Source organism: Triturus cristatus, chromosome 6 (genome assembly GCF_964204655.1).
Source record: "Triturus cristatus chromosome 6, aTriCri1.1, whole genome shotgun sequence".
NCBI classification, from domain to species: domain Eukaryota; kingdom Metazoa; phylum Chordata; class Amphibia; order Caudata; family Salamandridae; genus Triturus; species Triturus cristatus.
In genome coordinates this window covers 1,475,517,854-1,475,806,211 of record NC_140589.1, presented here as the reverse complement: position 1 = coordinate 1,475,806,211, position 288,358 = coordinate 1,475,517,854, and the positions used below count along the sequence as shown (strand labels likewise).

Genomic DNA, 288,358 nt, shown 5'->3' with positions numbered 1-288,358 from the left:
TAAATGCCATTCCAGCAAAGGTCAAGAGCTCAAACATCAGGAACTTATTTTCAAGAGACAAGGCAATGTAAAAGTGTCAGTTTAGCAGAGAGCTGTTTACTTGAAAGAAGAGTGTTATCTGGCAACGCTTGTAAGAATCTAAGGACTACTGAAACATCCCAGAGACAAGAATATCTTGGTTGAGGAATCATGGAGAAATGGATTCCTCTGAGAAATTTGGGAACAAAATGAGTTTCCCCACAGATGAGTAAGCAACGGAAATGCGACCAGCCGAAATTGAAAACCTGTATGAATTAACAGTGAGGTAAGATAGACCGCTCAAGGCTAAGGAGGCCAAGAAATTTGTGATGTGATCACATCTGTTGCCACGGGTTCCAACCCCATTTCAAGCACTAGCTAGACCAACGATTCCATGCTGCTTTGTAGCATATGTGTGGAATCCACCCAGGCCTTGTCAATGAGGTTGAGAGCCTGCTTCAAAAGTCTCAGCACCTTGCCAGTATCTCTGGAAATTCTCCACACCACTAACCTTAGGTGTTTCCTAATGATGAGAGGAGGCTGGTTTCCAAGAGGGTCCAGGACAAGAGTGGGGAACCAGAAAGGCGGCAACAGTAATTGCAAGATAGCTCCAGCAGCATCAGGAACCAACTGTGGGATCACCAAAGGGGGGAGATCAAGATCAACTCTGCCGCTTGATGTCTTACCTGAAGAGCAACTCTCAGAATCATTGAGAAAAGGGTAAAATCATACTTCAGTCCCATTCAATTCTGTAAGAAATCATCCGTTGCAAGAGCCAATGGATCCGGTCTCCAACTGAAGACAGATGGTAACTGAAAACTCAGACGTGATGCAAATAGATTCATCTGGCATGGACCCCATTCCTGCATGACCTTAGAGAATAGAGTTGGGTCCATCTTCCATTCTCCAGTGTCCCTCAAGTACCGGGAGTTCAAGTTGCCTACAGAATTTTGAGATTCCCGAAAGATGGAGGGCAATCCCCGAAATCTGTTTTTGAAAGTAGAAATTCCAGAAGTCTTTTGCGATCTCCGCCAGCAGGCGTGATCCTGTGCCTTGCAGACTGTTAACATAAAGGACATAAAGGACTACCAAAATGCTGAGCATCAGCCGCGGTCCATGCAGGTAAAGCGGTGGGGCAGTGGGGCCATGTAAGGGCGGATTCCAAGGGACGATGCAGAGGAAAAATGAAATAAATAATACATTTTCCCTCGGCATCATCCCTCGGAATCTCCCCTTACACGGCCGCACCGCTGTTACCTGCATGAACCGCGACTGCTGACCATTTTCAGCAGGATGCAGCAATGTGTGTATGGTGGAGAAAGGGATCGAATAGGAAAGGAGCTCCAGACAACTGTTGTTTAATGAGAGCTCCTTCTTGGACGGTGCAGAGACAGAATATCAACGTAGAAATATCTAATTGTCATAATATCGAGTCAAGAATATCGATGGTTCAAAATATCGAGGTAAGTTTTTTCATTGTTAAAAATCTTGAATTTGTAAATTTCGATGTTTAAAATATAGTTGTAGATAATATAGATTTTTTTGTTGTTGTTTAATATTGGTATTTTTTATCATTAATTTAGTATTCGTTATTACATATTTTATATGAAAAAAATTATTTTAAAAATGTTTGTATTTATTTTTTTATTACTTTTTAGGAGCGGGAAGAGTGTTAAGGGTCAGGAGTAATTTAAAAACTTTGGATTAAAATTTTAAAAATTTTAAATATTTTTCAAAGTTTTAGGAGCGGGATGTTGGGTTCAAAGGGGATAAAGGTGGGGAGTAATTTAAAAAAATTGTATTGATATATAAATATTTTTTTAATTTTTGTAAAGTTTTAGGAGTGGGATGTTGGGTTTATAGGGGATAAGGGTGGGAGTAATTTAAACAGAACATTTAAAAAAAAATTAAAAACATTTCAAAATAATATTTGATAACATTTAGGGGCCGTTTCTGATCCGGGTCGGAAGTGCACCGAATGCGATCCGGCCGGAAAAACTACGAGCCGTACGCATGTTTTCCGGCTGACTCGTACAGCCGTACGAGCGAGCAAGTACGATGTGAGCTACATGAAATTCACCGACCGAGTCGTTTCTGGGTCCAAACCGCTCCGTACGTCTCGGTCGGAAGCTAACCGTGGCGTGCAATGGATGCAATTCACGACCGAGCCAGTACGATGCACGTGTCGGACAGCCTGTGCGAGCCGGAGTGTCCGGCTCACAAAACGTCTGGGTGGTTGCCTTTGGGGGTCTGCGTCGGACCCCCTGACGCCCGCAGCCCTACGACTCGGACACAGGGGGAGACCCATGGGTCTCCCCAACACAGGCATGTATGGTGCGGATGTCACTGACGCGTACCCACTGTAGGGGCGCACTTGTCAGCGACGTACCCATTCAGTCAATGGGAGCCCATGTACGCATCGTACGACCGGCTCCCATTGACTCCTATGGGAGTCCGACCAAACCGAGTCCGGCAGCATACGGCCGCATTGTACTCGGTCGGTCAGACTGCAGGCCTGCGGTTCGGTCGGAAAACACTCCGTATCCGGCTCAGTCGGAGTGCTTTCAGACCCAGATCGGAATGGGAACCTTAGTAGTGGGATGTTGGGTGGGATAAGGGTGGGGAGTAATTAAGAAAAATTGTAACCTTTTTAACATTTTGAATTTTTAAAGAAAAATATTAGGAGTGGGATGTTGGGTTTATGGCGTTTAAGGTTGGGGAGTAATTTAAAAATATTGCTTATAAATTAAAAAACACATTTTTATTAAACTTTTCTTGAAGTTTTAAATTCTTTTTTATTCAAACAATTGAAAAATTTCAAATGTCTAAAACATTACAAAATGTTGGGGTAACATTTTTTTGGGGGTAATTTTTTTATATAGCTTCAAATTTATTTTAAAAATGGAAATTTAGAGAGAAATATGATTAATGTATTCATTTTTAATTTTATTATAAAAATTGTGCTGGTAAAAAATGTTTTTTTAATTATAAATTTGGAGTTGGAATTGGAATTTATTATAGTTTATTATCCAGCACTTTCCATGAGATTAGTTAGTTTTGGAGTTGGAATAGTAATTTAATTAAGTTTATTATCCAGCACTTTCTCTGAGTTTAGTTGGTTTTGGAGTTGGAATAGTAATTTATGATGTTTTATTATCCAGCACTTTCCCTGAATTTGTTTTGCATTTGCAGTTGGAATAGTTATTTATTATGGTTCATTATCCAGCACTTTCCCGAGTTTTGTTGGTTTTGGAGTTGGAATAGTATTTTAAATTGGTTTATTATCCAGCACTTTCCATGAGCTTTTTTGGTTTTAGAGTTAGAATAGTTATTCAGTTTTGTTTATTATCCAGCACTTTCCATGATTTTATTTGGTTTTGGAGTTGGAATAGTAATTTATGATGTTTTATTATCCAGCACTTTTCCTGAATTTTTTTTGCATTTGCAGTTGGAATAGTTATTTATTATGGTTCATTATCCAGCACTTTCCCGAGTTTTTTTGGTTTTGGAATTGGAATAGTATTTTGAATTGGTTTATTATCTATTATCCAGCACTTTCCCTGAGCTTTTTTGGTTTTAGAGTTAGAGTAGTAATTTAATTTAGTTTATTATCCAGCACTTTCCATGATTTTATTTGGTTTTGGAATTGGAATAGTAATTTAATTTGGTTTATTATACAGCACTTTCCCTGAGTTCAGTTGGTTTTGGAGTTGGAATAGTAATTTATTAAGTTTTATTATCCAGCACTTTCTCTGAGTTTAGTTGATTTTAGAGTTGGAATACTAATTTATTAAGTTTTATTATCCTGGGGGGGCGCTAGTGAGCCCAAAGCAAGATGGCCGCACGTTAGTGCAGCTCTGCTGGTCGGGGCCTTTATCTGGACATAAGCCTGTATTTCTCCCAGCCATCCTGTGACTTGACAAGGCGATTTTGGGTCCCCTGCTTGCACTGAACAAGGTGATATAAGTGCGACAACAATCGTGTAAGTTTTGAGCCAAGAACGCCGATCTTGGCTCACCGGCGACAAAATGGCAGCTCCCACGGACTGGTAACTGCTGTGGAGCCTGGTGAAGAACATAGCTAACGGCACAGCAATAGGACATCAGCGCCAGGAAGCGCAGAAGATGCGACTCGGCTCAGCCGCACGGTGCCCGGAGTGGTGCGGTGTCCGCTAAGAGGTAACTGGCGCTGTGTGCTCGGCGGTTCGACGCGGCGGCACCTGGAGCGCCAGACAGCACTGCGGAGCAGAGTACTGTGCAACGTGTGGTGGCTGAAACTAGGCGGTCGCTTAACGCGATAAACATTTGAGACAGTGTCGGATGGGTGAGCTTTCAATATCGGCTGACTGAACGCCCACACGGCCCAGATAGGAGTGTGAGCTGAGGAAGTGGGGACGGTGCGTGCCATTGCTGAACATTTACCTCACAGCCCCGTATTTAGGCACCACAAAAACGCTAACAACGCTAACAATAGCGCGACTAATTGTTGCATCTCTGTACGTTGTCCAGCCACATTGATACCTGTGAAGCCGGCGCTGAGATCGCGCCTGCCGTTTTTGAGGCCTGTGCTGTAACCGGCGCTGGGAGTGTGACTGTACTGCTGTTGCGGTGGCGCAGACACTTTGAAGTGCATGGTGTAAGTGCCCTGAGGACGCTCTGACAATTGAAGACCCAGCTATGCAGATTTGTCACTTGAGGGATCGCACTTGTTAGGAGAGCTGTACACGAGGAGTGAGCCTGCTGCATATGCGCAATAATTTATGTATTACAGGGGTGCCTGAGTCTACTAACATGGGTAAAATGGAACACTACGTAGAAGATATGCTCAAAAACATGCTGGGTGCAGAACTCTTTTCTAACATGTGGTTGTGGAGAGGGCTCATTGCTCCCTTGCACCACGCCCGATAATTGCCAAACTTCTCAATTATCGCGACTGAGACGTGGCGCTCCGGCTTGCAAGGGAATTGGCCACCACCAAGTACCAGGGGATGGAGGTGGTGCTGTTCCCGGACTTTACGACGGCGGTACAACAGGCCCGGCGGGAATTTCAGCAAGTAAAGAAGAAGTTGCAAGCACTGAAAATACAATATGCCATGCTGTACCCTGCGCGACTCAGAATACAACACGGTAGTAAGCCCAGGATCTCACAACCCCCAAAGACGCTATGCAGTTTATAAAACAACTGGAGTGACGTGAAACATCTAGAACGGCCGGTGAGGACGCGGATAATGAAGATTAACGTACAAGGTTAAATGCTTGTCCAGACTGGTATTACTATGACTCTTTAGTTTGAAGACACTGTGACTCCTAAGTAAGGTGTTAGGTATACGATATTTTGCATATGTGATAAGGTTCAGAGGGGAGGTTACATGATCAATGCTACCTCAGAATGGACACGAGCGCAGATGTGAGGTTGCAGTACCGAGGAGTGAGGGTACATGAGTGTTGATAAATCTAATACCTTGAGGACGACACTGGTAGATATATTGGGGCAGATTTATGAGCCCCTTGCGCCACTTTTGCGTCACTTTTCCCATGTTAAAATTGACGCAAAAGTGGCGCAAGGGGCTCATAAATCTGCCCCATTGTGTATAACAAAACCTTTACATGAACGTTTATATCCAATTTACACTATTGTTCTATAGCTGTTTGACAAATGCAGTGGGTCAACTACTCATGGCCTGAGTCAGGATATGTAACTGGGGTCTGAGTCAAAAACCATATTGAATGAGTTGCTAGTTAAGATGCACCTCCACCTTTGGCATTACAGCAATGCAGGTTTTTTGTGTGGATACTATTCTAAACCATATCGTTATGGGATGAGCTGGGGGACACTCTTTGTGTTTTCCCTGACCCCCCCTTAATACAGCGAGGGTGTCGGTGGGCTGCTGGTGTCCTCCAAGAGGGTACAACCCACACAGCTCATGGTTGGGGCTGTATGCTGTGAGCGGATTAGCTGCTTACAGCGGAATGGGTGGTTTACTTTGTTTTTCGTGTTAATTGACTTAGGGTTCCTTAGCATAATTGGGATGCTGATGTGGGAGGGGGGCTCAGATGGGGGACTGTTCAGATCCATTACTGTACAATGCGGAATACATGGAATGAGGACAACATGCAAGAGCAAGAATAGATACAGTGTTAATAGTAACTACATTGATATAATGCAGGAGTGATGGCAACTGGGGATGGTAAACTAACCTGGGTAACATGGAATGTCAGAGGTCTTAACAGTCCGAAGAAGACAAGGCAAGTGATAGCCTACCTGGACCGTCATAATGTCCTAGTGGCGTTGTTGCAGGAATCTCACCTTACCAAACATGCAGCTGCAGCGGTGGCCACTAGATGGGCTGGGGTAAGATTGGCTTCTTCCTACTCCTCGTATGCGAGGGGAGTTATGATTTTAATTTAAAAAAATCTCCCATTTGTAAGTTTGCATGTGGATATAGACGACAACGGTCAATATATAATAGTGCATGGGAAACTGTGCGGTATGTTGTTGACCATTGTCAATATCTATGGGCTTAATATAGACGACCCTGGTTTTTATGAGACACTGTGGAGTAAAGTACGTAGGTTGCCGCCAGCTGCGATTATTTGTTGGGGGGATTTTAATGTGGTATTAAACCCTGAGATGGACCGTCAATCCACTGCAGAGCCCACAGTAAAGAAAGCTGCGCAGGCCGTTAAGAATGGTATGCAAGATTTGTTTCTAATAGATATATGGAGGTTGAGACATTCGGAGGCGCGGGAGGGTACATGTCACTCCTATATTCATCAGTCATGGTCAAGACTTGACTATTGGCTGACTACAAGTGATGTAAACTCATGGATCACTAACGTTACCCACTTGCCTCGAACGCTCTCCAATCACCCCCCGATGTTGCTCATAATGCTAATACCCACGTACACGCCACCACAGTTCAATGGAGACTGCAATCCACTGCACTGCATGACCAGGTTTTCCGGGAGGGGATGCTGGAAGCAATTGAAAATTATTTTACTGAAATTTTGGGTCAGTACAAAGTCTGGGTACATTGTGGGAGGCATTCAAAGTAACGATACGTGGAGTGTGCATAGGCCTACAACCTGGGGTACTTAAATCACTATGGGGATCTATGAAACAGCTTGAACAAGAGCTAGTACTTCTTGAGCGGCGTTATAAAAGTACATCAAAAGGCGCTACACTAGCTTCTATTCGATCGAAGATCACTGAATATAATGATCTGGCGGATCTAGAGGCGAGGCATATGTCCCGGCGCTGGACAGCTAGATACTATGGTGAGGGAGGCAGACCGGGACTGGCCTTAGCTACCAGGATAACTGAGCCATGGGCGAAAAACTATATAGTGCAATCTATTGCAGAGGGTGACACTAATTTCACGAATTTCGTTGCGCGCGCTGCATCGCATTTTGCGATGCAGCACGCGCAAAGGAATTAGTTTTATTTATTTAAATGTGTGCCTACCCCGGTTCATCCATATTCCGGTGTTTACATTTTCCCGCCCCGCCTCACTGCCTCACCGAACTCCCTCCACGGACCGCTACCGTCTTCATGATATATTTGACGAAGCCTACGAGTAGCAGCGGCTTCCGGACACACTTCGCGAAGCACTGATTATCACCTTATTGAAGCCAGGAAATGCACCTGATAGCTGTGAATCTTATAGGCCATTGTCACTAATGAACACTGATGTCAAGATCTTAGCGAAAGTGATGGCAACCAGGTTGAGATTACTATTACCTGTCATGGTGTTACCTGATCAGTCGGGATTTATTCCTACATGCTCCACGGCACATAATCTAAGGACGCTTTTTGCAGCAATGCATCATCTAGAACCTACACTGCCTGCAGCGGCGGTCCTACTGGACGCCGCAAAGGCATTTGATTCTATCTCCTGGAGGTATGTTTGCAGTGTTACACCGTATGGGAATGCCATACATTTATACCAATTGGATCAAGTTGTTATACACGGATCCAGTGGCCAGTGTGCGTATTAATGGGTGGACGTCTGACACATTTCAAATCTGGCACGGAACGAGGCAGGGCTGCCCCCTATCGCCTTTATTATTTGCAGTGGTGTTGGAACCGCTGGCCTGTATACTGAGGCAGCGACATGCGTGGGCGGCACTGCGTTTCCACCAGCGGCCATTAGGGGTATCCATGTACGCAGATTACATGGTCTTGTATGTGTGCGAGCCGGCGGTGTATCTGGAACAACTCATTAGAGAGTATGTTCGATTTGAGTGGCATTCGGGTCTGGGAATTCATTGGAACAAGTCGGTTGTGCTCTCTTTGACGGAAGGCACAACGCAGGTTGAATTAGGATACCCATTAGAATGGAGTACAGATCCAGTAAAATTTCTGGGTATTTGGATTCATCAGGATCCACAGATCATTATACGCACAAACTATGGCACAGCGATATCTCGACTTGAGGAGCAAGTATCCAGATGGATTCAGCTGCCATTAGTTTTGATCAAAATGGTAGTCCTTCCGAAACTTTTATATTTGTTTGTAACTATTCCCATTAAATTGACGCAATATTTTTTTTTTACTACACTGCGCACATTGCTGATCATGTTCGCCAAGGGAGGTAAAAAAACGCGAGTTAAATGGGAGGTATTGACGTTACCGTACGAGATGGGTGGGTTTACGGTGCCTGATATGCAATTATATTATCTGTGTGCACAAGCACAATTTGCCTTTTACTGGCAAAATGTGCCACCATACACACATCATGTTGCGGTGGAGGCGGGGGCGGTTCACCCAATACCACTCAAAGCAATGATTGTTAACAATACCACTGTCTTTGAAAGGGATGAAGTTGATACGGTACAATGTAAATCTCTCGCCTAGACTGAATTAGGGAAGCGTGCACAGAGGCTGCCACTGTATGCGCCGGCAATGCCACTGGTGCACCATATGGCTATATCTGTGATGAGGGAAACAGGCTCCCTAAAGGCTATGCACAATGCAGGGGTGCACACCATGGGTGACATATATCCTAATGGTAAATTTACTGATCTACAGGGTTTTGTAGGGGACAGGGAAGTGTCTGTCATGTTGACATTCATATACAATAGACTATGAGCTGCAGTGAGGGCGTTATACCCCTGTTTCCCTGACGAACCACCAACTCTGGGTGCTTTACAACTTATATACACTACTCAAACACAGAGTAAACTGGTTACTCGATTGTATAAAGCTTCCCAGAAAGATGAGAAAGCTGTTAGTTTAGGCCCCATGGACAAATGGAATGCTATTCTGCCCCAACCACTAACAGAGGATGAATGGGCAACGTGTTGTAAGTTAACAGGTCAATTTGCTGCAAATGGGAATATCAGTCTTATTTACTATAAATACGTTCACCAAACGTACTATACGCCAGCACGACTCTACTAGTATGGCCTGAGGGACTCACACTGCTGTAAGAGATGTGGTGCCGATAATGCCAATTTTCAACATTTGGCATGGAGCTGTCCTAAAGTAGCTGACTTCTGGGGCAAAGTCACGGTGGCTTTAACAGAAATGGTGGATGAACAAATAGCATGTCACATGAATATTTGTCTGTTAGGAAATGTGTTGAAACTTAAAGCTATCCATCGGAAATTAGTGGCTATAGCGCTCTTACTGGCGAAGCGCAGTGTCTCTCTTCACTGGGTTGGCAGGCCTGCGCCTAAACCAGTACATTGGTTAAGGGATATTGCATACTGTCGTGATCAGCTTACATGCTATGCGGAAGAACTGCCTAGTGTTTCAAGACCACGTGACATTTGGGGTCCATTCACTGCATATATGTTAACTAAATCAAATGACTAATGACATTCTATGTGATGATAATGTATTTATTGTATGTTTTTGCTATGATTAGCGGTTTATTATCATTCCTGAACTTAATGATGCTGTATCAACTTGCTGCTATATATTCTGTAACACTGCGAAAATAATGATAATTTTATATGATTGTTATATTATGAAAATCCATAAATAAAATTATTTTTTTTTAAAACCTATATAACCAGAAAAAAAAACGTTTTACTATCCAGCACTTTCTCTGAGTTTAGTTGGATTTGGAGTTGGAATAGTTATTTTTAATGGTTCATAATCCAGCATTTTCCCAGAGTTTTGTTGGTTTTGGATTTGGAATAGTTATTTATTCCGGTTTATTATCCAGCACTTTCCCTGAGTTTTTTCAGTTTTGGAGTTGGAATAGCAATTTAAAATGGTTTATTATCCAGCCCTTTCCCTGATTTTATTTGGTTTTGGAGTTGGAATAGTAATTTAATGTGTTTTCTTATCCAGCACTTTCCCTGAGTTTTGTTGGTTTTGGAGTTGGAATAGTAATTTATTAAGTTGTATTATCCAGCACTTTCCCTGAGTTTAGTTGGTTTTGGAGATGGACTAGTAATGTATTAAGTTTTATTATCCAGCACTTTCTCTGAGTTAAGTTGGATTTGGAGTTGGAATAGTAATTTATTATGTTTTATTATCCAGCACTTTCTCTGAGTTTAGTTAGTTTTGGAGTTGGAATAGTAATTTATTATGGTTTATTATTCAGCATTTGTACTGAGTTTAGTTGGTTTGGGAGTTAGGAATAGTAGTTTTCTATTGTTAATTATTTATTTCATTTTTAAAGTTTGTATGTACATTTAAATAAGAAAGGAAAAGTATGTTAGTTATTATTGTATTTTTTGTATTGGTCAATACATCTATTTTTTGTTTTACACTTTATTTGTTATTATTTGGTTTTATTATACATTTTTTCATAATATTAGAAACATGATTCAGGTATTTTGATGTTGTTTAAAATGTATTATAAAGTATCATATATTTTTAACATACTTTTTTGTAGAATTTGAAAATTAACAATATTTTTTACATACTTTTCTTTAAACATTTTTAAAAAAATTTTACTTTTTTAAAGTATAGTCATGTAATAGTAAAGTAAATATATTTTTAGTTTATTCATTATAAACAGTTTGACTTTGATTGTTTATTCTTTTTTATGACAAAATGTAAATATTTGTATTAATTGTTTTAAACAATTTTTAAATACATTTTGTATAATTGTATTTTTTACATAATTATATAATATGTATTGTACAATTAATTGTATATTTTATAATTTAGTATGCTGAATATTATTTTTATTTAAATAATATTTAAAATATTAAATAATTTACAAATTGTGTAGCAAACATATATTTTCCCATATATTTTTTATTCATACATTTTTATATTTTGGTACATTTACAGTACATGAAATAAACATACATTGTAATAAATATAAAATATTACATTGTTTTTTGATAATATAATATTTAATATATATTTTTACAATCTTTTGAATATTTTTGTAACATTTCTAATTTTTTTGACAGTAAATAAAAAGATACCTTTTTTTTCATTTTTTAAATATTTCTCCATTCTTTTCTATAGCGAGTAAGCCTTTCTTTAAATTTTTATTACGTCGCCATTTTTTTCTCATTTCCTCACTTTTCTATCTGTCTGTTTCGTTTTTAGGTCATTTTCAAAGACGGAACCTCGCGGTTGGGAGCTGTTTTGCGTTGCTTAAGGTAAGTTTGATTTAATTTACTTCATAGGTTGTTTTAAGGTGGGGACGAGTTGGTAGTAGTGTAATTAGGTTTATTAGTACATTATTTGCTCGTTTTTGGTGCAGTTAGGTGTTGTTTTGGTAGTTTAGTGTTTTATTTGTTTGACGTAGTGTTGGATAGGAGAAGAGTGTTATGTAGTGTTAGTTATGTGTTGTTTAATTCTGCCATGTTGTGTTTATTGTTTGTTTGTGGGTTTGTATGTGTTTTTGTGGGTGGGTGTTCTTTTATTTCTTTACAGGTTTTCCGGATTGTGAATGGATAGTGGTGTCAACGTTATTTTGTTGTAAAAAAAAGGAAAATGTTTCTTGTTTATTTAAAGCAAGTTGTTTTACATTTCCTTTTATTTTTCGGGTTTGTTGGGGTGTTTTTTGTTTTTAAGGTATTTTTCAGGTTATTGAGGGTTTTGTTATTGAGAGGTTGTGTCGTTGGAGCATTTTTTCTACAGTTGTATTTTAGCATTTTTTTGGGTTCTCTTTTTGAATGGATTTGTGTTTCAATTTATCTTCTATGGATTTATTGGATTTCCAGGATTGTCTACTGCTACATAACTGTAAGTTATTTTTTATTATTATGGATGGGAAATATTTTTAGTTACATTGATTTGTTTGTTTACTTTTTTATTTGAATAATTATATTATGTCATATATATTTGTGTTATGTTTTAAATTTTACATGACATACGTATAATTATTAATTTAATAAAAAGTAGAATTATGTTGCTTCAATGTTTGTAAATTTGAAAATGCTTATGGTGTTTGGCATTGTTTTGTTTTTACAGTATAGATTTAGCCATCATGTCAAGGTATTCTAGACCTTTGGTGATTCCAAATAGTGTAGTTTTGTGTTGTAGCTATTCATACATCGTTTGTTTGTTTTTAGCAAACTAAACCGGATTGTTCTAGCCTTAGCTCTTGATAGCTTTATATTTTTGAGCTAGAGTACTGTGGTAGACGTTCCACCACGGTGTTTTGAGCTTGGGTTGTCTACAGTGCCCTGACCTATGTAGCCTTCCCACCCAAGTGTCTTTAAAGTAGTCTAGGAAGGGAGTTAGTTTAGTTTCATTTGCTTGATAGAAGGTGCTTTCAAGTAGTAGGTTATAATGGTTTGCTACTTCAGTTGTTGGTACATAGGCCCGAGCTATTCATTGTTTTATTTAGTAGGCAAAGTTCCTATAGGTGGCATAATCTATACTTAAGTAGATTTATGTAGGTGAATCCAGATACTTTGGTTAAAGTGGTAATAGCAACCTTGTATTGCAGTGTGTGGGTATACTTTTAAAACTGATTGAATCATTGCTTATTCAAAATCAATTAGGATTTTTTGTGGAAAGTAGTTTTAATATTGTTAGGAGCTCTATGTATGCAGTGTTTTGTTTATTAGGGAGAGTGCGTATATGAAGGGGATGTTAGTATGTTCATATTCGCTGTGGATAGTATATAGTTGATAAAAAGGCTTGGGGCAAACTTAGAATGTGCCATCTATCATCCACGTTTCACAGTTTTCAAGTTTTTGTAAGTTGTTGTTTGTTGCAAAGATGATAATTCGTTTTTCATGACTGTTGTTGTCATGTAGAAGGAAATTTTCATCTTTGTGGGTGATGGTGTATTCTGGTAGTGTTTGTATGCCTTCAAACGTTTGGGGGGTGGGGGTGTTTGAGCTGTAGCTCTTTTAGTTCGGGCAATTAACCTCTTTAGAGTGAGAATAGATGGTAGTTATGTGAGAAAGTGGCTCTGTATATACTGTTCCCTAATAGGTACAGGGTGTACAGAGTCCACAGTCCCCCAGAGGCTGATAGAGGTCAAAGTTAGGTATGACCTTACTCTCAAAAGTGGTAGCTTGGTCGAGCAGTAAGGCAGTACCAGAGGACAGTGTAAAGCATTTATTGTACACACTCAGTCAGCAAATGGTTTCACACACTCAATAACTGAACTCTAGGCCAATGATTTGTATATATAAAATATATGCTTGTTTTATTTTTAGAACCACAAGGGGGTAAAAATATACTTTCTCAGAATGAGAGGTTGAATATAAATACTTTTGTTTCAAGCAATAAATTTGTGTAAACAGTCACAGTTGGTTGCAATAAACAATCCTATTTCCTAAACATAACAATGCATTGAGCTCAATGGTAAATTCAGGTTATTTGTAATAAATTACTTTTCAGATTACTTTTGGAATTCCAGGTCTGGATCCTAGAACCAGCCTGGGGTCAGTATTCAGAATCAAGTGATGAAAGTCGACTTAACTGTAATGATTTTTAAATAATATTTAGCTATTTCAAAAGTTAGCACTTAGAAAATATTTCACAGAAAACATTCAATGGATCTCTATGGCAAGAAATTCAAATTGCAGGTAGAGTACTTTATCGTTACTTTAGTAATCCAGGACTGGGTGCCTAGACCCAGGACTGGGGTCCTTATCAAAAGCAGGTAAGTAATTTCGTTTGCAGAAATGGTACTATTTTAAAAGAATATTTCAAATTTGCAAAAATAGACACTTAGAAGAAATTTCACAGAAAAGCAGACAATGGTTTCCTATGGGAGAAAAATGAGTTAGAAGTAAGTATAGTTGTGAACACTTTTCAGAGTCAGGGCTGGGCACCAAGATCCAGCACTGGGAGCTCACCTAGGAGCAGGTGAGTAAATTCGTTTTTGTCACTTGGCTGATTTTTGGTGAATTTTTGCAGTTTTGAAAAGTTCACACTTAGAAGATTTTTGAAGAAAAAGCCAGTCAATGTTACCCTATGAGGAAAATGAAGTTAGCGGTTTAAGGGTAAGTACTCGACTGGTAGTGTTGAAATTCCGGGCATGGACTCAGGGGTCCCCCAGTGTCAGGTAGGTACAGTTGGTTCACCCTCAGCGGTTTCAGGACGGCCGGGTGCAGAGAGAGTTGGGCCCAATGTTATCCTATGAGGGATAGGGGGGCCTTGGTTGGTGGCTGCTGTCTGGCAAGCCACGCGGCTGTGGGAGCTGGGCTCCTGGTCACTTACTCAGGGCAAGTGGGGAAGTAGGTTAGTGTAGAGAGGGCACTGCCAGGGCCACTCGGGCGGCTGGGTGCAGGGTGCTTTTGAGCCTTAGGGCGCTCAATGGAAATCAATGGGAATGTTCCGGTTTGGAAAGAGGCTGCAGGCTCGGGGACGAGGATGTTTCAGGTGCCACCACCACTTCGAGAGGTAAGTTGGGTAGTTATAGGTTAGGTGGGTACCCCGGGATTGGGCACAGGGGGTCGCAGGGCGCCGGGTGCAGGGGTGCCTTTTGACGTCGGGAATCTTACCCTCTGGTTGATCGCGGCTGGGGTGGCACTTGGTTCTGAGGCTGCAGGCTTCTTCCGGGATGTCGAGGGGGGTCCTTGGGTGCCGGACTCTGGGTCACAGTCGCCGTGGGGTCGTCCTCTGGGTCTTTGTCCACTCCGGCACTGGCCAGGCTTGGCTGGTGCAGAGTGTGTTGGGTCCGCGGTCCCGGGCTGGTGCCAGGGATAGCAAGTAGGTTTCTTGAGTAGAGCCTCTACTCGTGGGAGTCCCAGGGGCTTAGAGCTAAAAGGTAGCCAGGTCCTCCGGGGTTGGTGAGGTTGCTGGCCACGTGGGATGCCGCGCTGGTGCAGGTTCGAGAGTCGACAGGCCGGTAGGGCTGGGGCCAAAGCAGTTGGTGTCTTCTTCTCTTTTTAGCAGCTGCAGGGCAGGTCTTTGTTCTTCTTGCTCTTCTTGTCGTTTTTCTATCTGGAATCTGAGGAAGGAAGGTTCAGGGGGGCCCCTAAATACTAGATTTAGGGGCGTTACAGGTAGGTGAAGGCCAGGGACCAATGGGTCCTTGTCCTGGGGTGGGTACACCCCCTATCCTGCCTCTCTCCTGTGGGAGGGGGGCAGTAGCCTAATCCTGATAGGGTAGGGCCTCCCATCTTCAAGATGGCGAGAGCCCGGAGATGTGCTTCACCTCGCCTCCCCCACCTGAGGGGTGGGGTGGGCAGGCTGGCACATCCCCTGTCCTTGTATGGGGTTTCCGGCCAAGCTTCCCGCCAGAGTGGGGGGTTGCAGTGGCCTGGGGAAACTCCAACTGGCGGCATGCCTTTGAAGCTTCCCTTTGCTCATCCTGGGGGAGGAGATTTCTCACCTCACCCAGGATGTGCATTGTTGCAGGCCCGGGAGAGCAGGGGCTCTCCCACCCAGGGGTCCAGCAACGTGTCTGCTGTGTGGCAGCCTGGGCAGCCTCAGAGCAGACGTGGATTGCAAGTTAGCTGTAAGGGGGCATCTTCTAAGATGCCCTCTGGGGTGCTTAGTACATTAGATCCTACACTGGCATCAGTGTGGGTTCAATGTGCTGAGAAGTTTGATACCAAACTTCCCAGGCTTCAGTGTTGCCAATATGGTGCTGTGGAGCTCGTGTTTGACAAGCTCTCAGCACCATGTATTCTTAAATGACAGCACTGCACTTACAGTGCCCAGGAATGGACCTGGGTACTGTAGGGGCACAGGGCTCCTGCTCCTGTGCCCACACCATAGGCGTAATGCACCCAGCTAGAGGGGTGGCTGACATATGCCTTGGCAGTGTAGGTGATGGGCATGGTACACAGTGATGTGTGCCATGTCGACTCTTTGTTTTGTCCTGCACCCAGACACTCAGCCTGCAAGGGCAGTGTGTGTGTGTAAGGGTACAGGGCCTCTGAGGGTGGCACAATGAGTGCTGCAGCCCTTAGAGGCCTTCCCTGGTCACAAGGCCCTGGGTACCTAGGGTACCATTTACTAGGGGCTGACATGTGGCTAGGGTTTGCCAATTTGGGGTTTGTGTGGTTTAAGGAAGGAACATAGGCCCTGGGCACCTGATTGGCAGGAACCCAGGGTACACTCAATCGAAGTACATTCAGCAATTTAGCAAAAAGTGGGGGCATACCATGCAAGAAAGATGGCACTTTCTCACACAACCCCCCCCCCAAACGAAAGGTGATGAGACTAACCTTGTCCTATGGAGTCTTCATTGTCTAAGTGGAAGAACCTGGAAAGTCCATCTGCATTGGCATGGGCAGTCCCTGGTCTGTGTTCCACTTCAAAGTCCATTCCCTGTAGGGAGATGGACCACCTCAGTAGTTTTGGATTTTCCCCTTTCATCTGCATTAGCCATCTGAGAGGTCTGTGGTCAGTTTGAACTAGGAAGTGAGTGCCAAACAAGTATGGCCTCAGCTTCTTCAGGGACCAAACCACAGCAAAGGCCTCCCTCTCAATGGCACTCCAACGCTGCTCTCTAGGGAGTAGTCTTCTGCTTATAAAAGCAACAGGTTGGTCTTGGCCTTCATCATTGGTCTGGGATAGGACCGCTCCTATCCCTAGCTCAGAGGCATCAGTCTGCACTATGAACTGCTTGGCATAATCTGGAGCTTTTAGAATTGGTGCTGAGCACATTGCTTCTTTTAGGGTGTCAAAAGCCTTTTGACAACTAACTGTCCAGTTAACTTTCTTGGGCATTTTCTTGGAGGTGAGTTCTGTGAGGGGGGTCACAATGGACCCATACCCCTTCACAAACCTCCTGTAGTACCCAGTCAAGCCAAGGAATGCCCTGACTTGGGTCTGGGTTGTTGGAGCTATCCAGTCCATGATGGCCTGGATTTTGGGTTGTAAGGGCTGTACCTGGCCTCCACCTACAAGGTGGCCCAAGTACACCACAGTGCCCTGCCCTATCTGGCATTTGGATGCCTTGATAGTGAGACCTGCACTCTGCAGAGCCTCTAGAACCTTCCCAAGGTGGATCAGGTGATCCTGCCAGGTGGAGCTAAAGACAGCAATATCATCAAGATAAGCTGCACTAAAGGACTCCAACCCAGCCAGGACATGGTTCACCAACCTCTGGAAGGTGGCAGGGGCATTCTTTAACCCAAAGGGCATCACAGTAAACTGATAATGCCCATCAGGGGTGGAGAATGCTGTCTTTTCTTTTGCTCCTGGGGCCATGCCAATCTGCCAGTACCCTGCAGTTAAGTCAAAGGTACTGAGAAATTTGGCAGCCCCCAATTTGTCTATCAGTTCATCTGCTCTTGGGATAGGGTGAGCATCTGTCTTGGTGACAGAGTTGAGCCCTCTATAGTCCACACAGAACCTCATCTCTCTCTTTTCACCCTGTTGATGAGGTTTGGGGACCAGAACCACTGGGCTAGCCCAGGGGCTCTCTGAAGGCTCAATGACCCCTAACTCCAGCATCTTGCTGACCTCAGCTTTGATGCTTTCCTTGACTTGATCTGACTGTCGATAGATTTTGTTCTTGACAGGTGCACTGTCACCAGTGTCCACATCATGGGTACACCAGCTTGTCAGACCAGGGGTCAGGGAAAAGAGGCTAGCATATTGTTGCAAGACTTGCTTGCAGTCAGTCTGCTGTTGGGCAGAGAGGGTGTCTGAGAAAATCACACCATCTACTGACCCATCTTTTGGGCTGTAGGATAGGAGGTCAGGGAGTGGCTCACTCTCTGCTTCCTGTTCTTCATCAGTCACCATCAGCATGGTGATGTCAGCCCTATCATTGTAGAGTTTAAGGCGGTTCACATGGATGACCCTTTTGGGTGTCCTGCTAGTGCCCAGGTCAACTAGATAGGTGACCTCACTCTTTCTCTCTAGGATAGGGTAAGGGCCACTCCATTTGTCTTGGAGAGCCCTTGGTGCCACTGGCTCCAAAACCCACACCTGTTGCCCTGGTTGAAATTCAACCAGTGCAGCTTTTTGGTCATACCAGTGCTTCTGGAGCTCCTGGCTGGCCTCAAGGTTCTTGGATGCCTTTTCCATATACTCAGCCATTCTGGACCTTAGGCCAAGCACATAGTCCACTATGTCTTGTTTGGGTTCCTGAAGAGGCCTCTCCCAGCCCTCTTTTACAAGACATAGTGGTCCCCTTACAGGATGACCAAACAGAAGTTCAAAGGGTGAGAAACCTACTCCCTTCTGTGGCACTTCCCTGTAAGCGAAAAGCAAGCATGGTAACAGGACATCCCACCTCCTTTTGAGTTTCTCAGGGAGTCCCATGATCATACCTTTCAATGTCTTGTTGAACCTCTCAACAAGGCCATTGGTTTGTGGGTGGTAGGGTGTAGTAAACTTGTACTGCACTCCACACTCTTTCCACATGTGTGTTAGGTAAGCAGACATGAAGTTGGAACCTCTGTCTGAAACCACCTCCTTAGGAAAACCCACCCTGGTGAAGACACCCAGGAGGGCCTTGGCTACTGCAGGAGCTGTAGTAGTCCTAAGTGGAATTGCTTCAGGGTACCTAGTAGCATGATCCACTACTACTAGAATGAATTTGTTCCCTGAGGCTGTGGGAGGTTCAAGTGGACCCACAATGTCCACACCTACCCTTTCAAAGGGGACCCCCACCACTGGTAGTGGAATGAGGGGGGCCTTTGGGTGGCCACCTGTCTTGCCACTGGCCTGACAGGTAACACAGGAGCTGACAAACTCCTTCACCTTTTGGTGCATCTGGGGCCAGTAAAAGTGACTCACTAACCTTTCCCAAGTTTTGGATTGCCCCAGATGTCCAGCTAGGGGGATGTCATGAGCCAAAGTTAGGAGGAACTCCCTGTACTTCTGTGGCACTACCACCCTCCTGGTGGCTCCAGGAGTGGGGTCTCTTGCCTCAGCATACAGTAATCCCTCTTCCCAATAAGCTCTGTGGGTACCACTGACATCTCCCCTGGCTTCTGAAGCAGCTTGTTGTCTCAGGCTTTCAAGAGTGGGACAGTCTTGCTGGCCCTGGCACAGCTCTTCCCTAGAGGGTCCCCCTGGGCCCAAGAGTTCAACCTGGTAAGGGTCAAGCTCCATGGACTCAGTTCCCTCAGGGGTATCTACATCCTCTCCAGGGGGAGAGGGGTTCTGAGTGTTTGGCTGTACAGAAGCTGGTCCCCCAGTCTCCTTGCCCTTCCTCTTGGTTGGTTGGGCCATTATTCCAGGCTCCATACCTACTTTTTCACCCTTCCTCTTGCTCTGTGCTCTGGTTTGCACACACACCAATTCAGGGATGCCCAGCATGGCTGCATGGGCCTTTAACTCAACTTCAGCCCAGGCTGAGGTTTCCAGATCATTTCCAAGCAGGCATGCAGCTGGCAACTTTGGAGAGACCACTACCTGTTTCAGGCCAGTAACCCCCCCCCAGCCTAATGTTACCATGGCCATGGGATGACTAGTGGTGACACTGTCAGTGTTGGTGACTGGGTAAGACTTCCCAATCAAGTATTGCTCAGGGGAAACCAGTGTGTCTTTCACCATAGTGACACTGGCACCTGTATCCCTCAGAGCTTCTACCCTAGTTCCATTTACCCAGGGGTACTGTAAGTATTTCTTTAAGTTGGGGGGCCACACAGCCACAGTGGCAAACTCCACTTCTCCCAAGGAGACTAAACTTGCTTCAGTGTGTTCCCAGATTTGCTCAGGGTACACCTCTGATCCCATTTGTATACTTGCTGCCCCAGGAGTGGCTGTACTGGGTGCCTTAGGGGCTTTGTTTTGGGGGCAAGATACAGTTAGGTGTCCCTGCTTCTTACAGGTATTACACCAGGCCTTTAAGGGATCAAAGTTCTTCCCCCTATATGGTTGGGGCACATAGGGAGTAGTTTGGGTCCCACCCACCTGAACAGGTTTTTGGGGCCCTTTGGAAGACTCAGACTTTTTATCTTGGGGATTCTCACCACCTTTCCCCTGGGGAGGTTTTGTGACCACCTTCTTTTGGTCACCCCCAGTGGTTGTCTTGGTCACCCTAGTCTTGACCCAGTGGTCGGCCTTCTTTCCCAATTCTTGGGGAGAAATTAGACCTAGGTCTACCAAATGCTGATGCAACTTTTCATTTGTGCAGTTACTCAAAATATGTTCCTTCATGAATAAATTGTACAATCCAGTAAAATCCTGCACACCATGTCCAGCTAACCAACCATCCAGTGTCTTCACTGAGAAATCTACAAAATCAATCCAGGACTGGGTCTGGGTTTTGTGAGCCCCCCTGAATCTAATTCTATACTCCTCAGTGGTGAATCCGAATCCCTCAATCAGAGCTTTCTTCATGAGGTCATAGGATCCTGCTTCTGGCCCAGAGAGAGTCAGAAGCCTGTCCCTGCAGTTACCAGAGAACAGTTCCCACAGGAGTGCCCCCCAGAGAGGTTTCTTTACTTTCCTGATATCACAAGCCCTCTCAAAGGCTGTGAACCATTTGGTGATATCATCACCTTCCTCAAATTTAGGGACAATCCCTTTGGGGATTTTAAGGTCAGAAGTTTCCTCCCTATCCTTGTTTTTATTATTGCTGCCACCATTGATGGGTGCTAAACCCATCTCTCTCCTTTCCTTTTCTAGAGCCAGGAGCCTGGACTCTAGATCTATTCTTTTGGCCAGCCTCACAAGGCTGTCCTCTTCACTGGGGGGTCCCCCAGTGTTGTCTCTGGGACCAGAGCCACCTGTGTGGTCTCTAGGTGCCCAGATGCTGTGTCTTGAGTTGGAGGGTATGGGTGCCATCTCCTCCCTAGGGAATAGTATGGGGAGGTTGCTGTCCTCCTCCCCTGTTTCCCTTTCCTCATCTGACTGGCCATCACCATGTTCAGATGGGTGGTCTTTAGCATACTCAGCCAGGAGCTCCTGGAGCCCTTGTTTGGATGGATGCTGACCCATTTGTAAATTTTTGAGTTTACATAAGGACCTCAATTCCTTGAAAGACAAGTGTAAGTAAGGTGTGAGGTCGAGCTCCTCCACCAGGTCCATGTTGTTATTATCACTAATAGCTGGGTTTGTTTGAGACATTCTAACCTGACAGTTCTAACCCTCTACCCTGACTATAGTGACTTTTATTTTTCTAAAATTCTAATGGGACTTAAGCAAGGCCCTAGCAAGACTTTTAGTAATTTTGGAAAAACCAATCAGAATTCTAAAGGCAATTTTTAAGAGTTCTGTCGTGTGATCAGATGGTAACCAAGTAGTCCAACAAATGCAAGTTTGTATCCCACCGCTGATCCACCAATGTGAGAAAGTGGCTCTGTATATACTGTTCCCTAATAGGTACAGGGTGTACAGAGTCCACAGTCCCCCAGAGGCTGATAGAGGTCAAAGTTAGGTATGACCTTACTCTCAAAAGTGGTAGCTTGGTCGAGCAGTAAGGCAGTACCAGAGGACAGTGTAAAGCATTTATTGTACACACTCAGTCAGCAAATGGTTTCACACACTCAATAACTGAACTCTAGGCCAATGATTTGTATATATAAAATATATGCTTGTTTTATTTTTAGAACCACAAGGGGGTAAAAATATACTTTCTCAGAATGAGAGGTTGAATATAAATACTTTTGTTTCAAGCAATAAATTTGTGTAAACAGTCACAGTTGGTTGCAATAAACAATCCTATTTCCTAAACATAACAATGCATTGAGCTCAATGGTAAATTCAGGTTATTTGTAATAAATTACTTTTCAGATTACTTTTGGAATTCCAGGTCTGGATCCTAGAACCAGCCTGGGGTCAGTATTCAGAATCAAGTGATGAAAGTCGACTTAACTGTAATGATTTTTAAATAATATTTAGCTATTTCAAAAGTTGGCACTTAGAAAATATTTCACAGAAAACATTCAATGGATCTCTATGGCAAGAAATTCAAATTGCAGGTAGAGTACTTTATCGTTACTTTAGTAATCCAGGACTGGGTGCCTAGACCCAGGACTGGGGTCCTTATCAAAAGCAGGTAAGTAATTTCGTTTGCAGAAATGGTACTATTTTAAAAGAATATTTCAAATTTGCAAAAATAGACACTTAGAAGAAATTTCACAGAAAAGCAGACAATGGTTTCCTATGGGAGAAAAATGAGTTAGAAGTAAGTATAGTTGTGAACACTTTTCAGAGTCAGGGCTGGGCACCAAGATCCAGCACTGGGAGCTCACCTAGGAGCAGGTGAGTAAATTCGTTTTTGTCACTTGGCTGATTTTTGGTGAATTTTTGCAGTTTTGAAAAGTTCACACTTAGAAGATTTTTGAAGAAAAAGCCAGTCAATGTTACCCTATGAGGAAAATGAAGTTAGCGGTTTAAGGGTAAGTACTCGACTGGTAGTGTTGAAATTCCGGGCATGGACTCAGGGGTCCCCCAGTGTCAGGTAGGTACAGTTGGTTCACCCTCAGCGGTTTCAGGACGGCCGGGTGCAGAGAGAGTTGGGCCCAATGTTATCCTATGAGGGATAGGGGGGCCTTGGTTGGTGGCTGCTGTCTGGCAAGCCACGCGGCTGTGGGAGCTGGGCTCCTGGTCACTTACTCAGGGCAAGTGGGGAAGTAGGTTAGTGTAGAGAGGGCACTGCCAGGGCCACTCGGGCGGCTGGGTGCAGGGTGCTTTTGAGCCTTAGGGCGCTCAATGGAAATCAATGGGAATGTTCCGGTTTGGAAAGAGGCTGCAGGCTCGGGGACGAGGATGTTTCAGGTGCCACCACCACTTCGAGAGGTAAGTTGGGTAGTTGTAGGTTAGGTGGGTACCCCGGGATTGGGCACAGGGGGTCGCAGGGCGCCGGGTGCAGGGGTGCCTTTTGACGTCGGGAATCTTACCCTCTGGTTGATCGCGGCTGGGGTGGCACTTGGTTCTGAGGCTGCAGGCTTCTTCCGGGATGTCGAGGGGGGTCCTTGGGTGCCGGACTCTGGGTCACAGTCGCCGTGGGGTCGTCCTCTGGGTCTTTGTCCACTCCGGCACTGGCCAGGCTTGGCTGGTGCAGAGTGTGTTGGGTCCGCGGTCCCGGGCTGGTGCCAGGGATAGCAAGTAGGTTTCTTGAGTAGAGCCTCTACTCGTGGGAGTCCCAGGGGCTTAGAGCTAAAAGGTAGCCAGGTCCTCCGGGGTTGGTGAGGTTGCTGGCCACGTGGGATGCCGCGCTGGTGCAGGTTCGAGAGTCGACAGGCCGGTAGGGCTGGGGCCAAAGCAGTTGGTGTCTTCTTCTCTTTTTAGCAGCTGCAGGGCAGGTCTTTGTTCTTCTTGCTCTTCTTGTCGTTTTTCTATCTGGAATCTGAGGAAGGAAGGTTCAGGGGGGCCCCTAAATACTAGATTTAGGGGCGTTACAGGTAGGTGAAGGCCAGGGACCAATGGGTCCTTGTCCTGGGGTGGGTACACCCCCTATCCTGCCTCTCTCCTGTGGGAGGGGGGCAGTAGCCTAATCCTGATAGGGTAGGGCCTCCCATCTTCAAGATGGCGAGAGCCCGGAGATGTGCTTCACCTCGCCTCCCCCACCTGAGGGGTGGGGTGGGCAGGCTGGCACATCCCCTGTCCTTGTATGGGGTTTCCGGCCAAGCTTCCCGCCAGAGTGGGGGGTTGCAGTGGCCTGGGGAAACTCCAACTGGCGGCATGCCTTTGAAGCTTCCCTTTGCTCATCCTGGGGGAGGAGATTTCTCACCTCACCCAGGATGTGCATTGTTGCAGGCCCGGGAGAGCAGGGGCTCTCCCACCCAGGGGTCCAGCAACGTGTCTGCTGTGTGGCAGCCTGGGCAGCCTCAGAGCAGACGTGGATTGCAAGTTAGCTGTAAGGGGGCATCTTCTAAGATGCCCTCTGGGGTGCTTAGTACATTAGATCCTACACTGGCATCAGTGTGGGTTCAATGTGCTGAGAAGTTTGATACCAAACTTCCCAGGCTTCAGTGTTGCCAATATGGTGCTGTGGAGCTCGTGTTTGACAAGCTCTCAGCACCATGTATTCTTAAATGACAGCACTGCACTTACAGTGCCCAGGAATGGACCTGGGTACTGTAGGGGCACAGGGCTCCTGCTCCTGTGCCCACACCATAGGCGTAATGCACCCAGCTAGAGGGGTGGCTGACATATGCCTTGGCAGTGTAGGTGATGGGCATGGTACACAGTGATGTGTGCCATGTCGACTCTTTGTTTTGTCCTGCACCCAGACACTCAGCCTGCAAGGGCAGTGTGTGTGTGTAAGGGTACAGGGCCTCTGAGGGTGGCACAATGAGTGCTGCAGCCCTTAGAGGCCTTCCCTGGTCACAAGGCCCTGGGTACCTAGGGTACCATTTACTAGGGGCTGACATGTGGCTAGGGTTTGCCAATTTGGGGTTTGTGTGGTTTAAGGAAGGAACATAGGCCCTGGGCACCTGATTGGCAGGAACCCAGGGTACACTCAATCGAAGTACATTCAGCAATTTAGCAAAAAGTGGGGGCATACCATGCAAGAAAGATGGCACTTTCTCACAGTTGTGTTGTGACATGTTTAGGTACCCTAGTTAACTCATTTTTAAGTATTTGGGTACTTGCTTGTTGGGAGCTGGTACTTGCTTCTCTGATTGTCTCGAGAACATCTATTACCTCAATTTCAGTTACATTGTGGGTATGGTTGTGTTCTTTGACATTTACTGCAATAGTTTCTATTGTAGTGGCTCTCCCATAGCAAGAGTTAGAGTAATATTTACTGCATTTCCAATGTGTTTTGTTCACAGTCATTTTCTCTCTCGTGTAAGTACAGCCCATATAGCACAGAAGTAGTTTCCCTTTTGTGAAGTAATGAATTTTGCTCCTTCTGCCATTTTTGGTCTATCTGTGAATATATGTATATATATATTTATTAATTACACAATTTTGAATAGTAAATATTTTGTATAATTAATATATATGAAAATAAATTTTCTTGTTTTTTTATTTGATTTTATTGATGGATTTTTTTCCTATTGTTGATGTTTATCCACTAAGCAAAATGATATTTTTATTTAAGTCTTACATTTTATTGTGTTATTTTAATTACTTAGTGGCTCATTAAAATGGCGTAGCGATTGCCACCGTCGAGCCGGTGGTGGTGACCGTTACTCCATCGTAACGAGAAATACCCCCGCCATATCATGATGGCGGTTGGTATCGATTTTGCGCTGGTTGGCAATCCTTCCGATTGCCGGCTGGGCGGTGCTGAGCCAGTAATATGGTGGCGGTGCCTAGCAGGCACCACCAGTCATATTATGATGTGGGTTAGAAACAGGCACTTCCATGGTGGCATCGGGCTGAAGGAGATTGGCTTTGGGGGCCAGTTGCGGGCCCCCAGGGGTTGGGGGGTGCACTTGGGGGGTACCCATGGTACCCCTCTGCAGTACCCTGCACCAAGTGGCAGGCACCGCGTGGTGCCTGCCAAGTGATGCAGGGAAATGCTGTGCATGCCTTTTTACCATTGCGGACGGTGCTGCAGTCAGCAGCACCGTCCGCAATGGTAAAAGGCCAGGATGCGCCCGCCAGTATGGAGGAAAGATGACATCCATCAAATAGATGTCTTTTAGATCCCGACAGACCATTTAATCGCCTTCTCTTAACAGGTCGCAAAGCAAATGCATCCCCTTCAGATCGAAATGCCATTATAGGGTCTATGGACCTCATTAGGATGGCGGGCGGACTTTGTCCGCCTGCCATCCTTTTGTAGAATGGGACCACCCGCCATAGGTGTGGGGGTGCCGTGGGTGGCATTAGGATGCGCCCGCCACACTGGCATTCTTGCATTCTTGACATTGCGGCGGGCGGTGCTCTCAGCACCACCCGCCGCAATGCCAAAAAGGCATGTCGTGCAGTTCCATGCACAACGTGGAAGGCACCGCGCGGTTCCTGCCATGTTGTGCATGGAACTGCAGGGGGGTACCATAGGTACCCCCCATGTGCATCCCCCACCCCCCAGAATCCCTGGGGCCCGCAACGGCCCCCAATGGCAAGAACCGCCTGCCTTTCCCCACGGAAAGGCAACACCTCGCATGCATCATAATATGGATGGCGGTGTCTACCATACACCGCCACCATATTAACTGCTTTTCTGCCCAGTAGGCAATCGGGCGGATTGCCTACCGGCGGACGGTCTTTCCGTCCGCCAGGGTCCCCCCCGCCACATGGTAATGTGGCGGGGGAAAATTTCAATGCGGGCGGTGGTTTTTGGCGGGTGGATCGCCACTGCCATATGGGCGGTGGCGATCCGCCCGCTATCCTAATGACCCCCTATGTGTTAAATTCTTTGAAGTTGATCACTAGGCAGAAACCTCTGAAGATGTTGCTTAAAAACCCAGAGGAAAGGGGCTATGGCTTGTTTGTGCTAAAGAGAAGATATTTCTTAATAGATGAGATGGCGTTTGCAAGATTGGAAGTGAAGTTGGCAGTGGTGGCTGCTCACAACTGGAAGTGATGAGGCAACAGTAGGTGGGGGTTAGGGGAAGAAGGGCAATTGGGGGGATTGAAAAGTACAAATAAAAGATCACACTTACCTGTGTATGGCCGCCACTTCTCTTCCATCCTCTTCTCTTCCTGGCTCCTGGCAGCGCACAGGCTCCCAGACTCCCCCAAACCAATCACAACACTTCTGTCAAGCAAGTAATAGTATTACCAGCAGGACAGCAGCATCGGGATTGGCCTGAGTGGCCTGGTTTGTCGCTCAGACAGTGCCTGGGAGCCTGGGACTGTTCTCCACCCAGCTGTTCAAAATTATCTTTGGTATCTAATGTTTGCATTTCATGTTTCAGTACCTCTGGTTCTTTCAAGATACCGTCTCTCTCCTTTCAAGAATACTTAATAAGTATTTTCATCATCACATTAGAACTGCTCATTCTGTTATTAGCCCATTCCTGTAACATTTCTGAGTTTGATGTTCATATAAAGGGACTATGAAGAAGCGAAGGCCTCGTGGAATTCTGCCACATTTCAAGTATTTTTCCAGTGTTGCAGCCTCCCACCATTTGGTAACTTCTTGATTCATAAGTATCATCACTCTGTAGTATTTTTGTTTGATATTACTGCTGTTATTGGCAGTAGGTTCCCCATCTTTGTTCAAACTTTTGCTAGCTTTAGAGAACAATTCCTCCACCTTCTTCTTTCTACCAGCCTCACTCGAATCCATGTTCACCTTTACCGTGGAATAAGGGTTCCTGTCACGCCCGCTGTTTCATAGGTGGTACGAATGAAACCAATTGAAAAGAGATCAGAAGAAAGATGTGATCTCTTCCTTATAGATCAACCCCATCATGCTCTTCCAGGTAGAGCGTCCTTTGTTTCTACAATCGTATACTGGTGAGTAATGCCTGCTGCAGTTCTCCGGAATAGCCCTGGTAAATTCCCATAGTACCAAGCCACTCCCCACTAAGTATCTCGTAATCAGATATGTGAAAATTAGGAAATGGAGGGCGTTGACTCACCCCGTTTTGCTGAACTGCTAACGGTGAGTCCTCTGACTTGGGGCCAGATTCTGATCTCGCTAGGAAAGCCCTCCGTACGACTCAGATCCGGAGGACTTTCTGAGCGAAACGTGCTCAGGGAGTCCGAACGAGCAAGTACGATGCAGGCGTATGCTTACGGACTCGGTTCGCTCGGACTCCCATTGAACTGTATGGAAGCCTGTGTACAGATGCGTACACAGGCTCCCATAGCAAAAAGGGGTGGGTGGGGAAAGCGTACTCCCTGTGGCGGGCTTCCCATGGTGCCTGCCACAATGTGCATGCCTGGATTGGGGGACCCATGGGCACACCCCTGTGACAGATTCAGAGGGCCCCAGGTGAGGGGGGGGGGCCTGTTACGGCCACAAGAAGTACGATTCCGACAGCTGTTTCATCTCGCTGAGACAGAGGTGAAGTGGCTGTCCAAATTGTGCATCGTACTCGCTTGGTCGGAATTCGGCTCCATTGCGCGGTACGATTCGGCTATGAACGAGTCATATGGACAGGTTCGAGTCCCGGAAACGATTCGGTCGACGCATACACGATCTTCGCATCGTACTTGGTCGTTCAGACCTGTGTACAATTCAGTCGTAAACAAGGGCTACGAATCGGATCCGGGAACGCCAAATCCAATTCCGAGGTCTTCCGAACAATATCGGAATCTGGCCCTTGATGTTCAGTTACCTGCTCCACCGGCTTCGTTGTTGCTCGTCATTTGCTCGTAGTGAATGGAGACAGGGGTTCTGTAGCTGACTTCTTCCACAGCGGACTCCATGACACACGTCCAAACAACACGCCCTAATCCCCTTGAGGCCTCTGTATCCATTGAATCCTCACGCCATTGGTGCTCGACCAGGGGAGACTTCCCGGCGCCACATCAAAGTCACAACTTCTTGGCTTGGACAAGTAAAAAAAATGATGTGAAAATAAGTCATGTATGCTTTCCAGACATCAATGGTAATGTACTTATTAAATTGTGCATACTAAATAGTGAGACCAACGTGAAGATTAGAAAAATAGAAAAGGGACTTACAGGTTCACAATTTAACACCATATACTGGCGGCCATCTTAATGTGTGTCCAATAAGTAAATAAGTCTATGTGTCACTAGTAAAGAATATGCAAAAAATGCACAACCTTGGAAATATCTACAGTACATATTGTTTTAAAATAAACATGGTAACGTATATTTTTCTTTTTTTTTATACAGTTTTATATAGCGTTAACTTGACCCGAAGGTATCGGGTATCAGATTGCTTCACACGAGAAGTGAACCCGTTAGGTTACATGAGGACACATTCATTTTTGTATATGCAGTCAAATATTCGGAATATTCGTCCAGTTGCATTTCCAAAGGTTGCATTTATCATCAATGAAATGTCATAATGTTTACAAATGACTCATTGGTTTATTCCACACCTGCGGTGCCCAGGGGGGGTCTATTTGGATCTGGCTCTGATGTATCTTAGGCAAAACACTGAGCCGTTTGCTAACATACACCCACCGAAATACAATAGTATCAGAAGCGAGTTGCATTGTAGTTCAATAATGGATGTTCAAAAACAAATTCTAATCACAATTGAGCCCCAGTGGGTACACTGTACAAGAGTGAACAGCCAAATAACCGAGCTGGTGTTATACGCCCTCCGAAATACAATTATAACAGAAGCAAGTTGCATCATATTTCAATACTGGATGTTCAAAAACAAATAATAGTCATAATTAGTCCCTAGTTGGCACACTACAAAAGTGAACAGTCATCTTAGAAACTAGGAAAATCCTACCAGCAGCAGGATACACTGGAATGTCCTTAAATTGTTAATCTTTCATTAGTAGTTCTCAGTTTATACATTTGTAAATATCTCCTACTGCGACCTCCCATCTAGGCAACAAAAGGAGAGGTAACTTCGCCGAGGTGCGTACTCCCTGGTGCATTATAGGGTAGCTTCGAGTGAGAGGGTTCGCATTTTATACAGGTGTGGAGTCTGTAAAGACAAAAGTTGAAAATAGAAACGTTTTTTCCATCTCTCCAATGTGAAAGAACATATTGAAGTAATAGGCTGAAGTTGAACAGAAGAATGTGCATGAAAAATAGATATAGTGCAGAAAGTGGGTTAAAATCATTTATACATTAAAACTCATCTTAGGCAGGCTAGAGCTCAAATGTGTCAAATCCCAAATCCCTCAAGCATAAGAAGGAAGGGAGGTATACTATGCATTTACCAGTTCTAGAAGAATACAGTGGATAAAAACATCTGAATAAGAGACCTAAAAGTGATAAATCAATTTCAATATAAATGTACAGAAAGTTCCTCTTCCATGTTAAGAACGGTAGGTGTCTTTGTGTTGAGACTAATAATGTTCTAAGATTCCAACTGTCGCAATAACTGGACTCAATCACCTCCACTTTTGGGATCGGGGACGCGATCTATTATGAACATTTTCTATTTAGTTATGTCTCTGCTGTGATGAGTGTCATAGTGTCTGGCCACTGGGTATTGCTGCTTTGTATGTTTGATGGCCCTTTGTTGTTCTACAATTCTCTTCTTGGTAGGATGCACCGTGCTTCCTGCATACCATAGGTCGCAGGGACATTGTAGGACATAGATGATAACATTTGATAAGCAGGTGTAATGGGACTTGATTTTCGTGGTACAGCCTGTGAGGGGTGACTTATATTCACTGACCCTTGTGCTGTATTTGCATGATTTACAAGAAGTGCAAAGAAAGAAGCCCTCACTGGTGCTTACTCTGTTGTTGGTAGCTCCTACATCACTCTCACTTTTTTACCTTTCCTAAAGGTAATCTTGGGACTGTCATCAATGCAATCTGCCAGGCTTCTCTCTACTGGCAGAGTGAGCCCGTGTTTCCTCATAATCTTCTTCACATCCATTGCATTGTTATTAAAGGTAGTTATGAAAGTACCTAACGCCGTAGGGCTCTCATTAGGGGTTTTGTGGGTGGCAAGCAGTGTTTCCATTTTAATCAACACTGCCTTACTTTCAGATTTGTCCAGAATATCTGATTTGTACCCTCTTTGCAAGAATCTCTGAGTCATAAGTTTGCATTCCCCCTTGAAGGCACTGTTTGTGCTGCAATTCCTGTGAGCATGTAAGTACTCCCCATATGGAATACTTTCATTGAGGGCCTTGGGGTGACTGCTGATTGCGTGTGGTAGTGTATTCCTCGCTGTTTCTTTCCTATGAAGTGTGGTTCATTTATTGTCCACACCTTCAACAGTGATGTCTAGAAAGTCCAGGCAGATACATATCATCTGGAACAGCATTTTAGTGTGACAGAATACGGAGCTGGATCTAGCCCTTAAAAAATGTTTACATGCTGCAATACCATCCTCGTGTCTGATACTTGTAACATCTAGGGTAACAGGTAATCCTCTTCCCATATGATGCCCTCAATTCTTTTCAGGAAGTCCCTACTGTCTTGAATTTATGACGGTAAAATCAGTGACATAGGGATACAAGTAATAATCAATATATCGGGAAGTATTCTCCAGTAGGGAACTGATGGATGAGACAATTGGTCTTCCCGGTGGGTTTAGGGGGTCCTTATAGAGTTTTGCGGAGAAGGTAGAGGAGAGGTATTCTGGGGTGCCCACAATTTAAAAAGTTGAATTCCTCCCATTCAATATAACCTTTCTCATGCAATTCCACTAGAAACTCGTGATACAAAGGTGCCGATCACAATCCGTTAAAAACCGGGTACGAACCGTCGGACGGAGCATATTCTCCGTCCGACGCGTACCCGGTCGTCAAAATATACAAACATGGAATCACGATTCGCACGGGTACACCATTACCGTACGAATCGCAAAAAAGACCGACCGAACAAAAAACACCTACCAATGCGATCCGGGAAAGCGCCGACCTGACGTCGGGACGCACGCAGCCAGCCATTCACGACCCAGGAATCACGATTCGCACCGACGTCACCCCGCACGGTGAATATTTTGCGGCAGCCAAAAACTGCCGGGAAATCAGGACGACGCGAACAAGGACCACCAGTACGCGACGGACAGACGACGACGCGAACAAGGAGGACCAGTACGTGACGGACACACAGGACGACGCCACCAAGGAGGACCCGTACGCGACAGGACGACGCGATCAAGGAGGACCCGTACGCGACAGGACGACGCGAGCAAGGAGTACCAGTACGCGACGGACAGACATGGACCCGAACCTACGAGTCATCCCTGCCCTCATAGCAGTACACCTCCTCTACAGGTTACGACGCAGACGCCGCAGAAGGTCAGAATAACTAAGGGAGGGGGGAAAGTGGGGTGGGGTGGGGGTGGCACGACCAGGGCAGGCCACAAAACAACCACATGAGTGACACACTACACATGGCCTGGACATACCTGACTCCCATGCCCTGGTCACCACGAGGGGGTGGGGGCGTGTCCTGATAATCCAGCGACCGCCACAACGGAAGTCCGTCACCACGCGAACCGGCAACACAACCAGACAGGTACGTCCCGTACCCACGCCTGAAGAGCGTGGGTACGAGTCGGACCACGCCCACACACGTCACCCCAACAATGGCGGGACGGATCGCACCCACGTGGCAAAGGCCTGGGTACGGGCCGCACAAACATCACATAGCGTGGGGACGGATATGTACGGACCCTACCCCCACCCCGTATGCAAGGAGCGTACCCCCCAGCCCAACAGTGCAAGTACGACCCGTACCCCCACCCGCGGACGTACGGAGCGTACCCCCAGCCCAACAGTGTAAGTACGACCCGTACCCCCACCCGCGGACGTACGGAGCGTACCCCCAGCCCAACAGTGTAAGTACGACCCGTACCCCCACCCGCGGACGCACGGAGCGTACCCCCAGCCCAACAGTGTAAGTACGACCCGTACCCCCACCCGCGGACGTACGGAGCGTACCCCCAGCCCAACAGTGTAAGTACGACCCGTACCCCCACCCGCGAATGCAAGGAGCGTACCCCCCTGCCCAACAGTGTAAGTACGACCCGTACCCCCACCCGCGTATGCATGGAGCGTACCCCCCATGCCAACAGTGTAAGTACGACTCGAACCCCCACCCACGAATGCAAGGAGCGTACCCCCCTGCCCAACAGTGTAAGTACGACCCGTACCCACACCCGCGGACGTACGGAGCGTACCCCCACCACACCAGTGTCAGTAGACTCGTACCCTCACCTCTAATGCAGTGTGCGTAACCCCACCGTGTATGTGCCAAGCGCACATATCCAGAAATCGGAGGTGTGTGTGCAGAGTCCACCCAGCAGTGCCCTGAGACAGGAGTGGTGGGTGTGGAGTCCTCCCAGCAGTGCCCTGAGACAGGAGGGGTGGGTGCCCATCACTCCCAGCAGTGCCCAGAGACAGGAGGGGTGTGTGCAGAGTCCTCCCAGCAGTGCCCTGAGACAGGAGGGGTGGGTGCAGAGTCCTCCCAGCAGTGCCCTGAGACAGGAGGGGTGGGTGCCCATCACTCCCAGCAGTGCCCAGAGACAGGAGGGGTGTGTGCAGAGTCCTCCCAGCAGTGCCCTGAGACAGGAGGGGTGGGTGCAGAGTCCTCCCAGCAGTGCCCAGACACAGGAGGGGTGGGTGTGGAGTCCTCCCAGCAGTGCCCTGAGACAGGAGGGGTGGGTGCTGAGTCCTCCCAGCAGTGCCCAGAGACAGGAGGGGTGGGTGCAGAGTCCTCCCAGCAGTGCCCTGAGACAGGAGGGGTGGGTGCCCATCACTCCCAGCAGTGCCCAGAGACAGGAGGGGTGTGTGCAGAGTCCTCCCAGCAGTGCCCAGAGACAGGAGGGGTGTGTGCAGAGTCCTCCCAGCAGTGCCCAGACACAGGAGGGGTGGGTGTGGAGTCCTCACAGCAGTGCCCTGAGACAGGAGGGGTGGGTGCAGAGTCCTCCCAGCAGTGCCCTGAGACTGGAGGGGTGTAACACATGTGTGTGAGGCCAGAATTATCCACATGCATACTGGCTACAAGGGAACATGTCCCCATGAACTCATGTCAACAGACTCCACACACAAGTACAGTGATCACCAAGGATGCCACGATTGTCGCAGGTGGAGACATGGCCCTGCATGCATGGCCAAAGTAGAAGGGCTCCGTCACACACACAGCTCATGTAGACACAGCTCTGCGCTAAACATTGGGAACACCCTGCAGGGAAGAAAGCTGGGTACACAGAGGAAGGAATACACCCTTGGACAAGTGCACCATGCAGTAACTGCCTACATGAACAAAGAAAGTTAGCCAACACCTTGTGATGGCACACAGATCACAGGGTCCCACCAATGAGCAGTACACTACTACATATCCCACACACCCAAACCCTTACACACCACCCAAAACCATGTAGCAGCCCCACCAACACCAATACCAGCATAGCAGCAGTGTGATAATGAAAACAAAATTAAGCTTTATTCTGCAGGAGCACAATGTCCGTGGATCGCAGGCAGTTCAATCTTCACAAAGCCCATAGGGCAGTCAATGATTCTCAGCTGGATGGGGGACACAGCGGGATGCGTGTCCCCTACCTTGCCTGCACAGTCAAATGGCATCGTCTTCCACACTGGTGAGGGCATCAGGGGGGGGGGGAGCAACAGGCACCGCAGGGACATCAGGGCAAAGGGGCGGCGTTGTGGGTGCAGGGATGGAGGAGTCCACCACAGGGGGTGGGTCAGTGCCAAAGGCGGAGGCCAGGATGGCACTACACACCTTTGCAAGGTCATCCAGGGAGTCCCCTGCACCCGAAGGGACCTCAGGCCCCAAGGAGGGGGGGGGTCAGAGGGATGGGTCGCAGCGCCACCGGGGGAGGGTGGAGACAGGGGGGGAGACTCAACCACCCTGACCGGGGACCTCCGTGACCGCTTGCGTGGTGGTGTAACTGTGGGGCTCAGGGACAGAGCGGCCATGAAGGAGTCCTTGGGGGAGATGTGGCCAGGAGAGCTGAGGGGAGGGGATTTGGAGGGAGTGGACTGGGTGGAATGCGGACTCCCACTATGGCTGCGTGTCACACGTTTGCCCCCCGACCCAGTGGGTGTGCCTACCTCACCCTGTGTGTGCGTGTCAGGAGGAGTGCGGTGGACCTTCCCTGCTGGTGTGGTGCCCGTGTCCGTTGATGTGGGTGCATGCCGACGCCTGGGTGTACGTGGGACAGGCATGGGAGTGGGAAGTGTGGATGGGGCAGGGGTAGGTGGGGGGAGGTCGCGCTGCAGGAGACCCACTGCTGCAGTCAGTGTGGAGTCGATGGACCTCAGCAAGTTGCGTTGGTCAGCCTGCGATGAATGAATGCCCTCCAAGAAAGCCTCGATGTTGGTGAGGGTTTTGCCGTGGGCATGGAGGACATTAAGGATCGCAGCCTGACCAACCTGCAGTTGCCGCTGGATGTCCACAGACTCTGCATTGGCGGCAGCAGTGGAGACAGGGGCAGGGGGCGCGGTGCCTGGCAGGAAGGAGACATGCTGTGACCGGGCACGCTGGGAAGGGACACGAGCAAGTGGGAGGCGGCTGGTGGAAACTGAGGGGGCGGTGCGAGGTGTTGTTCCGCTTCCAGCTGCTGGTGCAGCCTCCGCCCACTCGGAGACATCGTCCCCGGACCTGTCAGCTTCGTAGTCTGATGTGCCAGTCGACAGGTCCTCGGCCACACTCTCCTCCGCCTCTGTCCCACTCGATGTGCCAGCCCCGATGTCACGGCTGGCACTGGTGCTCGGTCCCTCCGCCTGGTCTGTGTCCATGTCTCCCTCTGTGTCCCCCGACGATGCTGTGGGCAGGGTGGAGAGACAGAAATTATTCAGACACCTGTACACATCTGTCACATGAGTCCAATCTACATAGGTAACATTGCATGGCCTGAAAAGGAAGATCCCTAACATCTACTGAACAGGGTACCGATGTAGGGCATGCAACACACAGTTGGTTGAGCCACCATGCCACTGAAATACCATGGAGAGCATGAGACAATAGCTAAACACAGGAAAAGGAGTCTGACATAGCACCCAGGTCCTGGGGACAATCCAGCACTGCATCTGCACCACACAGCGTTTGCGAAAATACCGATGACCAGGGACCATATCCATGAACTTGAGACACATGCTGCATAGGTAATGCTGAAAACATGCACAACATGACTCGGTCACTGCACATTGCGTGTGTGTCCAGGCACATCACACACTGCCCAGACCCAGCAAGTGGTAATCAGGATTTAACACATAGGCATTGCCCGCCCCAACAAGACCCTACACGAGGCAAATTGTGGAGACACAGGTGGCACCAACATCTCATGGTCTGGGTGATACACACAGGGGCAGGCAAAAAGCAAGATTGGACGCCAAACAGCCAAGGTGCGCCTGTACAAATAATGAGGTACCAGTGCCCATCCTCAGATGAGTATAACAAGACACACAGGCACTGGCAACTGTGAGTATGAAGAAGGACAATCAGGTCAGGCTGCACAGTGGACACCTGTACAAATTAGCACGTCTATATACATGGTGACAGGGGACAATGGCACAGAGCACAACTTACGCTGTAGACACTGACAGTGGCCACGTTCATGATGACACATACACCACTGAGGAAAAGGTGCCCCAGGGGACAGTAGTGGGCACGCAACTACATGCTACTGAATGGTAATGACAGCAACACACGTCACCATCCCTGCACTATGTGTATCGCACAGTCATGCACATCATGTCACAGGCCACTACATAGGACATGCGCGCTGTAAGGCATGACACATGAGAGACCAACTCCCATGTCTGGAGTCAGCATCAGTGCCAACTGACATGGAACCCACATGCAGTGAACTTGACAGTGCACAGGCAAGGTCCCACAACCTGTTACACACCACCCCCACACATGATGCTACAGACATTGTTCCCGTGGACAAAGCGCCAGCCTACATTACCCTGGGAAGGAGTGACTACACACAGACCAGGGAACACATTGCAAGGAGGGGAAGGGTGGCAGGGGCACAGCGCTATACTGGGCCAAACAGGATCTGCACAGCACCTTTAAACCCTGCCAGTGGATTCATGCTACTGTGCCCTTACAAATGCCGGTGACACACAACAAACACACATGTACCTACCCCCTTCCGGCTGCTGCATCGCCTGTAAGCGCCTCTCCAGGTCTGGAAAGACCACCGGCAGCACACGCCTGTGGAGGTGGCTCAGACGGCGGCGGCCGCGGTTCTTGTGGCTCTCAGGTGAGTCCCCCAGCAGGAGCCGTGCAATCCTCCGCGTCCAGCACCGGATATCCTGCCAGCGTTTCCTCACCTGGGCCAGGCGCCGCCTCCGACCATCCACACCCCTCACGGCACTGACGGCGGTCAGCCAGATCTGCTCCTTGGCAGTGGCGCCTACCTGTGAGGAGGAACAAGTGACACCACATCAATACACCAGCCACATGTCACAGAGAGACATATGGGTACAAATTAGCTGGTAACAACAAGGCATGTCATGCAGCCAACGCATTGCACCTTTGTCATAGGGACATCATCCCCTGGTGAGGGAAAAAGCAGTACGTGCCACAGTGGGTACACAGGTGGAATGATGGCAATGTCACAATCAATGATCTAGGCTCACACTGTGCATCACACCCACCCCTCCTGGCTCAGGGCACTGCTGTGAGGACTCCACACCCACCCCTCCTGTCTCAGGGCACTGCTGGGAGGACTCTGCACCCACCCCTCCTGTCTCAGGGCACTGCTGGGAGGACTCTGCACACACCCCTCCTGTCTCAGGGCACTGCTGTGAGTGATAGGCCCCCACCCCTCCTGTCTCAGGGCACTGCTGTGAGGACTCCACACCCACCCCTCCTGTCTCAGGGCACTGCTGTGAGGACTCCACACCCACCCCTCCTGTCTCTGGGCACTGCTGGGAGGACTCTGCACACACCCCTCCTGTCTCAGGGCACTGCTGTGAGTGATAGGCCCCCACCCCTCCTGTCTCAGGGCACTGCTGGGAGGACTCCACACCCACCCCTCCTGTCTCAGGGCACTGCTGTGAGGACTCCACACCCACCCCTCCTGTCTCAGGGCACTGCTGTGAGGACTCCACACCCACCCCTCCTGTCTCAGGGCACTGCTGTGAGGACTCTGCACACACCCCTCCTGTCTCAGGGCACTGCTGGGAGGACTCTGCACACACCCCTCCTGTCTCAGGGCACTGCTGTGAGTGATAGGCCCCCACCCCTCCTGTCTCAGGGCACTGCTGGGAGACATCAGGCACCCCCCCCCTGGGACCCCCCCGACAGTACATGGCATGTGTGTTACACCTGGACGCAATGGCAGAAGTCACAGTCACCACATAGGGACAGTCTGTGGCAGTGGCCTATGCACTCACCTGATAACCTGGTCGCCCATACAGCATGGAGTACTGTGGGAGGATCACATCCAGCAGAGCCATGTTCTCCTCCAGGGTGAATGGCTGTGTCCTCTCCACAGCCCTTGACATGGTTCCAGGGAATCAGTAGCAGCAGCTGGGTCGACGAATGCAAAGATGTGCAGGCAAGTGCTCCCTCATGGGACCTGGCTGCCTTATATGTGCCCTTCTGCCCAGTCTCATGCACAGGAGTACAGAGAGATTGGTCACTCACATTTGCATCCTATGTTTCCACCAATCCCTTCAAACCTAGCAGTCTGTGGGTTCTCTATCGGTTTCATTCTCCTGCATGATGTCAGCCCCACAAACACATTGCAACAAAGTAGACAAATCCCAACTGACTTCTGCTGTGCACCTTCCAGAACAATTTCCAATTTTGAACTTGGTCTCCATGACAACCAGCATGCATGTAGGCCTTAATACTTGTCCCCCATGTAATTTGGAGCATCACACACAGGTACGGTGCGTGTGGGGGCCCTAGGGCACCCCAAATGCATGGCAACGGCCCGTACATGCATGCCTACGCTCTCCATCACTTTTGGTCTGCACGCGTATGCGTACTCGTAGTGGTACGGACCGTACACTCGCATCTACGCTCACTATCACTATGGGTCTGCACGCGTATGCGTACCCGTAGTGGTACGGACCGTACACTCGCATCTACGCTCACTATCACTATGGGTCTGCACGCGTATGCGTACCCGTAGTGGTACGGACCGTACACTCGCATCTACGCTCACTATCACTATGGGTCTGCACGCGTATGCGTACCCGTAGTGGTACGGACCGTACACTCGCATCTACGCTCACTATCACTATGGGTCTGCACGCGTATGCGTACCCGTAGTGGTACGGACCGTACACTCGCATCTACGCTCACTATCACTATGGGTCTGCACGCGTATGCGTACCCGTAGTGGTACGGACCGTACACTCGCATCTACGCTCACTATCACTATGGGTCTGCACGCGTATGCGTACCCGTAGTGGTACGGACCGTACACTCGCATCTACGCTCACTATCACTATGGGTCTGCACGCGTATGCGTACCCGTAGTGGTACGGACCGTACACTCGCATCTACGCTCACTATCACTATGGGTCTGCACGCGTATGCGTACCCGTAGTGGTACGGACCGTACACTCGTATCTACGCTCACTATCACTATGGGTCTGCACGCGTATGCGTACCCGTAGTGGTACGGACCGTACACTCGCATCTACGCTCACTATCACTATGGGTCTGCACGCGTATGCGTACCCGTAGTGGTACGGACCGTACACTCGCATCTACGCTCACTATCACTATGGGTCTGCACGCGTATGCGTACCCGTAGTGGTACGGACCGTACACTCGCATCTACGCTCGCCATCACGATGGGTACACATACGGCAGCACTCCCACAGTGATTTGGGAACATGCACAGGCCCTCTCAGCAGCAGTACGGCGGATTTTACACATCACTGTGGTGATAGGCGACACACATGTCGGAATAGGGCGGACATACTTGTCCATGGATGGACATACTTGTCCAGGAATGGACACCAAGGCATCGTCTGTGCATTACCACATGTGTTGGGCACAGGTGTCACAGGCTGTGATGTGGAACATGCCTCCTGAGTGGAGAAGGCACCAGATGTATGATGAGATGTGTACATGTGTACTGTGTGAGGGTGCAATGTGTGCCAGGCATGCCCTTGACTCCTTTGACATGTGTGCATGTGGGACTGCGCACTTGGGGTGAGCGTCACTGGCATGGCACGGACACCAACACACGGAAGTGTCCCATGATGCCCGGTACAGGGGTCATGACACATGACTCATCACTACCCACAGTGCACAATGTGACTATGCCATATATGTGTCCGGGATTTACATCGGGTTGATGTTGTTGCACCCTCAAAAGCTGCAGCCGTTGCAGCAACCAACATGTGGCTGTGTGTAGATTGTCATTGCACACTGTTCCCAACACCATGCCACATGTGTTACCGGATGTGAGGTGCACATGTATGCAAGGGACACGGAGTAGCGTGACAAGGCCATGTCAGCAAACTCACAAGGAATGTGTGGGGAGTCATGACATGTGCACCTTCATGGCAAGGTGTGTGGGCTGGACTAGTGTAATGTCATGTGACCTGTGGCTCAAGTGTTCCGCTGCCAGTCTCTGCAATCAGCATCACACTTCTGCTGATGTGTGGGTGTATGTCACTCCTGTCTTGCGTCGGGCAGTGCACTTGCACTGGGACACAGCTATTCCCATGGCGTGGCATGGGGAGGTTCTCAATCACCGTGTGTAGCTGGGTCTTGGAAGGAGTGTCACCTTGCATCCATACGTGTCCTGGGCATGTAGCACATGCCTGACTCCCTATGTGGCATGTGTGTATTGGCAGATTTACATGTGCTCAGTAGACATGAGTTGTTCTCGTAGTGCACTCACTCTTCCTTGTCACTTCCAAATTACTGCAGAGCGCCTCCTGTTGCCCGAAGAATTCCAGACTTGGCCACCATGCAGGAGAATGACAGGATCCGGCTCTACCGCTTCACCCAACCGTTGATTCTGGAGCTGACGGCGAGACTGGCACCACACCTGCAACCGCAGCACAGGTATCCTACGGCACTGACACCCCAGCTGAAGGTAATGGCTGCCCTACATTTCCTTGCCACGGGTACCTTCCAATATACCATAGCTCATGTTGGTGGCATGTCCCAGAGCATGTTCAGCGGTGTGCTGCATGATTTCTTGGAGGCCATGTTGATTCACCTGGATGACTTCATCAAGTTCCCAACCCCTGAACAGATGACTGAGGTCAAACGTGGTTTCTATGCCCTGGGAGGGATGCCCCATGTCATTGGGTCCATAGATGGGACACATGTAGGTTTGGTACCACCACACGCACGGGAGGTGGCGTACCGCAATCGGAAGCACTACCACTCCATCAATGCCCTTGTGGTGTGTCTGTCCAACATGGTGATTTCACATGTCTGTGCTCGTTTTCCAGGATCAGCACACGATGCCTACATCATGAGGCGTAGCGGGATGCCTGATATGATGATGCAGCTGCGCAACGAACGTGCATGTGTTGTTGGTGGGTACAGTCTGTCTGTCCTGTATTCTGTTTGGCCGAGCAGCACTACCGCTTCGCCTGTTCTAACGATATCCATGTGCTTTCCATTTAGGGGACGCTGGCTATCCCAACATGCCTTGGCTGCTGACACCTCTCCGCAACCCCATCACGCCGGCCCAGCTCCGCTACAACACCGCCCATGGCCGGACAAGGCGAGTGATAGAGAGGACGTTTGGCATGCTGAAGAGCCGATTCCGGTGCCTCCACAAGACCGGCGGCGCACTCCCATATGCCCCGGCGAAGGTCTGCAAGATCTTCATGGTCTGCTGCATGCTGCACAACATGGCAGTTGAAAGAGCTGTGCCCCTCATCCTGGATCAAGATGACGAGGACCATCCACCCGTGGAGGACGAAGGGCTTGGCAATGGGGCTAGTGATGTGGAGGATGTGGAGCCGCAAGAGGACATCCGGACTCGGCTCATACGCGACTTCTTTGCTTAGTGGTGAGTACCAGGGTCTGAGTGTGCACGCATTGGTCCCCGTGTGGCATGCGTTGTGATGTGTGTCTCCACCTGCATGTATGGCACGTGGGTCAGAGGTGTGTGTGGGTGTGTCACTGGAGTGATGGTGGCAGTGATGGTAGTATTTCCCCAGGCATAATTGTGACCTAGCATGTTGTCATACATACATGTGTCGAGTAAATGCACATGCAAGTGGCTGTGCTTCTTGTGGCTGACTTCTTGTGTGTCTCTCTTCCCCAGGTACCTGCGCATGCCGTTTGCTGGTTGCATTGTTGTGGCACTGCTATTCCTCATGGACATGGCATCGTGGGCTGACTCAGCGTTACAGGCACGGACACGTTTGGAAGTCTCCATGGGGTAAGGGATGCATCTGGGGTGTATTGGGTGTGGCAGTTGTTCACGATGTGTGCACACTGCCCCGGTCGGGGTTTGGGTCCTCTGCAGACATGTGGCATCCCCATGGGACACGACATGCAGCTGGGTACACCTGAATAGATGGGCTGGCTGGTTGTCAGTCATCAGTGATGGGATGGTGGATTGTGATGAAGGCATCAATGTGTGTGACACTGCCCTCGGACACATACGGTTAACATTGTCTTGACATGGCGTGGGACTTCCACATCAGCGGATGTATGGTGTATGGCAGGCTCTCCGTGAGCAGCTGTGGGTATTTAGCTATTATCCGACACTTGTGTGCCAGTTCCATGGCTATCACGCATTTGTGCTGCAGAAGGGGGGTGCCAGTGTTGGAGCCACATGTTACTCCACATGATGTGTTCATGTGTACTTCAAGTTGCCTCTGCAATCCCAAACACATGACTATTAAAGGTGTCCCTATGCCTCCAAGGTGCCTCTTCTCAGTCAATGCTGGTGTGTTGGCACGGTGCATCCTGCATGTCTGGCATGGTATTCCCTGATTGTGGCTATGTGTCAATGTGTCGAGTGGCAAGATGCAAGCTGTGTGTGTGTGCTGAGACTGTGTAATGGGCATGATGTCCATGACTGTGTGGGTATTGTGACATGTGCCATCCCCATGCATCCAACGTTGTCCATGACCCCATTCTCTGCATCCACCGGACTCAAGCTTGCAGGACATGGTTCTGCCACCTGTCTACACGTACCTGGGTGCCCCCCAGGACACGGGCCAGGATCCCTGACCTCTGCGCATGACTGTTGCTGTACTCAATGTGTCTGTCAGCACGGTTGTTCGGCCACCCCCTCAGCTGGTTCTGACCATCACGGGTGTGTATGGTGCTCCATGTCTGTCTTGCCTAGAAAACTGTGACCCATGTGTCCTGTGCCAGACTCAGGCCCCAGGGTGTGGATGGTTGAAGTGAACAGATGACTCAGGCATGTTTAGACTGTACAAGACACATGTTAGGTAATAATGCTACCAGCAGGCATCTACTCTTAATAGTGTGATTTATTATTGGGGGGGGGGGCCAAGTGAGGGGCTTTCCGGGATTAGGGAATCCAAAGTTCAGTAGGGGAGTTGGTGTCCTTGCCATTGGAAATCCTCAGAGTCCATGCCACAGTCTTTGTCAACATTGGTCAGCCAGTGACCAGCAGGGCCATGTGGCAGAGAATGTCTCTTGATGCTGTGATGCTGTTGCTCCAGTGGGCCAGGTGCCAGGCCAGGTGTCCTGGGAGATGGTGATGTAGCAGCCACCCTCACGGTCCTTTCCGTGGACGACCCGGCTTCCTGCGGGGAACCTCAGCAGCAGGCCGTGACGACGTCTGGGATGCTCCGTCGGATGTTTCCTCCTCCTCCTCATGATCCCTCCCTGTGGGTGGTGATGTTCTCCGCCTTCTGGCACAGGGAGGGTCGGCCATGGTGTCGGCCATCCGACGGAGTTCAGCGTGAATCCCCTGGGACGCCGTCACTTGCTCAGCCTGTCTGTCCTCCATCCTCCGTTGGTGTAGCTGTAGACAGGCTATTAGCTCCGCATGTTGCTGGGCCTGCTGGACCTTGATCCCCTCGAGGACGGACACAACCTGGGCCATGCCCGTGGTGTCCTGCCGGTATGAGTCCAGGATGTTACGGACATGGGAAAATACCGGATCCCCAGCCAACTGGTCAGGCTCGCGCCTCCGCCGCTCTCCACTCCCACCACCCCTGCCCACTTGCGTCTGGCCTGCACTTGTGGGCACATGGGGTCTCCGGGACCCCTGAGGGGTGGCATTGGCGTTGTCGCCTGCCTCCTCCTGGGTGCCCGGGACACCGTGTCCCTCCTGGCGAGCCTGGCTGCATTGTGGTGTTGGGGCAGGGATCCTGGGTGTCTCCTGGGATGTGGCAGGAGTGGGGGTGGTGGTTGGCACGGTTGTACCTGACGCAGGTGCTGCAGGTGGTTGGACACCAGAGGGGCCAGGTCGGTCGGGGTCGTCCGCAGAGTGGTGAGAGTGGTCGCTGCCGGTGGGATCGGTCTCCTGCAGATCCGGGTCCTGTGAGTGTTCAGCACGACGTTGACCTGTGTGTGAGAGAGACAATGTTAATTTTGATCCATGCAACATCCATGTTTCATCCGTTACAAAGTTGGCACATTTCCTCTTGGAATTAGGATCTGTCTTGCATTCCACTCACAGTGCACTTGTGCATGTGTGTGTCCCTTGGGCACCAATTTGGCCCCTTTAACTATGTGTGGCACAGTCTTACTTGCTGCGTCAAGTGTGACTGCAGTCAGCAGTGGAGTGTGCATGTGTGCCGAGCTATGCGTTTGCGCCTTCCTTGTAGCACTGTACATGTGCACATGGAGTGGATCCACACACTCATATGATGCAGGTGGCTGTCCTTGTGCTCGTGTATAGGTTGTAACATGGCCCTGCGTTTTGCCATGATGAAGAGGGGGGGTTCTGGCACTGGGCACCCTTGTCTACATGCACGCAGTCCACCTGCTGACGAGCAGACATTCCCACACACCAAAGGACTGATTTGCTCTCCCTGTGTCTCCCTCCTTCTCTGTCCCCCTCTCCCTCCCTCTCTGTCCCCCTCTCCCTCCCTCCGTGTGTCAGCCTCCTCCCTCTGTCCGTCTCCCTCCCTCTCTGTCCCCCTCTCCCTCCCTCTCTGTCCCCCTCTCCCTCCCTCTCTGTCCCCCTCTCCCTCCCTCTCTGTCCCCCTCTCCCTCCCTCTCTGTCCCCCTCTCCCTCCCTCTGTGTCCCCCTCTCCCTCCCTCCGTGTGTCAGCCTCCTCCCTCTGTCCGTCTCCCTCCCTCTCAGTCCCCCTCTCCCTCCCTCCCTGTCCCCCTCTCCCACCCTCTGTGTCCCCCTCTCCCTCCCTCCGTGTGTCAGCCTCCTCCCTCTGTCCGTCTCCCTCCCTCTCAGTCCCCCTCTCCCTCCCTCCCTGTCCCCCTCTCCCACCCTCTGTGTCCCCCTCTCCCTCCCTCCGTGTGTCAGCCTCCTCCCTCTGTCCGTCTCCCTCCCTCTCAGTCCCCCTCTCCCTCCCTCTCTGTCCCCCTCTCCCTCCCTCTGTGTCCCCCTCTCCCTCCCTCCGTGTGTCAGCCTCCTCCCTCTGTCCGTCTCCCTCCCTCTCAGTCCCCCTCTCCCTCCCTCCCTCCCTGTCCCCCTCTCCCACCCTCTGTGTCCCCCTCTCCCTCCCTCCGTGTGTCAGCCTCCTCCCTCTGTCCGTCTCCCTCCCTCTCAGTCCCCCTCTCCCTCCCTCTCTGTCCCCCTCTCCCTCCCTCTGTGTCCCCCTCTCCCTCCCTCCGTGTGTCACCCTCTGTCACCTTGGCCCAGCTTCCTGGGCACACACTGTTAGCAGATCTTTGAGTGGCCCATGGCCTGTTGATGTGAGTTTGTTTCTGATCTCCAGGCACCCATTTTGTCTGCTGTGTGTCTGTGCGCTGCTGCTGTGGTGGTGTGTGCTGCCACTCTTTCACACTGTTGGCTGTTCATTAGCTGCTGGCATGTGCAAAACAGTGCCTTCACCCCCATGTGTTGATGCAAGGCGTCCGCCATTTGCTGGCAAGTCATTCCTGTGTTGGGACACAGTTTTTGTCTGGCTGTGACCTAGGCCATATGGGCAGAGGGCATTGTTGTCTGCTTTGGAGTCGCACTATGTGATTCTTGGTGCCCAGCCTCCCGCCATCCGGGTTACCGTGTCATGTGTTGTTGTCTTCTGTGGCCTGTGACTTGACATTGTCCAGCTGGGTGCATGGGGCATGGTGGCAGCAGTGGCATGTGCCTGCTCATGGAGTGTGGTTGAGTAATGCGATGGCTTGTGGTGGTTGCGTGCCTGTTATTGATTTTGGTTGTGGTTGCAGTTCCCCCCATGTGAGGTGCGTTGTTTGTGTACTCACCCGGGTCTCGGAGTCCTTCTACTCCTTCAACTGCCTCCACCGGCAGTATGGCCATCACCCTCTCCTCCCAGGGATGGTACTGTACGGCTCTGCGGGAGGGCCCTCCTCCGGTGGCGTTGGCCTGGTCGTGTTCCTCCTGCCTCTTGGCTCTGACCCTCCTCCGCAGATCGTACCACCTGTTCTGGCAATCCTGCTTGGTCCTCCTGGTGTCCGCAACAGCATTCACAGCATCGACGATGGTCTGCCACATGGCTGTTTTGGCTGCCTGGCTGGTGCTTCTGACCAATGTTCCAAAGATCTGTGGCTCGACTCTGAGGATTTGATCAACAAGGACCTCCAACTCTCGGTGACTGAACTTTGGATTCTTGGTAGTGGGCATGGTGAGGGGTGTGGGTGGGGATGGTGTGGGGGGGGGTGTGGATGTTGGGGGGGGGGGTGTGGATGGTTGTGTGTGTGTGTGAATGTGATGAGAGGGTGTTTGTGAGGGTGGTCGTTTGAAGGTGTGCAAGTGTAAGGTGTGGTGTAGCTTGTAGTCTGGTTCTGTGGTGTCTGGCAGCAGTGAGTCTGTTGGAAAGGCTCATGGTTTGTGTGTGTGGGCCCTTTTTATTGGTCCATGGGTGGGTGTGGCAGTTTTTGAATTTTGGGTGGGTGTGTTATAAGGAGTGGTGGTGTATTGGGCCTCTGTTTGTTTTTGGCAGTTGCAGGTCAGTGTTGTGTTATTTAAGTGGTTGTTGGCCATGTTTAGTGGCTGTGTGCCTTTCGACTGGTGTATTCTTGTGTTGTTTTATTTTGTCCTGGTTGTGTACGTGCGTTTTGAGCGTGTGTACGGTGTGTACATGGGCCATTTGGTTGTACGATTTTGTCCTTGTGTGTGGCTTTGTAAGACTCGTACATGCGGTTGTGATGTTGGGGCATGGGGTGCGCTCCGTACTTAGGAGGTTGTGTTGGGGGTGCGCCAGGAACGTACTGGGGTGGGGGTACGACTGGAACGTACTGGGGTGTAGGTACACGGGGGGTACGACACGTACAGGGGTGGGGGGTGCACATTGACGGTGGTACGACACGTACTGGGGTGGGGGTACGACTGGAACGTACTGGGGTGTAGGTACACGGGGGTACGACACGTGCAGGGGTGGGAGGTGTACATTGACGGTGGTACGACACGTACTGGGGTGGGGGTACGACTCGAACGTACTTGGGTGTCGGTACACGGGGGGTACGACACGTACTGGGGTGGGGGGGTGTACATTGACGGTGGTACGACACGTACTGGGGTGGGGGTACGACTGGAACGTACTGGGGTGTAGGTACACGGGGGGTACGACACGTCCTGGGGTGGGGGTACGACTCGAACGTACTTGGGTGTAGGTACACGGGGGGTACGACACGTCCAGGGGTGGGGGTACGACTGGAACGTACTTGGGTGTAGGTACACGGGGGGTACGACACGTACAGGGGTGGGGGGGTGTACATTGACGGTGGTACGACACGTACTGGGGTGGGGGTACGACTGGAACGTACTGGGGTGTAGGTACACGGGGGGTACGACACGTGCAGGGGTGGGAGGTGTACATTGACGGTGGTACGACACGTACTGGGGTGGGGGTACGACTCGAACGTACTTGGGTGTCGGTACACGGGGGGTACGACACGTACTGGGGTGGGGGGGTGTACATTGACGGTGGTACGACACGTACTGGGGTGGGGGTACGACTGGAACGTACTGGGGTGTAGGTACACGGGGGGTACGACACGTCCTGGGGTGGGGGTACGACTCGAACGTACTTGGGTGTAGGTACACGGGGGGTACGACACGTCCAGGGGTGGGGGTACGACTGGAACGTACTTGGGTGTAGGTACACGGGGGGTACGACACGTCCAGGGGTGGGGGTACGACTGGAACGTACTTGGGTGTAGGTACACGGGGGGTACGACACGTCCTGGGGTGGGGGTACGACTCGAACGTACTTGGGTGTAGGTACACGGGGGGTACGACACGTCCAGGGGTGGGGGTACGACTGGAACGTACTTGGGTGTAGGTACACGGGGGGTACGACACGTACAGGGGTGGGGGGGTGTACATTGACGGTGGTACGACACGTACTGGGGTGGGGGTACGACTGGAACGTACTGGGGTGTAGGTACACGGGGGGTACGACACGTACTGGGGTGGGGGTACGACTGGAACGTACTGGGGTGTAGGTACACGGGGGGTACGACACGTACAGGGGTGGGGGGTGTACATTGACGGTGGTACGACACGTCCTGGGGTGGGGGTACGACTCGAACGTACTTGGGTGTAGGTACACGGGGGGTACGACACGTCCAGGGGTGGGGGTACGACTGGAACGTACTTGGGTGTAGGTACACGGGGGGTACGACACGTACAGGGGTGGGGGGGTGTACATTGACGGTGGTACGACACGTACTGGGGTGGGGGTACGACTGGAACGTACTGGGGTGTAGGTACACGGGGGGTACGACACGTACTGGGGTGGGGGTACGACTGGAACGTACTGGGGTGTAGGTACACGGGGGGTACGACACGTACAGGGGTGGGGGGTGTACATTGACGGTGGTACGACACGTACTGGGGTGGGGGTACGACTGGAACGTACTGGGGTGTAGGTACACGGGGGGTATGACACGTACTGGGGTGGGGGTACGACTGGAATGTACTGGGGTGTACATAGACGGTGGTACGACACGTACAGGGGTGGGGGGGTGTACATTGACGGTGGTACGACACGTCCTGGGGTGGGGGTACGACTGGAACGTACTTGGGTGTAGGTACACGGGGGGTACGACACGTCCAGGGGTGGGGGTACGACTGGAACGTACTGGGGTGGGGGTACACGGGGGTACGACACGTACAGGGGTGGGGGGGTGTACATTGACGGGGGTATGACACGTACTGGGGTGGGGGTTCGACTGGAACGTACTGGGGTGTACCTAGACGGGTGGGGGTATACATACACGGGGGGTACGTGTCGGACGTACGGGGGCTGGGGGGAGTGTTGGGCGCGTATGCGGGCACATGTCTCCATGGTTGCTATGGGTGTTCGGTGCGGACGGTGTTTTTTCCATACGGTTGTACGGTCGGACGCACGGGATGGATCGTGATTCCTCGGTCGGACTTGGCTTTTCACGTTTGTAAGGTAAATCGTCCGAGGACGTGTCGGACACATTTTCCGACCCGAGGACGTGTGGGGAATGATTCCCAGTGCGGTTCGTATGGACTTTTTACCATGCGAATCGTGATTGCCAGTTCGTACGGCACTTGTACGATTCGTACGGTAAAAAGACCCGATACGAGTCGCACGGGGGAATTTTTTACCGGATTGTGATCGGCACCAAAGTGTTCCTAACACATTGCATATTCATAGTTTCATCACAATTCACCTCATTACGTTGCCTGTACCCCTCTGCCAAGTAGATTTCTTGACTCAGAATCATGACGTTACCACCTTTGTCAGAATGTCTTATTACTATTGTGGTGTCATCTTGTACATTTCTCAGAGCTTCAGTTCAATTATGGTAAAATTATCGGATTTCCAGAAGTTCTTACTGGCCAGTCCATTAAGATCCTTAATGACTAGAGCCTCAAAGGTACCAATAGCGTTGTGGTTTATTTTTGGATTAAAGGTAGATTTTACCTTGAAATCATTGGGGCAATTGAATTCCAAGTCTACACCCATATCATCCAGGTTCAGAAAGCAATCGCCTGTGCAGTTTTGTTCAGTATCTAACTCAGCCAATATGAAAAGTGTATCCACATTAGTAATGGCTATGTTACTTGTTCTCCCTGTGTTACCTGTGGGTTTAGGACCCGGTGCATTCTTGGTGGCAAACTATTTGTGGAGTTTTCATTTACAGGTAGAGTGGAAGAGGTTGATACAACATTGGACATAGTTGAAGGGATTAATAGGACAAAAGGAAAGACCTTATTTCAAAAGTCCTACCTCAGTTTCAGTCAAGGTGCTGGTTGATAGGTTTATTACTTTAATATTTGTGTCCTTCATTTTCCACTTTTCTGTACCCTTTTCAAAATTACCATGGGGTTGCGTTTGATGTTTTGTTTACTTCTTCTTATTTTCCTTCGTTTTTTCCTTTGCCTCTTCCTCTTCCTCTCCCCATGTCTTTCTGCCAGTTCTGTTGATTCCATTCCTTTCCCATCATTCAAAGTTCCTCCCATGAATTTGTCGGCTTGTTCATTCCACTTCCTGAAAGACCACTCGTATCATCTGCCGATAAGTCACTTTCACTATATTCGCTGTTTTCACATTGGGTTGGTATATTTTTGCTGTTTAATGATTGCAGGTTCTGTATCATCTTCTCATTCCACCTCACTTCATCATATTTATTACTGAATGTTAAGACCCTGCCAGATTCATAATCTTTTTAATCTCTAAGGAATTTGCATTGTTTTTTCATCTGTATTTCATTTTCCTGTTTGGCAATTCTACTGGAAATCTCTTGCAATTATTTCTTAAAATTCTCTTTGGTATCTAATGTTTGTATTTCCTCTAGTTCTTTCAAGATACCTTCACTCTCCTTTCAAGCATACTTAATAAGTACCTGTGAGCTAGGCGTGTGTCATGCTGAAATGCATAGGGTAAACTTCTACATGGTTCATACACTACTGGCTTTTGCCAGTAGGTAGTTATAGCTAGGACTTAATTTCTATTATTAAGCTGTGTTTTTAGTTGCCTGTATCTTTGATGCCGGTTGACGAATCTTCCCGAAATTTTCAAAACTAGTTTGACGCTCACTTCAGCTGCTGACTTGAAAATTTTGTGGAGATCTGAAAAGTGGGGGCCGAGAAAAAGAGGGGGCCCCAAAATGCTTCCCCCACCGGTGTTAATTTCCATAGGAAACTTTAGACGCTGCTACAGCCCGAACTGCTGAATTACACCAAATTTGGCAGAAAGGTAGCTCTTGGTCCAGAAAGCACCCTTTTTTTGTTAAATGGTGTGAATCCGTTCAGTAGTCGCTAAGAAATGTAAAGATATCTCAGATATACAACTGTGGCCATGGTGAATCCACAACACCTACTGATCTCGTGCCTGAGATCTGATTGGCTGGCAACATTTCATACCAGGAAGTGTTGGCAGCCATCTTGTGACTCGGTTGAACCGAGTCACAAGAAAAAAGATATTTTTTAAAGAAAAGGGGGCAGAGTAGAAACACCCTGACCCCCTAGGCCACTCAGGTGGGGGTTCCTACAGGGGCCCCTCGGGGCCCAAAAAGTACTTAAAAAAAAAAACATTAGGCAGCAGTTACATTGGATTTGCGACTCCCACCGAAAATGGAAAACAAATGACTTGCGTGACCTGTTTAATTAGGCTCCTGGGTGGCCAGGTCCCAGGTGCATTATGAAAATTATGATGCATCCACGGGGGCCTCCACCTCCCTGGGGTTGAAGACAACAGAATGCGGGGGGACATGCGCCCCCCACAGTCCAGGAGACCGCCACCTCCCTGGGGCTATATGAAATAATAATGTATGGGGGCTCCAGCCCCCCTACTCAGCCCGAGGACAGCACCTCCCTGGGGCTAATGCAGAGAAATGTGGGGGGACCAGGCTGTCCCCCGCAGCCCCAGGGACTGCCACCTCACCGGGGCTATATGAAATAATAATGTGTGGGGGCTTCAGCCTCCCATGCAGCCCCGGGGACCGCCACCTCCCCAGGGCACACATACAACAATTAAGGGGGTCCGTTGCAGACTCCTGGCCTCAGGGACCGCCACCCCCCAGGGCAGGCTCCATTAATTTTCTGGGGTGCCCAACCCGGGACATTGCAGTTTGCTATGGCATGGCAGGAGCACCGCTCCCATCAAGCCATAGCAAACATGGCTCCGCTTCGTGGAAGCGAGAGCAGTAAAAATGCTCTTGCTTCCACAAAGCTGAACAGAACTGCTTTTAGGCAGAGGGAGCTGCATGTTAGCCGCTTCCTCTGTCCAAAAGCAATGCCGGTTCCCGAAAGAGGGGAGGAGCTGTCAGGGACTGTGGGGGCCTTTAGGCTCCCCGCGGTCCCCAATGAGGTGACCGTACCCTGGGGATGGGGTCCCCAGGGCAATATTGGCCCAGGGACGTCGCCGCACAGGACCCCTTCCCCATTTTTAAAAAAATTATGAAGGCTTGGCCTTGGGCAGAAATAGGACTAATTTTTATTATTATTATTTAAGGATTTTGTAAAAACATAAATAAAGGCCTAGCCCCAGTGGAGGGGGTCCCAGGGTCGGAATTGGCCTCAGGAGGGGGCTGTGCAGCCCCCCTCCTATGTACAAAAAAAAGAGCAGGCCCCAGGGAATGCAGTCATCAGGGCTTCCTTCTTTTATAAAAATGTTTAAAAAAAGAAATGGCCGGGCCCTGGGGGATGGGCTCCCTGGGTCAGTAATTGGTCTGGGGAGGGACGCCACGCAGCCCTCCTCCACATTTCATTATAGGCTGGCCCTGGGGGATGGGGGTACCTGGGGCCGAAATCAGCCTAGGGAAGGGGGCGTCGCAGCCCCCTTCTCTAAAAAAGATATTTAATTAAAAAAAACCTTGGGCAAGTCACCGGATTCCACACCCTCGTCACCACTACTCTGCAAATGCTCCTCCTGGCGCAGTGATGGTTGAGGAATGAAATCCCTTTGATTGCTGAAAGTCTTTGGGGGCCAACAAGCCCCCTTGTTACCTCCAGTCAGTCTCAGACAGCGGGATTGCTGAGAGAACTTGAAGGCCATGCCCACTTTCACTACCACTCTGCAAACGCACCTCTTGCCATGCTTCTGGTTGGGGAATGAATCCCACTTTACTCCCGAGGGGCCTCAGGGCTAAAGTGGACTACATCCCCCAACCAGTAGTGCACCAGGAGGCGCGGTTGCAGAGTGGTGGAGAAAGGGGGCATGGCCTATGACAACCTCTCAGCAATCCAGCTGTGTGGGTCTTACTGGAGGTGACAGGAGGGTTAGGGGGCTCCCAAGGACCCTGAAGAGCCAAAGTGACTTCACCCCCCAACTAGTAGTGCGCCAGGAGGTGCGTCTGCAGAGTGAAAGACAGGGGCGTGGCCACTGAACACCTCTCAGTAAGCCCACTTTGTGGGGCTTACTTGAGTTAACAGGAGGGGTAGTTGGGCCCCAAGGACCCTCTGGAGCCAAAGGGACTTCATTCCCCTAACGGGGCGTGGCCTCTGACAACCTCTTAGCAATCCTGCTGTGTGGGGCTTACTGGAGGTAAAAAGAGGTGGGCCCGTCCTTGAGGGCCAACTACCCCTCCTTTTACCTCCAGTAACTCCCACACAGCAGGATTGCTAAGAGGTCTTTGGAGGCCACACCCCCTTTCTTCACCACTTTGCAAACGTGGCTCGTGTTGCACTACTGGTCAGGGGATGAAGTCCACTCAAGTCCTGAGGGACCTTGGGGGCCAAGAAGCCATCTTAGTACCTCCTGTAAGTCCTACACAGCGGGATTCCGGAGAGCTGGTTAGAGGACCAGCCCACTTTCTCCACCACTCTGCAAACGGGATTACTAGTTAAAAAACACACCAATTCACTGTAAAAAACAAAGATTACAGGGACGTTATAGTTAGGAATTAGCTTTTAAAAAAGCCTTAGAAATTCACTGAAAAAAACAAAGGTTGCAGGGATGTTATAGTCAGGCTCAGATTTCACTCGTACAAAACCAATGAAACTCAGCAGTTATAATTACCTGAGCTAACTATTACTAGGGCTCCCGGTTTTATGGTATTTATTTAACATTTCCGTCTGTATTTATCCATATTTAATTTTTGGCCATTTTATCTGTATTAATCAATTTTTATTTTGTGTTTTGCATATAAATGTAGTTGTACAACTGTACATTTCCTTATTTATTTAAATGATAGACGCGCACTCATACTTTGATGTCTGTCGTGTTTTAGCTATTTAAGTTGCCAAATATTACATAACAGAACATCCACTGGCAAATATTAGCATTATTCCACAAATGTATGTTGACAAATGCAGTTATTTTTTTTTTTTAAACATATTTTATTGATCAAGAACACATAACATGCAGGTCCCTGTAACCCAGAGAGCACTGCCCAATCATTAGCACATCACAATGTCTTGACATTTTGTATATTGAGAATAATGCAGGGCATTTCAAACCAACTATAGCCCCACGAAATCTGAACTGCCCCCCCCAACCCCCGGAACCCACCCCCGACCGCTAACCTACCCATGGCTGGCAATGAAGATAATGCTCTCCCTCCATTCGCCCAGCGGACCCACCATCTGCATCACTCCACACTAGAGACCTGCCCCCATGGACCACTCACACTCACTGTTCGTCCCGCCCAACCACAGGCGGCTCCAGAAAAATCCCCCTGTAATCAGCCCAGCGCTTCCAGATTTTATAATGCTTACGGGGGCACCCCCTGGCCTCAAACACCGGGAGCTCTAGACCCATGTTAAAGTCCAGACCCCTCTTCCATACATTAATCAAGGGGGCCGCCGGCACCTTCCATGCCCTGGCCACATCTCTCTTCGCCAGTACCAGGCCTAATAACAACAGATGCCTCTTATAAATATTGACCCCACTGCGTCCATCACATGTAGAAGAACCAACTTAGGCTCCGATGGAATGTCCCATCCCAACACCTCCGTAAGGCACCTAAGAACCCCCCTCCAAAAGCGGGAGAGGCCCTGACAAGATGACACCGTATGAAGGAAGTCCCCCACCCCATGTCCACAGCAGAGACACTCTGGGGAGGCGATCAGGCCCGCCCGCCAAAGTCATTGCCTAGTATAGTACACCCTGTGAAGGAATATAAATTGGATCAGGTGGAGGCGCATCGCCACCGCCGCCCCGCGAGGCGACGCCAGCGCCTCCGTAAAGTACGTGTCATCCATTGGGTCCACATCCTCCACCCACCGGTCTCTAAGGGTCTGCAGGGACGGGGCCCCGTGAATTACCAAGGCCTGATATATTCGGGAAATCTTGCGCTCCCGGAGGTCCCCCATGAAGACCCTGGCCTCCAGTGGGTTAAAGTCAGCTAATTCATCTACACCCTCCAAATAGGGGGAAATAGCATGTCGGAACTGCAGATACTTGAGAAACTGCGATGGGGCATGCCGAACTCTCCCCGCAGACACTGGAAGGTCTTCAGCGTTGCACCCCGCACCACGTCCCCGAGCATAGATATACCGATGCGGTCCCAGCCCACAAAGCCGGACAGCGCAGCCAGTCGGGGCAGACGACCATTATGCCACAGTGGGGTCTCCATCGTGAGCCTATTCCACCAGCCCATCCGCCTCAGGGCCTGCCTCCATATGTGGAAGACAACCCGAGTCACCGGCGGCAGCGCTGCGCGCACGGGGGCCGCATATAAGATCGTGTGTAGGGTATATGAATCCATCAACCGACGCTCGACCGCATATGCCGGATCACTCCTATCCCCATACCACTATTCATTAAGGACGAGGAGATGGGAAGCCTGATAGTAGGAGAGTATATCCGACGCCGCCAGGCCGCCACTATACACCGAGAGGAAGCATGTTCGCAGTGCCACCCGTACCCCGCCTCCCTCCCAAAGAAATTGTCCCAGGGTTGCATTCACTCGACGGAACCAGCTCGGTGGAATAACATACGGGTGATTCTGCAGCTGATACACCAGACGGGGGAGCGCGACCATCTTGAAGATGGCCGAGCGACCATATATTGTCAGTGGCATACGTGCCCACAGCTTAACGTCGTCGCGCACCCTGTCCCATACGGGGACCATATTTCTCTCCCATGCAATAGCCGGAACATCCGACAGGAATACCCCCAGATATTTAAGCCCCCCCACTGCCAACTGAACCGACGCGCGGCAGCCCCTCCGATGAACCTCACCCCCCAGGACCCGCAGTGCCGATTTCTGCAGATTTATGTGTAGACCCGAGGTCTCCCAAAAAATTTGCATAATCCGCAGCAACCGCGCCCCCGTCCGATCTATGTCTGTCAAGAAGAAAAGCATGTTGTCCGCATATAGTGCGATGCGGTCAGACAATCCCTCTGACCACTCAAACCCGGTCACCTGTGCGTCAACCCGGACCCACGCCGCCAATGGCTCAATCGCCAGCGCGAATAAGTATGGGGACAGAGGGCAGCCCTAACGCATACCCCGGACCACCGGAAACTGGGCAGAAATCGCCCCCGCCACCCGCACCGAAGCCGATAAGTCTGTATACAGCAGCAGAAGGTACGAAAGGAATCTCGGCCCAAGAACCAGGCGCCACAGCAGGGCGAAGAGGCACTGCCAACTTAGAGAATCAAAGGCCCGATCCATATCCGCCAACAAGAGAGCCGCCGGTACTCCCAATCTTTGCACGGCCGCAATCGCGGCGTGCGCCCGTCGAATATTGTGACGCATCGCTCTGTTGGGCATGAATCCAGCCTGATCCGGATGCATCAGGGACATAATATGGGGCAGTAAACGATTCGCCAGGGCCTTCGCCAAGATCTTAGCCTCCACATTAAGGAGGGAAATGGGACGTTACGATGCATGCAGTTCGGGGGGCCTACCAGGCTTGTGGAACACCACTATTTCGGCTTGCCGCCAATCACGTGGGAGTATCCCCCGTTCGCAAGCCTCCTCTAGGGCCGCACTATAGTGTGGACCGAGCTCCAGGAAGTGTTTCCGAAAGAATTCAGCGGGGAATCCGTTCGGGCCCGGCGCCTTCCCAGGGCTGAGACCACCCAACGCCTCCCCCAGCTCATCGACCGTTAGTGGGAGTTCTAACTCCTCTCGTGCCGAGTCCGAGAGGGCCCAAGGAGGAATGTCCTCAAGGAACCGCTCTATCGTCTCCACCAATAGGACCTCCTGCGGACCATAGAGGTCCGCATAATACCCCGCAAAGCTCTCCGCCAACACCCTGGGATCCGACATGGGGCCACCAGCAGCATCCTCCAGCCCCGGGAGCACCCACGAATGATTCATGCCCTGGCACAGCCTATGGAGCATCCGGCCCGACTTATCCCCCCATTGATAAACTCGGCTCCGAGTTGCCAACCATGCCTGACGCGCCTCCTCCATTAACATCGAGGCATAGCTCTGTTGCGCAAAAAGGAGCCGACGACGATCCCGGCCTCCACCCTCCACAGTGCTCCAGCTCTCCAGGGCGACTATCTCGGCTTCCGCCTGTAGGGCCCTTTCTCCCTTGCGCCGACGCGCCATGGCACAATACGAGATATCCACCCCACGAAGCGTCGATTTAAGTGCCTCCCACACCGGGCCGGCCTCAGGGACTGAGCCCACGTTAATGGACAAGTACTGCTCCAACGCCTCCCGCATACACGACCCATAGTCCTCCTGCTGCAGGTGCCACACCGATATGCGCCACCGAAACGGCTGCCGCGAATGCCCCAGGCGCAACACCGCCGCCACCGGAGAGTGGTCCGAAAGGCCCCGTGGAAGAATCTCCGCCCCTATGGCCCTGCCGTACAGATCTCGGGACAAAAAGATGTAATCCAGCCGTGAGAACGAGCCGTGCACTGCCGAGACATATGTATATGCACGCTGCGTGCCGTGAAAATGCCGCCAGACATCTAGCCAGTCTAAGCTCTCCGCCAGAGCTCTCAGCTTGGTACGTATCGAACTATCAGGCACTCCCCCCTCCCTCCACCGATCCCGGGAGCCCTCCATCACCTCATTCCAGTCTCCGCCAACCACACATGCCTCGTCTGAGAATTCAGTCCAGACCGCAGTGATCCTATCTACCAGCGCCCAGGACATCGGAGGCGGGGCATACACGCTTCCAAACACCACCCGGTCACTCCCTATTTGCCCCTTAGCAAAGACGTAGCGTCCCTGAGCATCTGTCCACACCCTATCATGAATGTACGGGACTCGCTTATGCACTAGTATAGCGACACCCCGAGACCCCCGTATGAAGCCCGCATGAAAGATCTGAGTATACCCATACCTCTGAAGGCAGGGAGTTTTCGTGCCTAGCAGGTGCGTCTCCTGCAGGAGCAATATGTCTGCCACTAGCTTGGCGTAGCGCAGGAGCGCCCCCGCTTAATCTTGTCTAACGCCCCCCGTACATTCCAACTTACTACCTTGACGGTACCCAGCTGCGCAGTAGCTTGTGCCATATCTCTTGCTCCAGACGTACCATGGGAAACATGCGGTCAACAGTAACTATAACCACTTTCAACACCCCGTGACCCCTCCTCCCCCCAACCCCATACCTCAAAAACCTTGAAGCACCTGTTGCGGTGGAACTCGCCTCCAGGCTCCAACTGGGAACCCCGGGTCGCCCCATCCAATGGATCCCCCTCAACCGCCCAACACTACCGGTGCGCCGCTGAAACTACGCTACCAGCACCCCCTAAGTCCCACAACCCCCCCCGATCCCACTCCCCAAAAAGATATATAGAAGCCGCGGGGCCAGACACTATGGCAAACTATCCGGCGGGGCCCTTTCAACTGCCTCCCCCGCCCGAGGAGCCAGTCCCAGACACAGAGCCCCGGGAACCGGAGCGCCTCCGGGACCTAGAACGCCGGGGGTGTTTCCCTTTCGACTTGTGGCCATCCCGAGCCGCACCAGGGGCCTCGTTGGTGGTCCCCCGTCCCGGAGGCGACTGCGGCCGAAGGCGTACAGTTTCATCCGTCCATTTGAAGACCTCCTCAGGTGAATCGAAAAAGTGTGTGCAGGACCTGTAGACCACCCGCAGTCGGGCCGGATACAGAAGAGTGTAGGGCAGCTTCAGGGCGCGAAGCCGGGCCTTTGCCGCCAAGAAGGACTGTCGTTGTTGCTGCACCAGGTGGGTATAGTCCGGGAATATCAGGATGCGTGAGTTCTCAAACACCAGGGGCTCCCTCGCCCTAGCCTGCTTCAGGATAGCGTCCCGATCATGGTAATTCAGTATTTAAGCAATTACAGGCCGGGGACGAGTGCCCGGCAGCGGTTTCTGTGCCAGGGCCCCGTGCGCCCGCTCCACCACAAAACAGCGGGAAAGGGCGTCCGATGGCACCCAGCTCTCCAGCCATCCCGACAAGAACCGCTCCATGTCCCCCCCTTCACAGCCCTACCGGAAAACCCACAAAACGCATATTATTCCGTCGGGCCCGACCCTCCGCATCCTCCACTCGCTCCGCCAGGCCCCTCTGCACCACCTCCAACGCCTTAACTCGATTCTTAAGTGTCCCCACGTCATCTTCCACCCCAGAGATCCTTGTCTCGGCCTCCGTGATGCGATCCACGGCATTCCGTAGGTCCTGGCGGAGCAGCGTAACATCCGCCCCCATTGCGCTGATTTTGGCGTCCAGCATGTCTCTTGACTGCGTAATAGCAGCCATCAGCTCCGCATTACTGGGGCCTCCTGACTGCGACGTGCTTGGGACCGCTGCGGTCGCCCCATGACCCGTGAACTTGTCAATCGGGCCCTGCTTGGTCTGGCCACTGCCCTTGCCATCCCTCGTCATCGTACGTCACGGGCTGCGGTCCTCCCGGTCCCAGTCACACACTCCGCCGCCTCAAGGGCCGCCCCCCGGACAGCAATATGGTAGGCAATCCCACGCCGCCGCTCTCATCCAACGCCCCTACTGGATCGCCCCGATGGGCAGGCGACAAATGCAGTTATTTAAAGAAATTTTATCCCGTTTTTTAATTTCCCATGCTGTCCATCTGCTCAGCTGTTGGGCTAAATCCATGAAAGACAACACGAAGAGTCACTGAAAAGAAGCACATTTTATTTATTTATCCATTTTTAAAAATAAATGCAGACAGAAAACACATGGTTTTCTGTCTGTATTTATCTGTAAAAATACGGAAAAACGGAAAACAGGGAGCCCTAACTATAACTTACGCCCCTGTAATGTACAGCTCATGACTTCACATATTATATCACTTATGATATAGTCAGTGACATCACTGATGACATCTTAAATGACATCACTGATGGCACCATCCAGTGAGTGTAAGTATTTTGTAAGAGTTTATGATTGTTAGACATACATACTAAGGTACTACAAAACTTAAATAATATACTAGGTGTACTACTAATGAGTGATACTATTTTGAATATGTATCATGTAAGTGGCTGTGTGACTGTATATATCCTTGTGCGCATGGGTGTGTGAGTGGTGGTATGGGTGTATAAGTGGTTGTATAAGCAGCTGTGTGGGTGAGTGATATGCTGTGTTAGTAGCTGAGTGGGTGTGTCAGTGTATGCATGGGTGGGTTAGTGACAGTGTAAGTGGCTCTATCAGTGGGTAAGTTGGTGTGTAGTGACTGTATGGCTGAATGGGTGTCTGAATGGCTGTATGAGTAAGTGACTGGGTGAGTGAGTGGCTGTTTGAGTAGGTGTTTCATTACATGACTTTGTGAGTGTCTGTAATGGACAGTGAGTGTATGTGTGAATGGCTGTATTGGTGAGTACAGGAATGTGTGAGAGCTTGTATGGATATGTGAATGGGTATGTAAGTGGTTGTGAGAGTAAGTGTATGAGGGCATCTAAGAGTGATGGAGTGGCTGTGTTGAGAGGCTGATTGGGTGAGTGAGGGGGTGGGTGACTTTGAAGGTAAATAAATGGGTGTGTGAGTAGCTGTATGAGTGAGTATGTGGTTATGTGGCTGGATGTATGGGTGAGTAACTGATTGTATGAGTGGCTGTATGGGTGAGTGAATGGTTGTGTGAGTGGGTGTATGAGTGAGTGGGTGTGTGAGTGGTTCTATGGAAGAGTGAGTGGGTGTGTGAGTACTGGTATAGGTCTGTGAATGGGTATATCAGTGGTTGTACGTGTGTAAGTGGGCATACAAGAGGATGTATGGGGGTGTGAGTAGGTGTATGAGTGGTTCTGTGGATGATTTCATCAGTGATGTCATGTGGGATGTCATCAGTGATGTCACTAACCATGTATGAGTGATGTAATATGTGCGGTCATAAGTAGTGCATTATGGGGGCATAAGTTATAGTTAGCTCAGGTAACTATAACTGCCGAAATTCACTGGTTTTGTACGAGTGAAATCTGAGCCTAACTATAACGTTCCTGTAACCTTTGTTTCTTTCAGTGAGTTTCTAAGGTTTTTTAAATTCGATTTGCTAACTATAATGTCCCTGTAACCTCAGGTTTTCTAAGGTTTTTTAAAAGCTAATTCCTAACTATAACACCCCTAAACCTTTGGATTTTTCAGTGAATTTCTATGTTTTTTTAACTAGTAATCGCGTTTGCAGAGTGGTTGGGAAAGGAGGCTGGGCCTCCAATCAGCTCTCAGGAATCCCGCTGAGTAGGACTTTCAAACCACAGCTCTCTGCTGCTGGGCGTCCAGCCTATTGGGGTGTGCCTGCAGATCCCTACATGGCGACCCAATCCATTGTCGTTGGAGGATAACTGATTCTGAGACTCTCTAGGGGAAGCTATTTCAGGATCTGGCCCGGTCAAATGGGAAGCGTTAAAAGTGGTGGTGCATGGCCATTGTCTGGTCAGTCGGTAGGTATTTGGAGAGAGTTGAACGGGGAACTTTGGGCCCTGGATAGTACGTTGCACGCATTAGATAACGCTAATCATTACATGCAGACTCTCTGTGGTTGGGGGTGTTGCCCGAATCCACACGAGATGCAGTGGTTATCGCACTTCTCAAGACCAAAACACAGGGAACCCAAACCTCTGAGTTTTGACTACTATCCATGCTTAACATGGACTTTGAAATCCTTAGTAGAGTGTTGGCCCTCCGATTGCTCCCCCACATGCCTGCGTAAATACACAACAATCAGAATGGCTTAATTCTGGCCCGCAATACTTCACTGAATCTCAGTAGGCCATATCATGTCCTTTATCATCCGGACATATGATCTCGCCCACATACCATGCTTATGTCAGGAGACCTAGAAAAGGCCTTCAACACAGTACGATGCGACTTCTTGTTTGAGGTCATGCGCCAGATGGGACAGGGGGAATGCTCAGTTAATGGGGTCAAATTGCTTTACACTGCCCCGACTGCACCGGTCAAGATGGGCGTCACCATCTTCAAGCAATATAAAGTATACAAAGGCACCAGACATGGATGCCCATTATCCCGCCTTTTATTCACACTGGCCATTGAGCCTTTGGCTAAGCTGTTCCTGAAAGAGGGAGTGGGCTCTAGAGTGATGGTTGCAGGTCTGGAGCATATTATTTCCCTTTAAACTGATAACCTCCTAATTTACCGAGTGGATGCGCCTACAGGCGCTACAACTGTGCTGCAACTTCTGGGGGAAATCAAAGAGGTTTTGGGCCTCCGGGTTAATAAGACCAAAACACATGTGTCTCTTGTGTCTCCGGATGTCCAGCGGCTGCCGGTTGTCCCGCTGGATCTAACGTGGTTCCTCCTCCTTCTTTTAGTAACCAGGGATACAAATCTTCCATTCCCTGGAGGATTTCGGGTCGGTAACCTGGGAAAATACCTCTGATCCCTTAAGTCATATGTTCTCTTTGGTGCTTCCTTAGGCTGCTGATTATGGCGCAGATCTCAATATCTAAGGAGGTCATGCTACCAAGACTACTCTACTTTTTCATTAGCCGTCCTGTAGAGGTACTGGTTCCTTGTTTCTGGCAACTAGACACCCTGCTGCTGGAATTGATAGGGGATGGGGGCCGCCAGATGGTGTCCCTGGAGGTTCTCCAGTGCACACTGGTTTAGGGGGGCCTGGTTGTTCTGATTTTGAGCTGTACTTTTTGGCTGCACAGCTCCAGTGGATCAATCAATGGCTCGATGGAGCACACCAGGCGGACACACCTTGGCGATCTGCTGGTTAGCCTACTTTGTCCGGCAGCTGTAATTCCACGACTGGGGATACTACTGGCAGTGGCATTGAAATGCTGGAAGTGCTGCGAGCAGAAGGCTGCGACAACACCTCTCTGTGCCCCAGCACTGCCACTGGTGGGCCTCCTGCATGGTGATCCCTCTCCTTTTTTGCAGCTGGGCAACTGCCGGCCTGTATGGATGCCGGGCTGGTCACGGTGGGTGACTGCTACTGCCGTGAGGTTCTGCTCCAAATGGAGGAACAGGAGGCCTAATACGGTTTGCCTCCGGGTCAATTCCTCACAAATGAGGCCCTGATACGGACCTTCAGGGACCTGTGGGTTGGGGGGCATGACACACCAGTGACCGTGCAGAAGTGCAACTGTTGGTGTCCGGAGGCCCCTGTTAGCTATACAGCGGAGTTGGGGGGGAGTACTGGGTCAGGATGTTAACGGATCTGGAAAGGCATAAGATCCTGGCTTACCCCAAGAAAGTCTCTGAAAATAAGAGTCTAAAATATACCCAATTTAATTATATCCACATGACATATATGACCCCCCCCCCCATAGGTGCCAGGTTGTTTATGGTGGAGAACCTCATAACTGCCCTAGGTGTAGGCACCCAGATGCCGACTTCCTTCGATGACCTGGAGCTGTCCGCAACTACGTGCATTCTGGGACACAGTGACGGACACCTTGAATACCCCATTAGGCTGCTCCCTAACATGTTCCTTGGAGTTCTGCTTGCTGGGGCTGTTCCCAAGACTGCCCACTCGAAAGATTGGCTCTAGATTCCTAGATTTAGCCCTGGGACTGGCCAAACGGCGAATAGCCATGGCCTAGAAATCCGCACTGGGACCGACAGTGGGACAGTGGGTGAAAGATGTCACTCATTAAGCCAGGGCCGAGGAGCAGGCACAGCTTAGAGAGGATGCTCGAGGGGTGCAGAGATGCCCAATAGCGGGACTGTGGATGGAGGTACTGGAAGCCTGGGAGCATCCAGAGGAGATTCAGAGGACGATCTCAAGGGACGGGATGGACAGACGGATGGAGATAGGGCCCGCCCCCCGAGGGACTCAGCTGGGAAAGAGAGAATTCCCTAAATATAGGCCTCTGCGAGCCTGACGGGTTGTGTCTTACTAGAAGTCATGGCTGGGATGGCTACACGCTCATCCTTTTATCACCGATTATGCCCCCCCCCCCCACACTTCTCTCTTCTTGCCCCTCAATTTCCCCTGACCTGGGTACTTTGTTACTTTGAGTGACCCCTTGAAACAAGTTTGGTTGCCCCCTTCCCTTTTTTCATCTCTCCTTTTCTTCATTTATGATTCCCGTATTATTAGTCCATACAGTTCTCTCTCATCCTTTGGTTCCATCGTTATTTATTTTACATTGAAACCTGCATTGAGAAGCGACTCTCACTGGGACATTGCACAAATGGTGCACGGGCGTAGTGTGGTTGATCATTTTTGTATTCCTGTTGCATACCGTGGAACTAACATGCCCTGTTGGATAACGCATTTAATTTGAACGGTATTCGCCCTCGGTGCTGTTTGTTATAAATGCCAATAAACATATGTTTAAATAAAAAAGATAGATAGATAGATAGATAGATAGATAGATAGATAGATAGATAGATAGATAGATAGATAGATAGATAGATAGATAGATAGATAGATAGATAGATAGATAGATAGATAGATAGATAGATAGATAGATAGATAGATCCTTTTCTCTGTGCCCTTGTGTCCTATAACTTGTTGCCCTACAGCTTGTTCTCTTACCCTGGGGCAAGGAGTAGTGAAGCCTGAGGATTTGTATCTAACCTCGTCCGCTTCAAATCCTTGGCGAGATCCCAACAGTCTGGCAAGCTGCCAATGTTTGTGTCGTGGATTCAGATGCCAGTCCTATTTTGGTTATGGCTGAAGCTGCTTCGGAGTTTTTAAGAGCATCTGAAGCTATTTCGGGTTTAGTAAGAAGAGCTGAAATTGTTCGCGCAAAAAAATGTGTTGTTTCTTTGTAAAGGTAGAGTCTGAGTCAGTCAGCTAGGAACGTCTGAGTCCAGCGCCAGGCAGTCCTCCCGTGCGGGCCCCTATGTGTGTCCAGAGAAAGGACTAGGTTGAAGGTGGTTTCCACAATCACAGGTAATGAGGTATGCATTAAATTTACTGGTAATGTAAAACGGTACAAAGGGTAGCGCTCTAGTGATTACGAATCACAGACATTACCAGAAGAGGTGAAATACAATTAAAAGATGCAAATATATATCGAGAAATAGAAAATGATGATACATTGAATGTAAACAAATGATTTACAAAGTATTTGATGAAGTAGAAGAGAGAGAGTGGATCACATATGGTTTGTAAGCCATTGTGCTAGGCATGGCAAGAATGTTGCCAGGAATGCCAACAATATGTCAATAATGGGCAACTTTTATGCCAGGGATAATCAGAACGTCATCACAAATGCCCAGACTATGTCACAGACGGGCAACTATTATGCTCTGGATAACCTGAATGTCACAGGGAGGGCAAACACAAGTCAAGTGAGGCCACATTTATGCGGTTATAGCAGGAATGTCACCAGTTATGAGCACAGTGACCCACTATCATGCCAGGGATAGGCAGACTGTTGTCAGGCATGCCCACAATACATCAGAAAATGATCACTATTATGCAAGGACCAAATTGACACCAAGACTGTCCCCCTATATGTTACCTATGGCCACTACTAAGCAATGGCTAGCCAAACTTTTGTCAAGAAAGGTCTCATCGCTGTGCAGATCACAGGAACCGTAGAAGGGAGGCCCCTGACAATAATTTGTGTGTATAACCCCCCAGCATTGAGAGACTCAACCCTGCAAGCCCTCGGGAAGGTTGTGGCCGCAGCACCGGAGGGACATATTATTGTAGGAGTGTGTAGTATTGGGATGGTAAGTGAACACAGGGTTAATTTAGAACTATGTCTCTCCTATGTTCCAGAATGTATTCTCTGTGTTGTATTTAGAATGTAGAAGTCAGTAAGCTGTTTTGTGCTGACAAGGAAGGACGCTTTGCAGGGGTTGGAATAAACATCACTGCATTTAATTTACAATCGACTACTTCATCATTTGGAGGTTACTACATCTTTTTGGCGACGATCTAGGGAGTTCCAACCTCTTTCTCCCACCGTTTGGCCACCTACTCATTTTCGGCAGATTGTGATTTTAGCATATTGTGTTCTTGGAATGATAGCAGTGCGGGGACAAGAAGGAAAATCAAGTAAAGCCGTTCCGGACTCTGGAGATTTACCAAAGTGAGGGGCATATTAACAAGGAACAGGGGGGCATATCAACAACAACCGGCGATAATTATCTCTAAGCGCACTTAGCGCTAGGATAATTATCGTCGGCTAGCGTGAATTTTTATCGCTGAGATAGCGTGCTATTAGCAACGCTTATCTCAATAGCGATAAAAATTCTCACGCTAACAGGCTAACGTGAGATTATCGCTGGAAACCCAGCGATAATCTCACGTTACCTTGTTGATAGGGACAGGCAAACTTAGCCATGATATCCTCCTTCCATAGGATATCATGGCTAAGTCAGAAAAATACCAGATGTAAAAAAGCAGCGTTAACCGCGGTTAGCGCTGCTTTTTTTGTCTCTAACAGGGTTAGCGACATTCTTGATAATAGGAGAAATGTCGCTTAGCAACATTTCTCCTATTATTTTACTCTGGAACGCCCCCTTTGCATCTCATTAGAGATGAAAGGGGAAGCGTAGAGTAAAAGGGTGCTAACATGCAAATTTGCATGTTAGCACCCTGTTGTTGATAGGGCGCTAGTTTTATCTCTCCTTTTTTGGCTTTTAAAGCCAAAAAAGCAGAGATAAAGCCCTTGTTGATATGCCCCAGGGAAAATTAACGCTAAGGGCGTTTAGCGTTAATTTTTTTAACGCCCGCTATCGCTGGATAATATCGCCTGGTTATCGCGTTATTAACAACGCTAACCGCCTAGGCGATAAAAAATCCAGCGATAGCGGCATTTTGGGAGGTTATCGCTGGTAATGCAGCGATAAAACTACAAGGATAGGGATATCCTTGTTGATAGCCCATGGTGGACTTAGCCATGTAATCCACCTCCCATTGGATTACATGGCTAAGTCTGAAAATTAGCAGACGTAAAAAAGCAGCGTTAACCGTGGTTAGCGCTGCTTTTTTTGTCTCTAACAGGGTTAGCGTGAAGCTTGATAATAGGAGAAATGTCGCTTAGCGACATTTCTCCTATTATTTTGCTCTGGAACGCCCACTTTGCATCTCATTAGAGATGCAAAGAGAAGCGTAGTGAAAAAGGGTGCTAACATGCAATTTTGCATGTTAGCACCCTGTTGTTGATAGGGCGATATTTTTATCTCCGCTTCTTTGGCTTTTAAAGCCAAAAAAGCGGAGATAAAGCCCTTGTTAATATGCCCCTGAGTCTTTTGTGCTTTTCCCCTAAAGAAACAATACTTTGCTCGCAGCTCCAACCTAACGGTCATACTCTGCTTACCTTTGAATGCAAGTTACCGTTGCTGCTCGAGCGTTCCATCTGTGCTTCCCTGTTTGTGCGCTGTCTTCCACTCTGTTGCCCATCTTCGAGCGTGTTGTGTCCACAGAAACACATACTCGTATCCAGGTAAGAATATATTTATTCTTGAGTAATGGAGCAGCCTTAGTGCGCAACTCGGGCGGTGCGTTCTCTCCAACCGTCTACCAACTCCCCGCTCCCGAGCCGTGGAACCCTCCCACATTTCCATCCACGAGCTTGGAAGCAACACACATCATAACACATCTTTCCCCTTTAGAAACAATAAAAAATGAGAGCTAACAAAGAAATGTGCAACAAAAATATACAATAATAAAACACAACTTCTCTTTCAAAAAATAATAAAATAAGATCGTAAGAAGAAATATATGCAATAATGACATTAGGAATATCACCATAGAACTTAACTTTTGACTTAATCCGAAAATATCGCAGGACAACGTTTGATTCTGGAACATTTTTTGGAACCTCCTCCATACATCCGTTGCATTCCATTTCCACAGAACCTATAACATTTTCAGTGCAACCAGCGCTTTCAACACCAGAGGTCCCATGCATCACCTCATCTTCAACAAGCAAGTCCAAAAAAACTTTATCATCAACCATTCTCTCTGGCCTCGGATAACGATTACCAATCCACGCATCCCTACACCCAGAATTTCTGCAAAAAGATATTCTACTTTTGTTCCAAATTTTACCACCACGAACCTTTACCGCTTTGTCATAAACTTGCTCAACTTGTACAGGATCAGACCACTTAGGGTACTCTTTTTCAATAACAAGAGGTTTCTTGATACGCACAAAATCTCCCACACAAATCTTGACATTTGACAACTTTCTCTTGCCTTTATTCATATGACAACTCATTTTTTTTTGGTAAACATTCACTCTTTGCCTAATCTTGTTGTAATCAACACTGACCTTCGACTCACCACAACTCTCCTTCAACCACCATGGAGCTAATTTCGACCATGGTTTCCTACCTCACAATAATTAGATGGGAGAACAACCTGTAACTGAGTGAGGAATAATGTGATATGATAGCAAAGTAGCTTGTAAAGCTTTCCTCCTAGGTAAACCACCTTTGCAAGCCAATTGAATGGACTCCCTTACGACTCGATTAAATCTTTCTGTTTGACCATTGGATTGGGGATAATGATTAGCTGTTCTTTTGTGTTTAATACCACACCTCCTCAAGTAATCTTCAAATGATTTACTAACAATTTGGGGTCCATTATCTGAAACCAGCTCTTCCGGCAAAACTTCTCTACAAAACACATCCTCCAAATATTCAATGACCCTATCCGAAGTAACTTTCACTGTCATCCTAACTTCAGGCCATTTAGAAAAATATTCAACTAAAACAATGGCAAATGCTTCCCTCTTGGGAACAGTACAGAAAAGGCCTAAAATGTCAATTCCCATATTTCTCCATGATCCTGGTGGAAATTCAATAGGAACAGCCTCAGTAACACAAGGCTTCACAGATTTGTCTTATTAGCACACAGACTACACTCATTCACCATCTCCTCGACCAGGCTATCCATGCCGGGCCACCTGTAAAACTCTGATATGTCTTTTAGTCGCAGACATACCTATATGTCCCTCGTGGCCCATCTTGAACAACATCTTTCTCAATCCAGCAGGTGATATAATTTTGTCACCCAAAGTAGAAAAAATCCATCATACATCAATTCATCATGTATTTTTTTTAAACTGCTGCTTCACCACTCAGTTTCCTTTCCTCTTGCCAACCATTACACATGTAAACACGCACAAGTACGAATTCCACATCTTTCTCGGATTCCCTAATCCATAATTTCTTAGAAATCACGCCAGATTCACCATTAACGTGATCACGCTCATTGACATCAGCCATAGTATAAGCAACCTCGCACTCAAATTCCTTTTGACTCTCATCCAACTTTGAACAAACTGGTAACGTGACAAAAAGTCTGCATGGACATTCAACCTCCCAGGCACATGCTCAATTCTGTACTGGTAAGATTGCAGCTTTGCTGCCAAATGTGCCAACCTAGCAGTCAGATTCCTTCCACCTCTAGGCCATAATACATACACTAATGGTTTATGATCTATTCTTAAAACAAAACGAGTTCCCCATAAAAACTGCCTGAAATGATCTGCAGCCCAAGTAAATGCCAATAACTCTTTTTCTATAAGAGAGTAATTCCTTTCTGAATCTCTCAATGTTCTAGACGCATACGATATCAAATATTTTTCTGAATTTACTTTCTGTAACAAAGTGGCTCTTAATCCATACTTACTTGCATCCACCACCACAATACATTCTCTACCCACTTCAAATGATCTCAAAAAAGGTGCATTGGAAATTCCGTTCTTAAGATCATTAAAAGCTTGGTCTTGTTCAATTTTCCATATAAAATCATTGTTTTTCCTTAACAATAATCGCAAAGGCTCAACCTTGGCATCATAGTTGCTAATACATTTCGAATGGAACTCCGTAACTCCTAAAAAGGATAGTAGCTGTTCCTTAGATGTAGGAGTGGGTGCACATTTAACAGCTTTCACATGGTCTTGTTTAGGCTTGATCCCAGTTCTCGAAATACAGTGACCTAAATATTCTACCTCATCACGATGTAATTTGCATTTGGATTCCTTAAGCGTCAACCTCTGCAGAACATTCCTAAAATTGCAGCAATGATCTTCTTCATCGTTCCCATAAACCCAAAATGGCATCTTGGAACGCAATTGCCCCTTTGACACCCTCAAGAGTTTCCTTCATCAGTCTTTGAAATACTGAAGAAGCGCTGGCCAACCCAAATGGCATCCTACAAAATTGGAACATTCCATCTGGAGTCACGAATGCAGTCAAATGACATGATTCCTTATGTAGTTCAATTTGTTGATACGCACTTGCTAAATCCAAAGATGAAAAAACAGTTGCGCCAGCTAAAGTTGATGTCTATCTATACAAATTTCATTGTTGAGGCTCCAAAGGTCCACACATAGACAAAGATCACCAGTAGGCTTCAGGGCTAGAACCACTGGAGATACCCATGGTGAAGATTCAATGGGTTGGATAATTTCCTTATCACACAGGTCTTTCAGCATAACTTTCAACTTTTCTCTATAAGTCAACGGCACTTTCCAAACGTTATGCCTGACCGGAACAGCATTATCCAACAAGACAATTTTGTGCTTGAAACCAATGAACTTTCCTAACTTATCAGAAAAAACTTGAGGAAATTCTGTTTTCATCTCATCAACAATGTCAACACTTCTATCATGTGGACTACCCACTACAAACACCTGAGGAATAGCATTGGGATCCAAATTCATATTCAGTTCTTGCTGATGCGGCCATCCCAAAATAGAATCCCCTTTTTGACCACGTCAATTTTCCCTCTTGTTTTCCTTTCCTTGAAGCATATACTAGCCCAAAAACAAAACTAGGGGATCTATCTTGTGGCCAGTATATCCTCCAGGGCGAACATCAGGAGCAATCAATTTTTTCTTTTTCCACTTCAATTTCCACAATGCTTTACCGATAATAGTGTACCATGAGCAATAGTCAACCATGACCTCCACTTCAATACCATTAATATGTACAACACATCTTGGAAAATTATTCACAGTACCATTTTTAATACACATTATGGAATTGGGATTCAGCTCATCATCAAACTCCTCATTGGACAAATAGTTTACATTAGAATCAGGTTTGCTCTTGCAAACCCTACCAAAATGACCCTTTCTTCTACAACGAGTGCAATTTTTGTCCAATGGGGGCAATTTTTGAAATTAGCAAGATGGAAACTACTAACGCACCTGTAACACCATGTTTTCTTCTTTACAGGAAACACTTTTTTGTCTTTTTCTAATTTTTTAGCATTAACAGAATGATTGATTTCTGTTTTTTTCCTCTTCTAGACCATTACTTGCTTTTCTTATTTCATGCACACATTTTTACGATTGTTCAATGCTTTTGGCAATGCTAATAGTGGCGCTCAATGACATATCAGACCCTACCCACAGTCTCTCCTGTACTTTTTTACTCTTGGTTTTCATCATGACTTGATTTCTCAATACTTGATAATAGGTTATAGACTCAAAAGCACAAGAAACAGCTAACGCTCTCAAAGCTGACACATACTCCTCAATACTTTCATCATCTTCTTGTGCTCTTGAATAAAATTTAAACGTTTTCATAACTGTGTTAATCTTCTTACCATACCTAGAAGATAATTCTTTTACAGCTTGCTCAAAAACATTTAATTCACCAGGATTTTCTACAGGAGGTAAAGTAGAAAACTCCTTTAAGCCTACACCACCTAAAGTGTGTTTCAACAAGGCTAATTTTCTCCGTGGTGTACATTCCTCTCCTTCTAATACCTCCACATATGCCAAAAACACCGGAAACCATAATTCCCATTCCATAGGAAGATCACCCTGACACTGTAAACATGCAGGAGGTGGAGCTATGTTAGATATATTAATAAGTATGTAATATTAATACACTTTGGACACAATATAATTGCTAAATGACAATATAAATGTTCCACAAATTTTTTTTCTTGGATGAGGTGAGCGTGTCACCGAGAGATTCCAACAGGTGCACGCTGCGTATATTGTTTTAATGGCAAGCGTATCACCGAGTAATCCCACTGGTAGACCAACTTTAAATCAGAATTACATTTTAAATTGGTGAGCGTGTCACCAATAATTCCAGCATGTGAACGCTCTTCAGATTGATTGAAATGATGAGCGTATCACCGATGTGTGTCCAATTCCACTGGGACACGAAGAGTTAATGCCTTCCCCTTGGCTAGAGTCACCGTAGCATGTGACCAAATTCAGCCGGCTACCCTTAAAGTACCTTTTGTCTGCCAGAAGCATCGCTTTACGCCCAGTACTCACGCTGCCTCAATACAGCTCAGACAATCACCGCAGCTGCTGAACTCAACGGCTCCCAGCTATGCAAGCGGCAGTCGCGTCTGTATCGTTATCCAAATCTAGGCTGCTCCTGCCCAATCGTCGCCAAAAACGTGTTGTGTCCACAGAAACACGTATTCGCATCCAGGTAAGAATATATTTATTCTTGAGTAATGGAGCAGCCAAGTGCGCACCTCGGGCGATGCGCTCTCTCCAACTGCCTACCAACTTCCCACTCCCGAGCCATGGAACCCTCCCACAGTTCTATCCACGAGCTCGGGAGCAACACACATCATAACAGAGTGTTCCCTTCCTTGTGTTCTCTGTACTGCGACGCACGTTACCGCATTACGTCAAGGAGTGAGGTCACGCTGCGTGACCTTTACGTGCAGCCATTTTGGATTTCCTTTTTCTTCAAAGAAACAAAGAGTTTCCATTTCCACACGCAAGAAGCAAACCAAGTCGCTGTGAACTTACAATTCGCATCCTGCAGAATACAGCGGAGTACAGTAAGGTTTTTTCTTCAATTTCACTTTTGTGTTGTATTAAGTGAATTTTCATTTGTTACTTACTTATCCGTAACTGTACTTGTACATCACTATGGAAGGCAATACAGCAACTACAGTTCCTGGCACCACAAATGTTGTGAGTGCAGTGAATGTCACTAACAATCTGAACACACCCAAAGAATTTTCAACAAATCTGGGTGAACCTACTGGTAAATGGCACGAATGAAAAGAATACTTCCAGAACTGCATCGTAACTTTGGAAGACAATGGCTCTATTATGTCTCCAGAAAGAAAAAAACGCATTTTGTTGCATTGCCTTGGTCCTGAAGGTCTTAGAGTCTATACTCAAATGCAAAGACCAGAACGAGTAGGTGATGTTGATGTTTTTAAAAGTGCCATTTCTGAACCTGATGATCATTATTTGCCAGTGGTGTGCGTTGCAGTTTCTAGACGTTCATTTTACAAACGCAAACAAAACGCTAACGAGTCCATTAAAGTCTTTATCTCCGTCCTTAAAAATTTGGCAATGAAATGTAGATTTGGAACTCTGCATAATGAAATGATCAGAGACCAAGTAGTTATGTGTTGAAAAAGCAAAAACATCCAAGATAGACTATGGATAGAAGGAGAAGCAAGTTTCAAAGACCTTATTACCTTAGTAAAAAAAGCTGAACTTTCTGAAAGATGTGCAAAAGCATTATCTCCACCGTCTGAACAAGCATCAGTCAACAAAATCTCCGAAGGAAAAAAGGAAAACACTTTTATCCATAGGAATTTCAAAAGCCAACCTAGATTGAACATGAGGATAGATGGATATTATCAAGGGAATAATTTTGGTTTTGTATGTTATAGGTGCGGTAGGGGGAACGCGTTTTTTTACCACGCCTTGCCATTACATCACATGTGTTACAACGCATGCGATGTTACAACGTGTGGTAAAAACCATGCATACCATTACATCGCATGCGTTTTTACAACGCATGCGATGTAATGTGTAATGGCAGCTGCAGCGGCTATCCAAGTCGTTGTGAGGAAACTGAGGCTGTTTCCTCACAACAACATGCACCAAGCAGGAAGGAGGAAGCAGGAACTGGGAGCAGAGACGGCGACGCTGGAGAGGAGAGAGGTAAGGGGGTTTGCGCTTGGGGTGGGGGTTACTTTTGTAGGGTTGAGGGTAGTGTAAAAGTAGTGGTGTAATGTTTGTGTTGTGTGTTTTTTTTATAACGTTTTAGTGTGTTTTTTTGTAGTATAGTGTAGTGTAGTTTTGTAGTGTTTGTTTAGTGTGGTGTATTAGGGTTTAGGGTAGTGTAGTTGTGTTTATGTAGTGTAGTCTTTTAGGGTTTAGGGTAGTGTTGTAGTGTTTGAATAGTGTAGTATTTTAGGGGTTAGGGTAGTGTAGTGTTTAATGGTTTAGGGAAGTGTAGTAGTGTTTGTGTTGTGTAGTGAATTAGGGTTTAGGGTAGTGTTGTAGAGTTTGTGTAGTGTAGTGTTTTAGGGTTTAGGGTAGTGTAGTAGTGTTTGTGTAGTGTAGTGTTTTAGGGTTTAGGGTAGTGTTGTAGTGTAGTGTTTTAGGGGTTAGGGTAGTGTAGTGTTTTAGGGTTTATGGTAGTGTAGTAGTGTTTGAGTAGTGTAGTGTTATAGGGTTTAGAGTAGCGTTGTAGTGTTTGTGTAGTGTAGTGTTTTAGGGTTTAGGGTAGTGTTGTAGTGTTTGTGTAGTGTAGTGTTATTGAGTTTAGGGTAGTGTAGTGTTTTAGGGTTTAGGGTAGTGTAGTAGTGTTTGTGTAGTGTAGTGTTTTAGGGTTTAGGGTAGTGTTGTAGTGTTTGTGTAGTGTAGTGTTTTAGGGTTTAGGGTAGTGTTGTAGTGTTTTAGGGTTTAGGGTACTGTTGTTGAGTTTGTGTAGTGTAGTGTTTTAGGGTTTAGGGTAGTGTTGTAGTGTTTGTGTAGTGTAGTGTTATTGAGTTTGGGGTAGTGTAGTGTTTTAGGGTTTAGGGTAGTGTAGTAGTGTTTGTGTAGTGTAGTGTTTTAGGATTTAGGGTAGTGTTGTAGTGTTTGTGTAGTGTAGTGTCATAGGGTTTAGGGTAGTGTAGTGTTTTAGGGTTTAGGGTAGTGTAGTAGTGTTTGTGTAGTATAGTGTTTTAGGGTTTAGGGTAGTGTTGTAGTGTTTTAGGGTTTAGGGTACTGTTGTTGAGTTTGTGTAGTGTAGTGTTTTAGGGTTTAGGGTAGTGTTGTAGTGTTTGAGTAGTGTAGGGAATTAGGGTTTAGGGTAGTGTTATAGTGTAGTGTTTTAGTGTAGTGTTGTGGGGTTGTGTAGTGTTATTGTAGGGAGAGGATGGGGGGAGGGGAGGGTTGTGTAGGGGTAGGGTATTCACTTACCTTGCAAACTTTCACAAGTATAGCTTTACCATGCATGCCTTTTCGTTGTAATGGCATGCGTGGTAAAGGCATAGTCTTGGTAATAGTTTGCGATGTAATGGCATGCATTGTCATTGACATCGCGTAGTTATACCCGCTTTGTAATGGCACGCGTGGTATTAGTATGCGATGTAATGACATACATCCGTGCAGTAGCACATCCCATACTGCTAGGTTTGATAGATGCCCAGCTAAATCATCCAAATGTTTAGAGTGTGGTATGATAGGTCATTTCGCAAAAGTGTGTAGGAAAAAGCGTATTAAAAAAAGTCAAGTGGCATGTGTTGCACAGGATGATTCTGATTTTTCAGAGAATGAATCAGATGAGTATTTGGGAAGGTCGTGTGTCGAATTCACAGAACCCAAAAGAAATGTGGTGTTGAATTTAAATGGCGATGGTAGCAACAAACCGTTATGCATGGTTTCTTTTGGTGGCATAACATTACAGGTAGCAGCCGACTCAGCATCTCCTTTCACAATTATTGCACGTACCATTTGGAAAGAGAAATTCATTAATCTCATTGGTCCTCATTTAGAACCTATGGATGTCAGTCCTGAAAGTTTTACAGGAGAAAAGATAACCATGTTAGGATATAGAACACTTATTTTTGAGTTCAAAGGCAGGAGAGCTTCAGGTAAACTATCTGTAGCTGATGATGGTCCGTCTTTCTTGGGATGGAAGGATCAACGTTCACTTAACATTATCCTTGATCCCAATAGTACAGAGCAAGTTTTGGTTACGTGTGATGCTGAAGAAACAAAAAAATGGGTGTTGAGTGAATATCCCAATGTTTTCAATGGAAAATTTGGAAAACTTGAAGGGTTTATCCATAAGATTCGTCTTAAATCCAATGCTGTTCCAAAAATTCATAAAGTACGTCATGTCTTATTGATTGTCAGACAAGATGTTAAGGAAGAGTTGAAGAAACTACAGGATGCCAATAATATTATAGAACCCATTGAAGCTTCAGAATGGGTTTCACCCATAGTTATAGCTAGACGTGCCGATGGCAAAATCCGGTTATGTATTGATTTGAGATTTTTAAATGATAACATTATTGTGGATCAATTTCCTCTGCCTAGAATCGACGAAATGCTATCATTAACTAAGGGTGCTAAATGGTTTTCCACCATTGATTTATCCTCTGCATATCACCAGATTTCTTTGCATCCTTCTAGTAGAGAACTAACTGCCTTTTGGATACCCTTCGGATGTTTTCAGTTTTGCCGCATGCCCTTTGGTCTGGCATCCGCAGCAGCGGTGTTTCAAAGATTGATTTCAGAATTATTTGGTGATAGGCAGGGAGTTGTTCTTTTTCCAAGACGACATTCTGGTTATGGGTTCCAGCAAAAAAATTCATGATGAGCGACTTAAAAATGTTATGGATACTTTACAAAGCAAGGGCGCTACTGCAGAACTATCCAAATGTTTTGACACTTTAGCCAATACCATTGTCACTACTGACACTAGCAGTAAGGGACTAGGAAGTGTCCTTACAGAACTTGACGACAAGAACAAAGAAGTTGAGATTGCATTTGCTTCCTGATCCCTTACTCCTACAGAAGAAAGGTATTCAGTTTTGGAACGAGAAACCTTGGCACGTGCGTGGGCACTTGAACACTTTAGGAAATTTTTGTGGGGCAGAAAATTTACACTACATAGTGATCATAAACCACTTACCAAACTATTGACTACCGAAGGTTTGAGCAATGCTACAGCAAGAATCGCAAGACTTTCTATGAGATTGCAAGATTTCATGTATGATATTCAGTATGTTCCAGGTGCTAAAAATATTACTGCTGACTTCCTTAGCAAACTGGCTTTACCTTTGACTGAAATTGACAACAACTGGTAAATGGCACGAATGAAAAGAATACTTCCAGAACTGCATCGTAACTTTGGAAGACAATGGCTCTATTATGTCTCCAGAAAGAAAAAAACGCATTTTGTTGCATTGCCTTGGTCCTGAAGGTCTTAGAGTCTATACTCAAATGCAAAGACCAGAACGTGTAGGTGATGTTGATGTTTTTAAAAGTGCCATTTCTGAACCTGATGATCATTATTTGCCAGTGGTGTGCGTTGCAGTTTCTAGACGTTCATTTTACAAACGCAAACAAAACGCTAACGAGTCCATTGAAGTCTTTATCTCCGTCCTTAAAAATTTGGCAATGAAATGTAGATTTGGAACTCTGCATAATGAAATGATCAGAGACCAAGTAGTTATGTGTTGAAAAAGCAAAAACATCCAAGATAGACTATGGATAGAAGGAGAAGCAAGTTTCAAAGACCTTATTACCTTAGTAAAAAAAGCTGAACTTTCTGAAAGATGTGCAAAAGCATCATCTCCACCGTCTGAACAAGCATCAGTCAACAAAATCTCCGAAGGAAAAAAGGAAAACACTTTTATCCATAGGAATTTCAAAAGCCAACCTAGATTGAACATGAGGATAGATGGATATTATCAAGGGAATAATTTTGGTTTTGTATGTTATAGGTGCGGTAGGGGGAACGCGTTTTTTTACCACGCCTTGCCATTACATCACATGTGTTACAACGCATGCGATGTTACAACGTGTGGTAAAAACCACGCATACCATTACATCACATGCGTTTTTACAACGCATGCGATGTAATGTGTAATGGCAGCTGCGGCGGCTATCCAAGTCGTTGTGAGGAAACTGAGGCTGTTTCCTCACAACAACATGCACCAAGCAGGAAGGAGGAAGCAGGAACTGGGAGCAGAGACGGCGACGCTGGAGAGGAGAGAGGTAAGGGGGTTTGCGCTTGGGGTGGGGGTTACTTTTGTAGGGTTGAGGGTAGTGTAAAAGTAGTGGTGTAATGTTTGTGTTGTGTGGTTTTTTTATAACGTTTTAGTGTGTTTTTTCGTAGTATAGTGTAGTGTAGTTTTGTAGTGTTTGTTTAGTGTGGTGTATTAGGGTTTAGGGTAGTGTAGTTGTGTTTATGTAGTGTAGTCTTTTAGGGTTTAGGGTAGTGTTGTAGTGTTTGAATAGTGTAGTATTTTAGGGGTTAGGGTAGTGTAGTGTTTAATGGTTTAGGGAAGTGTAGTAGTGTTTGTGTTGTGTAGTGAATTAGGGTTTAGGGTAGTGTTGTAGAGTTTGTGTAGTGTAGTGTTTTAGGGTTTAGGGTAGTGTAGTAGTGTTTGTGTAGTGTAGTGTTTTAGGGTTTAGGGTAGTGTTGTAGTGTAGTGTTTTAGGGGTTAGGGTAGTGTAGTGTTTTAGGGTTTATGGTAGTGTAGTAGTGTTTGAGTAGTGTAGTGTTATAGGGTTTAGAGTAGCGTTGTAGTGTTTGTGTAGTGTAGTGTTTTAGGGTTTAGGGTAGTGTTGTAGTGTTTGTGTAGTGTAGTGTTATTGAGTTTAGGGTAGTGTTGTAGTGTTTTAGGGTTTAGGGTACTGTTGTTGAGTTTGTGTAGTGTAGTGTTTTAGGGTTTAGGGTAGTGTTGTAGTGTTTGTGTAGTGTAGTGTTATTGAGTTTGGGGTAGTGTAGTGTTTTAGGGTTTAGGGTAGTGTAGTAGTGTTTGTGTAGTGTAGTGTTTTAGTATTTAGGGTAGTGTTGTAGTGTTTGTGTAGTGTAGTGTCATAGGGTTTAGGGTAGTGTAGTGTTTTAGGGTTTAGGGTAGTGTAGTAGTGTTTGTGTAGTATAGTGTTTTAGGGTTTAGGGTAGTGTTGTAGTGTTTTAGGGTTTAGGGTACTGTTGTTGAGTTTGTGTAGTGTAGTGTTTTAGGGTTTAGGGTAGTGTTGTAGTGTAGTGTTTTAGTGTAGTGTTGTGGGGTCGTGTAGTGTTATTGTAGGGAGAGGATGGGGGGGGAGGGGAGGGTTGTGTAGGGGTAGGGTATTCACTTACCTTGCAAACTTTCACAAGTATAGCTTTACCATGCATGCCTTTTCGTTGTAATGGCATGCGTGGTAAAGGCATAGTCTTGGTAATAGTTTGCGATGTAATGGCATGCGTTGTCATTGACATCGCGTAGTTATACCCGCTTTGTAATGGCACGCGTGGTATTAGTATGCGATGTAATGACATACATCCATGCAGTAGCACATCCCATACTGCTAGGTTTGATAGATGCCCAGCTAAATCATCCAAATGTTTAGAGTGTGGTATGATAGGTCATTTCGCAAAAGTGTGTAGGAAAAAGCGTATTAAAAAAAGTCAAGTGGCATGTGTTGCACAGGATGATTCTGATTTTTCAGAGAATGAATCAGATGAGTATTTGGGAAGGTCGTGTGTCGAATTCACAGAACCCAAAAGAAATGTGGTGTTGAATTTAAATGGCGATGGTAGCAACAAACCGTTATGCATGGTTTCTTTTGGTGGCATAACATTACAGGTAGCAGCCGACTCAGCATCTCCTTTCACAATTATTGCACGTACCATTTGGAAAGAGAAATTCATTAATCTCATTGGTCCTCATTTAGAACCTATGGATGTCAGTCCTGAAAGTTTTACAGGAGAAAAGATAACCATGTTAGGATATAGAACACTTATTTTTGAGTTCAAAGGCAGGAGAGCTTCAGGTAAACTATCTGTAGCTGATGATGGTCCGTCTTTCTTGGGATGGAAGGATCAACGTTCACTTAACATTATCCTTGATCCCAATAGTACAGAGCAAGTTTTGGTTACGTGTGATGCTGAAGAAACAAAAAAATGGGTGTTGAGTGAATATCCCAATGTTTTCAATGGAAAATTTGGAAAACTTGAAGGGTTTATCCATAAGATTCGTCTTAAATCCAATGCTGTTCCAAAAATTCATAAAGTACGTCATGTCTTATTGATTGTCAGACAAGATGTTAAGGAAGAGTTGAAGAAACTACAGGATGCCAATAATATTATAGAACCCATTGAAGCTTCAGAATGGGTTTCACCCATAGTTATAGCTAGACGTGCCGATGGCAAAATCCGGTTATGTATTGATTTGAGATTTTTAAATGATAACATTATTGTGGATCAATTTCCTCTGCCTAGAATCGACGAAATGCTATCATTAACTAAGGGTGCTAAATGGTTTTCCACCATTGATTTATCCTCTGCATATCACCAGATTTCTTTGCATCCTTCTAGTAGAGAACTAACTGCCTTTTGGATACCCTTCGGATGTTTTCAGTTTTGCCGCATGCCCTTTGGTCTGGCATCCGCAGCAGCGGTGTTTCAAAGATTGATTTCAGAATTATTTGGTGATAGGCAGGGAGTTGTTCATTTTCCAAGACGACATTCTGGTTATGGGTTCCAGCAAAAAAATTCATGATGAGCGACTTAAAAATGTTATGGATACTTTACAAAGCAAGGGCGCTGCTGCAGAACTATCCAAATGTTTTGACACTTTAGCCAATACCATTGTCACTACTGACACTAGCAGTAAGGGACTAGGAAGTGTCCTTACAGAACTTGACGACAAGAACAAAGAAGTTGAGATTGCATTTGCTTCCTGATCCCTTACTCCTACAGAAGAAAGGTATTCAGTTTTGGAACGAGAAACCTTGGCACGTGCGTGGGCACTTGAACACTTTAGGAAATTTTTGTGGGGCAGAAAATTTACACTACATAGTGATCATAAACCACTTACCAAACTATTGACTACCGAAGGTTTGAGCAATGCTACAGCAAGAATCGCAAGACTTTCTATGAGATTGCAAGATTTCATGTATGATATTCAGTATGTTCCAGGTGCTAAAAATATTACTGCTGACTTCCTTAGCAAACTGGCTTTACCTTTGACTGAAATTGACAACAATCCTTGGAACGAATATTCAGTTGCAAGTGTGTCTACTATAGAGATACAGGACAGTTTTAGTAAAGAAGAATAGTTAGATGCTGAAACTAATGATGAAATTCTACGAGAGGTAAAAACATTTATTACCAATGGATGGGTTGGTATAAATAAAACATTTGTCAAGGATAAATACAGAGGATTTTGGGAAGTTCGCAATGAGTTAAGTGTCTCCAATTCCTTAATTCTTCATGGAGACAAAGTAATCCCTCCTAAAAAGCTGCATGAAAAAATCAATTTATGTCATGAAGGCCATTCAGGCATTACACGCACCAAACAAAGGCTCAAAGAATTGTATTGGAGGCCTAAATCCACCATTGAGTTTGTTAGGTTGTCCCAAGTTACCATGGGAGGTAATTGCATTAGACATCATAGTACCTATTACATGGCAGGATGGCTCTTGCAAATACATCTTGGTTCTTGTAGACATTTTTTCAAAGTGGTTGGAATTAAGTATTGTGCAATGTGTAAACACTAGAACGGTCATTTCATTTTTTGATAACATATTATTTTTATTTAAAACCTTTTTATTGGCATTTTTAGTAAAATAACTATTGAATACAGTACAGTAGGATTTGACGGTACATTCATAGTGGTTCAGAAAGCTATACAATAGTTTACTGGCGGGCTTTAACAGTGGGATATGCTCTGTGCGGGTACTAGCTAGTGGGTAATCAAGATGCACGATATCTCGTATCCTCTTTTTGTTTTGGTCCAGTCACTCACTTATTTCTGACAATGAATCCTCACGCGGGGGTTCACATTTATTTCCTTTGTAGGTATTCCACCTTCCCCACACCCATTTCAATTTTTTGGGGCAACCTCTGTGAACGTAGACTGATTTCTCCACTATCATTACATTGTCCATGTCTTTACACCACTGGTGAAGGGTAGGTGTTTGTCGGGATCCCCAGCGTTGTGCAATATTGCACTTCACCAATGTCATGCCTAGTGTCACCCAGTCCTGAGCCATATGGTTGAGATCCGTGGGCTCCCATACATTAAGGAGGCATCTTTTTGGTTCTGGGAGACTCGTAACAGTCGTAACTTGCGAGAGTGTGCGCATTACCGTCCTCCAGTAACGTGCAATCTCTGGACAGAGCCAGAGGGTGTGGAAGAGTGTTTCTGATGCACCACATTGTCTAAGGCAGAGCGGTGTGTCTGTCCGGTCAATTTTGTGTGGGAGTGTCCATGTATAATAAGTGCAATGTAAGATTTTTAATTGTATCAACTTGAGTTTAGACGATATCGCTACCTCCTTAGGGGACACAAGTGCCTCTTGCCAATCTGCGTCATCTAACTCACCTACTTCCGATTCCCATTTGGTTTTAAGAGATGCAGTGGGGTCTGGATGGTTATTTATTATTTTCTGATAGGTTTGGGAGATGGCTTTTTTGTTAAGGTGATCTGTCAGGAGCCTATCTTCTAGTGGGGAAGATTCTGCGAGCTGCGTACCCGGTGGAATCATTGCCATGAGCGCGTGTCTGATCTGCATGTAACAAAATGTTTCCGTTTTTGCCAGTCCATATGTGACCTGTAATTGGGCAAATGTGACCATTTCCCCTTTCTTCCACAGATCTCCCACCCTTGAGATTCCTATCCGGTCCCACTGCCAAAAGCCTTTGGTGCTGCGTAGTGTACCTAATCTTTTCGTGTCCCACAATGGCATGTCCTGCATTATTACTCCCTCCCAACACAGCTCTCGTTGTGCATCAAACCAGATTTGGATAGTGTGCGCCGTTGGACCTGTGAGGTTCTATTGACCCTATTGTATAGTGCTCCCCTAACCCCTGCGGTCTCCAGGAGGTGACTATCCATGCGATATGCTGGGTCATCCTGGGATATATGAAGCCATTGATTTATGACAACGAGCTGTGAAACCCAATAATATACTTTGATATTGGGGAGGGCAACGCCACCGTCATACCAACTTCTTGTAAGTTTATGCATGGCTATACGGGGCATTTTTCCGTCCCACAGCAGACTGGTCACTTCTGCATTTATCGCTGTAAAATATGCTGGGGTGACTGGGAACGGTGTATTCTGTAGTGCATATAGGAATCTGGGGAGCACCATCATTTTAAAGAGGGCTGCTCTCCCTAGTAGCGTTAGCGGTAGTGAGCGCCAATGTTTGACGGTGCGTCAAAATCGCATCAGGAGCTGTGTGAGGTTTTCGTGTGTTATGTATACCCCTAGGTACTTAAATCCTCTGTCAACTATCTGAATTTCACATCCCGTGGAAGCCATGGTGGGGAGCTGTGGAGTACATAAAGAAGCAATTTTGCCCAGTTTATGGTATACCCGGAGACCCGCCCATATGATGTACATATGTCCAACAGGCAATTAATCAATTAATAGTCCGGCTTCTTGTCAAGGGATTGTCGCCGAGTTCGATTCCTCTCTGCTGTGTCATGGCAGCATGCGGCGTGACGACTCGCCTCTGCCCCGATGATTGTGAGGTCTAGATGGGCCAAGAGCCGGTTTGTTTCTTGGTATGCATAGCTGTTCCCGGCTATTGGTGAGACCTGTCCGGGATGGATCTGGAGGCAGTCGCATGTTACTGACTGTGGCAGAGGGGCTGCGCGCCCTTGGTCTGTAAAGCCCTGGGGCCTTGGTGTTTCCTCCCCCTCTACTTCCCCGTTTTGCCTCGCTCTGTGATCTGATGACTCGGCGGTATATGGCATACGGCAGAACAAGCCGCTTTGGTTCTAACCCGCCTGCAACTGTCGCTGGCCCTTCAAGATTCTGCATACTGCAGATTTCTGTCGCACTTATGATGTTGACTAGTTTTACAGGATCATCCCGTGGTTTTTGATTTTACCCTTGGCGCCCATCTTGTTTAGTCTTTACCATTCTCCATTCACCAGTCACCATTTAGTCCCACTACTGCTGACTTTTTGAAGACGCCCCCAGCCCCTGTACTCGATTCTCTGCTGGACAGCGAAATAAAAAAAGGACATTCTCCATCCTACACCTTTGGTGGCCATCTTGGAGTGGAGCCCCTCTCCTTGCTCATGATTGTGCTGTTGGCCCGTTATTAGTTATAATCGATGAAAATAATACTCCCAGAGAATGTGCCAGTTTCTCCCTTGCCTCTAATCTTTTGTAATTATGTGTACCTTGACAGCCCTCTATATAATTGATGCCGAAACCCTTTATTGTCTCATTTTAGATCTCTGAGTTACATTTATTCTACTGTAATGGTATTTACACTGATGCCCTCTATTATCGATGCTTAAATCCTTTACTGTCCAATCCCAGTTAGCAAGACTGGTCTGTGATTTTGATAATTGGCCTGACCTTGAGCATGTTGCTCTCAGTGTTATATTCTATCTTATACTGTAAATACTTCTCTACCCGCTGCTAGACTATCCGTATTCTATGTTGAATAGCTATTAGATGCATTTAACCTAATGCGCTACGTGCACCCAAATTGATCTACCTCATTGTGTGGCTTTCTTACCTTAAACGTTTCTTTAATAGCTGCTGGATGATCTGTATCTTAGTTGGAATTGCTCCGAGATGTTTTCCCTATGTACTCCCAAAATGATCTACCTCACTGTGACACTTTTTATATTTTATATGGTTCCTTACCCATTGCTAGACAATCTGTAATTTTTTGCGGAATTACGGCTGGTTGTTTTAACCTAATGCACTACGTGCTTCCAAATTGATCTTCCTCACTTTGATGCTTTTGTTTCAATATGTTTCTTTGCCTGCTGCTAGTTTATCTGCCTTGTTAACCTAATATGCTATGTGCACTTATAGTGATCTACCTCATTTTGATGCTTTTATATCTTTAATGTTCATCCTCCCAAACTGTTCTACCTTATCTTGATCTTTAATTGCCTTGAATGTTGAACCGCTCTATCTGGCATCCTTATTAGGGGTGGGCGGAATTTGCGAAAGTGACTTTCGCAAATTATCGCGAAAGTGTTAAAAAATCTCCGCAAACAAGCGGAAATATCGCGAAGATGCGGAAGTTTTTTTCCTGCCTGTTCGGGGTATTTTCTGCGTGGTTGCGGCTCGCCAACTTACCCATGCGGTTGCTCACGGGCGCGGCCATCTTTTTTTCACTCTTCTCGCGGTGCATGATCGCGAGAAGAAAGACGTGATCGCGTGACCAATGACATTACTGCAGGCGCGAACTGTCGCTAGACAGCGCAAATGGCGACCAGCAATCCAACATCTCGTGGAGAACGCGACCGGATCGGGAAAACTTGTCGGCGAACGCGGGGATTCAGGTAAGGCGATCACGCGCACGCGAGAATGTATTATTTTACAGCGCGAGCAAGAAACAAATTATCGCTAAGCTGCGGAAAGCGTAAATTTTGACATTTTCGCGCTCTCCGCGGAACGCGAAAATGTCAAATTATCGCAATTTCCGCGAGCTGAACGGAAATTTAGCCCAGGCCTAATCCTTATTCGCCCCGTACTACTCACCTTTATCCCACGGACCAGACCCCTAACTTCCCGTGGGAAAAAGATAATTGTGAACCTGCATATCTCCCCGGTCTCCTCGCAATCTTGATCTCTCCCCCCTCGCTTAGGCCTATTCTCCCCCCTTTTGGTTTACAACAGTGACTCCCCAAGTCGCTCTAACTTCTCTTCATATCCCCCCTTCCTCACTCCCCCTAATATCCTTCTCAAGTCCCAGCCATGCCACCACCCCACCCCACCCTCTCCTCCTGACCCAGCACTCTCCAGTCATGGCCCCAACTCATGCAACATCCTATACCCCTCCAACCTTTCAAAGAATGGCAGGAAACATTTCAAGCACAAATTACTTACTCGTCACACAGAAACCTTAATAGTCAATACTACCTTAGTCTCACCTCTCCCATTAAATCAAACTACATTTTCTTCACCAAACGCCCTTCTAAATGGAATAGCACTTTCCACCGCCACCTTGAAATCTCTAAATCCACTAACATCCCATACGGTTTTAAACTGTCTACCTCCCCATCCCCCCTCTTTACCGGTGATATCCACATTTCCATCTTCAAAACTGACAACATCATCATACAAGCTTCAGACCACCACCTCTCCCTCTTCAAGAAAAACTTCAGTACCTTGAAGTACCAACTCTCTCTACCTACTCCAAACCCCACCCAGACCCAACCACCCGATGACCCCATTCTGTCCCCTCCCCCACTAGGTCTACCTCTCCCGCCCCTACACATCAACCTAGTACAGACTGTCATGCCTACTCTCCCGCTCACCCGCGACCAACCTTCACCTATCCTTCTCCCTTCCTCTAACCTCGCTCCTCTCCCCTTCCCCTACAACCCCTTCCTCCTACCCTTCCACCCCCTCACACTGAAGTAACCCTTCCCCTCACCCCAAACCACACTCACCACCTTCCTCTGCCCTAAATGACTCTAATACGAACCGATCTCTATGCACACCTTACATCCTGCAAAACTGCCAGAAGGTCTTTCCTACTGCTCCCCCGGATCCCCCTCCCCTCCACACACTAGGCTTCCTCCCCAGACAAAAATGAAACCCACTGCATCCCCCCACACCCTTACAACCGAACCACCCCTATTCTTCTACCACAGACGCTTACCAACATCGAGCACAATCTCTCAATTGTGACCACCGAACTTTCACGGCTCAGAAAGGACTATAACACCCTCAAATCCCTGGTCCTCCCTAATTACAAGGACTACCCCTGTGCCTGTGCCCGAAGCATGCACCTGCCGAACAGGTGGAGAACTACACCCTTCCGTGACAGAGCGCGTAGGCCTCTCCGCACTGTGAGCGATTTGTCCTCTTCTGACCTCTGTAATTCCTACCTTCCTAATCTGTCAGATCCCTACTCCCCTCCCCCACATGCCAACATTCCCGTGATTTTGGGTATCAACAGAATCCCCTCTGCACACCCTTCCCCGTCCCCCAGTTCAACTCACCACCATCCAATGCACTCCTACATTAGACAGCCCCAATACCCTCTCCTGCATGCTTGTGAACTGCCGCTCGGCGGTCAGACATGCAACCAAATTATCCAAAACTATACTCAGCGAAGACATTGACATCGCCTTCCTGACAGAAACCTGGTTCAAGAACCACTCGACAGCTTTTCTGGACCTAATCATCCCACCTGGCTTCCCTATCCTCAGGAAAGATAGGCCCATTAGGAAAGGTGGCGGTCTAGCTATAATATATAACAAGCATTTGCAATGCAATAGGTCTCGCAGTTGCGAGAGTTTAAGCTATTGGCAATGTAAATAATGCCTTTTATTTATGTTTTTAAAAACAAAACAAAAATAAAAGGCATTGTTATTTGCAATGTCAATAGCTCAAACCCACGTCAATGCGAGACCTATTGCATTGCAAATGGTTTTTGAAATTTGCAGTTTCCCCCTGCTCAAGCATCAGTTGAGGGGCCCCTTCTGTGTGATTGTTGTTCTATGCCTGTATGCTATTGACGGCTCCAGTAGTGGTCGGAGCTGCGGGTAGCGACAGTACCCTCACCCATATTATATGGTACTATCTCACACATTGCTTCCGTCCGGGGTAACAAAAAAACCACTGTCTCTAAGATGGTCCCTTGAGCGGAGGGGATTTTTGCTGGGAGGACCCTCTGAAGCAGAATATTATCTGTAGTGTACTCTGTGTGGGAAAACGGTGTCATGTATGCTGCTTGCAGCCAAATGTGATTTTGACTAGGTGGGCAACAGTAATTCTCCTGTTTGAGAATACGTGGTGGCAGTGTTTTGGGCTCCTGGGAATAGAAAATGGCCCAGGGACGTGAGTATATGTTTCGAAAACAATGTGGCATGTTACTTTCTTACCTGGCTAAAAAACTGTTACTAGCTCCAGTCCACAGCCCACAGAGACTGAGGTAGTTGGACATTCTGGAACATTCTGAATTGTGCAACACCCGAGATCACGGGGGCGGAGGGGCACGAGCCCGCTTAGTTGTAACGTTATGGGAGAGGAGCTCTGTGGTTGGATGCCAGGGAATGATATTGAAAATAGTAAAGCACTGTTTACTGTCGTTCAAGCAGGTGGAAAGTACAGGTAAACTTTAATCACTTGTATCAATGGCTATTCATATTGAGCGAAAAAAGTTATTTGAATTGAAACTGAAAGGTAAATGCAGATCTGTTGACTTTATTGATATTGGAATACTGTGTGTAAAATATACGCGCTTACAGCTACAGGAAAAACATTACCTTTAGCCACGTGGTTTAAACTCCAGTTGTGATGTCCCTCCCGCCAGCAATAGGCGAAGCAGTTGCACTATAAAGAGAGGGGCACTTCGTCGGATTGCTGTGAGATAATAATGGCTCTCATATCACTTAAATAAATTAGCTGGATTATATCAGGAGGACTCAATTGTGTGAAGCACGTTTCTGTGTTTTGCAAAGAAGTTTGAGACGTTTAACTTCTTTTTGTAACTGTCCGTGTTGACACTCTAGACTGTAACTCTGTTAACAGACTCTTACAGCACATAAAATTGCCCAAGAACGTCTCAAAATCGAACATTTCATCACAATAACGAACACGCTCCCGCTTTTTTTTAACTTGTCTTTCAAAAGTTGAAATATAGTCATTCGTTTTACATAATACATGTGTGGGCGTTTATCCATGATGATGAAATCTCCTGGGCAGTTAGTAGTTTTGTCGTAATTCGGGCAATTTGTGAATCTCATTCTGACAGGATTAAAACCGATTACATCTGTCATTCTTTGGGCGGCCATATCAGAGAAGCCACCACCAGGGGAGCCGGATGTTATCCCCATTCCCCAGCTGAACTTCAAACCACCCGAGAACGAAGAGTACACAAACAAGCATTTGCAATGCAATAGGTTTGATTGCATTGCAAATGCTTAAGTGTAAAACTGATAACTGAGCGCGGCGCCGCTTCATGGACACAGCGCTCGGTTTCTTTATATATTTGTTAACTTTAACACTGAGTGCGGTGTCCTTGAAACGGGCGCTGTGCTCAGTGTTAAAGTTAAAAAATATATGAATAAACCGAGCGCGGTGTCCGTGAAGTAGCGCCGTGCTCAATTTTCAAGTTAAACAAGAATTACAGCCGTATTAGTGACCTAACCTAAATCCTAACCTGTGTACAATCTGAAAGCCATATCAGAGTGGATATAAAGTAAATTTTACCTGCAAAGTAATTTGCATTTATTAAAGCGCTATCCACTTCGCCAGAGCACACCCCCTAACAGCACACTTCTGTGTAATACAGGGAACGCTCGGTCCCATGCGTTCAGGGAAACAAAGGAAGAAAGGGGTTAAGTACGGGTGCATAGTGGGAGGGTGACAACCACAACCCCATTGAAAACAAGCATTGGCCGTGAAAGTGACACGACCGCGCGAATAAACAAGCCGAGGTGACAAGAAGGGCTGGGCGAGAAGGGAGGGGGGAATGCCAGCATCAAAGGAGCCTGAACCTGACGAAAAGGGAGGGGGAGAAGGGAGGAGGGAGTGCGAGCAGCAGCTGTGCACGTGCACGCCATCGTGCACTCAAGCTTTAGGCCTGCCAAATCATGTGGGTAGCACTTTTGAAAGCCCACTTACAAAATGTCTCAAAGAGACAGCTTTGCTGTCTCAGCGAGACCTAAAAACGTCCTTAATCTCTCCCTTCTAATAGACTCTGGCCACCAAACCTTTGAATACCTTGGTGCTGAACTCTTGACACAGGGCGCGCCCCCCATCCGACTACACAACATCTACCACCCTCCGGGCGAACCTCCTCTCTTTGCCGATGAACTGTCCGACTTCATCTCACTATCCTCTCTTTCCAACTCCAAAAATCTTTTCCTAGGAGATTTTAACATCCATTGGAACAATGTCGAGGATCCCATAGTCATGCGTCTCATGAACCTCCTAGAAATTAATGATCTCAAACAACTATGTCAACATCCTACCCACAGCAAAGGAGCAACCCTTGACACTATGGTTACTAGCAATGACCTTGCGTCCCTTTCCAGCATAACCCCCACTGACTGGTCGGACCACCACCTCTTTCTTTTTAAGATCGTAACAAATCCCGCTCCTCCTACAAAAATCTCCAAACCCTTAAAATGGACCAGAAACCTTAGTCAAATCCCCTCTGACGTACTTGAATCTGAACTCCAAGCCCGACTCCTTGTCACCCCTCTCTCCCACAATGCCAACGAGCTCACTGAGCATTTTAACAAGACAGTCAAAGAGGTGCTAGATCACTTAGCCCCTGCCAAACTAAAAAAACAAAGAAACATCCCATCCAAATCTTGGTTCAACTCTGATCTAAATAATGAAAGACGTTCTCTTAGACAGACTGAAAGAACATGGAGACTACACCCCTCTCCCTCCCATCTAGCCCTCCTCAGATCAGCAAGGTCGAAATACAAGAAACACATCTTCAAGGAAAAGGCCAGTTTTTTCCGAGCATAACTTAATCGTGCCAAAAATCGGTCTAGAGAACTTTTCAATATTGTTAGAAAACAAACATCATCCGCCCCCAATGAGCTGAATGCCTCCTCTGAGAGATGTGCAGAAATTTCTAACTTCTTCTCTGAGAAAATCACCAAAATCGAACTATCTTTCCTCCCTACCCAAGCTTCGCCTTCCCTTCAACCTGCTGACGATATCTTTTCAGACCTGCCGCCCAAGTCGATCCCGCCCTGTCATCCCAACACTCCAACACATTGTCCCGTTTCTCCCGCTCCTGATTCCATCCCCTCCATCCTACATCTGAAAAATAATGCTCTTGCCTAAGTTTTCATCCGGTTACTGAACATGAAGTCCTCAACATCATCTCCAAACTTAAGCCCACTTCGCACTCCAAAGATCCCCTCCCTTCCAGCCTCGTCCATGACCTCAAACACATCATTGCCCCTTACTGGACTTCAATCATTAACTCCTCTTTTGCCACGGGGTGTGTCCCTGACTCTCTCCAGCTCGGTCAAATCACACCCATCCTCAAAAACCCATCGGCCGACCCGAATGACCCTAACAACTTTCGCCCCATTTCGAACCTCCCTCTGCTATCTAAAGTACTGTAAAAATGTGCTCTCAGAAAACCCGACAATCACATCTACAATTTCAACCTACTTGACCCGCTGCAATCCAGTTTCAGAAAAGGATGCAGCACGGAAACCGCCATGCTCAAGATTGTCGACGATCTCCACCGATCCCTTGACAATGGTGAGTCTTCCCTTCTCATTCCCCTTGACCTCTCCGCTGCCTTCGATACAGTTAACCACGCCTCTCTACTTAATTCACTCAAAACCCGTTTTGGCATCAAGGGTCTAGTCCTCAAATGGTTCTCCTCCTTTCTCCAACACAGAACACAACAAATCAAAATCAAGGACTGCCTCTCCAACCCCACTCCGGTCTCCCTAGGTGTACCCCAGGGCTCAATTCTCTCTCCCTCCCTCTTCAACCTCTTTATGGAACCCCTTACCCTCATTCTGAAACAAGCAGGAATTAACTACCATATCTACGCGGACGACACCCAACTGTACTACAAGATTAAATCCCACACTGATATTATTCACCTTAACAATGCCCTGAGCATGATCCAATCCTGGTTCTTCTCCAATAACCTCAAACTTAACCCCAATAAAACCGAAATCATTCTCTTCTCACCTAAAAACAACAAGCTCCCCATCCAAGACTGGCTCACAAACCTCAATGCCCTTAACTGTTTGCTCTCCTTATCTAACTCAGCAAAATCACTTGGCTTCAACATCGACAACAAACTCACTCTTAACAACCACATCAAAAACGCGGCAAAAGGAGCTCTCTGCACACTCCGACATCTTAAACAACTCAAACCCTTCATTCCTGCTTATGACGTTAAATGCAAAAACAACAGTTGATGGACAGAATGCAGAACAATGTCATACATTAACCGCAGTACAGAGATCTGGGCCTAAATCCATCGTTTTTTTGCTCGCCACGCCATTCCAGTTTGAACCCAGCCATATGCAAATCAGTCTTGAGCCTGTGCCTCATGGGAACAGTCCAGCCCGAACTGCTATGCCAGGTCCTCCCTGGACTGGAAACAAGCATCCTAGGACCGGTTTCGGGGTTTCACCCCTCTTCAGCCAGGATAGCTTGATTCCAGTGGCATGGAGAGCACGGGATTCACGTCTGAGCATACCCGTCCCACTCGGGGTGACAAATGCAAAAACAACAGTTGATGGACAGAATGCAGAACAATGTCATACATTCACCCCAGTACAGTCTGAACTGGGGTGATGGAGTGAGCTAAAGAATGATGATGGATTAAACCCAAATCAGTTGACTGGGGGTGAGTGTTTGATTTGCTCAAACGCTCCGTCCATCTTCCCCTTTGGTATCGCTTTGTTCGTCCTACGTTGGCGGGGTATGCCCAGACGTGGGTCCCTTGCTTACTTTGCCACTGGATTCAAGATAGCCTGGCTGATGAGGGTTATGAACCCAAAAACGGTCCCAGGATGCTTGTTTCCGGTCTAGGGAAGACATGGCTTGGCAGTTCGGGCTGGACTGTTCCCATGAGGCACAGGGTCAGACTGATTTGATATGGCCATGTCTGAACTAGGGTGGTGGAGTGAGCTAAAGAATGATGATGGATTAAACCCAGATCAGTTGACTGGGGGTGAGTGTTTGATTTGCTCAAATGCTCCGTCCATCATCCCCTTTGGTATCGCTTTGTTCGCCCTAGGTTGGCAGGGTATGCCCAGACGTGGGTCCCTTGCTCACTTTGCCACTGGATTCAAGATAACCTGGCTGATGAGGGTTATGAACCCGAAACCGGTCCCAGGATGCTCGTTTCCGGTCCAGGGAAGACATGGCTTGGCAGTTCGGGCTGGACTGTTCCCATGAGGCACAGGGTCAGACTGATTTGCATATGGCCATGTCTGAACTGGGGTGGTGGAGTGAGCTAAAGAATGATGATGGATTAAACCAAGATCAGTTGACTGGGGGTGAGTGTTTGATTCGCTCAAACGCTCTGTCCATCCTCCCCTTTGGTATCGCTATGACTTTAAATGCATTGTCTAATCCCTAGTCCTCTCCAAAATAGACTATGGTAATGCTATCCTCACTGGAATCCCCAAAACACACCTTGCCCCCCTCAGATCTATGCTTAACTTAGCCGCAAGGCTAATCACCGACTGCAAACGCTTCGACCACATCTCTCCAGCCCTCAAGGCCCTAAACTGGCTACCTGTTGAGGGAAGATCTGCATACAAGACCGCCTGCATAACACACAAAGCCCTCCACCAACAAACTCCACTGTATCTCGCCGACAAACTCAAAACAGCTGGCTGCTCCCAGCAGACGAGAAGCTCAAATGCCCTACTTCTCGTCGTCCCCCATCAAATAGGAGCACCACACAATCCCGCTCCTTCTCGGATAACGCCCCGATCATCTGGAACGCCCTCCCCAGAGACCTGCGCTGCAACCCCTCGTACCACAGCTTTAAAAAAGACCTCAAATCCAACCTTCTCTCCAAATACTGGGGTCCTTAATTGCTGCATCCAACCCTTTATTCATTCCCCATTATTCATACCACCGTTGACAGACTCTTCTCCCTTCCCCTCTCTCGCTCTCTCCTAGACTTTTTTCTACACTCTAACACTAACCCGCTCTTAACATTTACCTCTAGCCCCTCCTCAATCTCCCTCTAACTCGTTACTTCCTTTTTCCTCTTTTTTGCTACCTCCCACCCTATTTTCACTCGATTTTTTTCATCTCTTCCTCACTGAATAGCCCCGATTTCTCCCTCTCCCCCTCCCCCAATTTGAGGTGAGATGCATGTTTCTAGCAATGTTTATATGATCAGCCCTATCCCTTTAACTACATAAATGAAAGCCCTGTCCCGAGGAAACGACCCTTCTTTAGCTTTCTGGCCTTTTTTACTATTTCTGTGTTAACTGTCTGTCGCGACTTTTTGTTCTCCTCATGGCCATAACTATTAGCCTATATGTTCTTTTAAGAAGTGTTTTCTAATGTGCAATGTCTGTATATTTTTTGATCCCGTTGAATCTACTGTACCGACTGGAATTTTAATGCTCATGTGAAGCGCTCTGCTACCCCTGGGTCTTGCAGCGCTATATAAAACTTTTCAAATAAATAAATAAATCGAGTGCGCCGGGGATGCCAGATACAGCAGTATATCGTCCGCATGTAGCGAAATGCGATCTTCACAGCCCATGGCCCATTTTATTCCACGGATAGCCGGGTCTTGATGTACCCAGGCGGCCAATGGCTCTAATACCAGTGCAAAGAGGAGCGGTGATAAGGGGCAGCCTTGCCGCATCCCCCTACCTAACGGGAAGTTTGTCGATATATGGCCATTCACAACAAACTGCGCCAATGGCTGTGTATAGAGTAACTGGACCCATTTGCAGAACTTGGGACCGAATTCCAGGTGTCGGAGGACCACAAATAGGAAGGGCCATTCGACAAGGTCGAACGCCATTCGTGCATCAAGCGACAGAATAACTGCATTCTCCTCTATAGTTGACACTATGCAACCGTCACAAATTAAGTGCAGTGTTCTGATTTGGCATAAATCTGGACTGATCAAGGTGGATCACTGTGGTGGGATGCAGCTGCAACCTCATGGCCAGTGTCTTTGCAAGTATTTTCGCTTCAGCGTTGATTAAGGAGATCGGCCTATATGACATACATTTGTGCGGTGGTTTGCCAGGCTTGTGAATTGCCACTGTGGTAGCCAGGCGCTGATCTCTGGGCAGGACTCCCTTCTCTAAACTATCTGTGTACATATTAAGCAAGTGCGGTATGATTTGGGGTGCTGCTTTCTTGTAGAATTCTACAGGAATTCCATTGGGCCCTAAAGCTTTCTCCATATGCAGTGCGCCTATTGCCAGCATGATTTCTTCCTGAGCTAGGTCTTCTTCTAGAGCCTCAGCCTCAGTAGGGGACAGTGTGGGCATTTTTATGTCTTTGAGAAATTCCAAATTGCCGTCTATCGTGGCTGTGGCTGTTGGGGTGTATACCTTTTTGTGATGTGCCGCTAATGCCTCAGTTATTTGCTGGGGTTCTGCCGTTATCTTTCCATCTTCTAGCCGGATCTGTGACACCTATTTGCTAGCCCTCTCCTTTTTATCCAGCCATGCTAAGAGCTTATCCGCTTTGTCACCTAGTTCGTAAATAGTAGGCCTTGTACTCCTGTTATGCCAAGTGTACCCTATGTGTCGTGTCCCCATCAGTATCTGCAACATGTTCAGCCTCTGCCAGGGATACTCCTCGCTCAAAACTTTCAATCTGTTGTTGCTGAGCCTGTTTATGAACCGTAACTAGGGAGATAGCCTGCCCTCGTAGTACTGTTTTATGGGCCTCCCGCAGTGTTGTCGGGGATGGGACTGAGCATTGGTTTTCCGCAAAGTGGTTCTTTGTCGTTTTAAGGAGATCTTTACCGATCTTGTGGTTTTTAAGGTATCCGGGGTGAAGCGGAAACAGCCTGCGCCGTCTCGGGGTGGAGGATGTATATTTAATGAGCACTGGAGAGTGGTCTGATATACCCCTGGATAAGTGTGTGATCTCAGTCACCCCTGCCAGCCCCGTCGCTAATGTAAAGATGTAGTCTAGTCTGGAAAGGCTGTTATGCACTCCCGAATTAAATGTGTATTGCTGCTCAGTCGGGTATCTGGCCCTCCATACGTCCATTAGGCCGAGAACCTCAATGAACTCTACCAGTTTGAGGTTTGCGGTGCTTGGATCTCTAGGGGTTTACCTGTCCATGGATGCGTCCATAGTTGTATTGAAATCTCCCCCCATTATTAGTTCGCCGTGTAGGAGTGTCAATAGGAATTTCCCCAGGGCTGGGAAAGTTGTCTGGTGTAGCGTCGGTGGGATGTGAACTGCCAATAGGTTATAAATTCTACCGTCCCATTTACATGTTATCGCTGCAAATCGTCCTTGGTCATCCTTCCGGGACCCAGTTATTTTCAACAGGAAGCGCTTATTAACTAGGATCCCCACCCCTCGAGAACCGGAAGTAAAGTCAGAGTGTACTACCATTTTAAATCCCCACCTATCTTAAGCTTTACAAGCAGTACCCGTCAAATGTGATTCCTGGAGAAGCGTAACAGCGGGACCCTTACGTTTGATGTATTGTAGGACTAATCGTCGTTTTATTTTATCTCCCAGGCCATTCACATTCCATGACAGCACCTTAAATGGAAGGTATGACGGTCGGGAGTCCTGTATCTGGGGGTCCGTGTCGTCAACTACCATGTTTATTTGCGTGATGTTTGTCATCTGTTGTGACGAAGTGTTGAGTTGTCCGTATGCTACCCTCTGTATTGTCGCCATGTATGTCCTAAGATACTGCACCTTGCGTCAAGATTGAAACTAGAACTGAAAAGAACCCCTTTAACTGTATCCATCTCCCCTCCCTCCTCCCTGCCTCCCTGCACAGCGGATTTAAAACTACCCGCCACCCCAACTCAGCAGAGTGCTTTATCCCCATAACTTTGTACTTGCGTAAGGGGAGAGAGTTACTCCGCGTTCTCTGTCCATTCCCCTCGATTACTCAATCAAACTGCACTTCAAGTGTTCAGGCCCAGTCCTCAAGTGTTTATAGGATCACCACGTGGAGTCTGCACTGTGAGTCCATTAATTTGTAGGAGCTGTAATTACAGGATCAATCTGAGTTCTCTGCATCATTTTGTTGTGCCCCTTCCGATGCTTCTAGCCCTTTTCGGTCGTGCGGCGCTGTTATCGTGGACTGTTCTCCATAATTTAAACTTCCACTAGGCGAAGTATCAGTCTGAGTTGTCGTCAGTATTCAGTTGAGTGCTGGTCAATGCTTCCGCCTCTGCTGTTGCTGCTAGGGCTGATTTGGTGGATTGTTGCTGCTGTTTTGTTCCTTGTCTCCTGGATCCCGTGGCTGGGTGCCACACCTCCAGCCAATCGTGGGCTTCCTCCGGTGTCGTGAAAAACCAGCTTTTCCCTTCTGCCTCTATCCTTAGCTTCACTTGGAAGAGCATTGCATACTTGAGTTCTCGACTGCGCAACTCTTTTTTGACTTCTAGAAAGTTACGATGTTGCTTTGACACAGCATCTGTGTAGTCTGGATAGAGGGTCACATTACAATTTTCCACCTGTAGTGGGGGAGCGACACGAGCCGCCTGCAGAATCATATCCCGATCCCTGAAGTTGAATATGCGTGCCAGTATAGGTCTGGGGGGGCTCCCGGTCTGGGTTTTCCCCCGGTACTCGATGTGCTCTTTCCACAGAGAAAAAGCTGGAGAGCCCACGTGGCTGCAATTGAGTTTAGACAAGGTCTACTACGAAGAGATCCAAGGCCGGCCCCTTGCCACTTTCCGGTACACCGACCAGGCAAATATTATTGTGCCGCGATCGGTCTTCCTGATCATCAAGTTTTTCCGCTATTCGCCTGGTCGCCAGTTCCAATTGGCACACTTGCCGTTGTAGGGTCCCTGTGTCTGTTGAGAGAGCTGCTGTGGTGGTTTCCACTTCTGTTATTCTGGTGTTCATTTTGAAGACATCAGCGCGTAGCAGCGATATGTCGGAGTAAATTGTGCCAATAGCTGTTTGCATCTGTTGTAGGGTGGCCATTACATCTTGCAGAGTGACCTCTTTGGGCATGGCAGTCTGTGGGCCACCGTCATTGACCGTGAGCAAAGCAGGTGTATCCGGCTATTACTTGTGGAAGGCGTATTTGTCCAATTTGTTGCTCTGTACCGCACGTTGTCCTCTGCCTCCCATGGTATCTGGATCGCTGGGTGGTGTGTCCGGTCACTGGGGGGGGAGACAGTAATCACGCTGCCTGCCAATGGGGTGTGTCCTCCTCGTGCAGCCTTTCGGTTTTCTTGTCTCACACCACCACCCCTTGATGAGCAGGCATCGGCAAAGGAACATCACCCTGAGGTTGTCTTGCGTGTCTTCTGCACTACACCGCACCACCGTCCAGTTCCGAAGCACCGCAGGGGTGTATTGGGCTCTTCTGGTTCCTGAAAGTTTCACGGTTCCGCACCTATGCAGTCAGGGCCATAGTTGTCGCTCACTGGTGGCACGGCAGTCAGCCACTCGTGTCTCTGTGATAAGCGGAAGTTCTGTGCCGATGCAGGCCCTCAGCCGGTTGATTGCATCAGCCCACCACCCTATTGTCAAATCAAATCAATACTTTGGTGTGGGCCGGGAACACGCTCCTTGTGTGACAGCAGCCCCAGTCGTCCTTATCCCCACACAGGCCTGTGCTGGCGTCCCTTTGTTGGGCTCCTGTGCTATGGGGACAGCTTCTATCCTGCGCTGTGGGTAGGCCAGGATATTATGGCGGGCCAATTTGCCGATACCCCCAGGGATCTCACCCGAGCCGTGTCTGTGGCGCAAGCGGCAGTGCACGGTCTTGGTCTAGTGCGAATTAGGCGTTTGCATCATCCCATCGGCCCTCCGATAATCGCCGTACCTGTATGGCGTAGCTTGTGCTGGGCCGGAGTTGCGCCGAGCTGCTCGATTCTTCTTGCGGCACCGCTCACTGTGCGCGGTGTCGCTTGCTGCTCGCACCAGACCTCACCGACATCCGCCGCGGATCAGGCAGTTTCCTGAGTATGCGAGACCCTGGCTCGTCTTCAGGGCATAGGCCTTGGCTCCGCCCCTCAGTCTCCGTCGGTCCCGGTTGCACTTACGGAGTTCAAACTTGCCGCATATTATGCACTGAACGCATCGGAGTCACAGCCGGTGTTCAATTTCGATGTAGCCGCCGGATTTATGACAGGATTGTAGGGGAAGGTATAGACGATCGCCAGAGCTCTCTCAAGCTGCGGCCATTTTCGCTGGACGCTAGCCACGCCCCCGATGACGTATTTTTAAGGGAGGGGTTTCCAGCTGTAATCCTATCAGATAATGGTGTCCAGTTCAAGGCAAGTGAAATGAAAAACGATCTCATGGCATCTGGAATCCAACAACGGTTCACTGCTTTATATCATCCTTGTAGCAATGGTATAGTTGAAAGGATGAACCGCAGTATCAAAGGTATAATGCAACTTGAAAGTAGAGTGATATTTCTTGGGATAATGAGTGAAATAAAATGATTTGGGCCTATAGGAGTACTACCCATGGTTTTGATGGTGTAAGCCCATTTTCGTTAATGAGAGGTAGAATTCCTTATTCTAAAGTTAATCCTAGATAGACGAAAAGAAGCGAAATGATTGAATGTAACATTGAAGAAGTAAAAAGATGCATAACAGAGTCTCAAAAGAAAAATAAAGCGTATTATGATCAAAAACATGGCACTAAAGAAACCACGCTATATGCTGGGCATTGGGTCCGTGTTAAAAGTGGAAGGAAAACTGTGAAAGGTCAGGGTAAGTTTAGTGAGCCTAGGAAAGTTGTTAAAGTAATGAGGAAGACTGCTTAACTGCATAATGGTGAAATTTGGCATTTCAGTCGCTTAGCTCCAGTAAAGAATGCTAATTATCAGGATCAAAATTCTAAAAATGTAAGACATTTTTGGTGGTTAGAGGCATCTCATTTTCCTCTAAACCATGGCAATAAAGACAACGAAACAAATGAACCAGAAATGAGCACAGAAGAACCAGTTGTCCAGGGTTCAAATGGCTTATTGAAAGGGGTTTCTAATGATGTTTCTCTACCTACCCCCAGTTCTAGCAGTTTTGATATAAATGTGAAAAAAATGTTAAAACATCTAAGGGAAGAACTGTAAAGAAACCTAAGAAATTGGAATTGTATAATTGCGAATAGTTTTCTTTTCTCATTATTTTTGGGAGGGGATTGTGTAGTATTGTGATGGTAAGTGAACACAGGGTTAATTTAGAACTATGTCTCTCCTATGTCCCAGAATGTATTCTCTGTGTTTCATTTAGAATGTAGAAGTCAGTAAGCTGTTTTGTGCTGACATGGAAGGACGCTTTGCAGGGGTCGGAATAAACGTCACTGTGTTTAATTTACAATCGACTACTTCATCATTTGGAGGTTACTACAGAGTGCTGAGTCCACTACCAGTAGGGCAGAGACTTTGGGTTCGTGAGTTGCTTCGCTGGGTTTTGCTGATGCCTGGAGGTCATTTTACCCGGACAAACGAGAATATACATATTTCTCCAACCCCCACAACTCCTCTTCAAGACTGGAGGATGTCTTCCTCCCGACTGCACACCTGCCAAGTGTGGAGGGGGCCAGTATACTCCCCAGGGTATTGTCGGGTCATTCTCCAGCGGAGGTGTTGTTGAGTGGAACATGGGATGGGGTCAGGTAGACCCTGGTGGCTTCATCCATGGTGGCTCCAAGGAACTCACTTTTGCAATCAGGCTGAGAAATGATTGAGAAATATACCACCTACAACGCCTCCCCTAGATTCTTGCCAACTTTATTCTGGGAAGCGATGAAAACAGTGTTAAAGTAAAAAAAACCCTCATAGATGATGTGGCAGAGACAGGGGCGAGGGAGATGAGAATGCTAGAGCAGATCTTATCATGCTTGTGTGTCAATGGACTGACTCCCAGGATGAGGAGGGTCAGCGCCATTTGGAGGCTGCTAGACAGGCGATGATGGGGCTTAACGACCAGAGCTGCCGACTTTGGAGCTGGAAAACCAGGTTCGAGTCTGGCTTCGGCTCAACATCCTGTGATTCTGGGCAAATCACTTAATCTTCCCATGCCTAACAAAAAATTATTCTTTGTGTAATGTAACTGGTGCTCAAGTAAAGTGCTCCAATAGCGTCGGTCGAGTTTGTGCTAAATAAAACTGCAACAACAACAAAATAGCACAAAAACGAATCTGGCAAGCGTAACTATTCATTGGCCAGCCAAGAGGCTGTGTCCAGATTAGTGCCGATGCTCAGTAATGTAGAAGGGAGAGTGGTGACTAATGCCCAGGAATTTGTGAACATTTTCGTGACTTACTATGAAGCACTATATAAAGCACCCCCCACCCCAATATTAGAAGCACACCACCCAATTGTAAAGGACCTGATAGTGCCCATGTTCACTCCTTGGGAGCAGATGGCCCTGCCGGGAAGACTCCAAATCCCAATAGATATCTATCTGACTGAGATCTTCAAGAAATTCATCAAAGCCAGAGCCCCATTGATGCTCGCCATGTTTTGGGAAGCCCTTCACTCCGGGTTTCTCTATACAGATGTAAGCGGAGCCACAGTGGTGGTTCTTCTTAAACCTAATAAACCACCCACCAGTTGTACTTCCTATAGACCCATTTCTTTGATTAATATAGAAGCCAACGTACTGGCAAAGGCATAGCCACCCGGCTGGTGAGAATAATATGGTCCCTGATATCCAGAGACCAGAATGGCTTTATGCCATCCCCAGGGGGAAGATAAAGTCTTAGACGGCTACACAACGTGCTGGCGCAGGAGGTCTCTGACCCCCACATTCATAGCCCAACTTGACTTTGAAAAAGTCTTCAACTCAGTTGAGTGGCCTTTCCTCCACTCTGTGCTACAGTGTATGAACTTTGATCCCCTCTTTAGGAGGTTTGTCCAGCTCCTGCACAGTACCCTATGGCAACGGTGAGAGTGAAGGGTGCAATAAAACACAGCACCAGGCGGGGCTGCCCCTCTGTACCTTTTTACCCTGGTTATCGTACCTTTTGGAGAATGGGTGAGGCACGATACACAAATTTGAACTCCGTGATGGCAGGACGGTCCAGAAGATCGCATCTAGTTATACACCATGATGTCCTGCTATTCTTACAGATACCAGAGGCTTCGATTCCCAGACTAACCCAAATACTAAGTGTGTATGTGGCTGCTTCAGGTCTACAAGTATATTGGGTTAAATCTTCCCTGAAATCATTGTCCGGCTCATCCCCTCATCCAACCTGGGCAACTAATGACCTAAAATACATGACAGGTGCCTTCACCTACTTGGGGATGCGGGTGACGGTGGACCCCTAGAAGTGCTGGGGGCTCAATGTTGCTCCCCTAGAAATTAAAGTTAATGATTAAATGGCATGCTGGGGTACACTTCCCTAGAATATCCTTGGTGCATATTGCTCTCTTAAGAATGATTGCACTCCCACAGCTTTGAAATACTCTTATAATCTAATGGTCTGACCTTTCGCTTAGAATTGGATAGGTTTCTGGGATCAGCTCCTTGGTCATAACTCCATGGTGGAGGGGGTCCTTCGCAGTTGCCTCAAATAACTGCTGTCCCCATTGATAGCTGGCACAAGGTGCTGAAATGGACGGAGTGGTTCGCAAAGCCCACCAAGGATTCATCCTTGTGGCTGGGCACATGGCTGTGGTCCTTCACTCAACTGGAAGGGTTTCATAAATGGGACAAGTTGGGCATATCTAAATTATGTGACTTTTGAACCCACAGTCATATGCTTTCCTTTACAGAACTGAGTGAAGATTATGAGCTACACAGGTCTCAGTTTTTTCTTTACCTACAATTGAGGTATGCTCTGAAATACTTGGAGAAAGATCCTGACCCGCTTTCTGATCATAACACGATGGAACCCAAACTCACAATGGGGGAGAGTGTGGGGAAGCTGACATTGCAGAACTGGACCAGGAAGATTGGATTGGGGCATGAATGGCAGCTAGACAACTGGTCATCTCTGCTAGACTGCGGCTGATTCAATTCAAATACTTTGATCAAATTTACCACATGCCAGCTAAGCAGGGGCGTAGCTTGGTCAGTATAATTGGGGGGTGGAAGTGAGCTTCAGATTTCCCAACAATCATGTTGGGACATCTTGTTAAAACACATTATATGAGAAGAAGGGCATGGGGGGGGGGGGTTTAAAGGGCACTGGAAAGAGAGCAGAGTGCGGATTGTTAGGGGTACTTAAAAATCATTTTTCAAACTAATAAACATTTTTTAAGGCTTTTAAAACATAGACAAGAGAGATTGCGTGTGTTTTTATCACTGTGTGTCTGTACAAATCCCAAGTGATATCTGACAGGCACTTCATATTACCCGGCTGAAAGCACTTGTACCCAACTATTCACTACAGAAAGCATTTTTTAGGGGAGTGTTTTTAAGGTCTCGCCTGAGCCAGCGCATGCGCTGCTCTGCGAGACATTTAGTAAGTGGGTTTTCAAAGTGCTACCACACGCTTTTGCTGGCCTCAAGCTTGCGGTTACGCACGCGGGCACGCGCGCAGCCGCCATCTGGCTTTTTGTCATGGCTCATTAAGCCTTACAGTGCGCGAATCACTTTTGTTTTAATGCTCCTCCACCCCCTTGCTCTCTGCTCTCACTACCCCCTTCCTTCTTGTTAGTCACAGGGCTGAATTTGTGCGTCCGATGTTTCTTAATGCATTACAGCACAAGCGCGCATCTCACTCCTCACCCTCCCCCACCACAGAGCGCGGCTTTTGCTACTACATAACGCCAATAAATGCACCTGCGGCGCGCGGCGCTAGTAGCCACAGCTCATTTTGGTTGTCGTGATGATGTTCAGCTTTGTGCCCTAATAGTGAACAGTGAGGGCAAGCGGCGGCTGCAGTGTGCGGTGAGTGCACAGGTCCTCTGAGATCTCCTCCCAGAGACCATCCGAAGACACAGGCTGCCCCTCCACACCACGTGTCCAGCCTGCGCACCGCGTCCCCTCTTTCAAGCCCGGTCAGCCTGTATTTATGTGCGCGTTCATTAATCTATCCTCGAGTACATTACAGAGTCGGCCGGCCCCCACAGCGCCCCACTGCAACAACCCTTCCCCCTTTGACGTCTGCATCGAACGTGAAATCACATCCACGTCATCGGCATGTCAAGGCATGATGAACCCAGAGAAAGGGGCCGGCAGGATCTAGGAGACCCCCCCTTGCTCATGTGATGACTCCGCAAACAGCTGCTACGAACATCTCAACGTCCGCTGCACTTGAGGCCTCTTGATGTGGTCAACTCTTCTCATATACATTGGATAATAAAATCAGTGACGATTTACACCAGACTGAATGGTGTCTTGCCACTTCTACGCAGCTATTAGTAACAAATTTCAATTATAAGCATTAATTTTGGGGACCAGCCATTACAACGCGGTTTTTACCACACGCAGCTTTTACATCGCATGCGTTACAACGCATGCGATGTTACAACGCAATGCCATTACAACGCAAGTCTTTACATCGACTTGCGCTAGATGGCATGCTAACATTACAAATAGTGTAGTTTACTATCTCAACACCTTCCCTACTGTTAAGTGGACTGGAGTTGGAATAGTAAATTACACTTTTCTAATGTTAGCACGCCATCTAGCGCAAGTCGATGTAAAGACTTGCGTTGTAATGGCATAGCGTTGTAACATCGCATGCGTTGTAACGCATGCGATGTAACTGCACGCGTTGTAATGACACGCGTGGTAATGTCATACATCCATTAATTTTATCAACCCATGAAGGATAAAAGACTGAGTTGGCCTTCACGGTATTCAACTCTCTCGGTTGCAACTAGATCACTACAACAGGCGCAAAACCCCCTGAGATATCTAACCAGCTAAGTAATGCACGCTTTTTTTCCCTATGTTTCGTAGTTGTTTATTCTTGTCTGGGTGTAGACTCATTAATCGTTCTTCTGACAGGCCACAAGGAAGCAAACTAAAGTCTGTTAATAAAAACAATGTGTGGCCTTGCTGTTTACGTGGAAGAGTGTTCTATCACAGTGCAGCTTTAAAAAAAAATCCTCAAGCATCTTTGTTGCCCATCTCACTCTCCAACCAGCTCCTCCATAAAATGTGCTTTATGCCACTGAGTCCACGGCCTACTCAAAGCCCTGACTGTGTTCCCCCACGTTCTGCATGTGTGACGGTAGCGATAGTGCTGCCTGCCCTGTACTTCAGCTTGTGCGAATGAAGCTTGCACTTCTGCCGTCCCGTGGTTTTTGCCATACTGAAACTTACTTTCTGAAACCAAACACTTTCTGATTACAAATCCACGAATCCAGAGCGGGAGCAGTTAGCTCATTAGGCAGTTCCACACAGGCCAGAAAGCACGCATAAACGTGGAAGAGTCTGAGATACGCTTTCACTTACGAACACCTGAATGCGTCTGTAAAAGAAAAACGAAGTGCTCACTTTTTACCTTAACCGCAGATGCTGAAAGAAACCATTAGTTCCACATGCGTGTCGTGTTAGTGCAGCCGAGCTTCATGCTGCATTGCCGCCACCTGGGTTCCAGGGAGCTTGGAACGTGGAAGACGTTTTAGCAGCTGCCACTCGTGCCACAATTACGCAGCTCCACGTGAGCTCCGGGCCTAGCTCTTCTTTTGCAGTTCTCACCTACCACGTGGTTTAGGCGCAACCTCCTCGTGTTTAGGGGAAGGGAGGGGCGAGTGGAATATGAGCAGCCTCGCAGGCAGAGGGAACCTTGTCAATAAAGTACTGGGTTAAATTCAGAGGCGCTAAAAGTGGGGTGCCGGGAGTGCAGCAAACCCCCCCCACCCCCGCCGCACCCTCAATAACCCTGCAGAAGTTCAAAAGGAGAATGATAAAACGAGGGCTTTAAGGTTAGTTTTATTGTGTTGTATCTCCTTTGAGTTCACTTACAGAGATCAAAATTAGTGTACTCTTCCTTTCTATGGTTGCAAATGGGGGACTTTTATAATGTGAACCAAGTGACAATCTTCCTGGAGGACAAACAACATGAAAGGAAAGACTGCAGGATGTAGGTCAAGCATATTTTTCACTTCTGCAAAAGCCTCCCTCTTCCTCTGCCCGCCCACTGTCCTCCGCCCCCCCCCCACTGCTGAAGATACATCAACTTCTAATCAAATCAAATCAAAACAAACTTTATTCGGCTGAAAGCCAACAACCATAAAAGCGCGAAACATTACAGTTTACACAGAAAGGATAAAAACAGAATACCCAGCACATATTAAAAGCAGCGAGCTATAAACAACCTTGCCACGATACGAGAACATCTCTAGCAACCCTTTCCCTCTTGTAAAAGTACATATAACTCGTCAACCAGATTTCAGCACAGAAAAAGGAAAATATACGGCCATTGTTGGAGTAGACGGGATAGGAGATAACTACAAATTCTGCCTATGCCTTATGACTAATTTCAAAAAAGTAACTATCAGTTTGGCAAATAACTCGGCGTCCAAATATTGAAGGGCCAGAAAAGCGGGATGGCACCTGCGGAAGCCCCAAATCTTTAGAATCGGGATAAGCCAATGTTTCCTCAAGTCCTGATAGAATTTTCAAAACAATACTATGTGTATCGTGGATTGAGGAGAGCTCTTGTCAAAAGGGCAAAGTTGGAGTGATTTTTCCCAAGTATTGGATTTTGGAAAAGTGACCAAATGATGGAAAATATTTAGTCTAAACTTTGTTAAGAGAAATCTCTCAAAATCCGTCAAATTAAAAGCTAGATAGGGCTGAATTGACAGGGTCGTTTGGACCAGCAACAAATGTTGTACAGTCGGATTATGGAGCTCACTAGTCATTCTCAAAGATTCTAAGTGGGCCATACATAGCTTTTTAAATTGTTTCCTCTGTATTTCGGCTATTGTCAAGGGAAAATAAAAGAACCGTGCCATACCCAAGTCGCCGAGGAATCCCTTTATATAAGAGATTCATCCGATCTTATGTGCACGGTCTAAAGCTGTGCAATCCTTAATGAACCCTTGGGAAAGAGTAGTGGCATTAGATGTCCAAATGCGGTGCCATAATAATAGGGGTTGAATCCTAATCAGGTCTGTAAGGTAAGGCAGACCCAATTCTAAATGCCAAACATAGGTCGATGTGGACCGCGGGACGGCCAGAAGGAATCTTAGAAAGCTGTTCTCCACCCTTTGGACCTCCTCGACTTTGGCATAGCCCCAAACACCAGCCCCGTAAATAACACTACCTATGCATTTTGCCCTGTAAATCTCCAAGAGTTCAACCGTGGGTTGTCTGCCTAGCTTGTTAGCGAAGTTAACCAGGGCAGCTGTAGTTCTTGCAAAGGTGAGTTTCCTAGACTCAATGGTACTTTTCCATGAGCATTTATGATCAAACACTATGCCCAAATATGGATACAAAGAGGTGCTCTCTACTTTTTGGTTATCGATGAAAAAGGTCTTTTTATTCTTTTTCCCTGACCCTACAGACATTACGAAGGTTTTTTAAATGTTAATCTTCAGGTCAAGGTTGGCCATAAAGGTATGATATTTCGTGAGAGCACGCTGTAATTCATTTGGAGTTCGTGCTAGGATTACGGCGTCGTCCGCATAAAGTAGAGCCGGTATAGGGCGGTTATTTATACAGGGGATGTCCTGTGTCCCTATTAACATGGCTTTTTCCAAGCCATTGGTGTATAGGTTGAATAAAAAAGGGGCCAGGACACAACCCTGCCTTACACCGCGCTCCACTCTAAAGGACTTTGTCACCTCACCCCCCAGACCGTATCTCACACGAGCTGTAGCATCTGAGTATAGTTCACGCAGAAAGTTTATAAGGGGCGGCTCTATACCCATATTCTCTAAAATATCCCACAGCTTAGTGTGGTTAACGCAGTCAAATGATGCAGAAAGGTCCACATATGCTAAGTAAAGTGCTCCCCCTTTTGCATTAACATATTTACCTATTATTAGTGATAGATTAAGTGCTTGCTCGGTGGTACCCAAACCCTCGCGAAACCCAAACTGAAGATCGGAAAGAGCTTTATTATCAAATGCCCAATGCTGAAGCCGCTCCAAAATAACACGACCAGCGACTTTCCCTAATGAATCTAATAGGGAGATAGGTCGATAGCAAGATGGCAGATGGCGGTCCCCTTTTTTAAAAATAGGGACAAGAATTGATTGGGACCAAGAATCAATAGGCCCCAGTGCACAGGATGCTTGAAGGACCCTGGTTAAAATTGGGGACCATAGGTCCATAGTAAAGTTAAAGAAATCAATTGGAACCCCGTCGGGGCCCGGGGCTTTACCATTTTTGCTAGCCATTAGGGCATGCTCCACCTCCTCATGGGAAATGTTAATTGACAAGGGGAAGGCAGCTGTATTTGACCTAGATAAAGTTAAAGGTGTAGTGGTTGGAGGAAGGCTGAATATCCGCTCGAAATAGTCAAGCCATGTTTGTTCATCAATCGCAACCTCGACACTAGGTTTTAGAGATGATTCCGTTAAAATTGGGGACTTCACAACCTTCCAAAAGGCAGCACTGTCCCTGAGGGTACATGTTTTGTGCAAGTGATCCCAGAGGTCTTTTTTCAAATTATTCTTCCGGCGCTTTAGAGCCTGTTTATAGTTGTTTCTAAAGACTGCAATCTCCTTTCTATCTCTAATCTTATTGTGGAGGGCTGCTTTCAAGTTCTGATAAGCTTTTGTGCAAGAAGAATCGAACCATCCCCTAGGATTGGTTTTATTGTTCTTAAGTTCTACAAATAAAGTTTCCTTTATTGCTACCAGCAACAAAGCAAAGTTTTCCATAATTCCCTCGTTAGAAATAGCAGGGTCGAGCCAATTAATAATCACTGGGGTTATTTTTGAAACTAAAGATGCTGTGATTCCCGTCAGATCCACTTTTTCCCACCTTAAAGAGTATCCGTTTAGTCTATCTATTGTAAGTTGTTTTGGCTTAAAGTCGCCTCGATATTAAGCCTCTTGTGTTTCTTGGGCATTTTTAAGGTAAGACAAATTGGATAATGATCACTGATGACAATATCGTGGGTTTTACAAGTGGATAAGTCATTAGCCGCTGCCATAGAACAGAAAATAAAATCAATTGTAGTTGGCCTGCCTCTACCGACAAAAGTTGGAACAACGGGAATGGGTGGATTCACCATATCATTTACAAGTGCGAGGTCTAATCCACACAGAATTTCATTCAAAGAATGCCCAGGTAGCGTATGAGAAAAGTGGGTTATCGGGTCACCGTTTTCATCCACTATTCCACACACTGATTTCCCACTCTGGGTACATAAGTATTGGTTAAAATCTCCACCCCATATTAAAACTAACTCCTTGTGAATTTTTGAGGATAATTCTTGGAGGCAAAGATATATTTTGTTTGTTACCTTCGTTAGTTCATCCACAGAAAGGTTATTGTAAAAATTCACAAGTACTAAAGCTCTATTATTATTCAGATGAAGAATAAGAATTTGAAAATTTGTGGCCGTTTTTAGGGGGACTATTGATGGGAATCGAAGAGTACTAGATATAAAAATAGTCAAGCCGCCCTTTGCCCTACCAGAGGAAGAAAGTAATGCTGGAGAAAAATAGGTTTTAAAACCCTCGAGATGAATTTCAGAAGGAGCCCATGTTTCCTAGAGGCACAAGATGCCAAAGCCACATATAAAGGCAAGCCAGATATCATTCGTAACCTTTGATCGAAGACCGGCAACGTTCCAGAAAAGTATTTTAAGAGATGGGTCATCCTTTTTAGTCGGAGGTTTCAAAGCCATTCCCGGGGAATCCTCGTGGTTGGGGATTTGAGTGATGGGTGAAAAAGTATCATCAGTCACAACACCACCCTGAGGCAAATTGACTAAAGGCACACCGGGGGTAGGTGGGGTATTGACAGATTTTGATATCAAGCCCTCCGGCTGGAGTCAATCCACTCTCTCTAATTCAGAAAGCTGTTCGAAGTAATTGAAAGTCGGAATGTTGTATCGTGATCCAATCCCTTCTACCCGATCTACAATTGTTAAGTCCCTAGGTTGGTTGGATGGCAGACAAGGGGAAAATTGGGAATAGAAAAAAGTCAGGTCCCTAACTTGAATATCAGTATTAACAATATAGGGAGAACAATTACGTATGTGGCGAACAACTCGCCTGTCCCTGAAATTTATGACAATACAATCCCCTATTGTATCCTTTCTTCTACAACCCAGCCAACTTATCCTTCTAGCAAACAATATTTCCCCGAAAATATTGGGCAGGAGCGGCCTATTCTTGTTTTACCAAAAAGCGGCTTTGTTTCTTAGCTCAGGGAAAGTCTCTAGTTTTCCTAGTGGTAACTCTGGAACATCAACTAAAACTATAGTATATGATAATGATTTTGTGGGGGTAAGTCGATATGTGAGAGTGGCATCTTTGACGTAGCTAACATAGGACGATCCCGAGGGGCACCTGGAGTATATGTCGTCCGACCTACGAGTTCAGAATCCCTACATGGATCGCCCGCCACTTTTTTCGTGAGATTAAACGCCCCCGGAGCCTCCATAGGAGGCTTAACTGTAGATTCAGTATTCGCTAGTGTAAGAGATACTGCAGGTCTGGGGACAGTTGGCAACTGTCTGTTGTTGTCAGATCCAATTATTTGGGGCCTAGTGTTTAGTGGTGTAGGGATAGTCTTTGAGTGTACTCTATCCAGCAGGTCCCCTTGGCTAGTGAAAATATTTTTCATGGCTATTTCCATGTTATCTATTTTTTCACCTATACGTTTTACCCTTTCCTGGAGAGGAGCCAGTAGTGACTTCATAAGATGTTCAATTTTTTCAAAGAGCCCTTCACTAGGTAGGAAAGAATGCAAAGGACTGGCTAGTTGCTCTACTGGTAAGACGCGTGGGCCATTTTCGTGAGTTAATGTAGAAACGGACTTAGGTGGATTATTATCAACATTTCTCCTCATTGTAGCAGAAGATTTAGGAGCAGCTTTCTTATGATTGTGACCAGCATAGGTGTGTTTTGGATTTTTTACTTTTTTACATTTTTTACATTTTCCCCATCTCTATTGGTTTGTTTTAGACTACACCTGGCCTTCTGCCCTCTAGTTGTTACCCTCGGAGTGTGTGTGTGTCCGGATTTAGCGACGAGGGAGAGACCAAGATTGGAGTTGTAGGTATCTGGCAAGTAGAGTTATCAGAAGAATCCCCTATCTGAGCTAAGGAATCAGGGGCAGGTACAGTAAAAAAGGTAGTAGGGGTCAATGATAACCTAGATGGAACTGACAGGGTTTGAGGGGATACATTGTCAGGAGTAGGAGCTACATCCTGAATTGTAGAAATAGGATAGGATCCTGGAAGGGCGACAAATGATGGAGCCAGGATCGAATCCTGAGAATTAATTGTAAGGGACGAAGTGTTAGCCAAAAGTGGAGGGGGAAAGGTGCCAGCAGGAAGGGAGAGGCGGCGTTCGGTATTTTCTATGGCAGTGACCACCACCCCGATGGTTTTCTGCAGCATACGATCAATTGCTGTCAGGCTAGGTAGTGGTTGGTTTGGGATTTCTCTTTGTTTTGAGGCGTGTGGGGATATTGCAGGAGTTACCCTGCCCCTTTTACCCATCTGCAGATAGGCCACACAGCACAAAACCACAAGATATCAAAATATCAAAATCACAGAGCCAATGGGGGTGGCCCGTCCCGGCCTTATCCGGCCACTAACGGCCACAAACGGTCCCGCCCTTGTCCCGGGCTTCTCCCGGCGCGCTCAGGCAGCGACAGGGGCGGGAAGAGGACACAGCTGAGCAGGGTTACGGGGCTGCTGGTCCTCGCAGTCCCATCGGCAGAGTCCTCCCACAGTCTGCACAGAGTGCTAGAGTTCCACTTTCAGCTCCAAGGCGTGTGCTATGAAGGGAGATGTCTGCAGGGTTTAAGCGCACACCAGGCTCCCTCTGACTACGAACAGCACCCAACATCAACTTAACAACTAGAGCGCGTAATTAGCTGTTACTGTGTCTGGCGAGTGACGATTTTAGAGGTAAGTATACACGTTACTGTCTGTGTGAAGAATACCATCCAGAGAATTAATTGGAAGAGTCCGACCAGGGACCTGGAAGTCTCTAAAGATTAACCGAACCAACAAAGTGAACGGTTTTGTGAGGTCTAAATGTCATAGTGGCCACGTTTTCAGTTTGCTCATCTGTAACATCCCAATGTTATTATGAGTGCTAATATATTATAAATCAATGCCTTTTGTAAAACGAAGCAACCAGAGACATAACAGCACAGCATCAGTCATCAGTCATCAGCACCACCACAGCATCACTCAAGGCCAGCACGGCATCACTCAACGACACCACAGCATCACTCAGTGCTTCTTACACTTTTTAATTACAACCTCTCAGCATGCTGCCCAGCAGCCACACTTCTCTACTGCACAGCTTAGAAACATTGGCAAAGTCAATAGCTCTACCTAAACACTTATAAGGCCCCCCAATGCATAGCCGATAGGTCTCGCCTTTAGGACATTATAAGTGTTTAGTTATCCAGCACAATATCCTTGATTAAACAACATCAAGTGTTGCATGGCTAAAAACTTATAAGGTCTCAAAAGCGAGACCTATTGGCTATGCCAATGCTTGTTAGAGCTATGCCCCTGCAGCTATGCTCTGGAGGATGAAGAGGGTGGTAGGGCTGGAGTGCCTCCTATGCATGTGGTTCCTGGATTTCGATAGTGTGAGAGTGCCCAGCTGTTTCTACTTGGAATAGAATCCAGTGGCGGCTACTCTAACCTCAAAGCAGAGGGGCAACGCAAACGAAGGGTGGGGAACAGGAGCGCAGGGGAAATAATAAATTAAAACCACTTACCTGTTGCTGCGGTCCCCACATCGGTGCTCCCTTCCTGACACCGAGCACACTGCACAGGTTCTCAAGAGCTAATCGCAGCGCTGCTCAGTAGGAGAGCAGTGCCCTGATTGGCCTGAGTGGGCTGAACTAACGTTCGCTCAGTCCCTGGGAGTCTGTGCCTTTTCTCCACTCAGCTGTGCAACACAGCTCGGTGGAGAAATGTAAATGTGCATGTCGGTGTGGCCATCCTAACACGCAGTGGCGGCTCCTCCATAGGGGCGTTTGGGCGCCGCCCCCCTGCTTTCTCGCAGTGCGAGAAGACAGAAACATAAATGGTAATAACTGCGAGAAAGCAGAAGTGCCTGGTTGGGGGTGGGCGGTCCTGCTTGAGGGCAGGGGGGAGTGGCTTGCCCACTGTTGTGCATAGGGACTGTTTGGTCGGCCCTGGGGCCGATCAAACAGTCCGTATGCACAACAGTGGGCAAGCCACTCCCCCCCCTGCCCTTGAGCAGGACTGCCCACTCTCCCTTTTCTCTATGTAGGCTGCTGCATGCAGCAGCCTACATAGAGAAAATGGCCCAGGTGGGGCGCGCTCAGATTTGCCTCGAGAGTTCTGATTGGTGGAGGGGAGGGAGGGAGGCTGCGTGTCCCGATAACGCAAGGAGAGCTGCAGCCGGCCGGCCGGAATTGAAGAACAGTAAGTTGTACTTGGTATATATTTTTCCACTCCCGCCTCCCCCCACCCCCCCCCCCACAGCGCGACGACCCAATTTCAAATCCCCCCCCACCCGCCCGTAATGCAGTCCGTGAATGACATCCTGTGATTCTGGGCATGATCACCAGTCCTCCCCGCCTGACTGCCCTCAACTGCCCGTTGGTGTCTACGTTTGACAGGATTCGCTGCTTTAAAACAACAAACTGGCTGAGAGGGGTTGCCAGTGACGTGGCTGTTCCTGTTCATAAACTGAAGAGCGCCAACGCTGGACCCCGGCCCTAGGGTGACCAACCGTCCGTAAATTTCACGGACAGTCCGTAATTTCGGCCGTCTGTCCGTTGTCCGTGAAGGATTCTTTAACGGACGCCATTTGTCCGTAATTTTACCTGCTGTTGGGTGACAGCCAATCGTGCCTTTCTATCACCAACCGTTGCTCCAATCTTTGCTGTGGAGAACAAACAAAGCGATCTAGGATTGGCTTGAAAGCCGTCAGCCAATCCTAGAGCTCGCTGGTACACTACAAGAGTGTTCTCATTGGCCATGTTGCGCACAGCTTTAGGATACCCAGTCACTGTACTTGTGGACGAGTGTGAGTGCATCGTGACTCGTGAGCAAAGTGCTTGAGTTGCATGCCTTTCTTGTACGTATGCAGAGAGACCGGTGTGCACCGGGTGTGCAGAGTGAGGCTTGTACTGGTGTGGGTTCAGGGTAAGGTGGTGTCTCTGTTAGTACAGGATGAGAGGAGTGCTTGTGAGTTCAGGGTGCACTGCGTGTTATTTCAGTCCAGTGGGATGGTGCACCCTTGTGAGTTCTCGGTAGGTAGTGTGTCTCTGTTAGTGTGCACCCTTGTGAGTTCTCGGTAGGTAGTGTGTCTCTGTTAGTGTAGGGTGAACAACATTGGGTGATGTTTCTTTATGAGAGGAGGATGAGTGGTGTACCTGAGACATTGCAGCCTATAAAAGCCAAAACTATTTTGACACCGCTCGTTTTGGTAATAATGTCAAAGCCAAAGAATGGCTTAGAAATATTTCACATGTGGTTCTCGCACATACACACACACACACACACGCACGTGCACACACACACACACACACATTTATTGCTCCACATGCATTAAGTTTCTATTTGAGAGGCGTTCTTACTCTAAGGCTCTCATCAGAAAGTAGTACTAAATCAAGAGTAATACCATAAGAAAGCAGTTACATTACTGTAGTTGGGAAATATATCTCTCAATATATATACAGTGCACCTCATAATATGGGGTATTTTTCAAGGTAGGCTGAATGGCCCATAAATGACTAAATAGGAGGGATGCCTTGACAATAGATTTACAGATTAAGGCACAAAGAAATTACAGGAACCTTTTGTACGTACATGACAAGCTTCATGTTTTTTTAAATAATATAATGTAGTTTTGTCACATTTCAGTAAATTATTAACAGCAAATGTACTCTAATTGGAACACGCTAATATGCAGCAATTCAAAAAACTCTCATATGTGAGCCTTTAAAAACACTCTAAAGGAAGGTTTAAGAATTAGGCAGTGATATTCTGTTGAAGCCCTCATAATGCAAAATACCACAAAAACACGGTTACTTTTGACAGAAATGATTTCTTTTTTTCCTTTTGCAGTTTTATATAGTGCAAACACGACCCAAGAGCATGGCAGCACTTTACATGACCACCAGATTAAATTATGCAAGGACAGAATTTTTTTTTTAGGGTCAGGGAAATTAATTAATTTGCCCAGGATCATGGTCCCCAGTTACAAAGGGCAGCTTTGTTCACTCTGCCACATGGCCTCCCTTTCACCAAATAACAAACACACGTCTGCATTTTGACACTAGAAAGAGGGAGATTTTGAATAAAAAAAATCGGGAGTTTTCATTTTCCCCCCATTGATTTGAAGATAAGGCAATTTAGACGGGAGACTGCTAAAGGAAAGCCATTTTTTCTGAGAAAATCGGGAGTCACCTGCCTAAGTTGTGGCAGTTGGCATGTGTGAAACAAACGCTGGATGTTTAGTACTCCTCTTAGGGTGACCAACCGTCTGTAAATTTCACAGACCATCTGTAATTTGGATCGCACGTCCGTTGTCCGTGATGATCCCTTTTACGGACACCGTTTGTCCGTAATTTTGGGCATTGCAGGGAACAACACTGTTCCCCTGCATGAAGCCTCAACTTTGTGATGGGGCAGCCTCAAAGCACTCCTTTGAGCACAAGAGCAGCCACACCCTGCCCTTTGTCATTCTGTATGCAGCTGTTTGTCACATACAGAATGACAATGTGCCAATTTGGGCTGCAATATTATATTCAAGGAAGCCATGATTGCTGCTTTTTTATTTTATGCAACTAACAACTATTGACAAAGCCAATAGTTCTGGCTTGTTGTAGGTGTAACGTTTCTTGTTGTTTTATATATCTGGATACAATGACAGAAGAGGTAAAATACCAGTGGGGCGCACATATTTTGGGCTTAGGTGTTTTAAGCCACGCCCTTAATTACATCGAACACCCCCTTTGGAGAGACCCCCCCCCCAGTTTTTTCATCCCACTTAAAGCCCCGGAAACAACACCATGTCACAGTCACCTCATGGCCTGGCACTGTGCATCATGCATGACTCATGACTTCCACTTTTTCAGATTGCCTATGTGCAGGGGCATAGTGAACCCTCCCTCACCTCACCTCTTGCTTTAGGAACTACAGCCAGGGTGAAATTCTTGATTGGCCTCTCCTGTCTGCAACTCTGCAGACAAAGGCTCAGCTCATAATTAATATGAAAAGGTGGGCAAGTGAGTAAGTGTAGGGATGGGTGGATGGCTGGATGGATGAATGAAAGGGTGAACAGATGAATGAAAGGGTGAATGGATGGATGATGAGAGAAAGGATGGATGAGTGATAGAAAGGATGGATGAGAGAAAAGGGAAATAGATGGATGTATGGGTGGAAGAGTAGATGGGTGGGTAAAAGGGTGGATGGATGAGTGAAAGGGTGGATGGATGAGTGAAATGATTGATGAATTATTAGGTGAAAGGGTGGATTTTTATTTTATTTATATTTGAAAAGTTTTATATAGTGCTGGCTAGACCCAGAGGTATCAGAGTGCTTTACATGCGGTAAAATATTGGTTTCAGAACATTGTTACACAGTTACATCAGTTGCTGGAGCGTCGCATAACATAGAAAGGGAAACAGTATAACGTAGTTACATAAGTAACAAAAGCATAGCATAACATTAGATAAAAACGGCAAGAGAGAAAATACTTCAGGGGAAAACAGAAAAGTCAGGCTGGAAAGGGGAGGCAGACAAAGAATCATGGAGGGAGGAGGCGGGGAAGGGAAGAGAAACACAACGGGGAGACGAGGAAAACAATGTCCGATGTCCGGCTGGGTAGGTGACGGCCTAGGGGTGGCCCGAGCCAAACACCTCTATAGCTGCATAGGACATCTTCACCGGACATCGGCCAAGGTTGATGGATGGATGAGTGAAAGGGTGGATGTAAGGATGGATGAGTGAGTGAAAGGGAGGGTAGATGGACACAAGGATGGATAGATGAGTGAAGGAGTGAAAGGGTGGACGGATGAGAGAAAGGATGGATGAGTGATAGGGTCAATGGATGGATTCATGAGTGGATGAGTAGATGGATTGGTGGATGGATGGAAGGAAGAATGGCTAAGTGAAAGGGTTGATGGCGAGAGAAAGGGAGGATAGGTGGAAGGATGAGTGACTGGGTGAATGGATGAGTAAGTGAAAGGATGGCTGGATGGGTAAATGGCTGGATGAATGAGTGAATGGATGGGTGGAAGAGTGAATGGATGACTGTACGGATGGATAGGGTGAAAGGGTGGATGGATGGATAATGGAAGGATGAGTGAAAGGGTGGATGGAAGGATACATGATGTATAGGTTTGCAAATGGTTGGATATGGATGGGCTTACTTATATACTATTGCGCGACCTCCTCTAATGTGTCTGTAAAACTTATCCTTTGTCCTGACGTTTTGTCCTGAATTTTGACCTCCTGTCCTGAATTTTTGTCCTGAATTTTGACCCTTTGTCCTGAATTTTTACACTCACCGTCCTGAATTTGCACCCATGCCAGTTGGTCACCCTACCCGGCCCAGGAGCAGAGGCCGGTCAGGTAAGTTTTTATTTTAATTTAAAACTCTCCCTGCCCCCACCCCCAGTTGCCTTGGGAGGACTTGCCGACCTAAACTACCATCAGCGAGTAGATTAAGTGAAATAACTAAGTCAGTGTCACTTCTTGTGGCGCATGGAGCAAGTACAGCTTAATTTACGTTAATTAGTGTCCACCCGCTGCTCGCGCCGTGACTGAGGTGATATTTCTTCTTTTTGCTATTTTTTTATAGTGCAAAAACGGCCCGACCTAAAGTTATTTAATCGCTGTCCATGACCACCAATTACATTAAAGAATTTCACATTCAATTTGAAGACACAGGAAGTTTAAGTGATTTGACCAGGATCACAGGATGTTGAGCCGATGCCGAGACTTGAATCAGTTCCCCAGTTCCGAATTCAAGCGCCACATCCTTCTTCACGCTTTCACCCACTCCTCCTCTTACGCTTCTTAGGACTGCTCGTGTCTTATTTTAAGAGGACTCTAGGACTGCATGTGACTTATTTTGAGAAGTTCTGGGAGCGACAGAAGGCTCATGTGCTGCTCTGCGTGTGACGTATGTAGTCCGTCTTACGTTGTAGTTTGGTAAAATGCCTATGCTCTATAGTAGGAGCAAACACAAGAAGAGGAAAGTAAGTCATCAAGATCGTAAGTGCTGTTCAAATACTCATTCTGCATGTCAGTATACACTTCGCGTTGTGACCTGACACACATGGCCTCCCGGGAGGAGAAGGAGGGCATTTGCATTTTTCTAGTTTTCTGTTTTCTGTTTCAGGGACACCTCATGCCATCCCAGTGACATCTGCAGCAGAGAAACAGTAGAGGCTTTGAATACTCTTAGGGACAGAACCCTTGCCCCTTTCTATACCTCTCACTCTTGTGTCCTTATTCTCTCACCTTAACACAAACTCTCTTTCCCTTCTCTTTCTTGTTCACTCTATCTCTGTTGTGCACCCTTTTCTCTTATCTCTCTCAAGTTGCGCTGTGCGTCCCTTATTTTAGATCCGGAACAGTGAACACACAAATAATGTGCAGCACTTTTCTCTCACACACAAACAGATGACTAGACAGCAATCTAACGAGCAAGTTTCCAAAGCCAGACGGCTCACTTCAGGCCTGCAAAAAAAGCCCTGCCTGTCAGTGAACAACGAAAGGGAACTGCAAAGTGGGGTGCTTCAGGGAGCATTATTCTTCTAAGCAGAGGGCGGGTCTCACCTGTTCCTAAAATAAGGCAAATATGTTTTTAAACTGCCTTCAGACCGCTACTTCCTGATAAATCTCTTTGCACAACGCCGTGGTTTCTCAGCTATGCTTACAGTTAGCATTGCACGTACACATTACCACATACATTGTAAAAAGAGGTACTGTGAAATGAAAACAACACTTTTTGATGTGCAATGAACCACTCCTCCCCATCCTTGACTTATTAATTCAGCTTTTGTCAGGTGTAAGCTGTAGAAAGAAGTTGTAATAAATCAATTTGCCACATGCTTTTTTCAAAATGTTGTCTGAGGGTGGAGAGAACCCTCTCTATATTGCTCAGACTCGCTCGCTTCACGATATAACACTCATCTCCAACTTTTACGCCCTACCACTTTTAAATATCACCAGCCGCCACTGCTAACACGCCGGCCAAGCTGACATGCGCACTTACAGTGCACAACTCTCCACCACCCTCAGTGACACTCCGTCAGGAGGGACCTGCGCTGAGTCTGGCTATTAGCTCAGCAAGAAAAATTCAGTTATAATACACTGGTTTTATTATCATTTTATTTTTCAGTGGGGCGGCGATCCTCCGCCATAATAGAGGAGCTGCCCCTGATTGGAATCCTTTCAACGTTGGAGGAGGTGAAAGGTATCCCACTGGGGCGAGACCCCAAGATGGCTCTATTAGGGTGTTCCGAGGCTGGGATGCCTCCGGGCTCAGCGTACTTTGGTGGCCATTGGCTGTGTGCTGACCAAGCGGGCGTAGCTAACCACTGGAACTCGAGGGCCTTTCCCAATTTTCAGAAGCGGTTACAAGGTATGGATCACCGTTCAGTTGCTGAGGAGGCAGTTTATAAACCCAGAGGTTCTACGCACAAGTACATTGAAATGTGGGGCCCATGGAAAGGGCATGTTCACACCCTGTGCGTGAATAAGGATGGTCATGTGTAGTAACCACCTCCATACTTGGCCGGAAGCTCCAAAAGGGATCGAGGAGGGTGGGACTAGGTAATAATCACACTGCATCTGAACAATTGAGGAGGTTGCATGCTCCCGGAGAAGCTTGTATGTAACGCTGACAATGTCGCGTTTTTGTGTTGTTATGAAAACAATAAATTTCCAACAGGAAAAAAAAAAAACACCCGTATATCGTCACTAATAGGTCTATAAACACCAACGTAAAAAAAACTACAATTCTCAGAAAGCATTGTACACTTGGCTACAATGCCAGGATTTGTTGTTGATATCACGCATTTGGCGGGTATATGTAAATATAGCGTTTGAACGTGTGGCTACATTTTAACAAGTTATAGAAGTGCTAGCTTACGCACCTCTTTGTTAATGAAATGTGCCTATTCTTTTATTACTCAGTGTTTCATTGTTTACCATCTATAACTGTGACTAATTGGCAATGTATTTTCACTAGGCACATGGCCAGTGCACCATCGCAGTTGTTGCAACGTTGCATTATATTTAATTGACTATACCGCGTTAGGGAACTGGACATCCAGCGCTGGCTTGAGAAATTATGACATCATGTCTGCACAGCTGTCTGTCAGCTCAGCCCCGCGTCTGTGTGGTTACCCCCTCCTAAAGACTTAGGGCGAGTCCAAATGTATAACGCACTCCGGCAGAAAAGTGTTTACTCGAAGCACTTCCGGACAGGCGCACGTGACACAGTCTTTTGGGTGTGTTTTGAAATAGAAAAAAAAAAAAAGAAAAAAAATGAGCCGGGTTGGCCCGGCTGATCAGTGGAACTGCAGAAGCCTGAGAGGCGGCCAGCGAGCAACAACTGCGCCGAGGAGAGGTGGAAGGCGCAGCGACATGGACAGCACTTGACTCCCAGGAGGGGGCCGTTGTACCTTCACCCCGTGGCATGGCGAGGGGCCTCGGTTTGCGGGGGGAAGGAGGCGCCCGGAGATTTGTACCTCAATTGAAGACACGCGAACAGGTAATTGGGAAGTAAGGCAGCTTGGCTCAGTCCTGCTCTGGCTGGCAACTGCGAGATAACGGAGCCGTCGTGCGTAGTGATCACGGACCGGTTCTCTCTTTGGCTGTCTCCGGTGGGAGTGGACCTCCGCCTCCAGCAGCGCCTGCGGTGCGCTTCTTTCCAGATTATTAACAGAAGTGGAAGTGAGATTGGGCGCTGCGGAAATGTGACGGGCGTGAGAGCGGGGAGGGGAAGTTGTGCCGGCAGATGTCTTGAGTGCAGCCGAGGCTGCTCGGCTGTGGGAACGCCGACAAGTGGGGAGGCGCGCGCTGCCTGCCCGGAGGTGAGTTCAAAGAAGAGGGTCTCGCGCGGTGGCGGAGCAACAAAGTGAACCGGTGCGGTCCCCGCATGCCTACGGGTCGTTCTGTTTAATCCGTGGCTGGCTGTCGGGTGTGAGCCGTCAGCCGCATTACTTAACGTTTTTCCCTGTATAATGGAACACACCTCATCACAAGGTTACCAGATGACTCCGTGTCAATAGGGACAGCGTGTTCCAGTCGTGCGCTCTTTCCTACACGACTTTTTTTCAGGTGTTATCTTTATTGTCGACTTGAAACTCAAAGTACGACCCCCCCCAGAAGGCAATTTTTGGTGAAAAATGAAGCTCTTGAAGGCATGGCATCGTGAACTCACGGTGGTGTGTAGGGAGTTCATTTGATCCTATTTAGCCCCTCTTTTCTATTCTAGACGCTTGTCGCATGCGAACTCGAGACTACGGGTCCCAGAATTAAAAGGAGAAAAAGGCAAGGATGAGTCAGCTATCCGTCCGACCTGGGACAGGTGTACTTTTCACACGCTCTCGAAGCCTACCTTGGTTGTAGGTAGGGCTTTAAAACAGGCGTTTGGTGAACTGCATTGCCTGACGGTATCAGAGGCGCAGGGATGTGGGGCAGTGTTTGCTTACGATCACACAGTTTGATCAAGCTTGCTTTCACAGTCGAGAGTAGCGATAGTTGTGGAGCGCTGTGGCAAGTGTACGGCCGCTTATTTGTGTTCTGCGGGCGCCACGTGGGGTGGCTTAGTTTTAGGAACCGGTGAACAGGGCAAGTCCGCCCAAAAAATGAGGGGGGCTAACCAAGTTGGGCAGTATGCTAGTGACATCATGGCGCGTGATAACTCACGTGGCATCACAACCCCATGACCTCTCGGGAAGTGATATCACAAAAAGTGACGTCAGATTTTAAGACCGCACACGTTTTGCAGGTCTATCATGAGTACATTTGAGCGCATTAGATTATGGGGCTAAGGCACCTGCTGCATAGATCTTTGTATGCTTCAGTAAATCTCAAGGAATAATAATGATGGTGAGATAGTAGGTTCATGCACTTCCTGTAGAGATTTTTTTTTGGCATATTCCCAGTTTTGAATCAAAGTAGCACAGAAGGTTAATATGTTTCCTGTAAAGCACATAATGTGACACGCAGATGATGGATTTCTATTATATGTAGGTGGGTAAGTAGGTCACTGCTTTTAACACCAAGGTCCTTTTTTACGTGCAGTTCATAAATTGTAATCGTTCTCATAGTATAATCTATGAAAGACGTGGCTCCTACTCCTTGTAACCCTTACCGTCTTAAGTTATATATCCTGTTAATTTACACATGTTATGATTTATTGTCAATATATAACGTTTGTGTGATGTAAAGCGCTTATACACTCTGGATTGGGATGAGTAGCGCTATAAAAGAAATAAAACAAAATGGTGGTATTTAAATTGAAATGTTTGTAAATACTGGGACTGACCAACACACCTGGCGTTCTTGCAATGCATACATTTTGTCCTTGTAGATAGGGACTGAGCAAATTCAAAACTATGGCCTCTCGTAACCTGTGAAGAAATAGCTAGATGTGTGCCTGTGTTTCCCCTCTGTAGCATTTGCAGCTAGGTGTGAGGTTCCAGGTAAGCTCCCAGCCAGGACACACAATCAAAAGGAGGCCTGATGCCCCTTAACCTGGCCTTTGTGTTGGGCTCAACTGCAATTTAAAGATAACAAAGCCCCCACCTGCACATTCATGCTCCAGACAAGGCGCGGGGGCTGCTGAATGCATCCCAGTGTCCCAAATGTTAACAGGGCCTACCTAGTTCAGCATGTTCCCGTGGGGCCCACCTTGTTGGCGGGGGAGACGGCGCACCCTTTGAAAAGAGTGGGTAGACTCAATGTGCCCCCCCGCCGACCTGTGTCCTTGTGATGAATAAAGCCTTAATTGCATCGCAGTAACAATAGCACATTTATATAGCGTTTAGTACCCCAGACGGCAGTCCCATATAAACACATTGATCTAGTTTTATACCTGTGAGGTATGTTCGTCATTTTGCCCCGTTGCCATTTTCCATGGTGCCCTTGTCTTTTGGGGTGCTCAGGAGCCTGACAGCAGTGACTGCGACAGCCCTCCGAGGGCTGCACTGAAAGGACTCTCCCACCCCAGTCAGAAAATCCAATATATTTTTTTTTTTGTCAATGTCCTTCGTGTACTATAGACTCAGCGAGTTCTGATGCTTAGAAGGCGGCTTATTTCCATACAGATGCGCCCCCCCCCCTCACGTTTCTCCCATACATCACAATTGTGTCTGAAAATGCGTCGCATCTCGTGCTAACCCTAAATCAAATCAAGCACAAAGTTTACACTCGTGCATCTTATAAAATACCTGACGTTTTTCAGTCATCAAGAGCAGTGATTTGGGAAAAGTTGCACATTTACGGTACTATGGTTGAGGCCCGCCCATCATTTCATACTTCCGAGGTTGATAACATTGCCACGGGTTCAGTTTGATAATTTGTAAAAACGAGTAATAAATCGATAGGTGACGTTACATAAAAAATGATTTCTTATTAAATGGCAAACGTTAAGATAGGTTTGTGCAAGCACTTTCACCGTTATGTACACACATTCGACGCCTCGTTAGGGGTAGTACGCGCTATATAAATGCAATTTACAATACACTGCGAGGGTAAAAAGGCTGCATCCGTCTGCAGCAGGCATGCTAAACTAACGACTCGCAGATCCATCTGGCAAGCGACTAGAAGGACGGTGACGCTGCTGTTTGTGCTCCCCGATTGTCGGAAAGAGGAGCCCTGACCCCAGCTGTTTGCTCATCATTTAGGAATCTGAAATACATTTATTTTGAAGCAGCTGAGGTCCTACTCACATTGGATTCTGGAGGTATTTAGAGCTTTTCGGAAACAAGGTCGTTCTCATTGGAACTATTTGCATGTTGTGGCTGTAATGCGCCCTCTGCTGGCGGCGCGCCGGCGGCGCGCCGGCGATGCGGCTGGATCACCTCTTGCACCTTTCCCTGGAAGGTCATGCAGGTACAGACAGTCACATGGCCCACCTCCGGTGCTGTTCTGGGAGGGGAGGGCGCAGTTTCCTTCTTCTTCTCAGTTCTGGGCGGTTTTAAGGGTTTTGACCCTCCCCTTTTTGCCGGAGTTAGCAATAATGTTGCGTTCAGCCCCAGTCCGGGGCGGGCTCGGCTAGTGCCAGCATGTGCTTTCTTGGCAAGGTTTTCTGTGGCCTGACATCTGTCGGGCCACGTGAAACCCGAGATAGAAGGGCCGGCGCGGACCCACGCCTTGTCGTGACCGTGGGGGCGGGGTCTCAGCTGGTCTTGGCCTCTGTCCCCAGAGAAGGAGGCCCCGAAGGAAGCTGCTTTTAGAAAATACCAGTTAGTTGACGGTCTGTGTTTGCATGTCAGCAGTGCCCATGTAATTATCAACAATAGCACAAGTCAGTCAGTTTAGCTCCATAATTATCCCTTTCTTGCCTGGCCAGTTATGGCTTCTATTCGCGCCCCCCCCTTTTGCCTGTTAGTTCGACCGAGGGGTGCGCCTACCCGATAGGGCCGAGGAGTGTGACGTCACCTCTTGCTTTGCACCTTGTACAGAACCCTTGCAGCTCGTGGGCCCGTGACCTCGTGTAGGTCGAGTGTTGCCATGGCAAGGATTCTGTTTAAAAATAAATTGTATTCAGGCCCCGTTCTGGTGTTTTTACCGATTCGAAACAAAGTTTATTTCAATGCGTACTGTGAGGAGACACTTGTGGGGATATTGGTTGTAGTCTGTTTATATTCTTTACTTTTTGCTTGAATGTATACATTTTTCATAACCGTACTTAATCCGTTAGATACTTTTGGGTGACTGTGTGGGCCCGCTTTATTAAAACCTGTGTTTAGAATGATTTTACGATTGCGCCTGCGTGCTCTGAGGCAGCGTTCAGCAGCAGGCGTCGCCGCATGAAACCTTTATTTTGATAGTGCCGTAACATTGCTGTCCTTTGAACGGTTAGGCAATTTACTGAGAAAAGGAGACAGACAGGGCCCGATAGTTCACGAGGCGACGGTGGAACATGGTGAACTGCCCACAATGTGTGATCCTCGGCAGATCATTTACTCTTCCCCTCAACCTTTCACAAGATAACATTAAAACACGTGAAACAAACGGATGACGCATATTAAGGGCTTTAGATACGAATAAGTGTGCAGACGGGTTTTACCGTAACTTTAGAATCCCAAGCCTTCTTAGGTTCGTGCTGTAGACATTATTGCATCCTCGCCTAGCATAACTGCATTTTTCAGAGACATTAGATACAAGTAAAATAAGAGAGACACCATTCGGTTTAGTGCGGGAGTACCCAGGGGCAATTGTTTAGCGTTGCACTCTGCAAGCCTTCTTTCCTTCCTCAGTTAGCCACAGTGCTTCTTTTGGAGATCTCGCCATTATGTGCACAAAACCACAAGGGGCGCTGTAGTGAACATGCTCTGTTCACCACATACTGACTCCTCTATCTGTCGTCTTACTGCCCATGGTGCTCTGCACCAGTTTTCAGTAAATATTATGGCATGCAAACTGATCAAAAAAGATAATTTCTCAGGTGTACAATACAGCCAGAATTATGACAATCCAGGCTGTATATTGAGAATACCTAAACAAAGGTGGCAACATTGGGAACACATGGCCAATAGCGACCCTTGTAGAGAAGAGTTAGAAGCTCAGTTACCTAATTATTCAGCACATGACTCGCTTATCGTTTTCTATATTTCTATCCATGAAAGGCAGATTTGGGGATGCTTTACATTTTCAGCAGGGCTATGCAAGGAATTTTGCAACTCTAGTTGAATGGACCTATCTCACCACTTCCCAATCCTACCCACCTAGCGACCTCTGCTGGCCTGAGTTCTTATTTGGCACAAAGGGGTTCCCTGCTGGAGATGCCCCTGGTCTTTCCTTGCCCTAAATCGGAGTGTGCATGTTATGGATACTTAGTTGAATGTAGGAGCCTTCAAAACGGACATTGAATTTCACAACATCTAGTTCGGGCAAATTTAGGGTCAATCGTGACCATCGTACGACCTGACTTTTATATGCCCAGGATCAAGAACATGTCTTACCGCAATCTGGCTTGCCCAGAGCTGTTCAGCCTCATGGAAGATGTGAAACCGCAGGTATTCCGAGATCACCCGTCCACCATCTATGAAGACTCCAGCTCTTCATTGCTGACCAGACGCCCAGTTAGTTACCCCAACCCACCCCTGTTGTTTACTTAGGGACGTATTCATGATTCCATTCTGTTGCAGCAAACTGTGTGGTATTTGACAATCACTACATAGACACTGGAAGATAATTTATTCCTAAACTTCAAAGGAAGCCTGAAGGCCCACCTGTTTCAATCTGCATGTGGCCTGGTTTCTGCAGACTAACTGTAGGACTTCTGCTTGGCTTTCCTTTTCAGTCATAAGTATGAAATTGATAATGAGGTAACTTCGTTATTGTCGTTCAAAAATGTAAAAGAAACAACATAATCGCTGCGGTTGAGTAGGGCTAAAGAACCTGATAGTGGTCCCCCTATTGAAACCTGGGGCTGTTCCCCAAACGCTGTCAAACTACCGCCCCATCTCCATGCTCCCATACTTAGCTAAGGTGCTGGAGGCCCATGTGGCGAAATGTCTGTCAAACTTCCTGGAGCAATCCAAATTTCTTGACCCACACCAAGCTGGGTTTCGCCCAGCCCACTCCACAGAAACGGCGATCTTAGCAGTACTGGACTCCCTGCGGGAAAAGGCTGACAGAGGTACGCCCCCAGCCCTTGTGCTGTTAAACCTCTCGGCCGCCTTCGACACGGTCGTCCATGGTATAATGGTCGACCGTGTCAGGCAGGGATTCAGGGCCCAGCCCTTCGCTGGATCAACTCCTTCCTGAATGACCGCTCCCAGGCACTCCGGTGTGGCCAGTTTACTGCACCTAAATTAAAAACTACGTGCGGTGTCCCACAGGGCTCGTCACTCTCCCCGCACCTGTTTAACCTTTACCTTCTCCCGCTGATCAGATCTTGAAAGGAAAGTGGTCACCTTTAACTATGCTGATGATCTTCAACTATTGTTCACAATTGACAACTCTCCCCAGTCTATATCTGAGTTTGTCTACCATTCAATTCATTTGGCTCTGGATGGACCACAACCACCTAAAATTAAACCCAGGTAAGACAGAACTAGTCCTGACGGGTGGCACCCGCAATCCGTGGGGCCCACACTACTGGCTAAACGATTTAGGACACCCCCCTCCATTCCTTTCTCCTCAGTAAAAAGCTTAGGGGTCACCATAAACCATGATCTCTCCGTAAAAAAACCCACGTTGGCACTGTGATCTCTACTTGCTTCTCTCAGCTGCGTAAAATTAGGAAGATATGCAGGCTACTTACCCAAGCAGCTCCGATCCTGGTTGTGATAGCTATGGTCTTATTACGACTAGATTACGCCAACGCAATCTACCTCGGTATGCCACTTGGCCTTACAAAATGGCTACAGCTTGTGCAGAACCAAGCAGCAAGACTGATTCACAAACAACCCAGATGGTAACATGCCTCCCCTCTCTTAAGGACACTGCATTGGCTTCCTATTTCCCAACGCTGTTTTTCAAAATCGGCTGCCTGGTGTTCAAATCCCTGAACGGCTGTGGCCACAAATTTATAGACCGCCTCATTTCTCGCTACACCCCCTCACGCAGCCTCCGCTCGGCTCATCTTCAACTTCTGACTATCCCGACCTTCAAGTTGAAGCGCCAAGGGGGCTGTAGGTTCGCAATTCTGGCACCGAGACTGTGGAACTCCATCCCCCTGGAAATAAGGTTAAGCACCGATCTACTGAGGTTCAGGAAATCCCTTAAAACCTGGCTGTTCACCCAAGCCTATGTATAACTGCTCCGGTCCGGCACCTCCTTGTATTAGCGCCAAGAAACCAACTGGTGTACGAGCGCTTTACAAAACCATTTTAACATAACAATATTCCTGCAGTCACAATTAAAGTTAATACTGACTCTGGGCGAAAAATATTAATTTCTTATTTCAAAGAATTTCTGAAACAGGTAAAGTTGCTGATTCGTGGAGGGGGTCTGCCATTAAACCTCTATTGGAAAAAACGGGGTGGGAGTACCTGAGCAAACTATTGGCTAAATAGCCTTTAGATGCGTCTAAGAAGATCTTCTCCAAAATATTGCTTTCTACACTCAAAAGAGTGGGTGTCTGAATATAACTGTTTACCCATAGAACAAGGAGGCTTTTGAGCAGGCCAATCCCCCACTGATCACTGCTTTGCTTTAGGGTAAATTGTGAAGAAGTCCATTGAGCTATACCAAAGGTTATGTTGCTGTTTTGTACAGCTTTCAATACAGTTAGTTGATAGAGGTAGGTTATGGAGAAAATTGCGATCTTGGAGCTTACTGATGCTGTTTCAAGTATTCTGTACATCAAATTGGACTCAAGTAGAAATGGACTCCTCTGGTCATCTCACTAAAACAAAAAAACAGAAAGAAAAAAATATAATATATATAGTGCAGAGGGTGTATACTGCATCCAATTCTTTTCAGCTTTTATGAGGATGATCTACTTAGCACACTAAATGATACGAGTTCCTTCTCTCCTAAAATGGACACATCCATATACCCCGTTTAATGTATGGCGATAACCTTGCCTTGTTAGACAACGCTCCCAGGGATCTTCAGCATAAGCTGCATATCCGAGTAGCATATTGTAAGGTAAACTTTCTAAAGTAAAATATGGAAAAAATAAGTTCTAGACTTTGGGGGGGAAAATGGTGGCCCGTCTGACTTGGATTTTAAAATAGAAGTTAAAATCTATAGATATCTAGGATTGCTCTTTTCTACAAATTTAAATTGGAATGAGCATGTACAAAGTATTACATTTAAAGCACTTTTTTACAGTCACATTTCCTAGTGAAGTCTAATTCAGTTAATGGAGGGCTGTCATTTTCACCTTCTTTAAAAGCATTTTGCACAAAATCCATCCTTTAGCACTTTATGGATCAGAATTTGTTTTGTATAAAAAATAAGTGGCATTTTAGATCCAGTTGAGAGTAGCTGCTTAAAGAGAATGTTTGTCCTGCCAAGAGGGTCCATGATAAAAGCATACGTTGTGCAATGAATTTATTATCTTGGTCTCACATGGCTGGTATACGTTTTAAAAAAACATTATAATAAACTTTCATCAGATAATGGAGTAAGCTCCCAAAGTAGTTAGCTTAAATGGATGTTGGCTCTATTGAAATATATACAAGCATTTGCAATGCAATAGGTCTTGCATTATTAAAAGTTTGAGCTGTTGGTGCTGCATTATGATTTGCAGCGGCAATAGTTTAAACTTTCCGTAATGCAAGACCTATTGCATTGTAAATGCTTGTTTTTTGTGCCCTCTCTTCTATCCCCCTCCCCTCTTTTACTCCCCACTACTGTATCCCAATGTATTGCATAGTACTAGTTAATATTCCCTTTTATATTAAACTGTACCCATGCTGTATACTTTTGTTTCAATAAAAAGGGTAAAACCGGGAAATTGTTCGAGAAAAGTCTTAATTCTAAGGTTTATTTTACACCTGGGTACTGAAGTGATTCTATTCTTAAAACGCTGTATCTTTAAGAGATTTAACATCGGAACATATAGTCTGTCTAATTGTATGACTTTCTTGGTGGATTGCCTTATTGATGCATGCAGATTTGGGGGGGGGGGCATGCACGTGTGGAGATTATTCTATATTTCTACTGAGTTAATTAATGTTATTCATCTTATTGATGTCTGTTAGTTTGTTTTAAGGTGTGCATGTGTAGTAAATGTTGCTGGCGTATACATAACTTTCACTGGTGTGTTTATGTTCGTGTGGACGCTGCAAACTGGTTTGTAAATGGCGAACACGTACCTATACCTCTATGCCTTATGTTTGGGCCTTGATGTGGAAAATTAGAGTGGTTAATAGTCTCATTCTTGGGAGCCTTCTCCTACTCTGAAAAGGCACAGGAGATAAAGTTGTTTGCAGAAGATCCCACCGAGTGCCAAGTCGACACAGAATCTGTGCTTCCGGTCTTCCCAAACTCGCAGCCTTACCAGCAGACTGCACTTCCATCCTAGGTGTACTGCTAAAGCAGCGGGGCGCTGAGATCGGGATGTCTGTGGACATGCGAGTCAGGCTGTGGGACTGCAACTTGTCTGCATGCTCATTGTTGGAAACATATAGCATACTGTATGTGTCTGAATGTCAACTTTTACAAGCCCACTGATACACCAAGCATTTACAATGTAATGGTGTCCCCGCCCCTTTTTTGGACGAGCGTTGTCTAAGGAAAGGGGTGCGGCCACCATTAAAGTGAAAGCACGGTATAGGAAGCTTTTATGAAAACAAGCATTTGTCAAGTTGACAAAGAAAACAAAAAAAACAAATTGTAAAAAATACATACGGCTGCTTTCTGCAGCGCAAATAAACCGAAGGCCGCCATCAGTGTATCAGTGTGGTGTGCTGTGCAATGGAAAAAAAAAAGCATTGCAGGAGCGCGTGTCCTGCCTTCAACAGTAGGCACGTGAAAACCATTTAACGAAATTGTGCTTGGAGGCTGTTATTAAAGCCTACTGAGTAACAACACATGTAACAGGTGGTGTCCTCTTGGGAGGTTACAAAATGAGACAAGGTGGCACTAAGGAGAGACTACTAAGCCTTTTGACCAATGAAAAGCCACAGTTTACTTACGACGACAAAAGCCAATGAAAAATATAGTTGGAGAGTGGGCCGAGCTTCAAGTCCGTACGTGAATCCAGCATGCCTCACAGAGCAGCTCATGTGCTGCTAGGCCTGACCTAAAAAGGAATCCTGTAGTATTTCTTGTCCTCGGGGGCAATTGGTGGTCCGGCCCATTTTCAACTAATAAGTCATTAAACAACCGAGCTTTAGGGCTGCCACTGCAGAAAGATAAGATGTATCTTGCTCTAAAATCCTCAATTAGGCTTACATTGTATACCGTGCCCAAGTCTGACGTGTTTTCCTTTTTTTTATTCACTTGCCAAATTGTGCGCTTCAACATGAAATTTTACTGTACAGGTTGGGGTGTAACCCTATATTTTTGGGTCCCACTTGTGGCTGCAATAATTAAAGAAAGGGGAGGTTTTTCTGTATGTACTTTGTCAATTAATTATACTGCTACCTATGTTTTAATTGACTGTCCTTTATTTTAAAAAATGCCTTGTAAAATGTTAAAACTTCTGTTTTTACAAGTAGTTCCCGTTGGGGGTGAATATAGCTGGGGTTTCTTTGGCGCTCACCTTCTATCTCACGCGGTTCTCAATAATCCTTGTTTATGTTGCGGTGCTGTCAAGGGCAGAGATATCCACCCTTCCCCCTATAAAACGTGTGCTCACACAGATCACTTGAAACAATTGCATCAATCCCCAAGTACACGCTCCGTCTTTACATTATGGGGTTTATACGAGACATAATGTTGTCTAGTATGCAATTCTTTTGATGTTACGGATTGCGATGTTTTTTAAAAATCAATAACAAATTTGGATAAGTCCGATGTGCTATGATGGGTTACTTTATAGAACATATATTGAGGTTTATGGTTTTTGAGACAATTCTCTAAATAAACATATTTTACTACTACTTGCCAGTCCCACTTTAAGGCTTTTCCACTCTTCTGAGCATCTATTGTTATTGCCTCACCATACAATTCAAGTTTCATCTTCGTTCTCCGCTCCTCACTTATGCTACATCCATGGTAAGGATGCATGGTTTCCATTCTTCCACATCATTCTGGCACTAATGCTTTGAGCACTCTACAGAATCTTCAGTTAAAGTAACTGATCAATAAGACTCCCTTTCCCTCAAAGAAATAAGGCAAGAAAGGTCATTTACCTTTTTGTGTCCCTTTCCCTGTGCTCTATTTCATTTTGTTAGCTTATCAGAGGGAACCGTGCAGGTCAACCGCTCCCTTTTATTGAATTCTGTTGAATCATTAACATGGGCAGCAATACAGTGGTTGTGACTCATTGCTTATCAAGAAACAACATGTGCGCTCTGTTCGAAGTGACTAAGGAGTGGATTAAAACCATACTTGAGGCCGGAGCAACACATCACATATATATTCTTAGAAGCTCAAACTCCAATTCTTATCGGCTACACCAGAGCTTAATTTGAGCCGGCGGTTGCAATTAGGAGCCACTAGTACTCATTTTTGGGGACTGGTGCCTATTTTTCCTAATCAGGCTTTGACCCAGAGCAAGAGTGAGAAAAACACACATGTGGGAAAGAAGGCGGAAGAGAAAGACGGTAAAACCATGATTAAAGGAGAAAGCAGGGGTGAAAAATAACCTAGAATTGTGAGATAAAGGGGCTGGAAGTGAGTATTTGAATGGATGAAAGAGGCAAGTAGTTGAATCAAGACTGCTCAGCCTGGTATGTTGCACCCCTGATATCTGTAGCATCGGCCCCAGCTTCTAACCTAAACTTTGGGCCCTGGCACTTATTACTTTATTAATTAAGCACTGCTTTGCATCTGAAATGCAGTAATGAGGGGATACATCTGAGAGATGAGCACAACATTTACAAATACTGCCAGGTGAAACCCTTGATAGGCAAAAAAGGCTGCTGTGTACCTGGCAACGTGTAACAACATAAGGCACCCAGAAGTCCACCGACATGTAAAAATACTTAACTCCTCAACCACAACGTCTCTAGAGAATATACAGCCAACACAAGAACTAATGCTCTCTCCATGTTATGTTTGATTTTTCCTATAGGTAATAAGTACTACATATGTCAAAGGACAGCTACCATCAGCTACTCATTGATATTGCTTGAATCTGGCGTGGCCTGCAAATAAAAAATGTATTTAACTAAAAGGCTGTAGAGACTATCTAACTTTCAATGTACTGCTGCAAGCATTGAAAGCTCCATTGCATTTTTAGGTCTCGCCTGGCGTAGGCTGCGCACATGCGCAGTCTCGCTGGCGAGATTTAATGTTTTGAGGTATTTTCAGTAACGGGCTTTAAGCCCCGTCCCTCTTTTCCATTTTCTGGCGTCACCGTTTATGCTAAACGGTGGCCAGCCATTGGAAAAGAGCTGGTAGTGACGTTTTCATTCTGCTTTTTGAGCCGTCCCATTTGGATGGGCTCGTCTGCCTTCCGTGTATCGCGAAAGGTTTCTTATCTTTATGGGGCCAAACACATGGCCCCATGAAGATAAGAAACCTTTTAGCAGGCAAGGCCGTCCAAGTGGGACGGCAGAAAAAGCCAAACAAACGTCATGGCGAGCGCTTGTTTGAGCGATAACACAACCATATGCATATAGGCAGTTCATTTTGTGATGTACACCACATGAATAGCAACAAAACGCACCAGGTAAGATATAGGAGAAATGAGCAACAGCAGCATTGCTGGGGCAATAACCGCATTACAGCTCAACACCCAGAGGGCACTGAGGATAATACACCTGTCAAAGGAACACTGTGTGCTTGACGAGGCCAGTAAATTCCTTGGTTTCGGAGGACAGGTTAGACTCGGGTCTCAGCTATCTTCAGCCTTGTGATCAGAGCAGGAGATGCGTGAGGACGCGTTGTACACCCCGCAACCCATTCTACAGATTTCATTCCTACCTCCTCTGCGCCGGAAGCGAACCCCTTGACCTCGGTGGACAGATCTCGCGATAAGAGACCCCTGCACCTCGCCCATCACTTCTTTCAGCGTGTGTGACAGCGCGCGCTTTCCACTCAGGATGATGTATTCATTCACTTTGGCGGGGTGGTGCGTTATTTGAACATTTGGTGCATATAGGTCTAGGAGCCCTTCATACTGAGGATGGTAGTGTTGAAAGGCGACACGGTGAACAGGCGCTGGCAAAGACCCGGTCTTGCGTGCTAGCCATATTGTAAATAATGATAATGTTTGCTGGCCTCAGAATGATTATCCAGGAGCACGGCAGGGCCATTACCCAGGCTTTAAAAAAGGAAACCAAAGTCCTTCAGATGTAATTATCTAACTTCCGAGGTCACCGAAAGAGGAAAGTTTCTGTTCCCTCTAGCGTCAGAACTGCTGTTAGCAGAGCTAAGAATACGCTTCTTTCCTCGCTCAGATTATTTCAACAAGTATCACTGTCCTCATAAAGGTACAACACACAGAAAATATTTGTTTCCTTAATAATAAACCTGCCAGTTTCTAATTGGCAAACGCATCTTTTGCTGCTACGACAGTAAGTTTGTATAGTTAAGGTCATAGTGTATGCAGTTCAGTTCAATAGCAATAATGACAGAACAACTATGGTAAGGCCACGGAGGCGCTCTGACAGATTTTTCTTTATATTTTATACACAAGCATTTCAACTACAAACACCCTATTTGGTAACATACATGGTATCAGGGCCACTGGAATTATGCATCTCTGTGGGCGGGGCGGTTTCTGCATACTTATGGATTTGCCGCATTTGCCACATCCATCATCTGCTGCATAATTTGCAGATTTTAACCCAAAAAATATGATTCCAGCTCAAATGAATCAAAAGCTACTAAAATTGCAGTGAACCATGTTGCTGTTGAGTGGAAGGCCCTATGCAAAATTTGAATGGCCATTTGTTGCTTATTACCATATTTGGATGTTAAACTCGTACTAATAAGGTGAAACTTTTGCCCAGAAAGAGTAAACGTGAAATTATGAAGTAATATTATCACAAAATGTGCCGAATTGGGTTGTCTAATTTACCTTTTTTTGCTAAATAATATAGTCGACTCTGCCGCATAATTTGGTCCTCCTTGCCACATAATTCCAGTGGGCCTACTAATAGGTTACAGCATTGGTGGCAGAGTGTGTTTAAGATTACAAGGAACACTTGTATGCCTACTTGAAGTCTGTTCGAGATTACTGAGCAAAAGAATCGATGTGTATTTTTGTTCCGCAAAGCAATATCATGACACCTCTGTTTGCAGTGAATATTGAATATTAACCCCTGACCAATTTATGTGAACTACTATAGGGTTTCTACATGCATTGCTTCAAATGAGAATACATGTGATAGAAACCGAAACTCAGATTGCAGGGGCACATTGTTCCCATTAGAAGAGCAAGCATTTGCAATTCAGTAGATCTCGCATTTACTTGAGTTTAAGCTATTGGCATTGTAAATGACAATGCCTTTTATTTATGTTTTAAAAACAAAAATAAAAGGCATTGTCATTTGCAATGTCAATAGCTCAAACTCGCGTGAATGCGAGACCTATTGCATTGCAAATGCTTGTTATTTCTACCTCTCAATATACCAGTAGAAACAGGAGTTACATTCACCTGGGTTTTACTCACAATGCCTCCTACTTGCCTCGTTGCTCTGGCGGCATTGTACAACTCCCTACTGCTATACTTGACTATATTTCTTCCATCGCAACCACCATGCTGCTATCCTGTCTGGGAAAAAGTAAATGAGCGAATTGTCAGTCAGTTGGTTCCAAGAGCACACTATCCATTTTTTGTGAGCAAAAATCTCACTGAGCTTCTTCTCATTGCACTAAGTTCTAATTGTTTTGACATTTTCGTTTCTTTAGTAATCTGAAAAATGATGCTCTGATCTTACATGAGCTGTACGTAGCTGGATCGTAGCAGAAGGTATCAGATGAATGAAACAAGTGCTGCACCATAGCGCACTGACGCCTACTCACTATTTACCACTCAGTTATCCGGGTGCGGCCAGGAAAGTTGCTATTGCCACCAGGCAGCCATTTTTTTCTAATCCCCATGTTTTTAACGCAACATTGATGCTGAAAAGTCAGAACCTGTGTGTAAGAAAATGAGTGTTCAAAATAAACAGATGTCACTAGGGGCGTTGCTCTTAACAGTAGATGGGAATGGACGCAGAACCGAACTATGGGGGTCACCACAGTTATAAATGTAGGAGGGAAGCTAGGAGAGCGTTAGCACAGCGATTAGTAGGAGAGGTCTAATTGGGAGGAGGCGAACCAGGAGACTGACCGCATGCCTAGAGTAGAGCTCGTTCTGTGGACTTATTTGTAACTAGGGCTCTCGGTTTTAAGGTATTTATTTTTTGGGCATTTCCGTCTGTATTTATCCATGTTTATTTTTTATCAATTTTATCTGCATTTATCCAGATTTATTTTGGGTGTTGTGAAAAAATATAGCTGAAACTAGTTTATTTCCACATTTATTTAGCTGATAAATGTATACTCTTAAATGCCTGGTAGGATTCAATGGTATGAACAACCACAGACGATAAATTAGTAAACTTATATGAAAACATGGAAATTTTAGTATCAGCCATGGGCATATCTGCTGCAGTTTAAAACCCCATTACCAAAATATCTTTCTCTTTTTATCCCTTTACCTCTCAATCTGCAAGGCTATTGGCCTGGTAGTCATTTAGAATCACTTAAAAACAACTGAATTTCCGTTTCTATCCATATTTAAAATTAAATACAGGCAGAAAATAAATGGTTATCTGTAAAAAAAAAAAAAAATCTGTGAGAACGGGAGCCTTGTTCATAACTAGGGCTCCCGGTTTTATGGAATTAATTTTTTGGGCATTTCCGTCTGTATTTATCCATATTTATTTTGGGTTTTGTGGAAAAATTGAGCTGAATTGAGTATTTTTCCACATTTTATTTAACCGATAAATATGCACTCATGCTTGAATGTCTGCCAGGTTTCAGTGCTGTGAACACCAGCAGAAGATAAATCAGTGCGCTTATATGAAAATATTAAATTTCAGTATCAACCTTGTGCATATCTACTGCTGTTAAAGCCTCATTACTAAAATTCCTTCCTTTTTTTAACCCCCTTATCTATCAATCCACACATCTATCGGCCTGGCAGTCATGGCAGACAGTATTTAGAATTACTCAAAAAAGCAACCCAATTTCTGTTTTTATCCACATTTTAAAATAAATGCAGACAAGAAAATGAATGTTTTCTGTATGTATCTATCTGTAAAAATCAGTCAAAACGGAAAACAGGGAGCCTTATTCATAACCTTAACTCCACGCACAAAACAGTTTCTGTGCTTAAGGGGATACTCCTGAACAAGGCCACGCAGATGTCGAGGAGCTTAGCGGAAACACCACTTTTCTTCCATGAAGCCAGCTAAAGAATGTATTGCCTGCTGCTTAAGCAGAAAGCAATTCTCAAATTAAAGCGATGGCTCCCAAAATCTGTAGCCTCCCCATCCCCGGCATCTGCAATTGTTTCTCTGAGCCATCAACAGCGAGAGATCCCATAGTGCTCTGCGTTAATGGGACAATACCATAAAATAACAATGCAGAGCCATGTAGGCATTTGTGAATGAAGGCGAACGAGCACCTTGAAATCTACCCTGGCCTTCTCTGGTAGACCATGTAATAAAGTAATGGGCACTTGGAAAGGGCCGTGAATATGGCAGAATACAGTTGTGGTGCAGGATGGTGAGGTTCAAAACGTGAGTAATTCCTGTCTCTGTGGTGCACACTTGACAAAAGTATGACTGCAGGAGATTGTATAGATTGCTGTTGAAACCTAGAGCTTAAGATAAGAATTCCTATTTCCTGACCAGGAAGCATCATTAAGGCCCAGGGGAAAGTCCAGCTTCCTACCTATTGAATTTATTATGTTCTAATCTATGGGAACCATTCTTTAACATTTGTCATGTATTTTAGAAGCCCGTGCTCAATTGAGAATTAAGCTAGCAGGGTTCAGACCTGGCAGTCAGTTATGAATGTGTGTCTTTTCATTGAACATGTGGCAATAGGGCAGAGCATTCTTATATTTCTTGTACTTCACAGCCACCTCTGATGCTTTTATGGTACTACTTAAAAGGCTGGAGTTTCAAGAAGACTCTTGTGCTGGTGTAGATTGCATGCTATGCAAATACTTGGACCGAGACAAAATAATATAGGGACTGGTATGTTGATCAGGAGCGGTTCTACACCAAAAGCCCCAAAGCTGGGGAGTGTACCCTTGGTAAATTAGTTAGCCATAACTGTCTGGTTTTGTACGGGATTGAAAAGTAGCGGACAAAACTGTTAATTTTTAGGAACTACCCAGAGTTCCTACCTTTATTTCGCACTCAAAGCTTGTGAGTATTTGGTGTTGATATACATGTATATACATATATGTACACAGTTCAGTGTAATATGCAATGGATTACTATGATAGGAGTAGCCATGACAATAAAATCGCACTCATTGGTAATATGCTGTTTATTACTGTTGGAAATGGCCCTTTTTGCAGGGTTATCCCCAAACTTTTTGCTTCTTCCTCTATTTTTTCTGACCCGTGGTTGTTGCCAATAGGACTCTGGGCACTTTACCACTGCTGATCAGTGCTAAAGTGCATATGCTCTCTGTATAAATTGTTGTTATATTGATTGGTTATCCATGATTGGTACATTTGTTTCACCTGTTAGCCCCTAGTAAAGTGCACTGAGTGTGCCAGGGCTGGTGATTCAAAAGCTACTAGTGGGCCTGCAGCACTGATTGTGCCACCCACAGGAGTAGCTCTAAAATGATGTCACAGGCCTGCCCCCGCAGTGCCTGGGTGCAGTTGCTAACTGTCATGCTGACCTGACTAGTGTCCACACTGGCCAGGCCTAACCCTTCCCTTTCTGTACACATTGGACATCCCTATGGAAGGCCCTAGGCACCCCCCTGGGCAGGGTGCAGTGTATGTGAAAGGTAGAGCATGTACTAGTGTAAGTGACATGCTCTGGTAGTGAATTACAGCCATTTTCGTTTTTCACTATTGAAAGGCTATCTTGCCCATAGGCTATAATGGGGAATGCTGAGTATAATGTTTAGCTGCATATCTTCCCATAGAAACAAGATAGAAAATTAAAGTTTAGTATGCCTGAACTCAGAATGATAAAATATATCTTTTAGTGAAGTTGGTTTTAACATCCTGTGTTTGAAAATACCACTTTTAGAAAGTAGGTATTTTCTTGTCGAACCATTCATACCCGCCTCTGCTAGGTTGTGTATTTCTTGTCTGGAGTTTGAGTGACAGGGACTGGGGAATTCCCGGAGACAGGGTGAGTCAGCACAGGGCTGAATAGAGAGATCTCCATGTAGATGGGTGGGAGGAGTTGCACCTGGGACCTGAATAGGACATTGCTTGCCCCCTACAGTGCTAGCTCCACCCCCTGTGGTGTGTCTGATGTCTCTGCCCTGCACTGTGAAAGGAGAGAAGGAATCATGTCAACAAAGTGCTCCAGGGCTGTGCTTTCCCTCCACAATGCTGGCTCCACCTCCTGTGGGGCGTCTGATTTTTCTGCCCTGCACTGTGAAAGGAAAGGAGTCATGTAAACAGAGTGCTCCAGAACTGGTTTGGACTGGGCAAAGGCCCCTCTGCCCTCAGAGGACAAAGGATTTGGGGGTATAAATATTGGGACCCTGATCCCAAGAAATTAGATCATCCTGGAATCAAGAAGGAACCTCTGCCAAGGAGAAAGCTGGGAGACTGAAGGACTGTCCTGCTGTGTGTTTGTGGGCTGACCTGCAGTTGCTTTGCTGCCAAGGAGAGGGGAAGGGCTTTTGCTGTTGCTGTGTCCCCTTGCTTGAAGAGATCTCCAAGGGCCTGGGAAGGGCTGGCCTCCTTTTAAGAAGTCCCAGGAACAAAAGGACTTTACCCCCAGCTTCCCCCTGAACTCTGCTGAGTGAGTTCTGCCCTTCCTAGAGTGCTTGATCCAATTGTGGGGCCTCTGGAAGTTGTGCCTGCTGTTGGGAAGCTGACCAAGAAGAAAGCAGCAAAGGATCTACACTTTTTCACGCACAGCCGGCTTAATGAGAATTTCCGTCGCTTCGCTTGTTAGCGGGCAGAATTTTATCGCTGCGAACATCGACGCAGAGCCTGCTGCTGCTGAGCTGGATCATCACTGGTGAAATAGTCACCCCGCTCGTTACCGGGCTGAATATTGTCGCTGCAAACATCGTCGCAGAGCCTGCCGCCGCTGGGTGAAATCATCGCAGAGCCAACCAAGATCATCACACCACTCGTTAGCGTGCCGAATTTTATCGCTGCGAACATCGTCGCAGAGCCAGCCAAAATCATCGCACCGCTCGTTAGCGTGCCGAATTTTGTCGCATCGTGCCTTAGCAAGTGAATTTCTACCGGAAAAGCTACGCCTTGGAATCCATAAAAGTATCGCCTTACTCCCCATACAGACCGGATTCGTCGCCCACGCCCGCTGCGTGGTTGTCGCGTCGCCTCCCCAGGGTCTCAGGACTGACGCTGTTGCTTGTTTTTCGACACCTGAGCGCCGCTAACAACTTTTATCGCATCACCAGGTACTGTTGGCTAAAATTGACGCTAAGGTGAATGATTTTGTCGCTAAGCTAGGAACTCTTTTTGAAACCATATTCTTGAACTGTGTATGTTGGATTTTTGTCGTTTTGGTCTTGTGTAGTTTATATAAAAGTACTTTATTAATCTACACTGGTGTGGAGTCCATTTGTGGTGTTTTCACTGTTACTGTGAGTGTTAGTACAAATACTTTACACATTGCCTTTGATAAGCCTGTCTGCTCGTGCCAAGCTACCAAGGTGGTGAGCAGGGGTTCTCTAAAGAGTGTATCCCCCTTACCCTGACTAGAAGTAAGGGTCCCTATTTGGACAGTGGTACCTACCTCTGCCAACTAGAGACCCCCAGATCTAACATTGGTGGCAACGGTGGGATTGAACTTGTATTTGTACTTGACCCACAGTAATTGGTGTACATCACTAGTTTAGTGCAGACCACTACACAACCATATACTGTGTTTTGTTTTGGTTCTAGTTTTGATCTGATCCTTAAGTCATCCGCGCATCATGTCTCAGAAGGGTAAACAAGCAAGTGATGTTGCAGAACTGGAGTTCGATATTGAAATTTTAAGTGATTACAAAGTAGGTCAACTCAAGCGGTTCTGCAGGAGCTTTGGATGTCCCATGGAGAGCAACTGCAGGAAGGAGGAGCTAAGGAAGGCCTTAAGGGTCTGGTGTGAGGCCAAAGAGGCTGGTGAGAAAGATGGTGCAAAGGTGGATGAGGATGCACAAGGGGATGGTTTCAGGTCACAGGATCTGCCTGTGTCCAGAGCAGCGTCCAGGGCTGGCAGCAACCATTCCGCTAGAAGTTTTTCCCCAGAGGAGTTGGACGAAAACCAAAGGGTTAGAGATCATGAGTTGGAAGTCATGAGGCTTGAGTTGAAGCTGATGGAAATAGAAACCCAGAACAAAGTAGAAGAGAGCAAGAAGATGTATTCCTTGGAAGAATTTAAATTGACCTTGGCACATGAACTAAGGATGAGGGAGCTTGATTTGGAGCTCGAGAGGCTTGAGGCCATGAGTGTCTCAGCTGAAGAAGAAAAATGGGTAGCTCAAGAAGTGAGCTTTGCTGAGTTGGAGGTGGAGTCCAGCTCAGATGGTGGCAGCAAGATTGTGATATCTAGTGCTGAGGGAGAGGTACAAACACCCAGAGATGTGGCGCCTGACTTGAGGGAGGGGGTTGACATACACCAGGAGGTTCAGCTTTATGAGGTAGTTCCAGTGGTGTGCAGTGTCCCTGAAGTAGATTGGGGAACTGACACAGGGGACCATATTCCTAGTGGTGGGAGGGACACTCTACTGACTCTAGATGAGTGGTGCAGGGAGAGGGGTTCCCCCATGGTAGAAACCTTGTTGTATGAGTGTGAAGACAGCCCAGAAGAGTGTGGGTTGTGTGACAGAGACAGTCAGATACTGTCTTGCCAGTCTCAGGAGAGTGGTGTGGGGTACGTGTGCAAGGTACTGGATGGTGAGGTGAGGGATGGTTTGGTTAACCCTTGTAGGGGGCTGTGTGATTCATTTGTTCGAGAGCATATTTTAATGCCCTGTTTTCCAGAGCTATGCCAATACCTGGTGGAGTGGGAGTTCTCTGATTCCAGGGAGCTTGCATTGGAGGCAGACCTCTTGATGGATTCCAGAGGGTCTGAAGAGGCATTGGGGAGTGATCCCAAAAGGAGTGGCGTAGATATCTACCAGACCCGTGAGGTGGAAGAGGTTCAGTGTAGCGCAGTTAGGTCCCAGTGTAGTGGGAGGGGTGTAGGGGCTCGCGTCTTGTCTCAGTGAAGGAGTGAGTGTGGGACAGTGGGTCCCAAGGTGCCCAAAACCCAGTCTCTGGGCCTGGAGGGTTCCTTAAGGGAACACCAGTTTGGGGGCCTAGGCTGTACTAGAAGGCCATTTGAGGGGGATCTCTTAGTATCAGGAGAGCCTGGAGCGTCTGTAAACAGAGCTCCAGTGGTTCTGGTATCAGGCAGTACCGCTCCAGTTGGGAGGGTGCAGAAGTCCAGACTGAGGGGTGAAAGGGGGAAGTGTTCCCCAGTGGGAGTACCGGTGGGTCAGGGACCAGCCAGAAGGGCTGAGTCTCCCAGGAGTGACCATGGTGACACCACTTCTGTCCTGGGGGATCTTCACGCACTGTCAGGTGGACAGGGGTCGGGTGATCTGCGCCAGGTGGACTGTCACCAGACACATGAGTCATGTGTCACCCTCGGGGGAGGGGGGGTACTGTGTGAGTCCCCGGAAGTCCTGGCGTGCCAGGCAAATGTTCAACCGCAGGGTTTAGTCCCTGGGTTGGGAGGCCAGGTTCAGGTTCTGCCTGACCTGGAGGGAAGGACATCTGTAATCATTGTCCTGACCGGTTTGGCTTCCAGGGGTACCACTCTAGTGGGGAGGGTGCAGCACTCTGGAAGGCTGTGCAGAGGGAGAGAGTCCTCGCCACTGACCCCGGTGCAGCCTGAGGGTTTAGACCCTAGGTTGGGAGACCAGTTGCTGGAGAGAGATCCTGAACTGGTGGGTGAGTTGTATTCTGAGGGAGAGGGCAGGACCCCAAAAGGAGAGGTAGGGGGAGGAGAGCCTCACCCGTGACCTCTGGTCAGCCTGAGGGTACAGACCCTGGGCTGGCGGGCCAGTGTCAGGATGCCATACCTGGCTTTGCAGGAGCGAGAGTGGAGGAAAGGTGCCAGGCACCTGGGGCTACTGCCCCCCCCCCCACTTTCTGATGCCACAGAGGTTAGAGAGGACTGACAGGCATGAGGCCTGGCTCTCATCACTGACCTTTGTCAGTGGCCCCTGTGGCTGGCTGTCTAGGTGGACAGGGTTGCCCCTTGGAGGGGGGCAGGAGTCGCACCCTGGGGGTGGACTGGGCCACACCGTTGTGTTGGCCAGGTGGGTGCTGTCTACCAGTGCGGACACATCTGTGAGTGATGTCCTGGTGCGCCGGGAAAGTGTTCACTCGCAGGGGTTGGTCCCTGGGTTGGGAAGTCGGGTTCAGGTGTTGCCTGACCTGGAGGGAGGGACATCTGTAAGCAGTGTCCCTACCAGGTTGTCTTCTAGGGGTACCACTCCAAGCGGGAGGGTGCAGAACTCTGGAAGGGGGTGCAGAGGGAGGGAGTCCTCGCCTCTGACCCCGGTTCACCTGAAGGGTTTAGACCACAGGTTAGAGGGCAAGGTCCGGGGTGTTCCCCCCCCCCCCCCCCCTCCCCCCTGACCTGGAATCCCAGTTGCAGGATAGAACCCCTGAACTGGTGGGCGAATGGTGCAGGACACCTGCCACAGGTGCCCTGACTATTCTAGAGGGTGGTACCGCTCCAGGTGGGAGGGTACAGAGCTCCCAGGAAGAGGAGGCGTGGGTATGGGAAAGCCCAGCCTCCGGTCCAGCTGCCGGATACATGCCCGGGGCTGGTGGGTCAGTGCCAGGTCGTCGGACCCGACCTGACAGGAAGGGGAGTGGACAAAGGGTGCCAAGCACCTGGGACTACTGCCCCCCCCCCCCACCCTCTGACGCCACAGGGGTTTGAGGGCCCTGAGAGGCATAAGGCCTGGGTCTCATCCCTGACCACTGTCAGTGGTCACTGCGGCTTGCTGTCTGTCTGTTGGGACACACCTGTGAGCAAGTAGAGGCTAGGTGCTGCACAGGTGGTGTCCACAGGTGAGGAGAAGGGTTCCACATGGGTTGGCTTGGTGGACCCTGAGAGTATGGATGAAGAGATCCAACCGGGTTCAGGAAGGCGTAGAACAGGAATAGTGCCCTGCTGTTTGGGCCAGTTTCCGTGTTCTATCGCCCTAAGCAGGGAACCCCATCGAGGTATCGCTTGGTCTACCCTGGCTTTAGGCTGGAATGCAAAGCAGTGGGTGTAAAGTTTTACTGTCTTTGGAGTCTGGACACAGTGGGAGGCAAGAAGCAGGGTAGGGGGAACAAGTGTAAATTGTGGCAAATGGTAGAATTTGTTGGTTGAGAGCAACGATTTATAAATGGTAGGACAGTGGGAAAAGTTTGCATGGTGGGGTAGAAGGGTCTGTAGAGCACAATATAGGATTTATAGCTGATTTGTGGTGAATATGGAGAAGATAAAGACGTGTTGGGAGCATGGAGGTGCCCAGATGGTTTTGGTCTTGCTACCGCCCAGCTGCACAGCAGAGGCCCATGGTCACTCCTAGAAGTGTAGCATGGATTGAAGGCCTCATTCGGTGGACTACTCAAGCCTGTACGGCGAGCAGTGCTTTGTGCGATTGGGTATTTCTTGGAATGGATGCTGTAGCGTGATTTCATGGTCTTAGCAGTGACGCAGTGCTTGTAATGTTGCAGAGTATGTGCAAGTCATTTGATGGGTGGGCAGACAAGCGGCAGCAGGTGCTTATCGAGGTGCATGTTTTCTCCTCAAACTGATGTTCTGCTGTGGTTGCTATTGTTCATGGGATCATCCCATCATGAGAGGAAGGTATTTCTCTGTGTAAGCATTTGGTGGCAGAGAGTGGTGCTGTATGCTGTAGTATTGTAGTTCAGATCCTGGCCGTGGTAGTCCAGTTTACTCCAACTCTAACTTATTTAATAATATAATCAGAGCCTCTGGCATTATCCGTGAGTGGAGGACCAAATCCTATGTCACGGTTGATTAAATTATGCAGCAAGAAAACGCAAAATATGTGGCCACTTAAAAAAATATATATAAATCTATTTCTTCATAATTTTGTCATTTCTACACGTGATAATACCGTCTGGGCAAAGATTTCACCCCATTAGTATCAGTGTAACAACCAAATACAGAAATGAGGATCTGAAAGAGTACCAGGTAACCTTTGGCAAGGGCCTTCAACTGCGCACCATTCGGTGTTGCCACATTTCTTGTAACTATTGATCCGTTTGAGCTGGAAATATTTTTGGGGGGGGATTAAAATCTACTGATTATGCAACACATGACGGATTATGTAGCAAATGCAGAAAATCCGTAACTATGCGAAAAGCTCTGGCCTCAAACTAATCGTTTCAGTGGCCCTGGATATGATAGAAGTTCTGTTTGGGCACTGTAGTCTGGATTCTCATATACCTGTCCATGCAGGATGGCAGTCCTGCTAGAAAGCAGCGTAGTCATATGCCAAGGAATTGCTTTTCTCAATTTAGCATAGGGGAGAACAGTATCTGACCTTCCAAATAAAAAAAGTGGATATCAAACGCCAATGATAATGGAGATATGGATTCCTTTTTTCATTGCTGCCTTACCGTCCAGCAGTGATGGCCATGTACGCTATACAAAGAAGTGAGTAGTGGTCGTAAATGTGATACCTATGCACATCATTGCAACTTCTGTGCCTTTGCGTGGATATTTGGGGTTTTTAATGTATTAACCCCTTCCCCGCTCATGACGGAACCGTTCCGTCATGAGCCACGGTTGAGCTGTGCTCATGACGGAACGGTTCCGTCATGACACGCCCGTTGGCGGCCGCTCCGCCTGCGCGGCGCTGTTTCCCCGCCTGTGCGGGGGGACAACGCAAATGGGCGGAGTCATGACGGAACCGTTCCGTCATGAGCACAGCTCAACTGTGGCTCATGACGGAGCGGCTCCGTCATGAGCACAGGCCCACAGCGCTGCCCCCCTGCCCCCCCCCCCCCAGCGCTGCAGCGGAATGTCCACAGCAGCGAAGGGGTTAATTTCTTACGTATTGTAGATTTATTTGGTCATCACATCTCGTGGTTTCATGTGGTCTAACTGCGTGAGATAATTTCTTGCAAAGTTTTTCAGGTAGGGGTCAAAGATTAAATGACGTCACCTAGTGTAATCCCCTTGGTGGAGTCAAAGGGTGTGTAATTTCACTTTTGCAACTCCTCTTGTTTGTGGTGTAATGAGGTCACTGCAGAACCGTGGGATAAGTGAGAATTCTAAAGGAATGCCGTCATGCTACAATTTCGAATGCAACTTTAACAATAGCCTAACAGGTTTTTTAAACACTTAGTTTGCATCTCAAACCGGGAACTTTTGTGTGTTCTATTTCTGTAGTGGATGGTGGCACCACTAGAGGCTGACGAGGATGAGAATCTTCCAACAATCCAACCCTTTAATATATTTAAGGCTCCCGGTTTTATGGTAAAAAAAAATTCAACATTGCCGTCTGTATTTAGACATATATTTATTTTTTGTCCCTTTTTATTGGCATTAATCCATATTTATTTTGCGTTTCGTGAACAGATTATGTATTAACTCTTGTATTTCCACATTTATTCATCAGATAAATGTGCACTCATTCATTGATGACTTTGGGGTATTGGCACAGCCAAAAATAATAAACCAACACAACAAAATTAGGATAATAGCACAAATGCATATTGTGCTATGCAGTAATTTAAGCAAATCTCATCTGGCTTTGTAAATCCTCATGCTGCTAATATGCAAGGCTTTAATCTCAGCATGGAGACTCACTCAAAAAGAAGTCCAGTTATCTGTTTTTTCCACTTTTAAAAATAAATACAGACAGGAAACACATTGTTTTCTGACTATATTTATCTGTAAAAAATCATTAAAAACAGCGAGCCCTAATTATATTTAATATTTGCATGAGTATAATGCAAGTGAGGGTTTATTGATTGCAGACCTAGCACAACCGGTAGTAACTGTCAAAGTGATTCCTTTCCTGTTCTCAGTGGTGACCTTATGAGAACACCTCCGCTACTCACCGAAAGGAAGAAGTACAAAAACGTTCTAACTTGCTGTCTTGCCTAACAACGCAGTATCCACCCACTGATGCTCCTGCAAGCCTACCTAAGCCATACCATGAAGCTTGACCAGCCACCGCGAGGCAGTTTAGTAAGCGCTGGAACAAGGAATGGAATCTATAATAAGATTACCAGTATGGCATCGGGGCAGGACCTCAATGATTTTCTTCATCTGTCATTCATTTTTCCCTGTACTTGCACCACCAGGAGGTGCCCAAGCCACATGGAGCAGCTTTGACCTGTGCATGACCTGAGAAAACGTGTAATAGCAAAACACACAGCGATGTATGCACCAACCCCTCAAGCGGGTAAAGCTGTTTTCAAGACCCTGTTCCCAAACCCCACCTTCTATTGCTTCCCCACCGCCTGTCTGTAAGTGGCAAAGTTGGTAACTGGTTCGCAAGTAGTAGCGGTGCAAAAATCTCATCCGGAAAGCAGCCAGGATCTCTCGCGACAATGTGGACATCCCTCTCATAGCTTCTTTAAATCCCACTGGCGATCTCTGCCGGATTCAGAATATACATTGTAGACCTTGGATCTAATTAACCTACACTGATGTTAACATTCATGATACTCTGACATACCACCATGAGAAATACCTAGCGCTCTTGGGGGATAGAGATGTGTGTTGTCAAAGTCCAGGTATGTGGGAAATTCATTCATCAGAGGGCTATTCATCTGCAGGGTGTCCTTGAAGTGATTTGTCAGCAGGAACAACTTGGCACCCCCTTAAGTCGATGTACCAAAAGCACCATAATGCTCTCGGTATCATTTAGACTTCAGATTGAGATTTTTCCAGTAGAGTCACAAAATGTGGGCATTTTGAGCAGCGGGTCCTGTGTGCCCTTTGAGTCGAGGCTTCTCCTACATGTGAGCAGTGCGGTAGGTGGTCTTCAGCGTGATCGATGCACCTGGGCTCTTGGTAGGACTATCGACACCTTGAGCTAGCGACGGTTTCGAGGGAGCCAGATCTCCTGGCTGCAGTCTGTGAGGAAGGCTGCATTCCCAGCTTAGGGTGATGCAGTGTCCTTGTGAAGCCTTGCACATGATGCTGACTCAAACTTGGGGCCTATTGCCTCTGTGCAGCTCGGGGAGGAAGTTGACCAAAAATGCTTTTTCTTTACTACTTTGCAATTACGGTTTAAAGATAATCACTGCATGAAGCCCACAGACTCTCTTGAGGTAAATTTTGAAAGCTGGGAAACTCGCACTCATCGTTGAAAACAAGTCTTGCATTCGGCGGCATGCATTGTAGGCCTTCACTGTGCCTTAGTCTATCCCATTCCTCGGGGATCAGGGGAATCTCTTTTAGGTGATACCCCCATGAGGAGAATGCATTTGGTTGAATTAGAGGCTTGATTGAGGGAATCGTGCAGATGCCAGTGGGAAGCAAATGAACCAGGCCCTATAAAGCTGGTTAATGGCTGGGCTCCGAGGCAATTGGGAAGTAGTGGCCGAAGGCAAAATAGGACATTATTGCACTGACTGTACTGCTGAAAATGAAATTGAAAATCGAAAGGAAAGAATTGCTGTAGTGTATGGACGTTGTCGCCACTGTCCTCGGTTCAGTTGTTTTTGTTGGAAACGGGCGTTGGCACGGACTTTCACTGCCGGTGGCCGTACTTAAGCTAATTTGTGTAGGGCGCCATAAAGCTTCTGTTTATCACCTGCACGAGCCTGCTCTCTCTCTACAGAGGCTGCTATGGCATCGCGTGCCACCTTTTTTTATTTATTTATTTTTTTTGCATATTTATATAGCGCGAACTCGACCCGACGGTATTGGAGCGCTTTACATGAGCACCGTATTTACATTACACATTCAGGCACGGGGAGATTAAGTGATTTGCCCAGAATCACAGGATGTGGACGTGACCTCGAGGCTCGAACCCTGGTTTCCAGCACCAAAATCGGCAGTCCAGCCGACGGACCACATCCTCTCCCCACTTCGATTTCACACACAGGATGAGTCATCACAGGAGGCCTGTGACTACTTCCTAGTTGTAAATGGTATACTTTCGCTTTAAAAATCAAATATGACTGCACTGCAGAGCGAGCAGACGTTTCAGAGAGGATGCAGGGGTTTACGTTTGCAGTCACTGAACAGGCACAAATCGGTCATGTGTATGTTCTTGTTACTATCCCAGTTGTCTTTAAGACTGGAATATTTCATTTAACATGAGATACTACGTGGAGAGTTTCTGGAACAATGTTCAGAAGTGTAATGCACCGTATTATGTTGTAGCATTTACATAGTGCTTCATGCCCCTACGTGAGCCACCAAAGCACATTGCAAACTTGGAATGTGCTACACTGTGGGAGTGTGTGTGGTTGGCAGTGTTGTATTTGTTGTGATTCTTTGTGAGAAGTAGTTTGGTTTCGTACATGAATGACCAGAGAGGTGCTCTTGTCTTGGGGTGTAGCGCTTAGGAGTGTGACGGTGGACTAGGTGTGAGAGACGGGTGCACAAATTAGAGTTTTACTGGGGACCAAAATATTCAGGTGGCCACAGCACCGGCCGGATCAGAAGGAGACAGTTGGCCTTGGTGTTCATAAGGAAAAAACAAATGTATTTCTCGGGTCTCTGGTGACACAAGCAGTTGTAGTTCTTACTGCACTTGGGTAGCTGTTACACGCTGAATTCCTGATGCGCCACGGTCACTTTTAGCTTCTGCTCACCAAAGCCATGTTTCTTTTCCTACTATAGTTCTAAATGACGCCAATACTGTCCTACCTTTTGAGGGTGGCACTGGCTGGTCCCTACTTGTATGATGAGAAACACAAAATAGAAGGGGGATGAAATTTGAGTTATGGACAACAAAAAATCTGGTAATGGCTCTGAAGAAAACAAAACTATTGCTATGTGCTTTTATGGTGTTTTTTAGATGCCGAATAAAGATTTTTGATTGATTGACTCCTTATTGTATGTAATTGTTAACAGGAAACCAGGCACAAGTTATACCAGGAAGAAGAGTGGCTAACCATTACAGAACTGTGTAGACCGCTAACCTAAAAATATAGAACTATGCCATCAGCCAATAGATGCAGAACTGTAGAGAACTAACTTGTTTTTGGGGTGGCCAACCATATGCAGAGCGAACTAGTTTTTGGAGTAAATAAAATTTGGAATTGAGAAATAGGTAATTACCCTGATTTTGAGTGTGTTGGGTGCATACATTTTTTTTTTAAAAAAAGGAAAAACGACTTCAGCTCTTGATGAACACTGCTCCCTCATATTCCAGCACAGTCCAGCATTTCTATGGTGACTTAAAATGCGTTACTAACTCGACATATGTCACACTTGGCTGGGCTGGAAGTGCAATTGGCGGGCCTGTCCCGGGATAGTGAATTATCCAGGACCGTCTCCAACTTGCCGGGACTATCCCGGCAAAAACGGGACAGTTGGCAGCTATGCAGCATACTGTGCACTCGGCTGTTAAACAGGCGTGCTTGCGCCTTTGTGAATCGCACTTCCTGGCATTCCCCTGGCACCCGTACCCCCCGCCCTTTCCTGCCGCCTTGCTGAACAGTCGTTGGCAGTAGGTTTGATGCGCCCATACTGCTCTGGTGAGCTTCCTGCACCCGAGATCTAGATCCGACACCTTTTCAAAAGCACCCCATGGACACCCTATATACTCTCATGTGCCTAGAGGCGCTATCTTCACAATGCGCACAGCATTAAGAAACTCTGTGTATGCCTTGTGCAGGCGCTTACAGCCCTCCTTGGTACTCCTGAAGGCTGCAGTCTGCCTGCAATTTAGGCAGATTGACAGAAGGTTTCATAAGTGCAGTCCACTGAAAGTGCAATGCAGAATAGAATTCAATCCAGACTAATTTTATTTTTACTGTTGGTGACTTTGGCTGTTTGCCGCCCTGCTTTAACACACCTGGCCCAACCGGGAGTCGGCGGTCACCTCCAGACTGTCATTCATGTGCACAGGGATGCCACGCCCCTTCTACAAACCCTGCTTGTACCTGTTCATCCGGAACTCGGCAAATCAGACACCTGCACCCGCCAAAGACCAAGGCCTTGTTAGGCGCCAGCCTGTGTTGTTACAACTCTCTCGTCGACTCCATGGCCTGCCTTGAGCAACCTGTTCGTCCTCTCCAGAGCCTGTGCGCCGAGGAGACGCGGGCCAAGCTGCTGGAGAGGTCTGCCGGACGCAGGAAAAATCCGTGTCTGAGGAATGTGGTTACAGTGGAGGTGCCCTGATTTCATAACGCAGACCATGCAAGACTCTTTCCAGGGACATTGTGTATCCGGGTTCTATTTTCTTTTGCATGATTCAACCCATAATGCACACCACCTCCCCAGTACTTTTCAGCTTGGTGATTTTTTTGTGATGTGTAATTTGATACTGTGATTTCCTACTGCGTGACTGTGCCTTTCATGGACGCTTGCTGTAAGTACGTTCCGTTTCAGACGGGTTTTCTGTGATGCGGTTTTATCCTGGGAGGTGTCTGTCCCAGGGCACTCGGGGTGTGCCCTACTTACACCTCTCTGTCCTCCATGAATAACAAAGGACGCTCGAAAGGTGCCCTTGAGTGTTGAGAAAACAAGCACTACTTTGGCAACAACTTCAGAAATGGACACGGCCCAGTGTGCTCGCATCCTGTCCTGCTGGCGTTTAGTCCGAGCAGCCACGAGCTCTTCCCGCCTCTGCATAGCCTCCCTGCACAGAAGGCAGCACGCCCCCGCCTGTCCACCACCTCGAACTGAACTGCCATCAGGCGAAAGCTCTTTTTTGCCCTTTGATGGGCTACAAGTTTTGTCGAGGCTCCATCCTTTATTGAAATACCAGTATGAGATCAAAGGTGCTTCGACTTTGTTCTTTAAATACATAATCACACATAAGGCCTATTTTGAATAAAACAAAGATTAATGTGCTTGGGTAAAGGTGATTGAAGTGGAAACCTTCCTCGTTGTACGTGCTGGGCGGCTGTTGACACTATCTCTGGAAGGGGCAGGTCATAAGCTTGAAATTCTGTTATCCTTTTGCTGTGACAACTCAAGTGCCGTTTCAAGCACGTGTAGCTATTTTGGAACATAGCTTGCTATATTTACCGGTGTTTCTCGGCAGCACACTGAAACAGTTGCTCCAAGAAGGTTTTTTTTTTCCCTGAAAATTTTCCGACTGCCCCTCAGACTTTCGCTGGCACAAAGTTACCAAAACAAGTTGGAACAAAAATAACGGTGGAACTGCGGCAGTACACGCCCCTTAGCGCTGACATGTATGTATATCTGTGACCACTTGATGCATGTGGTCTGGATCTTTCTTAACCTCCCGTCTTTGATGACCTGATGCTGTCTGTTGCCATGCGGCATCTGAAAGAGCGCCTCCCAAAAGATGGCAAATTCTCATGCTGCCCGAAATACCCTGCCACGCCACTACTGATCTGGTGACCTGTGAAAGTGTAGGGTAAGCCTGGTGCATACGACAGAGCTTTCCTGCATACAGTTATCATGGGAGGATTCCTTGCCCAGTTTTTCACCCAGGTTAGCATAAATATGGCGGGAACATAAATTGGATGCCTAGTTGGAATCCGCACAAGACCTTCCTCTTATAAATATCCACGTCCAACAAATACACAGGCACTCGTGTAACACCTTAAACTTCTGACCTGCAAGTGTTTCCAGAGCTGGAAGTCTCCGGCCTTGAACCAATCACTGAACAGGCTAGTTTTTAGCTCCTTAAATCTACTCGGCCAAATGGGTTTGGGAACACCCCTATTCTGCCACTCCAGTACTATGCCCTTACTACCAAAAAGGCTCCGGCTACTAAGGTGCCCGCTCCCCTAGATGCTGAGAACTTCACTTATTTCTGTGACGCTTACCCAAGTATCTACCTGGGCAATGTTGCCCCAGTGACTGGGAGTTTAATTGTGTGATATTTGTACTTGCCTGCTAGGGTTGTGAACTTTTCAGCAGCTACCCAGCCACTGTAATCACCACCAATCTTTGTTTCCGCAATAAAACAGACAACATAAAACACAATAAATTTGTTATACAGAAATAAAAGATTATAAATGGGATTAAAGTGTGCCCACAATGACAATCCATACAACAATAATTCGTCAAATGAAGCTTGGTGCTATATGTGACTGGCAAACACAATTTCTGCTAAAAAAGAATAAAACAGTTCAACAAATTGCATCCGTGTACATAGTTAAATCACTTCTGTTTTAATTCTGATAAAACTGGCATGGTTATTAATTAGCATAACTTTCTCTGTCCTTCATAATACAGTTCCTCCGATGACTCGTGTGCAGCTAACTTGCTATAAAATGCAATATACAGTTATTTGGGTACATAATCTCATCAGCCTCGGTATGATTCAGTTCATCAGATTTAGCATATGTTGATGATGCATATCCAATTTATAGAAAAGCAACATAGTGCCGGTGAATATACATTACCGATCACATTCTATCAAAAATAGGAAAAAATACTGGCAACCACAATATGACTGCACAGCCTCAGTGACTCCAGAGATTGTTTTAACAGTAGCTAAGAATCTCTTACTCATGGCCAGATTTCCCAAAGATATGACGCTACAGAATTAAATGATTTAGTTGTCTGTCCTAAAACAGAAGGCTAGGACAGTACGGGCTGAGCCAATCTCCTAATGCCTAAATAGAGGTGGTAGCCATCTATCGTGTGCAGGAACACATTTGGTGCAAAAAAAGTGAAAGATGCAAACTATTACGTCCCCTCCGTCCCGCCCCCCTCCTCCCAAGTCGTGCTGTGTCAGCATTCACTTCCCTTTTGAAGCCTTGAACACCTAACAAGATATTTTCTAGGAGGAAAGATCCTCAATCTAAAATTAACATGCAATGTGTGTTTCAATTCAGGATGTATCTGGCCCAGGTAGTCTTCCAACCTGAGCGTGCTCTATTATGAAGGTAGTTGCACAAAATATTACCTGATCTTATTGCGGCAAACTGTTTCCCACCTAAACTTGAAGTAACGTTCTTGCATAAGTTCTGAGGTGTAGCACCCTGCCTTACTTGGGGCAGCCCATTAGCCCCGCAATTGCGCCTCAGTTAATAGGCTCCACACGTGCTTCAGCTAGTTACCTCCACCTAAACCTCCACGTCTATGGCCACACGCCAGTAAATGCAAATATAATATGGCTTTCAAATTCCTTACCAGCCTGATCCAATATAGCAATTACATTTATTGCGCTTTTGTATCACCGCGGCAAGGAAAGACTCTTCGATTTTCTATAGTGAATGTAAAGAAAATGTGGTGCATAGGACTGTATTTTGTGGGTAGTTGAAAAAGTATTTGTATTTTTAAGTGAAGTAAATGAGCTTCTCGGCATATGCTCTTTAAAGTGCTGTTTGAATCTCAGCCTAGGCATATGCTCTTTATTTATTTTTTAATATTCGAATTGAAGAGGTAAGGGGTTAGGCCATCTTCCTGTGTATCCGAATGGTGGCTGAGTTTGGTCATTCCAAAGACTGGGGTCATGGCTATCTCTTTGTGCTTTCCTGGTTGCAGCACAGCCTGAAAACGCAACTTATTTTTTTTAAAGAAAATAAATAGCTAATCTAAATACTAAACATGGCAGGTGCCTTTTACAGGAAATGCGTTTTCCTGCTTCAAACGATCCAGAATGGAGAAGTGTAACTCTGGCCAGCACCAGTCTGAGCTACCACAAGCAAGGAGGAGTTCCACTTATGCCGTCTCCTCATAATCCACAAACCCGTCTGCTCCCAGGAACTGCCCGCTTCACAGTGTACAGAATTACTTGACTGAGCCTGTAACAGAAAAAATCTCGTTAACGCGAATGGCACTGTAGCTAAAACTCGCACTCATTTCCGCCTTGGGACTGTTTTCTGTAATGGTGAACGCAGTCGCTGGCCGGTCTGTGCTCCTTTGTAAAGCAGAATTGTAGTCCCAGGTCTGTTTTTTGTTTTTAAAAATCTGGTAAACCGGCAACCTGTTTTATGCAATGCTCGAACTGTGACTTGGTCGTCCGTTATAAAACAAAAATATCTGCGTTCTGCCGAAATAAATGGCATTCTCTTGATTATCCTGGATGGCCGGGAAATGCTAAGTCAACTTTCCTGATTCGAGCCTGTCACTCATTGACCGCTTTTTGGAGTTGAACATTAACCCCGGGATCGTTTTTTACCAGTTAATTGTCCTTTAAAAGTAAAGCGGCAGTAAGTGCAGCGAGTCCTAAATGAAGAGGGAAGTCGAGTGTTCCGTGAGAACCGAGCTGAGCAAAGCATGGGCTAAGGCCAGGGCGACCCGCCTCGCGGCTTCTTGAATGTTCCCGAGTCTGGCGTGAGAAGCAACTCTTGGCCTTCCTCGAGGCGATGGAGACGGAAGGACAGAAGCCGATCCGAGGCGCACTCTGGCACGTGCCATCTCGCGTGAACACGCAGGCCCTGATCTCGCGGTCTCAAGCTTTAACCAGTTGATCTGTATGTAGGGGGTTGGCTGCCTATAGTGGATGCAGTATCGAACAAAGCTAGTAAGCCTGACCTTGGCATGCTGGTGGAATGGTTATGCTTTTTTTTTTTTAATATATTTTATTGCAGGCATATGTTATAGCAAGAAAACGGAACACCACATAAGCGTGGCCATCGTTTGCTTGTAATAAAAATGATTCATTAAAAAAAGTCACTGCGGCTATTTTTTTATTTTTTTTTACTAGTAGTGACTTCTTTTTTCTTCTCTCTAAATTCTTTTAATTTGCCATGCATTTTAACATTATTTTTATGAAGACAAAAATAAATCCTCTCACAACTAATCACAATGCAGGCAGCTACAATATCGCAGTGCCACCAGAACAGTTCATATCAAGAACTTATTAAAAGAGACATGAAAAAATGACCTTGTGAGCCGTCTAAAAATAGAGCTTTGCTGGAGTACTTCAGAGAGGGGCTTTAGCTCCACTTAAATGTTAGTAGCCAGGAGAGAATTGTTTTAATTGAGCAGAACCTGTGTGCTCCCACAAAAAGTGTTTTTGGCACTCCTATTGGCTCCCGACTTCTTTCCCCTTTGCCTATAGTGGCTGTTGCATTAATGTAATGACATGGCATCGCGGTAAAGAAGCCCTTGATATTGTGGCAGTACCTGATCGTGGCCCTAGCTGTCTGTGCCTGGCCTAGGAGTTGTTTGTGCCAGTGGCAGCTGGCACAGATCGGAGAGGTGGGCTCCTTGGTCGTCTCTCGCTGTTTCTCCCGGCCGGAACCAAGCAGGAAGCACCCAGTCTCTGCAAAGTCAATTGCAGCATTGTGTGCTACATTGCAGCGTTGTAATTGGTCTGAGCGCCGTAGTTCAGCGCTCAGCCAGGCAGTGGGAGCCTGGGCATGTTCTCCCCGGGTGGAGTCAAAGTGTGCATGACTGTTTGGCCGGCCTGAGCTGGCCGGCCAATCATTCATGTGCACACCAGAATGCCCACCACTCCTCCCTCTGCTCTGAGTGCAAATCAGCCCGCAAAGTTGCCGCAGCAGTAAATATTAAAATGGTAATTGAGTTATCATTTTATTTTTCCTTTTTTACACTGCTGCAAAGCAGTGGGGCGACGCTCCTCTGCGGAGCAGCTGCCACTGGTTTGTGCTCTTTAATGCTGGTGATGGATTATTCAACAAGCAGTGCTGCACTTGGCCCTTCATCCTCAAATCTCTCTTGGTACCCCAACTTGGGGCAGAGTGTGGCCTTAGCCACTGGGGTGCTGTGTGTCTGGCACCCCAACCGTAGGGTATTGTTGAGGCAAGCTAGCAAGATAAAGACAGCTTCCTGTTTTGGTTTTAATAGGTAGCAAGCATATGTAAAAACGGGCCACATTGTCTGCGGCTTTGCATCTGCTACAGTGGATTAAAAAAATGCTCTCCCATGGTAGATGGGAGAATTGTCCGTGGTGCTTGTCAGCACCTTTGACCTTGCAGCCCACTGTTTGCAGTACAACACCGGCTCTAATGCAGTGGGAGTGGCTCGTTTTGGTGGAGTGACAGGGGTAGGGAACACGGAGATGGGCATTCTCCCTTGACCTGACACACAAAGGGGGATATGTTTAAATTAGTTATTTGAGTGTGTGGCTCTTGGAATACACAGGCACCGGATGGATGGTGATGGGTGTATTGCTTCGTTCCACCTGTCTAACTTCTGTGTGTGCTTTCTCTTGCCCTGGCTTCCCTGGACTTTCTCTCCACCATTTGACTCTTTCCCTCCCCTGGGCTCCATCTTTCATCCCTCCCCTTCATCCCTCCTGTACTCTTCTCTTTCTCCCTCACGCTCATTCCTCAGTTTTCATCTTGACTTTTTCTTGTATCTTCACTCACTTGTCACTTTGCACTCTTTCATCTTTTGATTTCTCCCTTTTTTCCTTGTAATTCTCCGATATTCTCGTCTCCCTATCCCCCTCTGGCTTTCCTTTCTATATCTCCCTCCTTTTTGTCCCCCTCTTCTAACTCCACTTTCCCAGTGTACTGGGCGTATCTCTCAACCTCTTCTCTCCTTTTTAGGTTTTGCTTCCGTTGTTCTTGTGAAATCTCTTGTATTTAATATATCTGAAAAGGAGGCTCTGATCAGTTCCCTTAGCCAAATTACTGTGCTCATTCGCTTTTCTGTTAACTTCCCCAGGCTGGACGCATTTACAATACTTCTACCAAAGCTGCTCACACTGTTGAGCCTCATTCACTGTCAAGCTAAGATCTCTTCTCATGGAAAAGGCTAGCCGCTTCTAATACTAGGCTTGCTTTTTATAATGTAATTTTGTAAAGCAGATGCTTTAGCCTTAGAACGTTTGTGGCATTTCCTATTTATGCCTCAGTACCTTTCTTTGCACTTTCTATGCATTATCGGATTGTTTTTTTCAACTTAATCTATTTGGTCATTATGATCTAGTTTTATATGTTGTAGTAAACGTTGTGTGTTAAAAATACATTTACTGTAAAAGAGCCATGCTATGTTTTACTACTGAACAGGCAACCACCAGTGCAGGTATCTTGCAAACAGCATGGTCCTGATTTGAATGGTCCAGCAGGTGTAGTAGCACCAGGCCAAAAAGTTGTCAAAACTCCTCTAAACACATAATATTGTTATATTTGAATACTAAACAAGCAGTCGCAAGTGCAGTTACCTTGCAGTTAAAAGGGACTTGATTTGAATGGTGCAGCAGGTGCAAGGTCACCGGCAACTCCTCTAAACACCTAATATAGCTATATTTTACTACCATACGGGCACTCCCAATTGCGGTTACCTTGCAGTTTAAAAGAGGCTTGCTTTAAATGGTGCAGCAGGTGCAGTGGCCCTGGGGAAAAACGTTGTCATAACTCCCCTAAGTACCAAATATGGCTATATTTTCCACTACACAGGCAGTCACCAGTGCAGTTGGCTAGCAATCACTAGGGTCATGACTTCAATAGTGCAGCAGGTGCAGTGGCACTGGGACCAAAAGCTCCAGGCACCCCACTAAACACAGATTATTGCTATAGTTTACAACTAAATAGGCAACAAGTTACCTTGCAGACAACTGGGTCATGATTTGAATGGTGCAGTAGCACAGGGTCCTAAAGTTGTAAGAACTACTCTAAACACATAATATTTCTATATTTGACTACTAAACAGGCAGTCACAATTGCAGTTACCTTGCAGTTAAAAGGAACTTGATTTGAATGGTGCAGCAGGTGTAGCGGCACTGGGACCAAAAGATCTAGGGATCCCACTACACCCAGATTATTGCTAAACTATACTACTGAACAAGACGATCACAAGTGCATTTAAATACCAGGCAATAGGGTCATGATGCGAATGGTGCAGCAGGTGCAGTAATACCAGGATCAAAAGCTCTAGGAACCTCACTAGACACCTAATACTGCTATGTTTTACTACTAAACAGGCAGTCACAAGTGCAGTTACCTTGCAGACAACAGGGTCATGATTTAAAAGGTGCAGTGGTGCCGGACCCAAAAGGTGTCGGAACTCCTCTAAACACCCGATATTGCTATATTTTACTACTATACAGGCAGACACAATTGCAGTTATGTTGCTGTTAAAAGGGGCTTGGTTTGAATGGTGCAGCAGGTCCAATGGCACCAGGGACATAAGCTCGAAGGACCCCCACTAAATGCAGAATATTGCAAAATTTTACTACTAAAGAAGCAGTCACAAATTCAGTTATCTTGCAGGCAGTAGGGGCATGATTTGATTGGTGGAGTGCACCGGGCCCAGATGTTGTCAGAACTCCTCTACACACATAATATGGCTATTATATCAATACATTTGATTACCCTCATTCATTTAATTTTTGAAAATGTTGATATTACTTACCTGCACTATACGACTGGTAACCGCACAATATATATTGCCTTTTTGTACATAAACCCGTCATAACTTTTTAACAGACTTTCTCTAACTTAATTGTACAATTACTCGGCAAGCTACTACTTACAACAAAAAATGCTTATTATTAATCACAGGCAAAACCGAATGCATTTAGCAATGCTTGTGCTTCCAATTTTCTGTATAGCTCTCCCTTCTGTCAGCTCCTGCCTCTTGACTCCATCATCCTCCCTCATTGCTCTGCTGCTCCTGTCCCTTCCCTGTAGAAGCGGATTATGAAGTTACCTCTCTCCCTCTTTTCTCATTGCTTTGCTCTCTTCATCCCTTTTCTCTGCTGCCCTTTACCTTTCTCTCCATCTCTCATCACTTACCTTCCGACCCTCTTTCTGTCCCGTCTTTTACCCTCCCTCTTTCCTGCCCCTCTAACCCATTCGCTATCCCTCCATCTCACTCCTTTGCCCTCACCCCGCCTCTCGCTGTAATCCCGCCTCCCTCCCCAGGTGCTCTCCTTTTATTGCCTAGCTCGCTCCCCCCCCCTCCCCCCCCATTGTCCTCATTTGTCGGTCTCCCTCCTGCGCATGGCTGCCTGTGCACCCTGCACTCCTCAGCTCACTGCCTTTCCGCCTCTCGCTCATGTCTAGCCGCACTGGCTCATTCCATACAACGCCCTCTCTGCCTCCATCACCTGCCCACCCTTCCTGTGTACTCCTTTCATAACCCCATTTCCGCTATATATTTATTTGCCCTCCTTCCCAGCTTCCCCACCTCCTTCACCCTTGTTCTCATTCTTCCCTGCATGTGCACGCCCACTCTGCCACATCTCCTCCTCGGCTTGCCTCGCCCCACCCCTCCCTCCTGTAAACACCTCCCCCACACCTCTCCTCTCACCTCTCTGCAGGCCTGGTGCTGTTGGCTCCCCTCAGAGCTGCTCAGCTCAAGCTGGGAGGGAGTGGTGGTGTGAGGTGAAGGCCTGAAGTTTGCAGTTTGTGTCTCTGAATGACCATAAAGCACCCAGTGAGCAATGCACTGGGATGGGCAGGTTGTGATTTCCCTACACACTGAGAGATGAAGGAGAGAGTGCCAGGACCTGCTGGGCACGGCTGATGTTTGGATGCCAGTCCATGCTGGAGGACAATGGTTAAAGGCACATATTGAGCGCTCACCTGTTGGGTGCCAAAAACTCCGCCCATCCTGGGCAAGCACAGCTTTTGCAGTGGATGCTGTTCCTTCTTAATGTGTTGACTTCTTGGCACAGAGGCTGGCTGGGCCGCCAGTCTCAAGATGAGATTTCTTAAGTGGTCCATTCTTCTGAAAAGACAGTGCGGGGGGCAAGTCATTTACATGCCAGTCAGACGAGATATTTTTCGACACGACATGCTATTACTGCTAAAAGATCCGCAGAGCTGAGATACGTCAGTAATGCTGTACAGCAAAATGTACATTTTTTAATACAATAAAGAACATAATGTTCGGACAATAATAAGAATAGCAAGAATTAATCATAGTGCTTTACTCTTCGTAAAGTAATCCGTTTAAATCCCTGTGAAGTGGACAAAATAAAAACAAGCATTGGCAATGCCAGTAGATCATGCTTATAACTGAAAATGACAGCTGGACCTATTGGCTTTGCCAATGCTTGTTTGAAGAGACTACAAAAGTTCAGTCGAAAAAGCAAACATTAAAATAACTTTCTTGCAGAAGAGAAAGGAACTATTTTTAAACGGATGTCGAGCATGTGCACAAGACTTGTGCAGACATACGAAGCGAAGGGAGCCTCTGGGTGAAATGGACTACCCCGTTGTCCTCTGCGGTTTATGATGTGGTGGGTGGAAGCAAAATATGAATGACAGGTCAACAGACAAATGGATGGAGCCTGCTTAACAAAAGCCAGTCTGTGTAGACCTATTAGGTATAAATCGTATGGTAAACAATAGCCTCGCCATACAGATGAAACCGTGTGAGTGTTCAGACCCAAACACGAAGATCCAGTGTGAGGCAAACACAGCAGCAAATTACAACATCAGCCACCTCCAGAGTATCGTGTGAGCCTTCAATTTCACGCAGTTTTTCCATGAATCTTTATAATTGGGTTATGCAACTATGATGTAGTGCATTAGCATTGGCGCTGTTGTTCACTTGCAATGAAGAGGAATAAAAAGAGGTTTCTTGATAATCGAAGGGCAGCATTGGGATGAGGAACCTTTTGTAAAAACGTCTGATATAAGTCTTGTCGAGTAGTTTTCCTCTGTCCCATGGCCACGAGTATGTCTTGAGGGGGCGGGGGGAGGTGGGGACGGGGGGGTATGAGGTTAAGAGGCTTGGCCTCTGGTGTGTACAGGTGTGTTAAAGGGATATTTGAGGAATAGTTTTTCCGCAGACCTTTGCTAAACTCCACAGTATTCAGTAGCGGCTGGTGTTTGGGATGAGTGGCAGGGCGGGTGGGGAGGGAGGGAGGGAGCATAAGGGTTGCAGGGGGCAAAATAAAAAATCATTTAAAAAAACTTACTTGCAGCTGGCCACGTTGTGCTCATCTACTCTTATCATCCAGGCTGCACAGACACCCCAGAATTCCCTGCGGCCAATCCTTAAGATTCTCTCACGCATGGGAGCAGCTTCAGCATTGGCCTGAGTGCCCTCGATTTGCGCTCCAGGACGGACTGGGAGTCTGTGCCTGCTCTCTCCAAACCAGCTGCGTTGCCGGGTTAGAGCGAGTCTTCACTGCAAACACAAGGAGATGATGGACGGAGCACTGAAACTTTTCAGACTCTCGCCCCTAGTCCCAGATCTGGGTTGAATCCATCATCGTTCTTTAGCTCAATTCGCCACCCCAGTTCAGACCCAGCCATATGCAAATCAGTCTTGACCCTGTTCCTCATGGGAACAGTCTAGCCAAAACTGCCAAGCCAGGTCTTCCCTGGACCGGAAACCAGCATCCTGGGACCATGGAACTCGTACAACAAATCTTTTTTGGCAGTATACAAAGCACACCACTCAATGCAACGAAACCCCAGAGCACGCAACGTGGACTAGTAATCTCAAGAGAAAATACTTTGTAAGCACGATTCACCAAAAAAAGGCATACTTTGAGAGGGGTGCACCAGGTGAGAGTGGTTCTTTTGTTTTTTTTCTTAAATGTCCCAGATCCAGAGAATACAAACAATTTGAATGACTACCGCAGTGCTCTTCCACAAAATGACCAGTCATTGAATTTCAAAATTACTGTGTGCTTGTATTGCACTGCATGACGGACTGCTTTACAACCATAACCCTCTTAGTCTGTTCCTGCTGCTTCCCTCCCATGTGTATTGCCCAAATGCGCGAACTCCTACTTAGCACATTACAACCAGACCTGCTGAATTTGCCAATGCTTATTTGTCTGCAGGTTCTTTAAGTATGGACTTGAGTAGTTCTAAAAATCCTTCATATTTTAATCTTGTCTTATTATTTTTTGTTTTCAATAAAGCCATGCATCTCCAGCCTCATCTTACCTGACCATACCTGGTAAACCTAGAATGCTTGTGGCAAGTCCGACTCACAAGCATCTTTCTTATGTGCAACCCTTAGAAATATAAAAAAAAAAAATCCCAACCAGGGCAACACGGATTTGGGCCCACCCTTGTAATGGTCTACTAAGATGTTTAAGAAGTGGCTGATCATTCCACTAAAGACCGGTTTCACAGCTAACATTATGCCAAAGTACACACCTTCCTTACAGGCTATCACCCGCTCTTTGAGCTCTAGCCCTGGGATTTTTACTTAGCTAGTTTTTTATTGTAAAGCACTGCGTTTTACCTCTAGCATATTTCTAGCTATAAAAAAAGTCATAAATAGAGTGTAGTGATAATGTGGTATTGTATGTCTTTTACAAGCCAAGTAACCAGGTAAACTTTCTGAACACTACAGATCAGTTTCAAGACAGTTTCCCACAATTCAGGGTTGAGCAGTGGAATGGAGTCTGCAGCACCATAAGGAAATGTGAGTGAAAGGAATGTGGTCAGTTCCTTGATGAGGCCAACAACAGCAACAATGCACAGTGGACTGAATAACCACCAGAATTTAGACCTCTATCTTAGAAAAGGCCAAAACGGTTGAGTCATTGCTATAAGACATTTCCCACTCGGCACCAGTGATCGAAACATACCAACATGGTGGTTCAGTCTTTGGAAAATAACCCATGGAGGAACCAGATTTGTTGTGCTCAAGACGGCTATGCGTTTCTACAGTCTAGTGATCAAAGTCCAGCAAAACCCTCTTGTTTACCTCAATTTTTGGCAAGTACAACTTTCATGCTCCATTTGGTGTCACCCAAAGGTGACACAAAGCTACATTGTTGATATTCAAGCTTAGGTTTACATTCGGGTCATATTTCACTTTCTGGCTGCCATGAAACGAGTCAGTCCTTCCCTCATTAGAGCCATGCTGCTAGTGCAGAAACCGAGTCTTAGACTTTCTTGGTGGAAGTGCGTTGGCCAGGCAGGTCACTCGCTGCTGTGCAGATGTGGTAGACTGCTACCACCGATACTGTCGGAAGCAGCTTCTATCCAAGGGTATTAAAGGGTGCTTCTCCGAGCCAAAGTTGGGATGCCTTGTTGTTGTTATTATTTGTTTGTCTATTTTTCCTGTGCTTCCCCTTGCCTGGTCTAGCCTGAGTTACCTTGTGATGTAACGACTGATCAGCGTTCATATTATTTAGAAAGGTAGAGCAAACTTCTTGCACTTCGGGATGACAGTTGTTTCTTTAATGCAACCAACCAGGCATTTCCACCTACTGTTAAATTTGACAGTGAGTTCTGCCTGCTGCATCCGAGGTGATGAGCAGGCCACAGGCCGAGCCCTCACACAGCTTAAAACCCAGCAGAGTGGGAAAGATTAGCTGTAAGTAAATACATGAACAAGTAAACATGCAGTGCTACAGATCCAAACCACCACAAGGGGGTGCCACTTCAACATAGCTACTTTGCTCTATTTTGTGGAAGATGTCCAAATAGTAGTCTGGCTTGGTCTGCTGAGTTGAGTGGTGGATACTATAGCAACAATTCCAGACACCTCTACCGCTATACAATTTTCAATATTATCCTTAAAAGGAAAGGTTTATGTTTAGGTGATATCTCTCCAACCTTAGTTGGTGCACGGATGAAGGTTAGTGGAAGAGCCACGTGGGACCGAAACCTTCTGGAAAATAGTCCTGCTCAAGGGATTAATTAGCGGAATGCAAACGAGTTGAGATGGCAACAGATAAACACTGCTTAGCTAATTGCTGGGTAAGAGTCATTTGTAGGTTTTATTAGGGCAACCTCATTCCCAAGAGTATTTAGTTTGCCTGTGGCGTCAATACAAGGCTGTTCTCTCAAAAGGTTACAAAGATAAAAAAAATAAAGATCCTTTTCTTACCAGATGCCCAGAGCGAAAATGCACAATCTTTTGCCTGGCACGCTGAAGGAATTTAGTTCACTCCACAGCAAGCAATAGAAGGGATGGAAACTTACTGTTGCCACCATTTCATTTGGTAATTTAGTTCCTCAGAGTACAGTAAGAGATGAGATCTGGCTTAAACAGACACACATTTTCCTCTTCTTTTTCAGAACACTTTTGAAAGTTATGTCATTGAGAAGCCCGTCGTGGCCTCCTTTTGTTAGCCTTTACTACAGTAAGTGAAACAATGTTACGTTATATCCAGTTGATGTAGCTCATGAATCCTACCTGAAGGTATATCTTGGCGCTATGCCAGCTTAGCGGTCCCGCCACAGCCTAAAACAGCCAAATCTTGAGGTCCTTTTTAAATTTGGCAAAATCAAAGCAACAACGGAGATGATAAAGAAGGTCATACTTTTAAAGGCCTACATCTCAGTATGAAAGGATTCCAATTTTGAGATAAGTTCAGAACAAAGAGGTGCTCCTCTGTTTGATCTGCTCATTTTAAGTCCTGGAAGTAATCTAAGAAGTAATCGAATTGGCTTTTTCTAAATCCGGTTTGAGAGCATGTATTGATGCTCAGTTGCTTGTAGCTTCTCCAAGAGGAGCCCAGTGTCTGTCGGAGCTCCGCATTGATGTTGGTGAACTGGGACCATAAGCTAAGGGGATGCAGCTAGCTTTACACTGTTTTCATGTGTCCTACACACGTCTTCTGCTTCTCTCACCTCTGAATCGAGTGATAGATTTCCTGCAATCGGTATTTGTTAACCCACAAGTCAGAATTCTGCTGTCTTTGTGGGGAGCCGGGAGAGTACTTATTACTACACCCTTAGTTTTATTAGTATTTATTACAAAATGCGATTGTAGTTTGCCAACGTCTTGCAGAATATCACTGAGATGGCTGCAAAGAGGCCGCAGACCAAGAAAAGCAGGCCCACCATGTTCCTGTTGCTCTGCCTATTTGAGCGCAGCGAAGGCCTTACTTGATCTTCTGCGATGCCCTCATTTTTCCATTTATTTGAAGTCCTTTTGAGCGTTTCAGGACTTAAAAATCTGATTCTTTGCTGCTCTCACACTGCTTTACATGTACTTTATTGGCAAACTTCAAATTTGTTTTCTTCATCTTTCAAGGTCTCGAGGCCAGATCCCAGTAGGGATTGTTTTGCTGAACCCTTATCATAAACATTACCCAACACTCCCAACCCAACAGTTTCCTGCCCTGTTCTACAGCTGGGATGACGCACTTCACGAAGGGGTGGGTAGACTGGGGTCACACCCTGGTGCTGGAAGCAGAACTTAAAAAGCTCTCATCCTTGAACAAGCAGTCCCTCACACCCACTGCCACATGTCACTCGGGAAGAGAAACTGGTGGAGATTTCCACAGACATTTAGAGCTACCTTAGGAAGAGGATTGGCCATTACTTTTGTGTCTGTGTGTAGATGCATCTGCCCAACTTCCTTTCCTACCTTTCATGGTTCGATCGCAGAGAACTTGTCCGCATTGGTTTGATTTTTGGTAACGCATAGCACTCATCTGAAAGTTGTCCTGGCACTGCCATAGTGTTGGGAGCATGAATGTTTTTTTACCTTTTTTGTATTTCATCAGAAAATAAAAAGAAACACATTTAATATGATGTATGGGCTGGAATACTGATTAATGTGTTTTTTTAAATAGTTTTTTTATTGAGCATAGCATTAGATACAAGATATACATTTTACAATTAAGAAAAGAAATAGTTCATAAAAACCTTTTTTCAAACATTTTGATAGCTTCTTCCTTCCATACCAAGTTTAAAAAAGATAAAACTGTAGCAGTGCATGACAATCCTCAATAATTTAGGAAAAAGAACAATGTGCAAAAACCTGCAATATAGTGCAACAAGGAAAAAAGTGCAGATATTAAAAAGTGCAACAGCCAAAAAAAGTGCTAAAGCTTCTAAAGTGCAATCTAAGAAGAAAAGTGCTAGCGCTCTTAGTCACAACATCTGCTACAATTTCGACATCAATATCAAGAATTAATTTCCCCCCTTTAATTTTCCTAGGTTCCCAAAAAACTTCCAATTTTTTTCAAATTTCCTTATGGCTCCCACCCGACTTCCATATGCTTTTTCAAAGTTTCGAGTCCTTTAATAATATGATGTATGGGCTGGAATACTGATTAATGTGTTGTTGATGCATAAACCATGTTTCTGTTTCATTACTAAATATGAGCTGATCCTGCAGCCCTCAGTCGCCACCCGAGAGGGAATGCCCAAGGTTTTTCAAGAAGATGGTTGTTTGCAGCACTCCATCCGCATGATGAGTCGGTTTGTTCTGAGGAACGATTAGGTGCTGCCAGCCCCATTATAGCATCGAGGTAGCAGTCATGAGCCATTTGTTTCCACTCAAGTCCTTTTTGTATCTGATGGAAACGATTGTCTCAAAAAGGCTAATTTCATAGTGAAAAGGTACAACATTGCCAACTGCAGCAGAGGAAAGTTTTGTTCACAGGTCCAGGTAATGCTAAAAAGAAAACGGTGGACGTAAAATGCACACTTTGAAGAGGTGCTTTCTGGCCTTTGTTCCGAGTCACTAATGGCCCTATTAACGATCAAATTGAAAATGCATGGAGGGTTTCTGGGCTGTACCTCCGTGAATAGTTGGACACACTTGTATCATGAAACTTGACGAGACTCCCCTGGGTTTAGTATCACAGACCGACGTGGCAGAAACTAACATTGCTTTTGGGGCTCGCAGTTTAGACCAAATGATTCTAAAAGGAGTATTCAAGCACTGGATTATTTCCAGATTCAGCCCACATTAGGTTAGGATCTGACCACCACTCAGATATTGTAAAACTACTCGTAAGCTATCTTTATGTCGGAACGTGTTTGTGCCAGCTCCCTGACGGCTCAAAGCTGGAGGTTGGTACAGGGGGGTTGGTCATTAGGAGCCCCACAAGTGCCTCTTGTATGACTAGTTTTTGAAGTATGGATCTTGCATTTTTTTAAGTGAGTGGAACCAGTTGGAGGAGGGGTTTTCGCGTGCTTCCCTCCACTTCAGATCTAACTAGTTTATTGCAACTGGACGGTGTGTCGTTTGGGCCTGCTGTAGGCTTGAAGACTGATGAGGCTGGGCGTCTCTGGTGCCTGCAGTAGGCTTGAATACTGACGAGGCTGTGTGTCGTTGGGGGCTGCAGTAGGCTTGAATTCTGATGAGGCTGTGTGTCGTTGGGGGCTGCCGTAGGTCTAAAGACTGATGAGGCTGGGCATCTCTGGTGCATGCAGTAGGCATGAATACTGATGAGGCTGTGTGTCGTTGGGGGCTGCAGTAGGCTTGAAGACTGACGAGTCTGCGTTGTTGGGGGCTGCAGTAGGATTGCAGACTGACGTGGCTGTGCATTTGTAACTTATCTGTTTATTGAGTATATTTTAGTAAGTAAAGTACCTAGCCTGTGCCTCTGCTACAGCACTAGTTTATGTGCGTGCTCTAAGCTGTTCACATTGAAAGCCTAAAAAACTCTTGAATGTAGGTTCTAAGCGTCCCTCTTGCAAGCCTGCCAACTTGAACAAAAAATCTCACCTTGTGAGGAGGGAGCGGGGTTTGGGGGTGGCAAGGCCTCATGCTGAGAAGTACCCAAGAGGCCCTCTTGAACCCCCCCCCCCACCCCCCCCCCCTTAAAAAAAACAAAAAGCTTGCTGAGGCTGGTGCCGATGTTCTTGGGTGTTTTCACACACCTTAATGGACGTCAGAAGCTCAAATCCTTGGGAAACGAGCTGGAAAACCACTATTTGCAGTAGTTTTCAGCTAGTTTTCCATGCCACCATGTGATATCTGCTAATCACTGGGTGATCTTGTAATGGGAGCTGATATTGTGTGTCACACAGTGGCACTGTGGGAGTTGGCAGGTATGATCTTGGCATTTCATCCTGGCATAGTGCATAGGAATGCAAGTCGTTGGTGCTACGCTCTCCTGCTCTGCTGAATTATAGGCCACTGAGTCCAGGAGGCAACTCTTCTTTCTTATGTCTGGCTCACTAACCTGCAAAGCACCTGGCTTAAATTAGCAGTGTCTGTGCACACCTGCTAGCAACTTGTGCCCTCGATGAGCCATACAATGGGCAACCTAATACTCTTTTCCATTTTTTCCCTTTTACTTTGATTTTCTTTTTCCTCACATTGTGGCCTCACTCAGTGTGACTCCCCAAGACCATCTAACCCGCCTGTAAAAATGGGTAGCCCCTTAGTTTAAGACTTTATCTGATGACCATTCCCGTTGGTTTGGTTCCTTGTACTGCAGTCTCCCCTGTCAGGGCTGTATGGCTGGCCCTTGGCATGTTCGCAGCTCGTAACCAGGATAAGATTGGTAAGGCAGGCACTTGGGCAATGGGCCAACATCTGGGCCACTTTTTTGAGCAGCATGGTGGTCGATTTGTGCTGCACCTGTGCTGTTCAGATGCCTCCAGCGGCCCAGTGGGGACCTGAGCGGCCTTTCCAGAGGCAGATGGGTCTCTGTTACCTCCTTTTTACAAATGGGGCGAAGGTGTCATTCCTAATTTCTCGCTGTCGGCCCATTAATTAATGCAGATTGAGCAGGGGTTGTGGGGGCCTGAGCAGAAGTGGCCTCACTTATATTCAGGTGTGGTGTCTCCAGGAAGTAGTCAAAATGGATGATCAGTTGTAAATTGAAACTGAATGAGGAAAACACTGAAGTTGTGCTGCCTGGCAACAATCTTTGCAGCAGTGTCCTGAGCACTCTACCAGACTGTTTGGCAAGCTGCACACCCTGAAAAATATCACTAAAGAGCCTTGGGGTGTGGCTTGACTCTAATCTCATGACGGACTGTCAAGCCAACAAACTTGCCGTCAGCTGTTGAGATTACTGCAGAAGGTTCTCGATCTCCTCCCCTTTACTGCTAGAAGAGTAATCGTGCAGGCCCCTGTGCTCTCGCGTCTGGATTACGGGAATGCCTTGTGTCTTAGCTCGCTCCGCTATGTGGTCAGAAGGCTGCAGACTGTGCAGAATGCCCCTGCTCGACTTTTGTTGAACATCCCTAAGCATCAGTCTGCCACCAGGGCTCTGAGACCTCCACTTGCTTCCTGTAGTACCCAGAGTACAGTTTAGGACCCTATGCATTCTGCACAGGGCAATAGAGTCCTCCTACTGCTAAGACCTTAAACCTCCCCAAATATACTTGGAAAAGCTCTCCGATCCTCTTCAGCTCACCTACTGACAGTCCATAGGATCTGTGTAGCCCGACAAGGCGGCTTTTCGTCCTCGTTTTTGGCACCTAGACTCTGGTATTCTATACTTCCGGCACTGCGCCTCCTGGAACACGAACTTCCCTTTTGCAAAGCTTTGAAGACATGGGTGTTTTGTGATTAATTCCTTCTCCGCTATCTATGATCCAATGGTGTGTGTTTACAGTGCTAGGAGGCCTCTGGGTGTCCACGTGTTTTATAGGAACCATAGAATTCTAATTGGTTCATTAGTATGAACTAATCCTTGCACAAAGCGAAGTTAAGAAAACCTACTTCTTTAAGAGATCCCCCTCCTTTAGTAATACTTAAACACTGAAGCAATGTTTTGCAAAAAAGCGCAATCCGCAAATGAGGGCTATTTAGTTTTAGGGTGCTTGGGCCCATATTTATCCCAATCCAACCCTGCTCTCAACTTCTGATTCGTTTCTGGTCAAGCACCTTCTACAGAGCAAGTCAGTGTACACAAATCTTTTTTAAAAAAGCACTATATAAATGTTACAAGACGAGTCGCAGCCACATGTTTTTGACAGCATGAACTGAGTCAGCAACTCCTTGGTTTGAAAGCACGGTTTTCTCAAATTACCACTTAAGACGAGGGTTTGATTTCCTAGTTGGACAGCTGTGCTTCTGGCAGTCCTTCCTGGGCTCCTGCTGTTTTCTTGCATTAGCTCGTTGAACCTTTCTCCGCAGACGGTGTAGTAGCACTCTGATTCTCTAGCTGTTTGTTGCTTACAACGCACCACCCTATGCCATTTCATGAAGCTAGAGACGTGCCATGACTAAGTCTTCTAATAGTTTATTGTACAAGCCATTGTTGTGACCTGTTCAGGATTCTGATCTTACTTTTTATCATACCTTAATTTGGGCCTAGATGTTGGGCTTTTAAATGCCACAAATACCTGATCCTTTTGATATAAAATATACTGTTTCCTGAGTTCTAGCCTTCTTGGATGCCGAATGTCTGAAAATACACTTTTAGGTAGAGCGTGGGAAGCGCATGCGCTGCTCTGTGAGGCGTGCTGTATTCGAGTATGGACTTAAAGCTCCCCCCACTCTCCGCCCATATTTTTCATTGACTTCTATCATTGTCCTTTGCAAATGCTGGCTTCCGATTTGTTAATAGGCTTGTTAGTCCCTCCTTAGTACCCGCCTTGTCTTCCTTTCTAACCTCCCATGAGGACTGGCCCTTTTAGTTCTGTTGTTACACGGCATGTCTTATTTAGTCTGCAAGTACTATTTCTTTAATGAGTTTCTCCTACTGCAGACACATGCTTTCCTGCAACATTCAGCGCCATGCGCACTTTCACTTTCCAAGCAGCCTGGGACAATGGCGGACACTTCTTGGAAGTTAAATAGGTCTGACATTTACAAGAGTTTGAGCTATTGGCATTGTAAATTACAATGCCTTTTATTTGTGTTAATTATCAAAACAGATAAATAAAAGGCATTGTCGTTTACAGTGCCAATAGCTGAAATTCTTGCAAATGTGAGACCTATTGCATTTCAAATACTTGTTAATATTTCTTCTCTGCCAGCTTATTGCATCCTGCTATCTGTGTATATCCATTTGTAATGCATCCTGTTCTTTTTCTTTCCTTTCTCTGTGTGTGTGTGTGTGTGTGTGTGTGTGTGTGTGTGTGTGTGTGTGTGTGTGTGTGTGTGTGTAAATAAATAAAAATATATATATATATATATATACACATACAAAAAAAGGGGTTTCCCCTCGATGAGGTAGCACTCGCAGGAAGTATCATGCTGCTGAGGCAGAGAGCAACACTCACGGACACAGTACTCAATAAAATCACCCTGCCGACGCGTTTCGGGCATCGCGCCCTTCTTCCCAGGCAGTTTCTGCAAATGATGGTAGGACGAAGACTCCCAGTACATCCCCTTTCTTTAATTGGATGATGACGCTCAGGTGAGCACATACCATTGAATTCTGGGACTGGAAGTCCACTCTTTACCCATGTGGGTCGCTTGCCATCAAACATACTTTAACAAAGTTCTTCAAAGGCACACCAATGTCCCACAGCGTCGCTCTCATAGCGAAGGAGCACCTCCTGCTCTGCATAACTCTGCCCCAATAAACAGAAGCGGTCCCTCTTTCATCTCGTGGCGGTGCTACCTCGTGGCCTGGGCCGACCACATTACCTGCACATGATGAGGTAGCACTCGCACTGTGCAAATGATGGCAGGACGGAGACTGCCAGTACATCCCCTTTCTTTAATTGGATGATGACACTCAGGTGAACACATACCATTGAATTCTGGGATTTGCAGAAACTGCCTGGGAAGAAGGGCGCGATGCCCGAAACGCGTCAGCAGGGTGATTTTATCGAGGACTGTGTCCATGAGTGTTGCTCTCTGCCTCAGCAGCATGATACCTCCTGCGAGTGCTACCTCATAGAGGGGCAACCCCTTTTTGTGTGTATGTATGTGTGTGTATATATATATATCACACCAAAATTCAGTGCTTCACACTGACGTCGCCATGACCTCGCCGCTTATGACTCGTGATCAAGGGACAGGGTCCCGAAACGTGTCGAGTTACCGAGAATCTTGCTGAAATAAATTTCACTGCTAAAGAAGCTATTCGAGTCCATGGTTGCTGTTTCGGGAAGGAAGGATACAGCGAGTGTTGTGAGATATATATATTTATGACTCTGCCTCTATAGTGACGTATAAACTCATGTGCCCTGGCTACAAAGCATGTTCGGGTTCTATGTGAAGTTAAAAAAGAAAAAAGAATTGCAGCAGCAGCTTGAAGTAATTGGCAAACGTCCAAGTCTGTGCTCTTGACCCTAAAATAGATTCTACAGGTCTCATTTTATATTGTGTATATACTGAGCCTCTTGGCAGTAATTCTCTTGAGAATCAATTACCCTCTTTGGTAGGAAAATGCACTCCCTGCGTGACCTCTGCTTTTTTTTCTGCATGCTGCGGAGGAGTGACGAAATAATTTCATCAGACTAGATCTGGCGGGGGGGGGGGTTATAGTTTGTGGTGACCGTGCTAATACACAGTACGAGATGCACAATTTACACAGCCGGTGATCAGTGTGACGCGACCAATTTACACAGCCTTTGAAGGTTGTGGCAACCGTGCTATATCCATGTGACGTGACCAATTTACACAGCCTTTGATGTTTGTGGTAAAAGTGCTAATGCAGGGTGTGATGTGCACAGTTTACATAGCCTTTGAAGGTTGTGTTAACTGTGCTAATTCAGAGTGTGATGTGTACAATTTACACAGAGGGTTGTGGTGGTCCTGCTACTGCAAAGGTTGACGCACACATTTTACACCTCCTGTGGAGGCTGTGGTAACCATGCCGATACAGGGATTGGCCTGCACACTTTACACAGTCTGGAGGTTGTGGTAACCATTCCAAAGCAGAGTTTGACCTGCACACTTTACATTCTGCGTGGGCTTGTCCTAGCCATGATAATGCAGATGTTTACAATGCAATGGTCTCGGCATTGGTAAAGTTAGAGCTATTGGCATTGCTCATGACATTATTTTTGTTTGTTTTTGTTTTTAAATCATTTAAAGAAACGGCATTGTCATGAGCAATGCCAATAGCTCTAACTTTAACAATGCCGAGACCGTTGCATTGTAAATGCTTGTTTCATATATCTCCCGATAAAGCGATGCATATACTGCGGGTCAGGACTGGCCGAAATCGTCAGTCTATCTTGAGTAACATTATCGTTGATAGATTTTGACCAGGAATCTAACTCAGATCTCAGCACATCAGAACTCCCTGAAGGAACCATGAGGTGGTCCTTGAATTGCCTTAAAACTGTGAAAAAGGTTCCAACTCAGTCAAATAGAAATGAGGCCCAGAAGCAAATAAATGATGTGGTGCAGGCAGTGGAAGGTAATAAATGTAGTGTAGGGAGAAGAAAAAACTCTCTGGTCGGAAAGATTTAATAATTTTGTTCAGAAGAGAGTGGGGTGGTGTCATTAGCAAGGAAAGCTGGAAAGAGATTTTAAGGGGACAACAATAGGGAAAAATTAATGTTGCCAAAAAGGGAAAATCCTGCAGAGGATGATGTTCTGGGGAAAATCACGGGGCTGGAAACAACCGTGGAAAAAGGAACCAAGAGGAAAGAAAAAAGCGAGTGAAGTCCAAGACAGATGCTTTACCATGTGTTGCGCGTTTTATTTCCTAGTACAGTTTATTTTTCTTCAACCTGCGTAACTTCTGGTGTTTGGTAATTGAAGATTGAGCGATGTGTATGCTGCCACCCAAACCAGACCAGAATATTCCCCAGTGTTTTGTGGTAAATATTTTGGCTGTACAGCTTGGCAGAACCAGTTGAGGTTTCATAAGGTCAGTTAAATGGGCGTGTGTTTTATCTCTTGATGTAACAGATATCCAAGTCCTTAGAGATCATGACAACACGGGTGGTTTGTTTCTGCATTCATTGGCTTGTGTGACATAACCTTTGCCCCACCACGAGGCTCTTTCATGCTTCTTGCATGTAATTAGTGTCTTGTGTGGCATATCCTTTTTCATACCACAATCCATTTTGCTCTTTGGTGCTTATTTCCTGGTATTGATAATTTCCGTTGCTGATGCCAAATTTACATAATTAGGTGGTCACCCATTGGACTAGTGATAGCACAGAGCAGAAATAGACACCTGAAGTAAATTGCTACAGGGCGATATGGAAGCAAAGTCAGAAACTCCCAGCTTATTGGGTAATTCTGCAGACAAGTTTAGCAAAAGAATATTTGTTTCTAACTTTCCCAAAATACCAGAAAAGAGAGGCAGTTATGAATGTCCTGATGGACATTGTTTGAAAGCAGAACGTCCGGAATGGATTTTATTCATAAACGTTTTGCTTTTGATTTTAGCAGTGATCTCTTTAAGCAAACGAGGTATGTCAGAAGAATCAATCCTGTAACATCACAATAAACTACTATGGTGATTAACATGGACCAACCATAGTCGCATAACATTGTCGTGAGTTTGTAATGAATACAAATGTGGTTGAGGATGGAACGATGAAGATGGGTATGCATAATGCTAATCTACATATTTACGTTGATCTGGTCGTGAAGGGATTGACTTCATGGTGGTATCACACCTATTGTTAAGAGCTGTTTTTTAAAAGAATATTTTTTTTTTTATAAAATTTTATTGAACAATAAATCAATTACAAGCATGGGCCTACAACCACCAGGGCCGGCCGCTAGATTCAGAAAGGATTATACAGTTGTTGAGGCAATAGTCGGCTCCCGGGGCCCAGCCCCGTACGTGGCTCCGGATAGTCCTAGGGAAGCAGGATACCTAAGATTAACATAAATAACAAATAAAAACAAAAGGCGAGGCATAAGGGCAAAAAGTGTGGGTCAGGCTACCTCCGGGGGACTCTACTTCAGATCTTCAAGTAGCTATCAAGAGGAAGGAGTACTGATAGGTCGGGGGGGGTCACGGGAGAGGAACGTCTATATTCGGTTGTTCCAAAAATCGCAAGGAACCATCAAGGGTCAGGGGGACAAAGCAATATCGGTGTCCACTAGGGGGGGAGTACAGATACCCCCACGATACGCGTTCCATTGCTCCCAGATCCTACCCCATGCCCCCGGTTTACCACGAGCCACATACACAGTCTTCTCCCTGAACATGCACCAGTCCATGTTCTCCTTCCATACAGACACGGTGGGAGGCCGCTGGGAACCCCAAAGCTGCGCTATATCTCTCTTGGCAATCATGTTCCCCAGGGCCGCCATTTTAAAAGAATATTTGAAGGCCATAAAGGTAGAAATGGTCTTGAATTCAGAAGAATGCCTTTCCGGTCGATAAGGCAAAATGTATGACATATGCAGGAAGGCCGGTTGTTTGGGTAGTGTCACTAACAGATGGCAGAAAATTGCAGAAATTGAGTTTGGGTTGGCGGTGGAGACATGAGGTTAGGGGAGCCATACCATGGATTGCTTTGCACAGGAAGGAAAGGAGTCTGTATTCGGCCCTGCTGGTGGTAGAGAACCACCCTGCTTTATGTTGGTAAGAAGTGGTTTCACTGTTTTTGAGAGTGAACACAACCTGTGTTAGAAAGTTGATTACTTTGGCAATGGGAGACCTCATGTTTGCCGAGGCCCAGCAGAAGGCTTTTGCAGTAGTCTATATTGATCATGGGTCATGAACAGTGCGTTAATGATAAAATTTGCAGGGGAGAATGTTGAAAGTAGATTTTGTTCTTATGTAGAGCAACTGATCGTGTGCTGCTGATAGGATATAGAGGAGTCCAACCTCAGTAGGAGTTGAAAAACCCCCTGAATAATTTTGGCAGCGAGGGCAATAACCAGGATGAATGGATGCATCGAGATTAATGAGGTTGGCGTAAGAATGGTTGTAAAAGGTAAGAAAGGGCAGGATTTCAGTGTTTGAGGTGCTGTACAAGAGGTAGTACATGGGCATCCAATGGTGGATAACCAGGTAAATGGAGCTTATGAATGGGAGTCAGTACTTTTTGTCCTTCAAATCAAATAGTTTTTCCAGGGCTGAAGAATGCTAGCTTTTCAGCAAAATGCTGTGGGCCTGCTTTTGTATTTTTCGCCCGCGCCCTTTAGCAATTCCTGTCAAAGTTCAGCATAATTAATGGTAGTATATGGCTGTCCTTCACTTTTCTACATAAGCTATAGTACACTTATGCCCCCCCTTGTCTGATAGATGATAGTTCTCTCCTTTGCCCCATCCCCATTGTTTGTACAGTGCTCCGTTACTAACTAGTTAGGTTTAGACTGTAGAGGTACCAATAATTATCCATGTAACCATACACTGGCCTGTTCTCATAATATTTAAATGTCCATGATTTAAGGCTAGAAAGTTAGTGATGCTGTGTAGGTTAGTTGTTTTCTCCGTACTTCCATGGGGGCCAAATCCACTCTAGAATTTCAGGCTAACTGACTATATAAATGAGGGGGACCACCTTACTCCGTCAATATGAAATGGACACTGTTTCTAGTCCTGGATTATTCACAATCGTCATCAGGTGTGTTTAGTCTAATTGAGTCAATGGATGCAAACCCAGACTACAATGCCAAGAATGCATGACCTTTTCACAGAAAAATGCTTCGGACTAGAAACATGATCTGTATGACATGGAGTAAGGTGATCAATTTGGAAATTCCTTGGTGTATCCCGACCCATCAAATCTATTGGACATCCCTGGTGGACGCAAATCATGTGAACTTAATCCGGTCTAGGATCTTCTTGGCTGAAAAGAACGTGCCAGTGAGGTATTTGAATAGGTGTGATCCCAGTTTTGTTTTTATGGCCAGGAGATGTGCCGTAAAATTAATTTTGATGTCCCTACGCTCAGTAGGCTGGAACCCTGGAGCTTATGTCACCTGCAGGAAACCATGTTCTGGGAATGTTGCTCAAGCTATCTACATCCTGAGCCATTGTGCTTTAATGTTTTGCTGAGGTTATCGGGTGTCTCTGTGGATGGATTTGTCCGTGAAACAGTGTCTTGAAGGAGATGCATTTGTTCCTGCAGAGCTATGAAAAGTACTCGGGTGAAGGTAACTGTGTACCACGGTTTCTGCTCATTGACTGATCTAGCTGCAGTCTTTTACTTCTCTTAATGAGGAGAGATTGTGTATTCCAGCAGAGAAAGATTGAGTTTGCATGGTCAGTTTGTGGGATGATGGGTATACCTTCCACTGTTGATATTCTTCTTGAAGTGTAAAGAGGATCCGCTGCTGAAGGAGGTGATGGGATGCACTCATTAATCTTATATCTCTGGTGACCTTTCAGATTCTAGCTTTGAGGCTTGGTTTGAAGGTGTGTCCTAGAATGGGCTGTAGTGTGAGAATGGTGGCGAGAGTCTGCATTCCATTTAGTTTATTCTTTTCTAAAGGTTTTCTCCTGCTACAGACTCTGCAATTCCAGCCGGGTCTACTCATGGTGACTCTGGGTTCGAGGCAAACATTTGTTTTTGGGAACATTGAGAACTTGCATGACTTCATGCTGGATAAACCTGCATCTGCCATTTTATTAGCCCTTTCAGGATGTTCCACCACTGTCCTTTCGAGGTCTGTGATTTTGTAATGGAGTTGGCACTTTCCCAAAAGTTAATCCATCTGATCTCTCTGAAATGTTGAAGTACAAGCCGGCTCCCATGGGAGTCGGATCTGAGCTTGGAATTAAATGGTTTTGATGTAGAACATAAAACTACAATCTCAGTGAGAACATGAAGGTGGATATTTGTAGCCTACTCACAGTAGGAGTAAGCAAGTGTTTGAAGAGACTTGGGTTATGAAAGGGGACTCTCCCCTGTAGTTTCTGCATGAGAGATTAGCTGGCCTACTTTTCAGTGTCCATGCCCAAAAACCCAATAGTCATTCACTACATGACAAACATGAATTCTTCTGTGTCATATAGTCCTATCTCGACCTCATGTACCTTTGTGCCAATTTAAAGTAACATTATATCAGTGTCCCTCGATTTTAAAACTAGTAATAACCACAGATGTCCTGTATGAGTCATTGGGGGAGTAGAGCGGAACCAGAGTCACAATTATCTACAACCATCATTTACTAACACCACTTATTACCTCTTCCATTCCTACCTAGCCCTAAGTTAGTCTTTTAAAGTGCTTTCAAGCAGGATTGAACTTGCCACAATCCCTGCTGTCTTGGAGAAAGTACAGTATGTCCACCTGACTGCTTAAGTACCTCATTGGTGTGTGATCTTTCTTCAACCTTACCTAGGAAGGTACTTTTTGCCACCTTCTGTTTCAAAATAAAAAAACGTGACTTTGGACATTGCCTGAAACATCCTAGGAGGATACACCGCAGCAGTGTGCCTTTATGGCATACCATTTAATTTAGTAAAGCCTTCCTCTTGGATATCGTCTGTTTTAAAATCCTGGAATATGGAAAGATCTTGGGTGCCACATATAAACCTCCTTTCTTTAGTAAGCCCCTTCCCCTAAGATGAATCACTCCATTAACTGGTCATACTTCCACTGTGCCCTCCCACGCACACCCTGGTTCCCCTAGTGGCAAATCTACCAATATGCAATGGACTGGACCTGCTCTGGAGTAATTGGTTCAACACAAGTAATTGATTAATCTCTTTAAGTGCCACCCCAAAGTAGTCCTCCTTAAATCTGCCTGCTACTCCCACAGTTGATAGCTGTTTTTCTGCAACTTCACTATAGACAGGGCAGCACTGAAGTTCATCAACGTCTCCAAACAGTTCACTCATGTTCACTCAAGAGCAGGGGTCTTCAAACGGGGGACACCCCCTGCCCCTCCCCCAGGAGGCCTCAAGCGATTCCTGGGGGCGGCCAGATTTGACCAAAAGAAGCATTATGCTGATAACCGTGCTTTGTTTTAAGCAGAAAGAAATGAGTGGCAGTAAACCGCTCTGTAATGGGCCATCACTAACCTCTTTTGTCATTTATATCCCAGCCGGCAGTATGTGTCAAAAGGGAAGGGACTCCAAGCATTCTTCAAAAAAAAAAAAAAAAACACCCAGCTTCTAATAATCCTACTGGGGGCACTTTTACATGTCAGTAAGGCCTTACGGACCAGACCAGTATGTTTGGCAACCTTGTATGTGTGTGGGGGGGGGGGGGGGGGGCTCTGGGCTCAATGAGGAGCTCTGCAGCCAGAGTGCTGTGCGGAGGGGGGCCCCTGGAGCTTGGGGCCCCCAGCACCGCGGGGGCCTGTGTTACGCCTATCTTCATTCGGTGACATGTAAGCAATGTGTACCAGTTTAAACTGACCGTGGATCTGTTATATTACTCTAGTATTTATTTTGATTATCGTATGCCAATTTCCCGTCTAGCCTCGTTAGGTTACCCAACACTATTGATTATAGAATGCTTACTTACTTTTATGTCTGTTTCCGCTGCCTTTTTATTAATTTAGTAATTGTCGGGGCCTCCGACTGTACGCCACTCGTGGTTTTATCGAGTGTGTTAGTCGCTGGCGCTGTTTATTTGGCATTCAGGCTTTAAAAGGAAAAGTAATGTGCAGACGGTGAGCGTGGGCGGCGTGGCGTGTCTGGGAAGGTTTCTTTATTGCTTGCGAAACCGCTGCTAGGAGCATCCTTCCTGGCAGCCTCGCGGAACGCTTCATTTCTGAGGGGACACCGACGGCACTTGGAGATCCTTCAGTCCTGTCTTATCTGCCTTTTCCTCAAACACCGCATCCTTGCCATGGTTTCAATTCCTGCCATCTCGCCCCCACTTCTTCTTCACATTCCCCAAGGAATGTCCCCTCACCGACAGAGCTACCGCAGCCCCTTCCTTCCGTCATACACTGAAGTGAGTTTTAAATTTCCTCTTCAGCACTTACTTGTCTTCTCTAATCGGGCCCGGACTGGCTGTAGCGGGCACCGGGCGTTTCACCGGTGGGCCTCCAGGGTGGGGGCCTGTTTTGCAGCATAGCTGCAGTATCTCCCCCTGTAGCAAAAGTGGCACTGGCGAGACCGGAGTGGTGCTTTCAACTAGCATATATCCAGAGAAAAGGTTATATTGCTCCTTAGAATAGGATTAACCCAGGAATATTATCCAGACATGAAGGGGGAGTGAAGGAGAGGTGAGAGGTTGGACAGCAGATAATTTTTGTTTTGTTTGAACCATTGCTTCAGGTTAATTATTCAAAGAGGTCAGTACCAATTTTTATTTTCTAAGAATCATATATTCCTGTGGTGTGTATTAAAACAAAAAAAAATGGTTTCTGCACCTCATGTAAATACACCTATCTTCTAGCAAGCACCCATACTGATCAGTTAAAATAATATGCGATGGTTGTTTATTGAAGTCAGTGTTTTATTGCAAGTATATGGACGCCCCATTAAGCCAGCATGTTTTTTTTTTTCCTTTTTAATTCTGAAGCGTATGCTTACAACTAAAATCTGTATCTATCACACTAGTTTGCCAAAGCCATACTGATTGGCTTGCCAATGCCCGTTTATTTTCTAGTTTATAGCTAAGCGGCAGGCGTGTTGCACGCAAAAAACACTTCCTATTGTAGGTATCCTACTATGTGCCTGCACAGAATAGCGGCACTTTCCAGAGTTCTGGTGGGTCACGGCACATGTTCTTGATTCTTTTTTTCAAGCAGAGTCCATGGTGGTACTTTTAGGGGCCCTAGCTCTCAGGTGTAGATAAATGATACTTTGAAGTCCGACAAAATTTGGACATATTTTACTGTGTCTTTAAGAGCATTACTAAATTATCTCCATGACGTTGATATCATCCTGTGCTCTCTTGTTGGGCATTTGTTAATTCTGTCGATTGGAGGCCAACGTATTGGTTTTAAGTGCTCTGACCAATGTTAGGGTAGCTTCTAATGACTTAGGGGTTCGATTGCTATTGCTCTTTATATAAGTTTCTCTCCAAAGGTGGCTAAATAACTTCTGCCAAAGGCATCCCACTCTGAATCTGACCACCCATTTGTAAAGTTGGGTCCACCAATCTGAACTGGGCTATTGGCATGCTGTAGTATTTTCTGGGCCCTCTGTATTTGTGCACATTTCTTCGTCTTAATGGGTTGCATAAGATTATATTGGTGGAGCCGGTACCACATGGAGCAGGCTTCGTATTTACTTGTGTGGAAGGCAGTGCTTTAAATGAGCGGCGGGTACTGAGTACCAGCAGGTTTTTTTTTTTTTTTTTTTTTTGTTGAGAGGAAGAGTACAGGCACTTCTCCGAAACCAGCAGGTACTCTGATAGAAAGGGCCTGCACTTTTATTTTTCCATTCAAGCACTGGTCGAAGAAGTAGTAGCTGACTGCATACAGGAGTGTGGGACAAACTGAACACAATCAACGGGGCTAGCAGCACGGAGATTGTGTTGTCCAGTGTATTATAAATTGGCACATGTCTGAGGATATGGAAATCAATTTCGTGCATCATTGGACTCAGGGCAAACTACCAAGTAGAGGTAGTGACCATTGTACAAGGCCTATAACTAGCAATCTCAGTAAACGGGCTCTGTAATTCAATGCTGATGCATTACTCTAAACACATCCATCCATCCATCCATCCATCCATCCATCCATCGATTTATTGTATTCAACAGATTTGTACGGTATGATGAGGTGAACGGTTTACCATTCGTTCATGTAAGCAGTGTGTATTTGTAAGTGTGTGGTTTGATGGAGAGGGTTGCAACTATGCTCAGGCTGTGAGGAAGGGGAAAAACTCTGACGTCGAAGCAGGTGACAGAAGAAGGCTAGACTCTGCATCAACAAGTAAATGAGAGGCAAAACCCCTCCCACTGTCCCTTCAAAAAGCCACGAGTCAAAGGACAGTAACCCGTGCAAAATAAATGAGCTATTATCAGTTCAGTGGCTTTCTTCACTTTCTAAGAGCTCGTTGCAAGATAGGAACTACTTCATCTTGGGCAGAAAAATCAATTGTGCACCTCGGGATACACTTTGCACAATGCACTCACAAGCTGACAAGCTAATCACTTAAGTGCAATATTGTGCTCAATGTCCAGTAAGTCTGTGTACAAGTTACCATGAATCTTGGCCGATAATCATTGGTGCCAGCACTAATGGTGATTTTCATGGCTGTCAGTCATCCTTCAAACGTATCTACACATCCACTGTTCATCCACACGGTCATATAGCACCCACTCTCTGACCAACTGAATGAGTACACTCGCTGGAGTGAAGGGGACCCCAGCAGGTTAGAGTACGCAAGACAGAGTTGTAACACCGGACCGCTTACAAGTTATTGATCAACAAGTCTCAAAGTACATTGCACTGGCGAATCCTCGACAATGATGGTCTCGCCTATACTGTCGGCTGCAGGAATATGTTTGACACCCAGTTCCTGGAAAAGGCATATACTCCTCATCTGACAAACCAGGATCTTTTAAAGATCCTGACAGCTAGCAGCTTATCGCCCTGTGGAATGTAGACGCAAAAATATTTGCTTGACTGGGGATAGAAAGTCTTATTGGTTGGGCAGGTTAAAAAAATATCCTCCTGGTCTTTCAACTTGGATATAGGAAAAGATCATCTTTCGAGAAGATCTTGACGGTGTCAAAAGGGGTAGCTATGAACATGTTTATATGCTATGTAGATGACTCTGCTGCCTTTGACATAGGTGACACAGACATACTTTGGTTATGACACCTACATAAAAGGGACTGAAGCCCACCTTGGTGGGTCGTTTAACAGAACTACACAAAGATGCTTGAGTGTGGAGCAGCAGCCAGGGCGGCTGAGTCCGGAGCATGGGGCTCCCAAGTTCGATCCCCTGGTAGCAGCTGAGCCCAGCACCATGCGACTCTGGGCAATAGCTCACTTCATTTTCCCGATGGCCTCCAGCGCCTTGAGACCCTTAAGGGGGTGATTAGTTCACGCTTAACAAATACCGGGTTAGAACCAATTACGCGGATGGGGTTAATTTGTCAACATGTTCACTTTTACTAGTCGTAACCAAGGGCATGTGCTAGCCCAAATGTTATTCTGCCTACATACTGCAGATATAATGGCTGAGCTCTTACATGATAATAGTTATCCACCAGAAGCGCTGACTTTGTCAATTACGTATCTAATACATGCACACAGCATCATACCGGTGGAAAAAAGCACTGCCTGGTTCCAAAGAATATTGACTGCATTCAACTCATGCTATAATAAAAACTACTGTTTGAAGGAGAATATTGACAGAGATTCGATGATATATTTTGAGGAAATCTACTTGGTGTCTTCTGAATCAGCATTGGTAGATGGATTAGATATTCCTTACTTTGCTCAAATTTGGCAGTTCTGCAATGAATGAACTATTGCATTTGAAGTGGGGTTAAGTAACCCAATGATTGCTAGTCAAAAATACAAATCCCCAGCAGTATCTAAAAAGAAACGTGCTGATGCAATTTGATTTTTTTTTTATTTTAGATTTCTAACTTCGAAATGCGTAAATTGGAGAAAGAAATGCAACCAATAACGTGTGTGCTATGAACCATATAAGATGTAATATAACATTTACTCCACTGTCCAGGTTTGCCAGGTGTTAGAAAAGTCTTAAGCCTGAATTTATAGGTACTGGAATTTGCACAACTGAGACAGCCCTGCATACTTTTTTGCTTTAAAGGCAGCTCAAATGGACTCTTCTGGCCAGTGGCGGCTGCTACGAGATGGTGGTGGCAGGGAGAGGGGATAGAAAGGTGGGGTAAAAAACCTTACCTCTGTACGGCCGCAACCTCTCCTCCGTCTTCAACTCCAAGAAGCACACAGGCTCAGACTCTCCTAGCCAATCACAACACTGCTGTCCTAGCAGTGTCGTGATTGGTGTGAGCGGCCTGGTTCGGCGCTCTGACAGGGACTGAACCTGTGCAGGTTCTCCACCCAGGCTGTCCAATACAGCTGGGTGGAGAACATGCAAAGTGTGCATGACTGTTTGGCCGGCCCAAGACTGCTGACCAAACTGTCATGTGCACTTAAGCGCACCAACCACTTTTCCCCCTGCTGGCTGTGATGACAGCCCAGGCTGCCCAAAAACTGGCTCAGTATGGAAAAATAAAATAATAAAATTGCATTTTTCCTTATTTGCACTGCTCCAAGAAACGTGGGGCGATGCTCTTCCGCTGCTTATGGCTTATTCTCATATATTATATTATTCGATTGATGTCAAATTGCTTAGCTGCATCTGATGTTTGAGAATTCTGTTAACTTTGGGTATCTGCGCTGTATAAAAATAAAATGTAACTTTGGCAATTAACATAATAAATTATTCTGTTTTTGTAGCGGTAAACTAGCACGCAGAAAATGTAAATATGTGTAAAATATTTTGAAACTACTTTTCAAGGAGAAAATTTATTTTTTCTTTTAAATGAATTAATTTTTATCTGCATAAAAATGTATGGGAGTGCAATTTGTTGAATATTCGTAGTGGCGTTGTATCCGTGACTCAGTGTTTTTATTCTCTAGTGCCAGGTCTTCAAGCTCTGAGATTAGGAAATGTTACTGTGTGCTGGTTTTAAAACCACTATTTTAAACGCAGTTACAAACCAACATTGACAAATCCAATCTGTTTGCTTTCAACTCCCAATCTGGACCTTTTGGCATTGCAAATGCCTTTTCATATGCTATTCCATGATGGAGGGGGTGGGAGTAGTAATGGAGGCAGAGTAAATCAATGCTCCTGAGCGATGGGGCAGCAGCAGTGGATGGGGATAACAATGACTAAAAAAGCCAGTGGTGGTGCACTGGAATAGCTGTGCGGTGAGGGAACCAGCAACACTGAGAGCGGGGACAGTGTATGAGGAGGGAAATAACACACGAGTTAGGGAAGAAGAAAACACATGCACTTCAGTGGAGTGGTAAAACAAAAAGAAAGTAGTTCCCGTAATGCAAGCAGAGGTAGGATACACATAATCCATTCAGGGAACAGCAATGTAGAAATGCTCCAGACCAAAGACAAGGAAAAGGGAGGAAAACCATTGAATAAGAAACGGGGAAATTATATAGTTATGGAAGCCATCCAATCAAGAGTAAGGGGCTGACCCAGACTCAGTTTTAAGTGTATATTTTAATGCATTTGAGACCATAGCTCTTTGACAACATCGGCGAGACCTAAAAAGAAACATGCTTGTTCTTGCTTTACAAAATAGATGCGGTTCTCATTGGCTCTGAATTATGAATGGTTTTATTAACCTGGAAATAGAATACATTTAGCACTGGTGATCGGTGAGGGTTGCCGCTGGGGTTACCGGACGTAGCCCTTTTTAAATGTAGACTGAATGAGGGAAGTTGAGTTTTGTTAAAAGGTGGGTGAAAGAAATAGCGGTTGTCGATTCACATGTAAAACAGTTTTGGAGGTCTCCTGATGGTTTTTTAATGAGCACTAGTTTACTAGAATTCTTTTTACCTTTTATATAGAATAATTTTACACCTTCTGTGGATGTTCCAGACGTTTCCTGATGTTTCTTCTCTTTTGTATACTCTTCAGGTATGACCTCTTACTAGACCTTGGGGAACTGTATACTCATTCGTCAGTTAAGTTGGAGAACCTCCTGATTCCATGGTCTTTGGTGGCAGTGTAGCCTGATGCAGAGGTGAGTCCAAAGAAAGGTGTAATTATAATTTTGATGACGTGAGAACCTCGCTGGTCCAGGCCGTGGAGCAACTTTATGTGCAAAATTATTTTAGTTGACAAAATAGTGAACCTTTGAGTTCATATCACTTGTTTTTCAGTTTTAATTTTTTTTTTAAATCTTTACTTTTAAGAATCATGGGTCCAGAAAAAAGTACGAGTGGCTGCACTTTTGCACATCACTGACTCCAAATAAGAACAAAGTGCCAATAACTGTTGTTGCTATTGCCGCACTGGTTATTCATTTTGCCCCCTCCTGCCCAGTTGGTTGCACCTTGGCAGCCTCCTTGTTCTGCCATGCCATAAATCTGCTTGTATAGGGCTCAGTTACATTTTCGCAGTGTGTAAATAATATTGTCATGCAACCTAATTACTCTCGGCGTCTGTCGGTGGCTGAAGGAAATCTGAAGGGGCTGAATAGTACATTCGTTTTTCCCAAATATTCCAATCACATTTATTAAATTATGGAGCCATGTTAGCGAACCACGTGACGGAACAGAGAAAGTCTGTCTAGGATTTATCACACAACCTGGTTTGAGGCAGGCGTGGTACCAAATAAGGAATAGTACATAGTAGGATCAGCCACCGTTTTTCTTTTCTTGCAGTGCCGATCTTTGGTTTTTCTCAGTGCCTCACGTTAAAGTGTCGAGCAGTTGTCCTTTATTCCGGCCTTCTGGGCCATAGTTGTCAATGGTGCAACAGGTGACATGGTATTGCGGCCCGGAACTGTGTAGGGACCTTCTTCATTTTAATTATGGATGTTTTTTGGTCTTGTGTACCATCCAGCACAAGCTATTCCCCTCGTTTGCTGTGTCCTCCTCCACCCACCGCAAATACCCCCCCTGCATTCCTTAAAGCTCAACTATGGCTGCGCTCACGCCTCCCTGGCTTTCCATTTTTAGGTCTCGCCTGGCGTTAGCAGCGCGCATTAGCTGCTCTCGCCATGAGAGGGCCTTTTGGAATCAATATGGATTCCAAAGCGTGCACGCGGACGGACTGAAGATGTGCACGCGCGGAGTGGGATTACACGTGACATCTGATAGGTGCTGCTGCAGATTTACTGCCAAAGCGTGCACGAGGACGGACAGAAGATGTGCACGCACGGCGTTTCTGCAGAACGCGCGTATGGCGCGCTTTCGCTTGTTTTTTTTACTGGGGATTACACGTTACATCAGATAGGTGCCGCCGCAGATTTACTGCCAAGGAGATGTGTGCGCCTTTCGCGACTCACTCACTCATCCACACGAAGTTTCTTTCCATCAGATAGGTGCCGCCGCAGATTTACTGCCAAGGAGACGTGCGCGCCTCATCCACACAAAGTTTCTTTCCTGGAGGGTTCCGGGAATAATTCACCAAATGGGAGGAATAATAAATATTATGCCTGAGCGGGAGAGCCGGCTGAGAGAGCAGACAGATATTGCTCACCTGGCTGTAATTTTGCTTAATTCACACAAGAGACAAGCTCAGAGTTTACTGTTTGGAAGAGGGGAAGCAATAGCTAAATCTTTAATTTGCAAAAATGATTACATTATCGTAAATGAAAATGCTGTTCTATTAGGCGCTCAAAGAGTCTATACATTCACACTGAGTCTTTTAATAAAAAGTTACCTGAAGTTTCAGAGCAACTTAAAAAGCCGTAAGTGTGGGGAAGGTACTTATTCTGACGTGGCTGTCTTCTGGAAGGGTAATTATTGGCTCTTTGCTCGCCTATGTAAAACATTCTTCTTTTCTAAATGCGTTCTCGGCCACTTTACGACAGGGTTTTTTTTTCTTTTACATAAAAAGTGCCCGCTGTCAATCACAGGGATTTCAGATTTCATTCCTACGGTGATTGACGGCCTTTTTAGATGTACAAGTTGACAAGTTAAAGGGTTCGTGGTGTAATTACACCCATCTCTCGTTCTGTGGCTTTCAATTTAAATGTCCTTTTAAAAAGGGAGAGGCTCCCTCTCCTACCTGAAGAGTGGGGAGTAGCTGTCTTGCGGTGTCAAGGAATATCTCTTCCATCAGCCTGAGGACCTATCTCAATTAAAACAAGCATTAAAATGTAATAGGTCTCGCCTTTCATTAAGTTAAAGCCATTTGCTTTGCTATACAATACCAATAGCAAAGCAAATGGCTTTAACTTAATCAAAGGCGAGACCTATTGCATTTTCAATGCTTGTTCTTTTTTGCCCCCCATCCTCAAGCGCCTTTGTTGCTCCCCCTTCCCACTTGCAGTTGATTTCATCCGTCCGCTCCTTCCACTGCCTTGCCGGTGCTCAGCAACCCCTCACAGTACTTTACATAAAAAAAAAAAAAAAAACTTTTTGGGTGGGCCCTACTGCTGTCATTTGCTGCTAGACTGCTTCCCCTGTCAAAATGTGCTTTTGTGTAAGTAAAATGATTTTTTTTTTTAATTTACCAGTCAGTAGTGTTAGCCATCTTGGATTGGTAAATAAAAACCAAAAGCAAACTAGCACACGCCTAAGCAATTTTGCTTTTTGCCAATGCTACATTTTTAAAAACAACTTTTTTATTGTTGTTTGCCAATGCTACATGGCATTAGCAAAAAGCATTTGCATAGCCAGTAGGTCCAAAGGAGAGACTTGTTCGCTTTACGAATGCTTGTTTTTGACAGCACTGTCTTCTACAGATAATCTGCATGGTTACTTTACTTTGCAATCATATTAGTCTTAAATGCCCATGCATAACCAACATATGCCAAGGCATTACTTCAAATGCTCAGACACTGCCTTCATAAACCTGGGTGCTGCCTCAAATGCTGTGGTACTGTCTCGGATGCACAGGCACAACCATCAATGCTCTGGTGCACCAAAATTGTAAAAAAATGTATATAGCGCTTACTACCCCTGATGACGCATTGAATCGCTTTTCGGCATGTAGCACGCTACTCCGGAACCTAAAAAAGATTAGTGGTGAATTAATATAGGGAAATATGAATTAATTAGAGCGGTGGACATGTGATTCTATTAGTTGGGTTGTAAAGGAGAATGGAGGGATAGAAAAGGGAAGAGTCTAGAAGTGTTTATTGGGAGATCGTAGTAGGAGGCTTGGGATGAGTAAAGGAGAGATGGAGGAGGTAAAAGTCTCTAGAAATGGATTGGGGAGATCATAGTAAAATGAGGTGTCGGATGAGTCTAAGGAGGGATACATGAGGGAAGAATTTATAAAGGGTTGTTTGGGAGATCTTGGTTGTAAAATGAGGTTTGGGGTGATGCACGGAGGGATAGAGGTAACGAGTTTAGAAAGGGCTATTTTGGAGATCAAAGTAGCAGAATGAGGCTTGGGATGGAGGTAGAGGATATATTGAAAGAGGAACTGGGTGAAACATAGGGTAGTGCATTGGCGAGATTTGCATTTTTAAATTATTTTTTACAGTAGTAGTAAAGTAGTAAATACAAAACCATACAAGTTAATGGAAGGCATACATGTGTAAGGAAGGTAGTAGATCCATGATTAAGCTGTATGTAATAAACTCACTTTCAAGTGTTGCTGTTTTGTAGGCTAATTTATGTGTTTGTTTTTCTTTTCAATAGTGAAGCAATTGCAGATAGTTATGACACATTTTACATATTGTTATAGATAAATGAAGAACCATAAACATCTAATCAAATAACTTCTACGAAAACTATGCAGTGACCTATATATGTTAAGCGTAGAATAATATAACCATAAGTAATATGTACATTTGTTAAGTAGACCTAAAGAATGTCTATATATTTATAATCCTATTTATACACATTTATACAGAGAAATAAACATATCTAGATGCACACATATAACCAAATGAAATGCTTATATATACAAGGATATGTGGTACATTTGTGTTCGAGTATGGTGGTCCTGTAGGGAACAGGCAACGCCTGAGTAGTACTCTGAAGAGAAGATGGTTATCCATAGATCTTATGTTTAGGGATAGTGAGTTCCATAGTTTGACTGCTTGAACCGAGAAGGATGTGCCATCTAATGGATTTTTTCTTGTATGGTGGGATTTTGAGGCCAGGTACCAATCTGGAGCGGAGGTTTCCTTGTTGAATGCATTTGGTGATTTTATTCCTGATGAAAAGCGGCACTGTTCCATGTATTGTTTTGTGGGGATACAAAGCAACTCGAATGTGGATCTCCTGGCACCGGGAAACCAATGTAGGGCCCTCAAGGCAGGGGAGATGTGGGTTTGTGGCTTTACATGTAAGAGTAGTCTGGCAGCAGAGTTCTGAATCCGTTTTGGTCTTTTCATAGTTGAAAAAGATGATCTGTGGTAGAGGCCACTGGCATAATCTAGTTTAGACAGTACAAGAGGGATAGTAGCCTGGACCTTGTGTGGAGATCCCAGGTGGGGAAAGATGCGTCGCAGAGTTTTCATTGTAATGAAGCTTGATCTTGCTAATTTTTCCACATGGGCATTCATTGATAGCTTGGAGTCCGTGGTAATGCCAAGCTTTCTTTCTTTTTTAGATACTTTAGGAGGTGGTCCCAGATCTTCAAGCCAGGTGGCGTGTGGAACATAATTTTTCCAAACACCACACAAGTATTTCCGTTTTGGAGGCATTCAATTCATGATGGCTCCATGTCATCCACTGGTAAAACTGCTCTGAGGCAACTGAAAATCTGTGAGTTTCCAGTGTTTTTGGGGCTTTCCAGTTTAAGTAGTATTTGTGTATCATCTGCATAGTAATAGCATGTGAGCTGAAATTCATTGATCGTTGCTGGTAATGACTTCATGTAGATGTTGAAAAGCATGGGTGAGATGATGGAGCCTTGCGGGACCCTGCTTTTGTGCAGTACAGATGAGAAAGATGGCGAATGGATAACGTTTGTTCTGTTTTTGAGGTATGATGTGACACAGTCGAGGGCAGTCCCCTCCATGCCAACTTCGTAGAGTCTTTGACACAGTTGAACATGACCCTCTAATACAAAGACAGCTGAGACAGAGAAGTAGTGCAGAAAGCCCGTTCCGGTCTACTGTGCTTTTAAGGTTATCCCAGATGGCGATGAGGGCAGATTCTGTGCCCCTTCCTGGACGGAATCGTGTTTGGATGTCTGAAAGTATGGAGATATTGTCAATGAATTGTGACATCTGGGCGAATGCTGCTCTTTCTATCAGTTTGCCCAGGAAAGGTCCATTTGTAATCAGTCTGTAGCTGTCTGGGTTAACTGGGTCCAGGTTCGTTTTCTTTAATAATGGGCATATGTATGCTTTTTTTTTTTTTTTAATGTCTTATGGAAAGATTCACGTAGTTAAGGAATTGATGATTCGTCTTACTGGTGTGGCAGCAGAGGTAGTTAGAAGAATGTTCTTGAATATTTCTGGTGGACAAGGGTCAGAAGGGCTGCCGACAGGCCTGCTTGTTTTACCAGCTCTATACATCCACTTAGTGATATTTGTTTGAAGGAATGGAGAGGCTGGGTTAGCCTACTATTGGAGGGGATTTTTGGAAGTAGGTTGGTGCTGGTGGTTTTCCTTTGTTTTAAAAAGTAGTCCAAAGTGTCTGCTTTGGTTGTGTAATGATTTGCCAGTTTGTCCCAGAATTCTCGACTAATGGGATGAGTTCCTTCTATGCATTTAGGTTTACGAAATACAGTGAGAATTTTATAAAATTCCTTATTTGCACATTTAGCATTTTGAATCCTGTCAGAATAGTACCTTTTTAAGTGTTTTTGATTGCTGACTTGTATAATCTGTTGAGTTTCTGTAGGTGAAGTTTGCCTTGATTGCTACTTGTTTTGAGCCAAGTGCTTTGCAGCTTTCTAATTTGCTATTTTATGTCTTCTAGTTCTGTATTTCTCCAAGGTGCCGGTTTTCTTTTGTCCTGTTTTGTTGTTCTGGGTGGTATTAGGATATCAAAAGCTTCCGGTAGCCACTCAAATAGCTTTTTAACAGAATATATTGTGTCTAAATCTGTGTTGGATGTTAATTGTGTTTCTTAGTACCTAAATTGAGTTTGTTCCACGTTCGATAGCTGGATGCATGTAAGGTTGTTTTAGGTGTGTTGCTTTATGGTGTTTTATGTTTGAAAGATGGCAAATGGTGGTCTAACCATGTGCTGGAGTAATCGTTTGAAAGGTAACTAGTTCTGGATTTGCAAAAATAACATCTAGGATGTGTCCAGCGATGTGTGGGTTTGTGGATGATATGATGTAGGTTCAGTGTGTCTAGGACAGTGATGATGGTTTTTGCGTGGGGCATATTGGGTTTGTCAAACCAAACGTTTGTCACCAAGAATGCATAGGTTGGAGTGTAGTGTTATCAGGTTAGAAATTGCGTCTAGAAATGTGTCTGGGAATGTTAAGTTGTTAGGTGGAGGTTTGTAAAGGAGAAGGAAATTACAGGAGGAAGTTGGTGTAGGGTTGCAGCTGGTAAATAGGGTCTCAACATTGTATGGAATCGTCACCAGCGTTATTGAGGTGTATTGTTTGCATCAATATAACAGCTAGTCCAACTCCTTGTTTGCCTATATGATTTTGTGTGATAGTTTGATGGCATAGAAGAATGATTTCATGCAACACCGGAGCAATGTCATCTGCCAACCATGTTTAGGTTAAGAAGGGTAAGTCGGGTTGTGTGTCAATGAGTAAGTCGTAGATGTGATGCTTGTTTATAGAGAGATCGAGCAATTATTAGTAGGCAGTTTAGAGACTAAGTTTTGGCGGTGGTGTGACTTTGTTTTGTAGAAGGAGCAGTATTTTTGGAACTTGTAGCCGGTGTGTCATTAGTGCTGGTATTAGTTGTATGAGGGTAGCAATAGTATTGTTCTGTATTGTATTCTTCGTCCAGAAGGCATTTTGATGGGTATATGTGTGTAGATGGTGACGATGGTGGTTGAGAGTGAGTTGGTGAGCTGTGTTTTTGTAGAGCATTCTTTCATCACAAAAAAGGTTGGGGAGGTTTCTAGGAAATTTAGAAACCTTCCAGGGTTAGCTCCCCGACCTACAAATATGCCACAATCGAGAAAACCCTGTCTCCAGAAGCTAACCAACAACTGCCAAAACTAAGACCTAACCACAAAGGGTTACCCCTCCAAAAGGAAGAATTCCCCCATCAAAGGCTGCACGCCCCACCATGGGACTCCCCTTGCGATACCCAGCCATGGCATGGCCCACAAAATATACCAGATGCAGCTTCATAGCGCACATATAGCTTCAAATTCTTCTGTAGCGTCACATCCTGGTTGCAGCCTCCCGCTATGATATAGCTTTAGTGCAGCCACACGAAGCTCTTGACATAGCACCTCATCCTTCCCCTCTTCTGCCTGAGGAGGTATGTGCTGAGGGCCCAGTATTGACAGAGAAAGCGAGGCCTGTGGTCATGGAGACCTATGCAGATGAGGTGTGCTAGTGCGCACCTTCTCAGGAGACAGCATGTGGTCCCATGGCCACACCAGCAAAGGGCGAGTCCCTCTCAAACTTTGCCCTTACTCTAACTTTTCGGGAAAAAATTCTGCTGTGGGGCTGAAGGGCCTTTAACCCTTGAACCGCCTCCGATGTCCTTCTGAGCAGATAAACTGAGCAGGGACATGTTGGACTTAAAGAAAGTAACCTTGTGGTTTGAGAGCTCAGTGTAGATTTTTGCTTCTCTAGCTTCCCCGCCACTTCAGAGTCAGAGGGTCCGATGAAGCGCTCTGGGGTAATGAGGGTCGAGGCAGGGGTAGTGACTGTTGGCGCCCTGGCACTGACTAACTGGGTGGCGAGTGTGGAGAAGGGGAAACTACATCCAGCGTGCTTACCTAGCATTACATTCAGTATCTGCAGGACAACACAATAACTGTTCCTGTTAAAGGAACCACTCCTGTTAGAGAGGGGCAACTAAACAGCTGTGTATTTTAACATGTATTAAGAAATATTTTGGGTTGGGAAATTAATGCCTTGTGCTGTAGTGAGGTGGTTGTGTTCTCTCAGGTAACAGTTAATAAACGTGTACATTGGTGGATATTTGTATTTCCTCCTTGTTCTAGGATGCTTGGCCAACCCCCCTCCTCGCTACCATCCATCTGGTTCTCTCCGCTAATAATAGACAAAAATTGTGCTAGTCTTTAAAATAAATTCAGCTGATGGCAGACTAGACGGTTCCGAATCAGCAGGTGCTGAAGATTGAGCCAGACAATATCCAGCCGTCCGCTTCAGCTGCCTGGTAGGCTGTTGCAAGCTGAAAAAAAACTCTGATACCATTCAGGCACATAGCAACTAGATGAGAGTAACTTTGGTACTGGGCTGTAAATGTTGCTGCAACTTTTTCCACTCTGCAGGTCCCACTCAGGAGTGCAGGTCTCCCCTCCTAAACATGACAGCCAATCACTTAGCGAGGCAGGCCTACGTGAGTGAGCTCCTATCCCATCTAGAATCTCAGCATGATGCCGATATTCCACCTGGTAATGGAAACCTATCGGGGTTGAGCACACTTCCCCCTTTTGCGTGCAATAAGTGTTTACAATTATGTGTTAGTGGCCTCCACTGATCAGGGCTTACATGGCAAAGGACTCTAGACCAATGTATAGCACAATCTGTATGACGCTTTGTCATCTATTGGGGTTCGCTCCCAGTTTACCACTCCTCCTCCCTGGTAATAAACCATTACTCTATTGCACTTTTCTTCCAGAATTCCATTCCGAGACAGCTGACCATCTCTATGCCCCCTCAGCCTCCCTGAAACTTAAGGGGTAGATGAGAGCATGACTTTATCCCCATGACAATTGATCCCAGGATTTGCCACATCCGTACACCTTCACCCTCCTCGGAAATAAGGGGCTAGATAAGGCCATTTTTATTGGACACGGATGCTCTGCAGTAGCATTTTAGCATGTCCCTGTTTAAAGTTTGAGGATTAGGTGTTCACACTTAGCGCTGCCACACCTGTGATGGTGACTTGGAAACTAAAATGCTCCTCAACCAGAGCCCCTAAACGGCATTCCAGTGCGACACTACAAAGGGACTTGTAGACTACTCTTTCCAGCCTGCTAAGCACAACTGGTGTAGTGCTGGTTTTGGGAGGTGCTGACTACCCAGCCTCTCTCTCTGACTGAAGAAGTTGGAAGAGTGCCCTGGCCGTGAGCTGGTCCACCCCCAACAAGCTGATCAGGGCCGGACTGGGAAGTGAAAGCAGCCCTGGCAAATTTTACCAGACCAGCCCCCATCCGGCGCATTGCGAGCGAGCGCAGCGAGCGAGCCCAACCTCTACTAGGTTCACCCCCCCCCCCAAGAAAATTTTGGAAAAAGACAGTCCAAAATGGTAAATTTTACAGCACATTTTTCATTACATATTCAATTGTATCAGCTTTCAAAGGACAGTAAATAGTAGATGATGACCTTAAAAAGCACCAGGTTACCCACCCAGTCATATGTGTACCCATAGACATTCTTTCAGAGAGCACCAAAAATAGACACAAGTAGTGAATCAGAGAGAACAAAGTAAAAGTGAGACCAGCCCCCCCATGTGTGTGGATGGATGGATGTATTGAGGTATGGAGGGATGGGTGGCTTGATGGATTAGGTAGGTAGTCATGTAGGTAGATAGACAGACAGATGAAGAGACTCCAAGTCCGGCACCACCAATAAAATGTAACTTTAAATGTGGATAGACACTAGACAGACAGCCTGACTGACTCCGGTAACACCCATAACGTTTACATTTAAATGTGGATAGAGACAGACAGACAGAAAGACAGGCTGACTGACTCCATAGAATCCATAGCATGGAAATGACCGTATATGCGTACAATGGAGTATATCGAAGAAAGAACGTGTGACATCAATATTAAGGTAGAAACAAAAAAAGAGGGGGTAAACAAAGTTAAATGAAGTAAAATCAGGTCTCGACAAATCAATGCATAGAAGTGTTACTAGAGAGACACAACATAGATCACAGAAACAGACCAGCCTCTAACACGGAGAGGGAGGCCTAACTGGTGTTTACCCTGAGCACATTTTCAAAGCCATAAGAGTGACACATCATGGCATTTAATTAAGGTCATCAAACATATGCCCTTAAAACTACAACTAGAGTAGTCCGCCTTGTGGCCTGCTTGGCGTGAATGCGCGCGCCTTGAGCGCCCGCACCACCCCCAGGTTTTATAGCGCTATGTTTTGGTAACGCAATAAGAAATTGTGTTATTGGCATTTCGCACCATTTTATCCCTTTTTGTGCTCACTTCACAGGTCCCATTCAAAGTGCGGATAATGGACTCTGCTTCCTTTGCCCTCACAAAACAACTTCAGCTGTATCCGCCGTGCATGCCGCTCGCCTGGTGATCAGACCCAGGTTCTGGATACCGTACAGACACGGATGGGCGCAAACAGCCTTGCCTTTGGCGCCCCTTCAGTACTTCAAAATTTAAAACGGGAAGAAATTGGGGCAGGATAAGAGGCTATCTTCCAACTGACGTCCAATTGCCACTCACTCCAAATTCCCTCACCATTCTAAATTCCAAAAATCAAGCCATATTCATTCTCACTTTCCCTTTTCCAGTTAGGCAACATTCTAACAACAACTCAACTCAAACCTACAAGTCTCATCATAAAAATTAAGTGCTTTGGCTCTTGGTTATGCACAGATATAGATTTAGAGCTCAGGAATGGGCTGGACTGAAAGATGTTTAAACCAGCTCCAAACTACAGAGGGCACAACTGTAATGGGGATATGCGGCTATGTGCAGGTAATGGGAGCCCATCCTGCTCTGAAAGCAGCCATCTAGCCTGTAGTCTATTTGGAAAATGATAGAGTGGTACTGTGTTCAGCTCAGCCCGGGCTCAGAATGTTATCCTACAGGCAGAGTGTACTTATGAGCACAGTTCCCTCTAATCTGAGGGTGTGAGTGGTCGCCTATACTGTGCTTTTAATCTGCGCAGTGAGCCTGAGGAAGCGCAAACCACACTGGATGCTATGACAGCCATAAATTACTTCATTAGTCCCTACGTAGTGGAGAGCAGTGATAAAAAATCTGATAGTGTATTTATTTTCAGCTAAGTAGTGCACTGCACAAGGCCTACATAGTTGACTGGGGAAATAGAGAAGAAGTGGCTGCTAGGGACTGTTTATTTGTAGGGATGTGACCAGAGGGGGAAGCTTAGAAGCTACAGCACATATGTATTGCCATGGAAGCTTTAGTTGGTGATTCTACATTTAGACATGCCAATAGGGTGAATGTGAACACCTGGAGTGAACCAGTCCTGACTCCGCAGGAAAGCATCCCCAAATGACTATAGAGTCCAAGCTAGTTACCAGTTTTCAATTAGTAGCGAGTACAGTATGGCAATCCAGGCTCAAGCCCCCTCTTATTCCATCAGAATGCGCGAATATGGCGTCTGCTCTGGTCCGAGTCTGACCTCATAACCTAGACTAGAGGCAGGAGGTCAGCCCAGCCGAGGCCCGAGCCAGTGCCGCCACCACCACCATTGTATCCCTCTCTCTTTTACTACAAAAACATATACCTCCATTTGTGGAGATCTACACTTCCATGGTTGAAGTCTTTGCACATAAGACATATATCCCTGGGTCATGTACTGTTCAGTCCAAATTCCCTAAGGTATATATTTTTTAAATATCTCCAGATTCTGTTTATCAACCTTTGAAAGGAGTGGTATCTTAAAGTACCATTGTGAGAAGATGGATACCCCTTTAGAGTCTAATATTAAAGGAGTTTTTTTAATGTTTATTTTTTATATAACTGCACAAACGATATAGAAAATTTCTGCAATAAATGAAGCAATAAATACGATTTCTACATTACAAAGTCGTTCATCAAGAGCATTTCATAACATAGAAGCCTGCTGATGTCGTCAAATCTGTGGATGTAACATTATTTTACTGTATGTCGTTTATAGAGAACATCTGCCAATCTCTGTAATGAAATGCAAATGTTACCTCAAATTGTAATAGATGCAGGGTGGATGGGGACAGCTTGTCTCATGGCCTTAACAACCTATCCCTCAACAAATCTATTAGACGTTGCATTTTTTCCACATGTTGGATATACGTTGTTGCAATGTCAGGAGAATGGTACATGTGATTCTACTGGGCAATGATAAGCATGTACAAAATTAGTCAGCAGTATCTATATTTACTAATATGGGTATTGCATAGCTTGTAACTTCCAGAGGAAGAGGGAGTCCGACCAAGTCATTTGCAGTGATCGAGCACGGACATCGATTGCTTTGTAAATTAATACAGTATAGTCGACAAGAGAGATCAGAGAGACACTCGGTGCTAAAGTGATGAAATAATGGTATTACTTAGAGAAAGTTAATTAAAGTCAAGGTGCACTTAGATATTTAGTTATTTACGTGAAACTGATTATTTCATAATGTAATGCGTTGCAAATGTTTTGATCTAATTTCAGTGGCGGCTGGTGAAGTTTCAAAGTGTGGTGCTGAAGGGCAGGGGGAGCACAGGGTGAGGGGTACGGACACATGAAACAAATCAACACAAACTCACAAAGGCACACTAACCACAGTTAAACATAAAACCTCCATGTGCACACATTAAACTAAACTAAAATAGTAGGTTCCAAGAAACAGCCTGGTCACAGACAACATCAGCCACAGGCACCAACACAGACCAGAGGACCAGCAGACTCAAAAGGGCGAAAGAAAGGCAGCATCGAAAACATACTGCCCACAAACAGCAAGACAAAAAAACCCACTAAAAGTATAAACTGTAGTCTATGTTAGCTAGCTAGCGTGTGTACTTTGGCACTGCATGTCTGAATTTTCATGCCAGATCCACGCCTCTCTCTCTCAATCCCCAATCTCTTTTGCACACACCACAACCCCATCCACCACTCGGGCAATTGCTGCCACCTGTTTGTGCACAACACAAGGCAACTCTGCCCCGCTACTCTCTGCCCTTTTTGTCTCCCTGCACTGGAGTAACACGTCTATATAGTCCACCACCTCGCTCCGAGCCTCTGCCCTATGCCTGGTTACTTAGGCCCCTGCCCGGTTCCGCGACCGCAGTGGATTTATTTTGTGAGCACTGCTCAGGAAATCCACTGCGCTGCGGTCGCGGAACCGGGCCGTGGCCTAACCAACCAGGCTTTTACTTTTAATTCTGTCCCATTCGCGACGCCCCCAGTCCAATGGCCAATTGCCATGAATTGATCAAACGATCACGCAGCGTACCACACCTTTACCAGTCTCCTATTTGGGTGACTTGGGCGAAGTAACATTGATGGCAACATCCCACTCTGAAAACTGTGCCAGCACCAGGGGATAAAGTCAATTTAAAGGATTTCTTTCTTTCCACTACATCTGTGGCTTCTCTCAGCACTGAAGTGGGGCTTTGAGGGGAGGAAGTGCACTGTGATGGCGTCCCAACAAACTCAGCAGGGCACGAGGAGGAGTTTAGAGTGCTGTGGAGGGAAATACCGTTATCTCAAACTGCTGAAAGTAAGGCGGACAGAGTAGAAAAGCTATTCCTTAAGAATGTGACGATAGAAAGCAGAAGTCCCAGAGCCCTCTGCTGGGCCTCGTTAATTGCCTCTTAAACAGCACGAGTCGCTGTTCTCAATGTGACGTTCTTGCTCTCACTATCTCTCTCACGCTCGCATGCTCTCACACTTCTGCACCCTCACTTTCTCTTTGCGAGAACTGGGCTGATACCTCGTCGGAGTTTTTTTCTTAAAGTTTTTTGGGTCCAATTTGGAATCATGAGAACGCAGCAAGTAACAAAAGAAAGTCCAGAGGCTGATCCCACCCCTTCATTTCCTAGTTCATCTCAATTTCTGGCAGAAGTTAGGAGGGCTCTGCCTGACACTCACCTGCGTACGCCGGGCGGCAGACACACAGGTGCAGGCAGCTAGGCTAGAAATAATTAAATTATCCAGCCTCTCTCTTTCTCTGGCGTAGTGGCGTCCTCTGCCTTGCAGACTCCAGTCACGCGCACTTTCTATTGTGTGACCCCCAATGCGCTTGCGCACGATCACCAGACTCGACCCCACCCTAAGGGTGAATAACTGTATGTACCGCGGCGCGCAGATTAAAAGAGAGCGCTGCGCGCGGTGCGTGCATATCATGGTGCAGAGTACGTATTTTTTTTAAATAATAATTAGTCCTGGTTACAAATAAAATTTGGTTGACATGACATCACGGATATGGACGGAACCTGCCAGCAGCTGCATTTTATGCAGAGATAGTTGTGCTGGTTTGCTCGATCACGCCGCCCTCAGGGTCCAAATCGGCCCCCCAGCAACAAAACCGGCCCCCAAGCAACAAAACCGGCCCCCACCCAATCCAGCCTACCGGGGGATTGCCCGGTGCCCGGCATTACCAGTCCGGGCCTGAAGCTGATAGATCTGACCTAGGCCTTCTGTTTTAATGTAATCACTCTAGTGGTTGTTGTGTTTCCCCTTCATGGTATAGCTGCTAATGCTGAACTCTGGCTGTGTCTTGTTTGGAGGAACATCTTGCTTGCTCGCATCTCCAACACCCTAAATTTCCCACTTTCCGAGTTCTGTTAATTGTCCGACCTGAAGCTGATGCACATTGGAGCCTATTGTCTGATATGCCTTCTGTGCTTGCTTTCCCCGTTGACAATGTCTGTGGAATTATTTATGCATCGGTGGTGTTTGCTCACCTTATCAGTTGCACCAGCAAAAGCCTAATTGGGTATCAAGTAGTGCCCACTGACACGAAGTACATTGCTTCAGTGGGCTACATCCATTCAAAGCTGAGGCATCATCCGTATACAGTGAAATCCTTAATCAAAACATTATCAGCTTGCAGTCCATGTCACAAGGCTTACATTACTTTAGATGGCGATTGAGGTTTTTTCTCAGACATTTGCAAAATGGCATTCTTAAGTGTTTCAGAATCAATGTTGTGTCTCGGAAGAATCCGAAGAAGAGTCCCCTTTCATGCCTACTTGAGCTCTGAGCACTCGTATTAAGCAAAAATATGGCCAGCATGCTAACCTGAGATAAACCCACAAAGGTTTCCCCATTGCCCACTGTGGGCATCTAATGCTGTACCCCAGAAAAGGTACAAGAAATGAAAACTTTAAGACCTTGAGTTCACTACACTATTTGTGCAAATTGATTAGACCTGCCTAGCATGAGAGTGAACCTAAATATGTCATAAGTGGCACGCTTGTATCATGATAGTTAACATAAGCAAACAAAATGGTGTTTGGCAAGTGTGGTAATGTTAAGAATACTTGCGAGCAGTGTCTCCATTGTTAACTTTGGCAGTCATTGTGGTTGCCGGGCATCACGGGTTGCTGGAATGCTTGGGAACAGTAGAACGTTACAACAAACAAATGATGGACGGAATGCTGACAATGCAGACATTCTCCCCCAGTCAAGAGATCTGGGTTAAATCCATCGTTCTTTTGCCCACTACGCCACCCCAGTTTAGACATGGCCATATGCAAATCAGTCTTGACCCTGTGCCTCATGGGAACAGTCCAGCCCGAACTGCCAAGCCATGTCTTCCCTGGACCAGAATCAAGCATCCTAGGACCGGTTTCTGGCTATCAGCCGTCATCGGCCAGGGTAGCTTGACTCCAGTGGCGTAGTGAGCATGGGTCCCCTAGGTTCTTTACCGCAGGTTTGGGGGAGGGTGCTGGGCCCAATTCTCCAGGCCACCAATTGGGAGACCATCTTGTTACTGCTTCTCTGAATAGCATGATTTCTGTTTTCTCAGCATTCAGCTGGAGGAAGTTGTTGCTCATCCGGTCAGTGATGATTCTCATGCCCTCCGAAAAGGTGGCCTGAATGCTGGTGTGTTGCAAGTGGTGTGACATAAATATTGAATAGGGTCAGGCTCAAACAAGAGCCCTGGGGTATCCCCTTGGTGACAATGGTAGTTTGTGATCTGAAAGGGCCAAGGTTAATGGTTTTCGTTCTTTCAGCTAGAAAGTTTGTCATCCGTTTGAATGCCATCCCCTCAATGCCTATGTCTCTGAGCCTTCCTAGCAAGATCTGGTGAGAAATGGTATCGAATGCAGCAGAGAGGTCCAGCAGTATGAGAAGTACGGCCTGACCCCTGTCTGCTAGCATTCGAATGTCTAACTGTCACAAGTACCGTTTTCATACTGTGTCTGGGTCGGAATCCTGACTGTGATGGATCGAGGCTATTGGAGGATTCTAGGAAACTGGTCAGGTGTTTGTGTTTCTCTAGCAATTTACTTTGTAACGGGAGTAGAGAAATGGGTCGGTAGTTAGTAACGTCATTGGGGGAGAGTTTGGCATTTTTCCTGATTGCCAGGATCTGAGCTGCTTTCCATTCCTCAGGGAGCCTGCCTTCCTTTAGAGAACTATTTAAGATGGAGCAGATAGGGGCTGCGAGCTGGTTTGCTAGTAGGGCGGAGGTTTTGGCTGAAATCAGGTCTGCAAGAGAGCCAGATTTAGTTGTTTTTAGTAGTGCTTTAGTTTCTTCAAGGGAAAGCGGAGGAAATTCCTCTAATCTATGCAAGCTGGGTATGGTAGAGAAGTTTGTAGTTATTGCTTATTCGAGTGGCGTTGGATCCCGTGATCTTATTGTAGATATTGTCAATTTTTGAGGTGAGTTGTCTTGTGATGTTGTCACATAGTGTCTGGGAGGGTTCCTCTTCCGTATTACATGCTTTCGGGTTGATGAATGTGTTGAGGACCTGGAATAGTGCTTTGGAGGAGTTATCTGCCTGATCAAGTAGGTTAGCTATGTGCATTTTTCTGGCTTTTTATAAGTTGCTGTTGTATTTGGAGAGGGCAAATTTAAACCTTTCTCTGTCGTGGTGATCGTGTGTGCACCGCCAATGTCGTTCTAATTTCTTGCATTGGCTTTTTTCGGTCCTGAGGTTGGTAGTGTACCAAGGTGTCTGTGGTCGTTTAGGGGTCGCCCACTGTGTTTTCAAGGGTATCAGCATATTTATTGTGGATACTATATTTTCCAGGAGGTATCTGAGGCGAGATTCAACATTGTCCCAGTCGGTGTACTGTGGTGGAACAAAAGTGTCTTGGAATAGAGTGGGTGTCAGTTTATACCACTGTCTATTTTTCTTTAGGGTATGACACCTTCGGATATTCTGCTCTTTAGGTCCAGTAATGCAAAATTAAATTTTAGAGTGGTCCGACCATGTAAGAGTGTAGGTTGTTCCACAAAGGATGTTAGGCGAGTTTGTGAGGACTAAATCTAGCCTGTGCCCTGCTGTGAGTTGGTTCTTTATTAATTTTGATCAATTCAAGAGTCTCAAGCTCCGTCAGGAGAGAGGAAGCGTCAGGATCGTTGGGGTTTTCGCTATGTATATTTATGTCTCCGAGGAGCAAGAGATTTTTAGGTGAGATGACATATGGGGAAATTAGGTCCATGAGCTTGGTGACGGAATCGAGGAGTGGCCCCGGAGGGCGGTATACAAGGGCACATTTCCAACTAAGTTGCCCATGTAGATAGATTCTAAAAACAAGAATTTCTATATTGTCATTGCTTAGTTGATCTAAGATAGTAACTTTTATGGGATCTCTATAAATGATCGCTACCCCACCCCCTGTTTTTGGTGGTCTATCGAGCTTCTGGATGTGATAGCCATTGGGTAGGGCTATAGCTATCGCAGGATCTGAAGTGGGCTTAATCCATGTTTCCGTCAGTAACCCGATGTCTGGGAGGGAAGAGGAAAGCATGTCCCATATATTAAAGGCGTGCTTGGGAAGCGATCTAACATTGGCTAAGAAGAAAACCCAGCTGCCAGTTTTCTTGGTAGCGTGTGCCGGACATAGTTGTTTAATGTTGGCCTGATGCGAGGTGCCATTTACAGTGTGAAGATCTGCGGTATTGCTTTTACCTTGTGATGGTAGCACATTTTATGCAAGAAAAAGGGCCTTCAGCTACAGTTGAGGAGGAGCAGTGGCTAATTACTTGCAAATCGCGCCAGTATCGCTTATCCCTGATTCTTAGTAGGTCTCGGCTATTATAGGTGAGGTGTTTGACCGGGCTGGTTACCTGATCTCTAGTGGGACCGGCAGGGGTTCTGGTGCCATCCAGGCGCGGACGGGTGCATACGGGCTAGCCTTTGGCGCGCCAGCGGCGCGTCTGCTGCGCGCTGGTCTACCCATGTGTTTTATACAGCAGGCAGCTAGACTGCTGACCTAGGGATGTGATCCACACGTCACTTCCGGTCTCCCTCCACACAATCTGAACAATCCGTGGTGGAACGGGGAGACGCCCAACTAGGTGAGACGTAAGTGGATATAGTGGTGCTGTGAGGTTTAAAATGTGACTTATTAAAACAATTGTGCACATTAATCGGACGATATTTCTTAAAAACGATCAAGAGCATTCTCGAGTGCAGTACTTTGAGGTGAGGTAAGCAAGCGCTATGTAAAGGTATCAGGATTTCCAAGGAGCCCTTTCCCAGGCGCTCCCAATTCAGCAATAGCGAGCTTACTGTTAGTTCAGTTCACGGAAGCTGTTCGGCAACACCTTCAGGAAGCTCCTTTCAGAGGCTGAGCTAGATAATCCAGTTTAGCTAATGGATAGAGGACTGTGCCTTCTTGATTTGCTTGACGTAAGGGGAATAATATCCAGAATTCAATGATTCTTTCCAAAACAGATGTGTGTATTGCGAATTTTCACACACAAAGCAAAGAACAGCCGACACGTGTTTTGCCCATGTGGCCCGACGGCTTTCTCAAGGAAGAAATTTGTTGCTGGTAATCCAGTCCCGTGGCAGTCATATGTGGCAGTCTCTGCGGTCCCAGGAGAAGTAGATAATCCAGCTAGAATTGGTTAAGTTTGTCAAAGTGGCATAAGACCATTGCTTGAATGACTTTAACAACTGTATGAAGCATAAAACATCAAGTTCAGCTTCATTTACTGTGGCTCTGCAAGCCTAAGACAAAGAAGTGCAATATTCACGAAAGCCAATCTCTACAGTAAAAAATCAGCTGTATCGCCTGACCTTAAATATTTATTTTAATTAATTGTCAACTAGAAGTCCGTGCAGTTTGGATATGAGAAATCTCTGAAAAGAGCTTCCTGAAGAAGCTGCCGAACAGCTGCATTGAACTCCACTACAGTGGGTGGCTGCTTCTTAAGGAATTGATTGTGACACCAACAGACTGTGTTTGGTGTTGGGTATCCTGCGTGTCATTATCGCTATTGTTAATTGGTGGCTTCTAAGAAGCATTATTCCAGGATGAATTAAAAATGCAACTTTCTATTTCAAAGTTTAAAATGGATTTTTATCTGGTTATACCATTTGTGCGAGTTTCTGTTTAGTGGTGCCTAGTAGAAGAACATTTACTTGTGCTTCTTTCAATGCCTTAGCAAAATTGGCAACTCAAGCATGTAATTTCTGTAGTGGAGGGTGATGGTTTCCTCCCAAGTCTTGCTTATAGTTTTGACGGCCACCTATGTTTTTTGGTTCTCTTTAGGTCTATATAGTCTATTACAGCCACTCATGTGGCCCCATTTCTCAGTAGCCGCAGCACCACCTCATAGTTCCATCACTTGTCTGTTGCTGTAATTTGAAGTTTAAAAACACTTTCATGTTGATCAGCCTGAAGTTTATGCTCTGGCTCCATGATAACCTGGAGTTTCTAAATAGTTGCATAAGTTATTGGAAGCAGTTGTTGTGCGTGCGCACTTCTTGAAACACATTTACAAACGTGTAATATTAACTGCAAGGTACTGGATCCCATGATTGGCTTAAAATGTCAGTATCTCAGTTTAGAAATCTTTGTAGTAGGAATTTGCATCTAGTTTAACATCTCTAACTTGTATTTTGTCTTGCGTAATTATTCCCTTTTAATCTCTACGTGTACAGTACTGCTACAAACTACACTCTAGCATATCACGTTTTTTGTGACATGCCACACACATTCCGCATCTTAAGATTGCATATGGATGGATTCGGTGACTTTTACTACTACATTAATGCCTTTTTATCAAGCAGGAATTCTAACCAGAAGGTGAACCACCTGGGACTGTAGTAGGCAAGCTTCCTGCATCTTCAAATGATCTCCCTTAAAACGTCTATTTCAGTCCCTAAAGACACCCATTGCAAAACAATAAAAAAAATAATTCTACTGTGGTCAGAACATCTAATCAGTTACCTTAGTGCAAAAGGGGGTCCAACAAAGTTACTTAGGTGTACCATAGTTTCCGGATAACAAAAAGGTGTACCAGAGTTTCTGGATAACCATTGGGAGTTCTTTAGAAGTGTTCTAAACAAATGTACTATGTCAATTTCTGAAAATGTGGCATGGATCTGGGCCTCCTGGTCCTACACTGAACACATATCAACTAGTGGGTTAAAGCAGGTTGACTATGTATCTTTAAGGACCCTAGGTGTCACTTTTCATACAACCTTCCACAAGTTTGCCCTCTTCTTAAGTAAACATCGATTAGTAGAACTTTTGATTCAAGAAATGTACTTTGGCAATATGACTGGCCCCTTGTCTGAGGACCTTTCAAACACAGTAAACAGATTGAAGTTCCCATGGTCCTCTAGTACATGGGAGCAAGAACCGAGGGGGGTGGGGGTAGGTCTAAAAAATTATTCGTGCCTAAAGCATGTCACTTTGCAATCACTATGATAGGATATATATTTATTCACGGAGGCAATGTAAATCTCCCTGGGACGTCCCAAATTGTTCGGTCCAGGTGCGAATAGTTCGTTTATCCAGTACTTTTTTTCCATTCTAATGATTGTAGTAGTGTCCTTTTCCCAAAAAAATGCACACCTACATACTCCACAGTGCACAGAAAATACGTAACTGGGTAAGCTCCTCCGGTCTGGCACGCAATATCCTGACTGCTGTAAATTCTGCTACCTATGATTGCAAGGGTGTCCGTCTCCCTCCGATGGTGGTCATTCCATCCAGATTTACAATTCTGGGAGCACGGTCTAACAATATGAAAAGCCTTTTGCAGCCCGTAGACTAGACAGACCACCAACAAACTCGCACTTTTTTGTATGTAAAACAAAAATGTTTACTGAGTGGATGACCACAACCAGGCACCCACTTGACAGACCCTTGTGCATTTCGAACAACTACCCCACAGCATTTGCTATTCAGGCTTTAGAGCTCCCACCTGGCAGGCATGGAGTTCTAAGTTGGGTGGGAATTCCTACACCGGGGGGGCGGCGTGGAGGTCCTCGTCTTCATTCACCCAATGGGCAATCGAGCCACTCGCCGAGGTATCAATGAGGCCCTTCACTGTTGAAATGGAAACCACAAAACTAGATGCAGTTTAAACACACCTGCTTGCACGTTACCATTTGTTCACACCAAGATTGGGTCCTATGCAGGGCCGGCTTTAGGGCGGTGTGACTGGTGCGGCCTCACTGGGTGCTGACCTGTGACCTCGGGGGGTGCTGTGTTTAGCAATATCTTATGTTGTGAGAGATGAGGGGAACGTTTGCAGGTGGTAGTGAGAGAATCCGAGGAGGCGGTCATGGGACGTGGGGGCGCCAAAAGAGATTGTCGCAGCGGGTGCGACCAGCGCTAAAGCCGGCCCTGGTCCTATGATATAGTTTAGAAGAACAATAAGAACATTAAGGTAGTGAGGGAGTCCATCCTTTGACTTTTTTTTTTTTTTCATTTGAAACGCCTATAAATATAATTTGCTTTTGAGTTTCTGCAGGGTTTTTACATGTAGACACAAGCTCAGTCATGGACAGCCGTGAGGGCGGAGGGTCATGAAGCCGCAGCAGAGAGGCAGGAGTGTTGGCAGTCTGTACCACATCACTGTTCACACAAGTTTAGCCATATATCCTGAGACCCAGCTTTATAGTTGGTGAGGAGGTCCACCGGACTCGCAGTGGATCAGCAGCTAAGTCAGCACAGGTTATGGGAGATGTTCAGAATTTTGAAGTCGTTGCCACAGGCTCATCTGTATGACCTGGTCTGGAGCTGACCTGGTGGCGCACCATACCAGTGAATGAGGTCAGCATCAGCAGTGAGAGACCCAACTTTGTCACAGTATCAAACTTCAGACCATTCTTATCAATGGAGGTGCCTGAAGTCCACCCAGCGCAGCAAGGCCAGCCGGCATTGACCTTTGACTGCCCCAACTCTCTGGAGTCCGAGGGCAGTAGTGCCAAATACCTGAAAGAGCAAGACGCACAGCAAGCACTGTCAAGTGACATAGCTCCAGGGCTTTAAGTGGGGAAAAAAACTGGGGGTGCTCTAAAAGGGGTGACACAAATTTCTTAAAGGGGTGTGGCCTATCCGACTAGGTCTAATCAAGGTAACTAGCATTGTGTGCTTAAGAAAATCATGAAGTCGCATCCAGCAAAGGATAATAAAATCTGCAAAAAGGTGTATTTATTAGGTATAAGCCATAAAATACCAAACACTTTAAAAAACACTGTCTGGGCATTGGTTGCACTTCGTTAGTATCAGTTTAGTACCTAAATAAAGGAATAAGCAACAGAAAGGTGACCAGTCCAACTTTGCAAATGACCTTCCCTTGCCCGGCAACCAGTGTCACTGCCTTTGTAATAACTTTTGAACTGTTTGGGTTAGACACAATTTTCGTTTTTGCGAAAATCTGCAGTTTATGCTGCAGATGATGGATTATGTGGCAAATGCGGCAAATCTATATTGTGCATAAATCTCTGCAGCCCCACAATCGCATCATTCCAGGGGCCCTGCCTATAACCTCACCATCTAAACCAAGCCAGCAGACAGGAGTGCTATATAAACCATTAAATAAAGTGGATATTGAGAATACAGCCTACGTTTTGCTTCTGGGCATGTTCTCTGGTGGAGTAAAGAACGACTCATTTTGTGCCTTTTCCTGTTGAAGATCAGAATAACAGTAGCAGCCCCCCAAAGAAGGCATTTAATAACAATATTGCATATGTACATGTTTTACGCAACATGTTAATTTTGGTGCAGTTGGCATCAAAATAATGCTCTGTTCATGCAGTGAAATGTTATATACCGCAGTAAGAGGCATGCTGGTCCGCATTGTCTGGTTGTCTGCAGTAAGGAGGAGGCATACTTAGTTATGTAGGTAGGAGGTGGGGATTTCCCAAACAAGTTGTGCTTCGTTATTCAATCTTTTCTACGCATGCGCAGTGATTTCTATGAGGGTGCTTTATTACTGCATATATAGATCAATAAACAAAACAAGGCAGCATTGGCAGTGAGTGTTTTGAAAAAGATGAATGACGCTTTGCGGCGGAATGAGAAAGCTGCGGGGAAGGGGATTAAAAAAACAGCCATTAAAATACTCACATTGCAGGCTGGGAGGGCAAGTCTTGTGTGGCTTCAGAAGGATCCTGGCTGAGGCAGCTCTGATGCGGAGGCAAGGTCCCGACGGTGCTGGTAGGGCTGGGGGGGCGTCACAAAGGTAAGTTTCCTTTTCACTGGTGCTGGATTCTGTAGTAGACCCTTGACCTTCGCTTGCTTTAAGGCAGAGCAGGGTGACACTGGTTGCTGGAGAAATCTTGCTGCAGGCCGTAAAAGCAGGGTTGTGCCGGTTCTAACAGCTGTTGTTGTGCCGATGGCTGGCACGATGACGTAGGTGGCGCTGCGTCTTCACAGAGAAGGGGAAATCCAGAGAGAAAGTGTCTCTTCAAAGGATTTCCCTTCCTGCTACAATGACGTCACGCCTTAAGCAGTGCGCGCGCATGCTCACCTGAAACACCAACAAAAACTGGGACGTCTGGTCACCCTACCTTTGACCTTTGAGGCCCGAAAATATAACCCCCTAGAGACTCCTTTCGAGGCCCCCCCCCCCAAAAAATGGGGATGCTCAGCCCCCCCCCCCCCCCCCCCCCCCCCACTTAAAGCCCTGCATAGATCTATGCCTTTCACAGCAGCTTCGAGGGTGAAACCAATCAAAAGTGTCTCATTGATGAGGAACTCTATCAACATGACCTACCTCCAGATGGGCCTTCTCAGCCTCAGGACCTCAGCACTATGAGTTTCTGCCAAAAGCTTGTTGTCAAAGCTACAGGTCTTCAGCAGCATGAATCCCGTCCAGCAGTGCCCTCTCAGTTGTAAAAGGCGCAGCTACCACTATACCCACAATCTTCGTTTTCTTTGTCACTGTTTGCGCCTATACCATGTGACTATTCAAGCGTGTATATGTTAATAAAGACTTGAAGGATTCAGTACGAAGGCCACCGGCAATTTGGGTGGGTCTGTTCTGGCATCTCGAGCCTCTCCTAATCCCCAGGATTTAAGTGCCTCCTGTTTTCGTGCACTAGTATTCTTAGATCTTTGTGATTTATTTACACTACCACTGTTTGTTGCATGTTTTGCTTGGACATACAACAGATTGCGTGGACCCCTACAAGGCGCTGCACAGTTTTGTGATGGGCCGGATTGTTATTTAAATTTTTTGGGTAATCGTAAGAAAATTGATGCAGTGTTTTGCACACGCAAAACCTTTGTATGTAAACTTCAGTGTGTTTCTCTTGCAAGACATTTTAAATACTGTAGAATGATGGTTTTAATGGACTGGCTTCACACCGCGGCTACCACCAGGCAATTATGTGGGTATCACCAGGAGAGGGGCTTTGGATCCGCCCACATGTTGGGAGCCAGGTGTACATGTTTTGATTGAGCAGAAGTTGTGTGCTTCCACAGAGTAGCTTGCCTTCCACACAGTTGTGATTATTTTATTTATTTTCCAGCTACTTGAGCTTGACTTTTTAGGGGCACACACATGCCTAAGCAATGCTATTAAATTGTTTTAGATAACTTATGAAGTTTCTCTCTGGCGGCGGCATAGATGGGAGGGGGGGCAGTCTTTCACGTACACTGATTTTTAAGTCTGGCTTGACAGTGCATTCATAAGCTAGACCTATTGGGATTGCAAATACTTGTTTTGTTTTGAAATAAATAGGTTTACATTATCAAACGTGAAGTCTACTCCTTTTTAGGTCAAGCCTATGTGCTGCAATAGGAAAACAACCTCTTGAAGCTCACCAGCACTTCGCGCACGAGAGAGCAAGCTCGTGCTCGAAGTCCTGACATTCCATTGGCCTCTGCGTGCGTCTTCCTTAAAAAACAACACGCAATTGGGTAAAGGCGGGCGCATATCCCATCTTTTTCCAGCCAATGTAACTGCCCACGGCTTAAGGCTTGCGGTTACGCGCCACACTTGTTTTCAATTATCGTGCCCAGATGCGGGCGCGATAAACTGAAAACAGATGGGCTGCTCGCGCGCACTACTCGCGGGCTTGTTCTTGTTTTGGTTTCGCAAGTGGCAGCCTGGCAGTTTTTAGCTGTGTTTCACCCTCCCATTGTTTGAACAGTGCTTCTGAACGACTCATTCGTCTATTTTTATTAGAAGACTTATTAAAAAAAAAAAAAGATCTTGCCTGATCTCGTGGTAACTCGCCACATCACATGCAATGTCTGGTCCCTGTCTTTAGCAACTGACAGTGTGGATGTGCTTGTTTGTTCAGCTCTGCCTTCTGCTAACCTGTCATTTCTTAACATGAACTACGCACATCAGTCAGCGAGGTAACTGCAGGGTGAATCGGGAGAATGATGAGACGCAGCGCCTCTGCGGAAGCTTGAAGATTTAACCTTTGCCCTTGTATTTGCAAAGTCAATTATTTGGTGGTGTTGGCAATGAGTTTACAATTAACCGTTCAAATATAGTTGAACAGACAAGGACAAGCAAATTGAGGTACCGCGAAAACTACCCGCCTGAGCACAATTTAGGCAGAAACTACCCTCTTGAACAAAAGGGTCTAAAGAAAAATACTTCTGCTAATTTTAAAATCCAGTTCTTTCATTCTTCTCCCTCGTGGATATCTTAAAGTCGGATAAGAGAACTGGACACTCAACCTTCAACTTGTAAAAACCCTACTCGGGTTCCCTTCCATAGTCTGTGAGTCTTTTAAATGTCTGCCTGTCTTCAGTGTACTCTGTGTTCAGTGTACATACAGCAAGTATGCAAAACCTCAAACACTGCGCTTTTTGTATTTTTCATGTCATGAGGCCGACATGACACATATCTGACTCTGTCATCAGACAGCAAAGCTGTGCCCCAGGCTACACAGATCTTACAGGCTCAAGTTTGAGACAGCAGAGCTGTTACTCATCCGCACATACCTGTCAGGTTCGATCCTCGGACCCCAGAGATGCACCGCTGTCTGCACAGATCTTACAGGCTCCAGCCTCAGTCAGCAGATCAGCGCGTCTGGCTACGCAGTAAAGGCTCGTGTTTCAGACAGCAGATCTGTGCCTCGTGCATGTAGAATCTAGATGTTACAGGCTCAAGCAGAGCTGAAGTGAAAACTGGCCTGCTCAGCAACGGAATTCTGGGTAAATGTAACTTATCTACCGTAGTGCCTTCCTGCAGGACTGGTACAAGTGACAATGTGAACTACGCCTGTGGATATGCTTTTCACAGAACCTACAGGCACAATCTGACAGCAGAGCAATGGCCGCTGCTTTACAGAATTTACAGGCTTAATAAACCTCCGACAGCAGAGCTGTCGCTCCCGCTGCAAGGAGCCCGCAGGCTCAAACCTCTGACAGCGTCACAACGTGGGCAGAGCCATGTACAAATCTTTCGTGGTGCAACTTCTCGCTCCTTTATCAGTGCTCCGAGAGCCCCCCTGCCCCCAGGGTCCGGAGTGCTCCTCACCTCTACTGTCCCGCATTCCCCACAGTAGACCCTGTGTTCCAGGGCCCTGTGCCCCTCCAGTGCCCCAAGGTCCTTCTCTCCCCTCTGCCTCGGCCAGTCATGAGGTGACAAGACATTCATTTGTGAACAATAATCCTATTTGATCTGGGTTTTAAATATTTCATGCTAGCATAAGCATTTTAGTTGCGCTCTGGGCGACTCATACCTGGTAGCTGTGAGTGAAGTCATATGACCAACGTCATTCTAGATGTAAACTACACCAGGGTGCTTTCATCTAACCTACAAGTAACCATTATATCAATCTAAGGCTGGGGTGCTTCCAGCGGGGTTTCTTAGATTCACAGCGTTGCCTCTTCCTGTAAAGGGTATTCTGTGCCCTCGCCACCCCTCACCCGACCAGCCGGAGCCCAGAAAGGTTAGTCTGGCCTCAGATAGGTCTGAAGCGTTTGAGGCCGGGAGCCAATGAATTTTTTTGGGATCTTCTCTATGATGTCTGCTCAAACGAGCTGCTCGGAATTGGGAAGGCATGTACTCTGGCGCAAGAGAAAACACAGTATTTGGCACCACCTAGTGGAGGTGCTTGCTAGCTGCGTCAAAAAGAACAAGCATTGGCATAGCCAATAGGTCTCGCCTTTGGGACTTTTATAAGTGTTATAAGTGTTTAGCCATGCAACAGTTGATGTTGCACCAATGATAGTGCTGCATAATTAAATGCTTATAAGGTCCCAAAAGCGAGACCTATTGGCAATACCAATGCTTGTTCTGTTAATGAATACTTATTTTGTTTCATATAGGAGTTAAAATCTGTACTCTGCTGTGTGGCACATCTTTGTTAGTTATGTGATGCCACTCCTTTCGCCTGGAAACTTTGACGTGCGTCAACCGACCGTTTCCAAAAGCAAGTTTTGCAGCTTCCTTATAAGGTGTGACTTGAAAATTGGCAGACCTCTCAAGTCTACAGGTCAAAGAAAATATGTATGTACCTTCTGTGGTGTGCCACAGGTGAGAAACAAAGTTTATCTTGGACACAGCACAGGTGCAAAACTCCAAACAAAAGTAAAACATGTGCTTGTGGTTCTCTTGCACCATCTCCCAAAAGATAATGCTTGTGATGATAAACAAATATCACCTTAACTCGCCCAACAAATGCAAGGAAGGTCCCAAAGCAGTAAATACCTGACGAGAGCAGCGCTCAGTCTGGCGTTTAGTTGTTTGCAGAAGGAGGTGCAGTGTGTGAACTTGAGGTGTGAAAGACCAGACCAGAACTGTGAAGCAAGCTTCAGAAGAGGTTCTGTGGTAGGAATCCTAGTGTGCTACAGAGAGCGCTATTCACCCTTCTCTAGCCACACAGGAAGATGGGGAGGGATAAAAAAACAAGTAGTGTGCTAACAGAAATATTCTCAGATGTGTGTGTATGTTTTACCACGGTAAAGTTAGATCTCTTGGCTCCGACAGCGCGAGGTGCCCCAAGAGTGACAATGGTTTTCTGGAAGGTTTCAGCTGCTGTTGCCAGTGCTGTTAGTTGTGCATTGTGGCTACAGAAAACTTGCACTGTTTTTGCACATACTTTAATACATGATCTCTCTGTTGCACTAAAAATTCAAAAAAGCAAGGACTGCTTTTGTATAAAATGTTTTCCCAAAAATTAGAACTGTGCGATGATTTGGTGTACTTTTGAGATGCAAAGTAGCCCATAACACATTACAAATGCAAGCACTCTGAGGCGATGGAATGATAAACCAAATTGTCAATTCCATGAGGTGAGAGAAATACTCCTCTGGTTGGAGCTAAAGCCCACTGGATGGATATGTTAAAGAAATAGTAACTTTTTCAGGAGAGGAGCTGTGCTGTCAATCCCCAACGTAAAAAATATATATGTGAGCTACTATATTCCAAAAATGTATAAAACCAGTAGTAGCAAACCTATTCCGACTGAAAAAGAAAGTGGACACTAGAACATTCTCTGGAGCTTTCCCCGCCGTTTACTGACTTGGATAGCTACACAGCACAGTGGGCACAATAATTTGCGTAAACTATTGATTTAATCCAAAGCATATCAATTCTGAATCAGTTACAACTACCTGAAGAACTGAAGATTTAACAATGAAATGTTCAGCGCCAAACATAACAAATATCAGTGAAGTACTAGCCCGGTATTTTCAAAAGCATGGATATTTTGTTAGTGAGCATCAGGCACTAATCATTTAGAACGCTATTGGCACGGTCGGACCAAAACACCAGAAAAGTCCTCGCGCCGATTCTGGTGTCGAGGGGTTTGGGGCGAGGAGACTGAAATACATACCTACTCCATGATTCCTGGGATTTATTCCGCAGTATGATATTACCACATAAGATGTTCCTGGAATTGGGAGAGGGGTTGGCCTACCGGCTAGGGCAGTCAACATTGAATCTGGGGAACTGGGTTCGAGTCTCGGCAATGACGCTGAACATCCTGTGATTCTGGGCAAATCACCTAATCTCCATATGCTTAAACAAAAACAAGCATTTGCAATGCAATAGGTCTCACATTTATGCGAGTTTGAGCTATTGACATTGTAAATGACTGCCTTTTGTTTCTATTTTGGTTTATAAAACATTAATAAAAGGCATTGCCATTTACAATGGCAGTAGCTTAAACTCGTGTAAATGCGAGACCTATTGCAGTGCAAATGCTTGTACTTTGCGCATTCAGTAATGAAGCGCCCAGACGCTGGCTTCATAGCTCACCCATGCTTGTCAGCATTTCACCTGTTTTCATCTCTGTTTCTTTTTGCGATACACAAGTCACCAGTTTGAATTAGTCACAAATTGGATGATTTTTGTTTCATTCCTCAGTAAAACAAGGCGGTTCTTGGCGCAAATTCAGACGGTATGCCGCCTGCCATAGATATAAATAAAGGCAAGGGGCAGGCGGTATTGCGCAGCGAACAGGACATGCTTCCTGATTATATCGGTCTGCTAATATAACCCGAAAAAAGTTTCAGTAAAACAAAGGTGGACTTCACTTTTTTCTTGTCCACTTGCGAATAAGAATTTATCAGGATTATGGGCTAAACCTAAAAAACGGATCTTGCTCCTGTTGCATTTCACATAGAAATCTCACCCAGGACATCACACTTGTGTTGGCTTCTTTACGCGCTGGATTGAAGTCTCCAGCTAATAGCATTCAGGTGGCCGGATTGGCATGGTGCTTTACATTGTTATAAAACTGCATTTCGTGGTTATATAACACAAGGCATGTTCGCTAATTTGAGTTATAATAACTCTGCAGATACAGAAAGTGCAGAAACATAAAATGCTCCGTTCTGTGCGACGAAAGCCTGTTCCTTATTACATAGCACGCCACAGACCCTCCTCCCCCCCACCCCCCCCCCCCCATATGTCAATCTTCACATGCATTCAGAGGAACGTGAGAGATCAGAGCTCCCACCGGTCTGACTTCCACCCCTCCCCTATATTTCCATGGTGGTCCAACCACAGTAGCACAGTGTGTAGGAGCCACTTCCGAAACCGGATCCGTGCGGTTTCAAGGGGGGGCTTAGTTCGATTCTGCCCGTCATGAAAAGGCCCACATCTACAGGATGAATACTCTCCTGGTTTAATTTCTATCCCCCTATTGTTTTTTGATTTTATGAGCAAACAATAACCCAATGTTATTATCCACCACTCAAATTACTTTCATATTTCACTATACTAATGCAACACTAAACCTTTATGGGTTCTGAAGCGCTTCGACCCCACATCAGGGGTAGTAAGCGCTATAAATGCAATTACAATACGATACAGTACAATACAAAGTAGGAGATAGTTTCCATAAAAGCATTTTAATTCCACAGCCGGTAAGATTGGTCAATAAATTAAACGCTCACGGTTGATGTCAATTTAACTTGCAGGTCACAAGTTCTAATACCAGCCAGGCCAGCTCGGTCGGAGTTCCCCTCAAGATTGGTAAATAGAGGACCTTTACACTTGTCAGTAACCTCAGTTATTTACAGCGCTTAGAAACCGCAAATGTACGGTATGAAATGCTACGTAAGAAATGCCCAAGTTAATCTCATGGGCTTTAGCATACGTGCAGACAGCTTGATGTTTTAACATTCTGCAAAGCAAATAAGAAAAATGTTGCGCAGTATTTCGTCTTTTTGGGGCATGCAACGCCCATTGGGATGAAAGGGCAGTCGGACCCCCCCCCCCCTCCCCCCCCTCCTCCGCACACGCACAGACTTTCTCTCTCGCGCCCTCTCTTCTCTCCCTCCCTCTCTCTCCGTTGTGCGCCTTAGCCCAGGCTGCAGCTTTGTGGGTGGCTGTCCCATGGAAAGCCTGGCCTAAATACAACTCTGGAGCACAAGAATAAACAGTCTTTTCGTCTTTTCTCGAGGGACACGTTAAGCTTCTTCTGCTCCTACACTGTCCTTGCAGGAAAGGTAGTGGTCACAGGCTATTCACAACATCCCTGGACAAAAACCCCACGGTGGGGGTTTAAATTGTGCCATTCAATGTGCTTTACTGTTATTATTTTAAAGGCGAAACAATGTTTGCCAACTCGCACTGATATGAAGGAGAGGCCTCTGACCTTGGAAAGCTCTGGATGCTTTAAAGTAACAAGCGCGTGCGCTCATCACGTTGAAAGTAAAAAAAAAAAAAAGATGGGAGAGGAAGCAGCAGAAGGAGGGGAGAGAGGAGGGGGGCCTGCGCCTGTTTCCCTTGCGGGAGCGAGCAGGAACCATGTGTTAATTACAAACACCTGGTTTCAAAGCTCACTCCTGCAAGGGAATCGCCAAACGTGCACGCCTTGCATTCAAAGCAATGCAATGCGTGTGCGTTTTTGCCTGAAAAACGGAATCGATTGCTAAAGGTCTTTTTCCTAAGCAAAGCATGCATGCTGCGTAGGCGAGACCTAATGAATGTGTGTCCTCATGTAATGTAACTGGTGCTATGTAAAGCGATTTGATACCCGATTCGGGTTAAGTTCGAGCTATATAAAACTCTGGGGGGAAAAAAAAAATGTATGTGAGCTGTGCAACAGCACATGTCGGCACACATTCCCTCAGGTGCCTCCATCTTCAAATAGTTTGACTCTTTGGTGAGTAAAAGTGTTAATTTGCCGTTCGTAAAAACACGTTCATTTTTAGTGAGGCATTCATTGCATCTGTATGGAGATAGCAGGAAAATTGTCTTGCTTTGCACACTAAAATTCCAATAGGGCTGAGAGGTGAATACAAAGTGTGGTGTTCAAGGTTATCAAGCTTGACCAAAATTGGCATTAAATCTGTACTCTCACAAATCGACTTTACACTAGTAATAGCGCGTGAGGAAGAGGCTTGAGAAGTGGGAGCAGCATAGGTGGCACACTCCTAAGCTCTAATTTATTTATTGTAAGGGGTCTTGGAAACTGGTTTTGCGTTAGCAAAGATCTTTTTATTTCACTAAAATTGTCTGTATACTCTATTTTCTTGTAGGGGGTCTTCTTCTAACCTTGTTGATCCATTAACTTTTATTGTCATTAAAATTTTTCTTCCGCCCACTACAGCATACTGCAAAGGGTCAGGCCACTTCAGCCATTGGCTCACTTTACTGTGACTGACGACATTCTTCCAATTCACAGGGAGCACATCCTCATAAAAAGTAGCTTCCTCCAGTGTCTGGAACTAAAATAGCCATGAGTGCTTTTTGAGACCTAAAATATTTTTTTCTTTGAACCAGTGTGCTTTTTTATTTATTTTTATTCAAGGGGACTGGTCAGCTTCTCCAACAATAAAGTTTTACTAAGACCATGACTAAACAAGCATTAATGAAGGCAAGAGGCTTGCAGCCTAAACCAAAGCTTTTAGCTTTGCCCATGCTTGATTTAATTTTGGTACCATCCATAACCAATAATGAGCAGATTTCTCCAAGTACGAAAGCTGTGTGTTAGAGTTGTATGTACCTTAATACTGCATAGAGTATGCCTTGGCGAAATTTAAATTCCATAGGCGTATTTTGTGCAATTTAGGAATTTCACGATATGCTCGTTACACACAATTCCCAAAAGCATGCCACTTCACATAATTGCGCGCCATTTGAATTAAAAAGTAACTGTGAACTTGCCATTCGAGTTAAAAAAAAAAAAAAAAAAGAAATATTTCCTCGAATGCGACTAGCTGTTCATGGTGCTTTTGCTATTTTGCACTTTTTTTGTTTTAGCGTGAAATGTGGGTTAGTGAGAAACTGATACACAGAGACGTTTTAAGGCATGGGTAAAGTGGGTTCTGGCCCAGGACCCAAGCCTTTCAGGGGGCCCCCTGACAGAGCCAGCTCTGTGCTGCAAAGACTCTTACTTTGACTACCTTGAATCATTCTTAAACAGATCGTTTTAAATACTGTTTTCCTTTATTTTTAATATGGGTGAGGTGTGAGAGTCCTTTACAGACATTTTGCAGAGAAATGTTTGCTATATGCAACATCCATAAAAAAGTTTCTTATAAATCAAAACAGGACCTCACATATGAGAATTGGGAGGGTGTCACAGAGATTATTTGCAGTAATATTAGTTAGCTGCTATAGGGTTACAATATTGAACACATGTCACTATTCATGAATATTTAGAAGGGAACATATTTAGAAATTGGAAGATTGTGTTTCAGCACGGTCAGTGACCTGGCCAGAGGACATGAAAGAGCATCATAATCCGCATTTGTAGAGCACCTGGTTACACCAACGGTGTATCCCCGTGCTGAGCAGAATCTCAGAAATGACACGAGATAGGTAGGTGAGCCCCAGCTGTCATGTTTCAAGGTCTACTCTGGTTTATAGGTAAGAAAACAAGCATTTACAATGCAATGGTCTCGGCATTGTTAAAGTTAGAGCTATTGGCATTGCTCATGACATTTTTGTTTGTTTTTAAAACATGTAAAGAAACGGCATTGTTATTTACAATGTCAATAGCTTAATCACTCTCCAATGCGACTGCACCAAGGCAGATATAGAGGGAGCCCCGCGCTGGCGTCTTTTGTGGGTATGAGCTAAAGCGGGTGGTTGTGTGTGTCAAATGCCTCTCAGACTACAGAACGCAGAGACTGCTACGCCCAAATCTGAAATCAGGCGTGCGCAAGACTATGTGTCTGTCCAAGTGTGTGTGCTTCATAGTCTTGTGTGCCACTGCATCGTAGACTGTGTGCTACTTTATGCATGTACCAGTGTGAGGGTATGCACCACTGCTCTTGTGAGTCACGCTGTTTGCGAGGGCGTGTGTTGCACTGTGTGTGCCTGCATGGTGTCAATCTCACTCCCTGTGCCTGTATGTGTGTGTTACTGACCGTGCTGTTGTGTGTGACCCACTCTGTGTCTGTGCCACTGTATGCGTGTGCGTTTAACCTTGTATGCGTGAGTGACTGTGTGCGCGTGTATGGGGAGCGCGATGTACTGTGTGTGCGTGTGTGTGCGCGAGGAGTGCGATGTACTGTGTGTGTGTGTGTGCGCGCGCGTGTGTGTATAAAGCGAGTTACTGTATGTGGTCTACCGTGTGTGTGCGTGTGTTTGAGCCACTGTTTGTGTGTGTGTCCCACTCTGCTGTGTATCGATCAATGTATGTTAGTGTGTGTGCGCAGCTGTGTGCGTACCACTGTATCTGTGCGTATGTATGCGCATGTGACCGGGTGTGTAGACACACATGCGAATCCCCAATCTGAGAGCTGTGTACGTGACGCATCATCAGGGCCGGCTGTAGGGCAGTGCGACCGGTGCCACTGCACCGGGTGCTGGCTTCCTGGGGGCGCCGAGCTTGAACCTTTATTACGCTTTTGAAGCACCTGCTGCAGCGTTTCTTTCCCCCGGCAATTACCAGGCCTCACATAAATGTCAAGATAACTCCTGTGATTAATTATCGTCCTGGAGAGAGATCAGCAGTCTTGCTTCTTGTAAGCAAGGACTACAAGAACAAAGTACGTGTTTACACACAGCTTGCAGGTTTTAAAAACACATAAATTAATGGCATTTTCATTTACAATGCCAATAGCTCAAACTTTTGCAAATGCGAGAACTATTGCATTGCGAATGCTTTTTTTTGAGATTCGAGAACAAAGTTTCCCTATGGGAAAAAAAGTGTGCGGCGTGAGTAACAGCAGAAAGGAAAATCACATGATGACCTCTGTGAAAACAAATGTGGTTCTTTAACAGCTTGTCACTTTTCACACGCCTCTTTGTGCTCAAGCACCTACCTGTCCCCCACCACCAGCAAACTGCGAGGCACTTTAGAACTGTTAACATTCTGCCCCTAGTGTTCATGCTCAGTAAAGGCGCCCCTTCCGAAAAAGTCAGTGCCTGTCCGGCAATTTAAGCATGTATGTAGTGTGTGTCTCCCCCTTAAGTCCTTCCATTGTGTATACTGCACCGAGCAGCTGGATTGCAACACCACGTTGTACGTTCATATCAGGATGCATGTGTCACAATGCCTTGGCCCAACATAAACGTTTTCATCAGAGCCCGAGAGAGCCAGAGGTTGTCTAATAGAAATATGGGAGCTTGTCCACTGCATGCGGGTCACAGAAAGGTATATACTGTGAGTACCGTCTGTACCCTGAGACACACCATACCTTCTAAAAACTGGAAAAATTTAAATACTGATAAAGAACATAAATACAAACAACATGTGCACCACAAAATGCAGTGATACTGATTGTTTTTACTATATATTTTCCTTGCAACACCCACAACCGCCACCTCTCTCAAAATACCTTAGAAGGCCCACCTAGATAAAACAGTGGTAGGGAGAGGGGCACAGCTGGCAAGTGGCCCCGTATGGTGAGTCAGCCTTGCTTCCTAGCCCACAGAAAACTGCATTCTGGGACTTGTAGTTACACTTTTAACACAAAGTATGGTTAAAAAAACTCCGGGTGCAAAGCACTATTAAGCTAAAGATCCAAGAAATGAGGATGCTTAGCTGGTATCGGAATTTACTACATAGGCTCTTTAAAGTTACTTGTAGATACTGATATTCACCTTCCTAGAAAATACAGCTCTAATTTAAAAGATAGCATCACCAATATGAGAGCAGACTACCGCTTCACCTGATGTGGGGTTTGCTACCACCACACACACCAGAAGCAAAAGCTGAGATATGGAAGACATCTATCTGCCTTTTCAGCTGGTGAATCCTTCTTACTCAGGTGTCTGTTTAGCGTGCAACACCTCTAAGAGCAGCGGCTCTGCACTCACCAGCAGTCACGCACTCTCACCTGGAGAATGAAGGTCAGTCAGTCCACATTGGCAGCATTGATGTCCATCCCACAAGCCAAGAAGTCGCTTCACATCTCCCCTCACCCGGGGGTGCCGCTCAAGTGTTCAAACGTCAGATGCCAATGCTGCCCCGATTGGGGTTTTGGAATGAGGAATACCTCCATCTGGAGACCCGTTAAAGTTTCCTTATCATAAACTAAAACAGCTCTTTGTAATCGGTTATTTAAATTGTATCAAGTTCCTACTAATGATACAGGTATGTGCTTTAAAATGCACATTTCCCATCACCGCAATAGCTTTGACTTGTTTTGGATTTATTTCTTTGGCGAGGCTTCTCCCACAGTTACGGCTGTGTGGGTCACAGGTGAGCACGGTAGGGGGGTGGGAAGAAAGGCAACACAAAGTACGGCGGGAGAGGCTGGGAACAGAGACAACATGGACATAAAGAAAACAACACGGACAACTGGAGGGGGGTGGGAAGAAAGACAACACGGACAACGGGAGAGGGTGAGTTGAAAGACAACACAAACAACGGGAGGGGGCGGGAAGAAAGGTTACTGGTGCTACTGGCAATGCGATGCGTGCTCAGTTGTAAATTTGTTAACATTAGTATTGCAAGCTATTGCAATACCGCTTCCTACGTCATTGCGCTTCTAGTAATGCACGTTTCCTTTTACTGCAGGCAGATTACGTGCCAAACCCAGGAAAAAAAATATTACCGTTGGTGCCCCTACTCTGTCGTTCTACTTGCAGGCATTGCTGGTCCACATTGGCAACGTGATGCCAATGGAACGATGGCATGCATAACCTATATGTAGTTTGTGTGCGCACACCAGGGCTCGGATTGTGGAGTGATGGGAAAAACCTAACACATTATGTTGCGCATCTCACTAGCAAAACATCAGGGTGGGTTTGCCAGGATTGGAAAGCATGCCAGGTTGTATATGGGTATAGTTAGATGAATCTTCTTGCAAGGTCTTCATGACTACGATGGATTAACAATGCAAATATAACCAGTTCGAGAACCAGCACAACGTGGTTCAGGGAGTGCATGGACTTATGCTGAAAAGCGTCTCAGCTTCTACCGTGTTAAAACGTGTTGGACATCTCACTGCTTAAACAAAGTATGGCGGGCGGCACATGGCCGCCACAGTAATGCAACAAGTGCTGCATAATGACTACCCCAGCCTTCCACCCAAAGGCACCCAGCCTACCTCCGCGCCAGACGCTGCCTGCAAGCTCCCAGTCTCATGGCCCATGTATCCGTTCAAGACGTAGGCGCACGCCTACCCAATTACATTTTATTTAAATCAACAAATCAGAGAGGGAACGGAAATAAAAAAAAAAAAGTAGCATGAAAGCACTTTAAAAAAAAAAGGTTGTATGAGAGCACTTTAATAAATAAATTTAAAACAAGAAACATGACAGAATCAGAGAGAGACAACTGCCTTTCTCCGAGGTGAAGCAGAAATGCCTCTGAGAAAGGCAGCGGCATTTTCGGATTCAGGGGCGTGTTTTCGGATTCGGGGGCGTTTAAACACGCCCATCGAAAAGTAACGAAAAAACACGCCCCCGAATCCGAAAATGACGGGGCCTGTTCAGAGAGACGATCCTCTTCTCCAATGGCTGGCCAGCATTCAAGAGGCCAGCCAATGGAGAAGAGGAGAGAAGAGGGGCGGGTTCTCTTCTCCAAAACATTAATTCTCCGGACTTCCGGTTCTGCCTTCGGCAGACCGGATGGTCCCGAGACCTAAAAAGCCAGTTTTTCAGCCTTTTCCCAAAGGCAGCTTCACATGGCTCTTTCCTCAAATCCATTGGTGGTGAATTTCAATGTTTTGCTGCCAAGTATTTGAAAGAGCAGCCTCCTAGCCTGGCCTTCCTAAATCTGGGTACTTCTATTGGGGGTGTAAGCTGTAAACATATCCTGTAGATAACTTGGGCCTTCATTTGCTAGGATACAATGGCAGAAGCGCATTGCCTTGAACAGGATCCTCTTGCCCATAGGCAACCAATGAAATTTGGCCAGGGCCTTTGTTTTGGACTATCTTCTAGGTAGATCCAGCACTAGCCGGGCTGCGGCGTTTTGGACTGATTGCAGCTTCATCAGCCTTTTTTTAGCTACACCTAGGTATAGAACATTGCCGTAGTCAATCTGAGAGGTGACCACTGCATGGATTATAGTTTTTCTGGCTTGAACCTGTAGTACGTCAATGACTTTCCGTAGGGTTTTCAGCGTTCCGAAACATATGCCTGTTATTTTTTGGATTTGATTTTCATATGTCAAGTTGGGGTCAAACCATACTCCAAGGTTCCTGACTTCGGTTTTAGGTGTTGGGAGCTGGCCAAGTGCTTCCGGCCACCAAGCTGATGTCCAGATAGAAGGCGCTCTTCCCATTACCATCACTTCTGTCTTACTGCCATTAAGTTTTAAGCAGTGGTCTGCCATCCATGCTGTTACTTCCTCCATTCTTTGGGAAAATTGATGTGCATTATGTTCTGGGTTTTGCGATAGTGTGACGATAAGCGGAGTATCGTCAGCGTATGATACAATGGACACTTTGTGGCCTTCCACTATATTAGCAAGGGGTCCCATATATAGGTTGAACAAAGTGGGGCTCAGAATTGACCCATGGGGAACTCCTTGTAATAAAGGAGATCTCTTGGAAGTGAATGTGTCTTGTGTAACCTGGCAACCCCTTTCCGCCAGGAAGGATTTCATCCAGCTCAGAGCGACACCCCTGATTCCACAATATTCTAACCTTTGTAGGAGGAGGCCATGGGAGACTGTATCAAATGCTGCTCTGAGGCCCAATAGGATCAGTGCAGCTGTGTCTCCTTTGTCCACCTGTTGTCTTAGTTTCTGTGGTCAGGAGCAAGGTGGTTTCGGTGGAATGTGTGGCACGGAAACCTGATTGTGAACAGTGTAGTAGGTCATTACTATCGCTGTGTGTTTTTTAGCTGAGTGTTAACTATTTTTTCTGCGATTTTAGCAAAGAAAGGTAGGAGCGAGATGGGACATAGATTATCTAGTACCTCATAATCTATTTGTGTTTTTTTCCTTAATCTGCGGACCATAGCTTGCTTCCATTCATAGGGAACTTCTCCCGATTGGAAGGAGTGGGAGATAAGTTTGGATATGAAAGGTACAATACATTTTGCTCCTTGTAATAAGATTTCGGGACGGGCTGGGTCCCTAGGTGAACCTGATTTGATTCAGTTTGCTAGTTTCCTTATTACATCTGGCTCTGGCATTATAAATTCCTCTAGGGTTGGATCTTTGACTACTGTGGATGTAGTGTCTTTGGAGCTAGTGGCCTGGCGTGCTTCTCTAAGGAAAGTATCGTAGATATTTGTCGCTTTCTCTGCAAGGAAGTCAGCAATTCTATTGCAGGATTCCCCCGATGTGGAGGGGGGCTCTGTTAATCTATCTGCTGATAGTAGGGATTTTAATATGGCAACATTTTCCTAGTGTAGAACACACAACGGGTTTTCTTCATCATAGCGTAGTATTTTTTTGTTGTTTGTATTCTCCTAGTTCTTACGACACCTGCGTTCCAACTATTTGCACTTTTGTTTGGCCTTCATTAAGGTGTCATTGAACCATGGAGCTGAGATGCTCCCCGCTTCTTGTATTTTTGGTAGTCCAGGTCGCTATTTCATTCAGCGCTTAGGTTTCCATGATCTCACTTGTCTGTTGGCTAGGTTAATTTCCTTGTCCAGCTCTGGCTCATTTTATCGTAGTGCCTGAGTGAACGAGTCCGGATTAAACTTCTCCCACTTCCTACGGGTTACTGACTTTTTAGGTAAGCTGACTTGTGGGTTTGTGTGGGATCTGAAACGGGATTATGTGGTGATCGAACCATGGGATTGGCCAAGATGCTCCCGCTTCCATGTCAGTTATGTTAGTGAAAATAGGATCTAAAATGCGTCCTGCTTGATGTGTAGGTGCGTGAACTTTTTGAACAAGGTTGAAGATCATGAGGTCTTTACACACAGTTTGTGCCTCTGGTCTAGTAGTTTAATGAAAGTGTATATTAAGGTCCCCTAGAACGAGGCGTTATGTGACGTATGGCTGTGTGTATGATTTTTTCACCTAAGCTGGTCATGAATTGTGTTTTTGGCCCTGGAGGACGGTAAATCAGGAAACCAGCTATGGTATCGTTACCTGCTATTGAAAGTGTGAAAAAGATCCTCTCACATTTGTCAAGGTCTGTTTCTTTAATGTCGCATTTTATTGTTGATTTAGAGAGTATAGCAAGTATTGGCTTTCCTAGTGCTTGTTTTATTTTGTCCTGGCTTGTTTGAAATAGAACTGACAGGCTCTCACCAGTATTATAAAAAACATTGCCTGAAAGAAGAATACATGTTTTGTTCTCACAAAGCACACGTTGCCCCTGGCACCGAAGAAACTACTTTTCTGATGTTCTCATTATAAAGAAGCACAAAAGCACCACCCGCAGTGAAATTAGCCAACAGCTTAAGTAGGGCTGACCGAGGGACTCCTGATCTATGCTGTAGTGCGTGCAAGAAACTTGTAAATAACACAACAATGGGCCAATGGAGGAGTATGGATCGTTTAAAGACCCCATATGCAGTATGATATATCTGTAAATTGGTTGAAAAAACTAAAGGTTGCAGGGATGTTATAGTTGAGGTCAGATTTCACTCGTACAAAACCAGTGAAATTCAGCAGTTCTAATTATCTGAGCGAACTATAACTTACACCCCTGCAATGCACTGCTTATGACCGCACATATTGCATCACTCATGACATGTTCAGTGACATTACTGATGACAACTCAAATGATATCACTGATGACCTCATCCTGTCACTGTTTCGTAAATGTTTGAGACTTAAAAATATACTAAGCTACACCATAAGTTGAATAACTATTCTTTCTATACTAGTAATTAGTCCTACTATTTCTAACATATCCCATCTGAGTGAGTGTCTGTATCCGTCTGGGTGAATGTCTGAGTGCCTGTGTGAGTGGCTGTTTTGGAGAGTGAGTGGGTGTGAGGGGCGGTATTGGTGACTGAGTGGCTGTGTGAGTGACTGCATGGGTGATGGAGTGGGTGTTTGGGTGGCTGTATAGCTGAGTGAGCATCTGTTTGTGTGTGTGTGTATAGTTGAGTGGCTGTGAGTGGCTGTTTTGAAGAGTGATGTCTGTGTAAGTGGTTGTGTCAGTGAGTGGGTGTGTGAGTGGTTGCATGAATGTGTGAATGGGTATGTAAGTGGTTCTGCTGGTGTGTGAGGGGTTGTATGGGTGAGTGAGTGACTGTAGGAGTACATAAGGAGGTGTGTGGGTTTGCATGTGCTTCTGTGAGTCTGTGTGGGTGCATGAGTCTCTGAGTGGGTCTATGTGTGAGTGCACGCGTTTCTCAGTAAGTCTGTGAGTACATGAGTTTCTCAGTGGGTCTGGGAGTGAGTGCATCGGTCTCTTTGTGAGTCTGTGATTGGATGCATGAGTGTCTGTGTGGGTCTGGGAGTTGGTAAGTGGGACTGTGGCTATTTACAGGCCAATTTTGGCACCAGAGACCCCATTCCATGGGACTGGCCTTAACTAAATGGGGGGGGGGGGCATGCAGCCCCGACACCGGGCCAGTTTTGGGACCGGTCATGTCTCTGTGGGTGTCTTGGTCACAGCCAGGGCACCCAGTGTGCACGATTGGGACCTCGGGATAGCCTCAAGGCTCTGCAGTTCCTGCTGCGTCTCCACCTCCTGTGGGAGCCAGCATTGCTGCTGCATGGAGGAAGCTGCTAAAAAGGCAGCTCCCTCCACGCAGGAACAATAGTTTCATCTATTTTCCTGCCTGTATGTCTGTGGGCAGAGAAAGAGATGAAACCTCCACTTCCAGCAGGCGAGAGCACCTTCACAGCTCCCGCCCACTAGAACCAGAGTGCTTGCGGTTGCTTAGCGGGAGCTGTCAAAGCTCCAGCCAAGCAAAAGCAAACAGCAATGTCTCGGGGGTGGGTGCCATGGGACATAGCAGGAGCCGGCCTTAGGGTGGGAGGGGTAATGCCAGTCCCACGGCTATGTATAGCTGCAGGAGGGGGGCACCCCCTATAGTTTGTATCGCCTGCACTGGGCAGGTGGTGGTCACTGGGGCTGAGAACGAACTGGGAGGGAGGCCACGCGGACCCCCTTCTGTAAAAAAAAGACCTAGTTAGGTAGTGGTCCCCGGGGCGTAGGGGGAAGGTCTTGGAGGCCCCTCCTATATTTGTTTTTTGCTCTGGGGTGCTGGGGGTCCATTTGGCCCCCACACTATTGTGTGTGCCCCAGGGAGTTGGTTGGTTGGCTTGAAATACCCCAGGAAGGGGGGGTCTGTGCAGGTCCCCCTCCATGAATTAATTAACCTGAGGAGGTGGTGGTCCTGGGTCTCATTTGAGCTCATTGAGGGGAGTTCGTGCAGCCCCCTACATTATTTAAAATAAAGCCCTGGGAAAGTTGTGGTCCCCGGGGCTCCTAGTGCCTCAGGACGGGGGCCACCGTGCAGACGGCTCTTTATTTGTTATATTTATTAAAATGCTCCCGGGGCCTGGCCCACCTGGGGTCCCTGTTCAAAACAATGTGGGAGCCTATGTTTTTTCTTGTTTGTGTTTTTTTGTACGCATTTTTGCTGCAATTTTTTTTAATGCATTTTTGGCCTGTTGAGGTCGCTCTAGGACCCCAAGACCAAGTTTAGGGGGTCAGGGTATTCCTACTTTGCCCCCTTTTCTTTCTTTTTTGGGACTCTGCTGAAGCAGAGTCCCAAAATGGCTGACCACACTTCCTGGTTAAAGTGTGGAAGCCAATCCGAGCTCTGCAGATCTTTGCACGAGGTATTCATTATTCACGAAGTTGTTACGATCCTAGATATACAAATTTGGATTTCCTTTAATATCTAGAAAGCCACTCAACGGTTTTACACCAAATAACAAAAAGCACAATCTGCAAACCCAAAAGCTAGCTTTCTGCCGGTTTTTGTGTAATTCTATCCAGTGGTTCGGGCTGTGGTAGTGTTCAAAGCTCCTATGGGAATTAACATGGGAAACTGACTCCCGTTTTTCTTAGCCCCCACTTGACGGATCACCCCGAAACGCTCTGCACAAAAATTTCCAGGCACACTTTTTTTTTTTTTTTTTTCTTTTGTTTTTTTTTTTTGGGGGGGGGGGGAGAAATTTGAGATGCTTCGTCAAATGATGCCAAAGTTATAGGCAAGTCAAACGCTTTTCCTATGGCAACATGGTCCTAACATTTACTACCTAATGGATGTGTATATATACACACATATACATAAATACATACATACATATGCATTCAAAAGTTCTTGGCTATTACCAGACATATACAAGTCCCTTTTTTAGGTCTCGCTGAGCTAGCGCATGCACTGCTTTGCAAGAAATTTAGTAAATGGGCTTTTAAAAGTGCTACCAGAGGCTTTTCCTGGCCTCAAGCTTGTGTGCATGTGCGTGTGCACGCGCACAGCCGCCATGTGGGTTTCTGTCAAGGCTCATTAAGCCTTGCGTGCCTCTCTCCGCGCTTTAATTCTCTCCCCCTCCACAGATCGCATCCTCTGTTGGTCTTCACTACCCCCCTCACCCGCCTCTCTATACTGCAGCAGGCCGACGCAACTCCTGGGCTTGTTTTTTTTTTTTTAACTTTGAGTGCGTGGTACGCGCACGGCCAATGCTTGTTAGAGAGGGGACTCAGTTACCCTTGCAGGAGGTCAGAGGGGCTCAGAGGTGTCACCTGATGCCGCAGCACTGTTGCGTCTTGCATTTACAAACATTGTGGGCGTCACTTGGCCTTGGGGCGTTTAGAAAACCTTCCTTCCCACGGGCAGCCTTCTCTTTGTCAAAAAGGTCCTAATCTGAGAAGTACAGAGAACTTCACACCATTAAACCTTCTATCACTGAACGAACTGCAAATGCGCGTGCTTTCGTGCCCTAAAGTTGGCACAGAGCACCAGCAGAAAACAAACCTGCCTTAACAGCAACTTTTATTGATAAAACAATATACTCAGCACATTTTGTTTGTTCTCTAAATGCAATTAAAAGAGGCTTAACACGTTTGACACCTCTGTTTAAAATATAAATAGTATCCCATTTCTGCATTTTTACACGGATACATGGAAAACCCTACATCTAATTTGAAAAAAGTTAAACAAAACAAAGGGCATGAATTATTGTGACGTCACTTTCTGTGACTTTATTCTGAATTAAATATACAAATTAGCCTCGGAACTTGTGCCCTGTCCTATCTTTGGAGCGTGTATTCCTAGCAAATTCTTTGTGTGTTTCTTGTGTACTCGCCCTCTCTCTCAACTTGTGCTCCAGTCCCCGTGTGCTTTCCCAGTGCACTCTCAGAGTGTTTTATGTGTGCACAGTACCTCTCCCTTTGTATTTGCGCGTGCCAGCACTCTATATTTTCCGTGTGCAGGTGCTAACCACGGTGCCAGGTGTCCTTTCTCGTGGGGGTGCGCACAGTGTGGGCTCTCCGAATGTCCGCGCCCTGTGCACTCTGGCGCGAGGGCCTGGGTCCCCCCTTTGTAATCCCTCCTGCTGTGATCTGCGCAGCCTGTGCTAACTCTTGTGTCCCTTTAAACGCTCACTCTGTACATGCGCGGTTCCCTCTGTGGCTGGTCTCTGGCTGTCGAGGCTTTAATTGAGGAAAGAAAAGTGCAGCTACTCACCCAATTGGGTGGGTGCGGAGATGGGGCAGAGTTTGCAGTGGGTTTAAGGGCGGGGCCTGGGTGGGGTTTCGAGCAGGGCAAGGATGGGATCAGATTTTGAAGTGCGTCTGGAAGTGGTGGGCCTGACAAGTGTGTTTCCTCAGTCACACGGTCAGGGACTCCGATGCAGGACATCCAGTTAGTGAGTGGACACTGCTCACGTTACCCCAGAGTGAAAGGTTCAGTCGGGCACATAAAGTTGGCTAGTGAGCTTTCATCACAGGTGGATACATAGGGTAGTGAATGGCTGTCCTCAGCGCACACAGAGAGTCAGTGGCAGACACACACAGGATTCTGCGGGAGCCTTGGCCACGTACCTTGCTGGCGCGGTACTCGTGGGGCGAGTCATGTGTCAGAAAGGGCCTTGACTTTGGGACCGCATGTTTGAGGATTGGAGTGTGTTGTGGCTTTCCATGTATTGTGGTTTCTTTATTTGTAGTCAGGAAGGGCATGCAAGGGATGTCGACAGCCTCTAGGGAGGGAAGTTCTACAGGGAGGCAGTCGGAGACTGGTGGGAGCTGTGCTGGACTGCTGACAATCTTGATGGAGCTGCGTTTATGCAACAAAGCCCTTTGGAAAGTCCTACAGGCTCGGCATCATAACCGTGGAGACGAGGATGCGATTTACAGACCTCCTGCTTGTCCTCCCAATCCCTCCTGAACCCCTTGGCTCTCTGCAGCTACCTGCCTGGTCTTCTCACATTAGTCCTGGGGACAGTGGCTGCCAATAGCAAGATCCTGCAGATGATGTGATGGCCACAGGCTACCAGCAGAACCCCTGTTGGAATGGAGTGCTTTTCTTATTAGAGGCAGGGCTGAATCTTTGGGTCTTTGTCATCTTTTTATCAGGGGTGGAAACAAGACACAAAACAAGGAGCACACACTTTGTCTCACTGGCACTCACACACACTGGTCGAAGAACTCGCACATGCACATATAATTCAGCACAGGGGACGCACCCTACATCATACATATAGTGTGTTCAACAGCGTAGGGTTTGTTAGGGCCCTGTTCTGTTAGTGTGATGCATAGCCTACAATCCCCTAAGCAGTGGGCCACTTGTCACTATGAAAACCAGGCTCTGCTGCATATTTCGGCTGTGGCCTACCACAGGGATTCAGCTGCCAGATAGAAGCACAGACAGGCTTTGCCCTGACAGCCCTTTCGTTATAATCCTCTCCCACAAAACCTGCACCTGACCCTGCTTCAGCAGTCCAAGACCATTAAAGAAAGTAACGGACGTGATGCTGTGCACAATGTGGGCGGGGTGAGTAAGCATGGGGGCGGGGTCAAAGGGGTGGCTAAAAAAACTAAATATTCAGTAACTTTTTGGGTCTTTAACCTTCATGTATGTAAATATAAAATAACACACTGATTAAATGTTAAACTAATGCAAATTAAGTTAATCAGTAGGAAATTCACCAGTAGTTTTTGAAACCTCTATGAGAGGTCTGTGTCTGTAACCAGAGAGCCCCACTGTGTTGAATCCTGCTTGGTGGGGAGGGGGGACACAGGCCCCTGCAGCCCCTGTCGGTCCTGTGTTCCTGGCCTTTAAAAAGAACACACTTCACAGCTCAGCTGGTAACGCCTTTCCAATACCACTCAAACACAATAAATCTGTGTGTTCAGGTAGTGTAAAGTGATTCCATTAATAAAGCTAATGCCGGCATCGGAGCTCCCTTTTTAGGTCGAGCCTGGGCAGCGCATGCGCTGCTCCTCAAGACATGCTGTATTAGAGTAGGGGCTTGAAGCTTCACCCACACTCCGCCCATATTTTTCATTAGCTTGTGCCATTGTCCTTTGTTAGTGCTGGCTTCTGATTCGTTAATAGGCTTGTTAGTCCCTCCTTAGTACTGCCTTGTCTTCATTTATAACCTCCCATGAGGACTGGCCCTTCTACTCCTGTGGTTACACGGTATGTCTTATTTAGTCTGTAAGCACTATTTTCTTTAACAAGTTTCTACTACTGCAGGCACGACATGCTTTCTTGCAACATTCAGCGTGCATGAAGCACTTTCACTTTCCAAGCAGCCCAAGACAATGGCAGTCGGTTCTTTTAAATGAAATGGGTCTCGCATTTACAAGATTTTGAGCTTTTGGCATTGCAAATGACAATGCCTTTTATGTATCTGTTAATTATCAAAACAGATAAATAAATGGCATTGTCATTTACTATGCCTATAGCTCAAACTCTCACAAATGCAAGACCTATTGCATTGCAAATGCTTGTTCTGAATGTATTGTCATACTAAAATACTGTCGAATGAACTGGGCTTTCAGCCAGAGACCCTGGATAATTATCTAGATTATGCTTGAATCGCATTGAATGTTTTTATGCATCATATACCGTGTGTCAACGATAGAATGATTATACTAGCACTGTCTATCTGTAATCTCTATGCTATTAACCTTGTGTCTATGTAACTAAGACTCTACCCTGTAAAGCGCTCTGATACCCGCAAGGGTCTGGTTCGCGCTGTACAAAGCTCTCAAAATAAAATAAATAAATAAACCTAGTCCTAATGTGAATTTCAATTCAACCAGTGCTGACTAGTAACTGAAGAGCTTGCAGGATGTCTCCACTCTCTCTAGTGACTGATTTCCTTGGTTTAGTAGGTCTGAGCATAGGACCATAGCCAAGGTATGGGGGGGGGGGGGTGGCAAGCAGGGCCTGACAGCCCATTTGTTATGCCTGCCCCCTACTAAATGTGCGTTGAAGCAGGCAGGTGAGACTGAGCTTTGTAAAGACCAGGTAATGGGAGCTAAGCAGGTCTTTAAAAAGTTTAGTCTGACCTGCCTGCTTCCAAGCTCGTTTGGGGAGGTGGGGGGGCATAAAAATAGGGGTGCCGGTCCCTGCTAGCCCCCCACCTAGGATACGGCCCTGTGCTCACCAAGGAAGTAAATGTAGCACTTCTAAATAAATACAGTGTTTAAGTGCGCTCTGCACTATGAAGATTTTTTTTCCTGAACAAGAATCTTGGGCTTTCTTTTGCCGTGGAAAAATAATTCCTTAACCGTTTATTTAATGACACTTCATAGTTCAGCCAGTGGTGATTTATGTAGAGAACACGGACAGGGAAATGTGCAACGGCACGCAGGATACAAAAGCACAAGTTTGGGACACATTATGAAATAGTGATGTGAACATTCTGTTTTAAATAGCATAAACAATGATATGAAATGCAGTTTGGACACCATGCCAGCTGGCCTAGCCAACACAAGGTTCCAATGTAGGAAGTTCAGATAGGTGTTGAAGTTTATAAATAAATAAAATGCAGGGTGGATTTGCGAATCCTTTGTAGAAAGGCATGAAAAGCAGGCTGGTTAAAAATGCTACATAAATTCCAATTGGGCTGAAAAAATAAAAAAGAATAAGGGTAAGCATAAAACGCTAGTGGTGTTCGCGGAATAATGTCGGAATTTATGAAACGTAGACTGGACTTTTGAAAACAATTGTATTGTCTGTAGTTTTTTTCTATATCCCTTGTGAGGCTTAAAATGCTTTTCTATGTTTTATGGTTTCATTATTTATATACTACTTCAATTCTATTACAAGGTCATGAAGCAAAAAAATTTGCTTCTGGTTTCTGGGCTCCCTTCAGGGTGAAATGGTGATATCTGCAGTTTAGCTTCATGAGCCACGAAGTTCTGGTACTATCCCTTTAAAGGTTTGGCAGCCCAGCTGAGAAGTTATGTTCATGTCCTTGAAAACGTTCGCCATCCTACAGAGCAGTGCTCCATTTCTGACATTAAAGGGTTGCCCTGTTGAAAAGCATTGCTTTCATATATGAAAAGTGCAGCAGACCTCCTTAGACATGCTAGTTCCAAAATGATTGCATGTTGGGTTGCTCACGTGAATTCCGCTAAATATTCATGTGGATTCAAAGAAGCACTCTGTCCTAGTTAACCCAGGCACTTTGGCTCATGATTGTGTGTTCCGAGTGAACTGTATTTCATTTCCAGCACTTTTAAAAGTCCTAAGCTACTTGTACCCCAAGTGTAGGCTCATGATGTGCAAGAGTCTTCAAAGAAGGGTGGGCAGCTGCCCCGTAGGCACCACTGGGTATGCTGCAGGTAGAGGAGGAATCTTTCAAACAGGGGGTGACTAGCATTCTTTGTCATTCGAATGGCCCTGCAGGGCACCCAACCAGTCTGAAGGTAAGCGCCATGGAGGCAGCCAGTGAGTGCTCAGCATCTAGTTGGAGAACAACTAGGATATTTAGCCATATCCTAGAGGTCTGGATCAAGGGTATGTATGGCACACTACTGCTACCGTAATGCGAAATAGAGATAAAGTCACTGTGCGGCCCAGCGCCATAAAAATGTATGTATGTATGGTCTCACTGCCTGTCCTGCTGCCAGATGTCTTTGAAATCTTTGCAAATTAAAATTTTAAAAGAATTTAGGCAGTCGGGTTATTTCCCCATCCCCCGAAACAAACTTTTATTTTGTTACTGGGGGCCGTGGCCCCAATAAAACATTTTTTTGACTACGGGCCTGAAAAGCAAACATGGCAAATCCACACGTTGGTGTTAACTAGTGTAGAGATCTGGATACATCGCTGGAGAGGGTCAGGCACAGCTCACTATGCATGGGACAGAATTTAACATGGCTGCCCGGGTTAGCTTGCTTCCTGACCCGGCCGTGACCCCTAGCCACGATAGGCTTCATATAGTATGCTTAGTGGTGTGTCTCAACGCGCACTCAAGGAATGGCGATTGTGCCGTTATGCAGCGTAAATACAATAGTGTAAAAAGCAAGCATCCTATCTTTGTTGGCACTTTAGGGAGGCAAATTATTATTAAACAAAACATACGTTTATTTTATTTTTTTATTTTATTTTTTAATCGCGCACTTGTTAGTTTTAGGGCGGGCAGGAACGCCGTGGCGGGGCCACGTGGGCTCATATTTCTGAAATGCATAAAGGGTAATGCTCAGTTCAGGAAAATGTAAGTACTGCGTGCTTCTACTTTGAAGACGTTGATTTACATACTGTTATGGGGGAGTCAAGCTAATAATGAATAGAAATATGTCTAAGACACGTGAAAACCCTCACAAAGTCACAAGGGAGTAGACCGAAGGCCCATTTTCGGAATTTCCTGTATGATTCACTTTAGCCAGGAACCGCAAGCATGTGATGTGGCACTCACTGACTTGGACTGTTAGTTATTAAGGGCTGGTCCAGCTGACAAAAACCGCCCATGAGTTGCTTCACATTCTCCATTCTGTAATATTTTATTTTGTGTTCGTTATATTTTGTTATATGGCATATTAAGGTTTTGTTACCTTACATGCTTTAATATCACTTGATCTATATCAAAAGATTAGTTTAGTGCTTTGTCATTAGTATGACCTCGGGATTTTGTCACAGTCCGGGGTCATTTTTCTGTTTTAACGGCCTTTTTCCCGAATGTTTGATTGTATTGTTGGTTTTTGTTGGTACCATTCGTACGTTACTCACTAAGTCGCTCAACACTTCTTTTCAGCATCTTTTTCAGTTATGTGCATCTTGAGTGCTTTGCAAAATATGAAGACCCGACTCCCAACGATTAACTTGCTAGGTAGCACAAAATAAAACACTTGCGGCACTGTGTGTGAGCACTTAGCATTCCGACTGTGAACCCGAAGGTACTTGATGCCGCTGTATATTTGCACTCCAATTAGAGTTGTTGCTACAGTAGCCGTTTCAGGGCTCATGCCTTGGTCCTGAAGAAAAGCTTTGGGGTAAGGCTTGACCCATGTAGACCAGACCATAGAAATTCATGTACAGAACTGTGTGGTTTTCAAACATTTCCCCACTTTTTAATCATACCGAATAGAGGCGAGAATAAAAATAGTTTTCCTACTAAGCCAGGTATTTTTAATTTCTCTACTAAAAAAGACCCCGCCACCAACTCCTATGCGTCTCTCCATCACTTCATAGTAGATGAACAAAGTGCTCCCACGTACCGGTCGGTCGTAGCATGCCCCGTTAAGCACTGGAACAGGAAGAACCCCATGATGAAGCGTGCCACCAAAGGGAAACCCTGGTGAGTGAGGGGTATTTAAAGAAAACTGTCTTTTCTAATGAACATTAGAAGTGGAACGATAGACCTATCTAACGGACGGGCTCTCTTTACTACATTTGTGCATGCGCCGTGATCTTAAGGGGCACGTTTTTATTTTTTTACTTATTTATTGTTAACTTAGGGCCCAATGAAGCCAAACAATTTTAAATAAATCTTTAAAGTTCAACCGCGTCATGCAAAACATTGAAATATGTTTTATGTAAGGCCACAAAAATCATTAAGATACCATGGAGTAGAGACAGTCATTGGTATAGAGGGGCAGACAGATGGTCTAGAGAGGGCATTGAATACACAGAATGTCAAATAGAGAGAAGATTCGTGTTTTGGGGGCTCCTTGTTAAGGGAGCTCCCTGGGCAAATGTTCACCTTACCCATGCCTTAAACCGTCTCTGTAAGCATGTGTGGAAGAACGTGAAATGGCCGATTGGGAAAGTGTGCCCATCCTAGGAGAATATTTTGGGCAGCTGTTGGTTTGCTTGCCCACACACTTGACCTCTTCAATAGTATAAACAACACACCTGTGTTGTGGGTAACCAGGGGGACCCTGTAATTATGCATGGGACTTGATTTTTGGCAGCAGATACATTTAAACTGAGTAGAGCTGAATTAGGGCCAGAATGAGCCCTGCTGGGCCAAGTGACGAGATTGCATGGGACACTTGGAGACAGCTTGTCTGGAAAATGGGCCACATCATGTGCCCTTTGCAACCAGGAGTAAACAGATCATTTTCCCTCCATCAGTGTACCTAGCTGGTTGCACACAATTGTAATCTGTTTTGTCAACTACAGAAATTGCTATACTAGCAGCCTAGGGTGTTGCAGTTGTACTCTGATGTGCGCCAGATAGTGGGGTATCATGCAAAAATGTCTCAATGGTAGTCAGTTAGGGGTTTTAAGTTGTGTACGAAGTGCAAGGTGAACACATTGTGCTAGTGAAAAAATGTAATCGGTGCAAGTGAAACACATGCGAAAGGTAAAACAGCATATTTTGGGAGTATTTTGAAACGATATTATGCATTAACTTTTTCTTAATATTACAAGTAGTGGAAAATCATGTCATGATTAACAATCCCAATTTAGCAGATACAGGTCGACTGCATTTCGACCTTCATGATTCAAGGTCATCATCAGAACAAAGGAAACGCCTCTGACTCCAAAGGTACTGAAGAAAGTCAGGCAGGAGTTAGGGTAGCAGATTCTGGTGGTCCTGGTTCAGTCGGGAGTGTCTGGTAACGAGCACTGTTGACCCTCAGCATCTGCCTGCCATTCAGCTTGCCCCTCTGGAGGATATGCTGTTCCAGCAACAGGAGTGGGTGCTACACACCAACCTCTTCAATTCACACCTCTTTGCGTGGAGAGGTAGCAGAACCAACTAAAAGGTTTTGATCTTCCATTGAAGGTGGGAGATATCATTTGAACTACTTACTACACTACCCAAAAAGCAGTTTATTAGGGCTGTTTGTTTAAGTTCGTTGCCTGGTACGGGAAGAAGTAGGATGGCCTTGTATTAGTGCTGTGTTTGGCTACGCAAAGTTTTACTGTCAGCACTGTTATGGGTTACTGGACCTTATGCCAATGGATTGTCCTTTGCATCAAAATGTTATGCTTTTGCCAGTACGAATCCTCTTGGGACCTTTAAGCTCATTCTACCAGGGTAAACACTGCAACTACAACAGTCGCTTGGGTTGTCCCGGTTTCCGTCATTACTAGATAGCCACATTGGCATCTACCATTCTTTTACCAGACCCTACGGTAGGGATTTACATGTCCACCGGGAGGGTAAGTCTGCCCACTAGGTTCTGCAAGAATTCGCGTGTAAAATCTATGGATAAGACCAACCTGGAGGGGCATTGCTTTGGTACCAATTCAGAAGATGAGGAATATGCAGTTATAAGTATCCATCAGAAGAATAAGTGACTTCCCCGTTACAACACTCTTTCTGGTCAATAGATTAATCACAAATTACTCACTGCCAGCCCTCCTGCCCATTTTGTGGTGGGGCCATTTAGATATCAATAAGATTTCAAGTTAGATGTTGCACAGTGTTCATTTTTCCACGCTCTCCATCAAACTCTGTATCTGAGGGCATAGGAAAGACCACCAAATAAATTCACATCACTGCACAGGGGTGACACCTATAAATGGCCCCATATTGTCATGTTTGGAAATGGAAGTAAGTCACAACGGAGGTCAGTGGCACCACTTGCGAGTGCCCAGGTGCAAATGTGAGAGTTTCAGGATCCAGGTTAGTATATGGGATATTTAAAAGGTGAGGAATCCTGCGGTTCGAAAAAGTATTCACTAGAAAGAGCACTCACAAAGGTAGGTAACTTATTCTTCTAGGAGCATGCAACAATTCATTCTACAGTCTTTTAATAACTAGGCGATCCAATTTTGCTGATATGTACAGCATTCCGACTCCATCCTCTACCTTAAAATTTAAAATGTTGTATAATGGAATTGTTGGTCCCTGACCCCCAAGTATTTTGTTGTTGCCTGAGTGTCCCACGCTTCCACCAATTCGGAAGAGTGCTAAACTTGGGCCAAAGCTTGTAACCCAGTCCTGATATTGTTGGCAATATCCTGCCTATTTAAAAAAAAGAGGTTATGTACTTTCACCATTTTCTTGTACTTTGGAGAAAATATGCCTCCCTTCCATCACATCTCACAGCTGCAAGAAATTGTAATTATTTCAAAAAATTTATTTTAAGATTGTCCAGCACCCCAGTTACCTTGCAGACAAGCTCACTATCTCTAGTGGTTCTTTTCACACCTGTAGCTAGGACACCATCTGACTGTAGACTAAGAAGTGTAAAAAAAGGAAAAACACAAGACAGGAGGATTTTCCATCTCTTCACCCAACATCTGGAAAAACATGCCCATATTTTATTTATCAGGATTGCCCCAACACTGCTTGAATTCAAGAAATGGATGAAAACGCTGCTCTTGATAAAACATGATATTGCAATCAATTAACAGTCCGCAAACCAGCTAGCTACCCCTCCTATCACGTGTTGATTTTATGCTGGACTTTGACCATGTACAGTCCTCCACTGCCTTTTGGCTAGGTGTGCACTACAGAAATACCCTATACATCTGTCAAATGCTTTTATGTGGGTTGCAACGCATAAATCAGTTGCAACCCACATAAAGTTGCATGATCCCTAGCACCTCTGGCAAACCAAATTAGTTTAAGAATTCCACAGCAGGTCACTGGGACCTCAGAATTACCCAGCCTGGGGGCGTGGTTTGGACGCCGAGAGAGATGGCGGCTCGGTGATTCTCTCTGCCCGTGCGTGTAACGTATAAGGGCGGAGGAACGGGTCTCACCGCTCCTATAACGCTGCAGAAAGTGGAAATCAGTGGCCGGAATGTGAGGGGGCTTCCGAGGAGAAGTTTGGAGGTTTTTCGCTGCTGGGAAACGGCTCTACCGTCGCTTGAGAAACCCGCCTGATGACTGCGAAGGCTACGGCAGGAAACGGGTCCGCGTGACTGCTGGTGTGTCGGCGGTCGGATGGTAACCGAAGTGGATCGGTCCTATGTGTGGTTCGAGGCAGAGACCAGCTGGTATGTGGACAGGAGCGCGTTTCAGATGGGGCGGATGAGATGCTTGGCGCGGAGAGGAGTCGTTGGCGCCTATCGCGCAGGCAAGATGGCGGCACCCGCTGCATAAACGTAGAACCTTTGTGCTGCTACTACGGCACCTGTGGGGTGTACGGAGTCGATTGAGGACTCTGCATCGGGGGGAGTATGACTGCCTTCTGGATCGTGTCCTGGTAGGGCTGGATGTCTGATTCAAAACCGTGTCTTATCCTTCATGGTACGGTTGGTGCTACGCTACATGTGAAATGGTGGAAATGGCGGCGTGTGGGCGTGACTGTGACAGACTACTCCTTCCGAGATAGATATAAGATAGCGCGGCCGAGCCAGAAACACCACCTGCAGTGAGGCCTGCTTGTCTAATTCGGCGACTTGTGTATGGGGTGGTGGAGCTGCAAGTGATTAAGACACTACGATGTGAGGGGTCAGTCTCCCATACTGCTGCCACACTACGATGTAAGGGGTCAGTCTCCCATACTGCTGCCACACTACGATGTGAGGGGTCAGTCTCCCATACTGCTACTCTGAGACTTCACCGGCTACCCTGTTAACCTGAGATTTCACCTGCAAATCCTTTGCCTTGATACGCGGTTCTCCTGGGTGACGGTGCGGCCTAGCCTTGTTCTTTTATGCTGATTTCCGTGATGTGGTCACACATCTCTGCCCTTAGATGAAAAACAAGTGCTACCGTTCGGCGATCCACAGATCGCGTAGTAACGGTCAGGGAGGTGCCAGGTGATACGTTCATGTTCTCACGTGTGGTAGTGTACTGGATTAATGTGAGTTTACCCGAATTGGCTACTACTTGTGGAGAGGTGTGGCTCACTGGTTAGAGGCGGCAGATCCGCAAGCAGAGAATCAGCCAGGGACCAGGGTTCAATTCCCGACGCGGCAGGGTCGTGGACCAGGGTCAAAACGGACTCAAGAATTCTCGCCTCGGTACCTACTCTAACCAGGAACACACTCGGCAACTCTGGGCATTAGCTTGCCTCATCTCCACAACGGCCCCCCACATTCGCCGGGGATGCCTGGTTTCACCTTGGAGATACCCAGGAGGGACCATCTCACAGGGATAGCCAGGACGGGTTCCCCAGCGGTCTACAGCGCCACGACGCCTCAGGGCAGCAGTGCGCTTTACAAGACACATACATTTACAAGTCGTCAGAGGTGACGGTGTTAATAAGGCACTCTCCAAGTGAAGGTTGAAGCGCATAAGACAGTTGTGACCGGCCACGGAATCTGCTCGACTGGCTAACATGGCTGATAGTAAGGATTCTGTGAAAAGCATGAAGAGGCTCAAATCTGATCAATCGAATCCAAGTTCACCCGACAAGGGAGGGAAAAGCATCCCGGACCCAATGGATCTGATACTTAATAAGCTGGACGAAGTAAGGGAGTTGGCTAAAGCGACCAAAGATGAGGTAGCGGCTATTAGGCAAGATAATCGCGAGACTAATGCAAGACTGTTGGAAGCAGAGTCGAGGATTAGCAGACTCGAAGATCTAGAAGTAAAATCGTGTGCAGCCGTCAAGCGCTTATGCATCACCACGGATCAAACTATGCGGAAACTGGCGGAGTTGGAAGACAGAAATAGACGGGGAAACCTCAGCATTTTTGGCATTCCGGAAGGATCGGAAGATCAGCACGCGAGCTGTGTGGCCTTCCTGGAGTCTTGGTTTACTCAGGCTACTAACCTGTCCTTTCACCATCCTCTGGAGTTTGATAGGGCTCATAGAGTGCCAGGCAGGATAAGTAAAAACCAAAAAGGTCCTAGAGCAATTGTGTGTAAGCCTCTGCGGTATCAACATGTAGAGCAGATTCTTGACTTCATGTGGAAAAACAACCATATTTTATGGAAATCGGTCAAAATGTACATCTCACAGGACTACAGTAAAGAGACGGTGGAAGTTAGGAAGGCGTTCCTGGCTCTTCGACCGCTGCTAAAGAAAAGGGGCTTCCAATATGGGTTTGCAGGCCCTGCAAAATATCGTGTGATGGTCCATGGCTCTCCGCATTTTTTCTTGGATCCTATGAAACTGAAACGGATGCTCGATGGGCCGGAAGACTTGGACATGGAAACCAGTTCCTCAAATGGGGCAGTTGAGCAGGCCTCGGCCTCAGGTTATAAGTGATCGTTCCCTGCTATTTTTTTTTGCCAATCCTAACTCTGTATGAGCTCCTTCTACTTAAGGTGGAAGGTTACCGACAGCACGATCTCTGTTTCAAGACCTTTCCCAAGGACAGTTCTGTTGGCTGTATGCAGTTGTTCCTGGTACCTAGACACATACTATGTTATAGATTAATGCCTTTCGGCTAGATGGGTGCCAGTTTACCTGGCTACGATTGCTAATGGTCATGTATCACAAGCTTGCTCATGTGGGTCTGTAAGAATGTTGGGGGCGGGTTGTTGCTCAGTTGCTGGCTCTAGGCCGGCTGAAGAGGTCCCTGAAGGTTGTACTACTGGGGCAGGATGGTTGTTGTTACAGGGGGTGGAAACAGGCCTCAGTTCGATTGGGTTAGTTCCTCTGTTCCATGTTCATCATTCGGTAATGGTCATGCACGGGGGGATTCCGACTCAATCTCTTTCCAGTCACCATGCCTACATCGTACAGTTGGGGTGGGGAGGGAGGGGGGCTGGGGGTTTTATGGGTAGGGGTATGTGTTCTTTGTTTTTTGTTTTCTCTGGCTTGCATGATCTTCATCTTTTTGGTGCTCATGGATGGGGGTGGTGTCGGGCTCTACTGCGGCTTTAACTGTGCTTACATTGTGGAATATGTAAATATCGAAATGTTGATGCAACCTTCTGATGCTAAATAGCTCAATTAGCTCTCCGATGGGAGTATGTAATATGGACAGATTGAAGATATTATCGTTTAACGTTAAGGGTTTGAACCAGCCTGTCAAGAGACAGAAGATTTTAGATTATGTAAAAAGACTAAGGGGTGATATTGTTTTACTTCAGGAGACGAAGCTTGAGGCTAAGCAGTTTTTCCACCTGAGGAATAAATTTTATAATGAGGTTGTGGGGGCTGAGGCAGTGAACAAAAAGAATGGTGTTCTGATACTTGTTGCAAGGAAATCTAAGGTGGAGATCTTGTCCTCTGAAGCGAGTGTAGATGGAAGGTGGGTCACGGCCAAAATGAGTAGGGATAATACAGAGTTTTATGTTACTAACGTGTATGCCCCCAACACTAGCGACTTGGTTTTTTGGGACAAACTGAATAAACACATTGAAACTATTCCGGATAACGCGGTGCATATATTAGCTGGGGATTTCAATCTTCCAATGAATGCAACTTTAGATAGAGACTCACATTGCCCCTTTAAGTCAACAAAAGCACATAAAGCTTTTCTCAGTCTGTGTAAACGCTTTAACTTGGTGGATACTTGGAGACTCCAAAATCCCACTGAGAGGGACTATACTTTTTACTCGTCCCCGCATGACTCTTATTCCCGGATTGACTTTCTCCTAATAACCCAGAATGGCGTCCCTAGACTAGAATCTACAACCATTGAACCTCGTGTATTGTCTGATCACTCGTGCATCTCCTTATCAATTGCTAATGTCAAGCCATCCTCTCGTCAGACATCTTGGCGTTTGAATGATGAAATCCTAAATAGTGATAAGCACCGGTCAACAATCCAAGAGGCGATCTCTTCCTACCTTCAGATCAATAAGCAGGGGGACACGTCCGATCTAATTAGGTGGGAAGCTTTGAAAAGTACTATAAGGGGAGTGTGTATCAAGATTAGATCAGCGATGAATAAAATTTTTATTGCGAAGTTGGAGGCCTTGGAGATAGATATTAGGAAACTAGAGATTAGACATTTAAAAGATAGGGATGCCTTGTCTCTTGCTGCGTTGGCAAACAAAAAAATATGAATATAATAAAATAGTTAGCGAAAGAGCCGGAGTCTGGCTTGATAAGGGCAGGCGGTTTAAGCTTTGTGAGTCTAATAGGGCAGGAAAGTCCCTAGCCTCATACTTGAAGTTCAAGGTCCAGAAGAATTCTATTAGTGTCATTAAGGATGCATTGGGGCACTCGCATTCAGACCCAGACAGAATAACAGAGGTGTTCAGAGTATTCTGCGAGGATCTCTATGCAAAGAATGAGGCGGTGGAGGAATCCAGGATTAAGGAATACTTAGATGAATGTGATCTCCCACAGCTTTCGGTTGAGGACCGGGTCACTCTTAATGGTCCAATTAGCACTTCAGAGATAGAGACTGCAATTAAACGTCTAAAAATAGGGAAAGCTCCAGGCCCTGACGGGTTCACGGCTACATTTTATAAAACCTTCCCCTCCCTTTTGGTCGAACCCCTCCTACAGTTATTTCAAGGTATTAATAAATCAGGTGAGGTTAGAGGTACTTTGGCAGAAGCCATAATAGCTGTACTTCCTAAAGATGGGAAAGACCCCTCGCTGCCTAAAAATTATAGGCCAATTTCACTGATTAATATAGACTGCAAGCTCTTGGCTATGATACTCTCCGCTCGCCTCCAGGGGGTTCTCCCTCAGTTGATCCACCCATCCCAAGCAGGCTTCCTTAAAAACCGGTTGTCCAGTGACAATACAAGGATTTTGGCGCACGTATTAGAAAAAGCTAAACTCCTAGACACGCCAACTGCAGCAATAACACTAGATGCTGAAAAAGCATTCGATAAGGTTGATTGGTCCTTCCTCCGCGCTGTCCTCCATAAATTCAACTTAGGGGAGTCATTCACTAGACTGGTAATGTCCCTTTATTGCTGCCCCTCGGCAAGAGTTAGGGCTGGTGGATCTTTTTCATCCCCCTTTTGTTTACAGCAAGGCACGCGACAGGGCTGTCCCCTGTCTCCTTCGCTGTTCCTGTTGGCAATTGAACCGTTCTTATATCATATAAGGAATGATCCCAAGATAGCTGGTGTACCGTTTGGTGACTGCACTGTTAAATGAACGGCTTACGCGGATGATGTGCTTATTTTGTCAGAAAGAGCGGATGAGGCAATTCCGGCGCTCATGACTGATATTTTTTTTTTTTTTTTTTTTTTTTTTTAAAAACCTTTATTTTCAAAAGTCAGGACACAGCTATTCAGCCGACAACCCGGAGGTTCGGCAGCATCGATAACAGAGATGCGTCCCCAGTACCGTGAAAGGAGAAGTGCAAAGGTTCAATTTTAAGTAAACACAAAAACACACAACAAACCCCAGCAAGGCAAGAGCACTGAAAGCCCATGGTGAAGCCCCCCAGGGGAGGCCGGACCCCACTCATCTACCAGTTACAGTACAGTGTAAAGAGGAAGAAGGGGGACAACAGAGGCCAAAAAAGTCCACAAACCATACTGAGCTGGAAAGAAGGTTAGGAGGAAAGCTGTTCCTCGGGAGGATCCAGATCCGGGGCAAGACATATTCCCCCCCCTGTATTGATTCCACCGCCCCCAGATGGCGTGCCACTTCCGGGGGCGGCCTCTAGCGCAATAGACCGTCTTCTCCCTTAACATACTCCAGTCCATATTTTCTTTCCACGCGGTCAATGTGGGGGGCCCCGCGGAGCCCCACAATCGCGCGATATCTCTCTTAGCGACCATGTTGCCCAGAGTCACCCATTGGGTCTGCGCCGCATTATGATCAGTGGGCCCCCAGACATTCAGGAGACAACACCGCGCTTCCGGCTGCATAGCAATGCCCGTCACCTCCCCCATCACTGCATGGACTCTCCTCCAGAATTCCGCGATGACACCACATTCCCAAATGATATGCAGGAAAGTACCCACCATACTACATCCCCTCCTGCATAGGCCGTCCTCCGAGAATCCCATGTGAACCAGCCTTGGCCCCGTCACATACACTCGATGCAGTATTTTAAGCTGTACCAGCCTCAGACGCGACGGGATCGCAACCTCCTTAGGAGAGGAAACAGCAGACTGCCAATCCTCGTCATCCAACTCGAGGCCATCCCTAGACCACTGGTTCCTCAACCCCAGAAGCATATCCGCCCGGACGTTGATCAGTTTCTTATAGATGAGCGAAATCGTGCTCTCGGGCATATGGCCATCAAGGACCCGGTCCTCCAAAGGAGAGGACTCAGGCACCTACTCACCCTCTATGAGGACTGATCGGAGGGCGTGACGCACCTGAATATAGCGGAAAAACTCAGATGGCCCCAGCTCATACTCCTTCTGCAACTCTTCAAAGGACTTCACCCTCCCCTTAATCAGGACATCTCCGACCCTGGAGATGCCGATCAAGTCCCATTTGTCAAAGCCTTTTGTGCGCCAAAGCCTACCCAGTCTCTCAGATTCAAACAGCGGGGTAGCGAGGGTGAGCCTATCCTTCCAGCCCAGCGAGTCAGTTGCCATCTTCCACACTCGCACCGCCACACCAGTGGGCCCCGTGAGGGACGAGTCCAGGGACCGCGAATACAACGCCCTGTAATAGTTACCACCACGCAGCAACCACCTGTCCATGGCATACCCAGGGCTGAGGGCAGGGCCATAAAACCCATGATTAATCGCACTCAGCTGGGTGGCCCAATAGTACCGTCGGATGTCTGGGAGCGCAATGCCCCCGTCGTACCATGGAAGCGTCAACTTTGCAATAGCTATTCGCGGCCGCCCATCCCAAAGCAACGTTCGTTGGAGGCCTTCGACCTCCCGAAAGTATTTGGCCGGAACCCAGTCCAAAGTATTCTGCAGTGCGTAGAGGAAGCGGGGAAGCGACATTATTTTGAACAGGGCCGCACGCCCAACGAGGGAGAGCGGCAGCCTCCGCCAGCCTTCAACATCCCGCCTCAGGCGTGCCAGGGGGGGGAGCAGGTTCTTCTCATATCGCACAGCAGAGTCCATGGAGATAAAAATCCCCAAATACACGAAACCCTGCTGAGCGACCTGTATCGAACATGTTCTAGGGATCGGTGGAACCTCGCCACTAAGAACATACAAATACGATTTACTCCAGTTGATAAGACCCGAGTTCCTACCAAAAGATGTGAGTACGTCACAGACCACTATAAGTGATTTCTTGGGTGAGGCAAGATACAGCAGGATATCATCGGCATAGAGCGAAATACGGTCCTCGTGTTCAGGCGACCATCTAAGGCCCCGTATATCCGGGTGCCAACGTATCCACGCAGCCAGCGGCTCAAGGGCGAGGGCGAACAACAAAGGCGACAGGGGACAACCCTGCCGAGTACCCCTCCCAAGCTGAAACGGAGTCGACGCCCGACCATTCACCACCACACTCGCAAGTGGCCCCTCATACAGCAACCTCACCCAACTCACAAAACCGTGGCCAAAGCCGAACTTGGTCAGCACGGCCCACAAATATGCCCATTCCACCGTGTCGAAGGCCATCGTGGCGTCAAGAGACGCCACAATAGCTGGTTCACGCAGTGTGCGCGCCCTGGCGATTACACCATGAAGGCGCCGAAGATTTAACGCTGTGTTTCGGTGCGGGATGAAGCCGGATTGATCCGGGTGGACCAAGTCACCGAGTACCCTAATCAATCGGGTCGCCAGGATTTTAGCCAGAATTTTCGGCTCTGCGTTAAGAAGTGAGATAGGCCTATATGAGGCGCACTTATCTCGAGGTTTGCCCTCTTTGTGTATAACCACGATCGTCGCCAGTCGCTGGTCCAACGGGAGGGTCCCACTCCCCCGCGCCTCCACAAACATGGCGCACAGGTGAGGGGCGACCCTATCCGGAAATAGCTTGTACAGGTCGACCGGCAAGCCGTTCGGTCCCGAGGCCTTGCCCGAGTTTAACGCGCGGATAGCCCCCGCCACCTCGTCAACCGTTATGTCACCATCTAGATCGTCCCTATCTATATCGGAGAGACAGGGCAACTCGATATCACGGAGGAGGTCAGACGAGTCCTCGGGCGGCCTATCCGACACTGAGGCATAAACCCTACAGAAATAGTCCGAAAAACACTTTACAATCCTCTCAGGTTCCACAGTCGCCTCTCCCCTCTCCCGTCAACTCTGGCACAACTCTATTGACCCGTTCTTTTTTGTCCAGCCAAGCCAGGAGTTTCCCTGCCTTGTCACCAACATCATACAATCGGCCCTGCTGTTCCCTACTGAGGGTCTTAGCGGCGTTCGTCACCAGGTCCTTATACTCAGCTTGCTTCAAGCAAAGCTCATGCAGTGAGGACTCTGTAACCTCCTCCTCCAGCGCTCCCTCCAGAGCAGCGATCTCCTCAACCTGCAGAACCTCGCCATCTCTCCGCCGCTTGGCAGCTACTACTAGGGAGAGGGCTTCCCCTCGGAGCACGGTCTTAAATGCTTCCCACAGCGATACTGCCGAGTCCACGGATCTCTGATTATCCTTGAAAAAATGATCTACTTTCTTTACCAGCGCGCTGCGCATCTTGGGGTCTCGGAAATACCACGGGTTGATAGGGGCCACCCTTCCTCCTCTCTCCCGACCTAGATCCAGCCGGATCCACACTGGCGAATGGTCAGATATACCACGCGCCATGTGCCTCGCCTCGGAGACCAATGAGGCATGCGCAGCCAGAGTGAGTAGGTAATCAATCCTGGAAAGACTACCATGCGCCCCGGAGTGGAACGTGTATTGGCTCTGTGTGGGGTGCCGGAGCCTCCAGCAGTCTATCAGGCCAAGCGTGTCTAGGAAGTTTGGGAGCCACTTCTGAGCCCCCCCTGTGTCTCTGGGCGGGTATCTATCCAGCAGGCCGGAGCCAACAGCGTTGAAATCACCTCCCACCATGAGCATACCCCCCAGGAGATCCAGCAGGGCCCTACCCAGATCTGTGAACGTGGAGGCCTGCAGGGCCGGCGGGACATAAACCGAAACTAAAACCAAAGTTCTTCCTTCCCACCGCCCCGCCACCGCCACAAACCTCCCCCTATCATCAACAATGGTGGAGTCCACCTCAAATGGTAGCGAGGCTCTGACTAGGATGCCCACACCCCTGGACCCAGAGGAGAATCCCGAATGTGCTATGAATTTATAACCCTTCCTATTCAGAGCATAGCACGTATTACCTATAAGATGCGTCTCCTGCAGCAAGGCAACATCCGGCATTGACCGTTTCAAGAATTGCAAAACAATCCCACGCTTAATGCGATCCCCCAAACCATTAACATTCCAGCTTATAACACTTAAACCCCTACCCCCCATCCTCAAACGTAAAGAGGCCCACCCCACACCCGAAGAGCCACCATGGAACAGTCCTGGAAAGAATCACCATGCCTTGCAGAAATAAACCCCCCAACAACAAACCCAAAATCCCAGAAACCCCCCCCACCCTGCACCCCTGCTGCAGCTTACAAAGCCCCCCCAACTTGCAGTGTGCCTGTCGCCCTACAAAACCCAAAAATCTACAAAAAGTACCCTAAGGGAGGAAAAGAGCACCCCTCGTCCTCCCGCAGCCCTCCGCATTAACTGCACTCTATTCAAGTCTTCAAATATAGCCAAATCGAGTCAGACCGGCTCCGAAAAATCAGCCCTGCCCATCCCGGCCACTGTCCCCATCCTCGGCAATGTCCTCCCCCGTCCGTCGCTGGGGCAAAGCGTCCAGCCATTCATCGGCCATAACAGGAGAGTCAAAGAAGAATGTCCGATCTTCGTGCACCACACGTAATCTGGCAGGGAAGAGCATGGCATACTTCAGATCCCTCTCCCGGAGCCGCCTCTTCACCCCCAGAAAGCCCTGTCTCTGCCTCTGCACCTGCTGGGTGAAGTCCGGATAGAAATTCACCGACGCGTTCTGGAAGGGGACCGGGCCCGTCACCCTCGATGCTTGCAGGATAGCGTCCCGATCTCGAAAATGAAAGCCGAGCGACGATCGGCCTCGGTGGGGCACCCACCTTGGGCCACCCACCCGGCACTCTATGGGCCCTTTCAACCGCAAAGAACTTTCCAAGACCCTTAGGCTGCAGATGATTAAGCACCAAGTCCTCGACAAGCAGGTCAACCGAAGCCTCATCCGAGGACTCCGGGACCCCGATGACGCGCACGTTGTTGCGCCTTGCCCGGCTCTCAAAGTCCTCCAGCCGGCGGGCGGCGAGATCACTCTCGGTCCTCAGCTTACGAACCTCGATCTGCAGTTCCGTGACATCGGTGAGGCCCGTGGTCTTGAGGTCCAGGGTCCTAACCCGTTCATTCGTTTTGCCCAAGTCCGCACGGATCAGGTTAACATCCACCAAGATGGCATCCACCTTATGCGCCAGGGCATCAAACTGTCTCCCAATCGAAGTCTGCATCCCTTCGAGCGCGCCCATGACATCCTGTAGTGAGAGCTCCGGGGCCAAAGGCGAGGCCGCCTTCTGGGTATCCGGCGACTGGCTCGACCCACTCGGTGATCCCTTCTGCAGAGCATAGCGGTCCATACTATTGACTTGGGTATAGGCTCCCCGCTTGGTAGACTTAGCCTTCAGCCGATCCACCTCTGCTTTGCCCGACATGGTTGATACCAAGCAGGTCGGTTCAGATAAGACGGGTCCCTCTCAATGAAAGGAATCAGGAGTGATCAGTTCTGCAGTGGGCCACCAGAGTAGCCTGCAGAGCGTCCATAGGGTAATAAAGCCACCAAGAGCTCTCCAGGGGCAGGGCTGACAAAGGGAGAGAAAGTGAAAGGACGGGGACCTCCGTCCGACAGTTCACACCTCGCCTGGCTGTTGTTGTTCAACTAGAAGTCGGGCATCCTGCCAACTCTAGCCCCTGGCATCCCTCGGAGATAGGCCGCAATCTTCCGCCAGGCATAAGTCCGGTTCCCGGTGGGCGATCCGACCGCGGGTAGCATCAATCGCCTCCCTGACAGGTCATCCACACGATGCCATGCATACCGACAGGATTAGAGACAGGATAGTCCGCTCATGACTGATATTGAGTACTTTTCCAGAGTCTCTGGGTATAAACTCAATAAAGACAAAACGGAGGTCAAACTTCTGAACAGTGTTGGGGATAAAGGGATTATCGGGGATTCCGGACTCACATGGCAGCCTCGGTGTTTTAAATACCATGGGCTAGATTTCGATAAAGATTTGATCTCTACACTGAAAGTAAACGAAGACTTGACCCTGAAAAAGATTTCTACATTATTGGACGGTTGGTCTCCAAAGTTTCTCTCCTGGTGGGGTAGAGCAGAGACGCTTAAAATGATGTCGACCCCGTTGGTCAACTATCTGGCCAGTATGCTTCCTATGACGTTCTCTAATGCTTTTGTCACTAAGGTGGATCAACTGTTTGGAAATTTCCTGTGGCAGGGCAAGAAAGCCAGAGTCTCACTGAAGAAGTTGCAATTGGCAAAAGATAAGGGTGGTCTGGGTCTCCCCTCCTTCAGGAGCTACCAGACAGCGTTTCTGTGCAAGCAAGGTGCTCAGTGGCTGTTAAAATCCCCTGTTTATACACCACTATGGATTAATATTGAGGAGGCATTAGTAGACCATGTGCCTTTGGAGGCCCTTCTCACGATGGACCTGTCATACCTACCGCACTCCAAATATATCATGCTGAATACTAGACGGGCTTTGCTTAGACTCGACCAAACACATAAAACAAAGTTGACATTTGCTAGGTCATCACTTATGTCCTGGTGGAGAAATGCCCGTCTTAAACACAATGGTAGTAGCATATTTTGGGAATCTTGGTCCAAGAAGGGCATTAATTTGGTGATGGACTTATATGATGATAAGACTCCGCTGCCGTTCTCGACCTTGCAACAACGGTATGATCTTACCCCGATGGATTTTTATGATTTCCTAAGAATTAAAACGATGCTGACAGCGAGTAATTTCTCTCTTTATACCCCATGGTTGCTACTTCATATCCCTCATCTTATATACGCTGGCCACTTCGTATCGAGGGTGTATAAAATGTTATTACCTCTACCCATGAAAAAACACAAAAGGGTGGAAGTCATATGGGAGGCTGAACCAAACCTAACAGGCATACCTTTTGATTGGGAGGTGATCCATAAGTTGGCCCTTACACACAAAGTCTCGCCCATCCTATTTCAGACGAAATATATGCTCCTCAACAGGACATTTTGGACGCCTGACAAGCTTTTCAGATGTAAATTAAGAGAGTCTCCTATGTGTTGGAACTGTCAATCAGGTTCTGATGATCTTGCACACATGCTATTTTCCTGTCCTTCGCTAGGGGATTACTGGGGGAAGATATTTGACTGCATTTGTCACGTGTTCAAGATAAAGCCTGTACAGGAATTTGTTTACGTTATTTTGGGGGCGCTGGATCCGCAAATTACAACAGTCCACGATCGTCAGCTGTTAGACTTAATGTTAACAATGGCATGTAAAGTGATTCTTTGCAAATGGAAAAATGCGAGTGAGGTGAGTTTTAAAACCTGGCAGGAATGGTTATCTTTCTTGAGGGGGTCTAGTAATCCGGCTCTGCAAGCTTCTGCCTCGAGCCCTACTAATGGTAGGCTTTGGAAATCATTGGATGCATCCTCCTTTCATTATGAGCCACCCTGAGATGCATAAGGTGGTTGGGTCCCTCTGATTGGGGTTGGCTGCGAGTTAGGTCGTGATTAACCTCTTGAGCCCAGGGGCGCCGCGCCCACACATTGAGCAGTATATATATATATATATATATATGGATGTACCTGTATATTGATGATGTGAGCCAGGGTGATTTTCTTTATATCATTTGTCTTTGCTTCTTATTTTCCATTTTTGTATTTGTAATTATTGGGCATGGACTACTTTGAACCTTTTGTACGGAAGAGTTACTGTATTGTCATTGTTACTTCAATAAAAATGACTTGTAATAAAAAAAAAGAATTACCCAGCCTGGAACTACTTTGCAGTCTGTACAACCTCCTTGACCAAGGTGTCTCCTCTAAAACCAAACCACTTGCTCATCTTCTGTGGCTCCTCCACCACTTTATCCACTTCACCCTGCCATTGAAGTCAGTACTCGCTTTCTAGGCCACAAAGCTATTAGGAGATTTTCCAAATGCAGGGAGAAGGCGCATTAGCTCAAGCACTGTCCTTTATCATATCTTTCACTGCTAATGACTTGGTTGACAGAAATCAACTTGATGGGTCCTCAGCATTTCGATATAGGGCCTGATTCACAAAGGCATGTGTGTCCATATTCAGGGGCTTATGACCAAAATGTTTTTATTTATGCCTGCCAAGAATTAACAAAATTAATCTTGGCAAGCAAGAAATTTATTTACTATTGCAGTTTTCTCATAGGGTGTGGGCAAAGCGATGTTTAACCTTGCAAGTTTGGGACTGTGCAAGTTTGTGAATTCGAGCAAGCTTAACCTTCTTTTCTCAGTGTGGAAATGCTAATGACTGGAGTAGTTTCCCTTGCAGGAGGGCAAGGGAAATTGGTCACTATCCTATTTGGTGGTAGAGTTGGGGTTATGGCTTTCTACAATGGCAAAATATTTTACACACCGTGGTAAAAAAAGAGGGGGGGGGGGGGTGGAAATGAGCTTTTGCACTTTTATGGGGAGTAGCTTAGTCAGTGAGATTCAGGGGGTGTGAATCTCAAATTCTCCAACAAATAAAAAGCAGTAGAGTGCAAGGTGGAGGAGCAAGATGATCAAGCTTGGGGATGGACTGTTTCCGTGAGCAACAGGATCAGGACCAATTTGCATTAGGTTGGCCTCTGTCTATAGTGATCATAAACCAATGGGTTATAATCCTACCAGAGAGACTGCCACTGGTTAGACTGTTTGCAAGCATTATCCCATCACCTTTTAGGTGTTTGATTGAGAGTAGTATGCCTGGGAACCTAAGACTGGTGAAGCTTTGAAAGCCTACTACGGCCAATGCTTGTAAATTCAAAAAAGTAGTAAATTTGCATGCGTTAGGAGTACTTCTATAGGTGAAGAGGTGTTAATTTATTAATTTTTTGGTAAACCAGTCAGTAAATATATTTAAGTTTTCATGCCAAAGAATTAAAAAGTTGAAAGCTCTTAGCACAATGAGAATTAAGAGAAAAACCAGCACAGACATAGCAAACGCGACTCCGGGCCACTAGACCTCCACTATCGAGCCACTAGACCTCCACTATCAAGCCAAAAATGCATTTGGGTGGTGTCGCACCCCAAATGCCCCCCATGAAGCTATGCCCCTACCTGGTAGTTCTCTCTGGAACCTCATGACTATGGTCACCTACAACACAATGACCTGGAGTCCCTGCTGTGGGATTATTTATTTTAAATGTATTTTCACTGCACACACTCTTTGTCGTCTCTGCTATGAGAAGCTTTGATGGTTGAGTTGTCAAAGCGGTGCATCTAGGCAGGGCTCCATGTTTCCAGTCCTCTCCTTTTACAACTCATTTTATCAAGTGACTGACTGCCCTATGTACTAAGCCTCAGTTGCCAAGAGGTGGGCTTGACAGCAAATATGGCAAACAGAGCCAAATGTCTGGCTTTGCTCTAAATATCCATGGGTGAGCCAAACCGTGAAAACATTTAGCATGTATATCATGTAAGAAATGTAATCTAAAAGTATAATTCAGTCAAAATTCAAAGACCAACACACATTTAAAGTGATAGTTTTCAAACATGAACTGGGAAACCTTAATGGCTGGTCCCAAACGACAATGCCATTGGTGAATTTTGAGGCAAATCACTAGTCATGTAAACCCTAAACATGGCCTAGATTCTTATCATAGATAGTGCACCATTATAGTCTATTAAATCAAACCTAAGTCGTGCTTGTACGGGGCACATCTGGAACCCAAGTATTTAAAAGGGCTCTCATACACGATGATAAAAAAAAAGGAGGCTCTGTGAAAATATAGTCTGTGCCTAGGCTCAGAAATTAGACTTCCAGGGCAGCCGGTATTAAATTCAGGTTATCTGGTTTCACATTTTGAAATTCAGCCACTAGACCTATATTGGTCTTTTCTTCGCTTTTGTTTTACATCACAGGTCACAGCTTTGAGCAAAACTGACTCCGACGTAGCAGACCTGACTCCGGGGCCCCCCATACCCAACTATCAAGCCAGGAATGCATTTATTTGGGGGATGTCACACCCCAAACACCCCCTGAAGCTATGCCCCTGCACAGCGACTCCCTTTCCCTTATGAGTAATTGTACACTGTCTGTAGAATTAGGTAGAGGAGAAATAGGAGCCCTGCAGAATGTCACATGACATTCCCAATATAATGTTTGAAAATCTAGGCTTGGCTCAGCTTTCTAAAACATAGTACATCTGTACTTTTACAAGTGCAGGTTTCATATTTTTGTGAATTTGGCCCTGAAAGTTTATATGCTGAATCCTCAAGCACTTTTCGAATAGCAGGAGGAGGGTGGGAGCACACTGCCTCATACCCCAGCATTCAATTTGCCCAAATCCATCATGGTAAATGCAGTGCATGATAAAACTCCTTTCCGCAGTAGTCTTTAATTTTTAACCCTTTGTGTTGCAGCTTGTGCTGTTTTAACACTAGACACGTGCTTCTGGATTCATTTCTTCACCAGTAGAGAGCAGCAAGTTGTTTTGAGGTGCTGGAAATGCTGCCCATAGTCTTCTCAGGTGTCTGAACTGCTCACTGGGAGCATGCACATTAACACAAGCTAGTCAGCTCAGTAGCTCAAGGGAGCCTCTTCAAATAAGGAGGGTGGGGGCACACTGCCTCACATCCCAGCACTCAGTTTGCCCCAATGAATCATGGTAAATGCCATGAACGATAACACTTGCTTTAGTACTAGTCTTTAATATTCCCCCTTTATTGGTGCAGCTTGCGCTTTTCAAAAAGCAGATATTGTGCCCCTTGGTTCTGGTATCGGCAAAAAATACTGCCAAAATTTTAGTCTGTTCGAGGAGGGATGATGTACTTTCAAGGTTTTGTTTCTACTGGTTTTCTCTACAAGATAGCTATTATCTTGTGTTCTCAGTTGTTATTGAGCCATTTGTAAACAAAAACATAATGGTGCAGCAAACACCATTGAACCTCATAAGCTGTAATAAACATTCCTCTTGGATAACATATGAACTGAACAACTTTTTTCATCTTTTTAAGGATCCGAGGGAGTCGGAATGGAAGAGGAGGCACACACACGTGAGATGTGGGTTCTGTCAATGCACAAACTTCGGATCACCAACCAATCCTGCCATCTTTTGTTCTGCTGTACGACTAGGACCAGTTCTACTGACCCACTCCAGTTTCTTTGATGTGAGGATCTTTATAAGGGGCGTGAGAGAGTTGTGCGTGTGCACCACTCTCTCCTGTAGTTACTGGTTCTTAAAGGTGAGAAAGCATTCAGCAGTTGACTTAAAATATCACGATTCAGAGATCCTATGCCGTAATGTTGGTTAGATAGTCCTGTGACTTCAGAACCTTGTTCTTTAAGTCCTGTACCACACATCACTGATTTGAAAGGTGATAGGATGAACATGGTTCCAAAGTTTGAGTACCCTTATTTGATGTGGGCAGATTAAATCCTTTTAGATTTTACTGTGTGCCATATAAATGATTTGTTTACTGCTTGAAAAACGTTTCATAAATATACCAGTTCAAAAATAAATTATTGTGCTCGCACTGCAGCTTTCTATAATGGGGATCTTGTTTGATGAGCTTATAATATGCGATCAACTTTGTAGAGGTCTCTGAGTTAAATAACCCATAAGGTTTAGACTATATCTACCCAATACCAAACCATGTTGAAAACCTTGGAAACCGGTCGTAGGATGCTTGTTTCCAGTCCAAGGAGGACCTGGCTTGGCAGTTCGGGCTGGACTGTTCCCATGAGGCACAGGGTCAAGACTGATTTGCATATGGCCGGGTTCAAACTGGAATGGTATGGTGAGCAAAAAAACGATGGATTTAGGCCCAGATCTCTGTACTGGGGTGAATGTATGATATGGTTCTGCATTCTGTCCATCTACTGTTTTTACATGTTGAAAACCTTGCATAAGCTAAACAACAATTTAACACTATTTCAGTTTTCTTATTAATTTAGCAATGCAACAGACTCGTGAATTAACAGTTCAAAGGTATCACTTTCTTTTTGTCATTTGATGATCTCGTATTTTTTAATACCCCATTTAGATCGAGATATCAATACAACATGATAAAATGAAACCATCAAGATAAAAGCATTGATAGCAAAAAGAAATTGAGCTAATTATTGCATCCCGTACATTTCAAACTTTCCATTTTACATGAATTTTTTCACAAGAATTAACTTATTATTTTGGCTTATTCTTACAGGCTTTGGCCACTTTGAAGACTAGGGCAATGTAAATGCTTTGTAACAGCTAGTGTAAATTGATAAATTCACACCGTACTCTATTTTTCTTCGCAGTGTGGTAAAATGATTAGTTTCCTCTCTCCTCAGCAAACATGACTAATGCTGTTTTAACTCATTGCCACATTTTTCAGTACAGAATGTTGTCCAAGTCATGGCCATTTTGAACGCTGCAATTCTTTAATCTTTGGTTTAAGAAAGATATATTGGGGTGTTAATTATACTAATGATTTGTGGCATTCACATGTTTATTGTTTTTCTACAGGCATGAGAAATGAGTGTTGGACGCAGGAGGTTAAAATTGCTGGGAATTCTGATGATGGTAAATTTCTTCATCTATTTAATTGTGGAAGTCTCAAAAAGTGACAGCCAAGATAAACATGCAAAGGGTCAGATTATAGTACCACGTGGCAAGTTCTGGAAGAAACCCACTCCAAGCAAAGCCTACTGGAATAAAGAACAACGCAAACTTGACAAGTTGTATAACCCTATTTTGGCATTGTTGGTAAATATGACTGTAGAAGAAAATCTAGCTCTAAATGCAAGCCTTCTGAATTCATGTGATGCAGATTCAGCAGTTCCGTCCCAAGTAAAGGATTTTGAGAACTTGCCAGACAGATTTAAAGACTTCTTATTATACATGAGGTGCAAGAACTATTCATTGCTTATTGATCAACCCAAGAAGTGTAGCAATAAACCGTTTCTTCTGTTGGCAATCAAATCGCTTACACCACATTTTGACCGGAGACAAGCTATCCGAGAATCTTGGGGCAAAGAAATTAATATTGGGGATTTAACTGTGGTAAGGGTTTTCTTGCTGGGGGAAACACCTGCCGAGGACTACTTTCCCGACCTCTCGGACATAGTGAAGCATGAGAGTGAAACCCACCAAGACATTCTTCTTTGGAATTACAGAGACACATTCTTCAATTTGACCCTGAAGGAGGTTTTGTTCCTGAAGTGGGTCACCACTTCCTGTGCGGATGTCCAGTTTATTTTTAAAGGTGATGATGACGTTTTTGTGAATACCCATCAGATCCTGGATTACTTGAAGAGCCTACCTGCAGACAAAGCTGAAGATGTATTTATTGGTGATGTAATAAAAGAAGCCGGACCTCACAGAGACAAAAAATTGAAGTACTACATCCCCGATAGTATATATGAAGGTTCCTACCCTCCCTATGCTGGAGGAGGTGGGTTTTTGTACTCTGGTAAACTGGCATTGAGACTGTATAATGTAACGGACCAGATTCTCCTCTATCCTATAGATGATGTGTATACAGGAATGTGCCTTCAGAAGCTTGGGCTTGCCCCCGAAAAACACAAAGGTTTCAAAACATTTGACATTGAAGAGAAACAGAAAAAGAACATCTGTTCGTACACAAACTTAATGTTGGTGCACAGCAGGAGCCCTCAAGAGATGATCAAGATCTGGTCTGAGTTGCAAGATCCACATTTAAACTGTTAGGGTGCAACAAAAAGATTTAGATTAGTTTGCACTGTTAATGGTTCTGGAAGACTGTGTAATTAGCCTCCTTTGTATAGAACATTCCTCCAAAGAACGGTTTTCTACATGTCGAGTTACCGTACTTGGTCCAATCACTGAAATGTCCCATATATTTTTTGTTGTTAATCTTTGCTTAACTTCAACTCAATTGCAATCTAGTGAATTTATACCTTCTTCACCAGGTCATGTGTGATCTGTTACTCTCCAAAGCCTAGTGTGCGTCATGCTTTGTAAGCACTGCAGCATGGATTTGCGATATTTATAGCTTCACTAGTGGCCTTTATTCTCGTTTACTTACCATGGTTAAAATCCAGTATGCCCTTGAACACTTTAGTGCATGGAACTGGGCTTCCCCTACACCATATACTAAAGAAGTGGTAATTCATACTAGAACCTTTGACTTAAGTAGGTCTTCTTAAGAAAACAGAGAAACTAGAACTTTAATTCCAGTTTAACTTATTTTTGACAAAGCATTTTACTTTTGGGATTCTAGTTTTTAGCTATATAATGGAAGAATCCTACAAAGGAAGACAGTATTTTTACAACTGAAGATTGTATAAAACCTAATTGGCGCTGCGAACCAAGAGTGCCTGTGTTAAAAATCTATACAGCTTGGTTTAAAAGCTAATGTAGACTTTAGCATATGAAAACTTTCTAAAATAATTCCAAATGTGTTGTGTGCAATATAGTACTTTCAATGTCAAATAATTCTACAGTTTTATTTTTCTAAGTCAGTCCATTTTTATTACACTATCCACAAACTTTCCTTTTCTTAAGCTTGAGTGCGCACACTTTTTTGAGGTACTCTCTAAAGGGAGAATATCTGGATTTTTTGACTTGTTGTTTTTTTTTTAGACCAGATTCTTGCTTTGCACTTTTTGTTGATTCACCTGACTGAGAATAATTCAGTTTAGGACGAAAATGAAAGAATAGGGTTAAACGACAGCTAGTAATTTTCAAAAGAATATGCGGAAATGAAGAATAGTTGTTGGATAAGATATGTGCAGCATTTTTGAAGTGATGGGCATGTTAAATGTTTGCAGATATCTTGTATTGTTACTTCATAATGTTTTGCAGAGCACGGACAGGCAGCTTAAATGAGTTAATTTAAACTGTTGTCACTTGTAATGTTCCCTGATGCTGACAATGGCAAGCTCAGCCCCATCATCTTCATATTGTTAAAAAATGCTTTAAGCTGCAAAGCTATTGGTCAAATGATGTATGGAAGCATTCTCAGATGCTTGCTAAATCATGAATTTTTCTTGTGTTGAAGAGTAGTGGGTCCATGAAGCTATAGCTCCCTCACTTTTAGGGATGCTGATGTCTCATCATAGACGTATTCCATCCTTGGTGTGCCTAAACCGAAGGGACCTTATAAGAGCTGTGTATGTGTTTTTCTTCTGCCCGATGTGCTACTGCTGCTGAATTCTCAACTGCTAATGAATAACCATTACCAAAAAATGTCTAAGATGGAGAGAAGTAAAATTCCACTGGACCATCCCAAATTTATCTTTTTAGTCAGTGACCAATTCAATTGCATGACGTTAGGGAATTCTGCAACACATGTTTCTGTTGTGTTTCTACAATTTTGTTTTCATTATGAAGGGTATTGTCTTTGCTCCCTTTCGAAATGTGAATTTGTTTTCTGTTTTTCTTTTCTAGCATAGTTCTTCCTCTGGTTATATGCTCCATATCTGTTACTCTAGAAATGCCTGTGTTGTTATTTATTGCTGAGATTTAAGACCAAAACAATATATTGTATGGGTAACTTTGTAATGGTGCACATTGTTCAGATATTTAAATTTAAGCATGATATTTTAAATCTTCTGTAATTCAGATTGTACAATATTAAATAAAGCAACCTGCAGTTATTTTTTGAATTCAAACTACTCCGGTTTACTAGCTGTTGATGTATATTGATTATATTCTTGTGTTCTATATGTGTTTTGTGAACTTCGTAACTCTGTTTAGAGCATAGTTGGGGACAAAACATCTGAACATTATACTAAATCAAACATTAAGCAGAAAATTAATGAGTTAAAGAGGATGATGTTGGCCAGGTTAAAGTAGTTCAAGCTAGTCAAAACATTAAGGGCCTAAACCAAAAACGCTTTGAATTTGTACATGTAAGGGAAATTTGTGAATGTAGTTCAGGATTTGTGGAATTTGCAGGCCTTCAATTCTATGTACTGCGGCAAAAACTTTGTAAAGTCGTTGGAATTTACTTGGGCAGAAGGTTTGGTAAAGTGATGGGAAAACTGATATTGCCAAAGGAGTGCCTTTAGGAATGTTGGAAAACCACTTGCTTAACTATGTAGCTGTTCTCAAACCTTCCCAATGACTTCTAATGTTACTTACACACCGAACATTAGTTACAAATATGGTGGGGTGCTTCACCTCGCACCCCAGTATTCCACAGGTGTGTTGGAAAGCATCTCTCTGATGGAATTTGTTTTCAATCTAGAGGAAAAAATGAGGGGAAATTAATAATGTGCAAATGCTCATTTCTGTCAAACGCATTACTACGGAATGTGAACATTATGTATGCCTGGAAATATAAGACCTGTCATTTTGTGAATCTCAACAAAAGAGAAGATCTATGCAAATCAGAAGCAGAAATCTAAGGGGTTTACATTTTCTCATTGTTTTGAATTGGCACTGAAGGGTTTGGGGTGGGAGACATCATTAAAGACGAATGAGATTTTCTTTATCGTACTGTAGAGACACCGAGAGCAGCAGATCCTTTAAACTCCTGTATCATTTTTGTGCTTCCATCAGCCCCTATTAAACTTTTTTCAAACTCCGATAACCTACTGGGCTGTGTACCCGTAGGCTTATTTTGGATATGTATCTAGGTTTATTTTCTGAACCAGTCTAAACTCACTGTTTGAGTGTTAATGCCTATGTAGAAAACTAGTATTGTAGTTTGCTAATTTTGGGGGTAAGGACTGACTTAGTTAATATGTCTTTGGGGTCTTTCTGGTCTTTTTTTTTCTTTTCTATAATGGCACAGGCGAGCACAACATTTGAATGCTGATCCGAGAGTATGCTACAGGAACGCAATATTGGTTACATTGATAATACCCGAGCTGTTAGATGATTGAAGGTGGATGTCAAAAATATCTGATGAAGGGATATTTGCTTAAAGCATTCAGAACCGACGCACTTCAGAAAAGTTAAGTGTCAAAGCCACACCCGAAGTACAGTCCTGGGGAGAGATTAATTTATTTTTAAGTAGTTAAGTGATTTATAAATGTGTTACACATCAACTGGGACATTTCGTAATGCTGGAAATGGAAAGAAAGAAAACATGGACGTTCTAAGAGAGCCATATTCCAGACAGATGTGTAGGGTATACCTAAACCTGGTATTCGAAAGTAGCTTCCAAGATGATGACCTGTTTGCAATTTTACTTTTCAAGAGTTTCCCAAACTGTGAAGATAAGACGTTCCGTAGGGATTTGAGAGCTGAGGCTGTTGCGTTGTTTTGAACTCTAAACATCGAGAATCTGTTGCTGTACATTGGCTTCTTAAAGGAACATTGTTGGATGAGATGTGTGAGGAGAACTGCAGATTCCTGGCTAGAGTGTAATTTTAAACCTGTTTCGGGTATCCAAGACTGTTGCCCTGGTATAATTGTGTAAGATGCAGAATGCTTCCAATAGGACCGTGAATTCATCTGAAAGCCAGTTAAGAGTTTTCAGGATTTGCTTGATAAATGGTCGTGGCATTTATGTCGCCTGATTTGCCCCCCCCCCACACTCTTTGCAGCTTGTGGATATCAATGTGGTTTTGTAAGGCAGGTGTATGAAAGGTGTAATTGTTAAAAGTAGAAGAAAATGTTCTTTATGGTGGGGTCGGTTGATGATTGAAAAAGGAATCAAAGTGAAATATTACTCCTAAGCTGCACATGTGACTGGTGCCAGTGACTGCTCTTACAAATCATACCAGGTAAAATGTAGAAGGGTTAATAGAGTCCATAATTATAATTTTGGTATTCTGTCCATTAATGCAGAACCAGCTAAGCTGCACCCCACACTTGACATATTTCAGTTTGTCAGCTGGTGACAAGTCATGTCCTTGCACCTTCATATGTCTGCTGTCCAAGACAGTAGCCAGTATGATAAGTTCCAAGGTAACTTGTGAAAACGGGCACAGTAGGATAAGAGAGAGGGCTGATCCACCGTTTAGGGATGGTTTTCACTTGGTGGTTTCAAACAAAAAGATGGGGAGGACCAAGTCATGGTCGATCCCTCTCTGCCAGCAGAGGATAAAAGGTATTCGAGGAGCATAATTGGGGACAATGTTGGGCAAAGGTCTAGCAAAGTAGTAGTACCTAAATGTCCTTGATCTGAATTCTAATGCAGCGCCTTTGGTATCGACCAGAGTGGTTTTTGTCTCTTGGTGGAGTCTTTAACCTAACCAAAAGTGGTCAGGAGGTTGTTCTCCAGGTGAGTTTACGCTTACATGCATACTACACATTCTAATGCCTTAGCAATGCATAGAAGGCCAGACATGGGCCTATAGTTTGACAAAATGTTACTATTGTAATTATTTGTTTCAATAAGGCATGATTATTGCATGTTTAAAGTTTTCTGGGGCGCCCCTCGTAGATACCAATGGGTTGATGAAGCTAGTAATGAGGGTGACCAGTTTTAACAGAACCAGGGTAAGTGCCTTAGCTCTGCCTGGAATATTGAAGAATGATGGTTGTTTCTTAATGTTTTCTGTATGTACCTTGGAAAAGATGTGGAGAGTTGACTGGTTTGCTTTCTTTCTATTGTTGTAGTAGTCACAGCAGAAACTGGCAGTGCAACATTTGCTCTGAAGGCGTTGATCTGACTGATACAAAAGGGCATCCGGTTTTCAGTGTTTGTCACTGAATGGGAGTAAACTGTGTTGGTTTTGTGGCCATCAGATCCTCCTAAATGTGGAAAAGTTTGCCAGAGGCGTTTTCTGCATTTGTGATCTATATCTGACGAAGCTGCTTCTTGGCTCTGGTGATGGCATACTGAGCATAGATCATTGGTGCATTTGCATTGTTTTTGAGTGTTGCAGGGAGTAGCCTTACATATTCCAATGGGGACGATTGGTCAAGGGGTGACAGTATTTTTATAAATTAAAATGCAATTGTGAAGGATTTATAAAGACAATTAAGACTTCCATATAAGAGAAGGAGTTTATATTCTTCCAAGGCTGGTTAGGTGTTGCAGGTCTGTTTGGGTTTAAACCCAAGCCCCTCCTATCTCGAACACTAATTTCTGGCTGGTCCAGGGGAGGGGAGGCCTATCAAATATTTGGAGGTATGGAATAGTTCAGAAAATAAGATCAAGGGTGTATGGCCCTAATCTGTTTTGACTGCTCCACCAATTGGGTGAAACCCAGTTTATCCTTTGGAAGAGGGAGATGAAGTTCTCCCATGAAGGTAGTTCGATGGGCAGTAGATTTGAAGATTTATTGGTAGTGAACTTACATAAATAAGTAGATTTTCACTCTTTTATTTGTAAACCTGCTGTAATAGCTCTGCAGGAAACTTGGGCTTCACAAGGCTGCCCTGTCATTGGCTACATCGATCTATGGAAACCAGCACTGAGGGACAGCCGGTATGGTCACTCAAAAGGCGGCTTGTCAATATATATATCAATCAACTTAAAAGGTCCAATAACGCAACTAAACCTGGAGGAAGATTGGCTGCTGGGTGTCAAAATCACCGCATGGCGGGAACATTGTTCACTCATTTTCTTAAATGTATATATCAATCCAAATACACGAACAAAAAAAGCACACTTGGTACGACTAACAGAAATCATGAGTGACCTAGCCATGGAGTATTCTGACTCACTGTATTGTCACTGGGGATTTTAACACTAATCTATTCCAGGGGCCAACAGAATCTGAAGGGCCCTTTTTTATTCTCTTTGAATGAGGTAGAGTTACAATCTAAATCGGCAAATCAATACTATTGTGGCCTGGGTGACCTCTGTGTGATGCGCTTTTACAGCGCAGGCTATCTGGTTATAAATGGAAGGTCGGAATGTGACATCCCTCCTAATTGGACTTGGACAAATGGAAAGAAACGATCTTACCTGGACTACTCCATTTGTAACTCAGCTTTGCTCCAATGCCTGATAAGCTTTCGCATTCATCCGAGAACAGAAAGTGATAATCAACCTCAGGTCATAGCTTTCAAAACAAATTCAGGGAAGCATAAATTCGCCCCCTTAACAAGCGGGGGAATATACTCCGAAAACCTGAAGCGCCTCAGATGGAGTGAAGACATCAGCCCAAAGATCCTACTAGCAAGCATGGAGCTCATAAGAGGTGGAATTAATCATGAAACTTCTCCGATAGCGACATGGTCGATGCTCTGCCCCCATCTGATTAACCTTTTTCCAAAAAAACAGCACTCCCTAAGGAGATTCTCTTCGCGCCAGTTTGCACTTTCACAACAATCGAAGCTACTTAAGAACGCCAGAAACAAAGCCTTACGTCTAATGGTAAAAGCTCCAGGGAACAGCGAATGCTTAAATCGGTATCAAGTAGCCCAAAAGGCATTTAGGCAGGAGTTTACTAAAGACAAACGAACACACGATAATCAATTCTGGTGTAAATTAGTGTATGAGAGCAAGAGCCGAAATTCACGAACATTCTGGGCCCTAATCAATCAGTCTAACTTGAGTATATTGAGCCTTGGATCTGCTAATATCCAAGAATCAGACTGGGTTACCTTCCTTACCGACCATTTTAGATCTCCAGAATTTCTAGGCGAGACAGGGACCAGCCTCGCAAGAAAGAACGTAACAGATTTTAATATTAAGCAGAGCATGCTTACAGAGTGTTCACATATCGATAATGAGGACTTTCAGATGTCCCAAGAAAGGGTTGCTACTGCTGTGTCAAAAGCCAGATCAGATGGAGCTCCAGGCCCAAACGGCCTGCCACAGAACCTGTTCAAATCTGACGTAGCTTTCTGGTCAGGTCCTCTGACAAACCTCTTCAACTTTGCTCTGAGAACTGCAACAATTCCAGACTCATGGTGGGGTGCAATAATTCAACCTATTTATAAATCAGGCTCTCGGGCATCCCCCAGTAATTATAGACTTATTGCTCTGCTGGACATTGAGGCAAAGCACTATGCGGGTCTCCTGTTGGAGGAGTTGAGGCTATGGGTAAATGACCACAACCTGATCCCAATTAATCAAACTGGCTTTACTGCCAAGTCTGGGACGATGACCAATTTATTAGCACTGTCAACTATTGTCGACAAAGCTCTTTCCACATCTAGATCAGTGTTCTGTTGCTTTGTAGACTTTAAAGCCGCATTTTACAGGGTACCGAGGGCTGCTTTATGGGAAAAGTTGAGGAAATGGGGGATCCCGGACAAACTTTTGGAGGCAATAATACAATTGCACTCCAACACTTGGGTCAGGGTGAAGCTGGGGTCCGGCACGCACCTCTCTCGGAAAATCTCGACATCAAGAGGCGTGAAGGAGGGATGCGTGCTGGCCCCCATGCTTTTTAATCTGTTTATAGCAGACCTGTCAACTTTACTGGACGATACTAACAGCCATCCACCAAAGGTAGGAGGCATGACATTAAGTAATCTTTTATACGCTGACGACCTGGTCCTTTTTAGTCTTACTAGGGTTGGGATGCAAAGACTTCTGGATAAATTGCATACTTACACGACAATGAACCTACTAGAGGTTAACCTAAAGAAAACACAGGTTATCCCATTTGGTCGGAAATGGCACATTGCTGGTGGATGGGCATATAATAACATAAGCCTTGCTGTAGGACACTCGTACAAGTACCTAGGTGTCCATTTGGACTCTAGGGGTGATCTTATTAAACATAGGAACGAGATCACAGTTAAAGCCATGACCCTTGCGGTGTCACTAGCAAAGATCTCGAAAAATATCTCTGGCCCAACTCTCTCACCACTTCTAGAAGTCTTGAGAGCGAAAACTGGCCCGACCTTAGCATACGGCATTGAGATCTTTAGAGGCAAGCTGAATACCGCCTTAAACCATCACACGACAAAAATTTACAAAAAGGTACTCCATCTGCCAAACTCCGCATCGCCAGCTCAGGTAAGATTAGAGCTGGGGTTACTGAATTATGATATCTCCAATATGGGTACATATTTAAACCTTTGTCACAAACTGAGGCAAGCGGAACCAGGAACATTAGAATCCCTAGTATGGATGGAAATTACACAGAAAAACCCTGGAGGAACGTTTGGTTGCCTATTCAAGGACTATATCCTCCAAATGTCGGTGAGTGAGCTATGGGCCCTTAACCCCAGCCGGGCAGTATTCAAAAACGCCATTAAAAAATGTGTGAGAATGAGTTCTCTTTTAATGGATAAGGCACGATTCACCAAACGCAGTCATGCTTGGGCCCTCGTAAATTCATACAGACGGCTAGCCCCGGCTACTTACTTGTCTTGCACATATTCACTGTATTTAAAACGTAGTTTTATGACAATTAGAATGGGCGAGTGGCGCTTTCTGCAAGATTTGCCTCCTTGGCGACGCATGGCGGAAAACGCAATCTGTAGAGGGTGCGGCAAGACTGACGAAACTCTGCTACATGTAGTCTGTCTTTGTCCAGCTTTTAATTCTCAACGCAGGTTCAAACTTAAATCGGACTGGAATAGGTTGGGTGTCCGGACATGCAGGCAAGCCATTATTGAAGCCCTGAACCCCGACAACACTGACTTAAACCTGGGTTTAACAACTTTTATCCAGCAAGCATATCGTAAGTTTATGAAAAATAGGCTTTGCTAAGGACAATTTATGGGAAATGAAAAGACTACTATGCTTTGCAATCTAATAGGTCAATACTTGTTTTAATCTGTATGCTGTACTTTCATAGTATCGTAATAAGCAATGTCTGAATAGTTTTTTACATTAATTTTTAAACGCTTGCTACTATGTAACTGTCATGGCCTCAGACGGTTTAGGACCTAGAAAATTTCTATTCTAGTCTGGCTATTGATCTGCTGCCCGTCTTTATTATTTTAAATCAGTTGGTTTTTAATGTGAAATTTTGTAATTTCTTTTAAAGATATCTGTGTTATATCTAAATAAAGATTATGTAATCTGAAATAAGTAGAATTGTGGACCTTGGAGACCACTGTAGATGAGGCTACACCTATGCTTCTGTCGAACAAGTTACTTACCTTCGGTAACGATATATCTGTAAGAAACATTAGTTAGTTACATTCCTTACCTTAGAATTTCCCCAGGCGTCAGGCTGGATCCGGAAAGATTTTTCGTCAGCTATACCCTTGCGCGTCGCTAGGCGTTGTCTGCAGCTCCGCGTCCGCCGTCGGTGTCGTGATCACCGGGATGACGTCGTCGGAGTACTTAGACGCCACCCTCATGCACTGACGTCAGTTCTTGTACACAGCTTTCCGCGCCAGGAACGCAGAGCCATGCAAGAAACAGACACTGGTGCCAAGAATCTAGGGCCCTATAAAGGGATGACCTTAACCCTAGATGTCAGTTCGCAGAGCGGGGAGGATGGGTGGGGCGGTAAGGAATCTAACTAATGTTTCTTACCAAAGGTAAGTAACTTGCTTGGCTGTCCAGGTGGTAATGCTTGGCAAACGTGTGCAGCGATGCCCACGTTGCTGCTTGACAAATGTCCTGCAGAGGGACTCCACGTCCCAGGGCAGTAGTAGCTGCTGTGGCCAGAGTGGACTGGGCCCTCCGCCGCACAGGAGGTTCCTTCTTAGCCAAGGAATAACAGGCCTTAATGCACAAAACGACCCACCGAGAGATGGTTCGCTTGTGCACTGCCCGCCCCTTCTTAGCGCCCACGTAGCCAACAAAGAGTTGGTCGTCCACCCGGAACGGTTTCGTGTGGTCCAGATAGGACAGCGCTTGTTTTGGGTCCAGACGGTGGAGCCTCTCTTCCTCTTTCGAGGGATGCGGAGGCGGAAAGAATGTGGCCGATGTGAAAGGCAGTTACCACCTTAGGGAGAAAGTAAGGACGAGTTCTGAGAACAACCTTGTCCGGATGGATAGAGAGGAAAGGAGGCTTAGAAGAAAGAGCCTGGAGCTCACTCACCCATCTGGCAGAGGGGATGGCAACCAGGAAAGCAGTCTTAAGAGTCCGAAGACGAAGAGGACAATTATGAAGTGGCTCAAAAGGAGCGCACATCAGATAGGTTAACACCAGGTTCAAGTCCCACTGAGGCATTGCGAAGGGGACAGGAGGAAACAGAGGAGTAATTCCTTTAAAGAATCGAGCAACAACAGGGGACTTAAAGAGAATGCTGATCAGGAAGCTGTAAGAAAGCAGAAACAGCTGAAAGATATCCCTTGAGGGTGCCCAGAGCAGAGCCCTGCTGGGCCAGGGAAAGAAGAAAGAGGAACTTCTGAAAGAGGGGCGGAAAGGGGATCCACAGCCTTTGCTGTGCACCATGCCACAAATTTGTTCCACCTGCAGGCGTATACAGTTTTAGTGGAGGGACGCCTGGCTGCCAGAATGACATCACAGACTTCAGGAGGCAAGTCAAATGGCATCAACTGTCGCCGCTCAATCTGCACGCATGGAGGTGAAGGCTGGACAGGTTCGTGTGGAGGACCGTCCCCTGTTGCTGCGACAGAAGGTCCTCCTGAAGAGGCAGTTGAATCAGGGGATCGATTGATAGACTGAGTAGCTCGGGATACCAGTATCTTTGTGCCCAATCCGGAGCCACAAGGATGACTTGGGCCCGGTCGTGCCTGATCTTCAGCACTCTGGGCAGAAGTGGTACAGGCGGAAAGGCATACAACAGACCGCAACTCCGAGCGAGTGCCGCCTTGGAAATTCCAACACGCAGAACTGATGACATTGCGTGTTCTCTTTGGTGGCGAATAGATCTAACCAAGGCTCTCCCCACTGCCGAAAGAGGCCTTGCGCCACGTCAGAGTGCAGATGCCATTCGTGATCCATCATGCTCCGGCGGCTGAGTTAATCCGCCCTGGCGTTCAGAGAGCCCGCCAGGTGTTAAACCACCAGGGTAATGCCCTGATGTTCCAGCCAAGTCCAGAGGTGCAGAGCCTCCTGACAAAGGGTCCACCACCCCACCCCGCCCTGTTTGTTGCAATACCACATGGCGGTGGTGTTGTCTGTGAACACCTGCACTACACTTCCCCGAACAGAGGGAAGGAATGCCTTCAGTGCAAGCCGGATCGCCTGCAGCTCCAATAGGTTGATATGGAGCCGGGACTCCGCCGCAGACCAGAGGCCTCTGATCTCCGCCTCTCCCATGTGGCCCCTCCATCCTAGGAGGGACGCATCCGTCACCACTACGTGCTCCGGTTGAGGTAGGGAGAGGGATCTGCCACTGACCCAATCGCGGTCCGTGAGCCACCAGTGCAACTGCCTTGCAGTGCCCTCCGAGATCAGGACGTGGTCGGACAGGTTGTTTTGATGTTGAGCCCACTGGAACTTCAGGTGCCACTGCAGAGCCCGCATCCGCCACCTGGCGTGATGTACCAGCAGGATGCAGGAGGCCATCAGACCCAGCAGCCGCAGCACCAACCTGACCGAAATTCGGGATAAAGGCTGAAAGATCGGAATCAGAACCTGAATATCCCGAAACCGCTGTTCCCGTAGGATAGACCCGAAACTGCGCCGAGTCCAGAACCGCTCCGATAAAAAGGAGCTTCGGGGAGGGACTCTGATGCGACTTCGGCACGTTGATGGAGAACCCCAGCAAATGCAGGAGGTCGGTCGTAGTCTGGAGGTGGGAGACGACTGCCTGGGGCGAGCCTGCCTTCAACAAACAGTTGTCGAGATAGGGGGAAGACTGGAACCCCTAATCTGCGCAGATGAGATGCAATCACCGCCATCACTTTCGTGAACACCCGAGGGGCACTGTAGAGGCCGAAGGGGAGCACGGTAAACTGAAAGTGCTTGTGGCCTACCGTGAACCACAGGTAACGCCGGTGGGCCGGCAGGACGGGGATGTGGAAATAATGCTTCCTGCAAGTCCAACGCTACCATCCAGTCTCCAGGGTCTAGGGCAGCCAGAACCTGAGCTAAGGTGAGCATCTTGAACTTTTCCTTCCGGAGGAAGGCGTTGATGCTCCTGAGGTCCAAGATAGGGCGTAGGCCCTCTTTGCCTTTCTTGGGAACCAGAAAGTAGTGGGAATAACAACCCCCACCTACTTCTGGGCCAGGAATGCGCTCGATGGCCCCCTTGGCCAAGAGGGCCGTAACTTTCTCCTGCAGAAGTTGCAAGTGATCCCCCGACATGCAGTGGTACTGCGGTGGCATGGCTGGAAGGGTCGCCTCGAAGGGGAGGGAGTAGCCCCTTCGGACGATTTGCAGCACCCACCTGTCCGTCGTGATGGTACGCCAGTGGAGCAGGTGATGGCGAACCCTGCCTCCCACTGGCGTGAAATGGGCCTGAAAGCTCGGACTAGGAAGGCTTTGAGGCAGATGCTGCTGGGGCAGATGTGGGCTGACAGGCTCTCTGTCCCCCTGCTCCGCCTCGGCAGAATCCACGTCCGCGACCGCGTTGAGGCTGGTTTTGCGGCCTGTGGCTAGACGGACGTGTGGGGGCGCCGCTTCCTTGGCCACGAAAGGGGTGAAAAGCAGAAGTTTGCAGGTGTGGGCCGAGAGGCCCAAGGACTTGGCCGTAGCCCTGGAGTCCTTCCGCTTTGTCGCCAAAAAGGCGACGGCCATCGAAGGGCATGTCCATGAGGGTGCTCTGGACATCCCCGGAGAAATTCGTGGATCTCAGCCAGGCGTGGCGACGAATCGCCACCATCGTCGCAATCGCCCTACCCAGCGAGTCCGTGGTGTCAAGCCCACATCGAATCGAGTACCGTGCTGCATCCCACCCCTCAGCAAGAGCCTGGGCGAGCCGTGTCCGGGCCTCCTCCGGACACTGGGGCAGCACGTCCGCCACTGTATCCCACAAGGAGTGGGTGTAACGGTCCAAAAGGCACGCGGTGTTGATAGACCGCAACCCCAAACTAAGGGAGGAAAACAGCTTTTTCCCAAACTGTTCCAACCTCCGGAAGAGCGGACGGGAAGGCTGTCTGGGATGTAGAGGCCTGGATAACCAGGCTCTCAGGGGTGGGGTGCACTGACCGAAAGCTGGGGTCGCACGGTGCAGGGCGGTGGCGCCGGGCCACGTTCTGGTCCACAGGAGTGACTGTGGAGGGCTTGGACCAGGTGCCCATCAGAACGTCAGTCAGTGCTTCATTGAACTGCAGTAGAGGCTCCGAAGAGCTTACTGGCGGTTGAACCACTTCAGTGAGGAGGTTATTCCTCACGGCCACTGCAGGGAGCTCCAGATGAAGGGCTTCGGCAGCCCTGCGCAGCACCACAGAATAGGTAGCACCCTTCTCCGTAGCCATGGAGGGAGAAGAGATGAAGCCAGTGTCAGGGGAGGTGTCGAGACCACTGGCATCCCCTAGCTGTTCTGCCCAGTCCTGATCAAACTGGCACTGCTGTGCCAGAGGGTCCTCAGACCCCTCCCAGTCGTCCCCGTCATCCAACTCCTGGTAGACAGGCTGAAAGGTCGGAGCCGGGCGGTAGATGAATTGCTCATCCATCTGCGCCGGAGACGGCGCCGCTCTGACGCTGGACCGAACCTGGGGACGACATCGTCCGAAGACGGCGCCGTGGGCGGCACCTTAGGGGTCGGCGCCAGCGGAGGGGTCGTAAGGTCGACCGGGATCCAGGCTTGGATCCCACGGGGGCCTGCGGCGTCGGGACTGAAGTAGATGCCGGCACCGCCGGCTCGCTAGGCCTCCCCGTCGGACCTGCAGTGCCCGAAGGTGCGCCGGCAGTCCTCGACGGCAGAGGGAGACTCCTCATGGCCACGAGGAAGTCCTGGATCTCGCCCGGAGTCGCATTAGGCCCAGGGACCGGAGGGAATGGGGCCGGATGCGACTCCTGTGGCTCCAACGGAGCGGCGTAGGTGGTGCCACCCGAACCCTCAGCCGAATCGCGCGAGGGGAGTCAGAAGAGCGATGTCGCTTTTTCGACTTCTTCTTAATGTGCCTCGAATTACCTGAATGCGAGGACTTCGAACCCGACGAGCGGTGATGGCTGTGACTCTGCGACCGGTCCCTCGACCTCCTCCTCGACTGGGACCTTGAACAGTGCGGAGCCGGCTGCCGGATCTTGAGGAGCTTGTGGGACCGCTCCCGCTTAGCCTTTGAGGTCAAGGCCCGGCAGTCGGGGCACGACTCTGCATCATGGTTGGCCCCAAAGCAGTAGACACAGACGGTGGTGATCCGTAACCAACATCAGTCTGTGACAGGCGTCTCACGGCTTGAAACCGGGCATGCCTACTGGCACCAGGAGTCTCGGTCAACTCGAAGGAGGAACCAAAAAAGTTTAGTCAAAAAGTGACTAAAGGGTATGCTTTCCCCGGATCTCCGCTTACTGGCGAGGAAAAAAGAACTGACATTGGCGCGCGAGGGTGGCGTCTTAGTATTCAGACGGATGTGCAGCCGCAGACGACGCCTAGCGACGCGCAAGGGTATTGCTGACGAAAAATCTTTCCGGATCCAGCCTGACGCTTGGGGATCTTCTAAGGTAAGGAATTTAACTAACGTGTTTCTTTAAGATACCTTTTTTCATATTTATAATATGATAGCTTGGATAGGATGGACAAGTCAATAATGAAAGCCTACGTATCTGTAAGCCAGGTTTCCTCAAAGACAAGGAGATGAGGGGAAAGATTGTTAATGCTATCATTAATGTGGTTAAGTTATGGTGAAAATGTCCTACGGAATCGTATACCTCTTAGTCCACGGGTACTCATAGTACGGCCCGCGGGCCGCCAACGGCCCGGCAAGCCTTCCTTGGCGGCCCGCGGACCTTGCAGACATAGTGCCCTGTGCTTGTCAGCGAATACCGCAGGTTACAGCAGCACGGAGCTGTGAGACCAGCGATTCTTTTAAAGGCCATTTACTTGTTAATGAGGCTTTGTTGTATTTCACCTCTTCTTAGCGCCCCTGCATCTTCCCTCTGATTGAGTGGAGATGCAGGGGCGCTAAGAAGAGGTGAAATACAACAAAGTCTCATTAACAAGTGAATGGTCTTTAAAAGACCTGTGAAGTACTTGGGTGCGGCGGCCGTGTGCGTTCCCTGGAAGCAGTCTCAGCGCGGGGTGAGGTGACAGAGGACAGCAGGGTGAGGTGATGGAGGGCAGCAGGGGGTGAGGTGACAGCGGGAGGAAGACAGAGTGCGACAGAGGGAGGAAGAGGGAGGGAGGGGAGGAAGAGGGAGGGGAGGAAGAGGGAGGGAGGGAGAGGAGGAAGACCGGGAGAGGAGGAAGACCGGGAGAGGAGGAAGACCGGGAGAGGAGGAAGACCGGGAGAGGAGGAAGACCGGGAGAGGGGGGGGAAGACCGGGAGAGGGGGGGGAAGACCGGGAGAGGGGGGGGAAGACCGGGAGAGGGGGGGGAAGACGGGGAGAGGGGGGGGAAGACGGGGAGAGGGGGGGGAAGACGGGGAGAGGGGGGGGAAGACGGGGAGAGGGGGGGGAAGACGGGGAGAGGGGGGGGAAGACGGGGAGAGGGGGGGGAAGACGGGGAGAGGGGGGGGAAGACGGGGAGAGGGGGGGGAAGACGGGGAGAGGGGGGGGGAAGACGGGGAGAGGGGGGGAAAGACGGGGAGAGGGGGGGAAAGACGGGGAGAGGGGGGGAAAGACGGGGAGAGGGGGGGAAGACGGGGAGAGGGGGGGAAGACGGGGAGAGGGGGGGAAGACGGGGAGAGGGGGGGGAAGACGGGGAGAGGGGGGGAAGACGGAGAGAGGGGGGGAAGACAGAGAGAGGGGGGGAAGACAGAGAGAGGGGGGGAAGACAGAGAGAGGGGGGGGAAGACAGAAGGAGGGAGGGAGACAGAGGGAGGGAGAGAGCAATAGGGAGGGGGAGGGAGAGAGAGAGGGAGGGGGACAGAGGGAGGGAGACAAACAGTGAGAGAGGGAGACGGAGAGGAAGGGAGGGAGAGAGAGGCAGGGAGACAGAGGAAGGGAGGACAAAGGGAGGGAGGGAGACGGAGGGAGACCGAGACGGAGGGAGACCGAGACGGAGGGAGACCGAGACGCAGGGAGACCGAGACGCAGGGAGACCGAGACGCAGGGAGACCGAGACGCAGGGAGACCGAGACGCAGGGAGACCGAGACGCAGGGAGACCGAGACGCAGGGAGACCGAGACGCAGGGAGACCGAGACGCAGGGAGACCGAGACGCAGGGAGACCGAGACGCAGGGAGACCGAGACGCAGGGAGACCGAGACGCAGGGAGACCGAGACGCAGGGAGACCGAGACGCAGGGAGACCGAGACGCAGGGAGACCGAGACGCAGGGAGACGGAGGGGGAGAGGGAGAGGGGGAGGGAGGGAGACGGAGTGAGAGAGGGAGGGAGACGGAGTGAGAGAGGGAGGGAGACGGAGTGAGAGAGGGAGGGAGACGGAGAGAGAGAGGGAGACGGAGAGAGAGAGGGAGACGGAGAGAGAGAGGGAGACGGAGAGAGGGAGGGAGACGGAGAGGGAGAAGGAGAGAGACGGAGAGGGAGAGAGACGGAGACGGAGAGGGAGAGGGAGAGGGAGAGAGACGGAGAGGGAGAGGGAGAGAGACGGAGAGAGAGAGGGAGAGAGACGGAGAGAGAGAGGGAGACGGACGGAGAGCGAGAGAGACGGACGGAGAGCGAGAGAGACGGACGGAGAGAGTGAGAGACGGACGGAGAGCGAGAGAGACGGACGGAGAGAGTGAGAGAGACTGAGTGAGAGGGAGACAGGGAGGGAGACAGAGAAAGGGAGAGAGGGAGAGGGAGGGAGACGGAGAGAGAGAGGGAGGGAGGGGACAGAGCGAAAGGGAGACAAACAGTGAGTGAGTGAGAGGGAGTGAGTGAGAGGGAGAGAGGGAGAGGGAGGGGGACTGAGTGACAGGGAGACAGAATGTGTGAGACAGAGTGAGACAGAGAGGGAGGGAGACAGAGAGAAAGGGAGACAAACAGAGTGATGGAGGGAGAGAGAGAGAGAGGGAGACGGAGACAGAGGGAGGGATAGGGAGGGAGGGAGACAGAGAGAGAGAGGGAGGGGACAGAGCAAAAGGGAGACAAACGGTGAGACAGAGGGAGCAAGAGGGAGACGGAGCGAGAGGGAGACGGAGGGAGACGGAGCGAGAGGGAGACGGAGCGAGCGACGGAGACAGAGTGAGGGACGGAGACAGAGTGAGGGAGACGGAGTGAGAGGGACGGAGACGGAGTGAGAGGGACGGAGACGGAGTGAGAGGGACGGAGACGGAGTGAGAGGGACGGAGACGGAGTGAGAGGGACGGAGACGGAGTGAGAGGGACGGAGACGGAGTGAGAGGGACGGAGACGGAGTGAGAGGGACGGAGACGGAGTGAGAGGGACGGAGACGGAGTGAGAGGGACGGAGACGGAGTGAGAGGGACGGAGACGGAGTGAGAGGGACGGAGACGGAGTGAGAGGGACGGAGACGGAGTGAGAGGGACGGAGACGGAGTGAGAGGGACGGAGACGGAGTGAGAGGGACGGAGACGGAGTGAGAGGGACGGAGACGGAGTGAGAGGGACGGAGACGGAGTGAGAGGGACGGAGACGGAGTGAGAGGGACGGAGACGGAGTGAGAGGGACGGAGACGGACGGAGTGAGAGGGACGGAGACGGACGGAGTGAGAGGGACGGAGACGGACGGAGTGAGAGGGACGGAGACGGACGGAGTGAGAGGGACGGAGAGAGGGGGAGGCTGAGTGACTGAGGGGGAGGCTGAGTGACTGAGGGGGAGGCTGAGTGACTGAGGGGGAGGCTGAGTGACTGAGGGGGAGGCTGAGTGACTGAGGGGGAGGCTGAGTGACTGAGGGGGAGGCTGAGTGACTGAGGGGGAGGCTGAGTGACTGAGGGGGAGGCTGAGTGACTGAGGGGGAGGCTGAGTGACTGAGGGAGAGGCTGAGTGACTGAGGGAGAGGCGCAGAGTGAGGGAGGGGCGCAGAGTGAGGGAGAGGCGCAGAGTGAGGGAGAGGCGCAGAGTGAGGGAGAGGCGCAGAGTGAGGGAGAGGCGCAGAGTGAGGGAGAGGCGCAGAGTGAGGGAGAGGCGCAGAGTGAGGGAGAGGCGCAGAGTGAGGGAGAGGCGCAGAGTGAGGGAGAGGCGCAGAGTGAGGGAGAGGCGCAGAGTGAGGGAGAGGCGCAGAGTGAGGGAGAGGCGCAGAGTGAGGGAGAGGCGCAGAGTGAGGGAGAGGCGCAGAGTGAGGGAGAGGCGCAGAGTGAGGGAGAGGCGCAGAGTGAGGGAGAGGCGCAGAGTGAGGGAGAGGCGCAGAGTGAGGGAGAGGCGCAGAGTGAGGGAGAGGCGCAGAGTGAGGGAGAGGCGCAGAGTGAGGGAGAGGCGCAGAGTGAGGGAGAGGCGCAGAGTGAGGGAGAGGCGCAGAGTGAGGGAGAGGCGCAGAGTGAGGGAGAGGCGCAGAGTGAGGGAGGGAGAGGCGCAGAGTGAGGGAGGGAGAGGCGCAGAGTGAGGGAGGGAGAGGCGCAGAGTGAGGGAGGGAGAGGCGCAGAGTGAGGGAGGGAGAGGCGCAGAGTGAGGGAGGGAGAGGCGCAGAGTGAGGGAGGGAGAGGCGCAGAGTGAGGGAGGGAGAGGCGCAGAGTGAGGGAGGGAGAGGCGCAGAGTGAGGGAGGGAGAGGCGCAGAGTGAGGGAGGGAGAGGCGCAGAGTGAGGGAGGGAGAGGCGCAGAGGGAGGGAGGGGGAGGGAGAGGGAGAGGCGCAGAGGGAGGGAGGGGGAGGGAGAGGGAGAGGCGCAGAGGGAGGGAGGGGGAGGGAGAGGGAGAGGCGCAGAGGGAGGGAGGGGGAGGGAGAGGGAGAGGCGCAGAGGGAGGGAGGGGGAGGGAGAGGGAGAGGCGCAGAGGGAGGGAGGGGGAGGGAGAGGGAGAGGCGCAGAGGGAGGGAGGGGGAGGGAGAGGGAGAGGCGCAGAGGGAGGGAGGGGGAGGGAGAGGGAGAGGCGCAGAGGGAGGGAGGGGGAGGGAGAGGGAGAGGCGCAGAGGGAGGGTGACGGAGGGAGAGGGAGAGGGAGAGGGAGGGTGACGGAGGGAGAGAGGGAGACGGAGTGAGAGAGGGAGGGAGACGGAGGGAGAGAGGGAGAGGGAGGGTGACGGAGAGGGAGAGGGAGGGTGACGGAGTGAGAGGGAGAGGGAGAGGGAGGGAGACGGAGTGAGAGGGAGAGGGAGAGGGAGGGAGACGGAGCGAGAGGGAGACGGAGGGAGAGAGGGAGACGGAGTGAGAGAGGGAGGGAGACGGAGGGAGAGAGGGAGACGGAGTGAGAGAGGGAGGGAGACGGAGGGAGAGAGGGAGAGGGAGGGTGACGGAGAGGGAGAGGGAGGGTGACGGAGTGAGAGGGAGAGGGAGAGGGAGGGTGACGGAGTGAGAGGGAGAGGGAGAGGGAGGGAGACAGAGGGAGAGGGAGAGGGAGAGGGAGGGAGACAGAGGGAGAGGGAGGGAGACAGAGGGAGAGGGAGGGAGAGGGAGGGAGACGGAGTGAGAGGGAGAGGGAGAGGGAGGGAGACGGAGTGAGAGGGAGAGGGAGAGGGAGGGAGACGGAGCGAGAGGGAGAGGGAGAGGGAGGGAGAGGGAGCGAGAGGGAGAGGGAGAGGGAGGGAGAGGGAGCGAGAGGGAGAGGGAGAGGGAGGGAGACGGAGCGAGAGGGAGAGGGAGAGGGAGGGGGAGGGAGCGAGAGGGAGAGGGAGAGGGAGGGAGACGGAGCGAGAGGGAGAGGGAGAGGGAGGGGGAGGGAGACGGAGCGAGAGGGAGAGGGAGAGGGAGGGAGACGGAGCGAGAGGGAGTGGGAGAGGGAGGGAGACGGAGTGAGAGAGGGAGGGAGACGGAGTGAGAGAGGGAGGGAGACGGAGTGAGAGAGGGAGGGAGACGGAGTGAGAGAGGGAGGGAGACGGAGTGAGAGAGGGAGGGAGACGGAGTGAGAGAGGGAGGGAGACGGAGTGAGAGAGGGAGACGGAGTGAGAGAGGGAGACGGAGTGAGAGAGAGAGAGAGAGATAGATGTGTGCATACCGGGTCTGGTGGCTCAGTGAATGAAGGCGTCCGCTGCAGGGGCCTGTGTTCAACCTCATGGTCATAGTTTTTTTTTTGCTCTAGCCCTGCCCCCTCCCCCACTGGCCCCGCCCCCACCGGTGCGGCCCTCAGCCAGAAACCACACTGTAAATTTGCCCCCCGAGAGAAAGTTTGTGAGTACCCATGTCTTAGTCTGTACTTTGCTTGAATGACACATGGTGGCAAGAAAAGTCACTCTTGGCTGTGGACTATTGGCTATGTAGCCGATTCATTACTTCTCCAAAGAGGATCAACTTTCATCTTTTTGACTTTGATTAAGCCTGATGAGCTTTTGTAGTCTGCGGCCAGAGCCTGAATGAAAGCATGCTGCCTTTAAATGCTAGAGATGCCGGTTAAGCCCTTAACCCTCCCTGCTTTGGCTATTGGTGTCTCTGCGGCTGAGATCCCTTTCCCAAACTACCCCCGGATGCGTTCCCGTACCTCTGGTAGCCACGCTCCTCCAGCTGGCTCGTACTTGGTACCAGATAGGGTCTGGCTCCCGGTTCCTGGATTCCTGGCTCCATAGTTCTCGAGCCGGAGAAGCTGTCCTCAGTACTGCGCCAGCAGGAGACTCCTTGTCGGTGTCCTTGTCGTCGCAGCTCCTCCCGTTCTCGGTCTGCATCCTCAGTTCCTTGTCCCGCTGTGACACCCGGCTTATCTCCTCGTGCTTGGTATTCCATGGGCTTCCTGTGATAAGGTCCTCCCTCTCGTCTTCGACGACTTCCATTGGTGCATGTGACAGTGTCACATGGGTCGGCCTCTGCTCCAGGAAGTAAGGAAGATTAAAGGGACCGGCACAGCCCTCCGCACAGTGCCCAAAGGCAGACTGTAAACAAAGTATAGGAGACACATAAGGGGGAGAACATCTTTGTTCTCCTCTTCCTCCCGGTCCCGGACAGGTACATCGTGACACATCTTCCCCCCTTGACAGTTCACGGTCGGGGAACTGGGCAACACGGGACAGGAAGTCAGCATTTCCATTGTCAATACCCCTCTGATGGTGGACTTCAAAGGAAAAGGTCTGAAGGGATAGGAAACACCTCCAGACACAGGGATTGTTCCCTTTATTGCGGCTCAGCCACTAAAGGGGAGCGTGGTCAGTGTACAACACAAATGGCGAACCGTCCAGGTAATAAGGTAATTTATATACAGCCCATTTGACCGCCAAGCATTCTTTTTCAATGATGGGGTATTTTCGATCACGGGGAAACGGCTTCCTGCTGATAAACACCACCAGGAGTTCCAGGCCCCCTTCAGATAGTTGAGACCGCAGTGCCCCTATGCCTGAGTCAGAGGCGTATGTTTGGAGGATAAAGGTTTTCATGAAGTCTGGGGATATCAGGACAGGACTGGAGGTGATGGCGTGTTTAATTCCTGGAATGTTTGGCAGGTTTGTGTGGAGGGAGAAAGGAGGCCTTTTGATCTTACGTCTTTCTTTAGGAGGTCTGTCAGAGGAGTAACGGGGAACGAACCTGCGATGGTACCCCAACAGACCTAGGAAAGCCCTGATTTTGTCTTTTGGTTGTGGGGAAGGGTGTGTTGATGGCTTTTACCTTCTTGTTCGATAACCTCGTTCCCTAGGAGGTAACCCAAATTTTGTACTTTTTGGTACCCTACTCTGGATTTTTTTGGAGTTCTTTAGGGGCCTTAAATACTTTCTGGCAATGCGCTAGATGTTGTTCCCAGTCAGGACTATATATCACAATATCATCCAGGTAGGCAGAAGAGTAACCACGGTGCTCCCGCAGAACCATGTTCATAAGCCTCTGAACCGTGGCTGGGGCCCCTTGGAGACTAAAGGGGAGGACCGTGAACTCCTATAGTCCTGAGGGGGTTAAGTATGCTGTTTTTGCTTGGTCTTGTGGGGGATAGGGGAAACCTGCCAATATCCCTTTGTGAGATTGAGGTTGGTGATGTATTGGGCATCGCCAAGTTGCTCTATTAGTTCATTGATCCGAGGGAGGAGATAAGAATCGAATTTTGTAATGGCATTTACAGCCCTGAAATCAATACAGAATATCACGGACCCGTCTGGTTTGGGTACTAGGACCACCGGGGAAGACCAATCATTCTGGGAGGGCCGTATGACTCCCACGGTGAGCATGTTTTTGATTTCCTCTTCTACAGCCTTCTGGCGGGCTGCTGGGATGCAGTATGGGTGTTCTCACCACCTTCCCAGATAGGGAAGATATGGAGTGCTCTACCAAAGTAGTTCAACCTGGAATATCTGTGAATATGGGTGAAAAAGAGACCTGGAATATCTGTGAATATGGGTGAAAAAGAGGTCAGTACTTTTTGTAGAGAGCTCTTTTGTGTTTTGGAAAGAGCTTCATTAATATTCAGCAGATTTAGAGTGGAGAGGGCTTCTTTTGGTTCTGGGGTCACCATGAGACTGTTTTTAGTTGGTGGAGGGGGGGCCTAACCATTTCATCAGGAGGTTGATGTGAAAGATTTAAGTTTTGTTCTTGCTTAGACGTTGGCAGTAAGTAGTCAGCCCGATTTTGTCGACTACTTCATAAGGGCCTTTCCATTTTGCTCGGGTTTTGGGTAGGGAGGATGGTAAAAGAACTAACACCCAGTCATGTATCTTGAGGTGACGCCATTTTTTTCCCTTGTCATAAAAGGCCTATTGGGCGTCTCTGGGCCTTTTCGAGGTTGGCATGGGCAAACTCACGCAGTTTATGTATGTGAGACCTCAAGCCCTGGGTGTATTCAAAAAGGGTTCTGTTCTCTTCTGGTTTCTCCTGTTTCCAGGCCTCCTTGGTCATTTCCAGGAGAATCCGGGGTTGTCTCCCGTACATGAGCTCAAAGGGGGAACACCCCAGGCTACTCTGTTTTTGGCAGCAAATGACGAATAGAGCTAAGGGAAGTAGTGCATCCCATTTTCTTTAGGGTCAACTCAATAGAGGCATTGTATCGTTTGCATAAGCTAGCCGTCTGCGGATGATAGACTGAGGTCTTTATCTGGGATATGTTTAATGACTTACATCAGACGGTAAACAAATGGGGTGCCATGGTCTGTGAGGATTTCCCGGGGAAATCCAACACGAGAGAAAAGCTCAAGAAGTTAGTCGCAGATATTGATAGTGTTTGGGGCTCTCAATGGAAAGGCTTCCGAATACCTGGTGGCGTAGTCGATGAGGACTAGGGCATATTGATTCCCTTTTTATGGATCTTGGTCTGATAAGATCCATTTCTATCCTCTCAAAAGGCTTCCCGATAATCAGTAGGAGTTGTAGGGGAACGGCAGGTGGTTGATAGGGGTTCTTTTTTTTTTTACATACTTCCCATTCCTGGCAATACTTTGCTCGAGTATGTTCTGGCTGTTTTGTTTGTGCTCCGGTATTACCGGCTAGTAGGTGTCTATGGGCAAAGAACATTACCTGCTCCCGAAACCCCTGAGGTATTAGTAATTGTTTGGGACAGAAGGAGTTCCCTTTTCTGTATAGGCGGTCTGTTCTATCATAAAGGTAGGGTAAGTGGAAGAGGGGAAGGAAGCCTGTTGCCATGCGATTTGGAGGGTGGGATCATTTTTCTGGGCATGTCTGAAGTTTGTCACCCAGCCGTGGAGCGTAAGTGAGAAGGACAGAAGAGTTGCCCTGGGCACTCTTCATCTTGCCCCGGAGGAGTCTCAAGAATTCACGGTTGTCGTTCCCCAATATTAGTTTCTTTGGACATCTGGGTAGTACCCCTACTCTTACGCTTTTCCCTTCTGGTAATCGTACCATCACCTGGGCTACAGGGTATGTCTTGACAGCTCCATGAACACACCTTATGGGTATCCGTTGATGCTTAAGGAGGTTTTCCAGGTTAACCAGGGTGCTTTGGTTAACAGATTGCTGACAGCCTGAATCTAGCAGCGTTTTTACATATATCCCATTTATCACCATGCTTACATAAAAACATGTACCCATTTCTTCGGTATACAGGACGTGTCTGGGAAGTTAGTTGACATCCATGGGTTTGTCTGTATTTTTCTTCTGTGGACAGAAGCGCCCTGTGTGTCTCCATGTCCTACAGTAAAAGCATTGAGGGCCCTTTGATATCATGGGTTCAGGTCTAGGAGAGCGGGCTTTTGGTGGATCTATCGTGGGCTGCTTGTATTTCTTTTCAGATTTCCCTGCATTTGGATGCATGATCCTATCCACCTCCCAAGTAGGCGTTTTTGGTTGGGCTCTAGAGTAAGTGGTGGCCATCTCCACTGCTTGTACTACTGTGAGGTTTGTATGTTGCCTAAGCCATCTCTGCGTGGGGAAGGGGAGGGCCTACATAAACTGTTCTAGATAAAGCAGGGACATTATTTCTTCTTTTGAATTGTCCTGGGGCTTCAGCAATTTATTGGCTGCGGCTTTGAGTTTGAAAAACAAGGTGTTCGAGGCATATGAGCTGCAGATCACACACTTTGCATAGGTCGCCATCTGTTGGTGGACCCGGATGATTACACTTTGTTGTTGTCCTGGAAAGTCTTTGTAGTCACGAGATGGGTGACTCCTCCTATGGCCTATAGTGCGCATGGGCATCAACTCCATCTTCAGATTGGTTTTTTCCGCCATCAGTCTCTGATGTGTTTGTCGTGTTCTCGGTCGTTTAAAACCTATATTTCGATTCCGGTTGTCCACGCGGGCCGTCTGGCCCACCTGCCCCATCAGGCCCTTGACCGATGGAAAGGACACCTTTCAAGAGGTGCCCTCAGTGTGGACACAAATTCCCCACACTGATCTGCAACCTCTGTTTGTCGCCACAACACGAAAGTCGACACTGCCAGGCCTGCACCTCCTTCAAGTCGAAGAAAACCATCAAAGATCGACAGACTCTAAGCGCCATGGCTCAAGCTTCAGCGCCTCCAGTCGACAACATCGTCCCAGAGACTCCGGATCAACAGGAGTTAGAAGACCCCGAGGAACAGTTGGTCATCGACTCTCAAACTGAAGACCCCCGATTCCGAAGATGATCAGCAGGCCGATGACAAAGCAGACTATGACGACAGCATTCCGGCAGGTCAACGGGGTCGTAAGTACAGACATCGACCCTACTGACCCCTCTCGCACCTCCATGTTGGACAAGGCTATGGTAACACCTTCACCCCCTGGCCTAGGTGGATGCCATTCTACCACTTCTCTCGCTCCGCCTTCTGGCCCGGCAAAGAATACTAAACTAAAGCCTTCAGGTGACTTGGGTTCAAGTCAACCTTCTCACCACTCCGACTACGTTTCGGTTCCGAAACAACTCCCACCGAAGAAAGTTTCGGAACCTAGCCACCCGGAACCGAAAAAATCTTCGTAACAACCCCTACCGAAGAAACAAACGGAACCGAGAAACATTTCGGATCCGAAGCAACCGGAACCGAAGAAACATCCGGAATTTAAATAACTGGTACCGAGGAAATCTTCCGAACCTAAACCTTCCGAACCGAAAAAAGATTCCGGTCCCCAACCAAAGAAAGGTTCCGATCAAAAGGAGCTTAAGACACCTCCAAAAGCTACACCAGACAAAAGCTCGGACCCGAAAAAGTCAGTTCCCAAAAAGGACACTGCTGATGAAGAGCTATTTAAGCTGGACCCATTGCAAAAGACTCTTCTACAAAACCCCAAAACAGGTCAAATAATACTGCAGCCTAAGAAGAGGAAATTGGCCCCTCCAGTTCCTCAGAAGAAAAATGCCCAGACTTCTCCCATAAGGGATATCTCACCACCTCCATTGGCGCCTGACCCTGACCTTTCTCCTATAAATTCCCCATTACCCCAAAACACTCCACCTTTAGATGACGATTACTATTTGGGGACGGAGACAATGAACCATTTGAAGACCCTAGGGACCCTAGTTCACCATCACATGACCCCCTGGGAAGACTATGAAGCACCAGGTGCACCTGATGTGCCTCAGGAGGACATCTATCCCTCTAGACCATCCCCTCCAGATGACACCATAGGATTTTCACAGCTACTACACAGGGCTGCTCAGTTTCATGGGGTAGATATGCACACTGACCCCGTAGATGACTTCCTTATGGACACAATAACATCTTCGCAGAGGTCCACAATAACACTACCAATGCTCAAGGGGGTCATCAAACATGCCCCAGAGGTCTTTAAAGACCCTGTAAGAGCCAGATATTATAAGCCTGCCCCTTCTGACCCAGCTTACATTAAAGGCCAGCTCCCATTAGACTCAGTTGTTTCTAACGCTCGAAAGAGAGCCAACTCACAAACCTACCTCAGTGGATGCCCCACCCCCTCATAAAGAGTCTAAATTATTAGATGCCTCCGGTAAGCGGATGGCATCCCAAGCGGCTAATGTTTGGAGGATTGCCAATACACCGGCATTACTGTCAAGGTATGATGGGGCTCATTATGATGAGCTGGAGACCCTATTGGAACATCTCCCTGGTAAGTATAAAACCAGGGCTAACGACCTAATTCAAGAAGGTAAAATTATCACAAACACCTCCATTCGCTGTGCTCTGGATGTTGCAGACACAGCCTCTAGGGCAATAAATACTAATCTGCTCTTACGTAGACATGTATGGCTGCGTATCTCCGGATTTGAACCAGAGGTGCAAAACACTATTTTAAATCAGCCTTTCGATCAACCGCATTTGTTCGGACCCAGTGTTGATACATCTTTAGAAAAGATGAAGAAAGACACTGATACTGCAAAGTCAATGGGAGCCTTGCAAACCCAAACTGCTAGAGGGTCCTTTCGTCGCTCCTCTAACAGAGGCGCGGCCAAGAATTTCCACACTGACAACGCCTCCTCTTCTTTCAAAACACTCACCCACTCCTTACCCTACAGGTGATATTACAGAGGAGGCTGTAGAGGCAATTATACCAGAGGTAGAGGCACCAACACTCGTACTGCCTCCACTTCCAAACAGTGACTTCCCCCTCCCCCCTCCTCCTAGACCATTCCACTCCAGTCAGGGGGAGATTATTGCAGTTCCTACCTGTCTAGAACTCCATCACAACAGACAGGTGGGTAAAACAAATAATTCATTCAGGTTATTGTCTGGAGCTCACTTCAACTCCTCCACACATAACACCCAGACAGCGTCCCATGTCACAAGAACATCTAACACTACTGAAACTGGGAACTGCATCCACAAGTTCTTCAGCCTTTCTTTCGAAGGTGGGGACATCCAGACATAGACCTTTTTGCCACACACTTGAACTCAAAATGTCCAAGCCCATTGTCCAAAGTCAATGCGATATGGATGAATTGGTCAGGCATCTTTGCATACACTTTTCCCCCTCTCCCACTCATTCCATAAGTGGTACGCAAGATGCAGCAGCACTCACTGGCGCTCATCTTAAACGCATCAACTTGGGTAAGACAGACATGGTACACCACACTACTACAACTCTCAGTGGTACCACATCAAAAACTACACCTCTCTCCACACCTCTTAACACAGAACCATGGAGAGATCATGCATCCGGACCCCATGCAGCTGAACTTAGCCATTTGGCTCCTGAAGTCCTAGAATTTGGCTACCTAAACCTCCCGTCTGATTGCATGGACGTCATCAAACAAGCTAGATGTCCCACTACTAGAGCCTGCTATGCAGCCAAATGGAAAAGATTTGTTATCTACTGCAACAATAACAATATCAATCCACTAGATGTTTCCATCCAGCATATTATGTTATTTACTACATCTTCACAGATGCCATTTAGCATATACATCCATCAGGTTACATCTAGCTGCTATAGCAGTGTACCTTCAAAACAGACATCTGTCGCTTTTCAGAGTTCCAGCCATCAAAGCCTTCATGGAAGGCCTCAAAAGAATAATTCCTCCCAGGGTACCACCCTCACCAGTGTGGAATTTAAACATTGTTCTCACTAGACCTATGAGTCCTCCGTTCGAACCCCTACACAAATGTGAGCTACAATTTCTTGCATGGAAAGTCGCATTTCTAGTGGCTATCACATCACTCAGAAGAGTAAGTGAGCTCCAGGCACTAACAGTTAAAGAACCATTCTTACAAATACATCAAAATAGTGGTTCTAAGAACTAATCCAAAATTCCTACAAAAGGTCATTTCACCTTTCCACCTCAATCAAGGTCTTTTCACCTCAATCAATCTGTTGAGTTGCTAGTATTCTTCTCCCAAACTACAACAGTGGCTGAAAGAGCTCTTCATACACTAGACCTTAAAAGAGCTCTTCTTTACTATATTGATAGGACAAAGTCCTTCCGTAAAACAAAACAGCTTTTCGTGTCTTTCTCTCCACCACACAAAGGCAATCCCATTTCAAAAACAGGTATTGCAAGGTGGATTGTAAAATGTATACAAATTTGCTACCACAAAGCAAAACGTACTTTTTCCATTCCTCCTAGGGCTAATTCCACCTGTAAAATAGGGGCATCCATGGCATTTTTAGGAAACATTCTACTAGATAATATTTGCAAAGCAGCTACATGGTCTACACCACACACATTCACAAAACATTATTGTGTAGATGTGCAAGCAAAACAACAAGCTAATGTGGGCCAGGCTGTACTCAAAACACTATTTCAGACAACTGCAACAGATACTGGTGGTCGCCGCTAAGGGAGAGAACTGCTATGCAATCTATGCACAGTGACTGATCTGCAGCTCATATGCCTCGAACGGAAAATGCTACTTACCAGTATGCATCTGTTCTTGGCATGTAGGGGTGCAGAGTCTTACACGCCCACCCACCTCCCCGGCTTCCTTTATCTGTTCCAGTATTATCTTACTTAGATACACCATACATGGACATCTTTTTCTGTTCACACAACTCAATAATTTCCCTTCATGGCGAAAAACAATCTGAAGATGGAGTCGATGCCCATGCGCACTATAGTCCATAGGAGGAGTCACCTATCTTGTGACTACAAAGACTTCTTCCAGGATAACAACCAAGTGTAATCATCCTGGCCCACCACCTGATGGCGACCTATGCACAGTGTGTGACTCTGCAGCTCTACATGCCAAGAACAGATGCATACTGGTAAGTAGCATTTTCCTTTTGGATTATTCCCGGGGGTTACTTTCTCTTTCCTGAATCTGATTCTATATGCTTCCGCATCCATAGCCAAGTGGTCCAGAATGATTTCCTTGACCTCCCTATAGGTTGGGTTACCTGACTGTTTGACCACTTGATACACTGCCTGGGCTTTGCCACTTAATAGAGGAGCCAAAAAGAGGCCTTTTCTGTTCTGGCCAACCTAAGGCTTTGGCTGCTCTTTCAAAGTTTGGGAGGAACGCATCCAGGTCATCTCCTGGTGTGTACTTTTGAAAAGCAATGGTGGGAAAACCGGGCTGGGTTCCTTATCTGACTGGTGTTTGTGCTGCGACCCGGTCCTGATCTTCGGTCACCTTATGGATACTCTCCAATTGCTGTGCAATAGTATCCCTGAAAAGTTCCCTATCGGCTTGTGCCAAGGTCATTTGTCTCTCTACTGCCCATTCTAGTTTTTCCCGGCCCCAAATGAGCTGTTGGATTAGGGTCTTCATATCTGATGTCCTATGGAGCTAGGCCTTCATTCTCCACCATGTGTGAATGGGCAATGAACACCAGAGCAGGTATGCTGTGCAAAAATAAAGTTTATTTAATGTCTCTTGGTGCAGAGGCGTACAACGCTCGGTTTCCCCCGTCTTTTATTCAGAGGTAGAGTGGTTCACATGACCTAGTCTATTTCCAACCAAGCAGAGTTCAAGGGGCATGAAATAAAACAGAAAAAAGGAGGAAGACAAGCGGCCTGATAAGTGACTTGGGGAGGGGAGTGAGGGATGAGCGCCAACACCCGGTTCCACCACCTTGTGTCGC

At 46.6% G+C, this 288,358-nt stretch overlaps 1 protein-coding gene across 4 annotated transcripts; it reads left to right on the top strand.

Moving 5' to 3' along the window:
* The first annotated feature begins 119,982 nt into the window (after positions 1–119,982).
* Positions 119,983–260,371, top strand: LOC146821566 (N-acetyllactosaminide beta-1,3-N-acetylglucosaminyltransferase 2-like). Of its 4 annotated transcripts, none has more exons than XM_085612573.1 (4): positions 119,983–120,304; positions 185,518–185,623; positions 255,751–255,978; positions 257,244–260,371. In XM_085612573.1, exon 4 carries the CDS (start codon positions 257,253–257,255, stop codon positions 258,444–258,446), a length of 1,194 nt encoding a protein of 397 aa, XP_085468699.1. In that variant the 5' UTR covers positions 119,983–120,304; positions 185,518–185,623; positions 255,751–255,978; positions 257,244–257,252; the 3' UTR covers positions 258,447–260,371. The 4 variants fall into 4 exon arrangements, with proteins under 4 accessions (XP_085468699.1, XP_085468701.1, XP_085468700.1 ...); XM_085612574.1 differs by lacking the exon at positions 119,983–120,304 and adding an exon at positions 120,333–120,626; XM_085612575.1 differs by lacking the exon at positions 185,518–185,623 and having other exon boundaries at positions 120,105–120,304.
* The last annotated feature ends 27,987 nt before the right edge of the window (positions 260,372–288,358 follow it).

Excerpts from the sequence above, each read along its gene's own strand:
- LOC146821566 (XM_085612573.1), top strand. The coding sequence starts at position 257,253 with ATGAGTGTTGGACGCAGGAGGTTAAAATTGCTGGGAATTCTGATGATG.